This window comes from Hyla sarda, chromosome 1 (genome assembly GCF_029499605.1).
Source record: "Hyla sarda isolate aHylSar1 chromosome 1, aHylSar1.hap1, whole genome shotgun sequence".
NCBI lineage: Eukaryota > Metazoa > Chordata > Amphibia > Anura > Hylidae > Hyla > Hyla sarda.
This window is the reverse complement of record NC_079189.1, coordinates 445382520-445643673: the sequence shown is the minus strand read 5'-3', so window position 1 is coordinate 445643673 and position 261154 is coordinate 445382520. Positions and strand designations below refer to the sequence as shown.

Genomic DNA, 261154 nt, shown 5'->3' with positions numbered 1-261154 from the left:
CCTGATCTCACACTATGCTTGTTAAAACATAGTAATAATTAGACCTCCCCGACGTTTCATCGGATACAACCGGCTTTGTCAAGGGCAAAGATACTAATGTTGTGTCGGATACCTCTCTGAGCTCTGTTTGTGGGTGTGTTATGATGGGATATCATCCATTCACTAATCATCTCTCAGTACCCACATCCCAGGAAATCATAGACCATTCAGCAATCGCCACATCAAAGTAGGGTGTCAGGGTGGGGACAGAATAGCTGTGTAATCCGTAAGGTTTACGTGATCAGGTACCTTCAACATATGATCATTACACAATATACGGAAAGTCAGATTAATCACTCAATCAAGTCAGGTTACATATCATAGATAGGGAACCGATCTCAACAGTCAATAACAAGCTTCACCACCACCCTGTCTCGAGAAGATATCTGCCAACCATAGAATGTGGGAAACCTAGTGTGTTCTCACTGTAGGCAAAAATATTAAAGGAATTATGCAAATGTTTCCCTAATACATTACCCATTGTGGGATGTGGGAAGTAGAGAAAACTGGGGGAGGTGACCTACTAGTGTTCACAGTACCCCCTGTACCTATGTGGAGTGATCACCCTAAAAATTGTGGCCTGCTCTGTGACCACCCATATCCTTTACTACCCTGGTTTAAGGCTTTCTTTCTAGTTAATGTGTACTAATATGTACTACCCCACTATAGGATGTTCCTAATATTGACTAGATCTACAAGGCAATATATATTAACCCCTTAAGGACCAGGCCATTTTTCATTTTTGCACTTTCATTATTTCCTCCTCACCTTCTAAAAGTCACAGCACTTTCAATTTTGCACCTACAGACCCACATGAGGTTTTTTTTTTTTGTTTTTTTGCGGCAAAAATTTCACTTTGCAGTGACATCAATCATTTCACCACAAAATCTACGGCGAAACAAGAAAAAAAATATTTGTGGGGCAAAATTAAAAAAAAAAAATTTTGTAACTTTTTGGGGCTTCCAATTGTACGCAGTGCACTTTTCGGTAAAAATGACAACTTTGCATTGTTCGCATTGTTCAGTTTGCAATCTAAACACTACATGTAATAGTCTCCTATAGGGACTAAAAAATTGTGAGTAAAATCTAAAATAAAAATTTAATAAATGTGAATAAGCCCCTTCCATTATTCCTTAAATTGCCCTCCTTTTTTAAATACAATCATTTTAAACAAAAATAAACATAAAATATGTGATATGACTGCGTGTGTAAATGTCCAAACTATTAAAATATTGAGTACAATAACATAAATCTTATATGAATTGGGTATGGTTCTAATCGTATAAACCTACAGAATAAAGATAATGTCTTTACAAAAAAAGCACTACGTAGAGACAGAAGCCTCCCCGAATGTCATCACATTCTTAGTTGAATAAATGTAAAGTTTTAGTTTGCAATACTGTGAGATATTTGATAGACCGTAGACTAGGATAAAAATTGATTCCATGATTTGTGTATCCTTTCCCTTCAAGCTAATGTTTGGCTTCTTTAGGAAACAGGAGAACATAACTGGGGATTTAACCACTTAAGACCAAAGGGTGTACCTGTACGCCCTTGTCCCGCTCCCTTCTATAACGGTTCCCCAGGAGCTGAGCCCATGTCATAACGGGGTGGTCCCGGTGACCCAGGGCTAATGCTGGACATGAACGATCGCATTGAACAGTGTATGCAATCTGAAGATTGCATATAATAGTCCTCTATGGGGCCTTCGCCCCCTTCCCATAGACTTTTGTTGTGGGGGCAGGCGTGACGTCACGAGGGGCGGCCCTGAACACGGAAGCCCTCGCACACATCGTTCGGAACAATAACTTCCGGACGCTGGGGAGCGGAGCTCCGAAAGCAAGGGAACGGAGTACCCCTTTAAAGGGGTACTCCACTGGAAAACATTTTTTTTTAATTAACTGGTGCCAGAAAGTTAAACAGATTTGTAAATTACTTCTATAAAAAAATCTTAGTCCTTCCAGTACTTATCAGCGGCTGTTATGATCCACAGGAAGTTGTTTTCTTTTTTAATTTCCTTTCTGCCTTACCACAGTGCTCTCTGCTGACACCTCTGTCCATTTTAGGAACTATCCAGAGCAGGATAGGTTTTTATGGGGATTTGCTCCAACTCTGGACAGTTCCTAAAATGGACAGAGGTGTCAGCAGAGACCACTGTGGTCAGGCAGAAAGAAAATTAAGAAACAAAAGAACTTCCTGTGGATCATACAGCAGCTGATAAGTACTGGAAGGATTATGATTTTTTGATTGAAGTAATTTACAAATCTGTTTAACTTTCTGGCACCAGTTGATTTAAAAAAAAATGTTTTCCAGTGGAGTAGCCCTTTAAGACATTTCAGTATGGAATTGCAGAACTAAAATGGCTGAAATCTCATGCCTGCCACATCAACTAAAACAGGTAAGCTCTTTGTCGCCAAGACCACCTCAACCGAATGGTTTGCTGTCTCCCTGGTGCCAGGGTTCGGCATGTGGTGGAAAGGGTGGACAAATTACTAGGGGGGGCTGGGGATGACCCAGCTGTCGTGGTTCATGTGGGAACCAACGACAGAATACATGGTAGGTGGAGGTCCTTGAAGAATAATTACAAGGAACTAGGTGCCAAGCTGAAGGGAAGGACCTCTAAGGTTGTGTTCTCTGGAATACTTCCTGTGCCATGCGCATCGCAGGAAAGACAGCGGGAGCTTAGGGAGTTAAATGCATGGCTTAAGTCGTGGTGTGAGGGGGAAGGGTTTGGGTTTTTAGAGCACTGGGCTGACTTTTCATTGGGGTACAAACTCTATTCTACGGATAATTTGCACCTGAATGGAAGGGGGTCCGCTGTGCTGGGGGAGAGAATCCTGGAAGGGGTGGCTGAGTATTTAAACTAGGTGAGTGGGGGGAGGATAATAAAGCAAAGAAAGCAGACAGTGGGATGGATAGGTTAGAGAGGGGTCAGGACATAATGGTGGGTGGAGAGGAATCCTGTGGGGGAGGTTAAGAGCAGTGGATAAGGAGATCCATGGGTTACAAACCAGCCGTAAAAATAAATGTAGCCCGAAAAATTGTAATCCCAATAATTCAAAAAATTCCATTAGCCCCAATAACTCAATAACTACAATAAGCCCTATTAACTCAAAAAATACTGTTAGCCCCAATAACTTAAATAACAACGTTAGACCCAATAACGCAAAAAATCCCATTAGCCCCAATAACTTAAATAATAACGTTAGACCCAATAACTCAAAAAATCCCAATAGCCCCAATAACTGAAATAGTACAATTAGCCCTTACAACTCAAATAATAACATTAACCCCAATAACTCTGAAAATCCCATTAGTGAGACTATATGTGTAAAACTTAATGGAAATGTAAAGTGTATGTTCACAAATGCCAGAAGCCTAGCAATTAAAATGGGGGAGCTTGAGGCCTTGATACTGGAGGAACATATTGATATAGTTGGGGTCGCTGAGACATGGTTGGACTCCTCGCATGACTGGGCTGTTAATCTTCAGGGGTTTACATTGTTTCGCAAGGATAGAATGAACAGAAAAGGTGGTGGAGTCTGTCTGTATGTAAGAAGTGGTATGAAAGCCAGTGTGAACGATGCCATAGTGTGTGATGATTCTGAGGATGTGGAATCATTGTGGGTAGAATTACAAAAGGAGGGAAATACTGAAAAAATAATATTTGGTGTAATCTACAGACCCCCTAATATCACTGAAGAGATAGAAGGTCGGCTGTATAAACAAATAGAGAGGGCCGCCCGGGCAGGTACAATGGTAATAATGGGAGATTTTAACTATCCAGATATAGATTGGGGTCCGGGGTTGGCTAAAACTACAAAGGGGCGTCAATTCCTAAATTTATTGCAGGATAATTTTATGGGCCAGTTTGTGGAGGACCCAACAAGAAGTGATGCCTTGTTGGATCTGATCATTTCCAACAACGCAGAGCTGGTTGGTAATGTAACTGTGCGGGAAAACCTTGGTAATAGCGACCACAATATAGTTACTTTTGACTTAAAATGGAGAAAACAAAGACAGGCGGGGAAGGCAAAAACATATAACTTTAAAAAGGCAAACTTCCCTGGGCTGAGATCTGCACTACAGGACATAGACTGGGGGGAGGTGTTCTCAAATACTGATACAGAAGGTAAATGGGACATCTTTAAATCAACTCTAAATAACTATACAGCTAAATATATACCAAAGGGGAACAAATATAAACGATTAAAACTAAATCCTACATGGCTGACAAATTATGTTAAAAGAGCAATAAACAACAAAAAAATAACCTTTAAAAAATTAAAATCTGATGGGTCAGCTATAACATTTAAACAGTACAAGGAGCTTAATAAAATCTGTAAAAAAGTAATAAAAACAGCAAAAATTCTAAATGAGAGACAGGTGGCCAAAGAAAGCAAAACTAATCCTAAATATTTTTTTAGATATATAAATACAAAAAAAAAACAAGGACAGAGCATGTAGGACCCCTTAATAATGATAATGGGGAGGTTGGCACGGGCGATCAAGAGAAAGTGGAGCTACTGAATGGGTTCTTTAGTTCTGTATATACTATGGAAGAAGGAGCTGACATTGGCCAGGTCAGTGCTGGTAACACATCATATAATGTATTGAACTGGCTTAATGTAGAGATGGTACAAGGTAAGTTAAGTAAAGTAAATGTAAGCAAATCTCCAGGGCCGGATGGACTACACCCAAGAGTTCTTAGAGAGGTAAGTTCAGTAATATCTGTACCCTTGTTCATGATATTTAGAGATTCTCTGGTGTCTGGTATTGTACCAAGGGACTGGCGCAAGGCTAATGTGGTACCAATCTTCAAGAAGGGCTCTAGGTCTTCGCCAGGCAATTATAGACCGGTAAGTCTAACGTGCATTGTGGGTAAATTGTTTGAAGGACTTATAAGGGATTACATACAGGAATACATAGGGGATAATAGTATTATAAGTGATAGCCAGCATGGGTTTACTAAGGATAGAAGTTGTCAAACCAATCTAATTTGCTTTCATGAAGAGGTGAGTAGAAGCCTTGACAGAGGAATGGCTGTGGATATAGTGTTTCTGGATTTTGCCAAAGCGTTTGATACTGTCCCTCACAGACGTCTGACAGGTAAGTTAAGGTCCTTGGGCTTGGAAACTTTAGTTTGTATCTGGATTGAACACTGGCTCATGGATCGTACCCAGAGAGTGGTGGTAAATGATTCGTACTCTGATTGGTCCACGGTTATTAGTGGTGTACCCCAAGGTTCAGTACTGGGCCCGCTGTTGTTTAATTTATTTATCAATGATATAGAGGATGGTATTAACAGCTCTGTTTCTATCTTTGAAGATGACACCAAGCTTTGTAGCACGGTACAGTCTATAGAGGATGTGCATAAGTTACAAGATGACTTGGATTGACTAAGTGTCTGGGCATTCACTTGGCAAATGAGGTTCAATGTGGATAAATGTAAAGTTATGCATCTGGGTACTAATAACCTGCATGCATCGTATGTCTTAGGGGGGATTAAACTGGCAGAGTCACTGGTAGAGAAGGATCTGGGTGTACTTGTAGATCACAGACTACAGAATAGCATGCAATGTCAGGCTGCTGCTTCCAAAGCCGGCAGGATATTGTCATGTATAAAAAGAGGCATGGACTCGAGGGACAGGGACATAATACTCCCCCTTTATAAAGCATTGGTACGGCCTCACCTGGAATATGCTGTTCAGTTTTGGTCGCCTGTTCTTAAAAGGGACACTGCGGAGTTGGAAATGGTGCAGAGACGCGCGATTAAACTAATATGGGGCATGAACATCTTAGCTATGAGGAGCGATTAAAGGAGTTACAATTGTTTAGTCTTGAGAAGAGACGTTTAAGGGGGGATATGATAAACGTATATAAGTATATAAATGGCCCATACAAAAAATATGGAGAAAAACTGTTCCAGGTTAAACCCCCCCAAAGGACGAGGGGGCACTCCCACCGTCTGGAGAAGAAAAGGTTTAGTCTAAAGGGGCGACACGCCTTCTTTACCGTGAGGACTGTGAATTTATGGAACAGTCTACCTCAGGAACTGGTAACAGCAGGAACAATTAACAGCTTTAAAACAGGGTTAGATACATTCCTGGAACAAAATAACATTAATGCTTATGCAGAATTATAAAACTACATCCCTTTCCCTTATCCCCTTACACCCTTCCCTTCAATTCCCTGGTTGGACTTGATGGACGTATGTCTTTTTTCAACCATACTAACTATGTAAGGTATATAGATCCTCTATTTTATTCTCTAATACTAGCCTGCGCTGCCCTACATAAGCAAAAAAAAATAGGGAGCTGTATGAATTTCACTGCAGTGATCTCCCTCTACTGGTAGATGAAGAAAGGATTTTAATAAACCATGAAGCTTTTATTATTTCTGATGATAGCAGAAAATCAAAGAGCAAGTCAAACCGTGCACTTTCAGGCCATGATAAAACATTAAAGGGGTATTCCAGGCCAAAACTTTTTTTTATATAGCAACTGGCTCCGGAAAGTTAAACACATTTGTAAATTACTTCAATTAAAAAATCTTAATCCTTCTAATAGTTATTAGCTTCTGAAGTTGAGTTGTTGTTTTCTGTCTAACTGCTCTCTGATGACTCACGTCCCGGGAGCTGTGCAGTTCCTATGGGGATATTCTCCCATCATGCACAGCTCCCGGGACGTGACATCATCATTGAGCAGTTAGACAGAAAACTTCAGAAGCTAATAACTATTGTAAGGATTAAGATTTTTTAATAGAAGTAATTTACAAATCTGTTTAACTTTCCGGAGCCAGTTGATATATATATAAAAAAAGGTTTTGCCTGGAATACCCCTTTAAACAGAAGAGGACACAGAACTGTAAAAAAGCCCACCAAGTGGGCAAGTACATACAGGCATTAGTCTAAGTTTCTACTTGTTTTTTTGTACTGTGTTTTTTGTTTTGAAAAAAGAAAAAAACGCCTGAAGAAACGCCAGTGCAATTTCCTGCATCTGGTGTTTTTTCATTTGTGTGGAAATTGCATTTTTGGCCCCTTTGGTGTTTTTTTTTTTTTTTTGTACCAGGATGCAGTAGTGATGGAAAAAAATGTATTTAATGAAATTTATATATTTTTATAACAAAATTTTGTGTTTCACTTTTTTCCCCCCTCTTTTTTGAAATTTTTTAGGTAGTACTACTAGTCCCAACATGGAACACACTGTTCCATGATGGTAATAGTAGTACCTGTACTAATAGACATATCGCCCGATGCGATCGTCCATAATATAGCAGAGATGCAGAGCGGCTTTATACAGCGCTCGCATCTCTGCAATATACTCCGGCCGGCCAGTGATGTGAATAGAACATCACTCATTCATATTTTCCGCCCAAAGTGGGGATTGGCCGGATGGTGGCAGCAAATCACAGCTCTCAGAGGGAAATACGAATGAGTGATGTTCTATTCACATCACTGGCCGGAGTATAGAGCAGAGATGTGAAAGAGCGCTGTATAGAGCCACTCCACATCTCTGCAATAGATAGGACGATCACAACGGGTGTCAGGAGTGACACCCGCTGTGATCTTTCCTTAACTGTAGGTACTACTACTCCCATCATGGAGAACATTCTGTTCCATGTTGGAAGCTGTAGTACTTGCAGTTACGGAAAGATCACAGTGAATGTCACTTTTGACACCCGATGCGATCGTCCTGTATAATGTATAGATGCGGTGGCCACTCTTCTATGGTCCCCTGCACTGACATGTATATAGACACAGAGAGTTGTGATTGGCTGGAACCATCTGGCCAATCACAGCTCTCTGTGGGAAATATGAATAGGTGTATATATACGGCAGTGCAAGGGACCATAGAAGAGCGGACGCCGGCCTCTGTACATTATACAGGAGGATAGCAACGGAACCCAGTGCGATCTGTCAATTAGTACAGGTACTACTACTCCCATCATACAACAGTGTGTGTTCCATGCTGGGAGTAGTAGTACCACCTAAAAAATAAAGAATAAAAAGTGAAAAACACACACTACATTTTTATTATTGTCGGCTATATTTTTAGTGCCCTGCCCACTCACATAAATTTATCCCTGTTTAAAAATTAATAAAAAATTTGTTATAAAAAAGATAAATTTCGTTAAATACAATTTTGTCCATCACTACTGTATCTTTTTTATTATAAGGACTCTGCAGTAACTGCAAGTGTAATGAGGGAAAGGGGTATGCGGGGCGGGGCGGGGGGGGAGAGGAGGGAACGGGCTAGTGCCGTAGCGGGGGGGGGGGGACGGGCTAGCAAAAAAAAAAAAAAATAGGATGGTGGGAGCTACCCTTTAAACAGATTTGTAAATGACCCTTTCAGTACTTTTTAGCAGCTGTATTCTACGGAAGAAGTTCTATACTTTTTACATTTCTTTTTTGTCTTGTCCACAGTGCTCTCTGCTGACACCTGCTGCCCGTGACAGGAACTGTCCAGAGCAGCATAGGTTTGCAATGGGGATTTTCTCCTGCTCTGGACAGTTCCTGATATGGGCAGCAGGTGTCAGCAGAGAGCACTGTAGACAAGACAAAAAAGAAATTAAAAAATAATTAATTTAAAAAAAAAAAAGTTTTCCACCGGAGTACCCCTTTAACCTCTTAAAGGTACCTGTACGCCCTGCGCCCGGTCCCAGTATATAACGCAGGGTCCTGCCATGACCCCGCGTCATACCGGGTCGGTCCCGGTGGCTAACGGTAGCCGGGACCCTGGGCTAATAGTGCGGCACCGATCGTTGGGCTACGCACTATTAACCCTTTAGATGCGGTGATCAAAGTTGATCGCCGCGTCTAAAATGAAAGTAAAAGCTTCCCAGCAGCTCAGTCGGGCTGATCAGGACCATCGCTATAAAATCGCAATGTCCCAATCAGCTAGCACGCGAGCGGAAGTCCCCTCACCTGTCTCCGTCACGTCCAATCGGCGATTCATTGCACTAAGCCTGAGTTTCAGGCTTGAGCAAATGACCGCCTATAACACTGATCAATGCAAAGCTATGACTTTGCAGTGATCAGTGTAAAAGATCAGTATGTGCAGTGTTATAGCCCCCTATGGGAGCTATAACACAGCAAAAATAAAGTGGAAAAAAAAGTTAATAAAGGTAATTTAACCCCTTCCCTAATAAAAGTTTTAATCACCCCCTTTTCCCATAAAAAAATTTTTTTAAAAAACAGTGTAAATTTAAATAAACATATGGGGTATTACCGCATGCAGAAATTTCAGAATTATAAAAATATATCATTAATAAAACCGCACGGTCAATGGCGTACGCGCAAAAAAATTCCAAAGTCCAAAATAGCGTATTTTTGGTCACTTTTTATATCATGAAAAAATGAATAAAAAGCTATGAAAAACTCCGATCAATACAAAAATGGTACCACTAAAAACTTCAGATCACGGCGCAAAAAAAAGTTATAGGGGTCAGAAGATGAGAATTTTTTACGTATAAATTTTCCTGCATGTATTTATGATTTTTTTCAGAAGTACAACAAAATCAAACCTATATAAGTAGGGTATCATTTTAACCGTATGGACCTACAGAATAAAGATAATGTGTCATTTTTACTGGAAAATGCACTGCGTAGAAACGGAAGCCCCCAAAATTTACAAAATGGCATTTTTTCTTAAATTTTGTCACACAATTAATTTTTTTTCCGTTTTGCCGTGGATTTTTTGGTAAAATGACCGATGTCACTGCCAAGTAGAATTGGTAGCGCAAAAAATAAGCCATCATATGGAATTTTATGTGCAAAATTGAAAGCGTTATGATTTTTAGAAGGTGATGAGGAAAAAATGAAAATGCAAAAACAGAAAAACGCTGAGTCCTTAAGGGGTTAAGTAGCACTAAAAATGAAACAGTATAGTGACACGGCAATACAAAGTAAAATAAAGAAGACGACGGCTACCCCTAACTACAAAATCACCATCAGTAGAGAGACATACAATGTCTGTAGAGGATGACAATGGGAGGATGACATCCAAGGGCCCCACAAAATATTAAAGGGGTCCACAAAATCATCCCATATTGCAGTTGCAGAAATAATTTTAACATTTAAAGGGATAATTCCATTGATAACATTTCCATTATAAAAAAATGTAAGTATGTACATAGGATATCCCATACATGCATATCAGGTTTAAGCCTTTAGAAGCCAATGGGGAGGAAGCTGTGGTTGTTGAGTCTCCCTTATAATAGCCCTAACATTAAACAGATCCGTTAATATATTCTCTTGACAATGGGGAGGTAGCTGTGCTTGTCTGAGCCTCCCTTATAATAGCCCAAATATCAAACAGATCCGTTAATATATTCTCCTGACAATGGGGAGGTAGCTGTGCTTGTCTGAGCCTTCCTCATAACAGCCCAAATATCAAACAGATCCGTTAATATATTCTCCTGACAATGGGGAGGTAGCTGTGGTTGGCTGAAACACCCTTATAATAGCCCAAATATCAAACAGATCCCTTAATATATTCTCCTGACAATGGGGAGGTAGCTGTGCTTGTCTGAGCCTCCCTTATAATAGCCCAAATATCAAACAGAACCCTTAATATATTCTCCTGACAATGGGGAGGTAGCTGTACTTGTCTGAGCCTCCCTTATAATAGCCCAAATATCAAACAGATCCCTTAATATATTCTCCTGACAATGGGGAGGTAGCTGTGCTTGTCTGAGCCTCCCTTATCATGGGGGGGGGGGATCCTTTCTCATCTGGTCAGCAGTCCTGTATCCTTCCTCCCTCCACATGATGGCGTAAGGTACTTAGTTCAATGACTTGTCCCTTCTGAATTCAGGTTTTTGACATTCCGGCATTATCATGTCAGTAACTCCAGGCAGACCAATGGCTTCAGGTTTCACAGTCATCCTATAGTGGACCCAAATGTATGGATCTCACAATCCACCAGCTCCAAGTTGGCTTTTGGTGTCAGTTTTTCATACATTTCCAAAGCCAAAAATGGATCAAGAAGAAATAGTATAAATTCTTCCTGAAGAAGAACCTGTTCTCATTTTAATGGTGCCCAAACCCCAAGCCTGAGATGATCCCCTGTGGCTTCTTCCCACCCTGCTAACCTTCATAGGTAAAATGTCTTCCTATACCCAAACAAGGTGGGGCTGTATACAAAAATACAAAAACAGAGCTTCCTATTGGGCAGTATGTTTGTACTAGGTGGAAGAAATAGGTGGATATGAATGATGATCTCACCTTGCAAGGTTGTGTTGGCACACAACAACCTTGTGGACGTCTGGTAGATATGATCCCTTTTGATGTTGTTTGCGGTGCAGCAGTCCGGGTTGCTCGAGATGTGTGGCAGCACACTCGATAAGCTGGTTTGAGGGGTCTGGAAAAAAGGTTCTCGGGATGTTCGGCGCCAACCGTAGATGGAATAAAGATGTGGTGAGTCTCAGTTATTTAAAAGTGTTCTTTATTGCCGTATCAGACGCGTTTCGAGGTCTTGCACCTCTTTATCAATGATTAATGTATGCCATAATCATTAATAAAGAGGTGCAAAAAAAAAAAATTTTTTTTTTATAGAGACAAATCAAAAGTTATCGGTCAGGGTCTGAATTCTTAGACCCCAACCGATCACTAGTATGAGTATGGAGATAGTGTGTTTCCCTTCCCGCTCTATGTTTACACCCTGTTCCAAATTATTATGCAAATTATATTTTTCTCATTTACCTAAACAATTGATGTAAATAACAGTCAGCATTATTCTCATGTTATCAACTATTAAAATACAATTCAAATTTTATTGAACAAACCTCCTAATGATAACGGTATTTTTTTTAAAACATAAAAAACTTACAATGCACTGTTCTAAATTGTTACGCACAGTGGGGGAGATTTATCAAAACCTGTCCAGAGGAAAAGTTTCTCAGTTGCCCATAGCAACCAATCAGCTTTCTTAGTTCATTTTTAACAAGGCCTCTGCAAAATGAAAGAAACGATCCAATTGGTTGCTATGGGCAACTGGGCAACTTTTTCTTTGCACAGGTTTTGATAAATCTCCCCCAGTAAGTTTCAAAACACTTTATAGGTTGTAAAGAACTGAAATTTTTAATTTGTTGTGTTTGCAGCATATTTACTGAAATCAAAAGCTATTTCAATCAAACTTTTAACAACATTTTAACTTTTCAAACATTTTGACAGGTCACGTTACATTTTAACATTGGACCCCTTATTTGATAGCAGCTCCACAAGTCTTGCATTCAATGAACTTGGACAGTTTTTGGACAGTTTCTGCTTGAATTTGTTTGCAAGATGTCAGAATAGCCTCCCAGAGCTGCTGTTTGGAGGTAAACTACCTCCCACCTTCATAGATCTTTTGCTTGGGGATGCTCCAAAGGTTCTCAATAGGACTGAGGTCAGGGGAGGATGGAGGCCCCACCATGACTTTCTCTCCTTTTTACCGCATAGCGGCCTTTAATGCAGAGGTATTGTTTGCAGCATGAGTGTTATGAGTAGCGCTGCGGCCAGACGCGCTGGCCACAAGCGCACTCCTGCCCTGTCCTCCCGTGCTGGTTCTGCTGCGATTCGCATCGCGGACCGCGGTTCGCATCGCAGGCCACGGTTCGCATCGCAGGCCGCGGCCGCATGCGCACACCAGGCCGTTACTCACCTTCCCGCATCTCTGTCCCCTCCATTGTCCCTGGCCACCGGCGTGTGCGTCCCCGCCTCCTAGGGCGCGTGCACACCGGCCTCCTGTGATTTAAAGGGCCAGTGCACCATTGATTGGTGCTTGTCTGGTCCTGATCTTATTTAACCACGCACTTCCTCTTGACCCCAGCCGGATCTTTGTGCCATTACTGCCTAAGAGAAAGCGTACCATTTGTGTCTTGCCTTGCCGTGTATCTGACCTCTTGCTACGTGACTTGACCTTGCTACAGTGCTGCCAGTCCTGACCTCCTTCCTGTCCCTCACTACGACTCAGTCTCTTTCCTTCTGTACCACGTATCTCCTCAGCTAGGGGTAGCGACCTAGGAGCCGCCTGCCGCAGCAAGTCCATCCCGCTTTGGGCGGGCTCTGGTGAAAACCAGGGGCTCCTTAGACTCCGCTCCCTGGTGCAGCTCACGCCATCGTCTACAACAGGTATAGTGGATCCACGCCACCTGCTGTTACAGTAAGATCCGGCCATGGATCCCGCTGAGGTGCATTTGCCTAATGTTGCTGATCTCACCACCATCGTGGCTCAACAGTTGCAGCAGCTAGCTCATCAAGCACTAGTGGATCCACACCACCTGCTGTTACAATGAGATGGTGCATTGTCAGATGAAGATGATTTTATTACAGAAAGCATAGTTCTTCCTTATGTACCAGGGAAGAAAGTGGTCAGTCAAAAACTCCACATACTTTGCAGAGGTCATCTTTACACCTTCGGGGACCCTATAAGGGCCGACCAGCTCTCTTCCCATGATTCTGGCCCAAAACATGACTCCACCACCACCTCGCTGACGTTGCAGCCTTGTTGGAACAGGGTAGCCATCCACCAACCATCCACTACTCCATCCATAAGGACCATCAGGGTTGCACGGCACTCATCAGTGAACGGGACTGTTTGAAAATTAGTCTTCATGTATTTTTCTGCCAAATGCAGCCATTTCTGCTTGTGAGTATTGGTTAGTTGCAAGACTCTGGAGGACTCTACACCTTGATGTCTGTGGGACTCCAGAGGCACCAGCAGCTTCAAATATCTGTTTGCTGCTATGTAATGGTATTTTTGCAGCTTCTCTCTTGATCCGATGCATGGATCTGGCAGAAATCTTCCTCAATGTGCCTTTATCTGCACAAACCCATCTGTGCTCTGAATCAGCCACAAATCTCTTAATAGATCGATGATCACACTTAAGTTTTCGTGAAATATCTAATGTTTTCATACCTCGTCCAAGGCATTGAACTATTTCACTATTTTCGGCAGCAGAGAGATCCTTTTTCTTCCCATATTGTTTAAAAATGGTGCACTGCTTAATAATGTGGAACACCCACCTTAAGTAGTTTTTCCTTAACCCCTTAAGAACATTCACTGTAAATGTAGGGAGCTGCATAGCATCACTTAGCGCAAAGCGCCGTACATTTACGGTGCAGCTGTGACACAAACGCAGGAGCCGTGCTCGCTTCATTCCCGGCTGGTCCCGGCGACTCTCAGCAGCCTCGGACCCGCCGGTAATGCCGGACATTAGCGATCACGCTGCTGCGGGGATCAGATCAGCCAAGATGGCGGACTGAGGTCCCCTCCCTTGCCTCCATCAATCTTCCGGGGTCTTCTGCACTGATCTACCTTCCAGCAGACCAGAGCAGAAGATTTCCGATAATACTGATCAGTGCTATGCCCTATGCATAGTACTGAACAGTATTAGCAATCTAATGATTTCTATAAATAGTCCCCTATGGGGACTAAAAAAGTGTAAAATAAATGTAAAAAAAAGTTTTAAAAAAAAGTGAAAAAATAATTGAAAAAGCCCTTTCTCCATATTAATACAAAAAAGCGTAAAAAAAGATAAATAATAAACATATTTGGTATTTTTGCGTGCGTAAATGTCCAAACTATAAAAATATAATGTTAATGATCCCCTACTGCGAACAACGTAAACGTTAAACACACATCAAACTGCAAATTTTTTTTTATAAAAAGCAATCAAAAAGTCACATATATGCAAACATGATACCAAAACAAACTACAGATCATGGCACAAATAATGAGCACAAAAATAAGAAAGTTACAGGTTGTCAAAATAGGGCAATTTTAAACATACTGATTTTGGAAAAAAAAGTTTGAGATTTTTTAAAAGCAGTACAATAATAGAAATGTATGTAACCATGGGTATCATTTTAATCGTATTGACTCAGAGAATAAAGAAAACATGTAATTTGTACAGTAAAGTGTACAGTGTGAAAACAAAAGGCCCCAAATTTGAAAAATTATGATTTTATATCAAGACAGGAGGCCTCGCATTATATGCAATTTCTTTCTTTACTGAAATCAATAGCAGTAATATTAAAAGCTCTTTTTAACAGATACAAGAAAAAACTTTAAAGCACACAGGTGCAGCATTACAGGTAATACAACCTAACCTGCTGAATAGTAGTGACCAATGAGCATACAGCCCAGGTGATATAAGGTCCTGTCTCACCACAATAGTCCTCTTTCTTTACTGCTCTGCAGATAAGTATCATATATACTGTGTACTGTCTAATTCATATCATTTCTACATATTTAATTTTCTTTTCCCATATCCAGTAGAACCTGTACTATTCTATTTCTAATTTATGTTACATACTCCATGCTTTTCCTTCTCTAAGTTTTCTGCACACATATTTCCCCACTATATTCAGTGTTATAGCTTATATACTCTTGTTATATATGGTTCCTACTCATATTAGATATATATATCCCTCTTCATTATTCCTACCGCCCTTTCGGTGGCTTTTCGCTCCCTCCGGGCGCCGCGCATATTCTTCCGGGGCTGCGCGCGCAGTAACTCCATCTTCCTTCACTACAGGCGAAATCCCGTTCTCGCGAGACTGGCCAGTTGGTGATCATCTGGCTGTTCCCGCCTCCCGCCCTGACAGACGCGACATTCAGCCTGTAAGAGCGGACCTCCCGTCTCCTCAGCTCCTGTCACGTATCTCCCATTACTACTTCTGACTAAATTCACCCATTGTCCTTTTCAGGACATTGCAGGCATTGATATACCTTACGTTATCGTACACACAGATATTATTATAATTATTTGTGGGACATAAAAAATTATATATATATATACTACAATTATTCTATTTACAGCTATTTAATAATATGTCTTCTGAACAGAGTAATACTATGTCTGACAGTCAAATACAAGCACTTGTGGACCAGTCTGTATCCAGGTCCGTGCAAAAAGCCTTAGATAGTGCTATGACAACTATGCACGAATCCATGACCAAATCTGTTGCTATGACAATTACGCAAATGATGTCCCATAAAGTTCACCAGTCTCAAACGATAACAAAAAAGAGTTACTCTAAAAAGAGGCATATTGAAAATAACGACCTTCCAGTTAGCAAACATAGTAGACCCAATGTTGGGTTTGAAGGTCAGTACCATATTGATGGTCCATCTCACTGTAGCGGCCAAAATACTGATGACATCATGTCTCATCCAGGACCCTCTTCCCGAGAGGAGCAAAAATGTATTCGGGATAAGAAAGCCTCTAAATATCCGGCCCGCCTTACATTTAATGAGGACTCTAATGATAATAATAATAATAATAATAGTGAGACTGAAGAGGACTCTGATTGTTCAGAGTCCAATGACCCCTCTTTCCTCCCTGAGGACTCGGAGGAGGATAACACAAATTTGGGCGACTCCTCTACTGAGGTGGCAGGCATTTTGGACACTCAAGGTGTGCCATTTTTTGACCCCGCCTTCATAACACACCCCAGGTCAGGGGAGTGGACACTTAACCCTGCAGTGGAGAAATTTGTAAGCCACTGGGCAAAAAAGGGTCTTGATAATAAAACTCGCAATAAGTTACGGGCCGAATGTCCTAGGCCCACTATACATTTAAGTGCTGCATTTAACCCCCGAGTTAGACCCGATCTTAATTAAATATCTCCAAAAATCGGGCAAGAACCCAAAGAAAGGAGTTGATCGTAGCTTCAAACTATGTCAGGATAAATTCCTAGACCTCCTGGGCCCCATTTCCAAAATCTTAGATTTATCCGAGGAAGCGATTAATTCTGATACTCCTAATATTCATGCTATAAGGGGCTGGGCCCAACGGGCCATGTGCATGTTTGGAAATATCAATCAATCTTTTTGTACTGAAAGAAAAAGAGTGGTGCTGATGAAGCTAGATCCTCAACTAGCACATTTAGCTTCTTCAAAACCCCCATCTCCTACTGAAGGTCTCTTATTCGGAGATCAATTCATAAAAGAAATTTCAAAATACGTAGGGTTATTCTCCTCTTTAGATAAAGCCCAATCTTCCCTTAAAAAGGTCTTCCCCAATAAGGTTTTTACCAGGGCCGGAAAAAGTAGAGGCCGTTTTTCCGGCCGCAGTTCCCAATACAGACCTCATCAACGAGGATCCTACCACCAAGACAGACCTTTATACCACGTCCCAACCTACCAAACCCCTGCTTTCTTCCCCTATCATGGACGCCCTTGGAGGGCTAGAGGACAGAGAGGAGTCACTCGTTCTAGGCCAACAGGTAAGTGCACCTCCTGTACTTTCTTCCCTCCTTCCAGTAGGCGGACGTCTACTACATTTTTCCCTAAATTGGGAACTAATATCCTCCGACCTTTGGATTCTGAACACTGGATTCTGTACCTTATCAGGAACATCTGCCTCATCCCATACAATTTTCCAAGGAAGATCAAATGCTGGTGGATTTAAAAATAGAGGATCTTTGCTCAAAAAATGCAATATCCCAGGTTCCCTTGCATTCAATAGGCTTCATCAGCAACTTATTCCTGGTAAAAAAGAAGGACGGAGGATTCCGTCCTGTGATAAATCTAAAAATCCTAAACAATTTTGTGCGCTACCAACATTTCAAGATGGAAGGCATCCATCTGTTAAGAGATCTCTTATTGCCAGACGACTGGCTTGTAAAAATAGACTTAAAAGATGCCTATTTAACAGTCCCTATCCATCCTTCTTCCCAACCTTTTCTCCAATTTATTTGGAAGAACAAGAAATGGCAATTCAATTGCCTTCCTTTCGGTCTCTCATCAGCCCCTTGGTGCTTCACCAAACTGATGAAACCGGTCGTTGCCATTCTCCGTTCCAGAGGTGTTCGGCTAATAATTTATCTAGACGATATCCTCATCATGGCCAAATCTCAACATTTGGCTTATCTTCACATGCATTGGACCCTCTCTCTTCTGGTCCATTTAGGCTTTCTTATCTACTACGAGAAATCCGTTCTTACTCCTTCCAAAGAGCTGGAATTCTTGGGATTTCTCATCAACACCCACACTACTCTACTGAGTCTTCCCTCCAAAAAATTGAAGACTATTCGGAAGGAAATTCGATCTATCCTCAACAAGGAACTAATTTCCTTACGATCCATAGCTCGTATAGTCGGCCTCCTTTCGGCTTCTATTCAAGCAATATTTCCAGCCCCATTACACTACAGAGCCCTCCAAAGTTTAAAAATCAGACATTTGAGGGAGGGTCTTCGTTACTCAGACGAGGTTCATTTATCCCTAGAAGCCAAAGAAGAACTTCTTTGGTGGCTTCATCATGTGCAAGAATGGAATGGCAGAACAATTTTCCATTCCTTTCCGCATCTGATTATGGAATCAGATGCAAGCCTCATCGGATGGGGAGCTCGATGCGGATCCCTCTCCACAGGAGGCAAATGGTCCCCATCAGAAACTCATTTACATATAAATTGTCTGGAACTCCTAGCGGGCTTCTTTGCTCTTCGGACTTTTGCGAAAGATTTTTCGGATTGTTGCGTTCTTCTTCGATTGGACAATATTTCGGCTGTCCAATACATAAATCGCTTAGGAGCAATGAGATCAGAATCTTTTGCCAATATTGCCAAAGATCTTTGGCACTTCTGTTTGGACAGAAATATTATTTTAAGGGCAGAATATCTGCCAGGTCTCTCCAATACTGTAGCGGATTGGAATTCCAGATACCTCACGGACTCCAGCGATTGGAAATTGGACCCCTTGATGTTTCAGGAGATCAATCTCCTGTGGGGACCCCTCCAATTGGACCTTTTCGCCTCACGTCTCAACCACCAACTACCCCAATTCTTCAGTTGGCGCCCAGACCCAGAAGCTCTGGGATTGGATGCTTTCCTTCAAATTTGGCCAAAAGAGAGACTGTATGCTTTTCCCCCGTTTTCTCTAATTTCCAGAGTCCTCCTTCAAGTGTCAACTCAGAAGGCGACCATAGTATTGATCACTCCTTGGTGGACATCCCAATTGTGGTTCCCACACATCCTCAGAATGTTGATAGATTACCCCAGAATTCTTCCTCACCATCCAGATCTTTTGTTAGACCCATCAGGGAACCCACATCCTTTGATCCTCTCATCTCAACTTCTTCTGGTTGCTTGGTTGATATCAGGCCAGACCACTCTCTCGCAGGAATTTCTCAATCAACTAGAGATATCCTCGCGGACGCCTGGGCTCCGGGTACCAGAACTGATTGGTGCAGTAGACGGAATTTGGATCCCATTCATGCACCTATTACCTACATTTTATATTTTCTTTCCGCTTCTTTTGACTCTGGGAAAGCTTACCGCACTCTAAATCTTTACCGTTCGGCCATTTCTTTTTACCATTCTTATATAGATTCCGTCCCAATAGGTAGACACCCGGTCATATGCAAGCTTCTGAAAGGTATTCGCTTTCGTCGTCCTCCACTTCCTAAATATACATCCACATGGGATGTTAATCTACTTCTTAATCTTTTTACTTCATGGGAAGATAACAATTCTTTATCTTTAAAATTGTTGTCTTTCAAACTAACATCTCTTCTCTGCCTAATCTCCATTAAAAGGGTATCGGACGTGAGAGCTTTAGATATATCTTGTAGACATTTTTCTCCTCAAGGAGTATTATTTTCTATACATAGACGCACCAAAACCAATTTACACCAAATCTTCTATCCTTTTTTCCCACATAACGATAAACTTTGTGTGGTTCGCTGCCTACAATCTTACGAATCCAGAACAGCATCACTACGTCATCCTTCCTGTTCTCAACTCCTCATTTCTTATTGCAAACCTCATCGTCCTGTGTCATCTGCTACCTTAGCCAGATGGATTAGACAATCCATGTCTCTGGCCGGTATAGACATATCTCAATTTGGTGCCCACTCAACCAAAGGAGCGGTTGCCACCAAACTTATTCAATCAGGAGGTTCATTATCAGATCTATTGAAGGCCGCTAACTGGTCGTCAGAATCCACTTTTAAATCTTTCTATTTCAGACCCGATTCTCATGTGTCTATGTGTCTATTATAACTTATTTATCATGACTTATTGTTTTGTTTAGAGCTTTAAACTTGCATATAATGCGAGGCCTCCTGTCTTGATATAAAATTGGAGATTTTCCTATCCTAGGTGACGGAAAATATAGATTTTATGAAAGACAGGAGGCGAGCATTATCCCCCCCTGTACCCAACCCTCTAATATTTATTATTCTATTTCAGCTTATTAACCATCCTGACGTGGGGACTTACTTGTTCTACATATCTGCGCTTTGGATTATGACCACCTTCCTCTGCAAAGTGTTTCTTCAGTTCCATCGTTGAGCTAATCCTCTCCTCTTCCAGATGTTTTCCTGATGAAGAATTCATCCTTCAAGATGTTTCCAAATTTTCTTGGTTTTATTGACTTCCATTCTCTATAATTTTATGTTACTTTTAAAGAAAGAGGACTATTGTGGTGAGACAGGACCTTATATCACCTGGGCTGTATGCTCATTGGTCACTACTATTCAGCAGGTTAAGTTGTATTACCTGTAATGCTGCACCTGTGTGCTTTAAAGTTTTTTCTTGTATCTGTTAAAAAGAGCTTTTACTATTACTGCTATTGATTTCAGTAAAGAAAGAAATTGCATATAATGCTCACCTCCTGTCTTTCATAAAATCTATATTTTCCGTCACCTAGGATAGGAAAATCTCCAATTTTCATTTAAATTATAAATTTTTTTGTGTTTACCATACGTTTTAGGGTAAAATGAGTGATGTCATTACAAAGTACAATTGGTCATGCATAAAAAAACGAGCCCTCATATGGGTCTGTGAATGGAAATATAAAAGAGTTATGAATTTTAGAAGGCAAGGAGGAAAAAACAAAAACACTAAAATAAAATTGGATGCATCCTTAAGGTGAAATTGGGTCCAAGGTGTCCGATATTGTTTTCAGTGATCAAAAGAGCCCTGAGACAAAAAATATTTAATCTTTGTGACACTTAAATAGAATTTGCATAATAATTTGGAACAGGGTGTATGTGGCCAAGACAGTCCAGTAGACTTACATTATGTGACTGTCTCGGTCATGTGACACAGCTGTGAGGGAGTGCACTTTTCTCAGCTCGAGATGGGCCAGAATCTGAACACCCAGATCTCATGACTGATCATATATCTATGACATATCAAAAGTTTTTTGGGTAACAAAAGCGCCACAAAAAAAACTACAGCAATTAGCATTTTATTTTGTTCTTTTTGTTTTGTTATGCAGTTTTTGTGGTGGTTTTGCATAACTGTGTGTTTTAATGCATGCTTTTTGGGTTGCATTTTTGCCTGCTACAAGACATAGGATTATTTAACCATGAGATTTAATGAATCAATGGAAAATTAAAAAAAAAAAAAAAAAAAAAGCTGCTACAAAAAGTATGACAAACACCACTAAATATTTTGGAAAAATGTCAAAAAGAAACAAGCAAAGAAAATGCCACAAAGTCAGGCTATGTTCACATCAGTGTTGTGGAGCTCTGTCTCAATTGCTGATAATGAGGCTGGGACGGAGGTTGGGTCAGGGAACCAGACATCAATTGAATCCGATAGGTCCCGATTTCATTGAATGGGGTCCGTCAGGGTTTCCATTAGATGCCCGTTATTTTTCATGAATTTATAATATGAAAAACTGAAATTTTTTCTCCACTTAAGTCCCGTCATTTTAACAGAATCAGCAAATGGAGCTCCATAACACTGATGTAAACGTAGCCTTATAGGGTACTCCGCTGTGCTCTGCGTTTGGAACAAACTGAGCCAGCGAGTCGGGAGCTTGTGATGTCATAGCCCCACCCCCTCATGACATCACTCCCCGCCCCCTCAATGCAAGTCTATGGGAGGGAGAGTGACATGGGATTTTTACATTATCCTTTTTAACCGGTTATAGCCCGTTATTAATAACGGCCGTTATTATGTGACGGAAGATAGTAACGGGAGAAATAGTGCATGCAGTAGTGTGAAAGAAGCCTAAGAGTGGAGTTTTCTTTGAGGGTTTTTGTTTCCGACAGGTATTTTTCCATGGTATTTACTATTGTATCTTGTATTTGGCGATTTTCTCTAGGTTTTGCTCTTTTTACTCTGAGCTGTTGGGTTTTCCAGAGCTTACATTCACCACATTTTATGTGGAAACCTTAGTAAATTTGTAGGTTTATTTAGAAAATGAGAATTATTAGCATTTTATTGGAGACACTTGCGACACAAAAAACCCCTACAAAATCTACTCATAAAATCCTTAGTAAATGAGGCCCACTGTGTGTGAACTCTCCATAAGGGTAGGGTACATGCCGTATTTAGAAGCATATTAAACTGCCGTATATTTCCTACCTATTGGAGTCAATGGGTAGCAAAATCAGCTGCAAAAAATATGCTGCAAAATACGGCAGATATGATCCTACCCTTAGGCTAAGTTTCCTGTTAGTTTTTTCTCTGCCACAGCAGTTTTTGAGTCAAAGTCAGAAGTGTATTGAAAAGGAATAGGACATATAAAGGAAGGACTTACACTTCTCCTCCCTTATGGATCCAATTCTGACTTTGGCTCAAAAACTGCAGTGGCAGATTTCCAAAAACTACCAGAAAAAAAAAAAAAAAAAAACAAGTAGAAACTTAGCTTTAGGGTAGGGTCACAAGTAGCGTTTACGTTAAGTATTATACGCTACACAAAATCCAGTGTGCAGCGGGAAATACGCTGCATGTTATCCTATGACCAAATATACAGGGCTTACCGGCATCCCTGTGTGCGCAGTAAGGTTTGCACGTCACAGTCATGTCGGCACGCTGACCCCACCACCAAACCTCCCCAAGAAAGTTTCTCCAGGTCCTGACAGCCGCTAAGCTGTCACCCAAGGTGATTACATGAGGAGGTGGTTTGTTACAGTGTGTCACCCCAGTAGTAAGGAGACTACACGAGGAGGAGGTTTGTTACAGTGTGTCACCCCAGTAGTAAGGAGATAACATGAGGAGGAGGTTTGTTACAGTGTGTCACCCCAGTAGTAAGGAGATTACATGAGGGGGAGGTTTGTTACAGTGTGTCACCCCAGTAGTAAGGAGATAACATGAGGAGAAGGTTTGTTACAGTGTGTCACCCCTGTAGTAAGGAGATAACATGAGGAGGTGGTATGTTACAGTGTGTCACCCCAGTAGTAAGGAGATAACATGAGGAGGTGGTTTGTTACAGTGTGTCACCCCAGTAGTAAGGCGATAACATGAGGAGGGGGTTTGTTACAGTGTGTCACCCCAGTAGTAAGGAGATAACAGGAGGAGGGGGTTTGTTACAGTGTGTCACCCCTGTAGTAAGGAGATAACATGAGGAGGTGGTATGTTACAGTGTGTCACCCAAGTAGTAAGGGGATTATATGAGGAGGAGGTTTGTTACAGTGTGTCACCCCAGTAGTAAGGAGATAACATTAGGAGGTGGTTTGTTACAGTGTGTCACCCCAGTAGTAAGGCGATAACATGAGGAGGGGGTTTGTTACAGTGTGTCACCCCAGTAGTAAGGAGATAACATGAGGAGGGGGTTTGTTACAGTGTGTCACCCCTATAGTAAGGTGATTACATGAGGAGGGGGTTTGTTACAGTGTGTCACCCCTATAGTAAGGTGGGGCGTGTCAATTGGAGGAGTCAAGGGGCAGCAAAATTAGCTTTTGCCTAGGGTGGCAAGAATCCTTGCACCAGCCCTGTGCACCCCATAGACAGCTACATGTATGTGCAAATGTGCATTTCAATACCTTTTTTAAAATTGTAAACAAATAGGCTGTCATGTCTGACATACACATTTCTAATTGTGTATCTCTGACGCAGAGGCTAATAGTGTGAACATAACCTCACATGACCTTGTGATGAAGCGTTTTAGCATTTAGAACCATTTCTTAAGCCAAAATCACTATTTCAAGAGAACTTTTTTTTACAGTACAGCAGTTGTGCCAGCAGGGGGAGCCCTTAGCTTATGATAAGCAGTTCCTGGACGCCGTAAATGAAATCTCACACAGGTCACATCGCGTTGCCGTTAATGCAGCAGGGTTTTGTCCCTCACCGGCTGCTGTAGTTCTCCAGGCTGAAGATCAGCAGTTTTCCCCACGTGTTGAAGCCGGATACAGAGCACAAGCTGGACGGGTCGGTGTGTGTACCCTGTGCAGGTCAGAGCCCCATATCATGCCAGGTGTATATAGGCAGTATGCCCTGTGTGGTGCCCACTGCTTGCCCTGTATGGCATTTCTCCCAGTATAACTACTGGAGCCTTATTTCTGGTTACCAATCATAGCCATGCTTAATGTAGGCGATATGTATGAATCAGCCAGCATAAGGCATTGTCATAGGGTGAAGTGAAGGCTCCTTCCTGCACTGCACAATCCTAGGACCAGGACAGCAGCATCTATAAAGATGGGCAACCAACCTATGCCATAGAGCAGTGGTCTCCAACCAGCAGACCTCCAGATGTTGCAAAACTACAATTCCCAGCATGCCCGGACAGCCAACGGCTGTCCGGGCATGCTGGGAGTTGTAGTTTTGCAACATCTGGAGGTCCGCAGGTTGAAGACCACTGCCATAGGGCATTGATTCCTAACATTTTGCTCCCAGGCTTTGGCAGAACAACAATTTCTATTGTACAGGGCATGCTGGGAGTTGTAGTTTTGCAACAGCTGGAGAACCACAGCTTGGGAAACAAAGACCGCTGCCGCCTGCTTCTCTCCACCTGCTGGTCTTTAGTCCAACCACCGCCGCTGCCCCATTGCCTCCCCTATCCCCGGTTTTATAATTACCTGTTCCCGGGGTCCACACTACTTCTGGCTCCGGCGGCGTCCTGAGCTGTCACTGCGCACTGACGGTGGTGTCACTCATCATTGTGCAGCGCGCAGGACGTCGCAGGAGCCAGAAGTAGCACGGACCTGGGAACAGGTAGTTATAAAACCGGGGATGGGGGAGGCAATGGGGCAGTGGCGGTCTCTGGCCGGTGCGGTGGGGGAGGGGGCGGAGCATTATCGGATTATCGGCAAGGTAATTGCCGATACCGATAACGTCCAAAATCGTGAATATAGACCGATAATATCGGTCAAACCGATAATCGGTTGATCCCTACTGTATACTACAGAGGAAGTTCTTTTTGTTTTGAATTTCTTTTCTGTCTGACCACAGAGTTCTTTGTTGTCACCTCTGTCCATTTTAGGAACTGTCTCGAGTAGGAACAAATCCCCATAGCAAACATCTACTACTCTGGATAGTTCCTGAAATGGACAGAGGTGTCAGCAGAGAGCACTCTGGTAAGACAGAAAATAAATTCAAAAAGAAAAGAACTTCCTGTGGAATATACAGCAGCTGATAAGTACAGGAAGGATTAACATTTTTTAAATTTAAGGAATTTATAAATCTTTTTAACTTTCTGGCACCAGTTGATTTAAAAACAAAAAAGTTTTCCACTGCAGTACCACTTTAAGCCCACTTGTACACGTAAGCATTAAAGGGAACCTGCCACCTGCATATTGCCCCATAAACTGACCCCAGCACCCTATACATCTGACTAACTTCATTCTAAGCAGGTCTTCATAGGCTGCATACAGTGTCACTATCTGCAGAAAAACAAGTGATCGGCGCTCTTGCTGATACAGATTGCTCATACAGGTCACATTTATCCAGTCGTGGAAAAGGAGAAGCATGCAGTCTTGATGGCCATGCCTGCGATGGTGGTTGCTGCCCTGAGTCCATCAAGGTCAGTTTTCCTGCAAATAGTGGCATTGCATGCAGCATATAAAGACATGGGCAGAACGCCGGTGACAGGTTGTAAAAATCGTGTTTCTGATCGTATATTTAAAGGGGTACTCCGGTGGAAAACTTTTTTTTTTTAAATCAACTGGTGGCAGAAAGTTAAACAGATATGTAAATTACTTCTTTTAAAAAATCCTAATCCTTCCATTACTTATTAGCTGCTGAATATTACAGAGGAAATTCTTTTCTTTTTGCAACTCGGTGCTCTCTGCTGAATCACAAGCGCAGCGCTCTCTCTGCTGACATCTCTGTCCATTTTAGGAACTGTCCAGAGCAGCATATGTTTGCTAAAGGGATTTTCTCCTACTCGGGACAGTTCATAAAATGGACAGAGATGTCAGCAGAGAGCACTGTGCTCGTGAAGTCAGCAGAGAGCTCTGTGTACCAAAAAGAAAATAATTTCCTCTGTAGTATTCAGCAGCTAATAAGTACTGGAAGGATTAAAAAATTTTAATAGAAGTAATTTACAAATCTGTTTAACTTTCTGGCACCAGTTGATTTAAAAAAACAAAAGAAGAAGAGAGAAGAAAAAAAAACAAAAAACAGTTTTCCACCGGAGTACCCCTTTAATGCTTATCTTTACACCTCACGATTGTCACAAGTAAAGCATCTGTATACTATCATTTGGACTTAAATGACCTACATTTATCAAGGCTTGTACACAGCTTTTCTGTGTACATTTGTCTCACTCACTACAATTGTCTCAATCACTGTGCGACCTCTTTGCTCAAGGGATTTTGCCTAAACTGACTTAGGTACACACTTTTCTTAAAGGGTACCTTTCATCAAAAAAACTTTTGATATATTATAGATTAATGTATGCAGAATATCTTTCCAATTGCATGTTATTAAAAAATATGCTTCTTTCTATTTAATTTTCCACATTGAAAAAAATGACCACTAGGGGTCTCCCTACCAGTCCTTTTTTTCATAGATTTCAGACTCTTGCTGGAGTCCTAAATCTCAGACTGAAGCTGGGACACAGACAAACTCCCTGGCAGGGAGCAGTGCTGAGTTTGTCTGTGTTCCGGCTGCAGTCTTAGATTTAGGACTCCAGCATGAGTCTGAAATCTATAAAAAAGGACTGGTAGGGAGACCCCTAGTGGTCATTTTTTCAAAGTGGAAAATTAAATAGAAAGAAGCATATTTTTTAATAACATGCAATTGGAAAGTTATTCTGCGTACATTAATCTATAATATATCAAAAGTTTTTTTGATGAAATGTACCCTTTAATTAAAAAAAAAAAAAAAAGGTTCAGATTTGTCGCACAGCCCACAATTACACCACAAACATACACCAGTCCAGATCTGGCTTACAAAAAGTCACAAAAAGTTGCCCCATATTTATCCCAGGCCCTGCACCATTTAATAAAAGTGGTGCTTATACACCATCAAAACCCGTGTATAACATCAGTGTACCTACAATGACTTTCATAAATGTCCCCCATAGTGTTTTAGTCAGTAATTTTAGGCAAAACCAGGAGTGAGTCCAAAAACCCGAAAAATTGCGCAAATCTATTCTATTATAGTTTCTTTTTAGTGTTTGCTTAACTTCTGGTTTTGGCTGAACATACTGACCAAACTGCTACATGTCAATCCAGCCATAGGCTTATCAGCAGATCATGGTATGATAAAAACTTTAAGGTGGCTTCAAAAGGCATCCTTACTGTTTATTATACAGTGGTCCCTCAACATACGATGATAATCCGTTCCAAATGGACCATCGTTTGTTGAAACCATCGTATGTTTAGGGATCCGTGCAATGTAAAGTATAGGACAGTGGTCTTCAACCTGCGGACCTCCAGATGTTGCAAAACTACAACACCCAGCATGCTCGGACAGCCGTTGGCTGTCCGGGCATGCTGGGAGTTGTAGTTTTGCAACATCTGGAGGTCCGCAGGTTGAAGACCACTGGTATAGGAAGTTGTACTCACCTGTCCCCGCCGCTCCGGACCATCACCGCTGCCCTGGATGTCGCCTTCCATCGCTATCGCCGCGTCCCCAACGCTCCGGCAAGGCCTCTGCTTCCCCGGCATCCTCACTCTTAGTCGCCGCCATCACGTCGCTACGCACACCGCTCCTATTGGATGATGGGACGGCGTGCGCAGCGACATGATGACGATGATGGAGAGCGCCGACGATGCAGGGGATGCTGAAGAGGACGCGCCGGAGCCCCGAGGACAGGTAAGTGATCGTCATCGGACCTCACGGGGCACCGTAAACTGCTATCCGGTGGCAGCTGAAGCAGTCTGCGCTGCCGGATAGCCGTTTATGCGATGGCCCCAACATACAAAACCATTGTATGTTGATGCTGCCTTCAACATGCGATGGCCTCTGAAATTATCGTAGGTCGGGGGGGGTCACTGTATATATTGATTTTGTACAGGGGTCGCTATATATGTTACCTCTATGTGACCGCAGTAAGAATTGCGCATATATTTAGGATTATTTTGTTACAGCATTACTGTATGGGTTTGTCTTACAGGAAGGACTCCTAACATAGCTATTATATATTCTGCCTGTTCCAAGAGCCCATCTCTATTCTGCTCATGGCTGACGTGTTAACTGAGGAACCAAAACAACAAGTAAGTGGTGGGGGAGAGACAAGGAAATCATCCTGTCTGCAAGAGGAATCTGAGGTTTTGGAGGAAAATGGACATGATGCCAAGAGGTTTAAAGTGGATCCTGAAGAGCAGAACAAAAAGTATCCAAAGAGGAAAGTAGTGCTGCTTATGGCATATTCCGGAAAAGGCTACCATGGAATGCAGGTAAATAATCTCATATGTTATGGGAACTTAGAAGTGAATAGTAAAAGTGAACAAGAAATATAGTACAGAACGCAAGGAAGTAGCCAGTGGTAACGATGAAATTCTGTTTATTCGGATCCCATAAAACCGCATGCAAGCGGGATTCAGCCAGCAAACAACAACCATAAATCAGCATGGACAAGTTTTGGGTATGCACCCTTTGTCTTAGCACAAGTGTGCGAAGACAAAGGGTGCATACCCGAAACGCGTCCACGCTGATTTATGGTTGTTGTTTGCTGTCTGAATCCCGCTTGCATATGCGGTTTTATGGGATCCGAATAAACAGAATTTCATCGTTACCACTGGCTACTTCCTTTCGTTCTTTGCTCATACTGGAGTAATATAGCCGTGCTGGGAATCCTGAGAGCTGACCTTTCCTGCTTCAAGAAATATAGTACCCTTAAAGGAGTACCCTAGTGTTTGACTGAAAACATACCCGATTCCACAGGATAGGGGATAAGTGTCTGATCATGAGAAGGTCCAACTGCTGGGACCCCAGGCAATCTCAAGAATGGTGCACAAGTCTCCTGTCCATAGAGCAGGGTCAACACCCCCAGCCATTAGCCCCCACCCCCCACCCCCCCGGCATTCTCTATGGGAGTGTCAGAGACAGCAGAGTATTGTTGTTTTTGTCGCATACTTAGAGAAACATGGAGAGATTCGGGCACTATCTGAAGATCACAGGGGGGTCCAAGCAGTTGGACCCCCTCGATCAGACACTTGGTGATAAGTTGTCAAACACTGGAAAACCCCTTTATTTATCAATTTGCAATATTCTCTGTGATTCTGAAGTAGATGCATTTGATTGGGTAGGCAACTATAGGAATGTACACAGCCATTCACCATTGGTGCTCTTCTACTAATGTTTTCTAGTCTAGCCAGTCCTGATCACCTGAAAACGTTATTTTCTTAAAAGCAGGAGAAATGGGCTTTTAGATGCTATATTGGATTTAACTTTAAACGTTTTTTAATGTGCCCATTTAACAGTACATTACATTTATTGATTTACCAGGGTAATAATGAGATTTTTCTTGTACCGTAAAATCACCGTAAAATCTCTTTCTCATAGCCTTCACTGGGGGACACCTTACTGATGGGGTATATGCTTTTGCCACTAGGAGGCGCTGACACTAGGAAAATGTCGGCTCCTCCCTGGCAGGATATACTTGCCCACTGGAAATGAGGTAATCAGTTTTGTAGCAAAGCAGTAGGAGAATCCAACAAAGGCATAAGTCCGAAGGACCCTGGAAAAGAATCACGGAAAAAGAACCAGAAAAGACGATGCGGAAAAAAAAGGAACATATGAGAGATTTTTCGGTGAATACAAAAAAAATCTCCTTTTCACGGTCCCTCTTCATTGGGGAACACCTTACTGATGGGACATACCAAAGCAGTCACCTAGGGTGGGAACAACAACCACTAGAGAAGTGGGGAACAGTAAGAGACCAATTTCACTCGTCCGTAAGGGGTGCGGACGAGACCCTAAGCCAGAGACAACTGAGGCCCAGAAACTGAGCTCCCGGAAGATCCCCCATCCATGGAGATGGACGCCAAGGGAAGGGACCGTCATTTGCAGAGACTAAACAGACGGTCCATACAGAGAGACAAGAGAGAGGTCGACTAGGAAGCCAGCCAGGCCAGAACCATCCCTGGAGGAGGTAGGAAATCAACCCCATGGAACACAGAACCAGACAGAGGGCTAGCATGGCTGGGAAACAAAAATGGAAAAAGGGAACAACAAGAGAACCCCATCCAGAGTTGACCGATTCAAGAGAACATGACGGAAAGATGTCAGGGAGAGCAGCGTACGCCTGAGCAGAAGGCAAGCACAGGAGGTGGAGACCAGAAACCCATTGGAAAAAAGAAAGCCAGAAACCGGCTCTAGAGAGGTCTGCAGCATAAGAGCGATGACCCAAACATCTGGAGACCCAAAACCCCTGTCCCAGGGGCCCGCTGTGAGCACCCAGAAGGCGAAATTAGCTTGACTGGTGTAATCCTGATGACCTGAACACCCCCCCATCTCGGGAGTACATGGACCCTGAAGGAGGAGACAGAAAGAAATAACAGCCAAAAAAAAGAACGGAACGCCCTGAAATGGGGGCATCCTGGAGCGACAGACATGGGAACTGGAGGTTCCTGAGTCACCTGGAAGACGTACACCTGAAGGGGAAGGAAACCCAACGGCCGCCAAATGCTCTGGGAGACAAACTTCCATGTGGAGACAAGAAGTGTGGTACAGAAAGACTGCCCCATAAATGGAATCACGAAGAAGTCTGGGCAGGATGGCTACCCATGCCTGAGACCTCAACCATCACTAAGGCCCAAAGAACCAGGAGGTCCCCCCCCCCCCCCCAAAAAAAAAGGCACACCACAGCATCTAGGATAGGGTCCAATCCAAGGAGACTAACCAGAGTTGGATTCCAGTGGTCCGAGAAGACCAGAGCACTCCGAAGCAACATCCTGTCAGGGTGGGAATGGAAGGGAAAAAGCAGAGGCTCCCAGGTACGGGGCACAGGAAGGTCACTCTAAAAGACTGGTGTCAGTGTCTCACAACCAACACGGTCAAGGAATGTCTAAACACACCCTTCCAGGGAGATTGCGCCAAGGGAGGAGGAGAGCAAATTGCAGGACCCAAACAGACGGTGGCTGGACTGGCTGTGGCTGTGCCATAAATGAGTGCGTAAACTCCTCCAACAGAGGAGAGTGCCAAGGTTGCTTGAGTAGCAGTATTTAACCCCCCCAAAAAAACAGGAGAGAGATGGCTCCATCTTGACACAAGATAGCGCTCAGCAAAATAGTCCCCCTAGTGGAGGGGAAAAACAAGGGGTGGTCGAGAGAAAACCCAGGCACCGACCATGTACTGTCGAAGCAGGGAAATGCTGCCCTATGGCAATGGAACAAAGTACTGGGTGGACGTAGCCCCCCAGGAACGCTATGACTATATATAGAGATATGGAAGGATCGGAATCCTGGACACAGGTGCTGGGCAAAGAAACAGACATGGCTAGAAATACGAGTAAGAAGCACACTCACACAGCAACCAACAGCGTTGAGAGGAACACCCCATCTGGGTGAAACCCTGGACCAGATGGGTGGCAAAAGAGCCATCTTAGACATGTCTAAGGCAACAGAGCAGATGCCTGAGCCACCCGGCACAGGAAACCAGGAAAATACCTGGTGGCAGAGGGGGGGGGGGGGGGGGGGGCAGGGGGAGGCTGAACAGACTGTCACCCCAACAGGCCCCATGCCAGAACAGAGGTGCTCAACCATCGCAGATCTTTAGAACAAGATCCACAGGAAGGCCCGAGGCACACCACACCGAACAGAAGGGAGGGTGGGCTCTACACGTGCAGAGGACCTTAGCATATGTAGGGACACAGACATGGTTACCTCATGATAGTAGTGGGGTACCAAACTGCAGACACGAAGGAAACTGCAGACATCCAAAAGTCCAGCAGAATGGAAGACAGACTCGGCACCCAATGGTGTGTCACAACCATGCCCCTATCAGACCAACGTGTCACTCTTAGAAAAGGGGAACAGAGAGGGCAACTGTAGCCATGAAAAGCCATGGAACCTGCAGGAGATGCCCACACCCCATCTCCTAATGGTGCTACACACCAGGACTGCTGTCGCAGATGCAAGAGATGAGGGATGCATGTGGGGCAGGAAACATGCAGACGAGAAGCGATAGTACAGGCTAAGGCTGTAATTGTTTGTCCCCCGTGGTCACAAGGGTGCATGGAAAATAAGGCACAATTTAATCATAGGCCACAAGAGGGCGCCAAACACCAATAAATGGTCTTAGAGAATTATATATAGCAACAGAAGAATGCAGCAGCACACTGCCAGCACAAAGATCTAGATGAAACATGAATATGCAGTTAAAACATGGAGAGCTATACAGCTATTGGTGTAGTAGATGCAAATGTGAAACTATGAAATAGTGAGGCACTTAGCTCGCAAATTTGTCTCCGCCGGCGGTCAAATAGCTTGGACCGTCCCACCGCGATAAGGTGACCGCCGGCGGAGACAAATTTGCGAGCTAAGTGCCTCACTATTTCATAGTTTCACATTTGCATCTATTACACCATAGCTGTATAGCTCTCCATGTTTTAACTGCATATTCATGTTTCATCTAGATCTTTGTGCTGGCAGTGTGCTGCTGCATTCTTCCGTTGCTGTATATCTAGCCTAGTAGCGTGCACCTGTAGGCCAGGTCCATATAATAGTTTGCTATCAACTAAAGTGCTGGCTGACTTATTCTTTGTCTATATATATATATATATATACCAGAGACAGGCACAGCACTCCAAAAAACAGTGTGATTTAATATCTCATGTCAGCATTACAACGTTTCAACTCCTCCTGGAGCCATTTTCAAGGGCTTGAAAATGGCTCCAGGAGGAGTTGAAACGTTGTAATGCTGACATGAGATATTAAATCACACTGTTTTTTTGGAGAGCTGCGCCTGTCTCTGGTTTCTATCTATGGATGGACTTTGATCAAGTCTTTTTTGGACGCTGGCACCATCATTGTTTCTGGACTAGATAAGTAGTGCTGCATTGTTTTGGGACTATTAATATTATACACACACACACACTAAGTTGGGAAGTGTGGGGAACAAGGCGCCTTGTGCTGAATCTGTCATGATCCCGAAGGTAGAACGGGCCAGGAAGCCCCCACTATGTCCCTCATGCAGGAAAACTAGGAATACTCATGCTGCAGCCTCGGGGCGACGAAGGTACGGAGCAACGCGCTTGGAAGCGCCTGCCAATGTGTCGCTCAGCTCCGAGGCCAGGGGACAAGAGCGTGCCGGACTCAGACAAACGTAGCCGCTCAGAGAATGGAGCGCCACCGACCCCTGCAATGAAGGAGGGGCGGAGAAAGATGCCGTTGGAGGCGCCCATCATAAGATCTGTGGGTAAGCACCCGCCGGCTACAGGAATGATCCGTGGTGTGCGCGAACCTGGAGAGGAGACGCTTCCGTGCCTCCTGGTCCACGCGCTCTCAGGGGAAGAAGGGCGGAGCCACGTGCCGCCATAGCCCCCTGAAAAATGGAGAGTAGGCGCAGACTGGTCGCCTGTGGTGCGCTGGCTCAGGGGAAGAAGGGCGGCCATGTGCCGGCCCCCCGCAGTGGGGGTTAACCTAGCTGGCGGAAAGGAGGAACAGCAAGGAGGGAGCCGCTGCAAAAGCCTGGCGGTTGTCCTCCACAGGACATAGTATGCAGACACACAGCCCGTCCCTGAAACTCTGAGCGAGCCTGCAATGGGGGGATACATACTCACCTGCAGATGCCATCTTCTATACTTGCCTCAGTTGTCTTCAACCAGCTTATGTCCACGCTGCATCATGCCAGGCTAAGATAGCGGGGTGAGCAGGGGCAGTGGAACACCCAGGGTACAACCTCCAGGCGCTGGCCGTTGGCGAGAAGGGGTTAACAGTACTTACTCTGTCTGTGCCCTTTCATTGCATATGGGGGAACAGGTAGCGTCTTGCTCCTGAACTCTCACCTGAAAAAGGGAAACAAAAAGGAGAAAAAAATTAACTAAACAATCCTTACTAGAAAATAATAAAAAAGACCAAGTCTGGGGAGCTCCCAGACATTTGTCTTGCCTCCTACTGACACTAGCTAAAACTTATTACCTCACTTCCATTGGGCGGGTATATCCTGCCAGGAAGGAGCAGACTTCTTTTCCTAGTGGCAAGAGCATATACCCCATCAGTAAGGTGTCCCCCCAATGAAGCGCAACCGAGAAATTACCATTCCTAGCTGACCATTGTTTCTCTTGTTCTGTAGAGAAATGTCGGCTCGTCGCAGTATAAAACAATAGAAGATGAACTTGTGCAGGCCCTTGTCCTGTCAGGCTGTATTCCTGAGAATCATGCCGATGAAATGAAAAAGATGTCCTTTCAACGTTGTGCGCGCACAGATAAGGTGGGTCTTATACCTGGAAAGTTATTGTATGTTCATTTTACAAATACTGTAATCTAACATCAGTAAAAATTTACCAAAAAATAACCATTGCGAGCTATGTAGGTGGCTTATATTTCACTAGAGAAACATTGCTTTTTACTTTGGTCTTCTAACTGTTCAGGAATTATCTTGATCTGTTTATCCAATGTGTATATAAGAATATGTGAGTAACAGAGAATACACCTAAGCAGCTTCTCTGGCTGGATGAGCAGTGTCAATTTGGTTGCACATAAACCCAGCCAGGAAGGACTCTTAAACTACTGCGGTCTTAGACACTTATCCCCTTCTGCAGGACAGAATGTGACAGAAAACCGTGTGACAGAAAAAAGTGACAGAATCACTCTGTAAAAAAAAAAGCTACAAAATGGGCGTGGTTTTCGGGAAAAGAGGCTTCCCTACGTTTCGTCCAAAATCACTAATCTTTTCTGAAAATCGTGAATTTTCAGGGAGGAAAACCCTACACTTTAAAGCATGTATAAAGTTTCAAAAAGTGGAGTAAATTAGTACATACCATGGGGGGAAAAAAAAAGGTCGGAACAGCCAAAAACACAACAAAACCTACACTCCACTCTTAGTAAATCCGGGCCACAGTATGCATTATCTTTGCTCGGCTAGTTAGGTTAAAATGTCTTTAAAACCCATTGAGCTGCCATTTGCCATGCTGAATGTTAAGGGGAAAAAAACTTTGGGGGAATTAAAAGGATATTCCACTGTTTAAAAAAGTATCCCCTGTCCCAGGATAGTGGATAAGTGTGTGATCACTGGGAGTCTGACCAGGAAACCCCTGAGATCTCCAGACCTGGGCTACAGTCTGCACTGTGGTGTCTATGGTAGTGCCGGAGATAACTGAATGATGTACTCGGGTATGTCCGGCAATCTCATAGACAAGGCAAATTGTTCTGTAAAAAGTATGCCCTCATACGGCTCTGTCAGTGGGGAAAAAATCCTGGCTACTAGAAAGCGAGGAGGCAAACATGGTCTGTGGTGTTAATGGTGTTAACTGCCTTAGTGTGACCTCCCTACCTTACCTTCTTATCCTGCATGACTGTCTCAAAAATAACCTCTACCACCACAATTACCACCATCACTAATGCCACTACACCTGAATGTTTTTTTTTTGTATTTTTTTTCTAACTTTTCCTAAAATAAAATAAAAACAGGGTAACATAAATACAAGCACCATTGTATTCATCTGTTCAGAGAATAAAAGATCCCTTCCCAATCTTGTTTAACTACAAAATAACCACTAAGGCCCACTGCTAGCACATAAAGTACTAAGTGATACCTTGGTGCATTGCGGGTGGTTTCCTGGACCACTCCTGTCTCCTCCTGTAGCCTTGCCGAACCACCGAGCCTGCCGCCTCTCAGCAGTAAAACCAAGTGACAGTCTCATCAAGACACGTCGCATGTGGGAGATCTCACATTGGCCTTTGCTCCATGCCACTGCTAAGAGGTTGCTCGGGCTTGGCGGTCCAGTTGGCTGCAGTGGGTCCAGGTGGGTCTTTTATGTTCTTAGCCACGGTAAAAATGGTCTTTAGGATGTAGCTTTTAGGATTTAATTTTAAGATATGTATATCATTGACTTTTTAACTTCAGGGAGTTTCTGCTGCTGGGCAAGTTGTGTCTTTGAAGGTATGGTTGATCGACAACATAATGGAAAAAATAAACAGTCGCCTGCCCTCCCACATCAGAATAATAGGTAATGTCTCATTTTATTCTGTAGTATGGAAGTCTCTTATGATTGTTTGTTTACTTTTGTAAATTTGCTGAGTTAAAGTTTTTAGTGCAATCTGTGTAGGGCAGGGGCTGAGAGGGGATTCACTTTTTTTATTTTTTTTATTTTTATTTTTTTTCTTTGAAACCCTGTGTCATGCAACACACTCTCAGTCCCTGCACTATTCAGAACACATATATATGTATGTAATTTTACTGTTTTCCTTGTTTGAGCAGCATTCATATCTGCATAAAGTGGACATGCTTGTCACTTTTGCCTAATACCTTTTAGTCTTTTATATAATACCTAATAGTCTTTACCTAATAGTCTTTTATATATTCTATATTTTGAAGTGTATATGTAATATTGATCGACTAATAATGTTTTGAGATATGGATGTTTTGCCTTACTTTGAATTCCGATGCACAGATTAAAAGAGATTTGTAGTGCAAAATAACTTATCCTCCCCCGCGATCTACTGTACGGGGCAACGGCAGTCTGCAGATAGCGCCGTGTCGTCCCCAGCAGGAAGCCGTAGCAGATACGCCCCCCTATGTGTCTCTATGGGATACTCTGGGGGTTGTGTGTTGGACGCCGCGTCATGCGGGGACCGAATGGCCCCTTCCAGCATACTGCCGCGGACCTGTACAGGAGATTGTGGGGGCGGGGTCCCAGCGGTTGGGCCCCCCGCGATCTATAATTTATCCCCTAAGTTATATTTCTTGTTCGGTTACATTGGGGGACACCGAGACTGAGGGTATATGCTGCTTCCACTAGGAGGCTGACAATAGGCAACAAAAGAAAGTTGGCCCCTCCCAGTAGGATATACCCTCCTACAGATTCTGAGCCTAATTGCGGCACTTAGCTCCGCCCACTTCCGGACGGCGGTGTGCACACTGCAGGGGTCAATTCTGGCCAATGAGGGCCAGGCTGATGCTGGCTCTGCCACCTTGCTCTTTAGGATTAGCCCTCTCTCTTTCTCTGTCTGCCTCTCTGTCTGCCTCTCTCCTGTATTGGAGAGGTCTCTTACCTTCCCCTGATCTTTATTTTGGGCAGTCTTACAAGTGCCCTAGGGTGTTCTCCTACGGATCCTCTCCGGAATGCGGAGCTCGGGACAGGTGCTCTCTTCAGAAGTCTCACTCCTCCTCCCTTGCCCCTGGAAAGCACCCCTGCTTTAAGGTCGCCGTCCTAGGTCTCCAGGTCTTCGTGCCAAGTCCGCTTTGCCTTCATGTCAGGTCCTGCCTCTGATCCAGAGGACCGATCCAGCGTGTCCAACATGGTAGACAACTTGGTTTCAGCCATCAGGGATACCTTTCACCTAGAGGACACCGGAACTTCGGACCCAGCTCCAGAAGTTTCCTTTCACCACTCCCATTGCTCTCCGAAGTTATTCAGCTCTCATGCTGAATTTTACTGGAAACAGCATGGAAGCATCCAGACAAATGCTTTCAAGGGACTAAGAAGGTTTGGGCGCAGTTTCCCTTTGCCTAGGACCTTATTGTGAAATGGACTTCTCCGCTGGCTGTGGATCCTCCGGTTTCCCGTTTGTGGAAATTGACTACTCTACCTTTGGTGGATGCAGCATCATTTAAATGGGCACTGTCAGATATAAAAACTTTTGATATGTTGTAAAACATGCAAAACCAATAGGTTTTGCAATTGCTTTCATTAAAAAAAAAAAATCGGTATTTCATAAGATCTGCCTCCTGGGACACATACCAGCCTGGCTGTGTCCACTCGTCATCACCTATATCATGGACCCACTTCATGATTGACAGGTCTGCGGATCTAAAGCTGCTGTGATCGGCTCCCTCACTGTCTGTGTTTATTTCAGTCTCGCTATTGGGGGGAGGGGCCAAATGCCAAATGATGTGTGGGCATGTTGGGACTTGTAGTTTGGCAACTGTAGGAGGAACACAGCTTGCAGCTACACTGCTGTAAATCTGAGTTTTACCAATTGTATACCTCCAGCTGTTGCAAAACTACAACTCAAAGAATGTGTGGGCATGCTGGGAGCTGTAGTTTAGCAAAAGCTGTAAGCACACAGTGTGTGTATAGCATAAAACCAGAAAGAAAAGGCTTACAGATGCTCAATCTCCAGACCAGTGACTGAGGAGAGTGAGGGAGGAGGGGGAGTGACTATCACCTGAGGAGAAGAAAGGGACCCGCCCCCCTGCTTCTGGTCGGCAACATTAAGGTAATTCAGAAATAAAGCTAATTCTGAGAGAAATATAGGTCATAGACACATAAAAACTGAGCAACATATAACAGTTTTTTTTTTTTGATGATCTGACACTTTAAGGACCCGGCGGAGAACAGGATAAAAAATCTGGCCAAATTTGCCTTCCAAGCGGATGGTTCATCTTTGCTTCCTGCCTTCGCTTCTGCTTGGGTGTCCAAAGCCAGCTCCTGAGCATTTTGTCCGGGGTGCCTTCGAAAGGTTTGGCGGATCTTGCACTTCAATTCTCCAATGTTGGAGACTATCTGTGCTCTGCCTCTCTGCAGTCTGCCCATTGTACAGCGTTTGACACAGGTAACCTGGTGGTGATTCGTCTCTCCATGTGGCTCAAGGCCTGGGACGCCAATGCTGCTTCATAGAAATCTCTCACTGAGCTTCCTTTCTCTGAGACCTGAATCTTCGGGAAACGCCTGGATGAGATTATCTCCGAGGCTACTGGAGTTAAGAGCTCCTTATTGCCGCAGAACAAGTCTCGCCATACCTATTCCCGCAGGAAGTCTACCTCCTTTCAGCCTTTTCTGTCTTTTGGCTCGGGTCGGGCAACCAGAAGGCTCCTTCCTTCAAAGCCCGTCCCTCCTGGAAGTCTGATAACCATTCTGGCCAAGTCGGGCACCTGTAAGTCTCCCTTCACCTAAAGGGACTCCCCCACCTGAATATTATTTTAGTGTGGGAGGTCGTTTCTCCCTGTTCCGGGACATTTGGTCTGCCCATGTGCAGGACTCTTGGGCCCGAGATGTCATTTCTGACGGCTATCAGATAGTTTGCTTCCCTCCCAAGGGATCGCTTTTTACAATCCCACCCTCCTTCCTTGGCGGTAGCTTTTCGGGTCGCGCTTCGGACCCTTCCCTGTCCCAGTTCCTCCCAAGGAGCATTTTTCGGGGTTCTATTCCAACCGATTCGTAGTCCCCAAGAAAGGGGGTTCCGTCCACCCATACCTGGATCTGAAGCTCCTCAATCGTCACCTACTCCTGCGTCATTTTCATATGGAATCTCCGTTCTGTGGTGGCATCCATGGATCAAGGGGATTTTCTTTCCTCTGTGGATATTAGAGACGCTTACCTTCACATCCTTATTTTTCCGGCACATCAGTGCTATTGCTGCTTCGCAGTTCCGGAGGGCCATTTTCAGTTCGTGGCCCTTCCTTTTGGCCTGGCCATGGCCCCAAGGTTCTTTACCAAGGTCCTGGCGGCAGTGATCACCATCCTGTGAGCCCTGAGTTTGTCCGTGATCCCGTACATGGATGACCTCCTCCTGGTCAAGGCTCTAACCACTCTTCACTCTCCACTCTTCAGACCTTTTTCAATCTGATTCCCACCCAGTCTCTGATCTTATTGGGACTCCAGTTCAACACTGCGATCGCCGGGATTCGGCTTCCCCAGTTTTATTGTTGACCTCAGTGGGACAAGACTCCGCTATCTCTCGATTGCAGGATTATTCTCCCCCCCCCCCCCAAAGTACTTGCCAGTCCCCTCCTGTGGTGGCTTTGGTCTAATCTTCTTCGACAGGGTCGATCTTTTCTCCCCCTCCACTGGCATGTCATCACGACGGATGCCAGTCTCAGCGGTTGGGGGGTTTGAGTCTGAAGGCACACTGGTTGCAAAACACTGAGTTTGTTACCAAACTCGGTGTTTCACAACCAGTGTGCCTCCAGCTGTTGCAATACTACAACTCCCAGCATCCACTGATAGACCGTACATGCTGGGAGTTGTAGTTTTGCAACAGCTGGATGTTTCTCCACCCCCCCCCCCCCCCCCAATGTGAACGTACAGGGTACACTCATATGGGCGGAGGATTACAGTAAGTATCCGGCTGCAAGTTTGAGCTGCGGAAAATTTTCTGCCGCAGCTCAAACTGCCAGCGAGAAACTACTGTGAACCCCCCGCCCGTGTGACTGTACCCTAAAAACACTACACTACCAAAAAATAAAATAAAAAGTAAAAAACACTACATATACACATACCCCTACACAGCCCCCCTCCCCAATAAAAATGAAAAATGTCTGGTACGCCACTGTTTCCAAAACGGAGCCTCCAGCTGTTGCAAAACAACAACTCCCAGTATTGCCAGATAGCCGTTGACTGTCCAGGCATGCTGGGAGTTTTACAACAGCTGGAGGCACCCTGTTTGGGAATCACTGGCGTAGAATACCCCTATGCAAGTCCCTAATTTAGGCCTCAAATGCGCATGGCGCTCTCACTTTGGAGCCCTGTCGTCTTTCAAGGCAACAGTTTAGGGTCACATATGGGGTATCGCCGTACTCGGGAGAAATTGTGTTACAAATTCTGAGGGGTATTTTCTGCTATTACCCTTTTTAAAAATGTAAAATTTTTGGGAAAACAAGCATTTTAGGTAAAAAAAAAAATATATATATATTTTTTTTACATATGCAAAAGTCGTGAATCACCTGTGGGATATTAAGGTTCACCTTACCCCTTGTTACATTCCCCGAGGGGTCTAGTTTCCAAAATGGTATGCCATGTGTTTTTTTTTTTTTTTTTTGCTGTTCTGGAACCATAGGGGCTTCCTAAATGCGGCATGCCCCCTGAGCAAAATTTGCTTTCAAAAAGCCAAATGTGACTCCTTCTCTTCTGAGACCTGTAGTGCACCAGCAGAGCACTTTTCACCCCCATATGGGGGGTGTTCTGAATCGGGAGAAATTGGGCTTCAAATTTTGGGGGGTATTATCTGCTATTACCCTTTTTAAAAATGTAAAATTTTTGGGAAACCAAGCATTTTAGGTAAAAAGTGGGGTATTACATATGCATAAGCACCTGTGGGGTATTAAGGTTCACTTTACCCCTTGTTACGTTCCCCAAGGGGTCTAGTTTCCAAAATGGTATGCCATGTGTTTTTTTGTTTTTTTTGCTGTCCTGGCACCATAGGGGCTTCCTAAAGGTGACATGCCCCCCAAAAACCATTTGTCGCTCCTTCCCTTCTGAGCCCTCTACTGCGCCCGCCGAACAATTAACATAGACATATGAGGTATGTGCTTACTCGAGAGAAATTGGGTTTCAAATACAAGTAAACATTTTCTCCTTTTTACCCCTTGCAAAAATTAAAAAATTCGGTCTACAAGAACATGCGAGTGTAAAAAATGAAGATTGTGAATTTTCTCCTTCACTTTGCTGCTATTCCTGTGAAACACCTAAAGGGTTAATACACTTATTGAATGTCATTTTGAATACTTTGGGGGGTGTAGCTTTTATAATGGGGTCTTTTATGGGGTATTTCTAATATGAAGACCCTTCAAATCCACTTCAAACCTGAACTGGTCCATGAAAAATAGCGAGTTTGAAAATTTTGTGAAAAATTTCAAAATTGCTGCTGAACTTTGAAGCCCTCTGGTGTCTTTCAAAAGTAAAAACTCATAAATTTTATGATGCAAACATAAAGTAGACATATTGTATATATGAACCAAAACATTTTTTATTTTGAATATCCATTTTCCTTACAAGCTTCAAAGTTAGAAAAATGCAAAATGTTCATTTTTTTCCATCAAATTTTGGGATTTTTCACCAAGAAAGGATGCAAGTTACCATAAAATTTTACCACTAGGTTAAAGTAGAATATGTCACGAAAAAACAATCTCGGAATCAGAATGATAACTAAAAGCATTCCAGAGTTATTAATGTTTAAAGTGACAGTGGTCAGAATTGCAAAAAACGCTCTGGTCCTTAAGGTGTAAAATGGCCTGGTCCTTAAGGGGTTAAAGGGGTTTTTAAATCAACTGGTGCCAGAAAGTTAAACAGATTGACTTCTATTAAAAAATCTTAATCCTTCCAGTACTTATTAGCTACTGAATACTACAGAGGAAATTTATTTTATTTTATGAACACAGAGCTCTCTATCAGCAGAGAGCACTGTGCTTGATTCAGCAGAGAGCTCTGTGTTCCAAAAAGAAACATATCCTCTGTAGTGTTCAGCAGCTAATAAGTACTGGAAGGATTTAAGATTTTTTTAATAGAAGTAATTTACAAATCTGTTTAACTTTCTGGACCCAGTTGATTTGAAGAAGAAAAAAAACGTTTTCCACCAGAGTACCCCTTTTAACCTGTTGGGGACGAATGACGTATGCATACGCCCTTGCGTCCTGGTACTTAAGGACTAAGGGGATATCCATATATCAATCAGCAGGCACCCCGTGCAAATGCCCAGGGGGTCATCAGACCCGCCCATGTCGGCGATCGGCGCAAATTGCAAGTGAATTCACACTTGCGATTTGCGCAGATTCCGGGTCATTATGGGTCTATGGTGACCCGGAATATAAGGGGGATCACGGTTGTCTAAGACACCCACGATCCCCCTGAATGGATAGGAGTGAGGTGGCAGGGGTGCCACCCCTCCTATCCCTGCTATTGGTGGTCTAGATGCGACCACCAATAGCAGATCGGGGGCGAAGGGGTTTACTTTCGTTTTCCCCGTCCTGCCCACCCACAATAGGCGGTGCAGAACGGCGAAAACGAAGAGGACCGGGCGCAGATGTCCACTTACCCGTCCGGAGGAAGCGGAGTGACGGTGATCGGCGGGCGGCGTGCAGCAGAAGAGGACGGCTCCCTGGATCCGACGGTAAGTTGCCTAGCAACATCTGGGGGGCTACAGTCTGAGACCATTATACAGTGGTCTCTAACCTGTAGCCCTCCAGATGTTGCAAAACTACAACTCCCAGCATGCCCAGACAGCTGTTTGCTGTTTGGGCATGCTGGAATATGTAGTTTTGCCACAGCTGGAGGACTGCAGTTTGAGACCACTATACAGTGGTCTCTAAACTGTATCCCTCCAGATCTTTCAAAACTACAACTCCTAGCATGCCCAAACAGCTCTTTGCTGTCTGGGCATGCTGGGATTTGTAGCTTTGCAACATCTGGAGGGTCAAAGTTTGGAGATCACTGGGCAGTGGTCTATAAACTGTAGCCCTCAAGATGTTGCAAAACTGCAAATTCCAGCATGCCCAAACAGCAAACAGCTGTCTCGGCATGCTGGGAGTTATAGTTGCGTACCTCCAGCTATTGCATAACTACATCTCCCAGCATTCCCTTCAGCGATCAGTACATGCTGGGAGTTGTAGTTTTGCAACAGCTGGAGGCACACTGGTTGGAAAATACTGAGTTAGGTAACAGAACCTAACTGAAGGTTTTCCAACCAGTGTGCCTCCAGCTGTTGCAAAAGTACAACTCCCAGCATGCACGGTCTGTCAGTACATGCTGGGAGTTGTCGTTTTGAAACAGCTGGAGGTTTGCCCCCCCCATGTGAATGTACAGGGTACATTCACACGGTTAGGTTTACAGTAAGTTTCCTGCTTCAAGTTTGGGCTGCGGTAAATTTTTTGCCGCACCGCAAACTCCTAGCGGGAAACTCACCGTAACCCACCAGTGCGAATGTACCCTAAAAACACAACACAACACTAACACATAATAAAGGGTAAAACACTACATATACACCCCCTTACACTGTCCCTGGAATCACTTGCGTAGAATACCCCTATGTCCACCCCTATGCAATCCCTAATTTAGTCCTCAAATGCGCATGGCGCTCTCTCACGTCAGAGCCCTGTCGTATTTCAAGGAAACAGTTTAGGGCCACATATGGGGTATTTCCGTACTCGGGAGAAATTGCACTACAAATTTTGGGGGGCTTTTTCTCCTTTTACCCCTTATGAAAAGGAAAAGTTGGGGGCTACACCAGCCTGTTAGTGTAAAAAAAATAAATAAAAATAAATAAAAAATTTATTTTTTACACTAACATGCTGGTAGTGCCCCATACTTTTTATTTTCACAAGGAGTAAAAGGAAAAAAAGACCCCCAAAATTTGTAACACAATTTCTCCTGAGTACGGAAATACCCCATATGTGGGCGTAAAATGCTCTGTGGGCGCACAACAAGGCTCGGGAGTGAGAGCGCACCATGTACATTTGAGGCCTAAATTGGTGATTTGCACAGGGCTGGCTGATTTTACAGCGGTTCCGACGTAAACGCAAAAACATAAATACCCACATGTGACCCCATTTTGGAAACTACACCCCTCATGGAACGTGACAAGGGGTATAGTGAGCCTTAACACCCCACAGGTGTTTGACGAATTTTCATTAAATTTGGATGGGAAATTGAAAAAAAAAAAAGTTTTCACTAAAATGCTGGTGTTACCCTAAATTTTTCATTTTCACAAGGGAAAATAGAAGAAATGGGGTTACAAATTTTGGGGGGCTTTTTTTCCTAAGTAAGAAAATGCCCCATATGTGGATGTAAAGTCCTCTGCTGGCGCACTACAATGCTCAGAAGAAAAGGAGCGCCATTGGGATTTTGAAGAGAAAATTTGTCCGGAATTAAAGGCCACGTGTGTTTACAAAGCCCCCATAGTGCCAGAGCAATGGACCCCCCCACATGTGACCCCATTTTGGAAACTACACCTCTCACGTAATTTAATAAGGGGTGCAGTGAGCATTTACGCCCCACAGGTGTCTGACAGATTTTTGGAACAGTGGTCTGTGAAAATGAAAAATTTTATTTGCACAGCCCACTGTTCCAAAGATCTGTCAAACGCCAGTGGGGTGTAAATACTCACTGCACCCCTTATTAAATTCTGTTAGGGGTGTAGTTTCCAAAATGGGGTCACATGTCCACTGTTCTGGCACCACGGGGGGCTTTGTAAATGCACATGGCCCCTGACTACCTTTCCAAACGAATTCGCTTTCCAAAAGCCCAATGGCGCTCCTTTTCTGAGCATTGTAGTTCGCCCGCAGAGCATTTTACGTCCTAACATGGGGTATTTACATACTCAGAAGAGATGGGGTTACAAATTTTGGGGGGCATTTTCTCTCATTACCTTTTGTAAAAATTGTAAATTTGGGGAAAAAACTGCACTTTAGTGAAAGATTTTTTTTTCATTTACACATCCGATTTTAACAAAAAGTCGTCAAACACCTGTGAGGTGTTAAGGCTCACTGGACCCATTGTTACGTGCCTTGAGGGGTGTGGTTTCCAAAATGGTATGCCATGTGGGGTTTTTTCTGCTGTTCTGGCTCCATAGGGGCTTCCTAAAGGTGACATGCCCCCCAAAAACCATTTCTGCAAAATTCACTCTCCAAAATCCCATTGTCGCTCCTTCCCTTCTGAGCCCACTACTGCGCCCGCCGAACACTTGACATACACATATGAGGTATTACCTTAATCGAGAGAAATTGGGTTACAAATTTTGGGGGGCTTTTTCTCCTATTACCACTTGTAAAAATAAAAAAACTGGGCCTACAAGAACATGCGAGTGTAAAAAAATGACGATTTTGAATTTTCTCCTTCACTTTGCTGCTATTCCTGTGAAACACCTAAAGGGTTAACAAACTTACTGAATGTCATTTTGGACGCTTTGAGGGGTGCAGTTTTTGAAGCCCTCTGATGTCTTCCAAAAGTAAAAAACATGTCAACTTTATGATGCAAACATAAAGTAGACATATTGTATTTGTGAATCAATATATAATTTATTTGGAATGTCTATTTTCCTTACAAGCAGAGAGCTTCAAAGTTAGAAAAATGCAACATTTTCACATTTTTCATCAAATTTTTGAATTTTTCACCAAGAAATGATGCAAGTATCAACGAAAATTTTCCACTACCATAAAGTAGAATATGTCACAAAAAAACTATCTCGGAATCAAATTTATAAGTAAAAGCATCCCAGAGTTATTAATGCTTAAAGTGACAGTGGTCAGATTTGCAAAAAATGCTCCCGTCCTTATGGTCATAATGGGCTCCGTCCCCAAGGGGTTAAGGGTCAGGTGTCTGCTCTCCCCATTCTCTTTCAGCGTCCCCTGGCGTCCGACCCTCACATCCATGCTTTTCTGCAGGGTGTTGCTCATGCGGCTCTGCCATACAGTTCCCCTACTCCCCCCCCCCCCCCCCCCGTGGGATCTTAACCCCTTAAGGACCGGGGGTTTTTCCGTTTTTGCATTTTCGTTTTTTGTTCCTTGCCTTTAAAAAATCGTAACTCTTTAAATTTTGCACCTAAAAATCCATATTATGGCTTATTTTTTGCGCCACCAATTCTACTTTGTAATGACGTCAGTCATTTTGCCCAAAAATCTACGGTGAAACGGAAAAAAAAATCATTGTGCGACAAAATTGAAAAAAAAACGCTGTTTTGTAACTTTTGGGAGCTTCCATTTCTACATAGTACATTTTTCGGTAAAAATGACACCTTATCTTTATTCTGTAGGTCCATACGATTAAAATGATACCCTACTTATATAGGTTTGATTTTGTCGGACTTCTGGAAAAAATCATAACTACATGCAGGAAAATGTATACGTTTAAAATTGTCATCTTCTGACCCCTATAACTCTTTTATTTTTCCGTGTATGGGGCAGTATGAGGGCTCATTTTTTGCGCCGTGATCTGAAGTTTTTAACGGTACCATTTTTGCATTGATAGGACTTATTGATCATTTTTAAATGATATAAAAAGTGACCAAAAATGCACTATTTTGGAGTTTGGAATTTTTTTGCGCGCACACCATTGACCGAGCGGTTTAATTAATGATATATTTTTATAATTCGGACATTTCCGCACGCGGTGATACCATATATGTTTGTTTTTATTTTTATTTACACTGTGTTTTTTTTTTTTTATTGGAAAAGGGGGGTGATTCAAACTTTTAATAGGGGAGGAGTTAAATGATATTCATTCACTTTTTTTTTTGCAGTGTTATAGGTCCCATAGGGACCTATAACACTGCACACACTGATCTTCATCATTGATCACTGGTTTCTCATAAGAAAACAGTAATCAACGATTCTGCCGAATGACTGCTCAGGCCTGGATCTCAGGCACTGAGCAGTCATTCCGCGATCGGACAGCGAGGAGGCAGGTAGGGGCCCTCCCGCTGTCCTGTCAGCTGTTCGGGATGCCGCGATTAGCCGCGGCTATCCCGAACAGCCCAACTGAGCTAGCCGGCAACTTTCACTTTTAGCTGCGCGGCTCAGCTCTGAGCGCGCGGCTAAAGGGTTAATAGCGCTCTATTTCAGGCGGGTCCCGGCTTCACTATGACGCCGGGCCCGCCGTGATATGACGCGGGGTTACAGTGTAACCCCGCGTTATATCAGAAGAGCAGGACTAAGGACGTACCGGTACGTCCTTGGTCCTTAAGGGGTTAATCTGGTTTTCAGTGCCTTGCAGGGTATTCCCTTCGAACCTCTCCGGGACGTTTCTATTCGTATCCTTTCCTGGAAGGTGGCCTTCCTTATTGCGGTCATTTCCATTAGGAGAGTTTCGGAGCTGGCGGCTCTCTTCTGCTGTTCCCCCTACCTGGTCTTACACCAGGACAAAGTTTGTTTTCTGTCCGCTCCCATCCTTTTTGCCTAAGGTGGTCTCCGCCTTTCACCTACATAAGGATATCGTCCTTCCATCCTTTTGTCCAGCTCCGTCCCATCCCAGGTAACGTTTGCTTCATGGTCTTGAAGTGGTACGGGCCGTTCAAATTTATGTTTCGGTAACTTCATCCTTTCGCCAGTGTTCTTACGGAGGGTCTTCGTAAGGGATTTCCTGCTTCGAAGGCGACCATTTTGCGGTGGATCCGTTCCGCCATCTCGGAAGCTTACTGCTGCAAAGGGAAAACTCCTTTCCGGATCTCAGCTTATTCCACTCGTTCAGTCAGGGCCTCCTGGGCTCTCCGCAACATGGCTTCGGCCTTGCAAATCTGTATGGCGGCCACCTGGTCGTCCTTGTACACGTTTGCAAAATTTTACCAGGTGCATACCTTTGCATCTGCTGATGCTGGTTTTGGTCGCAAGGTGTTGCAGTTGGCTGTGGCCCAGCCTTCCACCTGAGTTGCTTGAGTTTTCTCCCACCCCGGGGACTGCTTTAGTACGTCCCACGGTCTCTGTGTCCCCCAATGGAGCCGAACAAGAAAAGTAGATTTTTGTGCTTACCGTAAAAAACTCTTTCTTGGAGGATCCATTGGGGTGGACACAGCACTCGCCCATTTGTTCTGGTGTCCTTGGTTCAGTTGCCTGTCCGAGGTTTGGTTTAGTTAATTTTTGTCTGTGGTTTCTTCGGACAGTTGCTTTTTTTTTTCTTTTCCCTGTCGATCCTCTCCTACTGCTTTGGGACTAAACTGATAACTTAGAGCCTGTAGGCGGGGTATATCTTACTCGGAGGGGCCAACTTTCTTTTGTTGCCTATTGTCAGCCTTCTAGTGGCAGCAGCATATACCCATGGTCTCTGTACCCCAATGGATCCTTCGAGAAAGAGATTTTACGGTAAACACAAAAATCGACTTATTGCACTACAGTTCTCTTTTAAGTACAATTGTCCTGTTCTTTGTTATGGGGCAGTGTTTTCATTCCAACTGTGTTCTTGCATTTAATGAAATGTTATTTTATCAAAGGACTGAAACGCGTTACAGGAAGGTTTAACTCCAAGAACTCATGTGACGCACGTACCTATTCCTACACCCTACCTACTTTTGCTTTTGCTCATAAAGACAGTGATCTGCAGGATGACCGCTTCAGGCTTGGCCAAGAAACATTAGATAAAGTGAATGAACTGTTGGCTCTTTACAAAGGAACACATAATTTCCATAATTTCACATCACAGAAGGGACCCTGGGACCCCAGTGCTAAGCGTTACATTATGGAGATGCATTGCGAGACGCCTTTCATGCAGGGAGGCCTAGAGTTGGCTGTGATTAAAGTGAAAGGTCAGAGTTTCATGATGCACCAGATACGTAAAATGATCGGACTGGTTATTGCAGTGGTAAAAGGCTATGCTCCACCATCTATAATGCAGCGGAGCTGGAGAGAGGAAAAAGTCGACATACCCAAAGCCCCAGGGCTGGGGCTGGTATTGGAGAGGGTCCACTTTGAGAAGTACAATAGGCGTTTTGGGAACGATGGCCTTCATGAGTCTTTGGACTGGGCAGATGAGGAGGATAAAATTGAGACATTTAAGAAAGAACACATCTATCCCACAATTATTCAGACTGAAATTGAAGAAAAGTCCATGGAGAGCTGGCTTGCCACTTTATCCATTCATGACTACGACGCAACTTCTCAAGAGAAGACTGAGGTTAATCATGAGGTAAATTTATTTCCGTGTAACAAATTAAAATGTATTTAAATGGCAGGAACGCCTTTAATGCTGTGTACTGGCTGTTCCAGAAGATATGTTTTATATTCGCTTTGAATTGAATACTGGTCTAGTATTAAAATGTTTTTGTGAGAAGAATGTAGAAAATTCTGTGCAAAATTCAAGAAAATTAACACAGGGTCAGCTCACCGCCTAGTCCCTTACAATTCTTATATCGTAGGGAAGGGTGTTGTCATGGAGGCACAGAGAAGAACACCTGAGCGAAGTATTAGTGTGAATAATGTGTAGAAGAGAAAACAAAGGTTTTCCAGATCCCAGATAAAAACTTCTAAATATTAATGTAGACATATTAAGATAGAAAAAAGTTAAGCATATGAAAGAAACACAAAACCGCAAATAAAATACATCAATTTGATCTGTTAACAGATCTTAAAGGGATACTGTAGTGGAATGTAACTTATTTCCTATCCATAGGATAGGGGATAAGTTATAGATTGCGGGGGGCTCCGATCGCTGGGATCCTCTGCGATCTCCTGTACGGGGCCGCGGCAGTCCGCAAGAATGGGGAGCTCTGTCCCCGCATGACATTGCGGCCGACACGCCCCCTCCATGTTTCCCATAGAGATACATGGAGGGGTTGTGTCTACTGCGGCTTCAGCTAGGTACAGCACTTCGCTTCCTGTGGACTGCCGCGGCCCATACGGGAGATCGCTGGGGGGTCCCTGCAGTCGGACCCCCAACAATCTATAACTTATCCCCTATCCTACAGAAAGGGAATAAGTTATATTCCACTACAGTATTCCTTTAAAGAGAATCTGACAGCTAGTTCACCCGTATTAAACCCAGTATATTGTGCAGGTGAAGAGCTGCAAAATGAAGGGTCACTTACTTAAATCCATTGTTTATTCACAAAGTTAGGCTTGTAAACAGCTTCCTTATGCACCCCAGAGCTCCCCTATCTGCTCCATATTCCCCGTCAGACCCACACAATTATTATGCTAATGAAGACTGCGGGTGAGCTCTCTGCTCTGTTAACAAACACTAGGAGCGGTCAGCAGGGGGAGCAAGCAGCCGTGGTGACTGGGAGCGGTCAGCAGGGGAGCAAGGCAGCCATGGTGACTGGGATCAGTCGGCGGGGCTGTGCCAGTGAGCCAGTGGGGGAGAACGAGGCAGCCGTGGTGACTGGGAGCGGTCAGCGGGGGTGAGAGCGAGGCTTCACCTCTTCAGGCTGTAAAATACTGAGTCTGCCTAAACAATTGAGCTGCAGCACACCCTCCCCCACAACCAATAGCAGGGAGAGGGTCTGCGTGGCTTAGCCAATCATGCCGGTTGTGCTGACTCTTTTTTTATTTTTCCATTTGTTCGATATCTTTAATATGCCTACGTAAAAATTTTCTAGTTTTTATCTGTGAGCTGGAGAACCATAATTTTGTTCTTCTTTATATAAAATTCACACTTTTGTTTAGGAGCGTGTCCGCTTGCAATCAGTTTCTGTTGGCAAGGCCCTGTTGTCAATTTATTCATACATTTTTTTAGGATGAATAACAGAAAAGGAATAATGCATCTTTTAGTGAATGAAACCTTTACAAATATGTAACTTTTATCGATAGGTGGCAATGGTGCATAGCGATGATGGCGGAGACTCTGACTGAATGGTGGTTCGTCTAAACTGCAGTTACAGAATTCTGGTCTGAAGACATCTTGCAGTGCAAATACGGTGCATATTAATAACTAGCTATGTCATTGGGGACCTCAGTGTATAAGCTATGCATTTTTCAGGATGATGCTGCTGTTATTATGTTTCCCCCTTTGTGCCTGTGAAGAAGCAGGAAAAGTCAGTATAATCAATGACAAAAAACATCAGTTTGGTAAGTTGGACAAGATCTGACCTTAAAAAAATACCAGAAAATAAAACCACTAAGGCTTTAAAGGGGTACTATGGATCAGTAGTTACAGCCAAATTACCTTCCAGAGGTAAAAATATTTTTTGTTTCCTTTGAATTTGTGGTCTGCTAATAAAATATATCCAATTAATATTTCCAACCAAGGTTCCTCCAGCTGTTGCAAAATTACAACTCCCTGTATGCCCGGACCAGCGGAATGCACCCTGATTGGGAAACACTGGAGTAGACTATGACAGAAAATATTAATATTAATAGCCTTCACCAATCTGTATCTAGGCCTGAAAAATCCACCATTAAGAGCCTGTCTGACTGTAAGTCCATGTGCCTCGGCTGAAATAATACACACAGGACTGTAAACTCTTTCTGGAGTCAAAACTGTAATAAATTAAATACATCCTTTTAATTTTTTTTTTTTTTTTTTTTTTTTTTTTTTTTTAATAAACTATTCATTTTACCATTTGTGCCTTAGTCTCTGTTCTGTGCCTCCTTTTCTCAGAAATATGACTACATTTTAAACCAGTTTTTTCCAGGTTCCTTAGATTGTTTATTATTGCATAAGAAACTACCTTAACGACATAGGACATAAATGTATATCCTGGTGCCCTGGTACTTAACACACCAGGACATACATTTACGTCCTGTACATGACTCAAGCACTGGACCTATGCTTGCATCATGCACAGCAGGTCCTGGCTGCTATCAGCAGCCATAGACCCGTCGGTAACGGTGCACATCAGCGATCGAGGTCCGATCATCCAACATGGTGGCCGGAGATCTCGCATAAACTGCTCCAGCCGTCATCCCGGGCTCTTCTCCTCCAGTCTGACATCGAGCAGACCAGAGTAGAATATCGATTTTAATTCTGATCAGTGCTATGCCTATGCATAGCACTGAACAGTACTAGCAATCTAATAATTGCAGTACAGTAAATAGTCTCCTATGGGGACATAAAAAGTATAACAAAAAAAAAGCCCCTTTTTCCCATTTTATTCCAAAAAGCGTAACGAAAAATAAATATTTGGTATTGCGGCGTGTGTAAATGTCCCGTAAGGTGAAAGGCGTAAACAAAAAAAGGCCAAAATTGCTGCTTTTTTGTCACATCACATTCCAAAGAAAAATTTATAAAGAGCGATTAAAATGTTACATACCGTATTTTTCGCCCTATAGGACGCACCGGTGTATAAGACGCACCCAATTTTTAGGGGCAAAATCTAAAAAAATAAAGATTTTGAACCCAATAGTGGTCTTCAATCTGCGGACCTCCAGATGTTGCAAAACTACAACTCCCAGCATGCCCAGACAGCCGTTGGCTGTCCGGACATGCTGGGAGTTGTAGTTTTGCAACATCTGGAGGTCCGCAGATTGAAGACCACGGCAGGAGATGGTAATACTCACGTGTCCCCGCCGCTCCGGACCCGTCACCGCTGCCCTGGATGTCTCTCCATCGCTGTCGCCGTGTCCCAGTCGCTCCGGAACGTCTCTGCTGCCGGCCGGGTATCCGCGCTCTCCGTCGCCGCCATCACGTCGTTACGCACGCCGACGCACGTACGCGACGACGTGATGACGAGGAAGGAGAGCGCCGGCCATATAGCGGATCCCTGAACGGAGAAGACACCGAGGAGGCAGGTAAGGTCCCCCCCGGTGTCCTGTAAGCACTAACCCGGCTATTCAGTCAGGCTGTTCGGGACCGCCGCGGTGAAATCGTGGCGGTCCCGAACAGCCTGACTGAACAGCCGGGTTAGTGTTACTTTCCCTTCAGACGCGGCGGTCAGCTTTGATCGCCGCGTCTGAAGGGTTAATACAGGGCATCACCGCGATCGGTGATGTCCTGTATTAGCCGCGGGTCCCGGCCATTGATGGCCGCAGGGACCGCCGCGATAGGGGTGTATTCGCCGTATAAGACGCACCGACTTCCCCCCCAGTTTTGGGGAAGAAAAAGTGCGTCTTATACGGCGAAAAATACGGTATATGCAAAACTGGTACTGATAAAAAGTACACACAAATTGAGCCCTCAAACAGCTCAATATAGGAAAAAATGAGAAAGTTATAGGTTGTCAAAATAGTGATTTTAAACATACTAATTTTTTTTTTTTAAGTTTGAGATTTTTTTTAAGCAGTACAATAATAGACAAGTAGGTAATTGTGTATCATTTTAATCCTATTGACCCACAGAATAAAGAAAACATGTCATTTAACCGTAAAGTGTACACCTTGAAAATAAAACCTTTCAAAATTAGCAAAATTGCAGTTTTCTTAAATTTTGCCACACTTTTTTTTTTTTTGTGCCGTACATTTTATGGTAAAATGAATGATGTGAGTACAAAGCACAATTGGTTGTGCAAAAAACACAAATAAGTCTGTGGATGAAAATAGAAGAGAGTTATGATTTTTAGAAGGCAAGGATGAACAAACGAAAATGCAAAAATAAAATTGTGTCCTTAAGGCCAAAATGGGCCTCGTCCTTAAGGGGTTATCCAACATAAGGTGACTTACCTGCCAGCTGGTAATGGACATGCTTACCACGGATCCGGTAGTAAATGGGCCTGTCCCCCATAACACTGCAGGCTTTATTGTGTGAACAGGCTATTTCCTGTTTCTGTGCCCTCCCTCCAACTACAATTCCTAGGATCCCTTGTTTCAAGCACCCCACCCATTGCAGCACGGGTAGGCTCCCTATGCGTGCTGTTCTTAACCCCTTAACGAACAAAGACGTATATTTTCCAAGGATGGTAACCGCTTCAGATACATGCCGGGGCTAAATAGCGCGCTGCAGCGATCGCAGTGCCGCGCACTATTAACCCTTTAGACGCAGCGTTCAAAGTTGAACGCCTCGTCTTAAACTAAAGTAAAAGCTTCCCGGCTGCTCAGTGGGGCTGATCGGGACCACCGCAGTGAAAATGAGGTGTCCCGATCAGGTGGGACGCGAGCGGAGGTCCTCTTACCTTCCTCCGGTTCGTCCCTTTGGCGATTGATTGTTCAAGCCTGCATCTCAGGCTTGGAGCAATCGACCGCCGATAACACTGATCAATGCAAAGCTATGGCTTTGCAGTGAACAGTGTAAAAGATCAGTGTGTGCAGTGTTATAGCCCCCTATGGGAGCTATAATGCTGCAAAAAAAAAAAAGTTAACCTGTTAGGGACGAAAAGCGTATCCATGTGCCTGTGGCACGCGGCGGGGACCGGACCGGAGTGACTGCTGATATCGATCAGCAGGACCCCGCGCAAATGCCCAGGGGTGTCACACTTGTGGATTCACACTTGCGATTTGTGCCGATTCCGGGTCATACGGGTCTATGGTGACCCGGAATATAAGGGGGATCGCGGTTGTCTAAGACACCTACGATCCCCCTGAAGGGGTGCCACCCCTCCTCTCTCTGCTATTGGTCATCACGACCAATAGCAGATAGGGGGCGAGGGGTGGGGGGTTAACTTTCGCTTTCGCTGACAGATTTTTGGAACAGTGGTCCGTGAAAATGAAAAATGTAATTTTTCATTTGCACAGCCCACTGTTCCAAAGATCTGTCAAACACCAGTGGGGTGCACCCCTTATTAAATTCTGTGAGGGGTGTAGTTTCCAAAATGGGGTCACGTGGGGGGGGTTTTGTAAATGCACTTGGCCCCTGACTACCATTCCAAACGAATTATCTTTCCAAAAGCTCAATGGCGCTCCTTCTCTTCTGTGCATTGTAGTTCGCCCCCACAGCATTTTATGTCCTAACATGGGGTATTTCCATACTCAGAAGAGATGGGGTTACAAATTTTGGGGGGCATTTTCTCCCATTACCCTTTGTAAAAATGGTAAATTTGGGGAAAAAACTGCACTTTAGTGAATTTTTTTTTTCATTTACACATCTGATTTTAACGAAAAGTCGTCAAACACCTGTGGGGTGTTAAGGCTCACTGGACCCCTTGTTACGTGCCTTGAGGGGTGTAGTTTCCAAAATGGTATGCCATGTGGGGTTTTCTGCTGTTCTGGCACCATGGGGGCTTTCTAAATGTGACATGCCCCCCAAAAAACATTTCATCAAAATTCACTCTCCAAAATCCCATTGTTGCTCCTTCTGTTCTGAGCCCTCTACTGCGCCCCCCGAACACTTGATATACACATATGAGGTATTTCCTTACTCGAGAGAAATTGGGTTACAAATTTTTGGAGGCTTTTTCCCCTGTTACCACTTGTAAAAATTCAAAAACTGGGTCTACAAGAACATCTTCACCCCCCTGAAGATTTAGAATTTTCTCCTTCACTTTGCTGCTATTGCTGTGAAACACCTAAAGGGTTAACACACTTACTGAATGTCATTTTGGATACTTTGAGGGGTGCAGTTTTTATAATTGGGTCATTTGTGGAGTATTTCTAATTTGAAGGCTCTTCAAATCCGCTTCAAACCTGAACTGGTCCCTGAAAAATTCTGATTTTGAAAATGTTATGAAAAATTGCTCTGATATCTTCCAAAAGTAAAAACATGTCAACTTTATGATGCAAACATAAAGTAGACATATTTTATATGTGAATCAATATATAATTTTGGAATGTCTATTTTCCTTACAAGCAGAGAGCTTCAATGTTAGAAAAATGCAAAATTTTCAAATTTTTCATCAAATTTTTGAATTTTTCACCAAGAAATGATGCAAGTATAGACAAAAATTTACCACTACCATAAAGTAGAATATGTCACGAAAAAACAGTCTCCGAATCAAATTTATAAGTAAAAACATCCCAGAGTTATTAATGCATAAAGTGACAGTGGTCAGATTTGCAAAAAAATGCTCCCGTCCTAAGGGTCATAATGTGCTCCGTCCCCAAGGGGTTAATGAATGTGATTTAACCCTTTCCCTAATAAAAGTCCAAATCACCCCCCTTTTCCCATAAAAAAAAAAAGTAAATAAAAATAAATATAAACCTATGTGATATCGCCACGTGCGTAATTGTCCAAACTATAAAAATATATCCTTAATTAAACCGCACGGACAATGGCGTACACGCAAAAAAACTCCAAAGTCCAAAATAGCGTATTTTTGGGCACTTTTTATATCATGAAAAAATGGATAAAAAGCAATCAAAAAGTCAAATCAATACAAAAATGGTACCGCTAAAAATGAGCCCTCATACCGCCCCATACGCAGTAAAATAAAAAAGTTATATGGGTCAGAAGATGACAATTTTAAATGTATACATTTTTCTGCATGTAGTTAGGATTTTATTCAGTACGACAAAATCAAACCTATATAACTAGGGTATCATTTTAACCGTATGGACCTACAAAATAAATATAAGGTGTCATTTTTACTGAAAAATGTACTGCGTAGAAACGGAAGCCCCAAAAATTTACAAAATGGTGTTTTTTCTTCAATTTCGTCGCACAATAATTTTTTTTCCGTTTCGCCATAGATTTTTGGGTAAAATTACTGATGTCACTGCAAAGTAGAATTGGTGGCGCAAAAAAATAAGCCATCATATGGATTTATAGGTGCAAAATTGAAAGGGTTATAATTTTTAAAAGGTGAGGAGGAAAAAATGAAAGTGCAAAAACGGAAAACCCCGTGGTCCCTTAGGGGTGTTCGAGGATTTTTTCTTCTTTGACTAAACTATACTACAGGGGCTGTAAAGTTAGTGTAGGTCATAATCTAGTGTCTGTACCTGTGTGTGACGTGATCTCACAATTCTTCTATGATTTTCGCCCCAATATTTATTTTTAACAGCTTACAAAATTTCTCAGGTCTCAGGTTTTCCCAGGTTGCAGTGTGGCCGAGACATGACATCACTAGTCAGATGTGCAAAGGGAGCCTGTCCTGCTTCGATGGGTGGATCAACCGCTGGGTGGGTGAGAGATCATTATGCAACTAATTGTATTTTTGCAACAGCTGGAGGCTTCCTGATTAAAAAATACTGTTTTTTGAATGGAATGCAGCTCATTTGTGTTTCAATTGGTGAGGTGGTGGTGGGAGGGAGGAAAGTGACCTCACACAAACAAGGAACTATGGGATTTGTAGTTTGAAAGAACGAACTCCATCAGGAAATACCTAGTTCACAAAAACATAGCCACGGCATTATGGTAATTTCACAACATAGCCATTTAGCCCCAAGAATGTTCTTTACTGTCTGGCAGGTACATACTAACCATTTAAAACTACAGTTCCCTGCTGCAATGTGATGAATGATCTACTTAGTACCCAGCAGCTGCGTCACCCATTGAAAGGAAGACACGCTCCCTCTCAACACCTTACTAGTAATGTCTCTGGCTGCACTGCAACTTAGGAAAGGCCTGAGACATTTTTTGTATTATTTTTTTAATGCTGCCAAAATTAACGTCTGGGGCAAAGATCACATACGCCTTTCCTGGTTCCTAGCAATGGTGCCCAGTACTCAAATGCCCACACCCCTCCCAGGACTTACAGTTGGGCCCAAACCACACAGTCACATGAAAACACAAATAAGAAACATTCCAATAGGTATCGATAACCAGACGTTCATAGAATAGATGATGACTCAAACGAGTGAAGACTGCAACGGGGGTTGAAGCAGACTGTTGATAAACAGGTATAAACTACAGAAATCGTCTTACATCCTAAGGGTGGGACCTTCACTCAAAGGCAGAATTTAGAATAGTTTGCAATGTACTCCAAAGCCCAAGCAACAAGTCTATAGTGACTGATGAACATGGATGGAAAGCTCCACGAAACAGATACCACATATTTTTATTTACAGTTTTTGTTTTTTTTTTTTTATGGGAAAAGGGGGGGGGGGGGGTGATTCAAACTTTTATTAGGGAAGGGTTTAAATTACCTTTTTGTTAACTTTTTTTTTCGCCTTTTTTTTTTTGCAGTGTTATAGCTCCCATAGGGATCTATAACACTGCACACACTGATCTTTTACCCTGATCCCTGCAAAGCCATAGCTTTGCATGGATTAGCGAGATAGGGGCTCGATTGCTCAAGCCTGTAGCGCAGGCTTGGAGCAATCAAAAGCCGATCGGATGCGACGGAGCAAGGTAAGGGGGTCTCCGCTCACGTCCTAGCTGATCGGGACATCGCGATTTTATCCACTGCTGAAGTAGCCTGAGGGCTTACCTCTCCTTCCATGCCGACTCCTGCACTGAGAATGATAAAGCCTGGCAGGACCAGGCTTTATCAATCGTGCGCAGAGCACACAGATCAATGAAGTTTTATGGAACCACATTGATCTGTATGAGGCATCAAATAATTCCTCCTTTTGTCGTACAATGTTTTTTTCCCCTGTTTCGCTGTAGATTTATGGGTAAAATGACTGATGTCATTACAAAGTAGAATTTGTGGCGCAAAAAATTGCCTTCATATGTTTTTTTAGGTACAAAATTGAAAGGGTTATGATTTTTGAAAGTTAAGGAGGAAAAAACGAAAGTGCAAAAACAGAAAAAACGCTTGGTCCTTAAGGGGCTAAGGTAAGAAATTTGATAGTGATGGCATTTGCTCAAAGGGAGGTTCAGTAAGGGCAACAAGAACTACATTTAGGTTCCAAGGAGGGCAAAGGTTAGTAACCCTAGGCCGAAATTTTTCAGTAGCTTTAATAAATCTAGAAACCCAACAGTCATCCCCTAGTTTAACTCCTTAAGGATGTAGGGTATACCTGTACGCCCTACGGCCGCTCCCGGTGTTTAAATCACACCGGGTCGGTCCTGGCTGCTAATCATAGCCGGGACCCTGGGCTAACAGCGCACGGCTTTGATTGTTGTGCCGCGCGCTGTTTTTTTTTCTCTGTTCCACCTCTAGGGGGAGGAGGAGTAGATTGGGCACAGGTGTATAAATCTTAGCTTGGGACTCTTATTGAGAGCTTGCTCTTTCTGAGTGTTGCTGTGTAAGAGGGGGCGTGAAAGAGGAGTTTCAAAAACTGTGATTATCTGTTGTGCGGAGTGAATCTGTGGAGTGGGTGCGACTGCCTATAGCCCACATTCATATTTTGGGTAAGTTTTTCTCTTTTGCACATAGTGGGATAACTGTTAGAGTTTAAACACCCTTTTTTTTTTTTTTTGTTCCACCTCTAGGGGGAGGAGGAGTAGATTGGGCACAGGTGTATAAATCTTAGCTTGGGACTCTTATTGAGAGCTTGCTCTTTCTGAGTGTTGCTGTGTAAGAGGGGGCGTGAAAGAGGAGTTTCAAAAACTGGAGTTTGAAAGCAGGAGGTTGAGATCGCTGTGAGTGTTAATTTCTGAACGCACAAGGTCTACAAAAAAATTTTTAAGTGTCATTTTGACTGTCTGTTTTTTGCTATACATTTGTGAAATCCCCATTACTAGATGGCCTCCATGTTGGAAAATGCAGTCCAATGTACATCCTGTTCAATGTATGCAATCCTTGAACAACAGTTTGAGGGTGCATATTGTTGTGCGAGATGTGTGCTAGTTGTCCGTTTGGAAGCCCAGATCCTGCATCTAGAGGGGCGACTGGCAACAATGAGAAGCATTAACAACATGGAGAGGAGTCTCGTGCTCACTGAGCAGGCACTCTCGGGAATAGAGGTGGGGGAGGACAGTGGGACGGAGTTGCAGGACAGTCAGGCAGTTAGCTGGGTTACAGTTAGAAAGAGGGGTAGGGGAAAAAGTGTCAGGGAGGCTAGTCCTGAACTGGCACACCCCAACAAGTTTGCCCGCTTGGCAGATGAGGGGGGTGCCATTACAGAGCTAGGAGAACTGCAGCAGGATACCACCTCTGACCGCCAGGGGGGTGTCTGCTCCAGTAAGGAGGGAGGGAGGAGGACAGGGCAGGCCAGACAGGTACTAGTGGTGGGGGACTCAATTATTAGGGTGACAGACAGGGCAATCTGTCACAAAGACCGGGATCGCCGAACAGTGTGTTGTCTGCCTGGCGCACGAGTTCGGCACATCGCGGATCGGGTTGACAGGTTGTTGGGCGGGGCTGGAGAGGACCCAGCAGTCATGGTACATATTGGCACCAATGACAAAGTAAGAGGTAGGTGGAGTGTCCTTAAAAATGATTTCAGGGACTTAGGCCGCAAGCTTAAGGCAAGGACCTCCAAGGTAGTCTTTTCTGAAATACTACCAGTACCACGAGCCGCACCAGAGAGGCAGCGGGAGATCAGGGAGGTAAACAAGTGGCTCAGAAGCTGGTGTAGGAAGGAAGGGTTTGGGTTCATGGAGAACTGGGCTGACTTCGCTGTCGGTTACCGGCTCTACCGTAGGGACGGGCTGCACCTCAATGGGGAGGGTGCAGCTTTGCTTGGGGAGAAGATGGCTAGAAGGGTGGAGGAGTGTTTAAACTAGGGACTTGGGGGGAGGGAACCTACAGCAAAGAGGGGGAAGATAGTGTAGATAGAGAGGTGGGAATTATAAATGTACCTGGGGGTGGAGCGGAGGGAGGGGTTAGAATAGTTAATAGGAATAAGCTTCATAGGAAAATAAAACTTACACCCTTGAATCCCATTAACCCCAATAACATAAAGGATGGAAATGTAAAGTGTATGTTCACAAATGCCAGAAGCCTAGCAAATAAAATGGGGGAGCTTGAGGCCTTGATACTGGAGGAACATATTGATATAGTTGGGGTCACTGAGACATGGCTGGACTCCTCGCATGACTGGGCTGTCAATCTGCAGGGGTTTACATTGTTTCGCAAGGATAGAATGAACAGAAAAGGTGGTGGAGTCTGTCTGTATGTAAGAAGTGGTATGAAAGTCAGTGTGAATGATGCCATAGTGTGTGATGATTCTGAGGATGTGGAATCACTGTGGGTAGAATTACAAAAGGAGGGAAATACTGAAAAAATAATATTTGGGGTAATCTACAGACCCCCTAATATCACTGAAGAGATAGAAGTTCAGCTTCATAAACAAATAGAGAGGGCCGCCCGGGCAGGTACAGTGGTAATAATGGGAGATTTTAACTATCCAGATATAGATTGGGGTCCGGGGTTGGCTAAAACTACAAAGGGGCGACAATTCCTAAATTTATTGCAGGATAATTTTATAGGCCTGTTTGTGGAGGACCCAACAAGAAGTGATGCCTTGTTGGATCTGATCATTTCCAACAACGCAGAGCTGGTTGGTAATGTAACTGTGCGGGAAAACCTTGGGAATAGCGACCACAATATAGTTACTTTTGACTTAAAATGTAGAAAACAAAGACAGGCGGGGAAGGCAAAAACATATAACTTTAAAAAGGCAAATTTCCCTGGGCTGAGATCTGCACTACAGGACATAGACTGGGGGGAGGTGTTCTCAAATACTGATACAGAAGGTAAATGGGACATCTTTAAATCAACTCTAAATAACTATACAGCTAAATATATACCAAAGGGGAACAAATATAAACGATTAAAACTAAATCCTACATGGCTGACACATGATGTTAAAAGAGCAATAAACAACAAAAAAATAGCCTTCAAAAAATACAAATCTGATGGGTCAGCTATAACATTTAAACAGTACAAGGAGCTTAATAGAATCTGTAAAAATGTAATTAAAACAGCAAAAATTCAAAATGAGAGACAGGTGGCCAAAGAAAGCAAAACTAATCCTAAATATTTTTTTAGACATATAAATGCAAAAAAACCAAGGACAGAGCATGTAGGACCCCTTAATAATGATAATGGGGAGGTTGTCACAGGCAATCAAGAGAAGGCGGAGCTACTGAATGGGTTCTTTAGTTCTGTATACACTATGGAAGAAGGAGCTGACATTGGCCAGGTCAGTGCTGGTAACACATCATGTAATGTACTGAACTGGCTTAATGTAGAGATGGTACAAGGTAAGTTAAGTGATATAAATGTAAGCAAATCCCCAGGACCGGATGGACTACACCCAAGAGTTATTAGAGAGGTAAGTTCAGTAATATCTGTACCCCTGTTCATGATATTTAGAGATTCTCTGGTGTCTGGTATTGTGCCAAGGGACTGGCGCAAGGCGAATGTGGTGCCAATCTTCAAAAAGGGCTCTAGGTCTTCCCCAGGAAACTATAGACCGGTAAGTTTAACGTGCATTGTGGGTAAATTGTTTGAAGGACTTATAAGGGATTACATACAGGAATACATAGGGGATAATTGTATTATAAGTGATAGCCAGCATGGGTTTACTAAGGATAGAAGTTGTCAAACCAATCTAATTTGCTTTTATGAAGAGGTGAGTAGAAGCCTTGACAGAGGAATGGCTGTGGATATAGTGTTTCTGGATTTTGCTAAAGCATTTGATACTGTCCCTCATAGACGTCTGACAGGTAAGTTAAGGTCTTTGGGTTTGGAAATTTTAGTTTGTAACTGGATTGAACACTGGCTCATGGATCGTACCCAGAGAGTGGTGGTCAATGATTCGTACTCTGATTGGTCCCCGGTTATTAGTGGTCTACCCCAAGGTTCTGTACTGGGCCCGCTGTTGTTTAATTTATTTATTAATGATATAGAGGATGGTATTAACAGCTCTGTTTCTATCTTTGCAGATGACACCAAGCTTTGTAGCACAGTACAGTCTATAGAGGATGTGCATAAGTTACAAGATGACTTGGATAGACTAAGTGTCTGGGCATCCACTTGGCAAATGAGGTTCAATGTGGATAAATGTAAAGTTATGCATCTGGGTACTAATAACCTGCATGCATCGTATGTCTTAGGGGGGATTAAACTGGCAGAGTCACTGGTAGAGAAGGATCTGGGTGTACTTGTAGATCACAGACTACAGAATAGCATGCAATGTCAGGCTGCTGCTTCCAAGGCCGGCAGGATATTGTCATGTATCAAAAGAGGCATGGACTCAAGGGACAGGGACATAATACTCCCCCTTTATAAATCATTGGTACGGCCTTACCTGGAATATGCTGTTCAGTTTTGGGCACCTGTCCATAAAAGGGACACTGCGGAGTTGGAAAGGGTGCAGAGACGCGCGACTAAACTAATATGGGGAATGGAACATCTTAGCTATGAGGAGCGATTAAAGGAGTTACAATTGTTTAGTCTTGAGAAGAGACGTTTAAGGGGGGATATGATAAACGTATATAAGTATATTAATGGCCCATACAAAAAATATGGAGAAAAACTGTTCCAGGTTAAACCCCCCCAAAGGACGAGGGGGCACTCCCTCCGTCTGGAGAAGAAAAAGTTTAGTCTCAAGGGGCGACACGCCTTCTTTACCATGAGAACTGTGAACTTATGGAACAGTCTACCTCAGGAACTGGTCACAGCAGGAACAATTAACAGCTTTAAAACAGGATTAGATACATTCCTGGAACAAAATAAGATTAATGCTTATGAAGAAATATAAAATCTCATCCCTTCCCCAATATCGCGCCACACCCCTACCCCTTAATTCCCTGGTTGAACTTGATGGACATATGTCTTTTTTCGACCGTACTAACTATGTAACTATGTAACCCTTCAGACGCGACGATCAAAGTTGACCGCCGCATCTGAAAGCGAAAGTAAATGCTTCCGGCAGCTCAGACGGGCTGATCGGGACATCGCGATAAAATCGCGATGTTCCGATCAGCTGGAATGCAGGTGGAGGTCTCCTTACCTGTCTTCGCGGCGTCCGATCGTCGATTGATTGCTCCAAGCCTGAACTACAGGCTTGAGCAATCAAGCCCCTATCTCACTTATCCGTGCAAAGCTATGGCTTTGCAGGGCACAGCATAGATCAGTGTGTGCAGTGTTATAGGTCCCTATGGGAGCTATAACACTGCAAAAAAAATTTGAAAAAAAAGTTAACAAAGGTCATTTAACCCCTTCCCTAATAAAAGTTTGAATCACCCCCCTTTTCCCATAAAAAAAGAACAGTGTAAATAAAAATAAACATATGTGGTATCGCCACGTGCAGAAATGTCTGAACTATAAAAATATATCGTTATTTAAATCTCACGGTCAATGGCGTGCGCGCAAAAAAATTCCAAAGTCCAAAATAGTGTATTTTTGGTCCCTTTTTATATAATGAAAAAATGAATAAAAAGTGATCAAAAAGTCCAATCAATACAAAAATGGTACCGATAAAAACTTCAGAACACGGCGCAAAAAATTAGCCCTCATGCCAGCCCGTACGTGGAAAAATAAAAAAAGTTATAGGGGTTAGAAGATGAGAATTTTTTACATATAAATTTTCCTGCATGTAGTTATAATTTTTTTCCGAAGTATGACAATATCCAACCTATATAAGTAGGGTATCATTTTAACCGTATGGACCTACAGCATAAAGATAAGGTTTTATTTTTACCGAAAAATGAACTGCGTAGAAACGGAAGCCCCCAAAAGTTACAAAATGACATTTTTTCTTCAATTTTGTCACACAATGAATTTTTTTCCTGTTTCGCTGTGGATTTTTGGGTGAAATGACTGTCACGATTCGGCTGGCTGGAGGTGGATCCTCTGTGCCAGAGAGGGATTGGCGTGGACCGTGCTGGTGGACCGGTTCTAAGTTGCTACTGGTATTCACCAGAGCCCGCCGCAAAGCGGGATGGTCTTGCAGCGGCGGTAGCAACCAGGTCGTATCCACCAGCAACGGCTCAACCTCTCTGACTGCTGAAGATAGGCGCGGTACAAGGGAGTAGACAAGAGCAAGGTCGGACGTAGCAGAAGGTCAGGGCAGGCAGCAAGGATCGTAGTCAGGGGCAACGGCAGGAGGTCTGGAACACAGGCTAGGAACACACAAGGAAACGCTTTCACTGGAACAATGGCAACAAGATCCGGCGAGGGAGTGCAGGGGAAGTGAGGTATAAATAGGGAGTGCACAGGTGAACACACTAATTAAGCCAGCTGCGCCAATCAGTGGCGCAGTGGCCCTTTAAATTGCAGAGACCCGGCGCGCATGCGCCCTAAGGAGCGGGGCCGCGCGCGCCGGGACAAGACCGACGGAGAGCGAGTCAGGTACGGGAGCCGGGAAGCGCATCGCGAGCGGGCGCCTCCCGCATCGCGAAACGCATCCCGGCTGAGAGAGGTATTGCAGCGCACCCGGTCAGCAGGTCTGACCGGGGCTCTGCAAATGCGAGGATGTTGCGAGCGCTCCGGGGAGGAGCGGGGACCCGGAGCGCTCGGCGTAACAGTACCCCCCCCCTTGGGTCTCCCCCTCTTCTTGGAGCCTGAGAACCTGAGGATAAGACTTTTGTCTAGGATGTTGTCCTCAGGTTCCCAGGATCTCTCTTCTGGACCACAGCCTTCCCAATCCACCAAGAAATTTTTTTTCCCTCTGACCGTCTTGGAGGCCAGAATCTCCTTTACGGAGAAGACGTCAGAAGAACCGGAAACAGGAGTGGGAGAAACAAGTTTGGGAGAGAAGCGGTTAATGATGAGTGGTTTAAGGAGAGAGACATGGAAGGCATTGGGTATACGAAGAGAAGGAGGAAGAAGGAGTTTGTAAGAGACAGGGTTAATCTGGCACAAGACTTTGAAAGGACCAAGATAGCGTGGTCCCAGTTTGTAACTGGGGACACGAAAGCGTACATATTTAGCGGAGAGCCATACCTTGTCTCCGGGAGCAAAAATGGGGGGAGTTCTTCTTTTCTTATCGGCAAACCTTTTCATGCGGGATGAAGCCTGTAAAAGAGAATTTTGGGTCTCTTTCCATATGGTGGAAAGATCACGAGTCACTTCATCCACAGCGGGCAAACCAGAGGGCAAGGGAGTAGGGAGGATGGGGAAGAGGGTGACGGCCGTACACCACGAAAAATGGGGACTTAGCAGAAGATTCGGAGACTCTGAAGTTGTATGAGAATTCGGCCCATGGTAGAAGATCTGCCCAGTCATCCTGGCGGGAGGAAACAAAATGCCGTAAATAGTCACCCAGGACCTGGTTAATTCTTTCTACTTGCCCATTGGATTGGGGATGATAAGAAGAAGAGAAGTTTAATTTAATCTTGAGCTGTTTACAGAGGGCCCTCCAGAATTTAGACACGAATTGGACGCCTCTATCCGAGACGATCTGCGTGGGCATACCGTGAAGACGAAAAATGTGTACAAAAAATTGTTTTGCCAACTGAGGCGCTGAAGGATGACCAGGAAGAGGAATAAAATGTGCCATCTTGGAAAATCGATCAACGACCACCCAAACAACTCTGTTGCCACGGGATGAGGGCAAGTCTGTAATAAAGTCCATACCAATCTGTGACCAAGGCTGTTCGGGAACGGGCAGAGGATGAAGGAGACCAGCAGGCTTCTGGCGAGGAGTCTTATCCCGGGCACAGACAGTACAGGCCCGCACAAAATCAACAACATCCGTCTCCAGAGTCGGCCACCAATAGAAACGAGAGATGAGTTGCAAGGATTTTTTGATGCCCGCATGGCCTGCGAGGTGGGAGGAGTGTCCCCATTTGAGAATCCCGAGACGCTGGCGTGGAGAAACGAAGGTCTTCCCTGGAGGAGTTTGCCTGATGGAGGCTGGAGAAGTGGAGATCAGACAGTCAGGAGGAATGATGTGTTGCGGAGAGAGCTCTACTTCCGAGGCATCCGAGGAACGAGAGAGGGCATCAGCCCTAATGTTCTTGTCGGCAGGGCGAAAATGAATTTCAAAGTTAAAACGGGCAAAGAACAACGACCACCTGGCCTGGCGAGGGTTCAGCCGTTGGGCAGACTGGAGATAGGAGAGATTCTTGTGATCAGTGTATATGATAACTGGAAATTTTGATCCCTCCAGCAGATGCCTCCATTCCTCAAGCGCCAATTTAATTGCCAGTAGTTCTCGATCCCCGATGGAGTAGTTTCTCTCCGCCGGAGAGAAGGTCCTAGAAAAAAACCCACAAGTAACAGCATGCCCGGAAGAATTTATTTGTAGAAGGACAGCTCCAGCTCCCACTGAGGAGGCATCTACCTCCAATAGGAAGGGTTTAGATGGGTCAGGTCTGGAGAGCACGGGAGCAGAAGAAAAGGCAGACTTGAGATGTTTAAATGCGTCTTCCGCTTGGGGAGACCAGGACTTGGGATTGGCATTTTTCTTGGTTAAAGCCACGATAGGAGCCACAATAGTGGAAAAGTGTGGAATAAATTGTCTGTAATAATTGGCGAACCCCAAAAAACGTTGGATAGCACGGAGTCCGGAGGGGCGTGGCCAATCTAAGACGGCAGAGAGTTTATCTGGGTCCATTTGTAGTCCCTGGCCAGAGACCAAGTATCCTAGGAAAGGAAGAGATTGACATTCAAACAGACATTTCTCCATTTTGGCATAAAGTTGATTGTCTCGAAGTCTCTGAAGAACCATGCGGACATGCTGGCGGTGTTCTTCTAAGTTGGCAGAAAAAATCAGAATATCGTCCAGATAAACCACAACACAGGAATATAAGAGATCACGAAAAATGTCATTAACAAAGTCTTGGAAGACAGCAGGGGCGTTGCACAGGCCAAAGGGCATGACCAGATACTCAAAGTGTCCATCTCTGGTGTTAAATGCAGTCTTCCATTCGTCCCCCTCCCTGATGCGGATGAGATTATAAGCACCTCTTAAGTCCAGTTTGGTAAAGATGTGGGCACCTTGTAGGCGATCAAAGAGTTCCGAGATAAGAGGTAGGGGGTAGCGGTTCTTTACCGTGATTTTATTAAGTCCGTGGTAATCAATGCAAGGACGTAGGGAGCCATCTTTTTTGGACACAAAAAAAAAATCCAGCTCCGACAGGAGAGGAGGATTTGCGGATAAACCCCTTTTTTAAATTTTCCTGGATGTACTCTGACATGGCAAGAGTCTCTGGAGCAGACAGAGGATACATTCTGCCCCGGGGTGGAGTAGTACCCGGGAGGAGGTCAATAGGACAGTCATAAGGCCTGTGAGGAGGTAAAGTCTCAGCTTGCTTTTTGCAAAACACGTCAGCATAGTCCATATAAGCCTTAGGAAGACCGGTTACAGGGGGAACCACAGGGTCACGGCAGGGAGTACTGGGAACCGGTTTAAGACAGTCCTTGAAACAAGAAGTACCCCAGTTCTTGATTTCTCCTGTGGACCAATCAAGGGTTGGGAAATGGCGTTGAAGCCACGGTAATTAAAGAAGAATTTCGGAAGTGCAGTTGGAGAGGACCAAAAATTCAATTTTTTCGTGATGAGGTCCGATGCACATTAGGAGAGGTTCCGTGCGGTAATGCACGGTACAGTCCAATCTTTCATTGTTAACAGAATTGATGTAGAGGGGTCTGGCGAGACTGGTCACCGGGATGTTGAACCTGTTGATGAGAGAGGCCAAGATAAAATTTCCTGCAGATCCGGAATCCAAGAAGGCCATAGTAGAGAAGGAGAAGGTAGAGGAAGATATCCGCACAGGCACAGTAAGGCGTGGAGAAGCAGAGTTGACATCAAGAACTGTCTCACCTTTGTGCGGAGTCAGCGTACGTCTTTCCAGGCAGGGAGGACGGATAGGACAATCCTTCAAGAAGTGTTCGGTACCGGCACAGTACAGGCACAGATTCTCCATGCGGCGTCGTGTCCTCTCTTGAGGTGTCAAGCGAGACCGGTCAACTTGCATAGCCTCCACGGTGGGAGGCACAGGAACGGATTGCAGAGGACCAGAGGAGAGAGGAGCCGGGGAGAAAAAACGCCTCGTGCGAACAAAGTCCATATCCTGGCGGAGCTCCTGACGCCTTTCGGAAAAACGCATGTCAATGCGGGTGGCCAGATGAATAAGTTCATGCAGGTTAGCAGGAATTTCTCGTGCGGCCAGCACATCTTTAATGTTGCTGGATAGGCCTTTTTTAAAGGTCGCGCAGAGGGCCTCATTATTCCAGGATAATTCGGAGGCAAGAGTACGGAATTGGATGGCGTACTCGCCAACAGAAGAATTACCCTGGACCAGGTTCAGCAGGGCAGTCTCAGCAGAAGAGGCTCGGGCAGGTTCCTCAAAGACACTTCGAATCTCCGTGAAGAAGGAGTGTACAGAGGCAGTGATGGGGTCATTGCGGTCCCAGAGCGGTGTGGCCCATGACAGAGCTTTCCCAGACAGAAGGCTGACTACGAAAGCCACCTTAGACCTTTCAGTAGGAAACTGGTCTGACATCATCTCCAAGTGCAGGGAACATTGCGAAAGAAAGCCACGGCAAAACTTAGAGTCCCCATCAAATTTATCCGGCAAGGATAATCGTAGGCCGGAAGCGGCCACTCGCTGCGGAGGAGGTGCAGGAGCTGGCGGAGGAGATGATTGCTGAAGCTGTGGTAGTAGCTGCTGTAGCATCACGGTCAGTTGAGACAGCTGGTGGCCTTGTTGCGCTATCTGTTGCGACTGCTGGGCGACCACCGTGGTGAGGTTGGCGACAACTGGCAGTGGGACTTCAGCGGGATCCATGGCCGGATCTACTGTCACGATTCGGCTGGCTGGAGGTGGATCCTCTGTGCCAGAGAGGGATTGGCGTGGACCATGCTGGTGGACCGGTTCTAAGTTGCTACTGGTATTCACCAGAGCCCGCCGCAAAGCGGGATGGTCTTGCAGCGGCGGTAGCAACCAGGTCGTATCCACCAGCAACGGCTCAACCTCTCTGACTGCTGAAGATAGGCGCGGTACAAGGGAGTAGACAAGAGCAAGGTCGGACGTAGCAGAAGGTCAAGGCAGGCAGCAAGGATCGTAGTCAGGGGCAACGGCAGGAGGTCTGGAACACAGGCTAGGAACACACAAGGAAACGCTTTCACTGGCACAATGGCAACAAGATCCGGCAAGGGAGTGCAGGGGAAGTGAGGTATAAATAGGGAGTGCACAGGTGAACACACTAATTAAGCCAGCTGCGCCAATCAGTGGCGCAGTGGCCCTTTAAATTGCAGAGACCCGGCGCGCGTGCGCCCTAATGAGCGGGGCCGCGCGCGCCGGGACAAGACCGACGGAGAGCGAGTCAGGTACGGGAGCCGGGATGCGCATCGCGAGCGGGCGCCTCCCGCATCGCGAATCGCATCCCGGCTGAGAGAGGTATTGCAGCGCACCCGGTCAGCAGGTCTGACCGGGGCGCTGCAAATGCGAGGATGTTGCGAGCGCTCCGGGGAGGAGCGGGGACCCGGAGCGCTCGGCGTAACAATGACTAATGTCACTGCAAAGTAGAATTGGTGGTGCAAGAAATAAGCAATAATATGGAATTTTATGTGCAAAATTGAAAGCGTTATGATTTTTAGAAGGTGATGAGGAAAAAATGAAAATGCAAAAACGGAAAAACCCTGCGTCCTTAAGGGGTTAACCTGAAATAGAGCACTGAGGGCTGAAACCTGTACTTTCAGAGTACTAGTAGAAAGACCCATATCAAAACTAGCCTGAAGAAAATTAAGTATATCAGGAATGTTAGGAAAATAAAGGGAAAAAGTAGACCCACACCAAGAAATATATTTTTTACAAACGTTGTAATATATCTTACAGGTAGAAGGCTTGCGACTAGCAAGCAGGGTGTTAATTACTTTTTCTGAGAAACCCTTAGGCTAGGTTCTGACTGTGGAATCTCCGGGCAGAAAATTTCTGCCCGGAGATTCCGAGTGCAACCAGCACTGACTGAATCAGTGGGTGCTAGGAGCATGCAGACACTGCAGTCTCCAATAGACTGCAATGTGTTCCGCGAGTATTTCCGCCTGAAGAATGAGCAACGCCATTCTTCAGGTGGAAATTTTAAAGAGGATTTTCTGTTCACAAATTCTGAAGTGTGAACCCATTCACTATACTATACCTTTTAGTAAGCGGAATTTCTGCCTGCAATTTCAAAGTGGAATTGCAGTCGGAAATTAGATAGTGTGAACCTAGCCTTACTCTCGAACAGGAGCTTCTCAGTTTCCAGGCCACTAAGCAGAGAGTATGAACTTGACTGTGCTGTATCGGACCCTAATAAAGCAGATCGTGACGAGGAGGGAACAGTATAGGATCTTCCATACTCATTAATTTTAGTAGAGGAAACCAACTCATTTTTGGCCAAAAGGGGCGATCAATATTGGGGTGCAAGAGTGGATCATCGGCTTCCGTAGAACTCTGGGGATTTGAGGTATTGGGGGAAAAGCATATACCAGGCTCCTTGACCAATCTTGGGTTAAAGCGTTCACTGCCATCGGAGAATCTCTGGGGTTCAGAGAGAAGAATTTTTTAATTTGTGATTATTTTTGGAAGGGAATAAGTCTATTTAGGGAAGACCCCAAGAGTAGACTATTTTTGAGAAGGCCCAGTCTGCCAGAGCACATTCCCCCAGATCTATGAGAAGTTCCTGCTCAGAAAATCGGCTCTGATATTCCATATCCCTCTGAGATGTACAGCGAAGATGGATAAAACGTTCTGTTATGCCCAACAAAATATTTGATTTAAAACTGACTGAAGTGCTGTGTGACGAGGACTCCACTGATGCCGAATTAATGCTACTGCAGTCTTGTTGTCTGAGTAGATGAGAACATGTTTGTTTTTGCTAAATTTTCATCTCCTGAAGTGCCATCCAGATTGCCAACAATTCCTTCAGATTTCCTGACCTTGTTTCTAAGGAAGGACTCCATCTCCCCTGAATGGAGAGATCTGCCCCCAACCCAGGGCACTGGTATCTGTGATAATAATCCTGGGGTCTGTCTGGTACACCGTTTGCCAAATTATGAGGGGAAAGCCACCATGTTAGCTGGACCTTTAACTGAGAGGGGACAAGAAATTTGTTGTCTAGGGAGCTCTGTTTTTTTGTCCCATACAGATGGAATACATTTCTGGAGAGGCCTGGAGTGAAATTGTGCCCATGCCACCGCGGGGATAGAAAATGTAAAAAGATCTAGGACCGATATGGCAAGCCTTAGAGAGAAAGTTTTGAGAGAAAGAAGCTTAGGAACTTGATCCTGTAGTTTCTGGACCTTGCCACTGAATCCAGAAGGATTCTTAGAAAAGTCTTCCTGCAACTTGGCATTAAATTTGATTTATCTAGGTTTAGGATCCAACCAAGACCTGAGCTGTCCTTTTTATGTGTTCCTTTAGAAAAGGAACAGAGTCTGCCACTATCAATATGTCATCCAAATAAGGAATTACAAGAATTTTCTCCTTCCTTGTAACAGCCTCCACCTCCGAGGAGAGCCCAAAGGGCAAACAGACCATTTGAAAATGGCAGACTCTGCCATCCCACTGAACGGCGAATCTTAGAAAGGATTGGGAGTCCCTGTGAATTGGAAGATCATAGTAATGTGGCCATAATTGCATTGCTTTTTATTAAATGAATGGCTGACCTCACAAAACAAATTGTCCATGAAACTGAATGGCTGACCTCACAAAACAAATTGTCCATGAAACTGAAGGACTGAACTATTTTGAACTTTCTGTATGTTACTAGTTTGTTCAAGGGTTTTAAATTGATGATCATCCTGAATTTCCCCATTTGTTTTTTTTGACTAAAAATAGACGGGAATAATGACCTAAGCCCCACAGTTTTTTTGGAACTTCTAAAACTACCCCTAACTTTAAAAGATCCCGGACTCCCTGGCCTTAGCCAGAATGCTATCTAAATCAGGTCCAAAAACAAATTGTCCATGAAACTGAAGGGAGCACAATTTGTTTTTGGAGGTAACATCACATGTCCAAGATATCGGCCATAGTAACCGTCTAGAAATCTTCTGAACCTCAGAGGTCTTGATCGATGTAGACACAGGAAAACAGAAACTGTAATAGCAGCAAGGATGTCAGGCTGTGACAGTTGGCACCTTGGAAAAAACAGTCATAGAAGCTTGAGACCCACCATGGTAAACAGCAGTAGCAGAGGTGAAAAACAGCGGAGAAGTACTCACAGTAGTAATGGTGGTGGATGAGGTATCTGCAGCAATAGCGGCAGCAGTCCAAATACAGAGCTTACTTCACCAGACTAAGCACCCGCTGGCAACCTCAGGTCTCTATTATACTGGATATTTGAAATCCCCGCCTCTACTCCAGCCGGGTGTGACGTCAGACGCCATTCACGCGGCCGGAAGTGACCCCTGGAGGACTCCTGCGTCACCAGAAGTGACGTTGTACCATAGAGTCCTCCGGACTAACGATGTCGCAACCCGAAGACCAGCGTGCACGGGACCGGAAGGCAGGATCTGGAGATCTGCGATCCGGCCCCTGTCACATCTTGCCGGCATAAACCCACCTAGGCGCCGCGAGGGGGAAAAAAGAACTGGAACGCTCTGGTCAGATGTAAACCCAGTTATTAACCTAGTAAGTTCAAGAACAAATCATTATAGGGGAATAGGTAAAAAAAAATATACCCCCATGCAGGAAAAAGGATAGAAACATAGAATGTGTCGGCAGATAAGAACCATTTGGCCCATCTAGTCTGCCCAATAATCTGAATCCTAATCTGAATAATCTCCTGCGCTCTCAGAGTTCCTTCCCGAATTGGGACAGGAAAAGCACTGGGATGGGAGAGGAAGGGGGTGGGGTTTTAAACACACTGTTTTTCCTGTCTCAATCAGGTGGAGGAAATCTCAGGGTGCTGTCATGGAGACAACATGGGAAGCAATGATAAGTGCCCCCCCCCCCCCCCTTCCATTTCCCTCAGGATAATCCATGACTCAGGCAATCTGCAATGATGGATGTTCCCTGAATGTGGACAGCAGACAGGTGGGTTAGGTTTGACCAATGAAAGATGAATCCCACTTCCCTGATTTAGACATTGTGCCTCCCTGTTTGCTGATAAAGAGAACAGTTGTCATAATGTGTATTTGTGGATAAAGAAGTGGTGCAGCTCACTAAAGCATAAGAACGTTCTCAAGGTTAACTTCTGTAATCTAAACCCTAAATAGACCTAAAATTGAATAAAAAATATAGTAGACAAGTCCTCAAAGGATCGTGAAGAGTGAAATATGGATAGATAAATAGAGAGAAAAGGATGATATCCAGTATGAATGTTTCAGTAAAAAGTTGTAAATCAGTATTCTGGACCTGAGATATAGCTACGGTAATTAAGTGTACAATATTTATTATACATAAAATAAAATGGTGATCTGCTACTATCCAAGCAGGGCCCTTGCTATGGAAGTAGTAAGATGATAAAAATTACAAATAAATATGATCACAAGGGTTAAATGGAATAAAACAGAAATGTAATATAATAAAACCACCTATAAGGAATCAAATGTCCATAATCAAAAGCCTCAGTCTCTTTATGAAATTCATTTAAGGTAAGTGTGGAACGGGCCACTTAAAAGCAATTAGAAGGTTGATGCACGTCACCACTCACCACCTTGTAGATTGTCAGGCTCGTTAGTCTCTGCGCTCGCTGTGCATAGATGGACGGGCTGGCTGCTGTTGCACTGAGCGATGTCCGACCTGGATGTATGCAGTTGCAGCAGGTGTAGCAGGTAAAACTCAAGCTAGCAGATGGTATGAGCTGGCAGATGGTGTACAGGCTGGCATGGACCTGCGTCCGGCCTTTGGGAAACAGGATGATGGTAGTAGATAACAGAACGATAGTCTTTAGTAGTGTCCTCGTGTCAGCACAAAGGTGCGTGGTTGAGTGGTACCAAATTATGGCTGAAGCAACCTATCAGATCCTGGAGGTTGGATTACCTAATCACTGAATGTAATGTACATATTTTTTGACCAATTGTAATGCACCTTGATGTATTTAAGCTTCATTGTACTACTTGTTATGTAGACAAAGGCACTTAGCCAAAACGTTGCACATGTATACATTTTGGTGTGGAATAAACTTGAAGCCTTCCTTTGATTTCCGGATCTCTGGCGTTTATTTTGCTGTGACCATTCGCTTCTTTGGATTAGTACTACATATTAAACACCAAGTGAGAACAGCCCGAAATGAGCTCCTCATAATGATAATTGGTCAGCACCTTTACTGGGGGTGTTCTCAGTCTTAGTACATAGAGCAGCAAATAGAGAAGCATTCTGATTGGATGCAATGGGCAACGACACCACTTTTCTTCTGCACAGGCTTTGCTGAATCTCCACAATAGTACTTGTCCCAGCACCACATCACATACACAGAACTTAATGTACTTCCACCTATAGTTAATGGCAGAGAGTGGGCATTTTAAACCTGGTGCCAGGATTTATCACGTACAACTTTTGAAAATATGTTCAAAAGTCGCACAGATTTTCACACAGCCAAGACCTGATATATAAAAGCCAGCGTTGTTATGGCATGGGCTGTGCACATACAGTCATGGCCGTAAATATTGGCACCCCTGATGTTTTTTAAGAAAATGAAGTATTTTTCACAGAAATGGATTGCAGTAACACATGTTTTGCTATACTCATGTTTATTCCCTTTGTGTGTATTGGAACTAAACCAAAAAAGGGAGGAAAAAAAGCAAATTGGACATAATGTCACACCAAACTCCAAAAATGGGCTGGACAAAATTATTGACACCCCTAACTTAACCCCTTAAGGACCGGGGTTTTTTCCGTTTTTGCATTTTCGTTTTTTGCTCCTTGCCTTTAAAAAATCATAACTCTTTCAATTTTGCACCTAATTTTGCACCTATTTTTTGCGCCACCAATCCTACTTTGTAATTACGTCACTCATTTTGGCCAAAAATCTACTGTGAAACGGAAAAAAAAATCATTGTGAGACAAAATTATAAAAAAGAAAAAGCTGTTTTGTAACTTTTGGGGGCTTCCGTTTCTACGTAGTACATTTTTCGGTAAAAATGACACCTAATATTTATTCTGTAGGTCCATACAGTTAAAATGATATCCTACTTATATAGGTTTGATTTTGTCGTACTTCTGGAAAAAATCATAACTTCATGCAGGAAAATGAATACGTTTAAAATTGTCATTTCTGACCCCTATAACTTTTTTATTTTTCCGCGTATGGGGTGGTATGAGCGCCGTGATCTGAAGTTTTTAACGGTACCATTTTTGCATTGATAGGACTTATTGATCGCTTTTTATTCATTTTTTCATGATATAAAAAGTGACCAAAAATGCACTATTTTGGACTTTGGAATTTTTTTGTGCACACGCCATTGACCGTGCGGTTTAATTAACGATATATTTTTATAATTCGGACATTTCTGCACGCGGTGATACCATATATGTTTATTTTTATTTACACCATGTTTTTTTTTTTATGGGAAAAGGGGGGTGATTCAAACTTTTAGTAGGGAAGGGGTTAAATGATCTTTATTCACTTTTTTTTTTTTCACTTTTTTTTTGCATGTTATAGGTCCCATAGGGAGCTACAACACTGCACACACTGATCTTTCACATTGATCACTTGTTTCTCATAGGAAACCAGTGATCGATGATTCTGCCGCTTGACTGGTCATGCCTGGATCTCAGGCACTGAGCAGTCATTCGGCGATTGGACAGCGAGGAGGCAGGTAGGGACCCTCCTGCTGTCCTGTAAGCTGTCCGGGATGCAGCGATTTCACCGCAGCTATCCCGAACAGCCCACTGAGCTAACCGGCACACTTTCACTTTAGACGCGGCGTACAACTTTGAACGCCGCGTCTAAAGGATTAATAGCGCGCGGCACTGCGATCAATGCCGCGCACTATTAGCCACGGTTCCTGGCCGTTGTTAGAGGCCGGGCCTGACCCGCGTTATAGATTGGGAGCGTACACATGACGTTCCAGTACGTCATGTGTCCTTAAGGGGTTAATATTTGGTTGCACACCCTTTGGAAAAAATAACTGAAATCAGTTGCTTCCTATAACCATCAATAAGCTTCTTACACCTCTCAGCCGCAATGTTGGACCACTCTTCCTTTGCAAACTGCTCCAGGTCTCTCTTTTTTGGAAGGGTGCCTTTTCCCAACAGCAATTTTAAGATCTCTCCACAGGTGTTCAATGGGATTTAGATCTGGACTCATTGCTGGCCACTTTAGAACTCTCCAGTAGTGATGTCGCGAACATAAAATTGACTTCAATAGTCAGGTGAATTTTAAAACCCACAGGGACTCTTTCTGGCCACAATGGTGATTTAAAAGTTGTTTCAAGGGGACCAACACCTGGACTGTGGCGTGCCGGAGTGGGATCCATGGCAAAACTGGAAGATTACATAGTTGATGCAGAGTCTGGTTTTAATCCATAAAGGGCATAAATCACCTATTATTCCTAAATGGTTTGGTATAACGTGCTTTAGCCCCCCTTTGGGCAGCACATAGAGCCCCCCTTTAGGCATCACATAGTTAGATTCCCCCTTTTAAACAGCACACAGATTCCCCCATATTAGGTAGCACATAGTTAGATCCCCCCTTTGGGCATCACATAGTTAGATTCCCCCTTTTAAACAGCACACAGATTCCCCCATATTAGGTAGCACATAGTTAGATCCCCCCTTTGGGCATCACATAGATTCCCCCATGTTGGGCAGCACATAAGATTCCCCCATATTAGGCAGCACATAGTTAGAGCCCCCCTTGAGGCAGCACATAGTGGGATTTGAACACAAGGCCCCAGCGCTGCAAGGCAGCAGTGCTAACCTCTGAGCCACCATGCTGCCCTTACCATACATCTAATATCCACGGTTGAAAAAATGGACAGAGATGTCAGCAGAGAGTACCAGAAAAATTAGGCATGTACACATGCCTGAAAAATTTGGTATTGTTGCAGCCGCTTCTGTAGCAGCAGCCATAAAAATTGCAGCACCATAACAATTGCAGCAGCAGAGGCCAGAAAAATTAGGCATGTACACATGGATGAAAAATTGGGTATTGTCGCAGCCTCAGCTGTAGCAGCAGCCATAAAAATTGCAGCACCATAACAAGTGCAACAGCCGAGGCCAGAAAAATTCGGCATGTACACCTGGCCGGAAAATTTAGTATTGTCTCAGCTGTAGCAGCGGCCATAAAAATTGCAGCACCCCTAGCAACGGACTACAAGGGCAGGATCTGCTCCCCCAGTATAAATGTACAACCGCATTTGGGGTTGAGCACCTCCAGCCTTTTGAGACCACGTTTTTTGTTGTTGTTTGAAAATGTATACGTGGAGGTGTGTAAACTCCATATGTTAATGCGCCTTGAACATTTTCCAGGCAGCATTAGGGTTGCACCTGTGAGGCCATGCACCTATATCAGCCAACTTGGGTGGAACTTGTAGCCTCTCTCCCTCCTCCCATTGTATGTGTGTTCAGTCACGCTGGAGGGAACTGGGAGCAGGCTGCATGTCGGCCTAGTGCTGCTGTAATTGCCCACTGGCCCCTGGTTTTTGCTTTTCACGCACAGGTAGGTTAGCGTTAGGTCCCGTGCCATCTGAGAAACCTTGGCATTGGTGTGCGGGCTCTGGTGTGTCCTTAATATAAGGATACACTGGCGAATGTCTCAATTTTAACATCAGTGTTGAGGGATTAGCCAATGTCATTGTATACATCTACCACAGTAGTGCACCTAAATTTCTGTATTGTTTTATTCTAATTGTTACACATCCACACCGTTTATCTGGTGTAGGATTCTATTGTGGCACTTGTAGTCCACTGCAGGCATCCTCCATTGTATGCATTTTTATGCTGGGGATCATCCCTAGCAACGGACTACAAGGGCAGGATCTGCTCCCCCAGTATAAATGTACAACCGCATTTGGGGTTGAGCACCTCCAGCCTTTTAAGACCACGTTTTTTGTTGTAGCACCATAACAAGGGCAGCAGCAGAGGCCAGAAAAATTAGGCATGTACACCTGGCTGAAAAATTTGGTATTGTCGCAGCCGCTGCTGTAGCAGCGGCCTGAAAAATTTCTGTTTGTTTTGCCAGGCAGAAAGTGCCCTAAAACATTGCGGCTTGAACCCTAGTTGGTGGTGGATAAGTCATGCAAGTCATCAGAGTTCAGATACAGCAGCGTGTGGACCATTTTTAGGCCAAGGCAGCTCATCTGATCAGGCCTTGTTCAGTCAAATGTATCGCCCAGTGTCAGTCCCTTCGAGATCCATCCCTCATTCATCTTAAGAAAGGTGAGGTAATCCAGACTTTTTTTACCAAGGCGACTCCTCTTCTCAGTGACAATACCTCCTGCTGCACTGAAGGTCCTTTCTGACAGGACACTTGAAGCGGGACAGGCCAGAAGTTCGAGCGCAAATTGGGATAGCTCAGGCCACAGGTCAAGCCGGCACACCCAGTAGTCAAGGGGTTCATCGCTCCTCAGCGTGTCGATATCTGCGGTTAAGGCCAGGTAGTCTGCTACCTGTCAATCAAGTCGTTCTCTGATGGTGGACCCCGAAGGGCTGTGGCGATGCGTAGGACTTTAAAAGCTCCGCATGTCCTCCATCAACAGCATGTCTGTACAGCTTCCTGTCCTTGCCGGCGTGTTCGTGGGAGGAGGAGGATTACTTTCACCTCTTCCCCTGTTAGATCCCTGTTGTGCTGTGACATGACCCTTATACGCTGTGTACAGCATACTTCTTAATTTATTTTGGACCTGCTGAATCCTTTCCGCCTTGCTGTAATGCGGTAACATGTCAGGCACTTTATGTTTATACCGGGGGTCTAGTAGCGTGGACACCCAGTACAGGTCGTTCTCCTTCATCCTTGTTGTACAATCAGATTACACACGTGCCATGCACGGCACATGTGTCAACTTGCCCAACCTCAATGCCACCAACAAATTTGTTCCGTTGTCACAAACCACCTTGCCGATCTCCAGTTGGTGCGGAGTCAGCCACTGGTCCACCTGTGCGTTCAGGGCCGACAAATTGGCGTGACACTGCCGTATCCGGGATTTGGAATAGCACCTGGGGAGCTGGGGGGGGGTGCCGGTGATGTGGAGCAAGACGCAGCAGTGGAAGAGGACTCGGCCGAGGATGTTATGGAAGAGGATGGAGTAGGAGGAGTAGAGGAGGTGGCAGCAGGCCTGCCTGCAAGTCGTGGCAGTGTCACCAACTCCTCTGCAGAGCCACGCATTCCATGCTTGGCAGCCGTCACCAGGTTTACCCAATGCGAAGTGTAGGTGATATACCTGCCCTGACCAAGCTTTGCAGACCAGGTATCAGTGGTCAGATGGACCCTTGCCCCTACTTTGTGTGCCAGACATGCCATCATTTCCTTTTGCACAATGGAGTAAAGGTTGGGGATTGCCTTCTGTGCAAAAAATTTTTGTCCGGGTACCTTCCACTGCGGTGTCCCAAAGGCTACAAATTTTTTAAAGGCCTCAGACTCCACCAGCTTGTATGGTAAAAGCTGGCAGGCTAGCAGTTCCGACAAGCCAGCTGGCAGACGCCGGGCTAGGGGGTGACTTTAAGACATTGTCTTCTTGCGCTCAAACATCTCCTTGACAGACACCTGACTGTGGGCAGATGAGCAGGAACTGCTCAAGGCGAGAGACGGAGAGGCGGATGCTTGAGAGGGGGTAAGGAGGGCAGCAGTGGTTGACCTGGCTGAAGATGCTGGACCAGGAGGAGGATGGCGGCTTTGACTTTGTGTGCTGCTTGCACTGACGTGTTGATCCCATAGGCGTTTGTGATGTGACATCATGTGCCTTCGCAAAGCAGTTGTGCCTAGGTGGGTGTTGGACTTCCCACGACTCAGTTTCTTCTGGCACAGGTTGCAAATGGCCTCGCTGTTGTCAGAGGCAGACACACAAAAAATGCCACACTGCTGAGCTCTGCTATGACGGCATTCTGGTTGTGGCAACAGCATGCATTGATTGGCGTCCCGTCTGGCTGACCCCGGGTGCCGTTGCATGCTGTCTGACTGTGCCACTAGCTCCTTGCAACGACCTCCCCCTGCTTCCAACTCGTCTCCTCCTCCTCTCTGTCTCCCCATCTGAACTTTCCCCCTCTTCTTCTCTTCTAGCGGGCACCCACATGGCATCCACGGACACATCGTCATCATCAACACCTTCACCGCTATCTGACACCTCAAGAAAGGAAGCAGCAGCGAGTACAACATCATCATCACACCGTACGTCCATGTGTGTAATGCTGCCTGACTGAGACATATCCCTGTTAACTACATCCTCTGGCAATAATGGTTGTGCATCACTCATGTCTTCAAACTGATGTGTAAATAACTCCTCTGACGGATCAAGTAAAGCTGCTGTGGTGCTAGTGTTGGTGGTGGTGGCAGGCGGGCAAGTGGTAGCATGAGAGGTGCCCGAAGCTTAGCTAGAGGAGGAGAAGGACGGTGCGTCAAGTTCCGAGCGGAAGCTTTAGTAGTAGATTGGGTGTCTTGTGATAGCCAGTCAACTAAGTCCTCAGAACTTTGGGGGTTCAGGGTACGTGGCCTCTGAACACTGGCCATTCTAGGGCCAAAGGGAATCCCAGCACCACGACGGCCCCTGCGGGGTGGCCTTCCTCTGCCTGTCATTTTTTTGGTTAAATTTGCACAAGTGTCACACCTAATGTGATTTGCACTAGGGTGACACAATTTGCAAATGGCAACTGTGACGTGAACTAACAGTGACGACTGATTTTATTTAACAGCCAAAAAAGGTATTTTTTTTAATTTGCACAACTGTCACACCTAATGTGATTTGCACTAGGGCGACACAATTTACCCTGCAGGCAAGAAAAGTGGCAACTGTGACGTGAACTAACAGTGACGGCTGATTTTATTTAACAGCCAAAAAAGGTATTTTTTTTAATTTGCACAACTGTCACACCTAATGTGATTTGCACTAGGGTGACACAATTTGCCCTGCAGGCAAGAAAAATGGCAACTGTGACGTGAACTAACAGTGACGACTGATTTTATTTAACAGCCAAAAAAGGTATTTTTTTTTTAATTTGCACAACTGTCACACCTAATGTGATTTGCACTAGTGTGACAATGAGCAAAAAAACTTGCCAGCGGAGTTCCCCTTTTATGCAGTGGTCCCCAACCAGGGTGCCTCCAGCTGTTGCAAAACACACGGACTGATATATTTCAGCCCTTTGAATACTGTAGTAGTTAGTTGCTTTAAAGAAAAAAATCTTGCCAGCGGAGTTCCCCTTTTATGCAGTGGTCCCCAACCAGGGTGCCTCCAGCTGTTGCAAAACACACGGACTGATATATTTCAGCCCTTTGAATACTGTAGTAGTTAGTTGCTTTAAAGAAAAAAGCTTGCCAGCTGAGTTCCCCTTTTAAGCAGTGGTCCCCAACCAGGGTGCCTACAGCTGTTGCAAAACACATGGACTGATATCTTTCAGCCCTTTGAATACTGTAGTAGTTAGTTGCTTGAAGGAACTTAACTTTGATTCTGGAGTACCCCTTTTAACCAGCGGTTCCCTCCCAACCAGGGTGCCTCCAGCTGTTGCAAGACTCACGGACTGATATCTTTCAGCCCTTTGAATACTGTAGTAGACAGTTGCTTGAAGGAACTTAAGTTTGATTCTGAAGTACCCCTTTTAACCAGCGGTTCCCTCGCAACCAGGACTGATATCTTTCAGCCCTAAAAAGGGCTTTTTTGGGTGCTGTCCTTAAAGCAGATGTTACACTAGTGCTTTAGGAGTAAACTGGACCCTGAATACACCACCTAGCAGCAACCTAGCTATCGCTTTCCCTATACAGCAGGAGCAGCTTCTCTAACCCTCCACTTCCTAAGCCTGCAGCATGCTGAATGAGGCTAAAATGGTGTCTGTGCAAGAGGTAGGAGGGTCTGGAAGGGAGGGACTGCTGCTGATTGGCTGTAATGTGTCTGCTGACTCTGACTCACAGGGTCAAAGTTTACTGCAATGTTAAAGTATAGGGGGCGGATCGAACTTCACATATGTTCGCCCGGCGATGCGAACATGCCAAATTTGCTGGGAGCTTTTCGCCGGCAAACAATTCGGGACATCTCTACTCTCCAGCGCTTTGTTACCATCCATTTCTAGGTGCTTTTTGACATATGTTTGGGGTCATTGTCCTGCTGGAAGACCCAAGATGTAGGATGCACACCCAGCTTCCTGACACTGGGCTGGACAGTGCAACCCAAAATCCGTTGGTAATCCTTAGATTTCATGATGTCTTGCACACATTCAAGGCACCCAGTACCAGAGGCAGCTAAACAACTCCAAAACATCATTGAACCTCCACCATATTTCACTGTAGGTACTGTGTTCATTTCTTTGTAGGCCTCATTCTGTTTTCGGTAAACAGTAGAATGATGTGCTTTACCAAAAAGCTCTATCTTGGTCTCATCTGTCCACAAGACGTTTTCCCAGAAGGATTTTTGGCTTACTCAAGTTCATTTTGGCAAAATGTAGTCTTGCTTTTTTATGTCTCTGTGTCAGCAGTGTGGTCCTCCTGGGTCTCCTACCATAACGTTTCATTTCATTTAAATGTCGACGGATAGTTTGTGCTTACACTGATGCTCCCTGAGCCTGCAGGACAGCTTGAATATCTTTGGAACTTGTTTGGGGCTGCTTATCCACCATCAAAACTATCCTGCGTTGACACCTTTCATCAATTTTTCTCTTCTGTTTATGACCAGGGAGATTAGCTACAGAGCCATGGGTTGCAAACTTCTTGATAATGCTGCGCACTGTGGACAAAGGCAAATGTAGATCTCTGGAGATGGACTTGTAACCTTGAGATTGTTGATATTTTTCCACAATTTTGGTTCTCAAGTCCTCAGACAGTTCTCTTCTCCTCTTTCTGTTGTCCATGCTTAGTGTGGCACACACAGATACACAATGCAAAGACTAGGTGAACTTCTCCTCTCCTTTTTATCTTCTTTCAAGTGTGATTTTTATATTGCCCACACCTATTACTTGCCCCAGGTGAGTTTAACCCCTTAAGGACGCAGGACGTAAATGTACGTCCTGGTGAGGTGGTACTTAACGCACCAGGACGTACATTTACGTCCTAAGCATAACCGCGGGCATCGGAGCGATGCCCGTGTCATGCGCGGCTGATCCCGGCTGCTGATCGCAGCCAGGGACCCGCCGGCAATGGCCGACGCCCGCGATCTCGCGGGCGTCCGCCATTAACCCCTCAGGTGCCGGGATCAATACAGATCCCGGCATCTGCGGCAGTTCGCGATTAAAATGAACGATCGGATCGCCCGCAGCGCTGCTGCGGGGATCCGATCATTCATAACGCCGCACGGAGGTCCCCTCACCTTCCTCCGTGCGGCTCCCGGCGTCTCCTGCTCTGGTCTGTGATCGAGCAGACCAGAGCAGGAGATGACCGATAATACTGATCTGTTCTATGTCCTATACATAGAACAGATCAGTATTAGCAATCATGGTATTGCTATGAATAGTCCCCTATGGGGACTATTCAAGTGTAAAAAAAAATGTAAAAAAATGTAAAAGTAAAAGTAAAAAAAAAGTGAAAAATCCCCTCCCCCAATAAAAAAGTAAAACGTCCGTTTTTTCCTATTTTACCCCCAAAAAGCGTAAAAAACATTTTTTATAGACATATTTGGTATCGCCGCGTGCGTAAATGTCCGAACTATTAAAATAAAATGTTAATGATCCCGTACGGTGAACGGCGTGAACGAAAAAAAAATTTAAAAGTCCAAAATTCCTACTTTTTTAATACATTTTATTAAAAAAAAAATTATAAAAAATGTATTAAAAGTTTTTTATATGCAAATGTGGTATAAAAAAAAAGTACAGATCATGGCGCAAAAAATGAGCCCCCATACCGCCGCTTATACGGAAAAATAAAAAAGTTATAAGTCATCAAAATAAAGGGATTATAAACATACTAATTTGGTTAAAAAGTTTGTGATTTTTTTTAAGCGCAACAATAATATAAAAGTATATAATAATGGGTATCATTTTAATCGTATTGACCCTCAGAATAAAGAACACACATCATTTTTACCATAAATTGTACGGCGTGAAAACGAAACCTTCCAAAATTAGCAAAATTGCGTTTTTCGTTTTAATTTCCCCACAAAAATAGTGTTTTTTGGTTGCGCCATACATTTTATGATATAATGAGTGATGTCATTACAAAGGAAAACTGGTTGCGCAAAAAACAAGCCCTCATACTAGTCTGTGGATGAAAATATAAAAGAGTTATGATTTTTAGAAGGCGAGGAGGAAAAAATGAAAACGTAAAAATTAAATTGTCTGAGTCCTTAAGGCCAAAATGGGCTGAGTCCTTAAGGGGTTAAAGGAGCATCACATGCTTGAAACAATCTTATTTTTCCTCAATTTTGAAAGGGTGCCAATAATTTTGTCTAGCCCATTTTTGGAGTTTGGTGTGACATTGAGTCCAATTTGCTTTTTTTCCTCCCTTTTTTGGTTTAGTTCAAATACACACAAAGGGAATAAACATGTGTATAACAAAACATGTGTTACTGCAATCCTTTTCTGTAAGAAATACTTAATTTTCTAGAAAAATGTTAGTGGTGCCAACATTTATGGCCATGACTGTATTTATCATTCTATCAGTGGCACATGGAATGAGAAATGTAGCCCTATGTGCTGTATACAGCCTTGCATAGCACACGGCTATGTTTGGGACGTTGTATACCTTGTACCCAGCCAGAAAAGTATTTAAGTTGACATGACATATCACTGAAAAAATAATGCTTCTATATGTTACATACTGGGTCATGCAGATTCTTTTCAAATCACCAGTTACTAAAATACTGAAAAAATATATAGATGGCAAGGTTGGCACCTGTTTTAATGCCAATCCACTGTTTGGGCCAGGTTGGATACAGTTGCATATTATGGAGGGGCCTTTACTCTTTATTTTTTATACCTTAAGTCAGTGGCCCAACAGCTTTTAACCCCTTGAAATCACCAGTTACGTATTCAAAATGCCACCTGTTTTCTTGCCAATCCACAGTTTGGGCCAGGATGGAAACAACCAGAAACCAATATAAATGACACTTGACACTTGAAATATTCGTATTGCTTTTTCTTTAGTGTTCAATTTTCATAGTACAAAAGTCGATCAATAGACCATTAACTTCATATAATTAAATAGATACAAAAGTTTTTCACCCAAAAGTGCTCACTGAGTACGTCCGACAGTCGTGGTTCAGCTGACTGAATGAATTTTCACCCTTCCACGGGCATAACGGAGCTGACCTTCCTTCCTCTCACGAAGGGGTAGACAAGTGTGAGGTTGCCGGACACTTGCGATGTTTCGGAGAACACGCCCCCTTTCTCAAGTGACCCTATCGTGCACCCATCACCATTTACATAGTAATTCACATCTCGCGTGAACTCAATTCTGCAATGAGAGATTTCAAGTTAAAAAGGAAGCAAAAGGCTTCATAGTAAAATCAAACATTTTATAGTAATTCTAAGTAGCAATAATAAGATGTTATAACGCCAGAATACCGACAAAAGTCGAAGCAACTGATGTTATAGGAATACCGAGAAGTTACACATTTCATTGCACCAATCCGGGTTCAATTAATTAAATTTTTCAATCCAGAACACTTCTCTCTGTAGTAACTTTCTTTTTAGGATCTCTTCTGTATTTCCTTCAATTTCTTCTATTACCATCCAGCGCAATTCGCTGCCTTGGTGACTATACTCCAAAAAATGTTTAGCTACTCCTGTCTCACCGAACTTGTTTGTTATCTCAGTTTGACTCTGGGTAATAGAAGTTTTCATATTCCGGATTGCGCACCGATGTTCGCTTATCCGGCATTTCAGATTTCTCATTGTTTGGCCTACATATACTCGGTCACATGGGCATATGAGCATGTAGACTACATGTTTGGAATTGCAATTATACATACCCCTGAGAGGATGATAAATGCAATCTGTTTTGATGATACTATTGCAATTCTGACAACCCAAACATGGGAAGGTCCCTTTCTTTGCAGTATTTAGAAACAACTGTTTATATTTTTTCTTTTTATTCTTCAAATCTGCCTGAACCACAAAATTGGCTAATGACTTTCCTTTTTTATAAATAAATCTAGGTAATCTCCATATTTGGGGTCAGCTCGCAATATTCCCCAATATTTGTTCACAGTTCTCTTAATCAATTGAGCAGTCATACGTAGAGATAAAAGAAAAAAATGTCCTCTTTTTTTTTTAAATCCTTTCTATCCTTCTTTTGTCTCAATTTTTCTCTTGGAATTTTTTGTACCTCCTCTCCTACTTTCCTTACAGACTTTTCTTCATAACCTCGTGCCACAAATTTTTGAACTAACATTTCTTTATTTTTAATGTAATCCTCTTCTTTACTGCAGATTCTCCTAGCTCTTATAAACTGTCCTCTAGGTATTCCCATTGAGGGGCATGTTGGCTCTGTCTCAATAGTATGTTATTCCTATCCGATTCCTTTTTTATAATGTAGACTCAAGTTTTGTTCCATTTTTATAGACCTCCACATCTAAATAATGGATATGCTGGGAGTGTGCTTCCATGGTAAACTCAATGAGTGGATGACATTTATTAAGTGATGTAACATATTCTTTCAACTGTTCCAATGAACCTGACCATAACAAGAAAATGTCATCAATGTAACATCCATTTTTTTAACATGTATACTAATTGGAAATGAATTAACAAATAAATCTTCAAATTTAGACATGAACATATTTGTGAAACTAGGTGCGACAGGGGACCCCATCGAAGTCCTCTGTACCTGTAAATAAAAACCTAAAATAATTCTTAAGAAGCACCATCTCCAGCAGATCCATTATAAACCCTATTTTAGAGTAACACAATGTGGGGTCTTTAATCAACTCTTCTCTTACTGCAATTAAACCTTCATGTGTGGGAATGTTTGTATAATGGCTTTTAATGTCTAACGTCCATAGTAATGTTTTATCTGTAACCTCTATATTTTTGATATGGTTTAAAAACTCATTAGTTTCACTTACAGTTCTTTAATTTTCTCAAAATCTTTTGTAGGAAACCATCTACATACACTTCCAAAGGATAAAGGATGGAGTCGACCCCCCGAGACAATCGGACATCCCGGGGGTCTCTCCATATCCTTATGCACCTTCGGGAGCAAATATAGAATGGGCGTCCTTGGGAGGTTATTGATTAAAACTCTTTGGGTAACAGTATTTATTATTCCATTATTCACTGCAAATATATTTATGGGATCTCTCTTTAATTTTTTATACACATTTTCATCTCCAAGCAGTTTTTCGGCTTCTTGGGAATATAACTCCTTATCCCATATAACTGTGCCCCCCCCCCCACCTTATTTGCCTTTTTTTACTATCACTCTATCATCTTTCACTTGTTTGATTAATGCACACCTTTCTTGAAATGTAAGATTTTTCAAAGTTTTTTTTATTACACTTTTCCCATTGTTCACACACGTTGTTCACAACCGCCTTCTGAAAACTCTCAATAAGAGGGTTGTGAACAACGGGGTCAAACAAACTCGTTTTTTTATTTATTTATCTGGTATCTCACTCACGATACATTCTTCGACATTAGGTTAAGATCAATTCACATCATAGAAAAACATTTTTGACCGCAGTGATCTGCAAAATTAGAAAAAGTCAACATTAAATTCAAATTTGTCCATTTCAAAGGTTGGGATGAAACCTAAAACTTAATAACTTCTTTTTGTTTGTCAGTTAATTCCACAGGTGATATATTTATTAAGAGCTCACCTCCTTGGTTTCCTGTAGTTTCTTTGCACTTCTCGTCTTTATTTCTCCTTTGTTTCCCCCTTGATCTTTCTTTCTTGTAAGGTTCCTTTCTTTCGGTCTTGCTCCTAAAAAATCTTTGTGGCTTTTTAGACTTTTTTGACGCCTTTCTGTTAGGCTTTGTTCACTCCCTGAGGAGATACTTTCACCTGAGGACAATCTATTAATATTCCACTCTTTTTGACGAAAACTTTGTCTCTCCTCTGCCCAGGTGTAGACTCGATCCAGCTGGTAATCCTGGGTGTTTCTTTCAAATTAAATCAGCTTTGTTTGCAAAATCGATGTTTTTAATTTAGCTATATTCTCTTCTCGATTTTTTGGGGTTTCTTCCACCAATTCAATTGCCGAGTTCTTTTTAAAGTCGTCTTCAGTTATGTTCTCTATACCAGTTTGAAGATGTTGTACTGTGAGGAGCATAAAAATATAAAAATGGAACAAAACTTGAGTCTACATTATACAAAAAGGAATCGGACAGGAATAATGTACTATTGAGACAGAGCCAACATGCCCCTCAATGGGAATACCTAGAGGACAGTTTATAAGAGCTAGGAGAATCTGCAGTAAAGAAGAGGATTACATTAAAAATAAAAAAAATGTTAGTTCAAAAATTTGTGGCACGAGGTTATGAAGAGAAGTCTGTAAGGAAAGTAGGAGAGGAGGTAAAAAAAATTGAAAGAGAAAAATAAGGACAAAAGAAGGATAGAAAGGATTTTAAAAAAGAGGAATTTTTTTTTCTTGTATCTCTACGTATGACTGTCATGCTCAATTGATTAAGAGAACTGTGAACAAATATTGGGGAATATTGCGAGCTGACCCCAAATATGGAGATTACCTAGATTTATTTATAAAAAAGGAAAGTCATTAGCCAATTTTGTGGTTTAGGCTGATTTGAAGAATAAAAAGAAAAATGTAAACAGTTGTTTCTAAATACTGCAAAGAAAGGGACCTTCCCATGTTTGGGTTGTCAGAATTGCAATAGTATCATCAAAACAGATTGCATTTATCATCCTCTCAGGGGTATGTATAATTGCAATTCCAAACATGTAGTCTACATGCTCATATGCCCATGTGACCGAGTATATGTAGGCCAAACAATGAGAAATCTGAAATGCCGGATAAGCGAACATCGGTGCGCAATCCGGAATATGAAAACTTCTATTACCCAGAGTCAAACTGAGATAACAAACAAGTTCGGTGAGACAGGAGTAGCTAAACATTTTTTTGAGTATAGTCACCAAGGCAGCGAATTGCGCTGGATGGTAATAGAAGAAATTGAAGGAAATACAGAAGAGATCCTAAAAAGAAAGTTACTACAGAGAGAAGTGTTCTGGATTGAAAAATTGAATTAATTGAACCCGGATGGGTGCAGTGAAATGTGTAACTTCTCGGTATTCCTATAACATCAGTTGCTTCGACTTTTGTCGGTATTCTGGCGTTATAACATCTTATTATTGCTACTTACAATTACTATAACGTTTGATTTTACTATGAAGCGTCTTTTGCTTCCTTTATAACTTGAAATCTCTCGTTGCAGAATTGAGTTCACGCGAGATGTGAATTACTATGTAAATGGTGATGGGTGCACGATAGGGTCACTTGAGAAAGGGGGCGTGTCCTCCGAAACATCGGAAGTGTCCGGCAACCTCACACTTGTCTACCCCTTCGTGAGAGGAAGGAAGATCAGCTCCGTTATGCCCGCGGAAGGGTGAAAATTCATTCGGTCAGCTGAACAAGGACTGTCGGACGTACTCAGTGAGCACTTTTGGGTGAAAAACTTTTGTATCTATTTAATTATATGAAATTAATGGTCTATTGATCGACTTTTTTACTATGAAAATTGAACACTAAAGAAAAAGCATCACGAATATTTCAAGTGTCAAGTGTAATTTATATTGATTTCTGGTTGCTATTGGAAACGAAGTAGAGCCTCCGTATTTGAACATACTTACACCCTGGTGCACTCTAAGGTTAACCCACTGTTTGCCACATAGACCAGGGTGGATACAGTTGGGTATTATGGAGTGGCCCTTACTCTTCTTATTTCCACCCTTAGGCCAGTGGCCCAATGGCGTTTAACTCCTTGAAATCACCAGTTACTTATTCAAAATGCAGAAAATGTATATAGTAGGCAAGGTTGGCACCTGTTTTCTTGCCAATCCACAGTTTGGGCCAGGATGGATACAGTTGGGTATTATGGAGGGACCCTTTCTCTTTTTATTTCCACTCTTAAGTCAGTGGCCCAACGGCATTTAAATTCAGCAGTTACTTATTGAAAACGCATATGTTTTCATCCATTTTTTACTGTTGTTTCTTTCAGCAAAAACACAATCTAGATTTTTTTTTTCTGAATTCGATTGTTCCCAAATAATATTCAACATTTTTGTATATTAAAAAAAAAACAACAAGTTTACTTCAGAGAAATAAGAGGAGAAAAGGTTTATTTTTCTTAGTCATCTATAAGAAAATGCTCGAATAAGAAACCAACTTCAGTGAATAAGAAGCTGGCTGAATAAGAAACCAACTTATACGGGGAAGGCATATTGAGACCCTTAGGGTGCATGCACACCACATTTTTGCTATCCATTTCCCGTATACGGTTTCAAGTTAAAAAACGTACAGAACCGTTTGCCCCTCCCCCAGCCGGATCCGGCACCCCTTGGTGTAAAACCGAGATGTGAACGCAGCCTCATACAGTTTTGTCCGTTTTTTTTTTAACCTGTACCTAAACCGTAGTCTACCACGTTTTTTGGTCCAGGCAAAAAACCGTATTAAACCGTATACGTTTTTTGTTTTTTACATGGGAGTCAATGGGAATCATATGTTTTTTGACTTTGCACAGTTTTTTTTCTTGGAATTTCAATCAAACAAGTGAAACTTTAATCAGAATGGAGTGAAAAATTAAAAACGTATACAGTTTTTTCTTAAAAAACATGCAACCAGAAATCATTTTTCAAATCGTATACGGTTTTTAACTGTATACGGGTTGAAGTTTGTACACATGTTTTGATACAGTTCAGTCAGGTTTTGAAGAATCCGTTTTTCATCAAAAACCTGATAGGGGAACTGTAATGCAAAAACGGGGTGTGCATGCCCCCTCAGAAAGCCTGGAGGTGCGGGCCGCACGGCTATTCACTAGTAGATTTCTATCGGGAGCTATAGGCATTTTTAATCACCAAGACAACGGGAAGAATCCCCGCTACAGCGGCCTCTAGCGGCAGAGCGGAGAACTCGTTGTGTTGAATTGTCCTCTCTCGGCCACCATGAGCGGGGGATTTTCCTCAGCCGCTGACTGCCTTTTGTGAGTATTCCGGGTGGGGGGGATCACCGTCTGAGCGCACTGAGGGGTGAGTGTGGTCTCGTGGACCGAGATTGTGCGGTGTTATGTGGGCTGCGGAGGCTGGGCGGTGTCGGGGAGCCATGAGGCCCTGGTTATGGGGTGGGGAGGAACTTCCAAGAGAAACTAACAACGTGTGCGCCGCGCTTCCTCAATGTGTCCGCTCACACCCAGAGTGCGGCCTGGGCCTGCTGGAGCACACAGCTCGGTGAGCACTGAGGCCCTGGGGGGAGCCATTCCTGAGCCCCCGGCCTGCACTGTCTCCCCTCACAGGACAGGCCTGGGCAGCGCGGGGTTAATGGGTGCGGTGGGGTGTCCGCAGTGTGTACGGCGCCAGGACTCGCTGCGTTTCCTAGTGAGTTGTCTGGCGTTCTCGGGAAGTTTACTTCACTGTAGCTTCCCCTGTAGGAATACATACTGGAGCTGTATAATATGGATCCACGCTGTATAATATGGATCCACGCTGTAGAGCAGGGTCAGGACATGATGGGAGTTGTAGTTCTATACTATATATGTTTCCTCATCATTGTTTCCCAACCAGTGTGCATCCGGCTGTTGCAAATGCTGGGAGTTGTAGTTTTTAAACAGCTGGAGGCACACTAGTTAGAAAACACTGTTCTATATATTGGAATATAATGTGTTACATAAGGCAGAATGGTGTTATGCAGTGATGATCCACCACATGCTGCAGGACTGCTTAGATACAGATACCGCTGGGTATCGCTCACTGTCATCTACCAACACTTGGAGTAGATCCCCCTATAACTGTCTTTATTCCTCATTAGTCAGTGTTACACAATATAACAATATAACCTGACTGAATATACAAAGAGCCGGAATTGTTATTATCATTTATAGCACAGGCCACAGTCACAGGACTCTTACATTGCCATAGAGTTCTGCTATACAGAACAGCCAGTCTGGCAAAATGATGCATGCGCTATTATGTTCTCCGGTAAACTACTGGATCTCTCATTTAAGTCAATGGGATCTGTCAGGATCCGGTGGTGTCAGTTGTGCTCCGACCTGTTTTGGAACCCAAAAGGGGTGTGAACCTAGCCTAAGCCAGTATTTCCCAACTGAGGTGTCTTAAAGGGGTACTCCGGTGATAAACAATTTTTCTTAAATCAACTAGTGCCAGAAAGTTAAACAGATTTGTAAATTACTTCTATTTAAAAATCTTAAGCACTAGAAGGCTGCTGTATGCTCCACAGGAAGTTCTTTTCTTTTTGGATTTCTTTTCTGTTTGACCACAGTGCTCTCTGCTGACACCTCTGTATGTGTACCTCCCCCAGTATGCCCATTGTACTGTTATTTTAAGGGAGTTGAGTAGAGAAAGATATTGGATATACAGTGTTTCTTTTTCTCCACACAACTCCCATCCATTCAATGGGACCCCCCATGATCTCCTGCCCAGCTCCTGGCTTCTCCTTAGGCTCAGAGTGGTGGTCGGCATGTGCCCTCCATTCATTTCTATGGAAGAGTCAAAGCACTGTACTTGCTTTACTCGAGGCTTCGTGTGGTGGTTGACTGCCCCAGGCAGGTTATCCCAGGGGATCCTAGCGGCTCCTAGGAAGAAGCAGGACCCTATACAGGAGATCGCAGGTGGTCCTAGCGGTTGGACCCAACGCAATCTTAAACTTATCTCCTATATTTTGGATAGAGGGATACGTTTTTTTTGTTTTCCCCCCATTATATATCTCCTTTAACATTGGTCCTGGGTCCCCAAAAGCTAGGAAAGATGCCACCTAACCACAACGAAACAATATAGGAATCCAGCCTTAGGCCTCTAATAGACAGCAGTGTTGTGTATCAGTATTTGTAAGGCAGTGTTTCCCAACCAAGGTACCGCCAGCTGTTGCAAAACTACATCTTTTAGCTTGTCATGCTGGGAGATGTAGTTTTGCAACAGCTGCAGGCACCTTGGTTGGTAAACACAGCTAAACTGTCCAGAATAGTAGCAAATCCCCATAGCATCATGCTGCTCTGAACAGTTCCTGGGACAGACAGACAGGTGTCAGCAGAGAGCACTGTGGTCAGACAGAGAGAAATTCACAACTTTCTCTGTAGTAGTAATAATTCTTTGCTTACATAGCGTTGCACACTCAAATCAATCCCTTTAGTATATATCAGCTGATAAGTACTGGAAGGATTAAGATTTTTTAAATAGAAGTAATTTACAAATACATTTAACCTCTTGGGGGGATGCAGGGCATATGCGTACGCCCTGCATCCCGATCCTTAAGGAATCAGGGCATACCTGTACGCCCTGGTTCAGTTTAACGGGTTTAAACCATTGTCACCGGTGCAGAATAGGTTAAACCCAGTGGGTCCTGGTTGCTACAGGCAGCCAAGACCCACGGCTAATGCCGGGCACGGCCGATCGTGCCGATACGCGGCATTAACCCTTTAGATGCCGCGATCAAAGTTGATAGCGACGTCTAAAGCGAAAGTAAAAGACTTCCGACAGCTCAGTGGAGCTGATCGGGACTATCGCGACAAAATCGCGATGTCCCGATCAGCTTACCAGACAACGGAAGGGTCCTCACCTGCCTCTCCGTTGTCCGATCAGCGATCTACTGATCCATGCATGTTCATTAACCCCTTCCCTATTAAAAGTTTAAATCACCCCCATTTTCCAATTTTTTAAATAAAATAATGTAATAAATAATTATATGTGGTACCGCTGTTTGCGTAAATGTCCGAACTATTAAAATATAAGGTTACCTAAACCTCACGGTCGATGGTGTACACGTAAAAAAAATACCAAAGTCAAAAATTGTGCTTTTTTTGGTCACTTCATATACCATAAAAATATAAATAAAAAGCGATCAAAAAGTCCCATCAAAACTAAAATGGTACAGGTAAAAACTACAGAAAAATGAGCTCTCATACTCTGAAAAATAAAAAAGTTATAGGGGTCAGAAGATGCCAATTTGAAACATACTAATTTTGGTGCATGTAGTTTATAATTTTTTAAAGTAGTGAAATAAAATAAAACCTACATAAATTGGGTATGCTGGTAACTGTATGGAGCTACAGAATAAAGGTGTCATTTTTACCGAAAAGTGCACTGCGTAGAAACGGGAGTCCCGAAAAGTTACAAAATGGTGTTTCTTTTTTTATTTCACCCCGCAAATATTTTTCTCTTGGTTTTGCCGCAGGTTATATTATAAAGTAAGTGATGTCATTACAAAGTACAACTGGTGATGCAAAATTGAAAGCGTTATGATTTTTAGAATGGAAGGGTGAAAAAAAGAAAATGGAAATTTGCTGAGTCCTTAACCCCTTAAGGACTCAGCCCATTTTGGCCTTAAGGACTCAGACAATTTAATTTTTATGTTTTCATTTTTTCCTCCTCGCCTTCTAAAAATCATAACTCTTTTATATTTTCATCCACAGACTAGTATGAGGGCTTGTTTTTTGCGCGACCAGTTGTCCTTTGTAATGACATCACTCATTATATCATAAAATGTATGGCGCAACCAAAAAACACTATTTTTGTGGGGAAATTAAAACGAAAAACGCAATTTTGCTAATTTTGGAAGGTTTCGTTTTCACGCCGTACAATTTATGGTAAAAATGACGTGTGTTCTTTATTCTTAGGGTCAATACGATTAAAATGATACCCATTATTATATACTTTTATATTATTGTTGTGCTTAAAAAAAAATCACAAACTTTTTAACCAAATTAGTACGTTTATAATCCCTTTATTTTGATGACCTCTAACTTTTTTATTTTTCCGTATAAGCGGCGGTATGAGGGCTCATTTTTTGCGCCATGATCTGTACTTTTTTTTGATACCACATTTGCATATAAAAACCTTTTAATTAATTTTTTATAATTTTTTTTTAATAAAATGTATTAAAAAAGTAGGAATTTTGGACTTTTTTATTTTTTTTCCGTTCACCGTACGGGATCATTAACATTTTATTTTAATAGTTTGGACATTTACGCATGCGGCGATACCAAATATGTCTCTAAAAATTTTTTTTTACGCTTTTTGGGGGTAAAATAGGAAAAAACTGACGTTTTACTTTTTTATTGGGGGAGGGGATTTTTTTACTTTTACATTTTTTTACACTTGAATAGTCTCCATAGGGGACTATTCATAGCAATACCATGATTGCTAATACTGATCTGTTCTATGTATAGGACATAGAACAGATCAGTGTTTTCGGCTATCTTCTGCTCTGGTCTGCTCGATCACAGACCAGAGCAGGAGACGCCGGGAGCCGGACGGAGGAAGGAGAGGGGACCTCCGTGCGGCGTTCTGAATGATCGGATCCCCGCAGCAGCGCTGCGGGCGATCCGATCATTCATTCAAATCGCGCACTGCCGCAGATGCCGGGATCTGTATTGATCCCGGCACCTGAGGGGTTAATGGCGGACGCCCGCGAGATCAGCAGCCGGGATCAGCCGCGCATGACACGGGCATCGCTCCGATGCCCGCGGTTATGCACAGGACGTAAATGTACGTCCTGGTGCGTTAAGTACCACCTCACCAGGACGTACATTTACGTCCTGCGTCCTTAAGGGGTTAAAGGGGTACTCCGGTGAAAACCTTTTTTCTTTTAAATCAACTGGTGGCAGAAAGTTAAACATATTTTTAAATGACTTCTATTAAAAAATCTTAATCCTTCCAGTACTTATTAGCTGCTGAATGCTACAGAGGAAATTCCTTTCTTTTTGGAACACTGATGACATCACGAGCACAGTGCTCTCTGCTGACATCTCTGTCCATTTTAGCAACCATGCATAGCAGATGTATGCTAAGGGCAGCATGGTGGCTCAGTGGTTAGCACTGCTGCCTTGCAGTGCTGGGGCCTTGGGTTCAAATCCCACTAAGGACAACAATAAATAAAGAGTTATTATAATAACGTCAGCAGAGAGAACTGTGCTCATGATGTCATCAGAGAGCATTCCAAAAAGAAAAGAATTTCCTCTGTAGTATTCAGCAGCTAATAAGTACAGGAAGGATTAAGATTTTTCAATAGAAGTAATTTACAAATATGTTTAACTTTCTGCCACCAGTTGATTTAAAAGGAAAAAGTTTTTCACTGGAGTACCCCTTTAAGGTGAAAATAGGCTGAGTCCCTAAGGGGTTGACTTTCTGCAACCAGTTGATTTGAAAACATAATTTTTTTTCCCATGAGTACCCCTTTAAAAAGCATTCTTTATGTATTTTTTCTTCCTCTCCTGAAGGCTTTCCTGTTTTAAAACACATGTAATGAAATAAAAAATTTACCAAGAATACAAGTAGAAACGTAATGAAAATGTTTGTAAATTTATTTTTTTTATTTTTTATTTACACAAGGGTTAAAACGTGTAGGTATGATTACAACTTTAGGCCAATTTCACACTGTTAAATTAGTGTCAGTATTTGTAATCTTACACCACTCTATAATGGAAAGAGTTTTACTTGTATCTTTTGGCTTACAAATAAAGATGCAAAGTACTTCCCAAAATAGTACTGTGTGAAAGTGACCATAGGGTTGTGGCTGCTTTGCTCTATATTGGGTTAAAGGAGATATTCAGTGGTGAAAAACTTATTCCCTATCCTGAGGATAGGGGATAAGTTTCAGTGCGCAGGGGGTCCAACCGCTGGGGGCCTCCGCAATCTCCTGTACGGGGCCCCGACAGCCCGCGGGAAGGGGCGTGTTGATCATCGCACGAAGCGGCGGCTGACACACCCCCTCAATTCAATTCTATGGCAGAGCTGGAGCGCTGCCTTCGGCAATCTCCGGCTCTGCCATAGAGTTGTATTGAGGGCCGTGTCAGCTGCTGCTATCTGGCCAGCGAGCAGGGGCCCCGTACAGAGAGATCTCGGGGGCCCCAGCTGTCGGGGGCCCCCCGTGATCTGAAACTTATCCCCTATCCTTTTTCTCAAGTAAAAAACAATAGTCATAAGTATAAATTAAGAATTAAACAAAACATCTTGTTCATAGGCTATTAATGGGTTATCTAGTGTTCTGTAAAAACGATATGCTGCTGGGTGAAGGGAGAAATTAGAAAATAAGAAAACCCTGTCTCCTTCCTGCTTCTGAGACAAGTGCTGAGTGCAGGATCAGCCAATCACTGTCAGACTATTCTCACATCTAATGTGTCCAATATCTTTCATATTATTATGATTATTTAGGTATCCTACCTTTCTGTGCCACTTTTGCACCACTGGTCTGTTCAGCCTTGCAGCTATTACCTTATTTAAAGGAGTACTCTGGTGCAGAGTATTCCTGCCCGGGCTGCAATCGGTTCTCCGGTCCATCCTCTTCATACTTCCGTGTGTAACGAAGCGTCACATGGCGCTCAGCCAATCGCCGACCGCCGCGATGTTCAGCCTCGGCTGGTGATAGGCTGAGCACCCTGTGACGCTTCGTTACACACAGAAGTATGAAGAGGATGGACCGGAGAACCGCTCAGCGGGAACCCAGGAATGTGAGAGATGGTTCATTTTCATTTTTTTTTTTGCAGCCCGGGCAGGACGGAGCAGGAGTACTCCTTTAAGGACACTGGGGGAGATTTATCAAAACTTGTGCAGAGGAAAAGTTGACCAGTTGCCCATAGCAACCAATCAGATCAATTCTTTGACCATATTGTCTGCTTTGATTGCTTCCTTATTTATTAGCATTATTGTAATTTGTGTCCTTGTTTTTTTTTTTCAGGATTATATTGTGAGATCCTGGATTGGGGGGTGGGGTTATAATGCCCCATGGTAACAGTCCCCAAGATACTCAGAATCAGTCTCAGCCACAGAAGAGCAGCTCAGGGAACGATGGCGACCAACAGAGGACTCAGAAAGCTACACCACAGTCTCCTGTTCCATCATTTGCACAGGCAATCAGCTCTCCTGGACCTCAGTCACCCGGTTACCAAATACAGCAACTCATAATGAGCCGGAATCCAGTGGCTGGTCAGAATGTGAACATTACCCTACAGAATGTGGGGCAAGTGGTAGCGGGAAACCAACAGATAACACTCACATCACTGCCAATAACAAATCCTTCCTCTCCTGGGTTCCAGTTTACTTCCCAGACACGCCGGTTTGAGCATGGGTCTCCATCCTACATTCAGGTTTCATCCCCAATATCTCAGCAGGTTCAGACTTCAAGTCCTACACAACCCAATGCTGTGCCAATCCAAGCATTACAAGGTGTCAGAGCCACCACTGCTGGGGCAAGCTTGGGAATGTGTAACCAGGCTACCACACCCGGTTTTGTAGATGCAGGCTTGTTGGTGAGACAACTGAGTCTTGGTCCATCTAGTACCGGACACTTTGTATTTCAAGAGGGATCTGGAATCACACAGATAGCACCTGGCACGCAAGTGCATCTTCCATCAGGAACTTCCACACCAGTCCAGACACATACTCTGTTGCACTCCAATTCGCAGACTGTTGGTCCTGTGCATCAGTTTGGGTCACAGAACTCTGTAGCCACTGGTGCTGGTATGCAGACTTTGGCTACTGCAGGCCATATAACTACGACTAATATACCAACACAGATAAGCAGTATTATTCAAGGACAGTTCATTCAGCATCAGCAGGTTCTTCATGGCCAGCAACTGGGCAAGACTCTCAGCTTTGACCGAACATCTGGAGGAATGATAGCTGGTGTTGCTGGTGCCTCTGCTTTTGGGATAACACAACAAACGCCAACAAGTCCATCCCGAACTGCTGCTTCTCAGGGATTTTCTAATCTTCCTCTTACTCCAACAATGAGCAGTACTGTAAAAAAACAGGCTAAGAAGCTTGAAGAGATCCCACCATCAACTGCTGAGGATGCCCGCCTAAGGAAACAGTGCTTGGAGCATCATTACAAAGCCATTAAAATGCTGAAGGAAAACTACAAAGATTATCTGACAGAGTTGTTCTTTTTACAACATTGTCAAGGGAACATGATGGATTTTTTGGCTTTCAGAAAGAAACCTACACTTTTGCTACACAGTTTTCTAAGACAGAGTGATCTTGATCTAGAAGTGGAGGAGGAGGAAGTGGAAAAGAGTCCCGTAGTCATCACTATGCAGGTATGATCAAATATTGGTACTCCCATTGTTCGTGGTGGGGAGAAAGCGTAATATTATGATATTAAAGTTAATAAATATAGAGCGGATACACTTTATGTACAGTGAAACCTTTTCAAAGGACCACCTCTTTGAGCAGAGCATACATTTATCTAGACCAGATTACCTGTGAGTTTCAGTTCACGTGTGTGTGTGTATATGTATGTGTATATATATATATTATAAATTATATACACACACACACACACATACATACAGTGCTGTAAAAAATTGGGAGCACTGCAAAGTGATCAGTTTCTCTGGTTTTACTATTAATAGGTGTGAATAAAAAGAACAGTTGTGTTTTATTCTAAACTACTGACAACTTTACTACCAAATTTGAAAATACAAATGTTTTATCATTTAGATTTATTTGTAGAAAATGTCAACTGGTCAAAAAATGCATTGTTTTCAGACCTCAACAATCAAATACTAATGCTTTAATGCGGTACTCAGCCTCCAGACATCTTATCCCCTATCCAATGGGACCACCCCACGATCTCTGGGCCAGCACCGCAGCGTTCTAAACTCGGAAGCCTGTAGCGCCACGCCCCCTCCATTCATGTTTATGGGAGAGCCGTCACACCCCCTCCCATAGACATGAATAGGTGGGCATGACGGCTGTTGACGTCCACCATACAGCACAGATCAGAATTTACTCCGTGCACTGGATGACTGGGGGGTCACGAGGTGTCCCAGGGGTTAAGATGTTTAGGGGCGGAGTACCCCTTTAATTTAGGAACAGTTCAGAAATCAGTATTTGTTTGGTAGAATATCCCTGATTTATAGACACAGTTTTCACTTCTGATACAATTCAAGTAGATTGGCTTTGTTTGACGACTTGTAACCATCCATCTTCCTCTTGATCAAATTCCATAGGTTTTCAATTTGGTTGAGGTCTGGAGGTTGGGCTGGCCATGACAGGGTCTTGATTGATTTTAACTGGTTGTATGGCATGGCGCTATCTCCTGCTTTAAAAAGAAAAAAAAGTGTTCTTTTAGAATAGCCTTGTACTTTGCTTGTTTCATGCTTCATTCACAAAGGCAAGTCAGCCTTATTGAAGGAGCCCAAGACCATTACTGATTCTTCACCATTCAGCTTTCCCTCAACGTTAACCAGTTTCCCGTCCCAGCTGCTGAAAAACACCACCACAACCTGATGCTGCCACCACCATGCTCCACTGTAGTGATGGTCTTAGGAAGGTGATGAGCAGTACCTGGTTTTCTCCAGACATGTCACTTAGAGCCTGTTCACACTTCTTTATATTTTTTTTTTAGAAGAATTACACTGGGGAAAATACAGTGCTTTAGCCTCCCATTGTTTTCAATAGGATACTGCTGCACTATTCATACTAAAATATTCCAGACTCCGCTGAAAGATTGAGCATGTTCATTCTTTTGAATGAAAGTTCATTGTGCCTGGAAATGCATTGCGTCTATGCAGACGTCTTATTTCCAAGCAGTCCTAGCACCGGCTTGTTCTACTGGTGCCTGCCACAAATGGAATCTCTGCCCAGCAGAACAAGCCAGGGGGAAATTTCTTAGCGTGAATGAGCCCTTTAGAATTTAGGCTACAACCATCATAATAGATATTCTTGTTACTCATATTTCACCCGCGGCTTTTTTGCATACACCATGTTTGCCTTTCTTACCAAGTTCCTTGTGCTTATATTAATTTGGTGCAGTGTCCAGGTTGTTCCAAAATTCACCCATTTAAGAATTATGACGGCCACTGTGCTCTTGAAAACGTTCAGTGCAGCAGAATTCTTTTGTACCTTTCTCCAGATCTGTACCTCCACACAATCCTGTCTGAGTTCTACAGGCAGTTCTTTCGCCTCATGGCTTGGTTTTTGCTTGATATGCCTTGTCAGCTGTAAGAACTCCTCATATAGACAGGGCTTTGTCTTTCCAAATCATTTCCAGTCAACAGAATTTGCCACTGATGACTGTAATCATGGTGTAGAAACATCTCAGAGATGATCAGGATAAATGGGAGACCCCCCCCCCATAGCTAAATTTCAAGCGTCATAGAAAAGGGTCTGAATATTTATGTCCATGCTAAATCTTAAACAAAATCTATTCTTGTTATTAAGTGCAGAATAATGGGGAAAATTATTTTATTTTAGCACAATGCTGCAAAAAAGTGAAATGTTCTGAAAACTTTCTGAATGAATTGTATATTTAGAGACATGAGGTAGACTTACTGACATAAATGTACGTCCTGTTGCCCTGGTACTTAAAGCACCAGGACATCCATTTACGCCCTGTACATGAAGTTGACCGCAGGAGCTGCAATCACTTCATGCACAATGAGCCCCCTCTGCTATCAGCCGGAAATGGAGGACACCAGTGATCATGCTGATGTCCTCAATTAAGCCTTCAGATGCCATTATCAACATTGATCATAGCATGTTAAGTATTATTGGGGCCTCGTAATTGTGGGTGTCCAATGAGCCAAGAATGGTGGCCGGCAGTTTCCTTAATTGCCTCCTGCCTCTCTTGTGCAGTCTTTTTAAGAGAAATACAGGGTGGGCCATTTATATGGATACACCTTAATAAAATGGGAATGGTTGGTGATATTAACTCCCTGTTTGTGGCATATTAGTATATGTGAGGGGGGAAACTTTTCAAGATGGGTGGTGACCATGGCGGCCATTTTGAAGTCGGCCATTTTGAATCCAGCTTTTGTTTTTTCAATAGGAAGAGGGTCATGTGACACATCAAACTTATTGGGAATTTCACAAGAAAAACAATGATGTGCTTGGTTTTAATGTAACTTTATTCTTTCATGAGTTATTTACACATTTCTGACCACTTATAAAATGTGTTCAATGTGCTGCCCATTGTGTTGGATTGTCAATGCAACCCTCTTCTCCCACTCTTCACACACTGATAGCAACACCGCAGAAGAAATGCTAGCACAGGCTTCCAGTATCCGTAGTTTCAGGTGCTGCAGAATGGGCAAAACAAAAATTGGAACAGGACCCTCAGTTTACGCAGAAGATTTTGTTCAGTGATGAGGCAAACTTTTATGTGAATGGTGAAGTTAACAAATAAAAACCCCGCTATTGGTCTGACACTAACCCACATTGGATAGATCCCTCCAAGACTGTTGGAACACAAAAATTGATGGTATGGTGTGGTATATGGGGTACAAAGATAGTGGGGCCATTGTTCATTAATGGAAACCTCAAGGCCACTGGATATGCGAAATTGCTACATGATGATGTTTCCCTCTTTATGCACTGAAGCTGGCACGTTCCCTGAGTTTTTCCAGCAAGATGGTGCACCACACATTATGGGTGTCAGGTCCGAGCATTCCTAGATGAACAGTTTCCTGGAAAGTGGATTGGTCGTCGTGGGCCAGTTTAATGGCCCCCAAGGTCTCCCGATCTGACCCCCTGAGACTTTTATCTTTGGGGGTCATCTGAAGGCAATTGTCTATGTTGTGAAAATACGAGATGTGCAGCACCTGAAACTACGGATACTGGAAGCCTGTGCTAGCATTTCTCCTGCGGTGTTGCTATCAGTGTGTGAAGAGTGGGAGAAGAGGGTTGCATTGACAATCCAACACAATGGGCAGCACATTGAACACATTTTATAAGTGGTCAGAAACTTGAAAATAACTCATGAAAGAATAAAGTTACGTTAAAACCAAGCACATCATTGTTTTTCTTGTGAAATTTCCAATAAGTTTGATGTGTCACATGACCCTCTTCCTATTGAAAAAACAAAAGTTGACTTCAAAATGGCCGCCATGGTCACCAACCATCTTGAAAAGTTTCCCCCCTCACATATACTAATGTGCCACAAACAGGAAGTTAATATCACCAACCATTCCCATTTTATTAAGGTGTATCCATATAAATGGCCCACTCTGTAGATCGCAGAAAGAACTGATCAGTGCTATGCCTATGTATAAAAAAAATAATAATAATAATGTTTGTTGCCCGATCCTGTACAGGGAACAGCATAAACATTAAAAGAAAACAAAAAACATAGTCCAAAATTGCTGCTTTTTGGTCACATCACATCACAGAAAAATTATCTAAAAAGTGATCAGTCTTATATGCACAAATACAAAGTGGAACCAATAAAACTACAGATCACAGTGCACAAAATGAGTCGTCATTCTGCCCCATATGCAGAAAACATGGGTATTATTTTAATCATATTGACCCATAAAAAATGAGAACATGCCAGTTTTACCGTAAAATGTTCTGCATGAAAACTAAATTCATTTTTTCTTTTCAATGTCTTGCAATAAAAATCAAGCCCCCATATGGGTCTTCAGATGGAAAAATGGCTAGGAGGAAAAAACGAAAATGCAAAAATGAAACTGGCTGTGTCCTTAAAGCGTACCTATCATAGTGCAAAAAAAAAGTTACTCGGTACCTAATCCTGATCATGGACATATAATTTTTGTGTCTAGAACCTTTATATCCCTAAGAAATAGCATTTATATGTTGCTCACTTGCTTTGTGTTCTTCCCCTCTGGAGAGGGCAGATCCAGCTCTCTCCCTCCCTGTGATGACTCATCTGCTCGCAGTCTGGAAGCAGCCTGGCAGTCTGCAAATCAATAGTAATTTCTATGCATATATTTTGTATCTGTTCCTAAAGCTGGATGCTAATTAACAAAGCTGTCACTGTGTGTCATTCATTTTTCACAGACTCCTAAATAAATGTCTAATCACCTTTTTTGTCATTTAGGAGTCAGAGAAAGCTTTGGCTGTTCAAGCATGCTGGGAGTTGTAGTTTTGCATTGCAACAGCTGAAACTCCAGTGTTTGGAAAGCACTGTGTTAGAGCAGTATTGCCTTTAGCTGTTGCAAAACTACAACTCCCAGCATGCCCACAGATCATTTGTCTGTAGTTTTTCTGGAGGCACACAGCTGGAGAGTACACAGCTCTAACTTACTGCAGTTTTTGAGCCAAAGTCAGAAGTGGATCCATAAGGGAGGAGAAGAGTAAGTCCTTCCTTTGTGTCCTATTCCTTTTGAATCCACTTCTGACTTTGGCTCAATAACTGCAGTGGCAGAGAAAAAAACAATAGGAAACTTAGGCTAAAGATAGATGACCCCTAGTAGTGGCTATTTACATTCATCAGTAGTACTATAAGATATAAAAAGTTTATCATAATGATGGTGCCTCTTTAAGGGGTGAAGTATCTGATCTTTAATTTATTTTTTATTTTTTTCATTTCTTAACTTTAGTCTTTAGATGATCCTTCAAGTCCTGCATCTGAAATTTTAAGTGCTATGGAGATCCAGGCTTCCTATGTACAAAAAGAGACGTCGGCAGGTACTATCCTTATTAACGGAGTGTAATGTTTAGCTACTGTTGTAAACCTCTTGTTTCTCTGTGGGCGGCATCCTGGGCTGCATATTTAACAAAAAGTAAAAACTTTGGCTGTTAATGGGGTTATCCTGAAATATAAAAGTTAATTTCTTCTGAAAACAGCACATTTGTTTTTAAGTTATGTTTGGGATGGCGCTCTTTTAACTTGAAGTTTTTTTTTTTTTGTTTTTTTCCATTCCTTTCTGCCTGACCACAGTGCTCTCTGCTAACACCTCTGTCCATTTTAGGAACTTTCCAGAGCAGGATAGGTTTTCTATGGGGATTTGCTCCTACTCTGGACAGTTCCTAAAATGGACAGAGGTGTCAGCAGAGAGCACTGTGGTCAGGCAGAAAGGAGATTCAAAAAGAAAAGAACTTCCTTTGGACCATAACAGAAGCTGATAAGTACTGGAAGGATTAAGATTTTTTAATAGAAGTAATTTACAAATTTGTTTAACATTCTGGCACCAGTTGATAAAAAAATAAAAGTTTTCCAGTGAAGTACCCCTTTAATTGAACAGCTGCAATACCACATACAACCTGAAGAAACCAGCTCTATTTCTCTATGCTTTTTTAATAATGCAAAATTTTGTACATTTTATTCAAGATCTCTGTTTGTGCAAGACAACATTGACCTCCCTTTTTTATTGCAATTTGTGCTAACATTTCATTTTATTAACCATTTCCACCAGACCCTGATGCCATTTTCATGTCCGTTTGTAAAAGTGTAGTATAAAATCGGGCTTGATGTACAGCTTGGCCAGGATTTTGACACTATTTTGGGCTTGAACTACATATGCAGCTTTGTACACAAAAGAGAGGTCTTTTCCTTCTCCAGTGTTTGACTTATGAAAACTGCCACAAAAATTATATGTTTGATTCCAGCTTTGCATACGACCATGACATATAAAAAAAAGTCATTTTAGCTATTATAAGAGCTAGTGTCCTGTTGTGACCAACTTACCAGAGAAAGCAGTTAATGCTGTTAATAAACGTGAGCCATCACATTTGTACATTCAGGTACTACACATCCTTCATTTCTTGTCATGTGTAATCCCACAAAGAGTATTATGTAAGTCAGTGCTTCCCAAACAGTGTGCCTCCAGCTGTTGCAAAACTACAACTCCCAGCATGCCCGGACAGCCATCGGCTGTCCGGGCATGCTGGGAGTTGTAGTTTTGCAATTGATGGTGGCACCCTGGTTGGGAAGCACTGATACATGTGATACAAATATGTCATTCAGTTTGATCAGTTAAACCTAAACAGAGCAGGTATTGAGCTAGTAAAGTAGAGCATTTACTTTCTTACAGCTTTCAGCATCTCTTATTTGTGTACTGATCCTTGTATTCATGATGTATAATTTCAGATCCCTCACAGCTATTTGATCCCATCCCATCTGAACCTGGATCCCAATCACCAAATGTGACACGTGTTGTAGCACAGCAGCAGCCAACTCCTGGTAAAATAGGTAATTTATCTGAATTATTATGTCAGAGTATCGTAAATGTGGCTTTTTGGTTTAGGCCCCCTTTCACACGATAAATTAATTCGTTTTTAAGACCCATTATAATGTTCCATTATGAAAACTCTTAAAATCGTCCGTTACAAAATCCCATTATAGTCTATGGAATTTTTACATTATCCGTTTTAACCCTTTCATAGCCTGTTATTAATAATGGACGTTATTTTGTGACGGGAGAAAGAAGGGAAGAAATAGTGCATGCACTATTTATCCCGTTACAAAATAACTTCCGTTATTAATGACGGGTAAGAACGGATAATGTAAAAATCCCATAGACTATAATGGGATTTTGTAACTGCTTTTTTTTTTATTTATTTTTATTTTTTTATAGTTTTATTAACGGGTCATTATAACAGATCTTTAAAATGGACATTTCTATAGTGGGAAAGCAGCCTTAGTTCAGTTTTAATTTTCCAAACGCTCTGAAAATAAAAATGTTCTCTATGGGTGTCACATTTCTTTTTCTCTAGTACCGATTTGATACTTGTTATTCTAGGTAGAACAGTACTACAGTACAGATACAGTATGATTATTTTGAGAATTATTATATAGCAATTGCTGTGAATGTTATTGATCTTTTATAAACTAATGACCCCAACTGCAGTGACGTGCAGTAGATACAGTCCCAAGTGGGCGGTTTCTTCGCATAACTACAATACAAATCTGCAAGGGTTACATGCTGATGGGACATATATGCCATCAATAAAGCATGCTGCAGATTTAAACTGGATCTGAGCTCTATAATCTGCACAAAACTATATCCTACTGTAGAAACCAGCCTTAGACTAGTGGTAAAGGGGGCTTAAAGGGGTACTCCGGCGCTTAGACATCTGATGCCTGATTGTGGGGGTCCCGCCGCTGGGCACCCCCGTGATCTTGCACGCCGCACCCCGTTAAAATCAGTCCCCGGAGCGTGTTCACTCCGGGTCTGATTACTGTCGATCACGGGGCCGGAGCATTGTGACGCCACGGCTCCGCCCCCGTGTGACGTCACGCCCTGCCCCCTCAATGCAAGCCTATGGGAGGGGGTGTGACAGCTGTCACGCCCCCTCCCATAGACTTTCATTGAGGGGGCGGGGCGTCACACGGGGGTGGAGTCGTGATGTCACAATCTTCCGTTCCCGTGGTCGGGAGCCAGAACCTCCAGCGCTGCCCACTATTATATAATAATTATCAAAATAATCCTACTATATCTGTACTGTAGTACTGTTGTACCTAGTATAACAAGTATCAAATCAGTACTAGAGAAAAAGAAATGTGACACCCATAGAGAACATTTTTAATTTCAGAGCGTTTGGAAAATTAAAACTGAACTAAGGCCGCATACATGGGGTGCTGCATGCTATATTGCGGGGGACCCCAGCAGCGGGACCCCGGCGATCAGACATCTTATCCCCTATCCTTTGGATAGGGGTTAAGATGTCTAGGGGTGGAGTACCCCTTTAAAGTTTAAAGTGCATAGATTAGTTCATTTAGTCTATACAGCCTTTGCTCCTTCCTCACCTTTAGTCCATGTTTGACCTACAAATGCCGTGTGTGTGTGTGTGTTAATGTCGACACGGTTTTACTTAAGTAAGGACATTGGTATGATGTCCTAAAAGCATTGAACTAGTTAGTACAGTTGTGCCTACAACTCAGCCTCCAAACTGGTAACTTTAGAAACAGTAATGCCAGTCCAGCAAGTCATACAGCAAGTCATTTATAAGAAAGCTTGACATTTTGATGCTCGGTTTGCTTGTAACTAAAAGCTTATTGGTTATCCAGCACATGGTTATCCAGCTTCATATTTATGGTTGTGGTCTCCCATGCATAGGTTCCTTCTCTGCCACACTTGGGATGCCACCCTCGCACCAGACTGTTTCACTAGGTAACAGACAGAATCAACCAACAAAGCTTTCTGTGGTGCCAAACTCTGCCAGCTTGCAAACAGTGAGCAGAACTGCAGCTCCTAGAACACCTGTGACTACTGTTCCAAACACAGCTCATCTAACACAGCAGCCACACTCGGAGTCTGTGAAAGCAAAGCCTCAGGCCTTTGGCACTCTCATTCTGCAATCTTCTCCAAACCAAAATTCACAGCAACCCCAAGAAAAGCTGCTGGGTCAGTCATCTTCCCTGAAAACTCCCTCTCAGTTGGTATGTACAAATCTAGTATTTTGAATGCTTTGGTGAACTTGTTTTTGTGATGTAGATAGGTAGATAGAGGGGTAATGTCTGCGTGTAACACTGCTTCTTAAGTGGAAGAACACTTGTTTGTGATTTTCTATTATTGCCTGACAAAATAATACCCCTCCCCCAACAGAGGAATTATTTTATTATTTATGATTTAGTTTTAATTATTTACTTAATTTTACTTTATCTTCTTGCCACAGGTTTCTTCATCAAAACTAGGCTCTGAAGAATTAAAGTCTATAGTTCCCACTCCCTCATCACCTACTACGCCGACCTGCATTCCAGACTCTATTCTTCCCCCTGTACATGGCTCACCCAAGATGATGTTGTCTCCTGGGGCCAGCAAAGTACTCTCCCCTTCCTCATCAAAGTCACCTTTACATTCCGGAGTTCAGGACTCTTCAGCAATAGCTATAGAAGACGTTCAGCAAGAAGTGTCCAAACCCCTAGAACAGGTAACGGCAGGGGCTTCTGCACCAGCATTTATTTTTAATATTTAAAATATCACTTAATTACTGAATTGTGAGAAAATTGCAATTCTTGTGTAAGTGGTGTGTTTCAGCTTGTATTGTGTGGGGCGACATAGATGGGCAGATGAACTCATAAGTTTGCATACTTTGTTATCATGAGAACTTGGGCCCTAAGTATTCTAATCCTCCTACCTGTGAGAATGTATAACAGTTTTTTTTATCAACCTCAAACATGTCTAACAGGCTCCTTATGTCTGTATACCCCCGATGCCCCCCGTGTCATTATATTTCAGCCCAACCCCCCTCTCCTCTCCTGTACCACATTATTTACCAAACCTCCCCTCCTCTCTGATCCCCTGCTACCTGTCCTCCGCCCCCATGTGTGCTCCGGCAGAAGTAAAACATAGGTTACATTGCTCTAAAAAGGGGCCTAAGGCATCGCAACATGCTGCCATAAGATGTCATGGGATACAATAGCAGGTATCCATAAAAGGTAATACACAACCATAAACTGGAACCATAATGGACAGTTGTATATCATAGTTTAGTCATCAGAACGGACCGACAGGAGCGGCCCATTTGAAGGTCTCCAATCGCATGAGACGAGCTAGAAGAGCATGTGAAAACTCTACAAGAAAAATAATGGAAAACTACAGCATGCAAAAAATGGAAGCCTAAATGAGGGTGAACTGACATTCAAGACGGACAAGAGGAATAGGAACTTGGTGACAATTGAAAGACAAACAAAATTACTCAAATGTCCTGGACCAGCATTGCCACCGTTTGGCAAATATTCTTCTGATTCTTAGGCATTGGAAAACCCTGTTAATTTTAGAAATGCCTTTTTATGTATGAATTGTTTATCTGAATAGTTACTTGCCTGCAGCATTTCAGTGGTCCCTTACTATAAAGAGCAGGAGATATAAGAATTGAGATTAGGAGATTATAAATGTGATATTTTTATTACAGGAAAACTGTATCCACCAGCGAATAACAGAGCTACGAAAAGAAGGCCTGTGGTCCTTGAGAAGACTACCAAAACTAATGGAGCCTTCAAGACCTAAATCCCAGTGGGATTATTTGTTGGAGGAGATGCAGTGGATGGCTGCAGACTTTGCTCAAGAAAGAATGTGGAAAATTGCCAGTGCTAAGAAGGTACATTTGCATTACTGTAAATGATAATGCCTGTATATTCTCAGTTGGTGATCTAAGCTTTTTGTTATTTTAGAACTAGTCATTTAATGTTGCAAGAGTTTTCTTAAACAGAAATGTCATTTTTATGATTGTTTTTTGGTGACTATTTATAGATGGCAAGGACAGCAGCAAGACATATACTTGAGAAAGAACAGATTGATGCCAGGGTCAAGAAAGAAGCTGAAGACAGACTGAGACGCATAGCATGGCTTGCTGCACAAGAGATTCAGTATTTCTGGTCCAATATTCAGCAGGTAAGTGTGTTGGTTGCTACATACATTAGTTTATCTATTATGTCAAATGTTAATATATACCGAGATCCATGCCTTCTCCTGGGCACATATTAACAATATTGGAATAGTGTTGTGTGAACTTATTGCATTGCTGCGAATGGGGTTTGTCATTAAATGACTAAAAAGTTTTTGTGGGTATAAGGCTAGGTTTCCACTTGTTTTTGTTCTTTTTTTTTCTTTACACTTAAACGCCAGAAAAACTGCCACAGGTCTTACCTACGTTTTGGCAGTTTTTATGGAGTTTTTTTGGGGGGGGCGTTTTTGCCTTTGAGTGGAAATTGCATTTTTGGCCCTTTTGGCGTTTTTTTTCCCTACATTTGTTGGGTACCAAAAAAAAATAAAAAATAATAGTAAAATAAAATAAAAAGATTTGAAAAAATTTTTTTAACAAAATTTTTATTTTTTTTATAGCAAAAAGGAGATTTTTTAGACTTAACCGTAAAATCTCTATCTCGAAGGATCCATTGGGGGACATAGACTCTGGGTATATGCTGCTGTCTCTAGGAGGCTTGACACTATGGTAATCAAAAAGACGGCTCCTCCCAGCAGGATATACCCGCCTCCAGGCCACTGAGCAATTCAGTTTAGTCTCAGAGCAATAGGAGGAGACCGACGGGTCAAGGAAAAAAACCATGAACTGTCCGAGAACCAGAAGAAAAAATAACTGAACACTCCCTCGGACAGATAACCGAAAAGGAACCCCAGAAAGGGGCGGGAGCTGTGTCCCCCAATGGATCCTTCGAGAGAGAGATTTTACGGTAAGTCTTAAAAATCTGGGCTCCATTAGGGGACACAGACTCTGGGACGTACTAAAGCCGTCCCTTAGGTGGGCAGAGAAAAACAGGTCAGGCAGTCGGCTGTACCACCGCCGCCTGCAACACTTTACGGCCCAGACTAGCATCAGCCGATGCAAAAGTATGAACCTGGTAGAATCTCGAAAAAGTGTGCAAAGATGACCAGGTGGCCGCTTTACAGATCTGCAAGGACGAGGCCTTGTTTTGGAGAGCCCAGGCTGCACCCACAGAGCGGGTGGAATGAGCCAAAACCCTGAAGGGTGGGATCAAGCTTCCAAAATAGCACATTGGATCCACCTAGAAATGGTGGCCTTGGAAGCAGGCTGTCCCTTCCGATGACCTCCCGTAAGGACGAAAAAAGAATCGCACTGACGAAAGGAAGAGGTGACAGAAAGATAAGTCCGAACAGCCCGTACCACATCCAATTTGTGGAGAAGGCGCTCCCTGGGATGAGAAGGAGCGGGACAAAAGGACGATGTCCTCGTTGAGATGAAAGGCCGAAACGACCTTAGGTAAGAAGGACGGATCTGGCCTGAAAAAAACCTTGTCCTGATTATCAGGAAAGGAGGACAGCAGGAAAGAGCTGCCAGTTCAGATACTCTCCTAATGGAAGTAATAGCTATAAGAAAAGCCACTTTCCAGGATAGTAGGCAAAGGGAAACCTCCCTAAGAGGCTCAAAGGGTGCGTCCTGAAGAGCGCCTAGAACGAAGTTGAAGTCCCAAGGGGGAGAAGAGGACCGGTAAGTGGGGACAGCGTGTGCCACGCCTTGAAGGAAGGTCCGGACATGCGATTGGAAGCCAGAGGACGCTGACAGAGAATGGAAAGGGCCGAAACCTGACCCTTAATGGAGCTGAGAACCAGCCCTTGTTCCAACCCCGACTGCAAAAAGGAGAGGAGACGGGGAACAGAAATGGCAACTGGAGAAAAGGTCTGAGCTTCGCACCAACGAAAGTAAGCCGGCCAGGTACAGTGATAAATTTTTGCAGAGGAGGGCTTGCGAGCCCTGAGCATGGTGCGGATCACCTGGGATGAGAAGCCGCGGGCCCTTAGAACCGCGGTCTCAACCGTCACGCCGTCAAATGTCGGCAGACAAAGATAAATCGCCCTCAGTTCTAGGATGTTTATGGAAGGGCCTCTTGGGGAGGCCAGAGGCCTTGAACTGTGATATCTGAAAACACCCCCCCAGCCCGACAGGCTGGCATCCGTCGTGACCACCTGCCAGTGGAGGGGGAGGAACGAACGCCCCTGAAGAAGAAGGGGGGGAAGCGGAGCCACCAGCGCAGAGACCGACTGGTCCGGAGAGGGAGAGCAATCTTGCGATCGAGAGAGAGAGTGGACCTGTCCCATCGTGCAAGAATCGCCAGCTGAAGAGGACGGTAATGAAACTGGGCAAAGGGTACGGCCTCCATGGTTGCCACCATCTGACCCAGGACTTCCATGCAAGTACGCAAGCGAGAGAGATCGGGGAGCACGGGACTGGAAATTCTATCCGGTATCCGTTGGACACCACGTCCCTGACCCAGGAGTCCTGAATGTGTGTGGTCCAAACGTCTCGAAAGAGCAAGAAAGCAGAACACAGGAAATATCCAGCTTTGGAACATTGGAGGGCCAGAGCAGACAGTTCTTCCGGGGGAGAACCTGAAAGAATGCCCTGACGGAGTTGGAAATGCCAAACCGAAAGGGCCTTAGACACCCAGGTGGAGGCGAAGGCAGGAAGCAGAGAAGAACCCGCTGCTTCAAAGGCATACTTCGCTAAGGATTCAACCTTTTTGTCTGCAGGATCCTTGAAGGCAGCTGCATCCGCCAGCGGCAAAGTAGTAGCCTTAGAGAGGCGGAAAAACGGAGGATCCACCGACGGAGAGGAAGTCACCTTGGAGACAAGGTCCTTGGTGAAAGGATATCGCGCTTGGACTTTCTTCAGTCCCTGAAACTTCTCTTCTTCTCAGGGTGCTTCCAGGCAGATTCTAGAATGGCCTCAAATTCAGCGTGAGAGCTGAACACTTTGGGTGCCGGTCGGGCACGATGAAAGGATACTTCTGGAGCAGCGTCCGAAGTTCCTGGGTCCTCCAGGTTAAAGGTCTCTTATGGCCATAACCAATTAGTTCACCGTGTCCACTGAGTCCGAACTGTCCTCCGAAACGGATGCCGAATCGGAACCCTCGACCGTTAGCTCTCCAGGAGAGTTCGAACGAGTGGAGGCGGCCCTGGAAGAGGGAGACTCCGACCTGGTACGTGGCTCAGGAGAGCCAGAGTGGTGACCACGGGAACGTCCTCTGGAAGAGTGACTCGTGTGGCCTGAAGAAGTGGTCGGGCGAGACCTGCGAGAGGAAACGCCCGTGTCTACCAGAAGACTCCTGGGAAGAGTCAGAGGAGACACCCCTATTACGCTTATACGAAGCGTAGGGAGAAGGGGAACGGGACCTTCTAGAGGGCCGGTGAAGGGTAGACCTCTCCAAGGCAGTCACCACAGAATGGTAGACCTGTGCCAAGTCGGATATAGACTAGGAGAGGGAGGAAACCTGGAACTTCAGTGACTTCTTTTGTCTGTAAGCACTGTAATACCAAGATGTCTGGCTCTGCTGAGCCCACTTGCCCTGCCTGCTCCACTGCTCCCCCAGACCCTCTGGTACCCCCTGATGCCCCTTCGGTCCCGGTGGGTTCAGCCGCTCCACCAGCCTGGGTTTCTTCCCTGACCCGGTATATGGCTGACTTGACCCAAGTCTCCCGTTCGGTGGCTGAGGCCTCCCGGGAAGTGGTGTCCGCCTTGAAGGGGTCTTCCCTGCGCAGGGCCTCTGAGAGGGCCCGCTCCTAGTCTCCACATACTTCACGCTCTCACAAGCGTACTAGGGGTGCCTCGTCTGACTCTTCCATTGAGTCTTCAGATAGACGTGAGTGTTCCCCTCGTGGGTCCCCCCCCCCCCCCCTGTCATCTGGGCACAAACGTCGCTCCTCCAGAGGACGTTCTCGGAGTCGCCGCTCTGCCACGCCAGAGCCGCGTACCCGGTCAGGGTCGCCCCCCTCCAGGACTGCCTCTACTCATTCACATTCTCCTGGTGAACTGGCGGACAATGCTTTCGAGCCAGCATCTGACTCAGAGGACCGCTCGGACTCAATTGCAACGGTGAACTCATTAGTGACAGCCATAAGAGACACCTTTCACTTGGAGGACCCAGGATCTTCGGATGTCAATCCAGGAGTATCCTTTCATCGTGCTAAGCCAGCACCTCAAAGGTTCAGCTCTCACACTGACTTTGACGACATTCTGGAATCTGCATGGAAACCTCCGGACAAAAGGTTCCCGGGAATCAAGACAATTCAAGAACGTTATCCATTTGACAAGGACTTTGTCGCTAAGGTGATTTCCCCTCCCTCAGTGGATCCACCAATCTCCCGGATCTCTAAGGCGACTACACTGGCTCTGGCAGATGCCGCTGCCTTCAAGGATCCCACGGACAAGAAGGTAGAATCCTTAGCGAAGTTTGCTTCTGAAGCAGCTGGCTCTTCTCTTCTTCTCATCTTCGCCTCGACATGGGTGTCCAAGGCCCTGTCGGAGTGCTGCCAAAAGCTCCATCAGGATATCTTAGCGGGATCTCCCCCAGAGGATCTATCTGCTCTGGATCTCCAATGCTTTAAAGCTGGGGACTTCCTGTGCGCAGCTTCCATGCAGTCAGCCCGTTGTTCTGCCTTTGCTGTGGGTCACCTAGCGGCTCTCCGCCGCTCTATGTGGCTTAAAGCTTGGAATGAGGATGGCGCTTCCAAAAGGTCTCTCACTGAGCTTCCTTTTACAGGTGGCCGTCTTTTTGGCAAACACCTTGATGAGATTTTCTCTTAAAATAAGGCTCGCCCTACTTCCCTAAGGAAGTCCTTTTCCTTTCGGACCTCTGGCTCCAGCAAAGGGTCCGGGCAGGCGCCCTCGCGGGACAAGAAGGCTCCCTCGTTCCGGGCACGCCTGTCTTGGAAGTCGGACTCCAACCGTTCCGGCCGTTTTGCGCCCAAATCAGGCAACCGCAAACCCACTTCTGCATGAAGTGAGGCCCCCACCCGCGGTTTCTTCTCGGGTGGGAGGTCGTCTCTTGCTTTTTCGATACATCTGGACCTCACACATTCAGGACTCTTGGGTCAGGGACGTGGTGTCCAACGGTTACCGAATCAAATTCGCCTCCCTTCCGAGGGATCGCTTTTTTTCGATCCTGGGCCCCCCGGTCTCCTCCTCTGGCCAAGCAATTTCGAGCGTCTCTCCAGTCTCTGCTTCTCCAGGGGGTTATTGTTCCCATTCCTCCAGGGGAACGTGTTCAGGGTTTCTATTCAAATCTTTTTGTGGTCCCCAAGAAGGACTGTTCTGTGCGACCAATCCTAGACCTCAAGCGTCTCAACCGTCACCTTCTCTTCCTCCACTTCCGAATGGAATCTCTCCGTTCGATGGTGGCGTCCCTGGGACAAGGGGAGTTCCTTTCATCGGTGGACATCAAGGATGCCTACCTCCATGTGCCAATATTTCCAGGCCATCATCGGTACCTCCGCTTTGCAGTTCCGGGGGGGCACTTTCAATTCGTAGCCCTCCCCTTTGGTCTAGCCACGGCTCCTCTGGTCTTTACAAAGATCCTTGCGCCAGTGATGGGCATGTTACGGTCGAGTGGAATCTCGGTGATACCCTATCTGGACGAGCTTCTCATCAAGGCTCCAACCAGAGCCCAGACTCTGGATGTCACTCTCCACACTCTGACTCACTTCGGGTGGATGGTCAATCGGGACAAGTCAGTCCTCTGTCCTACCCAGTCTCTAACCGTCCTGGGACTTCGATTCGACACTGCCTCTGCCCGAATTTGTCTTCCGCCGGACAAACGTCTGGCGCTCCGGTCGGGGGTCCGCTCCCTTCGGACCCAGGTATCAGTCTCCATCCGCACTTGTATGGAAGTCCTAGGTCGGATGGTGGCAACTATGGAGGCCATACCCTTTGCCCAGTTTCATTACCGCCCCCTTGAACTGGCGATTCTCTCTCGATGGAACAGGTCTCCCCTGTCCCTCGATCGTCAGATTGTTCTCCCTCGCAGGGTCTGTCAGTCTCTGCTCTGGTGGCTCTGCTCCCCCCTTCTCCAAGGACGGTCGTTTCTTCCCCTTCACTGGCAGGTTGTTACAACGGATGCCAGCCTGTCGGGCTGGGGCGGCGTGTTCAGGGATTGGACGGTTCAAGGACTCTGGTCTCCGATAAACATATTGGAATTATGGGCAATTTTTCTTTGTCTTCATTGGGAGTCCTGTCTTCAGTCCCGTCCTGTCCGCGTCCAGTTGGACAACGCCACGGCCGTTGCGTACATAAATCGACAGGGCGGCACTCGCAGCTCGGCAGCCATGGCCGAGGTGACCAAGATTCTCACCTGGGCGGAGAGCAAGGTTCCGGCCATTTCGGTGATTCACATTACGGGAGTGCTCAAATGGGAAACGGACTTCCTCAGTCGGTCCTCACCCGACCCCGGCGAGTGGTCTCTACATCCGGAGGTATTCTCGCAGCTCTGCGACCTCTGGGGCATTCCGGACGTGGACCTCTTCACGTCCCGGCACAATCGGAAGATCCTTCCTTTTGTGTCAAAGTCCCGGGGCCCTCAGGCTCTGGCTGTGGACGCCCTAGTTATTCCCTGTGCGGGGTTTGCCCTACCTGATCTGTTCCCTCCTCTTCCGCTCCTTCCCAGGGTGCTGAGGAAGCTCAAGGCAGAGGATGTCCCCGCCATTCTGGTAGCTCCAGATTGGCCCCGAAGGTCGTGGTACGACGACGTAGTCAGGCTCCTGGATGACGCTCCACTGTGCCTTCTGCTCCGCCCGGATCTGCTCTCTCAGGGTCCTTTTTGCCACCCCAATTTACAGTTGCTGCATTTAACGGCGTGGCAGTTGAGACCGCGGTTTTGAGGGCCCGGGGGTTCTCTTCCCATGTCATTCACACCATGCTCAAGGCTCATAAGCCCTCCTCCGCAAGAATTTACCACCGTACTTGGCGGTCTTATTTTCGTTGGTGTGAAGCTCAGGACTTCTCCCCGGTAACCTTCTTGGTTCCCCGTCTTCTCTCCTTTTTGCAGTCGAGGTTGGAACTGGGGTTGTCTCTCAGTTCACTTAAAGGTCAGGTTTCGGCCCTTGCTGTTCTTTTCCAGCGGCCCCTGGCTTCTAATTCTCATGTCCGGACCTTCCTTCAAGGAGTGGAGCACGCTGTTCCTCCTTATCGGTCACCATCTCCCCCTTGGGACTTGAATTTGGTTCTGAGTGCCCTCCAGGGTGCACCCTTTGAGCCCCTTAGAGAGGTGTCTCTTCACCTCCTTTCTTGGAAAGTGGTGTTTCCTGTTGCTATCACCTCTTTCGGAGGGTGTCTGAATTGGCAGCTCTTTCCTGCCGTTCTCCGTTCCTGGTGATCCACCAGGACAAGGTTGTTTTCCGGCCATATCCTTCCTTTTTACCTAAGGTGGTCTCGGCCTTTCATCTCAATGAGGACATTGTCCTCCCGTCCTTTTGTCCTGCTCCTTCTCATCCTAAGGAGCGCTTACTACACAAGCTGGATGTAGTTCGGGCTGTTCGGTCTTATCTCTCCATCACTTCTTCGTTTCGTCAGTGTGATTCCTTTTTTGTCCTTACGGAAGATCATCGCAAGGGACAACCTGCTTCCAAGGCCACTATTTCTCGGTGGATTCGGTCCGCCATTTCGGAAGCCTATCGCTGTAAGGGGAAGATTCCTCCTTTCAGGGTTGTGGCTCATTCTACCCGTTCTGTTGGGGCATCCTGGGCTCTCCAGAATAGAGCTTCGGCCTCGCAGATTTGCAAGGTGGCTACCTGGTCGTCTTTGCACACTTTCTCGAGGTTTTACCAAGTTCATACTTACGCATCGGCTGATGCTAGTCTGGGTCGTAAAGTGTTGCAGGCGGCAGTGGATTGGCTGACTGCTTATCTGCCCACCCAAGGCACTGCTTTGGTACGTCCCATGGTCTGTGTCCCCCAATGGAGCCGATAGAGAAAAGGACATTTTTGTTTACTTGCCGTAAAAAATCCCTTTCTCGAAGAATCCATTGGGGGACACAGCTCCCGCCCTTTTTGGGATTTTCCTTTGGTTCTCTGTCCGAGGGTGTGTTCAGTTATGTTTTTTCTTCTGGTTCTCGGACAGTTTTGGCTTTTTCTTTGACCTGTTGGTCTCCTCCTATTGCTCTGGAACTTAAACTGATTAGCTCAGAGCCTGAAGGCGGGTATATCCTGCTTGGAGGAGCCGACTTTTTTTATTACCATTGTGTCACACCTCCTAGAGACAGCAGCATACACCCACGGTCTGTGTCCCCCAATGGATCCTTCGAGAAAGAGATTTTACGGTAAGTAAACAAAAATCTCCTTTTTATCCATCACTGCTGTGTCTTTTTTATTTTCTTTAATGGTACCCTACGAAATTCTCCATCACTTTTTTGGATCGCCAAAAAATTATAAAAAATTCTGGCAAAAACGCCAAAGTTAAAACCCCATGGCATTTTTTCAATCCCACAGTCTTCTATGGGAGGAAAATGCCAAGATTTTCCTTAAATGGGCACTGTCGGATACAAAAATGTTTGATATGTTGTAAAGCATGCAAAACCAATAGGTTTTGCAATTGCTTTCATTAGAAAATTTTCAGTATTTCATACTGAAAAAGCCAGTCAAACAACTCTTTTCTGTGCGGATTTCTGCATGTGTTTACAGCCTTATGAACTTTAATGGGATTCTGCAGTCCCGTTCATACTGCAGAATTTCCACATCAGTCTTTCTGCCGCGGAAATTCTGCATTCCGCATAAAGAAAGTTCCTTTACTAAATTAATGCGGAATTCAGATGTGGAAGCCCGTTGATGTGAATGAGGCTTTTTTTTTTTTTTTTTCTCCGCAAAATGTGTAATTTGTGCAGATTCCACAGTTATTCCTGTGAAATTTTCGCATTAATTCTGCATGCGTAAATCAACGTCTGCATCTTTTGGCTGGAAATTTTGCATCTTTATGCAGAAATTTTGACGTGTGAACATAGCCTAAGAGTGTCTTGTATTTCCATATTTTTTAGGTAGTGGAGATAAAACTTCAGGTGCAGTTGCAGCAGAAGAGGAAGAAAGTCTTCCATATAGCACATCAAACACAAAAAGGTAAAATGATTACAATTTTTAACTATTAAAATTCCCTCGTGTTAATATATCTTAAAGGGGTAATTTGGTGTAGACAAAATATTATTTAACAGTGAACCCTATAAAAATTTACTAATTTGCATAGAATCCTGGACATAATCAGCTGGACATTCACTTTACAGCCATTATTAGAAATGTCTTTCAGTATACAAAGCTTACCTGTTTTATATACAAATATATTATATTATGTTTAAAATACCTCCAATTTTCTTTCTTTGTGAGCGTTACTTAGAACATTTAAGGAAGGAAATTGTTCTTTCCCATCCTTATTTTTAGACCAGGAAGTCAAAAAGACAGAGTTACCAGTCAAAATGAACACGCATTTGGTAAGTGACATAACAGGTAAAAACAGGTTGCATTTTTAAGATGTTTTTGTTGTATAAAAACCCTGGCCCTCTATATCCATGAGTGTGAGTGGATGTTTGGTTTTGCTTTCTGTCCTGTAAAGATAGTGTCATATATTGGATGCATATTAGCTCTGTACAGGCAGAACTAGGGCTTACAGAGTAGCTATTTCAACTAGAGAGCCAACTTGCATACAAACATATATTTTCACTATTGCACACATGCAAGTAAGGTTGATATAGCAGTATTTGATCAATGTTCTATAGCAGAGTCACACTAAAGCAGCACTCTCTTATTACCAGTCACAACAGTGTTTATCTGAATAAAATATAGATGTGATGTGACCACTACACCTCATTAAAGAGTTCAAAGAAACATACTTTAAGTTACAGAGGTCAGTTTCTGACATTCTATTATCAGTCCAGACATCTTAAGTAGACAAATAAACCTGTATAGCATGTATAAAGTCTGGTCCACATGATATCTGTATCAATGAGAATGTGTTGCTTTACCCATCTTTTGCATTTGAATTGGTAAGAGTTGACTTTGTTAAAAGGAGATTTTTTGTACTCGCCGTAAAATCTTTCTCGTAGCCTTCATTGGGGGACACAGAGACCATGGGTATTGTGCTGCTGACACTAGGCAAAAAAAGAAGTCTGCTCCTCCCAGCAGGATATACCCGCCCACCAGCACTGAGCTAATTAGTTGTGTCACAAAGCAGTAGCATAAGCCAAACCACAAAAAGAGAAAATGTCCGAAGGACACCAGAAAACAATAACAGGCAACAAACAACTCAACCAGGAACCGTAAATGGATGGGTGCTGTGTCCCCCAATGAAGGCTATGAGAAAGAGATTTTACGGTGAGTACAAAAAAAAAATCTCCTTTTCTCTGTCGCCTCATTGGGGGACACAGAAACCATGGGACGTCACAAAGCAGTCCCTGGGGTGGGAAAAACAACCGCCAAATAAGGGAAGTTCAGGCCAGAGTCCAGTCACCCAAGAAAGTGGTCGAGGCTCAGAGGAAACTGAAAACCGCCTACCAACCACCTGGCAGCCCCCGCAAAACATGAGAGGGGCAAGACAGGACCCACAAGGAAGCAACTGAGCAGAGAACTGTGGTCCGACAGCCGACCAGAGGAACAACAAATGGCCGCCTCGGAGGCCTGCTGGGCCAAACCTGGCCTGCCAGGAGAGCAGAAAACACCCGAGATGAAAAGAACAACAGAGGCCTGGCCTAACACAGAAGAGAGATAAGAGAAGCTCTAATGCAGAGATTCAGCGAAGCAAGACAAACATGGCGAGGAAACGCCACTTCCAGAAGAGAAACATGCTGGGGAGGCATGAAGGAGAGCAATGACAGAAGGCAAACTCAACTGTAGGACAGAGGCTGAAAGGAGAGAACAATAGAAAAACAGCTAAGCACGCTCAGCAAGAAGGAAAGACTCAGAAGGCGGATACAAGAGCCGCTAGAATGGGACGAAAAAGAAACAAAACTCATGAACAGTCCCGAGCGCCTGAAGAAAACGGCCAGAAGGAAGGCTAGAGCAAGATGCACCCGCCGAACACCCGAACCGAGGGTTTTAAATCAAATCCTCAATCCTAGGCCACTCCGCTCAAAGCCTGGTGGAGGAAAACTCGAGTACTCCGAATAGCCACGAAAGTGGAAAATAACATGCGACAAAGGGGACCCTGCACATGGAGATGCACGAAACAGCCAGACTGGGCAACCAAGCCCCCTTACCTCGTGACCCTACGATCCGGGCCCTTCCCACTCCAGAGGGAGAAGGAGGAACGCAAATATAACGGAGGAAAGGAGTGGAGCCATCCAAAACACTGGAGTCGCTGCCCAGAGAAACGGAGGAACCCAAGTCCAGGCAGAAAAGGAGGGACCCTGGAGTCTAGCCAGAGCGAACACTCCAGCTGTGCACCCAGACTGGGGCAGGACATGGAGCGGAGAGCAAAGATCGCTGCTGCGGAGAAGAGTAGGACCGGAACCTTGCCAAGGCCGGAAACAAACTCCCAGGATGGTGGAAGCTCCAGGAACAACCACTCCGGAGCCCAAGGCAAGGAAAGCCTGAAAAGGCAAAAGACCAAGGGAGAGGGACCAGAACGACTCCGGGGCCGCCAGAGAAGAGTGACCCAACCTAGGGGAGAATTGCGGCCAGGAAAATAAGGCTAGGACGGCGACAGCCACAACTAAGCCTTATCTAGCAGAACCCTGTCAAAAGACGGGGGAAATCGAGGGCATGAGTGAAATAAAGGGACCCTCTGACACAGGGAGGTTGGAGGGCAACAGCTGCAAAGGCAAGTGCAGGAGCCGTACAACCCCCTCAGAAGAAGGGGGAGCGCAAAGGATGAATCTTGATAAGATACCCACTACGCTACACCCAAACTGGAAGCGGAAGGGTTAAACGAGATGGCTGAGCCAGTCACAGGAGGAAGTAGAGAAGACTGACAGCACTCCACTTATAAAAGGAGGAGAAATACCACCCCATGAAATAGTGGAACCCTAAGAAACGCCACCCCAACATCATGGGGGTGTCAAGATGGTCTGAGCATCCCATAGGAGGTAACAGCAGTGCGTAGCTGGACCACTAATACCACCATAGAAGGAAAGATGAGACGAATAGAGTAGTCGGAGCTGAAGTCCTACTTAGCCCACTAAAGCACTTCCCTTGTTTCAGAATGTTTGATATTCAATTCAGCCACAGTGAGGATTGACCTCACAACCCCTGGTTTACAAGACCAGTGCTCTCTCCAATGAACCATTTCTCCCTGTGGGTGGGGAATGTAAACACCGGACGGGCCAGAGTTGAAACTCTGGACATGACCGTACCCCAGCAATGGCAGAGACACAGCAAACAACTCCACCCAAATGGAGGGAGAAGAAACGGCTGTATTGGCCAGAGCAGGATCCCCACCAGCGACCCTGTACTGAGAAAACTACAGCAGGAAATGGGGGGGGGGAGGTGGGTGCCAAATCAGAGAGCGCCCTGAGAATACGCAAGGTCACCACCAGATCCCTTGAACTAAAAACCGGTCCGACCGCAAACCATGTGACATCACACGCTGCTGCTATAGAAGGTGCATTGCACTCGCAGCGACACAGTGTTTGGTTGTCTCCCATGAGAAGCAGGGTCCTGAATTCAGTCACAACTGTGGTGGAAAGCACACTCCCATGGATGTTGGGGAAACCTGGGTGCCTGGAAGGGCACCCTCCTGACAGCGCCTGCATGCCGTGGTGCACCAGGACTGTCGCCGTGTATGTGGCAGATATCAAGTCCTCTAAGGGCATGGTAGAGGGCAGAAGAACAACTGTCAACTCTGACAGATAGGAGGGTACAGAAACTGCAACCATGGACTCGGCCAACGTCGTAACCTCTAAGGTTGGTGTAGAGGGCCCTTGTACATCGGTCAACTCTCACTCACAGGGAGTCTCGAATTAGCACCTGCAAAGCAAAGCAACCTCTATGGATGGTGGGTCCATTGTACAACGGTCAGCTCTCACTCATAGTGGAGTAATGAAATAGTAGCTGCGACAGAGGACCCAACTGCTATGGAAGGTGTAGAAGGTCCATGGTACATCGGTCATCTCACACTCACAGTGGGAGTACCAGAACAGCAGTTGCGACAGATGACTCCGACATGTATGGATGGTGTAGAGGGTCTATGGTAAATCGGGCAACTCGCACTCACAGTGGGAGTACTGGGACAGCAGCTGCGGCAGAAGACTCAACCGCCATGGATGGTGTGGAGGGTCCATGGGACATTGGTCAACTCACAGTGGGAGTACCGGGACAGCAACTGCGGCAGACTACCTAACTACCATGGATGGTTTAGAGGGTCCAATGTACAACGGTTAACACGCACACGCAGTGCAGACAGCATATCCACTTGTAGAGAAGGGAACAGGCTTAATGTCACTACCCGTGCAAACATGCAGAGAACATCTATGCATAAGTCATCCTTGGTGGGATCTAAACCCCAGACCCCCCCAGCATTGCATACTCCCCTACGAAGTCTTCGACCAGCTAGGGCTACCTGCCTTAAGCCAGCTCAGCTGGCAAACTGGCAGAAGGGGGAACCGGACCCAGGGTACACCGCCAGGCGCTGGTTGTTGGCGGGGAATGGTTAACTGCACCTCCATCCAGCGGCACCATGCTCCAGTCACCCCACACTAGAGAAAACAACAAAGGAAAGAAAAACTAAACTTTAGACAGAAATAAGACCAGGTCTGGAGAGCTCCAGACCTGTGTTGGCCTCCTACTGACACTAAGCTAAAACTCATTAGCTCAGTGCTAGTGGGCAGGTATATCCTGCTGGGAGGAGCCGACTTCTTTTTTTGCCTAGTGTCAGCCTCCTAATAGCAGCAGCATAATACCCATGGTTTCTGTGTCCCCCAATGAGGCGACTGAGAAATTAAGTATAGTGTACGTAAACCACTTTTAGTAGCCGGTGATAAATAAGTTTCCAGAATTTTACTTGATCGACAGGGGTGCTGGCAGTTGGACCTCTACCGATCGAATATTGATGGCCTTTCCTTAGGACAGGCCATCAATTTTAAAAGCCTGGGTAAATTGATGAACCATAAACTAAACCACAATGTGTAAACCCAAGTCGTGACAGTCACTTGTTTGTTTGTCTTTAGGATCCAGCAACCATGGGGACTATTTTAAAGCCTAAAGGTAGGATTTCTTCTATGTTTTGCACATACATTATGTTAATGTAACTTAAATTACAAAAGACATTTGTTTTTTAGAAGAAAATGAAATAGATTTGTCAGTCAATATTTAAATGGGCACTGTCACTTTTAGAGAAAAACTTTTTACATGTTGTAGGAATGTTTTAAAAGTCCTGATCTGTCGGGTTAGAGTGTACAGACCATGACTGATAGTTAGAACTAGCTGGGACAAGAGCACTCAGTGATACAATACATGTCTATGGAATTGTCTCTGTCAGCCATGCTATTTCCACACTAGTTTCAACAATGAATTGGGATCTGAACACTCAGACCCCAACAGTTAAAAATCTGTTGACTTGTGAAATGTTTTTTAAAGTGACAGGTGCATTTTAATTCAAGCTCAAAGGGCTATTTCATTATCCCCCAAAAATTAATATAATGCTGGGGCTGTAGGAAATAAATACTTGCCTTCCCAAGGTCCCCTGCAGGTCCTGCTGCAGTTCTTGTTTAGATTCTTTCAGCCCCCCAATGCTGCCCCCAATGCTGCCAATCTTCTGCCTGATTCTGAGACCATTCTGCCTCCCCGCCTCTCCCATAGAGATACATGAAGGCGTGTCGGCCGCAACGTCATGCTGAGGCCGACATGCCTCCTGACCGGGAGAGCCGCGGCAAGTTGTGCTTATGATTCTGATGCAAAAGAAAAAAAATTTGCCTGAAAAGCCAAAATATTTTAAACATCTAAAAATGTAATTTCTGTTCAGACTATGACACACAAAAGCTGGTAGTTCTTATCGACTCTCTGCTGACTGTGGATGGAGGCAATGCTGCCCATATGGGTGCAAGGAAACCGAATCGTGACATTGCAGAGGTGGCTGCTGCAGCAGAACTGTTACTTCCTCGCGGCAGCTCACGCATCTCTGGAACTGTAAGTACTTAGTTTTGTTCTTGTTTTGTTTTTCAGGTCAATCTTTAAAGGGGTATTCCAGGCCAAAACTTTTTTTTTATATATCAACTTGCTCCGGAAAGTTAAACAGATTTGTAAATTATTTCTATTAAAAATAGAGTTGTTGTTTTCTGTCTAACTGCTTCCTGATGACTCACGTCCCAGGACGTGACATCATCATTGAGCAGTTAGACAGAAAACTTCAGAAGCTAAAAACTATTGGAAGGATTAAGATTTTTTAATAGAAGTAATTTACAAATCTGTTTAACTTTCTGGAGCCAGTTGATATATATAAAAAAGGGTTTTGCCTGGAATACCCCTTTAAAGTAGTACAGTACAATAATTCCTTTTTGTTTCCAATGCATTTTTCTAAAAACTAAAATGTGTGCATTGCATAGGTAAAAACCTCTCCACCACCATTACTTCATGGGAAACTTCGGGATTATCAGATGATCGGATTGGACTGGTTGGCACGACAATACAAGAAGAATCTCAATGGAATTCTAGCAGATGAAGCAGGACTTGGAAAAAATGTCCAGGTTATTGCATTGTTGGCACATCTGGCTAGTAGTGAAGGTGAGAACTGAATCTTGTTTAGTTTTATTGGTAGATGTCTGACATTTCCTTTTATCCCTTTAAAAATCCCTGTTTTCTTATTTAGGACTGTGGGGTCCTCACCTGATTGTTGTACGAAGTTGCAATGTTTTAAAATGGGAGTTGGAACTCAAACGCTGGTGTCCATCGCTTAAACTTCTTCTGTATTTTGGGAGCCAAAGAGAGCTCAGGAGAAAGCGACAGGTAAAATATGTTGTATGTAGAGATGAGCGAACTTACAGTAAACTCGATTCGTCACGAACTTCTCGGCTCGGCAGTTGATGACTTTTCCTGCGTAAATTAGTTCAGCCTTCAGGTGCTCCAGTGGGCTGGAAAAGGTGGATACATTCCTAGGAAAGAGTCTCCTAGGACTGTATCCACCTTTTCCAGACCACGGAGCACCTGAAAGCTGAACTAATTTATGCAGGAAAAGTCATCAACTGCCGAGCCGAGAAGTTTGTGACGAATAGAATTTACTGTAAGTTCGCTCATCTCTAGTTGTATGTAATGGTGATGAAAAATGTTTGTTTTTTTGCATTGGATGGGGTTTAGAGTGGCAAAACTCTCCCTTTTAACTAGGATTTCAATTGTAAAAAGCATTTTGGTGTACACTAAGCTATTTCATGAACAATAAGGTAATTTGCCATGTTAGTGTTTTGTCATCTGTAACTGCTGTCCGTCATTTCTTCCCTTTTTTTAGCGATGGGATGAGCCCAACAACTTTCATGTCTGCATCACATCCTATAAGCAGCTGTTCAAGGGACTTCAGGCATTCATGAAGATGAGATGGAAATATTTGGTCTTGGATGAAGTTCATCAACTTCGCAATGTGACCGAGAAGCATTGGGAAGCCATCTTCAATCTACCAAGGTTTGTCCTGATGGAAATCGAATCGCGCATCTGTTAGAGAGTTGTTAATGCTTTGAAATCTTCTGCCCAGTCTCAGGTTTATTTGAGTTTGCTTTTATTTGCAGCCAACGAAGGTTACTTCTAAGGGACACTCCGTTACCACACACATGGAAGGACCTGTGGACCATGGTGCACTTTCTCATTCCAGGCTTGTCAAGGCAATACTTAGATTTTCCAGTTAAAGAGGGTAGTGATCAAGACCAGGAATACAGACACACTATATCAATAAGATTACATCGAGTAAGCAAAACTTTGTTACTTTTTTATTTAGCCTTTACATTTCAAATAATTTTGAATGTAAATGTTTAGTGGGATTGAATACAATTATGTTATTAAATAAAATACTCCCTTCATATATGGTTGTTTGTAACTTTCCTCCTGAGATCAGTTCTGAGACATACAGGTTTGGTGGGGGTGTATATGTAGGCACCTGTGTTCTCAGAGCCAGTGAGAAGGAGGCATTAGTAGATACATGCAAAATTTTACCAAAGTTAGGCAACACAAGCGTCCAGCCACATGCATTTACACAGATTGTTAATGGCCTAGGGTTTTGGGGTTAAAACTGCAATTTTTGATGCTGCTGTACCATCATGTACCATTTTTATGTCCCCAGTTCCAGCTGTCTCACCAATAACCTTACCAGGAAAACAGGAACTGTTCATTCCTGATTAAAAGGGTTTTCCGGACACAAGGGCACAGATTTATCAAAACCTGGGTAGAGGAAGAGTGGTGCAGTTGCCTATAGCAACCAATAAGATTTCTTCTTTCATTCTTCACAGGCCTATTTAAAAATGAAGGAAGCAATCTGCACCACTTTCTCTATCGGCTCCATTGGGGGGACAAAGACCGTGGGTGTATGCTGCTGTCTCTAGGAGGTGTGACACTATGGTAATTAAAAAAAAGTCGTCTCCTCCCAGCAGGATATACCCGCCTTCAGGCCCTGAGGTAATCAATTTAAGCTTAGTGTCTAAGGAGGTGGACATGGTCTGGAATTCTCCAGACCAGGTCTTCTGATTTTTTGTTTTCCTAGTATAGGGACGTGTTAGATTTTTTAAATTACTTTTTCTTTTCTGTTTTCAGGTGGGGACTCAGGGACTCCGGTTCCCTGTTTCCCCATTGCGAGTGAGGGGGCACAGACATTGCGTATATGAGCTGTTCACCCCCCCCTCGCCAACGGTAAGCGCCTGGGTTGGTACCTCACGGGTCCGGGTCCCCCTATTTCCTCGCTCGCGCATAGCAGCCAGGCGTGATGCAGGTAACTAAAGCTGACTCAAGACTTCACTGAAGACTCCATTAGGTACGTTCTTCTGACTGAGGTAAGTACTTTCCCCCCCTTTTCTCCTTAGGTACGGACTTGCAACCTCTGGAGACCCTCTGTTTTTGGCCCACCTTTCAGGTTATGGGGCTGGCTTATACAGGGGCTGGATTTTTATTCTGGGGAGCAGTGGCATTTCAGGGGGCATGTGGAGCAGTGGCATTTCAGGGGGCATGTAATTTTATGGGGCACTTCACTGTATGTGTGTCTGTGTGCTTTTCACTGTATGTGTGTGTGTGCTGTGCCTTATATGCGGCTGTTAGCCTCGGCACTGGTACAGACCGGGCTCTCTAAGCGCCGGCTTACTCTCTCTTCTCCGCCGGCGCCTTATATGCGGCTGACAGCCGCGGCACTGGTTCGGGCTGGAGGCTCTCAGCGCCGGCTCATTTTCACTTCTCATGCAGCGCCTTATATGCGGCTGACAGCCGCGGCGCTGGTACGGGCCGGGCGCTCTCAGCGCCAGCTTACTTTCATTTTCTCCGGCAGTCTCTGCCGGCGTACAGGCCGCCCTCTCTGTTCCCCCGAGCGCATATGCGGCTGACATGTGCGCTCGGGACAAGGAGGGGGCGCCATTACTGCTTCTTCTCTGCAGTTCATAGCTCCGCTCACAGCGCGTTCGGAGCTCTTCAGAGGCGCGAAGTAGCCTCCAATCAGTGCCGTGGGCGTGAATTTCAGTTAGGAGGGGCCTATTAGTTAGTGCCTCTGCTTCGGGCACGCCCCTCTCTCCCTATTGGCTGACACTCTAGCTGCATGGAGCCGAGTTCTCCTCTCTGCAGCTGCCTAGGGTCACAGACTAGGGTGAGAAAGTCCCTGTCTTTTTTTCTCATTATGTCAGTACCCAGAGCTGTTCCTCCCTTTTAAACAGTATCCTGGAACGTCAGTGATTTATTTTGCCTGTAGGCACTGTAATACCAAGATGCCTGGCTCTGCTGAGCCCACTTGCCCTGCCTGCTCCACTGCTCTCCCAGACCCCCTAGTACCCCTGGTGCCATTTCGGTTCCGGTGGATTCAGCCGCTCCACCAGCCTTGGTTTCTTCCCTGACCCGGTATATGGCTGACTTGACCCAAGTCTCCCGTTCGGTGGCTGAGGCCTCCCTTGAAGTGGTGTCCGCCTTGAAGGGGTCTTCCCTGCGCAGGGCCTCTGAGAGGGCCCGCTCCTAGTCTCCACATACTTCACACTCTCACAAGCGTACTAGGGGTGCCTTGTCTGACTCTTCCATTGAGTCTTCAGATAGAAGTGGGCGTTCCCCTTGTGGGTCCCGTTCCCCCCCATCATCTAGGCACAAACGTCGCTCCTCAAGAGGACGTTCTAGGAGTCACCGCTCTGCCACGCTAGAGCCGCTTACCCGGTCAGGGTCGCCCCCCCTCCAGGACTGCCTCTACTCGTTTACATTCTCCTGGTGAACTGGCGGACGAGGCTTCCAAGCCGGCATCTGACTCAGAGGACCGCTCGGATTCAGTTGAAACGGTGTACTCATTGGTGACAGCCATAAGAGACACCTTTCACTTGGAGGACCCAGGATCTTCGGATGTCAATCCAGGAGTATCCTTTCATCGTGCGAAGCCAGCACCTCAAAGGTTCAGCTCTCAGGCTGACTTTGACGACATTCTGGAATCTGCATGGAAACATCCAGACAAGAGGTTCCCGGGAATCAAGACGATTCAAGAACGTTATCCATTTGACAAGGCCTTTTTCACCTAGGTGGTTTTCCCTCCCTCTGTGGATCCACCAATCTCCTGGATCTCTAAGGCGACTACACTGCCTCTGGCAGATGCCGCTGCCTTCAAGGATTCCACGGACAAGAAGGTAGAATCCTTAGCGAAGTTTGCCTCTGAAGCAGCTGGCTCGTCTCTTCTTCCCATCTTCGCCTCGACATGGGCATGGCCCTGTCGGAGTGCTGCAAAGAGCTCCATCAGGATATCTTAGCGGGATCCCCCCCAGAGGATCTATCTGTCCTGGCTCTCCAATGCTCTAAATCTGGGGACTTCCTCTGCGCAGCTTCCAGGCTGTCAGCCGTTGTCCTGCCTTTGCTGTGGGTCACCTAGTGGCTCTTCGCCGCTCTATGTGGCTTAAAGCTTGGAATGCGGATGCCGCTTCCAAAAGGTCTCTCACTGTGCTTCCTTTTACGGGTGGCCGTCCTTTCGGCAAGCGCCTTGATGAGATTATCTCTGAGGCGACGGGTGGTAAGAGTTCCTTGTTGCCTCAAAATAAGGCTCACCCTACTTCCCAAAGGAAGTCCTCTTCCTTTCGGTCCTTTTGGACCTTTGGCTCCAGCAAAGGGTCCGGGCAGGCGCCTTCGCGGGAGAGGAAGGCTCCCTTGTTCCGGGCGCGCCAGTCTTGGAAGTCGGACCCCAACCGGTACGACCGTTTTGCGCCCAAATCAGGCAACCGCAAACCCACTTCGGCATGAAGTGGGCCCCCACCCGCGGCTTTTTTCTCAGGTGGGAGGTCGTCTCTTACTTTTTCGAGACATCTGGACCTTGGGTCAGGGACGTGGTGTCCAACGGTTACCGAATAGAATTCGCCTCCCTTCCGGGGGATCACTTTTTTCAATCCCGGGGCCCTCGGTCGCCTTCTCTAGCGAAGCAATTTCGAGAGGCGCTCTAGTCTCTGCTTCTCCAGAGGGTTATCGTTCTCGTTCCACCAGGTTCCGAGGTTGCTATTCTAATCTTTTTGTGGTTCCCAAGAAGGACTGTTCTGTGCGACCAATCCTAGACCTCAAGCGTCTCAACCGTCATCTTCTCTTCCGTCACTTCCGAATGGAATCTCTCCGTTCGGTGGTGGCGTCCATGAAACAAGGGGAGTTTCTTTCATCGGTGGACATCAAGGATACCTACCTCCATGTACCAATATTTCCAGGCCATTATCGGTACCTCCGCTTTGCGGTTCCGGAGGGGCATCTTCATTTCGTAGCCCTCCCCTTCAGTCTGGCCTCTGCTCCTCGGGTATTTACCAAGATCCTTGCGCCAGTGATGGGCCTGTTACGGTCGAGGGGATGCTCGGTGATACCCTACCTGGACGACCTTCTCATCAAGGCTCCAACCAGAGCCCAGACTCTGGAGAATGTGGACGTCACTCTCCACACTCTGGATCGCTTCGGGTGGATGGTCAATTGGGACAAGTCAGTCCTCCGTCCTACCCAGTCTATAACCTTCTTGGGACTTCGCCTCGACAGGGCCTCTGCCGAATTTACCTCCCGCCGTACAAACGTCTGGCACTTCTGTCGGGGTCCGCTCCTTTGGGACCCATGTCAGTCCCCATCCGCACTTGGGTCAGATGGTGGCAACTATGGAGGCCGTACCCCTTGCCCAGTTTCTCTACCGCCCCCTTCAACTGGCGATTTTATCTCGATGGGACAGGTCTCCTCTGTCCCTCGATCGTCAGATTGTTCTCCCTCGCTGGGTCCGTCAGTCTCTGCTCTGGTGGCTCTGCCCCCTTCTTCTCCAAGGGCGGTGATTTCTTTCCCTTCACAAGCAGGGCGGTCATTTCTTCCCCTTCACTGGCAGGTAGTTACAACGGATGCCATCCTGTCGGGCTGGGGCGGCGTGTCAGGGATTGGACGATTTAGGGACTCTGGTCTCCCCGAGGGACCCTTCTTCCGATGAACGTATTGGAATTACGGACGATTCTTCTTTGTCTTCTTCATTGGGAGTCCTGGCTTCAGTCCTGTCCGCGTCCAGTCGGACAACGCCACGGCCGTGGCATACATAAATCGACAAGGCGGCACTCGCTGCTCGGCAGCCACTGCCGAGGTGACCAGGATTCTCTTCTGGGCGGAAAGCAAGTCCAGGGACCCTCAGGCTCTGCCGTGGCGCCCTAGTGTTTCCTTGGGCGGGGTTGCCCCACCTCTGTCTGTTCCCTCCCCTTCCACTCCTTCCCAGGGCTCTGAGGAAGCTCAAAACAGAGGGCGTCCCCGCCATTCTGGTAGCTCCAGATTGGCCCCGAAGGTCGTGGTACGCCAACGTAGTCAGGCTCCTGGACGACGCTCCACTGAGCCTTCCGCTCCGTCCGGACCTGCTCTCTCAGGGTCTTCCTTGCCACCCCAATTTACAGTCGCTGCATTTGACAGCGTGGCGGTTGAGACCGCGGTTTTGAGGGCCCGCGGGTTCTCTTCCCAAGTCATTCACACAATGCTCAGGGCTCGTAAGCCCTCCTTCGCAAAAATTTACCACCGTACTTGGCGGTCTTATTTTCATTGGTGTGAAGCTCAGGACTTATCCCCTGTAACCTTCTCGGTTCCCCGTCTTCTCTCCTTTTTGCAGTCTGGTTTGGAACTGGGGTTGTCTCCCAGTTCCCTTAAAGGTCAGGTTTCGGCCCTTGCTATTCTTTTCCAGCGGCCTCTGGCTTCTAATTCTCATGTCCGGACCTTCCTTCATGGAGTGGCGCATGCTGTTCCTCCTTATCGGTCACCCTCTTCCCCCTTGGGACTTGAATCTGGTTCTGAGTGCCCTCCAGGGTGAAACCTTTGAGCTCCTCTTCACCTCCTTTCTTGGAAAGGGGAGTTTCTTGTTGCTTTCGCCTCCATCCTGAGGGTGTCTGAATTGGCAGCTCTCTCCTGCCATTCTCCGTTTCTGGTGATCCACCAGGACAAGGTTGTTTTCCGGCCAGATCCTTCCTTTTTGCCTAAGGTGGTTTCGGCCTTTCATCTCAATGAGGACATTGTCCTCCCGTCTTTTTGTCCTGCTCCTTCTCATCCTTTGGAGCTCTTACTACACAAGCTGGATGTAGTTCGGGCTGTTCGGTCTTATCTCTCAATCACTTCTTCGTTTAGTCAGTGTGATTCCTTTTTCGTCCTTACAGAAGCTCGTCGTAGGGGACAGTCTGCTTCCAAGGCCACCATTTCTCGGTGGATCCGGTCCGCAATTTCGGAAGCCTATCGCTGTAAGGGGAAGATTCCTCCTCTCAGGGTTGTGGCTCATTCTACCCGTTCTGTTGGGGCATCCTGGGCTCTCCAGAATAGAGCCTCGGCCTCGCAGATTTGCAAGGCGGCTACCTGGTCGTCTTTGCACACTTTCTCGAGTTCATACCTTCGCATCGGCTGATGCTAGTCTGGGCCGTAAACTGTTGCAGGCGGCAGTGAAACGGCCGTCTGCCTGACTGCTTATCTGCCCACCCAAGGGACGGCTTTGGTACGTCCCACGGTCTGTGTCCCCCAATGGAGCCGATAGAGAAAAGGAGATTTTTGTTTACTTACCGTAAAATCTCTTTCTCGAAGAATCCATTGGGGGACACAGCTCCCGCCCTTTTTTTGGGGGTTTCCTTTGGTTCTCTGTCCGAGGGGGTGTTCAGTTATGTTTTTCTCTTCTGGTCCTCGGACAGTTTGGGTTTTCTTTGACCTGTTGGTCCTCTCCTATTGCTCTGGAACTTAAACTGATTACCTCAGGGCCTGAAGCCGGGTATATCCTGCTGGGAGGAGCCGAATTTTTTTTATTACCATAGTGTCACACCTCCTAGAGACAGCAGCATACACCCACGGTCTATGTCCCCCAATGGATCCTTCGAGAAAGAGAGATTTTACGGTAGGTAAACAAAAATCTCCTTTTTCTTCTGCACAGGTTTTGATAAATCTCAAAGTTTTTTCTTTAACACGTTAACGACCATGGACGTGTATACAAGTCCAGGCAGGATGCAAGTTCCCGCACCAGGACGGGACCATGTCGCACTGCCAGGACCGAAGTAAACTTTGGTCCCGGCAGTTTAACCCTTACAGCCGCGTTCTGAAGCTGTAAGGAGTTTTGACATAGGGAGAGGGGCTCCCTTTGTCTCTCTACTGTAGCAGCCCGCAACTATTGCAGGGTGCTGCTAGTTACCAGGACAGACGGGGCACGCAGCATATAACTGCAATGCTTTGGAATACGAAGTATTCCAAAGCATTAAAAAAAAGTATAAAAAATATTAAATAAATATAAAAAGGTAAGAACAAGAAGTGTGAAAAAAAACCCATTTATTAAATAGATATTAAGAATGAAAAATAAAAATGCATAATGTGTAGAATTGCACGGCGCCTATCCGCAGCATATTACATGCTGCAGATGCCCGCCATCTGTCACAATAATGAGCTCCCTGCTGCGGCTGGGTAGCTTTGTGTGTCCACTTATAGCGGTGGATTTCCCGCCGTCAGTCATGGCGGACACACTCAGCTACCCAGCCACAGCAGTGATCTCGCCCTTGTGACTGCCGGGGGCATCCACGGTATAAAAATTTGCTGCAGATGCGCTCTATCTGACCCTACACTGCATCCCTTTCATGCTGCATTTCAACGGTATGTTAGAGGTATCCATCAGCATCATGTCAATAAAAGTGATGCTGACCTATACTTTAGCAGCTCCATTCGTTTCTGAATGAAACTGCTACAGTATACATTGGCATCCCCTTTTTGACATGACAACGGACACCTATACTGAAACAAAATAAACCAGTTTTTTAAAGATTTTTTAAAATATTTTTTTTTAACCCAGTGATGATTATATTCGCCATGAGTGTGTGCTTATTCCCACAACATGATGGATATATCCATCAGGAACTTCAACTATGACAGACAGCCGCACATCACTGTTAGTTGACCAAGGACAGATCAGAACGGTCCCTGGTCCAGCCAATACACTTGAAGGGGTATGGTGTTGTTCTGACAGCTCTAATCCTTTGCAGGTATGGGGTGGGGTCTATAATGATGCCCTGAAAGCCAAAGGGGGCTCCTCTCCTTCTTGGTCCTACCAGGCGGTCAGGCAAACAGATATCGCCTAAGTAGGGGTACTACCCTGCCCGGGACGAGCAGGGTGATAATATGGGGGCATTTCCTTTCCTCCATTTCAAAAGTGACTTACCAAAATGATGTCCCATAAAGATTTTGTGGGAAAAAAAAAAAAGCCAATTGCTATTTTTTTCCACTGACTGAAATGATTCTAGCCACACAATAAGGGCTCAACATACTCACTTTTGCCCTAGGTGAATACTTTAGGGGTGTAAATTCGAAAACGGGGGCATTTCTGGCTGTGCAGTATTGTTCTGACAGCTACAATGCTTTGCAAGATGAAGTGCAGCCTATAATTTGTATAATGATATCCTGAAAGCCAAATGGTGCTCCTCTTCTTTTTGGGTCTCACCATTTCTTTCAATATCAGAAGTGATGTACAAAAAATTTCTCAAAAATGCCAATGCATTTGTGAAAAAAAGGAAATGTAAAATTTTTTAACACTGACTTTGTAATAATTGCTGCCAAAAAACTATTTTGTTAATATACTCACTGTACCCCCTAGCAAATACCTTGAGGGGTCTAGTTTTTAAAAGGGGGTAATTTTGGGTGGGTGGTATGTTCTACCACCTTCAAATTTCTGCAAACCTTGCATAGCATATAAAAAAAAATGTACTTTTCAAAATTTCAAGTTAAATTGTTAGGCTTCTAATTAATTTAAAATGTTAATTAAAAACAAAAGAAATAGTATAAGTTTCATAAACTATTTGGTCAAAGTATAAATATATGCAACCTATTAGTGTTAAAATAGCAAAAAAAATTTTTTTTTTTATGCCATGATTTTTTGCATTGTAAATGATATCGGCTTTCTTTTACTATGTACATGAAGGACAACTTATGACAAATAAAATGTCATAATTATCGTGATTGGAAAAACGTTACCAGAGTTATTCTCTAAGGCTAGGTTCAGACTACGGAATTTCCGTCTGCAATTCTGCTTTGAAATTGCAGGCGGAAATTCTGCTTGTTAAAAAATGCATAGTGTAGTGAATGGGCTTCCGTTCACTAATTCACAGTTCGGAATTTGTGAATGGAAAATCCGCTTGCCGCACTCAGAATCTCCGGGCGGAAATTTTCTGCCCAGAGATTCCGTAGTCTGAACCTAGCCTAATAATGTCAGGCATCCCCGATTTGAAAAAACAGGCCTGGTCTTTAAGGGGCGTTCAGACCTAATTGTCTTGGTCCTTAAGGGGTTAAAAAATAAACAAAGTAACCCACATTTGCCTGACCTAAACCACACTTTATTTTAGATTTTTTGCTGAACTTGTTTGTCTGGAAACCACTTATAAATTTACAGCTCTTCCTGGAAGGCATGAGGCATATATGGCCACTGTTCTGAAGCTTGCTTGAATTCTGACATGTTTGCTTTGTGCTTGAACATTGGTATGATTTTTACAGTCTGCGCAGCCATTTATTTTGCGTCGGACCAAGAGAGATGTGGAGAGGCAGCTGAAGAAAAAGTCTGAACATGTTTTGAAGTGTCAACTCTCAAATCGGCAAAAGACAATGTATGAGGATGTAATGATGCAACCAGGGTAAGAACATTTCTGTAGGATTGCAGTTACATTCAGTAATGTTTGTGTATTGCAGTATTTTGTGTGTGTTTATTTTCACTTCAGATTTAAAGTGGTTACATTTGTCCTGTTGGTGGAACTGTTATGTTTTTTTTTTTCTTTTATATAAACTTGTCATAAGGAACCTTATTATTTCCGGGGGCTAAAAAAAACTAATTGGTGGTGCTCAGACTCTTGGGACCCTGTAAAATACAGACACTGAATGTCAGGCAGTTTATAGCGAAAGGCCTTCAAAAAAAACAACCTGCTCAGTTTGGTGGTATCACTTTAAAGGGGTGTTCCACCAGACTCTCCTGTCCGATTTGACATGGAGTGTGGAGAGACACAATTGTGCATTGGAAGTCACACCTCCTGTCACCATTGGATGGCCAGCAGATTGTCCCAATTATAATTAATGGGATCTGCGCATAATACTCGACGGACATTGGACCGCTGGCTTCAGTAACTGTGATATCTAGCATGCAGATGTCTTAATCTGTTCAAGATAATACCTTTTTAATTTAAATTTGTCACCAGAAAGCGCAGTATAAACCTGCTGAGATCATGATTTAGGTGCAGTCTTCCTTTTTTAATCTTTTTGTTGCATAGTTTTTTTGAAAAAGTATTTGCTGGGACTGCAGAACGACTAATTCCTGGACTGCCCACCCACCACTGATTGATTGACTACTTTCTGTCTATATTGTGCACTCAAGCTATGGTTTATATTTTGCAGAACACAGGATTCCCTGAAGGGGGGACATTTTGTAAGTGTTCTTCACGTCCTAACACAACTTCAGAGAATCTGTAATCATCCAGATCTGGTGGATCCCCGTTCTGGACATTCTTCTTATGCATGTGAAGCATTGCAGTATCAGACTGCATCACTTGTACTGCGTGCATTAGAATATGATCCATGGAAGGTAAGTGATTTGTACTTTTCTAGATGTTAGTAAACATTTCAACTGCTATGACTATTTCCACACTTTTGACAAACACAAATAAAACCTGAAATAAAATACTGAACTTTATATTAGATCCCCTCCCATGCTTACATATTTTGGCAAAGTACAGGGTGGGCCATTTATATGGATACACCTTAATAAAATGGGAATGGTTGGTGATATTAACTTCCTGTTTGTGGCACATTAGTATATGTGAGGGGGGAAACTTTTCAAGATGGGTGGTGATGATGGCGGCCATTTTGAATCCAACTTTTGTTTTCTTGTTCGCTCTTCATTGGGGGACACCTAACTGATGGGTATATGCTTTTGCCACTAGAGGGTCATGTGACACATCAAACTTATTGGGAATTTCACAAGACATAGACAATTGCCTTCAGATGACCCCAAAGATAAAAGTCTAAGGGAGTCAGATCGGGAGACCTTGGGGGCCATTCAACTGGCCCACAATGACCAATCCACTTTCCAAGAAACTGTTCATTTAGGAATGCTCGGGCCTGACACCCATAATGTAAACAAGATGGTGCACCACCACATTATGGGCCACAAACAGGAAGTTAATATCATCAACCATTCCCATTTTATTAAGGTGTAGCCATAGAAATGTAGCTAATATAAATGTATATTAGGAAAATGCTTAGTTTTTAAGGAAGTATTAAAAGAAAAAAAGTTGTTTCTAACTACAGTAACGCTTTTAGCCTATGTTCACACGTCGGCATTTCCGTGTGGAATTCCACTTGGGATTCTGCACGGAGATTCCGCTGTAGCAGAGTCCCGTTGAATTCAGTGGGATTTTGCTGCGCTGTGCACATGCTGGAATTACCGCACCAGATGTTTCTGGCACAGAAATTCTGATTTCCGTGTCCGCAGAAAGAATTAACCTGTCCATTCTTTCTGCGGATTCAGCATGGAATGCATTGCCGTCTATAAGACAGCACATTGTTTCCAGAATGTTTGCACAGAGATTTTCTGTGGGGACATTGCAACGTGTAAACATTGCCTAAGGGGCTAGTGGGGGTTATGAGAAAATTTTTTATTTTAGCATGATTGATGTTGAGTTATCGTGACAGCTCTTTCTCGGTTGCTATTCATTGGGGGACACCTTACTGATGGGTATATGCTCTTGTTACTAGGAGGCGCAGACACTAGGACAAAAGTCGGCTCCTCCCTGGCAGGATATACCTGCCCACCTGCAGTGAAGTAATCAGTTTTAGCTAGTGTCAGCTGGCACACTTATTTTATTAATTTCTAGAAAGGGCTGTTTAGTTAGATTCTTTACTCCCTTTTGTTTCCTTTTTCAGGTGGGGGTTCAGGAGCATGGCGCTACCTGTTCCCCCTTATGCGGCTTAGGGGCACAGGTCATAAAACTATGCACCTTTAACCCCTTCCCGCCAACGGCCAGCCGCCTGGGGTTGTAACTAGGGTCCCCCTATTTCCCTGCTCGTCCTTCTGTTGCAGCATGACGTGATGCAGGTGACTAAAAAGCTGCCTGAAGATTTCCCTAGGTGAGTATATGAAGGCAGGTCAATATATATATATATATATATATATATATATATATATATATATATATATATATATATATAAATATATATATATATATATATATATATATATATATATATATATATATATATATATATATATATAATATATATATATATGATTCACGGTCCCTTGGAAACTAACAGGGATATATTCAGGCAATCTGTTCTCCGCTACCACTGAGGGCCATACCATGTGCAAGCTCTTTGCATTCCTGGCAGACACTCAGGTCTCTTTTGAGGTTCCTCTTCTGTCATGTCTGCCGGCCACCCATTATGGGGTGTTCTTGATATGTCATACTCTGATTCCCTTTCTTTTCCACAGGCTACCGCATCTAGTGGACCTGATGTCACTATGCCAAACAGTGGTTTCGCCTGTCTCTCATCTCACGGCTGCCGCGTCCGCGGCGGGCACTCCGGTACCTCACTACTGTGTGAGGGGTCCGATGGAGTATCCTGTTGTCTGCTATAGACCCATACCAGTAAGCCAGACAGTGGTCTGCATGGTCTCCTCTGCCATCTGTCATGCGGCTGATGTGTCTGTGGCTGGAGTTCCGGTACCTCACTATTGTGTGAGGTGTCCGACGGAGTGTCCCGTTGTCTACTGTGGGACCCATACCAGTAAGCCAGACAGTGGTCTGCATGGTCTCCTACACTGTCGGTCATACCTCAAACGACTGATGTATCTTTGGCTGGAGTTCCGATACCCCACTGCTGGGTGCGGTATACGTTGAACTGACCCAGTGTGTCCTACGGACCCTAGGCCTCTGTCTACTACGGACCCATACCGGTAAGTCAGACAGTGGTCTGCATGGTTTTCTTCTGCCGCTTGTCACGGGGCTGATGTATCTGTGGCTTGAGTTCCGATACCCCACTGCTGGGTGCGATATATGAAGAACTGACCCAATATGTCCTTCTGACCCTATATCTCGTTGTCCACTACGGGCCCATACCAGTAAGCCAGACAGGGGTCTGCATGGTTTCCTACGCCGCCTGTCATACATCAAGCGGCTGATCTGCGGCTGGAGCTCCGGTACCTTACTACTGGGAGGGGTGCCGACGAAATGGCTAATGGTCTTCTCTGGACTCATACCAGTAAGCCAGAAAGTGGCCTGCATGGTTTTCTATTCCACCTGTCACACATCACTGGCTGGTGTATCTGTGACTGGACTTACGGTACCTCACTGCTGTGCGAGGTTTCCGACGGAATGACTCACTGTCCATTATGGCTCCATCCCATTAAGCCAAACTGCGGTCTGTGTGGTTTACTACACTGCCTGTCACACATCTCACGGCTGTTGTATCGGTGGCTGGAGTTCCGGTACCCCACTGTTGTGCGCGGTATACGTAGAACTGACCCAGGGTGTCCCATGGACACTATGCGGGATGTCGGGGATGCATTCCACGGCTCCTCTGCCTCCCTCTATCTCCCAGGGGGCGGGGTTTCTCAGCCTCCGCGCCCTCCCACCTATGCCGAAGGGGCACAGTTATCACTTGTCTGACTGTTCCCTTTTCACCAAACCCCTGGGGGTGTTCTTGTTCATCCAGATTGTTGTCTACCGCAGACATAGCCAGGTTTCCCGTACTCCACGGCTGGTTGAGGGACCTGCAGTATGGTCCCTACAGGTATAAGGGATTGCTACCAGTCGGATAATCCTTTGTCTGTTGGGTTTTCTACACCACCAGGTTGCCCGTTGGATGGGACGCACTCTAGTACCCCGCTTTCTGTGGGAGTTTGAATGGAGTGCCCCTGGTTGCTCAGGAATCCTTTACCTGCCGGCCAGATGGTTTTCCACAGGGCTTACTACTACTTCGGGTCACCTACCATAAACTTTCACCCCGTGGGTGGTAGTTCAGGTTACCCACTGCCATGATGTAGTTTTCGAGTGAGTCACCTCATGTTGCCCCATGGGCCTTATACAATGCACCACATACTGCTTTAAAAGGGTTACCTATTTGGCCAGTTCCCTCTCTGCATGCCTGCTTCTCTGTTTGCAGGCTGGTATCTCATTCCACTATGTGTTTCCGTATGTGGGACCCGGTGTGGCCTTGGTCCCTTTGCCACATAGCCAGACTGTGTCTGCATGGTGTTCTAATCCACCTAGTTACCTCTCCCATTTCTGCCACAGCTGCAGTCCGGTTTCTCTCTTCCAGGTGTTGTTCCGCAGAGTGTGTACCTGTGGGTTCTTGGGACCTTTTCTTCCTTTCAGTCACAGTGTGTCTGCATTTTCCAGCTCCACATTCATTCTTCATCTCCTGAGTCTGCGTCTGCGGCCTTGGTGTCTGACACCATAGGAGATGGGGTGTGGGCTTTTTTCTGCAGGTCACAGGGTCTCTCTCAGCAACAGCAGCATCACTCTGTTCTTCTTTCTTAGGTTGCACTGTTGGTCTGCTAGAGGCATACCTCCCTTTCTGCTGGTCCCTTGGATGTCTGGTTTCTTTTTGTGTCTGCAGTCTTAGTACCCCACTGCTATTGCAGGGTGCCCATCTCTGAGTTCCTATATATGCTAGGACCCCCCTGTAGGTGTGGAGCCCCCCACTTTCCTTTTTGTTCGGTGGGGTGTGCCTCTGGTCTCCCGGTGATTTTGTTTCCGTAGTTCTGCAGCGGTTGAGCACTTCTGTTCTAACATGTGGCCTGCTGGGGCGACAGTCAGTTCAGCTCCTCCCAATGCCTCCAGGGGTGTTTCCCCGGGTTTCGATCTGAGGTGGCTCAGGCACCTACTCGTCACTGTCTGGAATGGCTCTCAACACGTCTGGTAGTTTTTTCCAGCTCCAGTGTACAGGATTCCGATCCCTCTTGGAACACAAGGTGGCTCCTCCACCTGAGTTGGGTTGCCATTAGGGCCTGGGGGCTCCGTCCTCTCATTACTTGTTCCGTGGCTGTCCGGCAGCATTTCCCTGCTCCTCCTGTGCCTGGTGCGCTTTGCCATTCCCCTTCCACAGGGGGTATGGGGATCTGGGTGCTTGGCATGGGTCTGTACTTGAGTTTTCCCCTCAGCCACTCTTGTTTTCCCTCCTCTGGAGGGACTATTTTGTTGATTTTTTTTTTTTCTGCCGCCAAGATGTTGTTGTGTCGCTGTTCCCACTGTATAGGTCAGGGATGTGGAATTCCTATCGCCCGACGGCAGGGACAAGCAGTTCCGGATGCCGGGCAGGTGATTTCTTCAGGCATTTAGCCCTGCTTCGGGCAAGCAGCGTTAAATGCCGGAAGAATTCACACAGGTCCGCTCACACTGTTACTGTAGTTACATCTCCCTGCAGCAGTCTATAACGAGACTTCCTTGCGGTGATGCGCGCGATTGGAGAAGTCATCACGTACGCAGCTCAGGACTGTGATGACGTCACCTATCGCGCGCATCCCCGTTTATAGACTGCTGCAGGGAGATGCAAGTACAGTAACAGTGTGAACAGACCTGTGTGAATTCAGAGTGAGTGAGTGAGTGAGTGAGATAAACTGGGTCACCGGGTCTTCTATTCACGTCATTCTAGCAGAAACAAAAGCAGTAAATGGAGGGTTCCTCTCGCCTACCGGAGGTTCCTTGCGCCGCACCATCTGGTGTGGTCTCCTGCAGTGGACATCAGTTGTCCTGTAACGTGGTAGAGCAACATCTGGAGCAGTGGTCTCAAGCTGTGGCCAACGGCTGTCCGGGCATGCTGGGAGTTGAAGTTTTGGCAACATCTAGAGGGCCACCGTTTGAGACCACTGCTCTAGAGTAACGTATAGCACTTAGTGTCTCCATTTTGGTGATTGTCCAGCTTTCCTGTCTATCAGTAACCAGAACCCCTCACTGCTGTCCTTTGCCCCCCCCATCCCCATTGTGTTTCTTAGGGGAGAAGATCGAAAAGTCTATTTAGTGATACAAAGTTATTTTTTTTTTTTGTTACCATTTTTTTTTAAACAAAGTCCTTGTTGACACTTGTGTCCGCGTCTGTTGTCCATTGTTAAGTCTCGTTTCCTTATTGTTCAGGGGCAAACCATGAATACGAGGCAATTCTGTATGTAGGGGTCAGGTATATGACTGCTTGTGCAATAGCCTCACTCAAAAATCGCACCACTGGCCCCTACCCTTAAAGGGGTACTCCGCCCCTAGACATCTTATCCCCTATCCAAAGGATAGGGGATAAGATGTCAGATCGCTGGGGTCCCGCTGCTGGGGACCCCGGGATCTCCACTGCGGGCACCCTGCTATCATTACTGCACAAAGCTCGCTCTGTGCGTAATGACCCTTGATACAGGGGTCGGAGCATCGTGACGTCACGGCTCCACCCCCTCATGACGTCACGGCCCGCCCACTTAATGCAAGTCTATGGGCGGGGGCATGATGGTGGCCATGCCCCCTCCCATAGACTTGTATTGAGGGGGTGGGCCGTGATGTCACGAGGGGGCGGAGCTGTGACGTAACTATGCTCTGGCCCCTGTATCGCTGGACATTACGATCAGAGCGAGCGTGCTCTGTGCAGTAATGATAGCGGGGTGCCCACAGCGGACATCCCCTACTTAAAGGAATACTGTAATGCAAAATAACTTATCCCCATAAGTGATAGATCGCGGGGGTCTGACCTCTGGCACAACCCCCCCCCCCCGCCGCCCCCCCCCCCCCCCCCCATCTCTTGTATGAGGCCCCAGCAGACGGCATGAAGGGAATGTTCCATCCCTGCATGACACGGCTGCTGAAATGCCCCCTCCATGTATCTATGGGATACATGGGGGGGGGGGGGCCTGTCGTCCGCTGCGTCATGCGGACAAGCCCCCATTCCTGCCAGGGCCCCTTACAAGAGATCGGGGGGAGGGGTTTCCCAGCGGTCAGGATCAGTTATTTTGCACTGCAGTATTCCATTAATGGGGCGGACTTACCCTATTAGATGGATAGGGTCCCTGATAAGTGACATACTGGTCTGCCTATCAAGTTTTTATTAAGAAAAGACCTTATTTACATACTATCTGGGTTACAATTATTTTGTATCAGGACAAGTGGATTGTTTTGAGGGACAAGTAGATTCTGCTCCGTTGTAGTCCGTTGTAGTCCGTTGTAGTTTTTAAAAAAAATAATTCCACACCCCTGATAGGTGGATGGTCTGGTGGGGCCCTTGTTTTTTACTGCAAGCATTCAACAGAGCTTTTTTCCTGTCTTGGCTTGTGGGCTTACTGTCCACTATCACAGCCTGGCTCTCTCTCTCTGATTTTTGGTTATCTGCTGCTCACGGAGCCTTGGCTCTCTCCTCTGTTCAAGAAGTTTGTACAATCTCCCTGGAAGGGGTGTGTTCTTCCTTCCCTTTGTCTGTGTCAGTTGTACTGCACTGGCACCAAAGTCTTCTGGAGACATCCTTCCTGGGCCCAGACCCTGAGAATTCCAGCTGGTTTCTCATTTGTTTCTCCCTCCATTCCCATTCTGGCAGGAGGTTTCTTTTAGTGTGCTCTGGTCTGCTTGGTCCACCGGGGTCTAGGACTGGTTGGTCTCCTTGGTTTGGACTCTGTCCTAAGAGGCTGTGGCGTGCCTTCTTTTTAGTCGGCTCTTCCGGTTCCTTGGGGTTGGGTGATGGTTCAGGTTTTGGTGTGTGTAGTGATCTGGCCAAGACTCCTCCGCGATCCCTTTAGTTGCGGCCGTCTTTCTGCTCTGCACTTCTTCTTGGAAGTTTGTCGCCCGGAGAGTTTGTGCAGACGTCTGTTTTCCTTACTCTTCGGGGGTTCATCTTCCGGGTGACTCTGTCTCCAGTTTACTTGTCGCTCTCTTCGGTATCCGAGAGGCCCTGCTTTTCAGGGTGTTTGTTTGCTCCTTCTTCTTCGGGGTCCATGTCCTCCCGAGTTGGAGGTCGTTCAGGTTATCTGCATTGCACCAGTACGGCTCTCTTGCCTTCTGGGTGATCATGGCGGGCCCCTGGGACAGCGGTTTTTGGGTCTGCACCTGTTCAGGTCTTTGCGCTCATGCACCGGACCTCTCCAGAGCAGAGTTCCATCTTTCCTTTTTTTCCTGTGGTTTCTTGTTTCTCTATGTGACCCGGGTGCCTTGGGTCTCTATAGAGGACGGCCCTTTCCTTGGCGTCCTAGTCAATCTCCTTGGACGGGAGATCTGCCGGGAGTTCAATTTCTGGGCCTAGTGTGTCTCGCCTGGGGGGGCTCGTGGACGCCGCAGGCCTTGTGGACACGTGAGTTAAGTCTCGGGACTGATTTCTTTTCTCTCATGGTTGTTTTTCCCATCCTAGGGGACTGCCTTGGTACGTCCCATCAGTAAGGTGTCACCCAATGAAGAGCGACCGAGAAAAGGAGATTTTTTTTTTTGTACTCACCGTAAAATCTTTCTCGTAGCTTTCATTGGGGGACACGGCACCCACCCATTTCTTCAGCTTTTTTCCGGACTATTCTTTCCGGTTCTTGGGTTGTGTATCTGGGACTCCTTTCTAGGGTCCTTCGGACGTATGTCTTTGTTGGCTTCTCCTAATGCTTTGTGACAAAACTGATTACTTCACTGCAGGTGGGCGGGTATATCCTGACAGGGAGGAGCCGCCTTTTTTCCTAGTGTCAGCGCCTCCTAGTCTCAAGACCATATACCCATCAGTAAGGTGTCCCCCAATAAAATCTATGAGAAAGAGATTTTACGGTGAGTACAAAAAAATCTTTTTTTTACGCCCCAACTAATAGACAGCCCCTTTAATTTCTTCCGCACTTTAATAAGGGGGCAAATTAATTGATCATAAACACATGCAGCATACATGTATTGTTTTATATAGATATGTTATATGAGTATATTAGGCTACACTTTAATACTATTCTACTATACTCCAGTGTATAATGAACAGCTGGTATCTTACATCTTGTGACCAATAATGCAATACCTTGTGGTTTTTACGTCATACTCTGCTCTCAAATAATGTGAGATCTCTCCAGCATATGACAACAGTTTCCAGTCATTAGTGAATTTTTTTTTTTTACCTTCACAGAACACAGACTTATCCCTGTTTTCTTTAATTGGACTTGAGAATAAAATGACCCGTTATGAAGCGGAGCTGCTTTCTAAACAAAAAGTTACAAGGAAACTGCTTCAGGAAATATACAGTCACCCTGATCCTGCTCCCCGACCAAAACGGAATAAAATTAAACCCAGCAGGTATATTTTTTAATGCTCTATACTAATGGCTGTTTTTATTTTTTAACCCTTGCTCCAGTTCATTTCTATATTTCATTTTTCTCTTGTTGTGTTGTAGTTTATTTGAGCCAGTACTTTATGGTCAAAAACCTGAGGGGCGCATTGTTCCTTTTCCAAGTGCACCAACAACACGTTTAGTGACTTCAGCTACAACCAGTGTCACCCAGCAGGGCCAGGTCAAAAGGTCCACGCCAGTTACCACACCTGTCACATCTCAGGGAACCAAAGGTAATCTTTCATTAATACCAGTGCACAAAAAAGGAAATGCAAGCCCTGAAAGAAAACATAGATGTAAACAATTTAGGCTTGAATTGATTCAAAAGTTTGATAAGACAATTCTTCAATTTAAAGAATAGTGGGGGCTGTTTTAGGTTGATCTACTGAAGCAAAGATCTCACATTAAAACCCACCGATCATCTTAGGGGACAGTTTCTCTATGCATTTTGCAAAGTCCTCTTAGCTTTTCCCCTAGCCAAAGGGGCTCCCTCATTTGTGAGTCTCTAAAAGAGCCTGTGCAGGCTTAAAGTCGTACTCTGGTGAAAAACTATTTTTTCTTGGTCGCTCTTCATTGGGGGACACTGATACTTATGGGTATGTGCTCTTGCCACTAGGAGGCACTGACACTAGGAAAAAAGTCGCCTTCTCCCTGGTAGGATATACCCGCCCAGTGGAAGTGAGGTAATCAGTTTTAGCTAGTGTTAGTAGAAGGCAAGACACAGGTTTAATGCTCTCCAGACCTAGTAAGGGCTGCTTAGTTAGGTTTTTTCCTCCCTATTTTAAGGTGGGGGTTCAAGAGCATGGCGCTACCTGTTCACCCATATGCGACAAAGGGGCACGGAACATAACAGTATGGGCAGTCAACCCCTTCTCGCCAACGGCCAGCACCTGGAGGTTGTACCCTGGGTCCGGGTCCCCCACTGCCCTGCTCATCCCGCTATCTTAGCCTAGTATGATGCAGCGTGGCCATATGCTGGTTGAAGAAGTCTGTGTGAGTATAAGAAGATGTCGTCCGCAGTTGAGTATGTTTCTTCTCCCACTGAGCCAGTGCGCTTAATGGAGGCCAGACAGTGCCTCCTCTTAAGGTTCAGGGGGTTATTGCGGCAAGTAGCTCTGCCTTTCTTCTACCCTTGAGCAGCCCATGAACCGGGAGGTCAGGCAGCTCCTCTTCTCTAGGTTTGCACGCCCCACGGATCTTTACTGCGACCAGTGGGTGCTTACCCGTGGCCGTTATAACACGCACCTTCAGTGGCGTTGGCTCCACCCCTCCACCATTGTGAGGGTCGGTGGTGCTTTGTAGCCTGAGCGGCTCCGTTGGCCTTCCTGGCTTCAAGCCGGTGGGAGCTCGCCTGGCCTGGCCCGCTCTTGTTCCCTGGTCGCAGAGCTGTGCAACGGCTTTGCAGGCGCGGTAGAGCGCGCTTCTCTGTGCCGTCACCGCTTTTAGGGTTGCTGGTGTGCATTTCCTTAGTGTCCCTGCATGAGGGACATGGTGCGGGGTCCTTACCCGTCTAACTTAGCAGATCAGCAGACAGCATCAGCGCAGGGCACCTAGCTCCCCATGCTTCCCTCCTGCCATGTGTTAAAAAAATTTAAATAATTATCTGCTGCTGGTCACTCATTTACTGGCATTTGGCGCCCTCTTGTGGCCTGTCATTAACATTGTCCTTTCCCATTTTTACTTGTGAGCTCACATTTGTGTCATTAACGCCTTAAGGACACAGCCCATTTTCACCTTAAAGACACAGCCAATTTTATTTTTGCATTTTTGTTTTTTTCCTCCTCGCCTTCTAAAATTCATAACTTTTATATTTCCATTCCCAGACCCATTGTTTTTTGCGTAACCAGTTGTACTTTGTAATGACATCACTCATTTTATCCTAAAATGTATGGTAAACCCCTCCAAAACATTTTTGTGTAAGGAAATGTAAACAACAATCATAATTTAGCAAATTTGGTGTGTTTTGTTTTTACGCTGTTCACTTTACGGTAAAAATGACATGTTTTCTTTATTCTCTGGGTCAATACAATTAAAATGATACCCATGGTTACATACATTTCTATTATTGTACTGCTTTTAAAAAATCTGAAACTTTTTTTTTTTTTTTTTTTTTACAAAATCAGTATATTTAAAATTGCCCTATTTTGACCACCTGTAACTTTATTGTTCCGTATTCACGTATCTGTAGTTTGTTTTGGTACCATGTTAGCATATATGTGTCTTTTTGATTGTTTTTTCTAAAAAAAACTTTTGAAGTTTGATGTGACAAAAAAGCAGAATTAGTTTTTTTTACGTTTACGCCTTTCGCCGTAGGGGGATCATTAACGTTATACTTTTATAGTTCGGACATTTATGCACACAACAATACCAAATATGTTTATTTTTTTTTAATGCTTTTTTGTTATTAATATGGGGAAAATGGGTGATTTAAAACTTTATTCGGGGAGGGGCTTTTACACTTTTTTTTAGTCCCCACAGGGGACTATTTATAGCAATCATTAGATTGCTAATACTGTTCAGTGCTATGCATAGGGCATATCACTGATCAGTATTATCAGCGATCTTACGTTCTGGTCTGCTGGAAGGCCCCGGGAGACTGACTGAGGCAGATGAGGGGATTTCTGTCTGCCATCTTGGCTGATGTGATCCCCGCGGCAGTGCCGCGGGCGATGAGATCAGCCATTATAAGTGCCGCAGATCCCATGATCTGTATTGGTCACGGCACCTGAGGGGTTAATAGCAGACATCAGTGCGATTGCTGATGTCCGCCATTAACGGCGGGTCTGCGGCGGCTGACAGCTGCCGGAACCCACCGGGAATGAAGCAAGCACAGCTCCTGCGCTTGTGTCACAGCCGCGCCATAAATGTACGGCACTGTGCGCTAAGTGATGCTATGCAGCGCCGTACATTTACGGTGCATTCCTTAAGGGGTTAACTATTACAGCCTAGGCTTGTAATATCTGTTTTTTGCAGCTTAATATCTGCCGGGGGCTGTTTAATTGTTTCTGTCACCCTGTATGGGATCTGAGTCGGTTGAGGTATGCCTCTGGCATACCTAATTTTGGCAGGGTTCTCACTCTGTCAGGGGGCGTGTATGACTCGCCGTGGTGGATCATTGCCAGGGATTTCATGAACCCTTGGATACTACCGGGGTTACAGTCAGTGACTGTCCTATACGCTGAGCGCCATGATCTGTCCATTATGTCTGCCAGTAACCAATGGGGGTTTCTTAGCATGTGCATAAAATTTTCCCTCCTCCACAGGCTGCCGCATATGCAGCTAGTGCCTAGGATACGTACTGTGCGTGGTCTCCCTGGAAGTGTCCCTGCGTGGGCATGGATTGGACTTGATATCATTATGCCAGACAGTAGTCTCCTCTGTCTCTCATTTCACAGCTGTCGCATCCGCAGCTCGTTTGCGGTACTTCTCTACTAGGGATCGACCGATATCGTTTTTTTTTAGGGCCGATACCGATAATCTGTCACCTTTCGGGCCGATAGCCGATAATTTATACCGGAATATTTTACGGTGAGTAAAATAGTGGCAAGGTAATTGCCGATACCGATAATGTCCAAAATCGCGATTATTGGCCGATAATATGGGCCAAACCGATAGTTGGTCGATCCCTACTCTCTACTAGTGCAAGGTGTCTGCCGGAGTGACCTGTTGTCTACTATAGGACCCATTCCAGTAAGCCAGACAGTGGTCTGCATCGTTTTCTCCGCTTCCTGTCACTTATCCAAGGAGCTGCAGCCAGTATCTGCAGCCAGTTCTAGTATCTCACTGCTACTACGCTGTGTCCGGAGGGGTAATCTGGCATGTTATCATGGACCCTATACAGGGCGAAGGGGATACAATCCACGGCTCTTCAGCCTCCCCCTGATCTCCCAGGGTGACAGGGTTTCTATCCATGGCATCTAGACCTCCCCACCCTTCCACATGGGTCAATGGGGCACAGTTAGGGGCCCCAGTTAGATAGGCAATATCAACAGCGCCTGGAGGGGCACTCATTCCATCAGACCGTTGTCTGTATGGTCTCCGCCGCCATCGGTTTCCCTTCTCAGGGCTGCCGCGTGCTTGGCTGGGGTCTTTTCCCGTACCTCACCGTAGGGCTGGGCGGTATGACCAAATATGTGTATCACAGTATTTTTGTTACTTATGGCGGTTCCACAATATATAACGGTATTCCCCCCCTTAAATCGTGTGACCCGCGAGCGCTGTTCTGCTCCCCCCCCCCCCCCAAATTAATCCTGGGCTCAGCGCTGCGCTGTCCCTATCGGGGTCACCCTCAAACGCTGCCCTCCTCTCCATGTGCAGGGGTTCTTCCGGGATCTCAGTTTGTGGGCCTCGGCTGTTTCTTCCCAGGATCTCTGCCACAGGTCTTATGGTCGAGTGGATTCAGTCTCTGGACTGATTCCCTTTCTCTGGTGGTTGTTTTTTCCCACCTTAGGGAACTGCTTTGCTACATCCCATCAGTATCGTGTCCCCCCAATGAAGAGCGACCAAAAAAGGTGTTTTTTTTTTTTTTGGTACTCTCCGTAAAATCTCTTTCTGGCAGCTTCCATTGGGGTACACCGCACTTACCCATTTCTTCTTTTTTTTTTGTCCGGATAATCTTTTCCGGTTATTGGGTTTTTATCGGGATTCCTTTCTAGAGTCCTTCGGACACATTTCTTTGTTGGCTTTTCCTACTGCTTTGTGACTAAACGAATTACCTCGCTTCCATTGGGCAGGTATATCCTACCAGGGAGGAGCCAACTTTTTTTTCCTAGTGTCAGCGCTCTCTAGTGGCAAGAGCACATACCCACCACCAATGAAGGCTACAAAAAAGAGATTTTACTGGGAGTAAGTAAAAAAAATTGTAAATTACTTCTATTTAAAAATGTTAACCCTTCCAGTACTTACCAGCTGCTGTATGCTCCTTAGGAAGTTCTTTTCTTTTTATATTTTCTGTCTGACCACAGTACTCTCTGCTGACACCTCTGTCTGTCTCAGGAACTGTCAAGAGCAGGAGGAATTCCCCATAGCAAACCTCTCCTGCTCTTGACAGTTCCTGAGACAGACAGATGTGTCCACAGAGAGCACTGTGGTCAGGCAGAAAAGAATTTCAAAAAGATAAGAACTTCCTATGGAGCATACAGCTGCTAAGTACTAAAAGGGTTAAGATTTTAAATAGAGGTAATTTACAAATCTGTTTAACTTTTTCCACAGTGGATTTTAAAAAATGTTTTTCACCGGAGTACCCCTTTAATGATCCATTATGTGAAGCCCCCTTTACTCACAACAACCAAAAAGCTTTCCGAGCCCTTTTTATTATTATTATTATTATTATTTTTTTTTTTTTTTTTAAATATAAAACTGATTGATTGTGGGTCCACATACTTCCTATTTGAGGAAATTTTTTAAGCTGTTCTGCTATATATTTCTAAAGTGCATTTGCTACTTTTTTTTACATTTTTTTTTTTAAGGTCTTTGGATCAGGTTATGATTCTAATTTATGATTGCAATAAAATTGTTGCCTGCCCCTATTCTCTATCCTGCCTAAAATGCAGTATCAATATGCATTTACAGATCATGTAGGCGGTTTTGTGCAGTATATAGGGGGAGATTTATCAAAACCTGTCCAGAGAAAAAGTTGCGGAGTTGCCCATAGCAACCAATCAGATCGCTTCTTTAATTTTTAACAAGGCCTCTGCAAAATGAAAGAAGTGATCTGATTGGTTGCTATGGGCAACTGGGCAGATTTTCCTCTGGACAGGTTTTGATAAATCTCCCCCATAGTGTTTTGAGTAGGACTCATACTTTGAGCATAACAAGTATTGTGACCCTTTCCTCTTGTTGTAACTTTATAATGTTTTTGGGATCTTTTGCGTGTGCAGCCTCATTTATATGATTCTAGTAATATTGAAGTCGAGCCAGTTAAGTTTATCTTATTTTAACCATATTATTGTCAATTCACATATGTTTTGGTGGCTTGTTAGTTTGCATTGCCCAACCAGGGATATGCAAGTAGTGTGAATTTCTTAAATCTATAATTTAATAATTACCCTCTTGGGGACGCAGGGCGTATGCATCCGCCCTGCATCTACGATACTTAAATGGTCACTCTCATTAAAACTAATTTTTGCTATTGCACTCCTTATGGTAAATAAAAAATATTTATAATATTCTTTGTTTAAAAAAAAAAAAAGTTTTCTTTGTTTTATTTGTGCTTAAAAAAAGCTCAAGAGCACTCCAGGCTGCACTTTCTGTGTTTGGGCTTCGGTCCAAAGTCTGTGTATAGATGGGGGAAAATGTGCTCTTGAGCCTTTTTAAGCACAAATAAAACATAGAAAACTTATTTTTTTTTAAACAAAGTATATTAAAAATATTTTTTATTTACCATAAGGAGTGCAATAGCAGAAATTTGTTTTAATGAGAGTTACCATTTAAGGACTCGGGGCGTACCTGTACGCCTGGTCCAGTTTAAGGGGTTTAATCCCTTCTCACCGGCTGAGAACTGGTTAAATCGGTGGGTCCAGATTGCCACGGGCAGCCAGGACCCACGGCTAATGCCGGGCACGGACGATCGGGCTGTTGCCCGGCATTAACCCTTTAGACGCTGCGATCAAAGTTGATTGTGGCGTTTTAAGCAAAAGTAAAAGAATCCCGGCAGAGCAGCGTAGCTGTTTGGGACTGTCGCGACAAAATCACGATGTCCCGATCAGCTTACCGGACGACGGGAGGGTCCTCGCCCACCTCTCCGTTGTCCGATCGGCGATCTACTGCTCCATGCCTGCATAGCAAGTTGCACTGATCAGTGCTTTGCAATGGCATAACACTGATCAGTGTATGCAATCAGAAGATTGCATGTTTAAGCCCCCTAAATAAAATAATGTAATAAGGAATAAATATAATCATGTGGTACCGCCGCGTGCATAAATGTCCGAACTTTTAAAATATAAAGGTTAGTAAACCACACGGTCGATGGTGTACAAAAAAATACCAAAAGTTCTAAATTGTGCATTTTTGGTCACTTCATATACTATAAAAATATTAATAAAAAGCAATCAAAAAGTATGGACCTACAGAATAAAGATAAGGTGTCATTTTTACGCAAAAGTTACAAAATGGCGTTTCTTTTTTTATTTCACCTCACAAATATATTTTTTTTTTGGTTTCGCCGCAGGTTATATTATAAAATAAGTGATGTCATTACAAAGTACAATTGGTGATGCAAAAAACAAATCCTTATATGGGTTTTGTAGGTGCAAAATTTAAAGCGTTATGATTTTTAGAAGGGAAGGCGGAAGAAACGAAAATTATGATAATCCAGTAACGATTAGGAAATTCCTGTGTTTAAAAGCTATTATTGAGCATTCTGTACTCCTCTAAAATATACATTTTTATATGCGTAGTGTAACTGTCAAATTATACAGGATATCTGATACAGGTTTCAGACTATCTGATCCCATTTCTGCAGGATCAGAGATTTTCTGTATTCTACTTCTCTCTAGAAATGTTATCTTTTACCAAGGCTGTCAAGTAAATTTATCTTTGTATCATTTAGTGTTATGCAGCAAATATAAAGTCAATTACTAGCTATATAGATGGCACAATTGCTTGACTTTAAAATGAGATCACACTGGCTGGATAGATTCAGGAAATAGGTAGAATCTTTACAAATTTTTTTTTTTTTTTTTTTGCAGCGCATCATGTGGTCTGGGTGAGAAGGGGGGTTAAAAATACTTTAAAAAATTGTTAAAACAAGTTAGAGATCCTATTAGTGTACTTTAAGGACTCCTGTTTGTTTGTTTTTTGTAATTTTTTGCTGTAAAGCATATTGTCCTGTAAATGTGCAAGATTTCACAAGCCAGAGGTGGCTTTAGGGATAGGGCTGGGGATTCTTGAATAATGCTTTATACAAACAAATGCTAAGACAAGTAAGAAAATGTGTTTTCTTATGCTTAATGGGAATGTGTCATCAGAACCTATTCATCAGACCTATTGCCGGCTTTTGGTGTTTTTTCACCCCTAATATTTTGTCCTAATTTCATATCTTTTTAAACTTTGATATTACAGCATTGGAGGGGTCAATAAACTGAGAGGTATGCCTGGAGCAGAATCAAAATATACAGCCATGCCCTTATTTTAAATGATAAACACTTTAAAGGGGTACTCAGGTGGAAAACATTTATTTATTTAATTTTTTTCAAATCAACTGTGCCAGAAAGTTTTATACAGATATTTGTAATTTTTTTCCATTTTAAAATCTTTGTCTTCTAGTATGTATTAGCTCCTTCATGCCTTTGATAAAGTTGTGTAGTTCTTTCCAGTCTGACCACAGTGCTCTCTGCTGACACCTCTGTCCATGTCAGGAACTGTTCAGAGCTGGAGAGGTTTGCTATGGGGATTTGTTCCTGCTCTGGACAGTTCCTGACATGGACAGAGGTGCAGAGAGCAATTTGGTCAGTCAGAAAAGAAATTCAAAATGAAAAGAACTTCATCCAATTGGTATAGGTCACAGCAAAAAGTATGCAGACTCCCAGTTTCAAAAAGGCTGTGGTCTTTATTTAGGTCATCAGCAATGCAACGTTTCGGCTATAGTGTAGCCTTTGTCAAGCATAAATACAAAGTGAATAAAGTGCATATATATAGATCTCAAAAACAATCTGATTGGTACAACGTCAGGTGCAAAAGTTCACAATTAAACATAGTTACCACCCATAAAGTTTTTCATTGGTTAATAAAAGCATGTGACCATGTTGTCATGGTAATCAACAAGTAAACAAATGTGTAAAGTGTTATAAGCATATATAAAGTGCATATTCTCATATTCCCTTAAAAGTGTTAGATTAGTTTCATCTGAGCCTAAGTACGGATGCTGACCTGTATCCCCGATCCTGCCAAACAGCGCCTTATTATATACCAGCCTCTCGAGCATGTAAACTCCGTTTGTACACAGACCTATTGCGCCTGCGTGTATCCCTGTACACCACTCCTCCTTTGTGTAGTTGGCTACATGCTGCCCTTACCCTTTTCGATCAAGTTATCACTATTGCGCATGCGCCGAATCGCCGCGCAAGCGCATCACTATCTAGTTCTCCGTCCGTGCGTGTCAATTATAGACCTCCGCTACAGACAACGGAGAGGTTGTGCGCAGGCGTGGGAGCCAACAGACGAGGGCTGGAAAAACCATCACCCGTCCGCGATCCCCACGACCGCGCATCAACTCTAGGGTATGAATATCAATGAAAAATGGGAGAGGTGCCTGTGCATAAAATAAAATATAGTGTCATGGCTGTGCTTGCATGAGGCTGGTGGACCAATAAGGCACTGTTTGTATACAAATATTTACTACAAGTATAATTTATTAACATAGGAGTTTATTAATATTAATTCATATGTAAAGCAGTAATTTAACATAGGGGTTAGGTCAATGCATCCAGGAATCCATCATCTGAGCCATAAAGTGAAATAGTGACGAGTATCTAAAAACAAATAGAAAAACAGAGTACCATTATAAAATTGTAAGAACTTCATGTGGAGTATTCAACAGCTGGTTATGAAAGGATTAAGATTTTTTTAACCCCTTAAGGACACAGCCCATTTTCACCTCTAGGACGCAGCCCTTTTTTGCACATCTGACCACTGTCACTTTAAACATTAATAACTCTGGAATGCTTTTACTTATCAATCTGATTCTGAGATTGTTTTTTCGTGACATATTCTACTTTAACATAGTGGTAAATTTTTGTGGTAACTTGCATCCTTTCTTGGTGAAAAATCCGTAAATTTGATGAAAAAATTGAAAATTTTGCATTTTTCTAACTTTGAAGCTCTCTGCTTGTAAGGAAAATGGATATTCCAAATATTTTTTTTTTGATTCACATATACAATATGTCTACTTTGTTTGCATCATAAAATTTACGTGTTTTTACTTTTGGAAGACACCAGAGGGCTTCAAAGTTCAGAAATTTTCAGCAATTTTACAATTTTTCACAAAATTTTCAAACTCTCTATTTTTCATGGACCAGTTCAGGTTTGAAGTGGATTTGAAGGGTCTTCATATTAGAAATACCCCATAAATGACCCCATTACAAAAACTGCACCCCCCAAAGTATTCAAAATGACATTCAGTAAGTGTTTTAACCCTTTAAGTGTTTCACAGGAAAAGCAGCAAAGTGAAGGAGAAAATTCAAAATCTTAATTTTTTACACTTGCATGTTCTTGTAGACCCAATTTTTGAATTTTTACAAGGGGTAAAAGGATAAAATTTATACTTGAATTTGTAGCCCAATTTCTCTCGAGTAAGCACATACCTCATATGTCTATGTAAATTGTTCGGTGGGCGCAGTAGAGGGCTCAGAAGCGAAGGAGCGACAAGGGGATTTTTGGAGAGAACGTTTTTCTGAAATGGTTTTTGGGGGGCATGTTGCATTTAGGAAGCCCCTATGGTGCCAAAACAGCAAAAAAAAAAAACACATGGCATACCATTTTGGAAACTAGACCCCTTGGGGAACGTAACAAGGAATTAAGTGAGCCTTAATACCCCACAGGTGTTTTTTATGACTTTTGCATATGTAAAAAAATATATATATTTCACTAAAATGTGTGTTTCCCCCCAAATTTCACATTTTTGCAAGGGTTAATAGCAGAAAATCCCCCCCCAAAATTTGTAACCCCATCTCTTCTGAGTATGGAGGTACCCCATAAGTTGACCTTTAGTGCACTACGAGCGAACTACAATGCTCAGAAGAGAAGGAGTCATATTTGGCTTTTTGAGAGCAAATTTTGCTCGGGGGGCATGTCGCATTTAGGAAGCCCCTATGGTGCCAGGACAGCAAAAAAAAACCCACATGGCATACCATTTTGGAAACTAGACCCCTTGAGGAACGTAACAAGGGATAAAGTGAACCTTAATACCCCACAGGTGTTTCACGACTTTTGCATATGTAAAAAAAAATGTTTTTTTTTTACCAAAAATGCTTGGTTTAGCAAAAATTTTACATTTGTAAAAAAGATAATAGCAGAAAATACCCCCCAAAATTTGAAGCCCAATTTCTCCCAATTCAGAAAACACCCAATATGGGGAGGAAAAGTGCTCTGCTGGCGCACTACAGGTCTCAGAAGAGGAGGAGTCACATTTGGCTTTTTGGAAGCAAATTTTGCTCTGGGGGCATGCCGCATTTAGGAAGCCCCTATGGTGCCAAGACAGAAAAAAAAACCGCATGGCATACCATTTTGGAAACTAGACCCCTTGGGGAACGTAACAAGGGGTAAAGTGAACCTTAATACCCCACAGGTGTTTCACGACTTTTGCATATGTAAAAAAAATTATTTTTTTTACACTAAAATGCTTGTTTTCCCCCAAATTTTACATTTTTACAAGGGATAATAGCAGAAAATACCCCCCAAAATTTGTAACCCCATCTCTTCTGAGTATGGAAATACCCCATAAGTGGACGTGAAGTGCACTGGGGACGAACTACAATGCTCAGAAGAGAAGGAGCATCATTGAGCTTTTGGAGAGAGAATTTGGCCATGTGCATTTCCAAAGCCCCCCCGTGGTGCCAGAACAGTGGACCTCCCCACATGTGACCCCATTTTTAATACTACACCCCTCACGGAAGGTAATAATGGGTGCAGGGAGAATTTACACCCCACTGGCATTTGACGGATCTTTGGAACAGTGGGCTGTGCAAATTAAAAATTTTATTTTTCATTTTCACAGACCCCTGTTTCAAAGATCTGTCAGACACCTGTGGGGTGTAAATGCTCACTGTACCCCTTGTTACATTCCGTGAGGGGTGTAGTTTCCAAAATGTCAGAACCGCTGTAAAATCAGCCACCCCTGTGCAAATCACCAATTTAGACCTCAAATTTACATGGTGTACTCTCCCTTCTGAGCCTTGTTGTGCGTCCCCAGAACACTTTGCGCCCACATATGGGGTATCTCCGTACTCAGGAGAAATTGCGTTACAAATTTTGGAGGCTTTTTTTCTTTTACCGCTTGTGAAATTTTAAAGTATGGGGCAACACCAGTATGTTAGTGTAAAAAAAAAACATTTTTGTACACTAACATGCTGGTGTAGACCCCAACTTTACCTTTTCATAAGGGGTAAAAGGAGAAAAAGCCCCCCAAAATTTGTTAGGCAATTTCTCCCGAGTACGGCGATACCCCATATGTGACCCTATTCTGCTGCCTTGAAGTACGACAGGGCTCCAAAGTGAGAGCGCCATGCGCATTTGAGGCCTAAATTAGGGATTTGCACATGGGTGGACATAGGGGTATTCTACACCAGTGATTCCCAAACAGGGTGCCTCCAGCTGTTGCTAAACTCCCAGCATGCTTGGACAGTCAATGGCTGTCCGGAAATGCTGGGAGTTTTTGTTTTGCAACAGCTGGAGGCTCCGTTTTGGAAACACTGCTGTAGGATACGTTTTTCATTTTTATTGGGGGGAAGGGGGGTGGTGGTGGGGGGGGGGCAGTGTACGTGTGTATATGTAGATTTTTACTCTTTATTTTATGTTAGTGTAGTGTTTTTAGGTTACATTCACACTGACGGCGGATTACACTGAGTCTCCCGCTAGGAGTTTGAGCTGCGGCTGCAGCTCAAACTTGAAGCGGGGAACTCACTGTAATCCGCCGCCAGTGTGAATGTAACCTGTACATTCACATGGGAGGGGAGGGGGGGGGGGGGGGGTCAAAATTACAACTCCCAGCTTGCACTGACAGAACGTGCATGCTGGGAGTTGTAGTTTTGCAACAGCTGGAGGCACACTGGTTGGAAAATACTGAGTTAGGTAATAGAACCTATTACCTAACTCGGTATTTCCCAACCAGTGTGCCTCCAGCTGTTGCAGAACTACAACTCTCAGCATGTACTGATTGCCAAAGGGAATGCTGGGAGATGTAGTTATGCAACAGCTGGAGGCACGCAAGTACAACTCCCAGCATGCCGAGACAGCCATTTGCTGTTGCTGAATGCTGGGAGTTGTAGTTTTGCAAAATTTAGAGGGGTTCAGGCTAGAGATCACTGACAGTGGTCTCTAAACTGTGGCCCTCCAGATGTTGCAAAGCTACAAATCTCAGCATGCTAAGACAGCAAACTGCTGTCTGGGCATGCTGGGAGTTGTAGTTTTGCAACATCTGGAGGGCTACAGTTTAGAGACCACTGTCAGTGATCTCTAGCCTGAACCCCTCTAAATCTTGCAAAACTACAACTCCCAGCATGCCAACACAGCAAACAGCTGTCAAGGCATGGTGGGAGTTGTAGTTTTGCAACATCTGGAGGGCCACAGTTTAGAGACCACTCTCTAAACTGTCGCCCTGCAGATGTTGCTAGGCAACAGACTCCCGGACACGCGGCGCCATACTCTCCTCCACCGCCGCCATGATCATAGCCGCCGCCGGGTAAGTGACCGCTGCCGCCGCCGCTATTACACGGTTCCCCCCGCTGTGCCCGGACACCGATGGGTGGGCATAGCGGGGGGGGGGGGGGAACCGAACTTTAACCCCCCCGCCCCCAGTCTGCTATTGGTCGGCCACTCCGCCGATCAATAGCAGGGATAGGAGGGGTGGCAACCCTGCCACCTCACTCCTATCTCTTCAAGGGGGATCGAGGGTGTCTTGGACACCCCCGATCCCCCTTATTTTATCGTGGCGCCGCCGTTGATGGGCAGTGGGAGAGCGCTCCCCCTGCAAACACCGTAGATGCCGTGATCAGAACTGATCACGGCATCTATGGGGTTAATGCTGCCGGGACCGGCGCGATCGCGGCCCCGGCAGCTGCGGTGGGACTCCGGCTGTGATTGACAGCTGAGTCCCACCCGCGATCTCCTGCGCTGCCCGCGGCAGAGCAGGAGATCGCTTGGACGTATGCATACGTCCATTTGCGCGAACGTGTAGTTCGCCTGGACGTATGCATACGTCCAATAGCGGGAAGGGGTTAAATAGAAGTCATTTACAAATCTGTTTAACTTTCTGTTGATTTAAAAAAAGAAAAAAAAATCCACTGGAGTATCTTTTTAAGGGGAGTGTATGGACCAGAGCCATCTTAAATCAGTATGGGTGCAGCCATCTTACCTGAGCTTTCTGCACAGAATAAATAATTAGAAGTTATAGCAAATGCCATGGACAATAGATTGTAGGGGAACCTGTTTACTTCTTTGGGAGAGTTTTCCAGACATGCTCTCTGACCTGTGCAGGGAGGAGAATGATGGCCCTGGGAGGGGTCAATTAACTCATGAGATGAATGCACAGATTCAGGGTCCAAGGCCTTAAACAGCCATGGCCTTACTTTATACCCTAAAAACATGCTGACAGGTTCGCTTTAATATTTAAGATATATTGTTGTTCTACATGGTTTTATTTCTAGCCCTCTTAAGGCTAATTATCCTGGATGGCTTGTTTATTTATATTCCAAATACACATGACTGCATTGTACATTGGCTCTGATGCTGTATGTGTTATTTATGAAGCATGATGTCATTGAGGTAGAGAGGATTGATATAGCAGGAAAACTGTTGACATGTTTTAAAGAATTGTGTTTACTCTTTGGACTGTAGGACATTGTAAAGACACAAATAGATGCTTCATTTATTACTGCACATCCCTATTTAAACTGTATTGAGGTTGCCTTTCACACCCTCAGTTTCATTGTTTAAGTGTTATTTATGCGGGATGCTCTTCTTCGTTTAACTAGTAATGTCATTCTCAGCAACTACCACTCAGGATCAGACTACTCATGTCACATTGGGGGCTCCTAGGCCACAAGCACCAGCAAGCTTTGCAGCAGCCACTGCAGTAAGGCAACTGACCCATTCTCAGACTTCTCAACATACAGTTCAGCAGAGTGTTCTATCTCCAAGGCTGGTGCTCAGTTCTCAGGCCAGGCTTCCAAGTAAGTTATTCAGAAAGCCTTCCTCTTGTAAAAGTCATGTCCTCTTATAGGGACCTGATAAAAGTTTTATTTTTTCCAACTACAATTTCCAAGCCAACTAAAATGGTATAAACCAAATGCACACTACACCCTGTTTATTTAAAGGCTATATACACCTTTGGTATGATCTGTTTTTGTTATTGTTGTTGTTAATCTGCTTCCTAAATATATGTATACTAAATTACTCAGATATTTGTGGTTAATGCAAGTATGTAACTAATCTCCTTTATTATTGTATTTTCCTTCCCACTTCCTCACTTTGTTTTATTTGTTTCATTTTTCCCTTTCCGTTTTGTCGTTGAAACAAACCATTGCTTTTTACTGTTTGTTACAACTTAAATTCAAGAATATACAAAAAAAAAAAGTCCCACTGCATAATATTGAGCCTTACATAGATGCTGTAGTTTACTTACTACGTGCTCAGGGCTCACATTCTCAGCATAATTTACTGGAAGGACCTGCCCATGTAACAAAAGCCTGAAACTAGGAGCAGGTTGCAAACTGAATTTCGGCAGTCTACAAATGAATGACAATTTACAGTCTGAGTGCAGCTTTATTGTGCTTCAAATGAACCACATACTTATCATAAATAATTTTTACACGTGTCAAAAGTGTCCATAGCCTTTAATAAATAATTTTTTTAGTTGAAATATCTAACAATGGATTCTCTTTTACAATGGATTCTGTTTCACAAACTATTGTTTGTTTGTTAGTTATGCTTTATTTTTTTGCTATTGTAATGCGATTCACATAAATTATCGTGTATTTGAATTGTTTGAATGTTGAAGGGACCAATGTACAACAGGTTACATTCTTTTGTCTACCTTATGATGTCAGAAACGATCACATACTAGTCTTTCAAGCTTCTCCCTGTGGATAAAGGTGGCCACTCTAGATTAAATCTAAAATTACCTTGAAGCCATACAATACTTAAAGGGGTACTCCGGTGAAATACTTTTTTCTTTTATATCAACTGGTGGCAGTTAAACAAGTTAAACATGTTTGTAAATTTCAAATATAGAATAGAGTTAGTGCAGCTCAATCAATATTCTAACCCGAGGTTAACTGGTATGGTCTTAGAACCCCAAAAGACCAAATAGTAGGCAGAGAAAAATTATATAATAATAAAATATTATGTAACCAGTCCTCAAGGGGTAGTGGAAAAAAGGGGAAAAGGAATAGGAGAAAAGGGGGTGACAATAAACAATATACAGTGATAGTGATAATAAAAATGGTAATAAAAAGCCTGAAAGGGTACAATGAATTAAATAATCTTAAACATTTATTACATTTTAATAATACAATCAATACCCGAGCAGGGCCCTTGCTCAGATATTAAAAATATAGAATGAAGTGTCCTAAAATATGATGCTAAAAATTGCCAGCCATCTCAGAAAAGAAGAAAAAATAGTCTATAGTAGCAAAAAATTTACAGTAAAAACTTGACAGATTCCACAAGTTGACATGTGCGAATTGAGGTAGACTTAAATGTCATTCATCAAAGTGTTGAGAGGAGACGTTAGTAAGATGCTGGTAATTGTATCCAAAAGGTAACAAAATTGTAATAGAATGTTGATACAGTTAATGATAGGATTAAAGCGATACTTTACCGCTGAGTAGACAGAGCTTGTAGGCAGCCGAGTGTCCCTGAAAACGGCAGATTCCAGAGAACAATAGCAGTAAGTGTCCGCATGGACGATGTCCGGTGCTCAGATCGTCACTGCCCTGGCATGGATGCCTTGATGTGGCAATGTATGAGTGCGCTTCTCCTGTGGCAAGCACTCGCTTTTGGTACAGCAGTAACCGGCTTTGGATATTTGTGCGTTGAGAAAATCACTCTGCTTGGCACTGATCAGCAGCCGGCCTATAGGGTAGTTTCAGCAGAGGTGAGTCGGCGTCCGCGTGCAGTGTGAATTGTGCACGATTTGCAGTGGTCCTCAAACCGGGGTACTGCAGCGCTGTCAAGACTGGATCGGCTGGTATAGCGGCTATTAGCCGGTGAGATGGATATGGCAGTAGTAAAATACCAAGGGCTATACGCGTTTCACGACTAGTGTCGCATTCTTCAGTATCCAAAATATATTAAGGGTCTAGTACATACAGAGCAGGCTTAAATAAGGCAAAATCAGGTGATGTCACTACAAGGTGAGTGGGAGAAAAGGAAAACCCGGAATAGACAGGTGAAAATAAAAATGTAGGTAGAGGTGATGTGAATATGTGTGGAATAAAATTGTAAAGATGGAAAGAAATGTAAGGATAAAGGATATATTAAATAGAATATGATCGCATATCTGTAAATGAATGAATGTAATTAGATGAAAGTAATAAGAAGGGTATATATAAATGAATGAAAAAAGGAATATAGATGTCAAGAATTAGATCACAGTGATATGAATGAATGAAGGGGAAAATACTACATTTGTGTGTAGATATAGATATAGCTGAATATGAAAAAATAATGTGAAATATTAAATGAAAGGAAAAAAGTGTTTGAATGATAAATAAATGAATATATGTAAATAAAAATATGTTGGGATTATATGATGCAGAGAGAGTTGAATTGAACATGAAAAATTCTTAGATATAAAAAACATATGATGTGTGGAATGGCTCATATATATCAGGAAAATAAAGAGGAAAATTGGAGAGATAGAAAAGATAGAAAAAGGGGGGAGAGAGAGAAGGGGGAATAAAAGGCAAAATGGACACAAATAATATACAATATATAATACAGCATAAAAATAGCATAAAAAAATAGTAAAATCTAGGAAGAGACAGAATAAATAATAGGTACCAATATTGTATATAATATAACAATCATAAAAGACATAAACAGAGGAATCCTAAACAGAGATAATGGACGTGGTGTCCACACGCGGGTTTGCCCCCAGGGTGCATCATCGTGTCAATAAACGACCAGACTGTTATGGACCATGGGGTGAAACCCCGTCAGTGGGAATCTCAAAGAAATCCGAAAAGTTCCATCTCGGCATTGAGACCCTTAGGGACCAAAGTGTCAAATCCGAAGATCTTCCTCGCTTCTGCCCGGGACATACGTGGGATGGGATCACTCCCTCTCCAACATTTCTTAACTGAATGTAATGCAAAAAATGACAATTCAGAAGGATTATTATTATGGGACTCATGAAAATGAAGGGATAATGGATGGGATTTCTTGCCTTTTTTTAATGTTATAGATATGTTCTGATATTCAGATTTTTAGCTGGCGTTTAGTGCGTCCTATATATTGTTTACCACACTTACACTGGATGAGGTATACGACACCCTTGCTGTTACAAGTTGACACTCTTTGATTTTATGAATGTATGCATTGGATGTAGAGACGACTTCTAAAGTTTTTCTAGTGAATTTAGTGGTTCTGCAACCTAGGCATGTGCCACATCTATGAAAACCAATTGATTGAAACTAGTTTGATGTTACTTGTTTTGAAGGGGGTTTAATTGTGGGGGCTATTTGGATCCCTAGATTGTCCGCTTTTGTGTATACAATAGGGGGGTTCAACGGTAAATGTTGGCCAATAATTTTATCATTTTTTAGAAGGTGCCAATGCTTTTTTTTTTTAATTTTTACAATCTGTTTATAATCTTTGTTGAATGGTATAATGATTTTGGCTTCAGGTTCTGATATCACTGGATCTCTGGTTTGTGTAAAAAAAAAAAGTAGTTCTATCAAGGTTTTTTGTTTTTAAAAAGGATTTATCTAAAATTTGTTGTGGGTATCCTTTTTCCAAGAATTGGTCTGTGAGTGAGTTTTAAGAGCCTCATCTTCAAATTGGGTTTCTAAAGTGCAATTGCGCTTTAGTCTTCTATATTGGCTAAATGGAACATTTAAAAGCCACCTTGGAAGATGGCAGCTGTTTAAAACGGATAAAACTATTCTTGGATACAGGTTTGTGATACGTACTACATATTAGTTTCGGAGAATTTACTGTGATTAAAAGATCTAAAAATTCCAGAGATTCAGTGCTAATATGGGGATTAAAATTTAAATTTCGCGCCTAGTTATGCCAACCTATTCATGGCAGCCTGGGAGGATACCACTATCTATCTCTCCCAGGATAGGCGCGGATCTCGTGCTCTGGCGCCGGTATATTGATGATATTTTATTCATATGGAAGGGACCTAGAGACTCTTTAGAGATTTTTATCCAGGAACTCAACACTAATTTGCTCAATCTAAATTTTAATCCCCATATTAGCACTGAATCTCTGGAATTTTTAGATCTTTTAATCACAGTAAATTCTCCGAAACTAATATGTAGTACGTATCACAAACCTGTATCCAAGAATAGTTTAATCCGTTTTAACAGCTGCCATCCTCCAAGGTGGCTTTTAAATGTTCCATTTAGCCAATATAGAAGACTAAAGCGCAATTGCACTTTAGAAACCCAATTTGGAGATGAGGCTCTTAAACTCACAGACCAATTCTTGGAAAAGGATACCCACAACAAATTTTAGATAAATCCTTTTTAAAAACAAAAAACCTTGATAGAACTACTTTTTTTTACACAAACCAGAGATCCAGTGATATCAGAACCTGAAGCCAAAATCATTATACCATTCAACAAAGATTATAAACAGATTGAAAAAAATCTAAAAAAAAAGCATTTGCACCTTCTAAAAAATGATAAAATTATTGGCCAACATTTACCGTTGAACCCCCCTATTGTATATACAAAAGCGGCCAATCTAGGGATCCAAATAGCCCCCACAATTAAACCCCCTTCCAAACAAGTGACATCAAACTGGTTTCAATCAATTGGTTTTCATAGATGTGGCACATGCCTAGGTTGTAGAACCACTAAATTTGCTAGAAAAACATTAGAAGTCATCTCTACATTCAATGCATACATTCATAAAATCAAAGAGTGTCTAACTTGTAACAGCAAGGGTGTCGTATACCTCATCCAGTGTAAGTGTGGTAAACAATATATAGGACGCACTAAACGCCAGCTAAAAATCTGAATATCAGAACATATCTATAACATTAAAAAAAGGCATGAAATCCCATCCATTATCCCTTCATTTTCATGAGTCCCATAATAATAATCCTTCTGAATTGTCATTTTTTGCATTACATTCAGTTAAGAAATGTTGGAGAGGGAGTGATCCCATCCCACGTATGTCCCGGGCAGAAGCGAGGAAGATCTTCGAATTTGACACATTGGTCCCTAAGGGCCTAAATGCCGAGATGGAGCTTTTCGGATTTCTTTGAGATTCCCACCCGCGGGGTTTCACTCCATGGTCCATAACCGTCTGGTCGTTTATCGACATGATGATGCACCCTGGGGGCAAACCCGCGTGTGGACACCACGTCCATTATCTCTGTTTAGGATTCCTCTGTTTATGTCTTTTATGATTGTTATATTATATACAATATTGGTACCTATTATTTATTCTGTCTCTTCCTAGATTTTACTATTTTTTTATGCTATTTTTATGCTGTATTTTATATTGTATATTATTTGTGTCCATTTTGCCTTTTATTCCCCCTTCTCTCTCTCCCCCCTTTTTCTATCTCTCCAATTTTCCTCTTTATTTTCCTGATATATATGAGCCATTCCACACATCTAATGTTTTTTATATCTAAGAATTTTTCATGTTCAATACAACTCTCTCTGCATCATATAATCCCAACATATTTTTATTTATATATATTCATTTATTTATCATTCAAACACTTTTTTCCTTTCATTTAATATTTCACATTATTTTTTCATATTCAGCTATATCTATATCTACACACCAATGTAGTATTTTCCCCTTCATTCATTCATATCACTGTGATCTAATTCTTGACATCTATATTCCTTTTTTCATTCATTTATATATACCCTTCTTATTACTTTCATCTAATTACATTCATTCATTTACAGATATGCGATCATATTCTATTTAATATATCCTTTATCCTTACATTTCTTTCCATCTTTACAATTTTATTCCACACATATTCACTTCACCTCTACCTACATTTTTATTTTCACCTGTCTATTCCGGGTTTTCCTTTTCTCCCACTCACCTTGTAGTGACATCACCTGATTTTGCCTTATTTAAGCCTGCTCTGTATGTACTAGACCCTTAATATATTTTGGATACTGAAGAATGCGACACTAGTCGTGAAACGCGTATAAGCCTTTTATTTTACTACTGCCATATCCATCTCACCGGCTAATAGCCGCTATACCAGCCGATCCAGTCTTGACAGCGCTGCAGTACCCCGGTTTGAGGACCACTGCAAATCGTGCACAATTCACACTGCACGCGGACGCCGACTCACCTCTGCTGAAACTCCCCTATAGGCCGGCTGCTGATCAGTGCCAAGCAGAGTGATTTTCTCAACGCACAAATATCCAAAGCCGGTTACTGCTGTACCGAAAGCGAGTGCTTGCCACAGGAGAAGCGCACTCATACATTGCCACATCAAGGCATCCATGCCAGGGCAGTGACGATCTGAGCACCGGACATCGTCCATGCGGACACTTACTGCTATTGTTCTCTGGAATCTGCCGTTTTCAGGGACACTCGGCTGCCTACAAGCTCTGTCTACTCAGCGGTAAAGTATCGCTTTAATCCTATCATTAACTGTATCAACATTCTATTACAATTTTGTTACCTTTTGGATACAATTACCAGCATCTTACTAACGTCTCCTCTCAACACTTTGATGAATGACATTTAAGTCTACCTCAATTCGCACATAACTACACCAAAAGAAGAAGATACCAGTAAACTTATTTGAATACAAAAAATAGTGGGTAAGCTTTATTGAAGTGCATTATAAAATCATACATAAAATACAAGGTACTATACAGATGAAGGCTACAGAAAAAAGGTAGTGATACTAAATCCACAATGGTAGACAATACAGACGGCAGGGATACAGTCCACAGATGTCAAATTGCAACATGCCCATAAGTAATAAAAAATAAATAGTATAACATACATATAATGGATGTATAAAGCTGATATATGTCCTCAAAGTGGCTATGGGTAAAGTGCAAATAACAAATAGTAAGGCACCTAGCCCTATTCAGAGGTTAGTCAGCAGCAATAGATAAGAGCATGAAAGACAGCATAAAATAGCAAATACCTGCCATACACCAAAAGGGGAGATCACTACCTGTACCCCAACGCGCGATTCGCGTATGGGCTTCGTCAGGGGGCGTGTCTAGTGTTAAAGAGCGTCCCTATTTATAGTGGTCCTCTGAACGTAATTGGTTAGGGTAAGGTTGAGGGGCGGCTATTACAGCCAATGGTGGTGGGTGTATTATAAGATAACCTACTTGTAGATGCGCATCAGTTCCGACAGCCTAAGTGATAGGACAGGTACCGCATGTGGCGCTGGTGCCCGCTGACTCGGCGGGTGACGTCACTTCCTCCAGCGCCACATCCGGTCCGGCTCCCGATCACCTGACCCACACGTCATCGAGCCGAGATCACATGACCGATGCACCACAGCGTCCCATGGCGCACCAAACCCATGAGATCCCGCTACTGCCCGACGATGGATGAGTCAGTCGATCACGTGATGTGCACAACTCACGCGATCGTTGTCGGCGCCAGCCATGCTACCAAGGAAGAGATAGCTAATGCGGTCACATGATAGTAGTCACATGACTGATATCGCAAAGCGATATAAATAAAATTAGTAATAATAAGTAAATAGAAAGTAAATAGATAGTAAAGAGAGAAGAAAGAGAACATCACCAATAAGTGAAAAAAATCAGTGGAAGGTGTTCAAGGTGCAAAAAAAGCAAACGTGATAGTGGTGCAAAATCAATGAAAGTATATACTTACCAAATAGGATAATAGTAGTAAATATGAATTTAGTCACATGAAATATAAATAAAATAAAAAAAACAACTCATAGAAACATATATAAACCCACAAATAAAAGCCACAAAGTGATTAGAAAAAAATCAAGATATAACATTACAGTGGAGGGATTATATATAAATAATAAATAGACACAAATAAAAACCACAGAGTGATTAGAGTAAAAATCAAAATGCATAATTACAGTGGAGAGATTATATATAAATAAATAAATAGTATGTGAAAAATATATATGTAAAAAAATATATCAATGCGTATAGGCACACATACATATATGTATACCCATACACATACATATATGTATGTATAGCCCCTGTGAGGGTGTATATAAAACAGGAGATGAAGTGCAGTGGTGAACTTATACTAAAATTCATGTTATAGTGCGTCAGGAGAAAGATCATATATTAAAAATTAAGTTAAGACCCAAGATATAAGTACATCAGAGTCGATAAAGTGAAACAGCTACTAAATCAGAATAGAAATTCAATAATTCTATCAGTGTGTACAATCATGTGATAATAAGCTCAATATATAATTAATATGAATAAATAGAATAACCAAGTAAAATAACCAATATTAAGTTAGTGATAATCATGATTTATTAATACATTATAAAACTCCCCGGTTATTTTACTTGGTTATTCTATTTATTCATATTAATTATATATTGAGCTTATTATCACATGATTGTACACACTGATAGAATTATTGAATTTCTATTCTGATTTAGTAGCTGTTTCACTTTATCGACTCTGATGTACTTATATCTTGGGTCTTAACTTAATTTTTAATATATGATCTTTCTCCTGACGCACTATAACATGAATTTTAGTATAAGTTCACCACTGCACTTCATCTCCTGTTTTATATACACCCTCACAGGGGCTATACATACATATATGTATGTGTATGGGTATACATATATGTATGTGTGCCTATACGCATTGATATATTTTTTTACATATATATTTTTCACATACTATTTATTTATTTATATATAATCTCTCCACTGTAATTAGGCATTTTGATTTTTACTCTAATCACTCTGTGGTTTTTATTTGTGTCTATTTATTATTTATATATAATCCCTCCACTGTAATGTTATATCTTGATTTTTTTCTAATCACTTTGTGGCTTTTATTTGTGGGTTTATATATGTTTCTATGAGTTGTTTTTTTTATTTTATTTATATTTCATGTGACTAAATTCATATTTACTACTATTATCCTATTTGGTAAGTATATACTTTCATTGATTTTGCACCACTATCACGTTTGCTTTTTTTGCACCTTGAACACCTTCCACTGATTTTTTTCACTTATTGGTGATGTTCTCTTTCTTCTCTCTTTACTATCTATTTACTTTCTATTTACTTATTATTACTAATTTTATTTATATCGCTTTGCGATATCAGTCATGTGACTACTATCATGTGACCGCATTAGCTATCTCTTCCTTGGTAGCATGGCTGGCGCCGACAACGATCGCGTGAGTTGTGCACATCACGTGATCGACTGACTCATCCATCGTCGGGCAGTAGCGGGATCTCATGGGTTTGGTGCGCCATGGGACGCTGTGGTGCATCGGTCATGTGATCTCGGCTCGATGACGTGTGGGTCAGGTGATCGGGAGCCGGACCGGATGTGGCGCTGGAGGAAGTGACGTCACCCGCCGAGTCAGCGGGCACCAGCGCCACATGCGGTACCTGTCCTATCACTTAGGCTGTCGGAACTGATGCGCATCTACAAGTAGGTTATCTTATAATACACCCACCACCATTGGCTGTAATAGCCGCCCCTCAACCTTACCCTAACCAATTACGTTCAGAGGACCACTATAAATAGGGACGCTCTTTAACACTAGACACGCCCCCTGACGAAGCCCATACGCGAAACGCGCGTTGGGGTACAGGTAGTGATCTCCCCTTTTGGTGTATGGCAGGTATTTGCTATTTTATGCTGTCTTTCATGCTCTTATCTATTGCTGCTGACTAACCTCTGAATAGGGCTAGGTGCCTTACTATTTGTTATTTGCACTTTACCCAAAGCCCCTTTGAGGACATATATCAGCTTTATACATCCATTATATGTATGTTATACTATTTATTTTTTATTACTTATGGGCATGTTGCAATTTGACATCTGTGGACTGTATCCCTGCCGTCTGTATTGTCTACCATTGTGGATTTAGTATCACTACCTTTTTTCTGTAGCCTTCATCTGTATAGTACCTTGTATTTTATGTATGATTTTATAATGCACTTCAATAAAGCTTACCCACTATTTTTTGTATTCAAATAAGTTTACTGGTATCTTCTTCTTTTGGTGTAGTTAGGTTATGATAGGATCCAGTTTACGCAATTGCCTGTTAGCCAATTGTGTTTGTTCAGTGACAGTCAATTCGCACATGTCAACTTGTGGAATCTGTCAAGTTTTTGCTGTAAATTTTTTGCTACTATAGTCTAATTTTTTCTTCTTTTCTGAGATGGCTGGCAATTTTTAGCATCATATTTTAGGACACTTCATTCTATATTTTTTAATATCTGAGCAAGGGCCCTGCTCTGGTATTGATTGTATTATTAAAATTTAATAAATGTTTAAGATTATTTAATTCATTGTACCCTTTCAGGCTTTTTATTACCATTTTTATTATCACTATCACTGTATATTGTTTATTGTCACCCCCTTTTCTCCTATTCCTTTTCCCCTTTTTTCTTTTTTCCACTACCCCTTGAGGACTGGTTATATAATATTTTATGGTATATCATATTTGTAAATTACTTCTATTAAAAAAAATCTTAGTCCTTCCTGTACTTATTAGCTGCTGAATACTACAGAGGAAATTCTTTTCTGTTTGGAATGCTCTCTGATGACATCACGAGCACAGTTCTCTCTGCTGACGTTATTATAATAACGCTTTATTTATTGTTGTGCTTAGTGGGATTTGAACCTAAGTCCCCAGCACTGCAAGGCAGCAGTGCTAACCACTGAGCCACCATGCTGCCCTCAGCATATATCTGCTATGCGTGGTTGCTAAAATGGACAAAGATGTCAGCAGAGAGCACTGTGCTCATGATGTCATCAGTGTTCCAAAAAGAAAGGAATTTCCCCTGTAGCATTCAGCAGATAAGTACCGGAAGGATTAAGATTTTTTAATAGAAGTAATTTACAAATATGTTTAACTTTCTGCCACCAGTTGATTTAAAAGAAAAAAGGTTTTCACCGGAGTACCCCTTTAAGTTTATTAAAAAAAAAAGTAAGTACACTGTGCGTAGTGCCCTCCATAATTTTTTTTCTGATTCCTCCTTCTCTGCCTCTTACAGTTAAGTTTAAAGGAAAAACATGCAGCCTGTTAACCCACACTAAACCCAATACACTGGGTTATAGTGTGGGTAAGCAGAATTCAGGAGGACGAGGAGGGCAGCGCTTGCGGGTGACGTGAGTAGTATCCCGATGGGGACAGTGCAGCGCTGTGCTAATAATTTGTGGGGGGGAATACCGTTACATATCGTGGAACCGCCTTAAGTTACAAAAAAACCGCGATACACATATTTGGCCATACCACCCAGCCCTACCTCATGGCCTCCGGACTCTCCCTCCCTGCCACGAGCCTAGTTACCTGTGTGGTTGCCGGGAGTCAGTATCTCTTTCCCCCCTCTTTTGGATGCAGTACGGCCAGCTTTTCTAGCTGAACCTGCCCACTACAGACTCTGCGCGCTTCTTCTCGTGCCATCCACAGCTTAATCAGCTGGTAGCGGGGGAGTCTTTCGTGCTGCACTTTTACTTTCATTTTCGGACGCCTGTATGATTGCGGCCGGCTGCCATTGGGCTTTTGAGCTTTTAATATCTGGCCGCGGCGCCGTTACTGTCTTCTCCCCCCCCCCCCCCCCCCCCAAAGGTGCGCCAGGGGTTAACAGGTGCGCCAGGGGTTAACATACCCCTTCTTCCTTGATGGGGACGTGGACAGCGCACACTTTTCTCCCGCGCTGATCGAGCGGTGCTGCTTTTCCCTGCCCCTCCTGCGGGTTGATGGGGTTTCTGTTTCACATAGGCCGCTCTGCACCCTTCAGTGGCTGACTGGCTAATTGTTCAGCACTGTTCTCTCTCCTGTGTTAGGCTCCCCTCTGGTGGCCAAAAGTGGTCATTGCACCTGCATAGCTTTTCTATGGCCATTTCTCATGCCCTTGTCAGTCTGGAGTATTTCCCTCAGATCTCCTGCTTCCTAGTATGCTCCCCCATGCCTTGAGAGCATTCATATTGCTTCTTGGCATTTTGGCTACAATCTAGTGTAGTATTTGTTCTTATCAGTTTAATTTCTGATATGCCCCATATCTGGGGACCATATATTAAATGGATTTTTGAGAACTGGGGCCGCTTTGGAAGCTTATTTCTGGTGCCTTAGGCTTTACTCTGTGATGGCAATATCTTCGGGTACAGTGCGCCACTTATCTGATATGTCCCCTATCTGGGGACCTTGTATTTTTTGAGACTGGGGCTGCTTGTGGAACTTTTCTTCAGTCACCCTGATATAGCAGTGTCTTCAGGTAGAGTCCAGCAATTCAGACTCTCTGCTTTGCACATGAGTGACCTGCAGCAGTGGGTTGTCTGTCAGCAGAGGTATAACTCCTGACTGTCCCGTTAAAAACATTGCAGTGCTTTACCCTTGGTCCGCTTGTTTGCGGCACATAACATTTTGCTTTGTACCATTTTGCATACATGAGCTGCGGACCCAGAATCAGCACTATGTGCTTCTTAGCCTCTATTTTCTGAGTGATTGTTTCGGGCCTTGGCCCGTTTTCTGTGGCGACCTGTTGGTCATTTACTGGGGTATGGAGTTTTGACAGAGGTCCAGACTTAGCGATACTAATCAGCGTGGCTCACCTCCCTACCCCTACTGTCCCTTGGGGCATACCAGGAAACCTGGCAGCACCCTGCCTGTTTTAACTGCCGGTCACCCATACTAAGTCTGCTGCGGCTGAAGTTCTGTTACCTCACCACCTGTGCCAGGTGGCCGAAATGGGTGCCCCAGCATGTGCAGCGGACTCGCTGCAGCTTCCATGGGGCTAGTCCGGCGTCAAAATGGACTCTCTACGGCGGCCGTGGTTAGCAGCTGCAGTTCCGGTACTCCATTGTGAGTGAAAGTTGGCCGATGTACATTGGAACCTCTATGCCTCCCATGGAGTGCGTGAAGTTTGCCGCATCCGCGGCTGCAGTTTCGGTTCCCCACTATAAGGTGAGTGGACCGATGTACTATAGCACCTCTACAATGCCCATGGAAAGGGCAATGCCTACCACATCCGCAGTTGCAGTTCCGGTACTCCATTGTGTGAGTGGGAGTTAGCCGATGTACAACGGACCCTCTACGACTCCCATGGAGTGCATGGCGTTTGCAGTTTCCGTGGCTGCAGTTCCGCTACCCCACTGTAAGTGTGAGTGGACCGATGTAATATGGACCCTCTATGACGCTCATGGAGAGAGCGATGTCTACCACATCTGCGGCTGCAGTTCCGGTACTCCACTGCAAATGGGAGTTGCTGAAGGGGTCACCCTGCGAGTACAAAGGGCTCTCTGCTACGTCTGGGGGAGCGCACGGTCTGCCGCACTTGCGGCTGAGCTTCCAGTCCTCCCCCTTCCTGTTGGAGGTGTCCAATGGCTGTGTTCCTGCAGGTGCATGGTACATTCTACAGCAGCAGCGCCCACTTTACCACTGCCATGGGTGGTATAACATTGCTTTTCAGTGGTATCTGCTATATTTCTGACCGGAAGCCCATGCTATGACTGTTCCTTTCACGACGGCGGTTCTGGTACCCTACTAATAGTATAATGTGCCCTGTGGAGTGACACTGCGTATTCACCGGCCACTTAAACAGTCATGGCATCCATTTTCCCCCCTTCCTTATGGAGCATTTCAGTGGTTTTCAAGGGGTTAATTTGCAGGCTACCTGCTATAGCTCTCGCAGCCAGCGCATTCCCCACTTATTTAGAAGAGGCAGGTTTGCGGAGTGTCTGCTCTGACCACTACAGCCTTTTCACTCCTCCTCCCCCCCCCCCCTTTCTGGGGGGGAGTTTGCATGGTCTCGGGGTTACCCTGACTTCTTGTTAGGGTTTTGTGGATTCTGGCTCTGGCAAGGCCAAGGTTTACACTCCACTTCCCACGGGGACGTAATGGTGGGCTTGCGAGCCTTTTGCTCTGGTTGATTCTTCCCTTACATTCTCCCTTTCTTATTAGGGGTATTAGGGGTCTTGCTACCTACTACCGTTGCCGGCATTGGCTAATGTGGTCATTGCATTTCTCCTCTTCTAGCCAAAGTATTGACTGTCTTAAGCGATCCCTCCTATGGTGAGTTTAGCCAATGCCATTAACCCCTTCAGTTGCCATCCTCTGGGTAGCTTTGGGTGCTGCATGGTTTCAACTTGCCTTTCCTAGAGGGAAGTCTGCTGTACGGTTCCTGTTTGTGTTCTTGCAGCCTTCGGCCTTCTAGTCGGATGGCTTATTTCTTGGTTCCCATTCTTCCTGTCCCATCCATCCAACTCCCCGTCGGCAGAGTGCTACTTGATTTGGCATAGTTACAACTGTTGCTGTGCTGGGTTTCACCTTACCACCTGCCCCCCTCTTTTTTCTGGGTGGGGTGCTGGCGCCTACTCTGGTTGCCCCAACCCTCAGGTGGCGCTCTCTTTCGGGGTAGAATTTGCTTAGGAGATGCCCTGGTGGTTCTTGTGCACTTTTTGTTTTCTTCTGACCCATTTTCCCTTTTGTGGTGAGGGTGCTCTCGGTTTACTCTCTGCTCTTGCTCTCTAGCAGTCTCTTGCTTGGAGTGTCTCAGGAACTTCCCCCTCGTGGCTCTTCTGTGCGGGTTGCCAATGGCCCCTGGGGTTCCGCGGCTGTCTCTATGGCGGCATGTCATTCCTCCTTCTAGGTGTGTGCCTGTTGTTCCGTGCTTGGATAACAGTCTTGGTGGACGACCTCATGTCCAGAACAAAACATCTTATTGCTTCGACTATACTGACACCGTGGCTGGGTACCCTCTGTCTTTTTCTGGTCTGTTTCGTTCCAGAGTCATACAGTCTATTCTGAGCGTTTAGATTCGGTGCTTGTTCTGCCATTTCTATCCTCTCGTCCCTTTTGTCGACAGGGGCTGGGCAGCATGGTCCGCTCAGTGGCGGTGCCTTTTCCTCCACCTGACATTCCCCCTGTGGGGTATATCACTCCTTCCTTGGAGGTCCCAGACTCGTTCAGGACCCTCTTCCGCAATATTCTGCCTTTCAGCACCTTCTTGCATTGTGCTGTCTTCCAGGTGGCTGTTACAGTTGCTGTCTCCGGAGTGGTTTCCCTGTGTTGTCTCTAGCCTTAGTGGGTTTCCTATCCTGACCCCCTCCACTGTTCCCTGGTGAAGACTGGCCCTTTCGTTCGGGCCTGGATGTGGATCTTGCTCTGTATTTGCTCAGGACGTGAGAGCTGTGACTCCATGTCACTAGGATGGGGAGTTGAAGCTAATGAATATGCAAAGCAGAGGGGCGGGCTTAGGAGCTTCACTCCAGGAGGGAGGGGCGGCCAGCCAATTTTAGAAGCATATATCTTGGCAGCCAGTTGACGAAAATAAGTGACCGACCCCTCGGTTGAATCCTGTTTACCCACACTATAACCCAGTGTATTGGGTTTAGTGTGGGTGAACAGGCTGACAGTTTTCCTTTAAACTTGACTATGTACAACTAGTACTATATTACTAGTTTTATATCCTGTTTACTACTGCACCAAGAATACCCAAATATACTATACCTTACTATCTAATGTGTGTGGGGCCTCCTGACTCTCCTCAGATGAAGGGAGAGAAAGTGACTGCATGTTGGTTTTCAACTGCCCGATCCTTTTTTTTTTTTTTTTTTTTTTTTTTTTTTTTTTTTTGTGCTGGACAATGAAGAAACGGCTTTCTACCCTCTCCCATTTTAGAGCACATGCATGTGTATAGGGGGGTCAACAGATATATTTTGTCTATGGCCAGCTTGTTGCTCTTTAATGAAAAGAGGGAAGTATGTGTATATCCTGGGAGAACAAAAGATCAGGCATATTGATATCCATTTAGTAGTTGCAGTTAATACAGAAACAATGTAATAACTGAGAGAAATGTATTTCCTGTCACAGAAAGAGTCTGAAGATTTGCTGATTTAACAAAATAATAATAATGAAAAGAAAAAAATCACACATTGACTGACCAGAAAGTATGTAGGAGCACAGACAATGTTAGTTAATCCTTCATAAGATGGCAAGGTGATTTTAGTGCTCTCACTGCTGTTAGGCCTTGTTCACACCAGTGCTGGAGCTGCCATATTAAACCAAGTTGAACTGTCTTCTGCACAATGGACAGCAACAAATGCTATTGACCTTGAATGGGTTCAGTCAGGTTTTCCCTCTGTGTCCATTGTTTTACAGGATTTGAGCTGACAAAAAAAATGATCTGCAGTATTTTTAGTTTTCTGCTCATTTCCCACTATTTTGATGGGCACATTGAATGGAGATACCAAAATGTGCTCCCATCGTTGATTTGAGCGAGGTCTTATTGAGCTACTGACATAGCCCCTCTATAGGCGTAGCTGTTTGTCATTCTCTCCCTTTCTGGATGCTGGAGCTGGGCTTCTTGCCAGTAGTACACGATTACTTCCTCCTTCAGTACTTTGCCACTGGGTCCACTGTTTGTCATGACATAGTATTGGTGAAAATGCACTGAACAGGCTACACTGATTGCAGGTACACAGTCTCTGTCCCCCTCTCCTGCACAGAACAGGACCTAAGTCCCACCCCTCTTTCTGTGTTTTGTCTTGCTGTTACTAAAAACAGATTTCCCCTACCAACAGGCAGTGGACAGCAGTTTGCAGGGAAAGGAGAAACCAGGTGGCCAAGATTTTAGAGCAGATTTTTTAGGGTAGGCGTCATTTTTGGTAAATGAAGTAATTTACAAATATATTACTGATCACATAAGCTATCCCATTGAGGGAATGTCTATGCAAACATTTTGTTTATTTTTGTTACAGAATCATAGCTTTTAGGCTACGTTACCACTTCCATTTTATGCTCCATTCCAATTGCTTTTTGACAGTGAGAGTGCCATTCTGAGAAGAAAAAAAAGTAAAAAAAAAAAAACAGAAGACAATTTTCTATAATATAAGCATGTTGTTTTTTTATTTTAATTTTTTTTATTTACTTATTTCTTTCTTAACAGGTGGGGAAGTTGTAAAAATTGCTCAGCTTGCTGCTGGTGCATCCCAAGGACGAATTGCTCAACCTGAGACACCAGTTACCCTGCAGTTCCAAGGAAATAAATTTACCTTGTCCCAGAGCCAGCTACGCCAGCTTACTGCCGGCCAGCCTTTACAGCTACATGGTAATTCTGAAAACTTCAAATAATTTTATGCAATTTATCTACCGGGATATTCTTGTGGAAGTTTTAGAGTTAATACATTTCTTAAAAGCAAAGCTCCATGTTGTCTAACAAGCCACAGTTTGGTGCGGATCATATTAAGGATGGTTTAAAAGAAAAGACCTATTCCTCGTATTTGTAGTTGTTTGAAAATGCATACAAACTGCATGTGTTGTTCTGTTTGTTTTTCTTTGTGCTTCCCCCACTTACTTGTTTTCTTATATTTACATTTATAGGTAATGTTCTACAGATAGTTTCAGCCCCCGGTCAGTACTTGCGTCCTCAAGGATCTGTTGTCCTTCCAACTATGCCACAAGGTGCAGCTGCAAATGTTATGAGAAATCAGCCCCAAGTGGGAGCTTCACAGCTCAATACGGTATCCTCAGCAAGTGAGTAGGGGAGTTAAATGTTTCACAATAACTACATTTGGTGTCTTTCAAATAAGTTATTTATAGAACTATGCTTTAGTGACCTTGTCATAAAAATAATGAACGTTCCCATTTGTTATATTTATAGGCTTAGGGTACGTTCACATGTTCCTAATTTGCAGTGAATATCGCGCATGAAAATCTGCAGGTAGTCTCACAGCGTGTATTTTCAGTGAGTTTTCATGCGTATAATCTGCACTCATATACTACCTAAAGTGCAGATTTCATGCACAATTATTTGCTTATTACCTGCAGGTCTTTGTGCATGAAATCTGCAGCAAGTGCAGTCATGGCTGTAAATGCCACCCCTGAAATTTTTCAAGAAAATAAAGTATTTCTCACAGAAAAGGATTGCAGTAACACATGTTTTGCTATACACATGTTTTGCTATACGTCATTGACCCCTCCGATGCCGTGATGCATCTGAGTCATTGCGGTACTTTGAACGGATGATCGGATCGCCCGCGAGCAGTGCTGTATCCTATACATAGCACTGCACAGTATTAGAAATCAACTGATTGCAATGTATAGTCCCCTATGGGGACATAAAAAGTGTAAAAAAAAATAATAATAATAATTAAAATAAAAAGTTTACCCCCCAAAAAGCGTAAAAAAAAATGAATACACATATTTGATATCACGGCGTGCGTAAAAGTCTGACCTATTAAAATATATTGTTAATCATCCCGTACGGTGAACGGCGTATACGTAAAAAAAAAATAATAATAATAATAATAAAAAGTCCAAAATTGCCACTTTTTTGTCACATTTTATTCCCAAATTTTTTATAAGAAGTTAAACCTAAGCAAAAGTGATACTGATAAAAACTACAGATCATGGCGCAAAAAATTAGCCCTCATATCGCCCCATATACGGAAAAATGAGAAAGTTAAAGGTGGTCAAAATAGGGCAATTTCAAACATACTAATTTTGTTAAAATGGTTTGAGATTTTTTTTTTAAGTGGTAAAATTATAGAAAAGAATATAATCATGGGTATCATTTTAATCGTATTGACCCACAGAATAAAGAAAACATGTCATTTTTACCGGAAAGTGTACAGCGTGAAAATAAAACCTAACAAAATTTGCTAAATTGCGATTTTCTTCAATTTTCCCACATAAATAGTATTTGTTTGGCTGCGCCGTACATTTTATGGTAAAATAAGTGACGTCATTACAAAGTACAATTGGTGACGCAAAATATAAGAGATATGATTTATAGAAGGCGAGGAGGAAAAACAAAAATGCAAAAATAAAATTGGTCTGGTCCTTTAAGCCAAAATGGGCCTGGTCCTTAAGGGGTTAAAGGAGCATCACATGCTTGAAACAATCTTATTTCTTTCAAAAATTTTGAAAGGGCGTGACATTATGTCCAATTTGTTTTTTTCCTCCCTTTTTTGGTTTAGTTCCAGTACACACAAAGGGATTAAACGTGTATAGCAAAACATGTGTTACTGCAATCTAGGGATGTCCCGATACTAGTATCGGTGCCGATACTAGCCATTAACATGGTATCGGGGACTCGTTTAATGTCCCCCGATACCATGTCCGATACCTGCTGCCACTCTGCTGCCCCACTTTCCGGTCCTCCCGTCCGCTTCATAGTGTTCCATGGAGGAGCATGTGACACACATGTCACTCCGCCTCCTCCCCTGCCCCAACGTAACGCTACGGAGGAAGCGGAGTGACGTATATGTCACATGCTCCTCCATAGGACGCCATGATGCGGACGGGAGAACGGGGCAGTGGAGCGGTAGCACCCGATGGAGGACAGCCGCAGGTGAGCTGTTTGCTGCTGCTAATGTCTACAGCGGAGCTTGCTGTCTAAAGGGGGGGTCCTGCTGCTGCGGTCTAAAGGGGGTCTTGCTGCTGCGGTCTAAAGGGGGTCTTGCTGCTGCTGTCTAAAGGGGGTCTTGCTGCTGCTGTCTAAAGGGGGTCTTGCTGCTGCTGTCTAAGGGGTCTTGCTGCTGCTGTCTAAAGGGGGTCTTGCTGCTGCTGTCTAAAGGGGGTCTTGCTGCTGCTGTCTAAAGGGGGTCTTGCTGCTGCTGTCTAAAGGGGGTCTTGCTGCTGCTGTCTAAAGGGGGTCTTGCTGCTGCTGTCTAAAGGGGGTCTTGCTGCTGCTGTCTAATGGGGGGGGGGTCCTGCTGCTGCTGTCTAAAGGGGGGGGGTCCTGCTGCTGCTGTCTAAAGGGGGGGGGGGTCCTGCTGCTGCTGTCTAAAGGGGGGGTCCTGCTGCTGCTGTCTAAAGGGGGTCCCTGCTGCTGTCTAAAGGGGGTCCCTGCTGCTGTCTAAAGGGGGTCCCTGCTGCTGTCTAAAGGGGGTCCCTGCTGCTGTCTAAAGGGGGTCCCTGCTGCTGCTGTCTAAAGGGGGTCCCTGCTGCTGCTGTCTAAAGGGGGTCCCTGCTGCTGTCTAAACGGGGCCCACTTTTTAAAGGGGGGGGGCTTCTGTCTACAGGGGGGCTTCTGTCTACAAGGGGGGGGGGCTTCTGTCTACAAGGGGGGAGCTGCTGTCTACAAGGGGGAGGGAGCTGCTGTCTACAAGGGGGGGGGAGCTGCTGTCTACAAGGGGGGGGGAGCTGCTGTCTACAAGGGGGGGGGGAGCTGCTGTCTACAAGGGGGGGGGAGCTGCTGTCTACAAGGGGGGCCTGCAGTCTATAGGGGGAGGGCTGCTGTCTACAAGGGGCTGCTGCTAATGTCTGCAAGGGGATATTACCTACTATTAAAGGCAATCTTACAGAAGAGTCACCTGCGCTAACTTGAATTTATGGGTAGATAGTGCAGGTGACCCGGTTTCTACCGCTGCTCACCATGTGAACATCGGTCTCACAGACAATGCAAATTCCCTGTTCTGTCCGCCTCCATTGTACACAACAAGGAACCCACATATCAGCACGGTAAACATCGCCAGAAACCGCGTCACCCTGCTGGCAGATTCCCTTTGAAATAAAAGAACCCATACTTGGTATCGGCGAGTACTAGAATTAAAGTATCGGTACTCGTACTCAGTCTTAAAAAAATGGTATCGGGACATCCCTAATGCAATCCTTTTCTGTTCGAAATATTTCATTTTCTAGAAAAATTTCAGGGGTGCCAACATATACGGCCATGACTGTATTTACCCTTGATCTAACTACCTGTAGTTATTTATATGCTTGAGAAACATTGCATATGTTCACTTTATGATACAAATAAGAGTTGAAGCCTGCTTTTGAATACCAGACCTCTTTTGTTCTTTGCTGTGACCACACACCTGTTTGGATCCTCTTTCGGCAGTGACATGCTGACAGGTCACCTGGATGACTTTTCTCTTGGATTGTAGTCATTTATACTCATATTACTTTTTTTCATAGCTCAAGTAACTGCCAAAACCGCACAAACTGCAGCAGAGGCAGTAAACAAGTTAGCTCCTGTTGTGCATCCTAATGCTCAGGTACGTATGTTACCAAGATAATTGTTAAACAGATGAAAAAAACTTCACCCTACATCAAACTGATCTTTTGAATGGTGCTTGGGCTTGTATTTCCTTCAAATCATGTTTTCCATCCCTGGATTAATGATATAGCCTGCATCCTTCCTTAGGGCTGTAAAAGATGGTCCGATCCGCCCTGTAAGCAAACGTGAGCCTCTTTGCTCCCCCTCCCATCCCTGTCACGCTTTTGCCTCCAGTATACCAATCAAAAGTAATCATAAACTAATAGTGCTAATTATATTCATCATTAACATACATATATATATATACATAGAAAAAAAAACAACGGTGTGGGATGTACTCAATCTGGTAAACGACCGAGAACTCCAATGTCTGGGTATAATCTCCTTATTATCCCAATGAGACAAAAATGCTAAAGAGTTAGTAGAGGTGACTGGTTCTCAGGTCTTCAGTAGTGAAATGGTATGTCTTGTAATTATGAATATATTAAATAAATGGTTAATGGGAGAGTATTGTTAATATAGTGTGGATGTGTTTTAGCAATTTGAGAGGTAGTGAGTGCAGTACAGGTGTGTGTGAGTGTAATTGTAACTGTTATGACAGAGAGAAGGAAAAAAGAAAGAAAAGAAAAACAGTTATAGTAGAAAGGAGAAAAAAGAGAGGGATACTTGGATAATGATAAAATATACAATTTATTAGAATTAAATAAGGGGAAAAGTGCTGGGCCCTAGCACTTATACTTTCCCATAATAACAATAAAATATTCAACAGATGCTAAACAAATGGTAAGCAGAGATTATATATATAATAGTGGGTAGATAGTCAGCAGAGTCAAGTAGACTAAAAAGCACTAGTCCAAATTGTTGGCTCGCAGCTCGGAAAAATAATTTATATTCCGTGGTTGTTATCAGTACTGCGACCGTAGTATAGTTATACACAATTCAAACGACGATGTCACAAATGTTCACTATATGGAACTAGCGGTGCTGCGACCGCAGAATCAAGGTACCAATTTAACAGTGTTGCAGCCGTAGCAACATGAAATGACAACGTATCCACAATGTAGCAGGGGATATGATCGCGGTGCTGCGACTGCACTGACGTTGCAAAAGGCAGGCGAGAGCAGAGGACCGTGTTAGAATCACAGAGAGCGAGGAGGCCGTAATGTAACAGTCCCGCAGTGGGCCACAGATTGGGAGGCTCCAGCGGTTGCAAGGCTGGATTTTTCAGGTAAGGGGGGGAGCAGTTTGGTACAATGTACCTCTTACCCTATACCTCCGGTGCTTCGGCCTCGTATTTGCTTGCGTCTGTATTGCAGCGGTACCCGCGGTGGCTGTCCTCGCTCTTGGCTTGCTGTGGCAGTCAGCTGTAGCAGTGATAAAGTGTCTCCTCGTGGCTTTGAGCGCGTGTGAGATCACAGATGCGCTTTGATGATCCTCTGTAGCTGTCTTTGCCTCAAGGTTAGGCTGGTTGATGTAGTGCTTGTAATAGCGTCTTCTTGCTTATTTGTATACATATATGTGCATAACGCACATCCAAAAGCCTTAACACAGTAAACTTGTGGCATGCTGTTACGGATGTCTTCCAAAGCTCAAAGTGACACACAATGAGTGGAAAAGCTTTCTGATTGTTTAGCTACAGATAGCAGTCACATAACCATTTCCCGTGAATAAAATGATTCAGAGATCGGCGATCACACACAGTAGGAATTTGTGTGCCAGTAACTGCCATCTTGATCACTATTCCTCAATCGTTTGTATATTGCAACTGTTATCCGATCTTTCTTTTCAATTAACAATTTTAGATAAAACAAAACAGAAATGTATCCTATACTCAAACAAATATGAAAACTGTTATACCAGAAGGAATCTAATAAATGTGATTTCTTTCTAACTAAGGACTCCTCTGAAGACAAGCATCATTTGTTAAAAGAGCGCCTGGACCGCATTTTCATCTGCAATGAGCGCCGTTGTGGCAGAGCTCCTGTCTATGGGTCAGATTTTCTGTCACTTTTCACTTTGAGGTCTGCTGACATGTACCCTTCCAATCTGGATACACAGTGGAGCTGGACTGGCGCTGTGAACTGTTCAATATCCTCTCAGTCCAGTGAGAGTTCTATTGATCCACTGAGACACTTGATTTTGAGTCCAGAACAAAAGAAAATAGCCCTAGAACCTTTAGTTAAAAGGTAAGCAATGTCTATGTTTTTATACTGTGCTAGGTGTGCTGTGTATTGCTTCATTAATTGGTATTAGGAAGCTTTTTGTTACTTATGCAAAATGTTTAAATAAAACAAACATAAGACCTGAATGGTGTGTCGGAGATCTTCAATTACCAAGCCAGGTAAAAAGGTGCATTATGTATCTGATGGTGTCCTATAAAATGTCTGCTTTATAAGTTTTGTGGGTCTAGGGGTAGCGTAAGCATGGTTAAAATATAGATTGTTGCTGTCTTCTCATTTTGTATTGTTAAATTTAGTGTTACTATTTAGGGTTTCTTCTATGTGCCCAAAAATGTCTGTTTTCAACTTCAATGGATGATCAGTTGTGTTTTGTTTCTTCTTTCAGAACACTGTGTGTGGTTCCCCCTGTTATTGTTCCTCCACCTTTTCTTACGGTTCCGCATCCACCTCCTTTGTATACACACGACATGAAGATACTTAGTCTTAGACTAAGGCAATATGCAGCTCCATACATGCAGGAATTGAGGGAGCAAACAGCACCTCAGTATGTGCAAAATCCTGACTTGCGGCTAATTCAATGCGATTCAGGTAAATTAAATTAGAATGTTTATTCTTTGTGCACCTCTGTTATGTTTTTCGTTTTGCAAATTCTATTGCTCTATGGCAGTATTAAATAAAACAGACTTTCCAATGGATTGCATTGGATGACACAGCACCATGGGTATAGGCTCTAGCCACTAGGAGTTGACACAGCATAAAAAAACCTGGAGTACAGGTACCCCACCATAACCCCCAGGGTGATCCTTGCAGTTCCCCTCTCTTCTTTTGGCCATAAAGTCCTGTACTTCTCGCCATGTGTCAGTCCCGGTGGTCTTGAGGCCAGCAGCAGATTAACAACAATCAGTTTTCTCAACCAGCCAGTTTTCAGCTTTCCTAAAGGTTATAGTAGATGATTGGCACTCTCCAGTCTCAGCAGGTTAAACGAAGAGCTTTATTCAACAAAAGTGCATGTGTGCATACAAATCACAGGGAGAGCATGGGCTCCGTCTACAGTAACAGTGATAGCTATTTTGTGTGCTCACGTGCTTTTGTTGAATAAAGCTCTTTGAGTTCCATTCATCTACTGTTGCACACATGTTTGGACTGTTTCCTGAATTGAGCACCTTTGTAACCAGGGGGGATTTAGCTGTTGTAAGAGTGGATTATAAAGTACAGGGAAGTTACCTACCAGTCATGCAGTGCCGAGCACTGTTCCTTGTATAGAGATTGTGATTTCCTATAGGTTACCTCTAGCATACACAGTATCAAAAGAATACATCGAGAGAGACCCACATAGAATGCCATTTCGATAGCGAGCCTGTTATTCAAAAAATGATTATTAGATGTGTATGCATGATCTGAAACAGCTCTTGTAAGAGATGAAGACTTCAACCTCTTTGCTCCTTTAGGATGTATTCACACGTAGAGTATTCTGTGCAGATTTTATGCGCAGGATTTCAAGCTGTGTTCAGTTATTCAGTTTACATTGAAATCTGCAGCAGAAAATCCTGCGCATCAAATCTGTGCAGGATACTGTACGTGTGAATAGACCATTAAGGAGGATTTCTATCTTTTATTTTTTATGCTCTTGTCAATCCTCATCCTTACTCCAGGGTTATTGTTGTCCATACTTTCCCTGGCATTAATTGAGGATACAACAACTGCTTTGTTTAGTAGCTGGAAAGTTGTTTTCCAAGCGACTGAATGTAAGCATACATAATTTAGACTTGTGAAATACATAGCATAGCATTTGTAAGTAGTTTCACTTGAAGACTTATACAGTATACTGCTGGTGTTTCCTGGTTTCTGTGTAGCACTGCTATATTCTGTATTCAAGATTTTTTATGTCTGTAATGTATTCTTATTTAATGAAAGGTTACACAATTTTCAAGATCTCTGCTTACTGTTTGTGTAGGGAAGATTTCAGGGAAACCTATACAAACTGTTAGGCTGGGTTCACACTACAGAATTTCAGAGCAGGCAGCAGAATCTGCCCAGAAAATCCCCTCGAAAAATTCCACCAGAACTTTTAAAGTGGTACTCCCGTGAAAACCTTTTTTCTTTTAAATCAACTGGTGGCAGAAAGTTAAACATATTTGTAAATTACTTCTATTAAAAAATCTTAATCCTTCCTGTACTTATTAGCTGCTGAATACTACAGGAGGAAATTCTTTTCTTTTTGGAATGCTCGCTGATGACATCACGAGCACAGTTCTCTCTGCTGACGTTATTATAATAATAATAACACTTTATTTATTGTTGTCCTTAGTGGGATTTGAACCCAAGTCCCCAGCACTGCAAGGCAGCAGTGCTAACCACTGAGCCACCATGCTGCCCTTAGTATACATCTGCTATGCATGGTTGCTAAACTGGACAGAGATGTCAGCAGAGAGCACTTTGCTCGTGATGTCATCAGTGTTCCAAAAAGAAAGGAATTTCCTCTATAGCATTCAGCAGCTAATAAGTACTGGAAGGATTAAGATTTTTTAATAGAAGTAATTTACAAATATGTTTAACTTTCTGCCACCAGTTGATTTAAAAGAAAAAAGGTTTTCACCGGAGTACACCTTTAAATCAACTGGTGCCGGAAAGTTAAACAGATTTGTAAATTACTTCAATTAAAAAAATCTTAATCCTTCCAGTACTTATTAGCTGCTGAATACTACAGAGGAAATGTTTTTTTTTTTTTTTTTAACACAGAGCTCTCTGCTGACATCTCTGTCCAGAGTAGGAGAAAATTCCCATAGAAAGCATATGCTGCTGTGGACAGTTCCTAAAATGGACAAAGATGTCAGCAGAGAGCACTGTGCTCATGATGTCAGCAGACAGCTCTGTGTATCAAAAAGAAAAGAATTTCCGCTGTAGTATTCAGCAGCTAATAAGTACTGGAAGGATTAAGATTTTTTAATAGAAGTAATTTACAAATCTGTTTTAACTTTCTGGCACCAGCTGATATAAAAAAAAAGTACCCCTTTAACTTAGCTCCGCAGACATTGCTATCTATGGGGACGGCAGTGTCTACGTGGTCCTAGCACCGACTGATTAAGTCGGTACTGCCCGCACTCAGAATCTCTGTTTAGAATTCTCTCTCCAGTCAAGGCGGCTCTCTGTGAGCCAATCACATCTAGCACTGATCTCTCTTTGTTCCTGAAAGTTGTAGATTGGTGAAGGTCAGCTTGGAAGGTCACCTGGATCTCCTAGGCTGGATGCAATTGTGTGTTCCTGCATTTGCAGTTTTGTCAGGAAATGGAATTCTCTAAATCATTATATTATTAATGTTCTGTGTTCATATATAGGAAAGCTAGAGGCTTTATCCATCCTTCTTCGTAAACTAAAGTCTGAGGGACGACGCGTTCTGATTTTCTCCCAAATGTTACTCATGCTTGACATACTTGAAACATTCTTGGACTTTAATTCTTTCACCTTCTTGAGGATTGATGAAAATGCCAATTATGAACAATGCCAGGTTTGTGTCTGTATTCTCTACTTAATGCTCCTGCTTCATCATATTGTAAGATGCTGTGTTTTTCCTCATCCTTACTCCAGGGTTATTGTTCTCCACACATTCCCTGGCATTAATTGAGGATAAATAAATTGTTCTGACCGTGCCTCTGGATACTGTTTCCACAGGCTTTGTGTTTACTGAACATACATAACATCACTGTCAAAATGCATTCTACAGCTCTCAGTAGTAGTGTCTTTATTATCTGTTATTCTCTGGTAGGATTTAATGAAAAGTTTCAATAGAGACCCTCGGATTTTTTGCATGGTCTTATCCACCCACATCCACTCTTTGGGAGTATACCATGTAGAAGCGGACACAGTGATATTTTATGACAGTGATCTAAATCCTGTTATGGATGGGAAAACGCAGTCATGGTGTGATCTCATTGGCAGAGCAAAGGACATCCACGTTTATAGGTACAGTGTGTGCTTTAAAAAATGTTTATTGGCTTGTTCCTAAAATCTCCATTTATCTCAAGCTACCATCTTTTTCTTGGTGGGAATTGTCAGCCATCTATTCACAGGGTTTTGTGTGAATTGAATAGTAAATATTTTGGGTTGTGAGAACATGACGCTTTTCTCCTGACAGTCAGGGTCTTGACAAAAGGAGGCTATGGATATGTTTGTATGTACAAGATATATCTTTTAGCTTACCAAATTCTTTTAAGACTTATGTGTTATGTGCTCTCCCCAGGCTGGTCAGTGCCAATTCTATAGAGGAGAAGTTGTTGAGGAATGGCACAAAAGATCTTATTAGAGAAGTGGCAGCTCAGGGTAGTGACTATTCTTTGGCATTCTTAACTCAGGTACAGTACATATTGCCTTTTTTGTCTTCCTCTTCTATGTTTTTCTTATTCCACAATGTAAATTAATTAAGCTTTTGTTTCCTTAGCAAACAATCCAGGAACTTTTTGAAGTGTGCTCTCCACTGGATGACACTGGGTTTAGAGTGAAAGCTGAAGAGTTTGTGTTGTTATCCCAGGAGCCATCTCCTTCTGACATAATCACCCCAAAGGTGGCAAAGCCATTTGTAGAGGTAAGAACATCCTTATACAGTATAGAGAAAGTTTGTATTCTTGTACAGCAACAAATCTATCAATGCATAAAGTACATTATTCTTACAACTTCTATTCTCTTGTTCCTGGTTTTCAGTTTGTCTGTATATGACAACAAAGTGCAAGTAAGCATTTTAGTTGTCGTAACAATTTCTCTTTGATATCCTTTATCAAAATAATTATAATAAAGTCTTCTAGAGGGGTGAATCCATCAACAAAAGGGACCAGCATTTAATACTGTGTTCAGAAAATTGAAGATCTGACTCTGGAATATTTGGTCTAAACCAGGGGTGGTTACATGGGGCTTTTCTGCTTTATCATGCACTTTCTTTTATCAATGTATATGTTTTAATAGGCACTGGGAAAGATTGAGTTTGGACAGGAAGAAGAGGTAACAGAGTGTACTGAGCAAGAAGGTCCAAAGCCAAATGCTGGGGTCTTCCCTACTATTGATTCTGAATGTATTGAGTATCATGAACCTTCCCAGCTGAAAGAGTTATCTGACCTTATGCAGCAAGTAAGTGTAACTTTGCTTGTGATCAGATTAAAGGGGTACTCCGGTGAAAACCTTTTTTCCTTTAAATCAACTGGTGCCAGAAAGTTAAACATATTTGTAAATTACTTCTATTAAAAAATCTTAATCCTTCCAGTACTTATTAGCTGCTGAATGCTACAGAGGAAATTCCTTTCTTTTTGGAACACTGATGACATCACGAGCACAGTGCTCTCTGCTGACATCTCTGTCCATTTTAGCAACCGTGCATAGCAGATGTATGCTAAGGGCAGCATGGTGGCTCAGTGGTTAGCACTGCTGCCTTGCAGTGCTGGGGCCTTGGGTTCAAATCCCACTAAGGACAACAATAAATAAAGAGTTATTATAATGATGTCAGCAAAGAGCACTGTGCTCGTGATGTCATCAGAGAGAATTCCAAAAAGAAAAGAATTTCCTCTGTAGTATTCAGCAGCTAATAAGTACAGGAAGGATTAAGATTTTTTTTAATAGAAGTAATTTACAAATCTGTTTAACTTTTTGGCACCAGTTGATTTAAAAGAAAAAAGGTTTTCACCGGAGTACCCCTTTAAGCGGTAAAGCTTGTCATGTAGGCAATGTTTATTGTTAATTACATGTATGAAACTTTTATAATTGTTACATTTGGGATGTGGCCATTTACATATTACTTCTGTACTAAATGTTGGGGATGTTTTAATTAAAATATTTTTTTCTTTTATAATTTGGTTCGTAAACAAAGAAACCTGTAAAAACTCAAAAAATATTAGTTAATTCACAAGTGTATCTTTCCAAGTTTTCCATTTTTTTCCCTAAAGGCAGTGGAATTACTCAGGTTCTTTAGAATCATAGCAACATTATTAAAGGAAAACTGTCGGCTTCCTCCCCTCCTCACTAACCAGCGGTACTGGCTGGTAGTGTGGGGGAGGCTGATCAGTTTGACGCTTACTGTGCCCACATCCGCCGCGCCGTTTGGCCGTAATCTTCTATTTTCCGGATATGCTAATGAGGTGGTAACTGGCACCGGCCGGTGGCACTGACGTCAGAGTGCCAGTTAGCACCTCATTAGCATATCTGGAAAATAGAAGATTATGGCTGAACTGCACGGCGGATCTGGGCACGTTAAGCATCAAAATGATCAGCGTCCCCCGCACTACCAGCCAGTACTGCTGGTTAGTGCGGGGGGAGAAAGCTGACAGTTTTCCTTTAAAATGTCTATTCGTATTCCTATCTGTTGAAAGTTTGGTTTAACATACACAATGGTTTTATACTGTAAACAATTTCATAACCTTTATTTATGAAAGTCTCTGTTTTTTTCTAGCTGACTCCCATAGAGAAGTATGCTCTGCACTACTTAGAACTATACCATGCTCACAGTGTAGGAGATGAACCTCAAGTCCTTGAGGTAAATGTATTGAGTTTGTTAATTTTTGGTTGGATAAGTCAAATTATGGTTTCATATACTGTGTATGTGCCCATATATATATATACCATGTCACATAAGTGAATACAATCCTAACATTTTTGTAAATATTTTTATTTGATGACACTCAAATTTACAATGTAAAGTATTGATTGTCAAAATAATTCAACACACAGCCATTAATGTCTTATCCTTGGCAGCAAAAGTGAGCACACTTCTAAGTGGAAATGTCTAAATTCGGCCTAATTGGCCATTTTCCATCCACAGTGTCATGTGGATGTTACATTCAAAGTACAAAACTCTAGTACAAAGAGATACCAAAAATATATATATATAACAATATAAAATAGCAACAATCTCACTCATCCCCCACACAGAGAGAAATACTTACAATAAAGTCCTGCTGCGGTCAGGACGACGTTCCGAGGAGTGCAACAGGACTCCAGGTTGTCTAACACAAACTGGCAAAGCTTGCATCTTTGCGGATAGTCCACTCAGGGATGAGCACGCCTCAGTTGTGTCTCATTGGCGTTTTACCAAGCCGCAGTAGAGTTATTGAACTTATGAGTAGTCCCCAACGCGACTAAGTGCAGTTTGGCAGACTAAAGCATAGAATATATCTCATCAGAGCACATAAACAGCATTTGCCATCCATATAGTTTGCTCTTTTCTTCTGGACCACTCCAGAAAAGTCCAGAAAGACTTTGATGCGGCTGCCATTGATTTTGAGCTGATCTATATGTCTGGCCTTGCGGAGAATAATATCTGTATCTTTAAAATGCAGACTACGAATAAGAACAGCCCTGGGAGGAGCTCCAGGAGGTGCAGGGCGAGTCGGCACTCTGTGCGCCCGCTCAACAGCAAAGAAAGGTGTCAAAGTTTATTTTCCAAATGTAGTAAGAGCCAATTTTCTAAATACTCCCCAGGGTTGCGACCCTCCATTTTCTCAGGGACACCCACTAGGCGCACATTGTTTTGCATCAGGCGATTCTCAATATCATTAGATTTAGCAAATAGCGCAGTCAGATTGGTAATCACTTGGTACATATCTCTTGAGAGGCGCATTTTGGTCCTCCAGATCTCCCACTCTCTCCTCCACTTCCCAATTCTCTCAGAAACATTCTGCATATCATGATGGTTAAGGTTAATGCCCTCACGGTTCCCGCTCAGCAGCAATTTAATATCAGCGTTGCCCTTGGAGACAACTAAGAGCACATCTTTCAAAGGGGGCTCAGTATCTGTGGACGGAGTCCCCCGGTATAGCAGACACCACACTGGCACATGGAGGGTTAACTGCAACTGTCAGCTTATCAGCTCAAGCACACACTACCCCAGCATAGGAGAGAGCAATGGTGGGCACTTTAGGGTCAGCAGGCTGGACTGAAGTAGAGGTGGAGGGGCCCTCAGAACTGGCAAGTTGTAGCCCTTTGCTTAAGGGGTTAACCTCATATTGACCTGTGGAGACATCTTGTACTGGCCGGTATACTGCTCCAGAGTACCCCCAGGCCGCAGAGGAGGGCGGGTCCCCGTCCGCCAGTCAGTCCTGGCATCATCCCCCACACTCCAGTCTTCCACAGGAGCCTGCGCCGGCATGTCATTGACACGCGCAAAGAGCTGCAGCCTCTCCGCTACTCCCCATGCGGCCCAGCCGCGCTTTTTCCCAGCGCCTTCTGCGCCTTAGAATTACGTGTCCCACCAATGAGGCGGGAGACATAAGGGAGGAAAATATGGCCAAATGCCAAGGATTAATGAAAGATGCCCAGCAGAGCTCCGAACCGTGCGTCTGCTCACATGCCACTCTAAGCCACGCCCCCCATCATGAGACTGCTTAGTGTTAGTCACAACCTGTGAAACTCTAGTGAACTACGTGCCTAAGAGGCTTAAGGCAGTGCTTTAAAATATTGATGTAGAAAAGAAATCCAGGCACTCACTATGTCTTCTGCCAAGTGTTATATGTTTATTGAAACACAGTGCAAGTACAAGTTGACGCGTTTAATACATGTCAGGCTGGGTTCACACTATGTTTTCTCCCATACGGGAGCGCATACGGCAGGGGGGAGCTAAAAGCTCGCGCTCCCGTATGTCACCGTATGCACTCCCGTATGTCATTCATTTCAATGAGCCGACCGGAGTGAAACGTTCGGTCCGGTCGGCTCATTTTTGCGCCGTATGCGCTTTTACAACCGGACCTCAAACCGGTCGGCTCATTGAAATGAATGACATACGGGAGCGCATACGGTGACATACGGGAGCGCGAGCTTTTAGCTCCCCCCTGCCGTATGCGCTCCCGTATGGGAGAAAACGTAGTGTGAACCCACCCTCAGTCTGATAAAGGCTTTGGCCGAAACACGTCAACTTGTACTTGCACTGTGTTTCAATAAACATATAACACTTGGCAGAAGACATAGTGAGTGCCGGGATTTCTTTTCTACATTGCTATTCAATTCCACGTGCACCACCAAGGGACTCGAGTGCCGCCCTTTTTGTTTGCTCTGGAAAATATTGACACTTTGGGCCCAATTTGTAAATTTTCACTTAGGAGAGTACTATCTTTTGTTGCCAAGGCTTTTAAACATTAATATCTGTGTTTTGGGTTATTTTGAGGGGACACAACATTAAACATTGTTGTATAGTCTGCGCACTCACTACTTTATGTTGTGGCATTTCTTCAGTGTTGTCACATAAAAAGATATAAAATAAAATATTTACAAAAATATAAAATACTGTATAAAATATATTCCTAACTCCTGTCATAGCCTTTAAAGCCCTACATGTGTTAATATTCAGCAATATTCTTCCGGTTTCAGGAGAAATTAAGTGTTGTTAGAAAAGAATGGGACTTTAACCACTTGAAGGAGCTAAAGGAGAGAATGCAATGGGAAGCTGATGAAAATGAGGAGCTGATCACCTACACACGGGAGGATGCATATAATATGGTAAAATGTAGCAAGTATATGTAATATGTAAATACATTATACATCAAAGATGCATATGCTTGCTCAGTGTAGAGAAATGCAATGGTGTACCACTTAAAAAAAAGTGTAAACTTGTTCTTAACATTTACAACTTACAACACTTGTTGGGGAGAAATACTGCCATGTAACATTGCTGTGAATAAGTAGTACATAATAAGTGTGACTTATTGGTTGTATAACTGAAAGCAGCATAGAAATTGCTGACTTTTTTTTATCTAAGTTAAAATCTCTATTGCTGCAATTGTTTTTCTCAAAATATTTATTTATTTTCATTAGGACTTCATTTATGATGGACCAGATGGAGAGACGGAGATAATGCCGGTGAGATTATTAATTTCGCACAGCTCTGTACAGTACATTTGGAAAGTTGTCAGACCCTTTTACTTTTTTCACATTGTTTTGTTGCAGCCTTGTGATAAAATTAAATTATATAACAAGTTTTCTCCCACCATTCTCTCTATGCAGTCTCTGCAGAGAAATGTACAGATCTCTCAGCCAGCTGGGGACCTGGTGGGATCAACCACTTTTGACATCTCTGATGGACATGTCAAAGTTGTTTTTAATGACCGTAACGCTTTATCCCCTTAAGGACCAGGGTTTTTTCCGTTTTTGCACTTTCATTTTTTCCTCCTTACCTTTAACCCCTTAAGGACCAGGCCATTTTACACCTTAAGGACCAGAGCGTTTTTTGTAATTCTGACCACTGTCACTTTAAACATTAATAACTCTGGAATGCTTTTAGTTATCATTCTGATTCTGAGACTGTTTTTTCGTGACATATTCTACTTTAACTTAGTGGTAAAATTTTATGGTAACTTGCATCCTTTCTTGGTGAAAAAATCCCAAAATTTGATGAAAAAAATGAAAATTTAGCATTTTTCTAACTTTGAAGCTCTCTGCTTGTAAGGAAAATGGATATTCCCCAAAATTTTTTTTTTATTCACATATACAATATGTCTACTTTATGTTTGCATCATAATATTTATGAGTTTTTACTTTTGGAAGACACCAGAGGGCTTCAAAGTTCAGCAGCAATTTGGAAATTTTTCACAAAATTTTCAAACTCTCTATTTTTCAGGGACCAGTTCAGGTTTGAAGTGGATTTGAAGGGTCTTCATATTAGAAATACCCCATAAATGACCCCATTTTAAAAACTACACCCCCAAAGTATTCAAAATGACATTCAATAAGTGTATTAACCCTTTAGGTGTTTCACAGGAATAGCAGCAAAGTGAAGGAGAAAATTCACAATCTTCATTTTTTTACACTCACATGTTCTTGTAGACCCAATTTTTGTATTTTTGCAATTGGTAGAAAGGAGAAAATGTTTACTTGTATTTGAAACCCAATTTCTCTCGAGTAAGAACATACCTCATATGTCTATGTTAATTGTTCGGCGAGCGCAGTAGAGGGCTCAGAAGAGAAGGAGCGACAAATGGTTTTTGGGGGGCATGTCACCTTTAGGAAGCCCCTATGGTGCCAGGACAGCATAAAAACCCCACATGGCATACCATTTTGGAAACTAGACCCCTCGGGGAATGTAACAAGGGGTAAAGTGAACCTTAATACCCTACAGGTGTTTCACGACTTTTGCATATGTAAAAGAAAAAAAAAATGTTTGACCTAAAATGCTTGGTTTCCCAAAAATTTTACATTTTTAAAAAGGATAATAGCAGAAAATACCCCCCAAAATTTGAAGCCCAATTTCTCCCGATTCAGAAAACACCCCATATGGGGGTGAGAAGTGCTCTGCTGGCGCACTACAGGTCTCAGAAGAGGAGGAGTCACATTTGGCTTTTTGAAAGCAAATTTTGCTCTGGGGGCATGCCGCATTTAGGAAGCCCCTATGGTGCCAGGACAGCAAAAAAAAAAAAAAAAACACATGGCATTCCATTTTGGAAACTAGACCCCTCGGGGAACGTAACAAGGGGTAATGTGAACCTTAATACCCCACAGGTGATTCACAACTTTTGCATATGTAAAAAAAAAAAATAATAATTTTTACCTAAAATGCTTGGTTTCCCAAAAATTTTACATTTTTAAAAAGGGTAATAGCAGAAAATACCCCCCATAATTTGTAACACAATTTCTCCCGAGTACGGCGATACCCCATATGTGACCCTAAATTGTTGCCTTGAAATACGACAGGGCTCCAAAGTGAGAGCGCCATGCGCACTTGAGGCCTAAGTTAGGGACTTGCATAGGGGTGGACATAGGGGTATTCTACGCCAGTGATTCCCAAACAGGGTGCCTCCAGCTGTTGTAAAACTCCCAGCATGCCTGGACAGTCAGTGGCTATCTGGTAATACTGGGAGTAGTTGTTTTGCAACAGCTGGAGGCTCCGTTTTGGAAACAGTGGCGTACCAGACGTTTTTAATTTTTATTGGGGAGGGGGCCTGTGTAGGGGAATGTGTATATGTAGTGTTTTTTACTTTTTATTTTATTTTGTGTTAGTGTAGTGTTTTTAGCGTACAGTCGCTCGGGCGGGGGGTTCACAGTAGTTTCTCGCTGGCAGTTTGAGCTGCGGCAGAAAATTTGCCGCAGCTCAAACTTGCAGCCGGATACTTACTGTAATACTCCGCCCATGTGAGTGTACCCTGTACGTTCTCATTGGGGGGGGGGGGACATCCAGCTGTTGCAAAACTACAACTCCCAGCATGTAGGGTCTATAAGTGCATGCTGGGAGTTGTAGTTTTGCAACAGCTGGAGGCTCCGTTTTGGAAACAGTGGCGTACCAGAGGTTTTTCATTTTTATTGGGGAGGGGGGCTGTGTAGGGGTATGTGTGTATATATAGTGTTTTTTACTTTTTATTTTATTGTTTGTTAGTGTAGTGTAGTGTTTTTAGGGTACAGTCGCACGGGCGGGGGGTTCACAGTAGTTTCTCGCTGGCAGTTTGAGCTGCGGCAGAAAATCTGCCGCAGCTCAAACTTGCAGCCGGATACTTACTGTAATCCTCCGCCCATGTGAGTGCACCCTGTACATTCACATTGGGGGGGGGGGGAGGGGGGCATCCAGCTGTTGCAAAACTACAACTCCCAGCATGTACGGTCTCAGTGCATGCTGGGAGTTGTAGTTTTGCAACAGCTGGAGGCACACTGGTTTTGAAACACCGAGTTTGGCAACAAACTCAGTGTTTTGCAACCAGTGTGCCTTCAGCTGTTGCAAAAGCTACAATCCCCATCATGTACGGACAGCGGAAGGGCATGCTGGGTGTAGTAGTTATGCAACAGCGGGAGGCATACTACTTTGGCTGGGGATGCTGGGGATTGTAGTTATGCCACAGCTGGAGACACACTGGTTTGCTACTTAACTCAGTGTGCCTTCAGCTGTTGCAAAACTACAACTCTCAGCAGTCACCGACAGCCAACAGGCATGCTGGGAGTTGTAGTTATGCAACCAGCAGATGCACCACTACAACTCCCAGCATGCACTTTAGCTGTTTGTGCAAGCTGGGAGTTGTAGTTACACAACAGCTGAAGGTACACTTTTCCATAGAAAGAATGTGCCTCCAGCTGTTGCAAAACCATAAGTCCCAGCATGCCCATAAGGGAATGCTGGGAGTTGTGGTGGTCTGCCTCCTCCTTTTGCATAACTACAGCTCCCAGCATGCCCTTTTTGCATGCTGGGAGCTGTTGCTAAGCAACAGCAGGAGGCTGTCACTCACCTCCTGCTGCTGCTGATCGACGCTGCAGGTCAGTCCCGCCGCCGTCGCTCCTGGGGCCCTGATCCCAACATTAACGCCGGGTATCGGGGTCCCCAGCACCCGGCGTCGTCTTCCCGCACCCGCTCACGTCCTCCGGAAGAGGGGCGGAGCGGGTGCGGGAGTGACACCCGCAGCAGGCGCCCTGATTGGTCGGCCGGGAATCCGGCCAACGAATCAGGGCGATCGTGAGGTGGCACCAGTGCCACCTCAACCCTGCAGGCTCTGGCTGTTTGGGGGCCGTCTCTGCCAGTAATTCCGGGTCACCGGGTCACTGGAGACCCTATTGACCCGGAATCGCCGTAGATCGCTGGACTGAATTGTCCAGCGATTTGCGGCCATCGCCGACATGGGAGGGCATAATGACCCCCCCCTGGGCGATATGCCGCGATGCCTGTTGAACGATTTCAGCAGGCATCGGGCACCGGCTCCCCTCCGGCTAGCGGCGGGGGGCCGGGAATGGACTGGACGTACTCCTACGTCCTTGGTCCTTAAGGACTCGGAAACGGGGGCGTAGGAGTACATCCATTGTCCTTAAGGGGTTAAAAAAATCATAATTCTTTAAATTTTGCACCTAAAAATCCATATGATGACGTATTTCTTGCGCTACCAATTCTACTTTGTAATCACATCAGTCATTTTTACCCAAAAATCTACGGCGAAAAAAAAACAAAACGGAAAAAAAGCCATTTTGTAATTTTGGGGGCTTCTGTTTCTACACAGTGCATTTTTTGGTAAAAATTACACATTCTCTTTTTTTCTGTAGGGCCATACGATTAAAATGATACCCTACTTTTATAGGTTTGATTTTGTCTTACTTCTAAAAAAAAATCATAACTACATGCAGGAAAATGTATACGTTTAAAATTGTCATCTTCTGACCCCTGTAACTTTTTTATTTTTTCGCATATGGGGCGGTATGAGGGCTCATTTTTTTGTATTGATCAGACTTGTTGATAGAGGGCTATAACACTGCACACACTGATCTTTCACATTGATCACTGGTTTCTCATAGGAAACCAGCGATCAATGATTCTGCAGCTTGACTGCTCATGCCTGGATCTCAGGCACTGAGCAGGCATTCGGCGATCGGACACAAGGAGGCAAGGTAGGAGGCCCTCCTCGTGTCCCAGAGCTGTTCAGGATGCCCCGATTTCGCCACGGACATCCCGAACAGCCCCCTGAGCTAACTGGCAGTGATTTACTTTCACTTTATACACGGTGTTTAACTTTGAACGCTGCGTCAAAAGGGTTAATAGCGCGCGGCACCGCAATCATTGCCGCGCGCTATTAGCCATGGTTCCCGCCTGTTGTTAGAGGCCGGGCCCGACCCGCTTATAGAAAGGGAAAGGACTCAGGACGTACCGGTACGTCCTTGGTCCTTAAGAGGTTAAAGGCTTTTTTTTTTAAAGGTTTTAATTAGGGATCGACCGATATCGTTTTTTTAGGGCCGATACCGATACCAATAATCGGTGCAGGTTAGGGCCGATAGCCGATAACTTATACCGATATTTCGGTATAAGTTATCGGCTATTTAACCCCCTGCGACACCGCTGCAGATCATTGATTTAAAGCGGGCGCTTTAAATCAATGATCTGCAGTGGCTTTTGCGGGGCCATAGGCCGCCGCCGCCACCACCCGCTTCTCTCCCCTACCTGCCAAGGTGCTCCGGCCCATCCATCGTTCCTGTAGTGTCCGGGGGCGTTGCGGGTGGAGGGTGGTCCGGTCCGGGCTGTCCTTCTTCTCCGGCGGGCCACTTCTCCACTCCGGGCAGGCTCCGGCCTAGTACGCTGCATAGACGTCGCTGCGCAGTGACGCCCGTGCACAGCGACGCACCTGACGTCACGGCGTAGCGGCGTCTATGCAGCATACTAGGCCGGAGCCTGCCCGGAGTGGAGAAGAGGCCCGCCGGAGAAGGACAGCCCGGACCGGACCACCCTCCCGGAACGCCCCCGGACACTACATGAAGGAAAGATGGCCTGGACCACCCCCATTACGGGTAAGTTTAATTTTTTTATTCACTCGGAGGGTGGGGGAGGGGCCCGACCGGTATAGCGGTATGGGAAAAAATCCATACCGGTATACCGCCTAGCATCACGGTGGGGGGTGCGACGCGGTGCGGTGGGTCGGAGGTGCGGTGCGGCGGGTCGAGGGGGTGGCGGTCGCGGTGCGGGGGGCGGGGCATTATCGGCTTATCGGCAAGATAATTGCCGATACCGATAATGCCCAAAATCGTGATTATCGGCCGATAATATCGGCCATACCGATAATCGGTCGATCCCTAGTTTTAATTAGGGATCGACCTTCGCATTACACATCAGCTCTGAGATCGCGGCCGCTGTCAGAGTTACTCTGGCTCACATCTGGACCCCGGATGTGCGGCCTGACACTGCCAAACATCGGCAGTCTTATTTTCAAGTTACACACTGAATTCCCTGTCTAATAACACATGGTTCCTACTGTTACCACGTATGATGGACATATTGTGATTACGTTCTGTTTCTTTGTTTTTTCCTACTGTTTTACATGAATGTCATTTGCTTGACTCCTCCCACTAATGTACTTGGCGCCCTTTTTTCCACTATTTATAGAATCTCTGTTTGTATAGTCTGCATACTGATCTGAAGAAGGGGGTGGCTCCCCCGAAACGCGTAATCTCAACTTGTATCGCTTTTTATTGCTTTTATTGATTTTATTCATTTGCAATAAAATCCACAAGCTTTTACAATATTCTACTCTGGATTTGGTTTATTCCCACGGAACCAGCAGCGCCATCTGCGAGGTCATTTTGCTCTTTTATGATCACCTGCTCTTCATTGGGGGACGCCTATACTGATGGGTATATGCTCTTGCCACTAGGAGGCACTGACGCTAGGAAAAGAAGTCTGCTCCTCCTTGGGAGGATATACCCGCCCACTGGAAGTGAGGTAATCAGTTTCAGCTAGTGTCAATAGGAAGCAAGACACAGATCTGGGAGCTCCCCAGACCTGGTATTTTTTATTATTTTCTAGTAAGGACTGTTTAGTTAGTTGTGTTTTTTTCTCCTTTTTGTTTCCCTTTTTCAGGTGGGGGTTCAGGAGCATGGTCAATATATATGACAAAGGGGCACTGACATAGAGTATATACTGTCAACCCCTTCTCGCCAGCGCCTGGAGGTTGTACCCTGGGTTCGGGTCCCCCACTGCCCCTGCTCACCCCTCTATCTTAGCCTGGTATGATGCAGCGTGGCCATAAGCTGGTTGAAAAAGCTTGGGTGAGTATGAGAAGATGAAGTCAGTTGGTAAGTATGTCCAACATCCCCCCCCTTCTCCCCCTTCCCTTCGGTACTCCTCCAGGGTTTCTCCATCCAGAGGTCCCTTTTCCCCAGCGCCAGCTCCTCAGTTGCAATTACACGTGGCTGTGCTGGGCTTACCTTGTGGCCTCCTGGTCACGCTACCGGCAGCCCCATCTGCAGCAATCCTCAACACCAGCCCACCCCCCGCTTTTACCCTGACATGGGGTTAATCCTAAGGATTATTGGGGGTTGTCGTTGGAGGATATCCCTGACATTTGTTATTGGAGCTGTCGGGTTTTGGGGGCTCGGTGGGCTGTGCGGCAGCTCATTCACTCGCCGCACAGCGGGACTGTACATATATAGACAGCCGGTTCTGCTCCTCTGATGGCTGCCTTTTTTGCTCCCTGCACTTTCACTTTCCTTTCATCGGTGCCATTATGCACCTCTCATGCTCTGCCCCTCTCCCTCACCTTGTTCCCGGAGCGACTGGAGGCTGAGCGCTTGGACGATGGGGGCCCGCCATTCGGCTTCGGCATCTCCCCACTGCTCCCTGCTCAGCAGTGACTGGGCATGCTGCAGGGGTCGGGGGCGCTCCGTCGGCAGTTCTCTGCCTTTCTCTCCCGGGGGTGTTTAGTTTCTCAGTCCGTGTTCTTACCCCCCTCTTGTGGTCATTTAGTTGATTGCAGCCCCTACTTTCTGGTCCCTTTTTTGGCTTTCCCTTGTGGCAGCAGACAGCTATTGTAGTCTTTTGATGTCTGCTTTTTACCGGTTTAATCTTGCTGGGTTTCCGGTCTGGGGATCATATATTAAATGTTATTTTTGGGAGCCGCTTTAATATTTGCTTCCACCACCCTGTTTTATAACATGAAGGCCTCTTCGCCAGCTCAGGGATATTGTGCATGGCATTTCTGCCATGAAATATGTGCCTCAATCACAGCCACATTCCAGCCCCTTCCCCAGGGTGAGACACCGGTGGGATGCCCCTGCAGATGCATCCGCATCCTTGACCTTAGCTGAGGGCCTTTCCCAGGTGTTTCAATCTCTTGTGTCTTTAGACATCAAGTGTCCGCTTTGTGGTCTTTATTCCCAGGAGGGTGCTGGGAAACCACAGTGGTATCAATTTTCACCCACAAGTCCTTATAGATCTTCGGAATATGTGGCTAGTGTGCTGGACTCCCCACTTCTAGTGCAAGGTTTTCAAGCACGTGGACATGGACTCGACCCAATACCACAGACAGTTGTCTGCGTGGTTTCCTCTGCCGCCAGTCACTCATTACATGGCTGCTGCATCCACGGCTGGAATTAAGGCTCCCCACTGCTAACAAGTGGTGTCTGAAGGAGTGACCCGGCGTGATTTTGTGCAGGGCAAGGGGGATACAATCCATGGCTCCTTAGCCTCCTCTGATCTCCCATAATGGCGGTGATACTATCCATGGCCCCAGGCCTCCTTCCCCACCAGTGCCTGGAGTGTTCTCTATTAATAAGCCAGACTGTTGTCTGCTCGGTTTCTGCCGCCCCGGTCTCCAATCATGTCCAGAGGAGTCCAGAAGGGTGTCCTTATAGGTACAAGGGGACCCTGTGCCAGTAGCTGGACAGTGGTCTTCATGGTCTCCTACACCTCTAGGTCGCCCTTCAGGAGTTACGGTCCCACTGCTATGGCGCGGTGTACGAAGAAGTGACCCTACGTGTCCTATCGACCCTCTTCAGGGCGACAGGGATGCAATCCAGGGCTCCTCAACCTCCCCTGATCTTCCAGGGTGACGGGGATTCTGTCCACTGGGCTGCCACAAGCTTGGGGGTGTTTTCCCTTACCTTTCTGTGTGGGATGACTCTGGATGGGGGTTCTTGCAAATGCACAGGGATGATGCCAGTCAGCCAGACTTCTTCTGCATGGTCTCCAGCACCACCAGGTCGCCTGATCGGCCGCTCTCCAGTACCCCACTTCCTGTGGGAGGGTTCTAAGGAGTGATCCTGTGCGTTCAGGAATCCGATCAGCCATGATTTACTGCTACGTCGGGTCAACTACCATACACTTCACACTCAGGTATTCCACTGCCGAGGTGTAGTTAGGAGTGAGTCAACCCATGTTGCTCCATGTGCCCTATGCAGTGCATCACATACTGGTTTGCAGGTCCCTCTCTGCATGTCTGACGTTCTCACGGCTGAAGGCTGGTAACCAACTTTCAATGTGTGGTTCTGACTGCGGGACCAGGTATGGCCATGGTCCCTATGCCATATAGCCAGACTGTGTCTGCAGGGTTTCTAATCCACCAGGTCACCTCCTCCTTTCCTGCTGCTCCCATCACTGCATCCCGGTGACTCACTTTCCATGTGAAGTTCCACGAAGTGTGTGTCTGTGGGTTCATTGAACCTGTTATGCCATTCAGATGGTCTCTGCAGGTTTCCTGCCCCACAAATCTCCTTTATCTCTTGCATCTGTGACAGCAGTCCTGGTGTGGGGCACCATTAGGAAATGGGGTGTGGGCATTTCCTACAGGTTCCATTGCTCTCTATAAGTTACTCAGGAACCTCCATTTCCCATGTCTACCGCTCTGGTGTTCCAGGATGCCCCTTTTCTGGACATTCCGCTTCTTATTGGCCACTATTCCATTCGATCTTCTCCTACAGGGTCCATGATCTCTCGAAATGAAGGGTGTTCTGGTCATCTGGATTACACCTGTTGAGCTATGTCAGCTCCCAGGTGCTCATGGAGGGCTCCAGGATAGGAATTTTGGGTCTGCAGATGTTCAGATCTTTGATTTTCTGCACCAGGCCTCTCTAGAGCCGGTTTCCATCTCATAGTCCTCTGTCTGGTTCTGTGTTCCTTAGAGTCTATTTCCTACCTCCTTCCGAGATGGTTTCGTCCCCTCTGGCTCCTTAGTTGACTTTTTCTGGTCTCTATGAGGACCGTAGGTGTAGAGTCCCTGCGAAGGACGGTCCCTTTGGCGGCCGAGTCCATCTCCATGGCTGGGGGATCTTCCGGGAGCTCTATTTCTAGGCCTCTGATTTCTCTGGCCTGGGGTCTCGTCCGCAGGCCGTACAGACAAGTGAGTTCGGTCTCGGGACTGATTCCCTTTTGCTAGTGGTTGTTATTCCCACCCTAGGGGACTGTTTTGGTACTTCCCATCAGTATAGCTGGCCCCCCCAATGAAGAGCGACCAAGAAAAGGAGATTTTTTGTACTCTCCGTAAAATCTCTTTCTCGTAGCCTTCATTGAGGGACACCGCACCCACCCGTTTGTAAATTTTTTGTCCGGTTATTGTTTTTCTTTTTTTTTTTAATCCGGGATTCTTTTCTAGGGTCTTTTGGACATATTTCTTTGTTGGTTTCTCCTACTGCTTTGTGACAAAACTGATTAACCTCACTTCCAGTGGGCGAGTATATCCTGCCAGGGAGGAGCCAACTGCTTTTCTTAGTGTCAGCGCCTCCTAGTGGCAAGAGCATATACCCATCAGTATAGGTGTCCCCCAATGAAAGCTACGAGAAATCGATTTTACGTTGAGTAAAAAAATATTTTCCTTTTAATGAAAATTCCTGCTGGTTTGTAATTTTACATAGATTTCCTACAAGTTCTACAAGGTCTACTAACAGCTATTTAAAGGTTTTATTTTTCTTTAAAAAATTACTCTGTCCTGATCTTGTGATGATTACACAGGGCCATGGCTACTGTACAAGTCTGAGAGCTGTACACCTCACATGAATCAGCAATATATGCAGTGAAGGACAGTCAGTAGCTGCGAGCAGAGATCTAAAAACTTGTAGGAAGTGATAAAGGAGCTATAATAAAAGTAACCTTATTATACAGTGGATACTCTATTTACATAAATTGGGGGGAAAAGTCAATGGATTTAGCTCTATTGTATGTAAACTAAATGAGGGGAGTTTATCATTGTAGGTGTATTGTGGACTGTTGTAGACTGTGTTTTATGCAAAAAAAGTGCTGACCTGTGCCAAATTTATCAAAATGGCGCACAATGTTGATGAGTTTGGCACAGCAAGAAACTGACTGTGAAATTTAACTCACCACACGGAATAGAAGTTCACTTTGATTCATTTATTTTGTTTGTGTCACCCTGTAGGACTCATTTTGATCAAAAGGAATTGCTATGGCATAGACGTTTCACAGGGCAGGGGATAGTAGAATAAATGATGACAGAGGAAAAATACATCACTGTAGGGCATGGAGAAGTGCAGTGGGGCAAAGCAGCCTATCAGTGGCGGTGGTAGTGGTGGTGGTGGGGGGGGGGGGTGGGTTCATTAGACTGTGATAGCTGGGTGCCTGATATTCCTCTCCCTTGAAAAGAAACTCGCAGGCATTCACATTAACCCAATGTACTGGCTTATAGTGCGGGCGAACAGCATTAAAAAGAGTGTTTACTGACTTAAATGGAGAAGTCCCATGCAGACATTTTTTGTAGCCTTATGCCTGGGCTGCCAGCATCTAAAACAATAAACTGGACTCATCCACCGCCGCTCCCTTGGTGCCTTGGTATCCCTACTCCTGTCCTCCGCCAGAGTTATGTAGGTTTGACATCCTATCGCGCTGCTGTGTGCAATGGAGGTGGGTAGCTGGCTTGCCGTACTCCCCTTCCTCAACATTCCTCACTCTGCCCGCCTTGTCATGAATATGTTAATGTCTTCACCTTCACATTATTAGGACATGAGAGCTTGCTGGCGAGTGAGTGCTGCTGCCTCAGGTAAAACAAGGCAACGGTACCTTAGCTATGCTAGAGAGCAGATCACTCACTCGTCGGCAGTGACATTAGCATACCCAGCTGGCAGCGGCCACAAGCATCCCAGTGTATCAGCTTATCACACCATGTGCAAATGTATTTCATAGTAGAAAATTGTTGGGTGTTAGCATGTTTCCATTAATTTATCAATTTGAGCGCAACATCTTTTTCTCTGGTCGACTATTTATTAACTGATTATATGATCATTGCATCAAAACAACGCTATTATAGTCAGTTTATTTAAATGTACCAAAGTAAAGAAATCAATAAATACTCAGTTTAAACATTACTTTGTTTGGATGGTTAGGGTCAATTAACTAACATGAAACAGTGTGATATGACACTGTTCCATACCTCTGGGTTTAATAAACTTTCTTAAGGACAAGGAAAACCAAATTCGTGCCACATAGACTTGTAAGCATTGTGCTTACAGGAGTGCGATTTTTACAAATGTCGCTAATGATAAGGGCATGTTTTAGAAAGTTGCAGACCACTAAAAGGTGCAGCAAAAGACACAAAACAAAGACCAGACGCACCAAAGCACAACCAATAAACCAAAAATAGTCTACGAACAATGATAAATTCCTACTAAATGTCTTTAGTTTAGTCATTGGTTTCACTGCCTATTCATTTTGCACAGATCTGGACGCCCCCCACTCCCCCTCAAGATGAGAATGACATTTATATTGATTCAGTTATGTGTCTGACGTATGATGCCAACCCTATCCTGGAATCTAAGCTGCCCCCTGTTTATGTGAGGAAGGAACGCAAAAGACATAAAACAGATCCAGCTGGTGAGTTTTAGTGCATTTTTGTTAATTTCCAGTTATTGTCCTGTTTTGGTTAGACACTTGCATTGTATATATATATATATATTTTTTTTGCATGCTATTATCACAATTTATATTATGATTTTGTTTTACTTAACCCATCAAAGGTCACACCTTTTTTTTTAATTATTATTTTTTTTTTATATCATAACTAAAAAAAAGCTGCTGGTAGGAAGAAGAAAATGCGACATGGCGAAGCAGTTGTTCCCCCACGTTCTTTGTTTGATAGAGCTGCTCCAAACCCGCTTAAAGTACGCAAAGAAGGCAAAGAGCAGAAGAAGAATATTCTCCTAAAACAACAAACACAGTTTGCCAAACCTTTGCCAACTCTGATAAAACCAGTCATGGAGACGGGGCCTGACAATCCAGAATGGCTGATTAGCGAGGACTGGGCTTTACTGCAGGTAGGTTTGTGTTTGTCACAGTATTATCCAAGGCCTCTAATGGCAGGTTCTGCCATGTCTACAAGTGGGAAAGAGACGTTCATAATCACAAATACCATATTGTCTTTCTCATACTTGAGGTACCATTGAAAAGAGGCAAAACACCTTTCACATTTAACATAGGTGTACATTGTTTTTGGTGTGTTTATATTTGTAGTGAAGTGGTAACCCTTCAGTCTAATAAAAATGCTATATATATTGCTTATTATAGAAAATTTCATATAGACCAGTTAAATGTTATCTTAAACCAAATCAATTGGTATATCCCATCAGTATTCGACATTTATTTGTGCATCTATTTGTACATTCTTTGCAGGCAGTAAAACAACTTTTGGAGCTCCCTTTGAATCTCTCAGTTGTGTCACCAGCACATACACCCAACTGGGATTTAGTGAGTGATGTAGTAAACTCTTGCAGTCGTATTTACCGCTCATCCAAGCAGTGTCGCACCCGTTATGAGAATGTTATAATTCCACGAGAGGAAGGCAAAGTAAGTACATTATAGATTTCAACATAACCGAAGAGTCCTTCAACGTATGTAGACCACTTGTGACACTATGGCTACTACTAGTTAAACTACTGGTTTTGAATAAAAAAATATTGACTAAAATACTCTGTACGAACCTACCCTTACCTTGTATGGCTTGCTCTCTGTACAGGTGTATGGCAAATTGTTGCTTTAATTGTGTTTTTGTGTATATGTATGTGTGTGTGTGTGTGTGTGTGTGTGTGTATATATATATATATATATATATATATATATATATATATATATATATATATATATATATATATATATATATAAAATTAACCCCTTAAGGACTCAGTGTTTCACTTTTTGCATTATCGTTTTTTCCTCCTTACCTTTTAAAAGTCATAACCTTTAAATTTTCCACGTAAAAATCAATGTGATGGCTTATTTTTTCCCCACCAATTCTACTTTGTAATGACATCAGTCATTTCTTGGTCGCTCTTCATTGGGGGACACCTTACTGATGGGTATGTGCTCTTGCCACTAGGAGGCCCTGACACTAGGAAAAAAAAGTTGGCTCCTCCCTGGCAGGATATATCCGCCCACTGGAAGTGAGGTAATCAGTTTTAGCTAGTGCCAGTAGGAGGCAAGACTCAGGTCTTTTATTATTTTCTAGTAAGGGATGTTTAGGTTTTTTTTTAATCTCCCTTTTATTTCCCTTTTTCAGGTGTGGGTTCAGGAGCATGGCGCTACCTGTTCCCCCATATGCGACAAAGGGGCACAGACATAGAGTATGTACTGTTAACCCCTTCTCGCCAACAGCCAGTGCCTGGAGGTTGTACCCTGGGTCCGGGTCCCCCACTGCCCCTGCTCTCCCCGCTATCTTAGCCTGGTATGATGCAGCACGGCCATAAGCTGGTTGAAGCCGTCTATGTGAGTATATGAAGATGGAGTCCGCGGGTGAGTATGTTTCTCCCTCCTCCCTTCCGGCACAGCACTTAAGGGGATAATATTAGCTCAGAAACTTGTGGACTGGCTCTTGTGGTTTGAGGATATGCCGTTCCTCTACGGGGAAAATTAAGGCGTCATTGGCCCGATCTTTAATGGGGTCTGGACTCCAACTGGTAATCTCACCTGTCCGTTCTGTCTCAGGGCAGCCGCCGCCTTTGCGGCAGCTCCCTGTACTTATTGTGCCACAGATCCCCAGACACCCCAGCTCTGCCATCCTTCCCCTCACCGGTGCTGGTGGCCGTGTTGCCGGCCGCGCCCTTATCATGGTGGCTGGGGGCGGAGCTTCTCGCCGCGTGTGGCGGAGCTCCGCTGACTTCTGCAATCAGCCTATAGTCCGGCGCTTGGGGGGTCATTCTCATCCAATAAGGGCTGTTCTGGGAGGAGGCCAGCTATGGGGCTGCTAGCTCCTCCCCTCTTCTACCTGCTCTGTGCACACAAAGCTGCTCCTGGTTTCCTCAGCCGCCTTCTTCCATCCCGGCAGCGGGACACAGACCCGGTGAGATTGCTCCATGTTTTTTTTCCTTTTTTCTGACTCTCTGGCTACTAGCTATGTCCGACCCCAGGCCCAGGCGACGGCCCTGGTCACCTACTATGCCTGTGTGGGCTTGAAGTCCAAAATACCTGGTGTTTCTACTGAGTCCACCTGCTCTGCCTGCTCCTCCAAGCTAGCCATGCCATCTGTTTCTGTATCCCCCGATGTTCCCTCGGAATGCGTGGGGCCCGTCCTTCTGCCAAAATGGGTATCTTCCCTTACCCAGTCGATTTCCGAATTGGCTAGGGTCTCCAAATCTGTGGCCTCTGCCTTGGAGCGGTCTTCTCTGCGGGATTCACCCAGGGAATCTCTCTCTGTATCCCTTGACTCTCTTTTCCTCCGTGCTCACATCGCTCTAAAGTCATTACTTCAGGCTCCTCTCCGGAGCACACCCGGGGTAGTCACTTTTCCTGCTGGTCTCTCTCCTCTTCCCCGACTCACTGGCAGTGCCCCCTATCCACGGGCCGTTCTCTGGGTCATCGCTCTATGTCCCTGTCCCCTTGTGCTGGGTCTCTCTCACCTCAGTCCAAAGCTGCCTCTGCAGGTTCCCATTCCCCAAGGGAAGTAGCGGATGACGGGTCTGATTCCGCCTCTGATCATGAGGACTACCCTTCAAGATCCGAAATGGTGGACTGATTAGTATCAGCCACCAGGGACACTTTACAGCTGGAGGACCCCAGAACTTCGGATCCTGATCCGGAAGTCTCTTTTCGCTGCTCTCGGCTAACTCCCAAGGCTTTCAGTTCTCATGCAGAATTTGACACCTTGTTGCACTTGGCTTGAAAACACCCGGAAGGAGATTTCAGGGAACCAAGAAGGTTCAAGCTCTGTTTCCCTTTCCTCAGGACCTAGTCTCCAAGTGGTCAGCACCCCCTACGGTTGATCCTCCGGTCTCCTGTCTGTCCAAGTCCACTACTCTGTCTCTTGCGGATGCAGCATCCCTTGAGGATCCGGCAGACAAGAAAATTGAAAACTTGGCGAAGTCCACGGCAGAGTCCTCCTTACTTCCCACCTTTGCTTCTGCCTGGGTAGCCAAGGCGGTTTCGGTTTGGGCTTTCCAAATTCGCCAGGGTATCCTTTCGGGTGCTTCTAGGGAGGAATTGGCGGATGTGGCCCACCAGCTCTCTCAGATCGGTGACTTTCTCTGTTCAGCGGCCTTAGAGTCCACTCGCTGCCCAGCCTTTGCTTTGGGTAACTTGGTCGCCATTCGCCGCTCCATGTGGCTGAAGCTGATGCTGCTTCACAGAGATCACTAACAGAGTTACCCTTCTCTGGTTCCCGGCTCTTTGGGAAACGGCTGCAGGAAATTATCTCCGAAGCTATGGGAGGTAAGAGTTCTCTGCTGCCACAGAACAAGCCCCGTCGCTCCGACCCCCATCGGAAAACTGCTTCCTTTCGACCATTTGCATCGGGTCGCCCTCCCAAACAGGCCCCCCAGGCTAGGAAAGCCCCCTCTTTCAAGGCGCGTCCTTCCTGGAAGTTGGACAATGATTCCGGCAGTTTTTTGGCGAGGCCTGGTACCCGTAAGCCGCCTTCTTCCTGAAGGGGTGCCCCCCACCCGTGTCGTCTTCTCGGGTGGGAGGTTGCCTGTCTCTTTTCTAGGACATTTGGCTAGCTCAGGTCCAGGACTCTTGGGTGCGGGACATCATTTCCGAGGGTTATCGGATAGAATTCACTTCCATCCCCAAGTACCGTTTCTTCCGATCCCGCCCTCCGCGTTCCCCTTCTTTGGCAGCGGCTTTTCAGGTCGCTTTGCATACACTCCTCTCTCAGGGAGTGATAGTGCCAGTTCCACCAGGGGAGTGTTTTTCCGGGTTCTACTCGAACCTCTTTGCTGTTCCCAAGAAGGAGCACTCGGTTAGCCAGTGTTCGCCTTCCTTTAGACAAACGGCACTCGCTGCAGCTGAGTGTCCGTCGTCTCCACCGCCCCTCCCTGATTCCAATTCGTTTCTGCATGGAGGGCCTGGGCCAGATGGTGGCTGCCATGGAAGCAGTCCCCTTTGCCCAGTTTCATTGTTGCTCCCTCCAACTGGCCAGGTGGGATAAGTCTCCTCTTTCACTGGATCGACCGATCCTTCTGCCCCCGTCCTTTCGGCGGTCCCTTCTTTGGTGGCTCCATTCTCCCCTTCTTCTAGGTAGGTCCTTCCTCCCCCTCCATTGGCAGGTCGTCACGACTGATGCGAGTCTCCAGGGCTAGGGAGGTGTGTTTTGACGGCGTGGCGGTTGAAGTATTAAGGGCACGGGGGTTTTCCTCCGGTGGATTCGTACCATGCTTCGAGCACGGAAACCCTCATCCGCCAGGATTTATCACCGCACCTGGAAAGCTTATTTCCGGTGGTGCGAGGCGCAGTCCTTTTCCCCGATTGTGTTTTCCTTTCCGCGCCTTCTGGCTTTTCTCCAATCAAGGTTGGATCAGCATTTGACCCTCAGCTATCTTAAGGGTCAAGTGTTGGCCCTTACTATTCTGTTCCAGCAGCAGTTTGCTTCTGATTCTTATGTCCGCACCTTTCTGCAGGGTGTTGCCCATAAGGCGCCACTTTTCAGATACCCCCCCCCCCCCCTCCCTCTGTTTGACCTCAACCTGGTACTCGGGGCTTTGAGGGAGGCTCCGTTCGAACCCCTTCGGGATGCCTCCCTTTGCATCTTTTCGCATTTCTCATTGTAATCACTTCCATTCAGAGGGTCTCTGAGTCGCCATCTCTTTCCTGTCGTTCCCCTCTTTTGGTCCTTCATCAGGACAAGGTGGTTTTTCGCCCACCTCCCTCTTTGTTGCCAAAAGTAGTTTCCTCTTTTCTTGTGAATAAGGAGGTTGTTCTCCCTTCCTTTTGTCCGTCCCCTTCCAATGCTTCACAGTTCACTTCCCTTCACGGTCACCTCCTCTTTTAGTCAAGGTGACTCCTTCTTTGTGATTCATAAGGGTAGTCGCAAGGGGCTTTCACTGCGACCATTTCACGGTGGATCTGTTCGGCCATTTCGGAGTCGTATCACTGCAAAGGGAAGGTCCCTCCTTTTCAAGTGACTGCGTATTCCACGCGTTCTGTTAGAGCTCCTCGGGCTCTCCGCAATAGAGCTTTGGCCCTGTAAGTCTGTAAGGCGGCCACATGGTCGCCCTTGCACACTTTCACCAAATTCTATCAAGTGCAGACTTTCGCGTTTTCTGACGCCAATTTGGTCCGTAAGGTGTTGCAGGTGGCAGTGGTTCAGTCCTCTGCCTGATTCTGTGTTGGATACTTTTTTTTTCCCACCCCGGGGACTGCTGCTGGTTTCTTTTCTGTCGGTTGCCTCCTACTGCTTCGGGACTGAATTGATTAGCTCAGGGTCAGTAGGCGGGGTATATCCTGCCAGGAGGGGCCGACCTTTTTTTGTATGCCTTGTGTCAGCGCCTCTTAGTGGCAAGAGCATATACCCACGGTTCTGTGTCCTCTAATGGATCCTCCGAGAAAGAGATTTTATGGTAAGCATAAAAAATCTACTTTTCTTGTCTCTCTATATGGACCGTAGGTTTAGTCTGCATAAGATGGTCCCTTGGCATCCTAGCCCATCTCCATGGACGTGGGATCTTCCGGGAGCTCAGTTTTTGGGCCTGGTTATCTCTGGCCTGGAGTCTCATCCGCAGGCCTAACGGTCGAGTGGGTTCGGTCTCTGACTGGTTCCCTTTCTCTAGTGGTTGTTATTCTCACCCTAGGGGACTGCTTTGGTAAGTCCTATCGGTAAGGTGTCCCGCAATGAAGAGCTGAGAAAAGTAGATTTTTTTTTTTTTTTTTTGTACTCACCGTAAAATCTTTCTCTTAGCCTTCATTGGGGACACCGCACCCACCCATATCTTCCTTTTTTGTCCGGATGATCTTTTTTGGGTCTTTTTCTGTGATTCTTTTACGGGGTCCTTCGGACTTATGTCTTTGTTGGCTTCTCCTATTGCTTTGTGACAAAACTGATTACCTCACTTCCAGTGGGCGGGTATATCCTGCCAGGGAGGAGCCAACTTTTTTTCCTAGTGTCAGCGCCTCCTAGTGGCAAGAACATATACCCATCAGTAAGGTGTCCCCCAATGAAGGCTACGAGAGAGAGATTTTACGGTGAGTACAAAAAAAAAATCTCCTTTTTACGTCGAAACAAAAAAAAAATCATTGCGACGTTTCTACGCAGTAAATTTTTTGGTAAGAATTACATCTTCTCTTTATTCTGTAGCTTGATATGATTAAAATGATACCCTATTTATATAGGTTTGATTTTGTCTTCTGGAAAAAAATCATAATTACATGCGCGAAAATATGTTTAAAAATGTCCTCTTCTGACCTTTTATAACTTTTTTATTTTTCTATATAAGGGGCAGTATTAGGATTAATTTTTTGCGCCATGATCTGAAGTTTTTATCATTACCATTTTTGTTTTGATCTGACTTTTTTCATTGCTTTTTATTCATTTTTTTTATGGTATAAAAAGTGACCAAAAATACGCTTTTTTGGACTTTGGAATTTTTTTTTTTACGTGTACGCCATTAACCGTGCGGTTTAACTAATGATATATTTTTTTAGTTTGGACACTTGTGCACGCAACGATACCACATATGTTTTTATATTTATTTTTATTTACATATTTATTTATTTATTTTTATGGGAAAAGGGGGGTGAATCAGACTTTTATTAGGGAAGGGGTTAAATCACATTTATTAACACTTTATTTTCACAGATTTCCTACACTGATCACTGCCATGCAATATCATAGCATTGATCAGTGCTCTGCTGCTCCTGCCTGGATCTCAGGCACGGAGCAGTCATTTGGCGATCAGACAGTGAGGAGGCAGGGTAGGGATCCTCCTCGCGTCCTGCAAGCTTTTTGGGACACTGCGATTTCATTGGGTGGTCCCGAACAGCACCACTGAGCTGCCGGGAAAGTTTCACTTTCACTTCAAAAGTGGCGATCAACTTTGATCACCGTGTCTGAAGGGTTATTACCGGGCATCACCGCGATCGTTGATGTGTTTGGTATTAGCCGCGGGTCCTGGATGTTAAATATACGTCCTGCGTCATTAAGGAGTTAAGGACACAGCTCATTTTGGCCTTGAGGACACAACCAATTTTCTCTTTTGCATTTTAGTTTTTTTCTCTTCGCCTTTTAAAGGAGTACTATGGTGTTTTTTTTTTGTTTTTTTTATTTTTTATTATCCCCTGTGCTGGGGTGGCAAAGCTATAAAAATAAAACTTTAACTCACCTGCCTATGTTCCCCCGTTGCTCCGATATCGGTGTCCTGTTCTCTGATCCCTGTCGTCTTCTGCTTCCTGTGGGTCGGTGAGTCACGCTGGGCTCAGCTTATCACCGTATCACCGTCTGCAGCGGGACATTGCTGCGGCTGGTGATATGCTGAGAGTGACGTGACTCCCCGACCCGCAGGAAGCGGAAGAAAATTGGGACCGGAGAACGGGACAGATATCGGAGTAACGGGGGAACATAGGCAGGTGAGTTAAAGTTTGTTTTGTATAGTTTTGCAGCTCGAGCACAGGGGATGATAATAAAAAAAAAAAACACCATAGTACTCTTTTAAGAGACATAACTGTTGTATTTTTCCACCTACAGAGCCATGTGAGGAATTTTTTTTTTTTGTGTAACCAATTTTACTTTGTAATGATACCTTTCGTTTTACCATAAAATGTACGACAAAACAAAAAAAAACTTGGGCATACATTTACATTTAGTCCCAGATGGTAAGGGTGTACATGTACACCCGATGAAATCTATGGGATAAAGGGTTTTTGTTTTTACTGATGATCTGTCCCCAGAATAGCTCAATATCAGATTGATGGGGTGAAAACGCCTAGTTGAAGTGATTGAGAGCTGAATTGCAGTAACCTAGCATGTCTACTATACAATGTCTGGAGCTACCTGCTGGGCTCTGTATATGTTAGTGTTTCTGCTCTGACGAGCAGATCAAATGCTGATCAAAGGCCTGATTTTGGAACCCTACCGATCAGATATCCTAAGGAAAGGCCAACAAAAAAAAGGTCCAGAAAGCCCCTTTAAGCATAAGCTTTCAGTTGTACCATGACATCTTGTAGTATAAATTGCAATCATATTCTTTCTTATCTATGTTGCAGCTACTGTATGAAGCTAGTCCAAAGAAGAAGTCAGAAAACATATTCAAGGTATGTTTGAGTAAAGGTTTTAATCTGAAGGATAATACTTCAACCATTTATCATGGGAGACCATTCTCCCATCATGATGTGCACTTTTGGAACTGGTTTGTGGGCTTAAAGATTTTTTATTTTTATTTTAAAAAAAGAATAAACCTTTAAGGACCAACCAGATTTATGCACAAGATGAGGGATTATCCCACAGCCAGTTATACACAACACGTTTTGAGATGATGAAGATGACTGCTGGAAAGAGAAGTCCACCTAGCAAACCTCTGTGAGTATTGCAGCATAAAACTACACTAGACAAGATCTAATGATTTTTACAGTGTATGTGTGTGTTGTCTCTTGAGCACAGCTGTGTGCATACTTTGTGCCATTTTTGTCTTCTGCTTATGTACTTTGTTTCCCACTATATAACATTTTTGCTAAATGATTTATTGTCTTAAGTTACGGTTGTCTGTTTTAGGCTGGGAATGAATCCATTCCAGAAAAATCCCAAGCATGCATCTGTCCTTGCAGAGAGGTAAATTGATCAGCCATTTATTAGTCTTGTCATGAATTCACTTATAATTGGTAATTGGTGGTTATATTGAGATACTTTGTTTTTTTTGTTTGTTTTTTTTTACAGTAAACATGCAGCTCAGTTTTACCAGCATTCTCTTTTGTTTCATTTGGGGCATAGGACACCATGGGTATAGGCTGCTGCCACTAGGAGATATACCCATCCACTGGCTCTGAGCTATTTTAGCTTTGTGTCTGTAGGCGGCAGACATAGGTCTGCATTCTGCAGACCAGTTTCTTCCTTCACATTAACCCCTTAAGGACCCCTTCTGTCCCCGCTGCGCAGTGGGCGTAGACCGAAAATCATTCAGCAGGGACCCCGTGCAAACCCCTGGGGGGGGCACTGTCGGAGATCGACGCAAATCGCTGGTCAATTCAGACCGGCGATATCGGGTCTCTGGTGACCCAGAAAAAAGGAGTAGGGGGTGCCACCTCACGATCACGTGATTGATCGGTCAGAATGACCGACCAATCACTGCCCTGCTGGGCGGCAATCGGGGCTGGCAGAGGTCTCCTACCTCTCCCTGGCCCGGCGGGGGCCCCCTCGGGAGCGGCAGTGGCAGGTGCGGTGGCGGCCCCGGCGGCAGGATACAGCAGGAGGTGAGGCCTGTTCACAGCCAAAGGGCATGCTGGGAGTTGTAGTTTTGCAACAACTGGAGTGCCAACTACCACTCCCAGCATGCCCTTTGGTAGTCTGTGCATGCTGGGGGTTGTAGTTATGCAACAGCTGGAGGCTCATTTTTTCTATGAAAAGGTGTGCATCCAGCTGTTGCATGACTACAACTCCCAGCATGCACAGACTACCAAAGGGCATGCTGGAAGTCGTAGCAATGTGCCCCCAGCTGTTGCAAAACTACAACTTTTCGACTGTCAATGCATGCTGTGAGTGTTGCAGTTTTGAAACAGCTGGAGACACATTGGTTGTGAAACAGAGTTTGTGTCCTAACTCACTGTTTCGCATCCAGTGTGCCTCCAGCTGTTGCAAAAATACAACTCCCAGCATGCACCGAGAGACTTTACATGCTGGGAGTTCTAGTTACAAACTCTGTGTTGTGCAACCAATGTGCCTCCAACTGTTGCAGAACTTCAACTTCCAGCATGTATGGTCTGTCAGAGCATGCTGGGAGTTGTAGTTTTGCAACAGCTGGAGGTTTGATCCCCCCCCCCCCCCCCTTTCTCTTAGCGGAAATTTGTCAAACACCTGTGGGTTGTTAAGGCTCACTGTACCCCTTCGAACGTTCCTTGAGGGGTATAGTTTCCAAAATAGGATGCCATGTTCTGGCACCATAGGGGCTTACTAAATGTGACATGCCCCCCCAAACCCATTTAAGCAAAATTTGCTTTCCAAAAGTCAAATGGGTCTTCTTCTGAGAATTGAAGTGCACCCACAGTGCACTTGACGTCCACACATGGGGTATTTCCATACTCAGAAGAGATGGGGTAATACATTTTGGGCGGCATTTTCTCCTATTACCCTTGTAAAAGTTTTAAATTTGGGGGAAAAACTAGCATTTTAGTGGAAAAAAAAATTAATTTACACATCCGACTTTAATGAAAAGTCGTCAAACACCTTTGGGGTGTTAAGGCTCACTGTACCCCTTGTTACATTCCTTGAGGGGTGTAGTTTCCAAAATAGTATGCCATGTTGTGTTTTTTTTTTTTTTTTTTTAAATAACTGTTCTGGCACTATTGGGGCTTCCTAAATGTGACATGCCCCCCAAAACCCATTTCAGAGAAACCGAACACTTTACACACATATGAGGTATTTCCTTACTCAAGAGAAATTGGGTTACAAATTTTGGAGGGATTTTTCTCCTTTTTCCACTTGTAAAATTAAAAAAACTGGGTCTACAAGAACATGTCGGTGTAAAAAATGAAGATTTTGAATTTTCTCCTTCACTTTGCTGCTATTCCTGTGAATATCATTTTGAATACTTTGAGGGGTGCAGTTTTTATAATGGTTCATTTATGGTGTATTTCTAATATGAAGGCCCTTCAAATCCACTTCAAACTGAACTGGTCCCTGAAAAATTCAGATTTTGAAAAAAAATTTGAGAAAAATTGGAAAATTGCTGCTGGACTTTGAAAGCCCTCTGATGTCTTCCAAAAGAAAAACATATCAACTTTATGATGCCAACATAAAGTAGATATACTGTATATGTGAATCTATATATAATTTATTTGTTATGTCTATTTTCCTTATAAGCAGAGTTTCAAAGTAAAAAAAATGCAACATCTTCAAAGTTTTCATCAAATTTTGGAATTTTTCACCTAGAAATGATACAAGTATCGACAAAAAATTTACCATTAACATAAAGTAGAATATGTCACGAAAATACAATCTCAGAATCAGAATGAAAAGTAAAAGCATCCCAGAGTTATTAATGCTTAAAGTGACAGTGGTCAGATGTGCAAAAAATGCTCCCGTCCTTAAGGTGAAAATGGGCTGGGTCCTTAAGGGGTTAAAGGGGTACTCCGGTGGAAAACAAGTGGGAAACAAATGTTTTCAAATCAACTAGTGCCAGAAAGTTAAACATATTTGTAAATTCCTTCTCTTTAAAAATCTGAAGCCTTCCAATACTTATCCGCTGCTGTATACTACAGAGAACATTGTGTTGTTCTTTTCAGTCTGACTACAGAGGAAGTTGAATAGTTCATTTCTATCTGACCACAATGCTCTCTGCTCTCTGTCCATGTCAGCTACTGTCCAGATTAGAAGCATATCCCCATAGAAAACCTCTCCTGCTCTGGACAGTTCCTGACACAAACCGAGGTGTCAGCAGAGAGCTCAATTGTCAGACTGGAAAGAACTTCACAAGTTTTTCTGTACTTTATCTGTAGTATACAGCAGCTAAGTACTGGAAGGGATAAGATTTTTAAATAGAAGTGTATTCTGCTCTGGAGAAGTCACTTACCTGTGGAGAAGTCAGTACCTGCTAGTGACAGCAGCCTGTACACATGGTCTCCTGTGGCCCCCAATAAATACTAAGGAAATAAAAATCCTCTCTTCATTATGTCTTGTTTGATTTTTATTTAAACATTTTTTTGTGGTTATGCTATTGTAAAATGTTATTGTAAAATTGTCCTTTTTACTTATCCTTTGATTTTTTTTACACTGTGTTACGTCATAATTTTTTCCAAGTGGTTTAAAAATAAAGCACATTTTATTTCTGCTTTGCAGATTGACATAAAGCAGTAAATATTAATAGGTTCATGTGAAAGTGTCAATGCGACCACAGCACCCGGAATGGAAACCTGGATATGTTCCCAATAAACTACAGCTCTTTTGCACATTTCCATAGTTTTTCATTCCTAGTGCTGTGGTCTTGGACTTTGTCGCATGTGTAGTATGCGGATTGGCTATCTGGATGGATACTGGCACAATGGATTAATCCCGTGCGGTCTTTTACTGTCTTCTTATTAATGGGTTCAGTCATATCAGTTTAGCTCTTCATTCTCACGAACACTTAATAAATATATACTTTTCCTTTACCAGTGGCATCAACTATGACAAGCCTTTGCAACCAATTCAAGTGGCATCACAGCGTGCAGATCGTATAGCCAAAGAAAAGAAGGTGCATTTTTGTATTCTGCAAACTTTCCTAACTTTTTGTAGTTACTTCTGTGGATCTATTTAAATAACTGAAACACATTACATGTCTTCTAGGCTTTGGAACAGGTTCGTGCACAGCAACAGTCTGGCCCATTACAGCAGCAGCCACAACAAAATGGACAACAAGTAGCTCAGCCAGCAGCAGCACAACCAGTCCAGGCACCAGTCCAGGCACCAGCTCCTGCAGTGACTCAGGCACAAGTTGTCGTTCAGCAGCAACCTGCAACCAAGGGTCCTAACACAGCCACGGCTTCCATAACAACTCCAGCACTTCTTGTAAGTGTTTATTAACTGTATAACAAGATTTATGGCCTATGGTGCTGAGTTATAAAACGTTTAGGCTTTGTCACATTGATGTTCAGAGCTCTGTTATGGAGCTCCTTTCGCTGATTCTTCTAAAATGACAGAACATTGGAGGAGAAAAAAAATCCTGCATGTCAGGTTGTTGTTTTTTTTTTCTCTGCCAAAGTCTTGCAAAATAACACATCTAATGGAGACCATGACAGACCCCTTTTAAAGTAAGTGGGACCTGTTCAGATCTGTTGATGTCAGTTGTGACACTCTCTATCCCAGCCCCATTATCAGCAGCTCTAACAGAACTCCTGAACAGAGCTCTGTGATGCTAATGTGAACAAGGACTTTCTTTTAAAATAAGGCATTTTATGTAGTATTTGATGGTGGTTTTTATGCAGTGTAATAGTCCACATCCAACATTATAACAGTACTACTCCAGCAAGTTGCTTTTGCTTTTTATATCCTGTTATCTTTTGCAAGATTCAGTGCTCACCACTTTACATTTTATTTTTGGGTTTGTTTTTTTGCTGAAATTTCAGGTAGAGAAGCAGTACTTATTGAGGTTTCTCAGTCGCTCTTCATTGGGGGGACACCTTACTGATGGGTATATGCTCTTGCCACTAGGAGGCGCTGACACTAGGAAAAAAAGGTTTCCTCCCTGCCAGGATATACCCACCCACTGGGAGTAAGGTAATCTGTTTTAGTGAGTGTCAGCAGGAGGCAATTTATTATTTTCTAGGAAGGGCTGTTTAGTTTTTTCCCTCCCTTTTGTTTCCCATTTTCAGGTGGGGGTTCAGGAGCATGGCACTACCTGTTCCCCCTTATGCGATGAAGGGACACAGTACATAGAGTATGTGCTGTTAACCCCTTCTCGCCAACAGCCAGGGGTAGTACCTTGGGTCCGGGTCCCCCTATGGTCCCTGCTTGTGTTGCTGATGCAACCTGGCATGATGCAGGTAACACCTACCTGGTTGAAGTCATCGGTAGGTGATTATTGGTGGGTTAGGTAAGTATCCCCCCCCCCCCCCCCCCCTTCCTTCTACATTTCTACTTGGGTGCTGATCTTTATTCTTTCTAGGGGGCTATGCTTTACCCTCCTGGGATCCCATACAGGGTTAATATGTTTCACTGGGGCCGGGGAGCCAGGAGTCCTCAGTTTGCGCTTAAGCTGCTGCCTTTTCAACGCTTACCGTGGCTTAGTCACTAGTCTTTCCCCTCCTCACGCAGCCGCACAAGTCCCCATCAAGCAGGGCACCTGCACGGCGTTTTGGGCGTAGCTCAGCCCACTTCCTCCGGCCGTGCGCTGCTCTGACATCTCTCTCTCTCCCTCCCTGTCGGGAGATGTAGCACGCCGAGGGCCGGCATTATAGTTTCGTTTAGAAAGAGAGAGATCTCTTTCAGCTCCTGACTTTCAGTTCCTTCTAGTGTGTTCCCTCTAGTGGCGACCAAACTCTATTGCAACCTTTGATATGTTTTTTTCTGCTTTAGATCTGCTGGGTTTCCTGTCTGGGGTCCATATATTAAATGTATTTTTGTTCTGGGGGCCGCTTTGGTTTGTGTCCCCTAAATGGTGCCTAGTATGACAAACACAGTTGCCTCTTGAGGCATGCCTACATGGTTCTTACTCGGTGAGGGAGCATATGTAAACCGCTGTGGCAGGTCGTTGACAATGCTTTCTAGATCTTTTGGGAAATCCTGGGGATACATTCTGTGACAGTTTTTTCCCTACCGCTGGATGCCATGCCATGTCTGCCGCAGCCAAATTCCGGTCCCTCCCTCCGGTTCATGATGCCATTGTGGTATGCCTGCTGGTGCATATGCATTCCTAGCGGAAGCTGGGGGGCCCTTCCGTGGGGGGGGGGGGGGGGGCTGAGCTTTCTTCCGCTACCCTGTGCCTGAAGAGTCCACCATACGGCCCCTTATTCCCGGGAGGGTACTAGAAAACCAGTAGTGGTCGCCGCCGCCAGTCCCCTGTCAAGGAGTGATCTTGAAGTGTGTTGGCAATCAGCCTGACTAGTGACTGTATTGTTTCCTCCGGCACTGGGCACCAACCACATGCCGGCCGCATCCCTGGCTTGAGTTCCGGATCCCCACTTTTAGTGAGAGGTTTCCAAGGGAGTGACCCTGAGTGGACACAGAATGGACCCGATATCAGTAAGCCAGACAGTTGTCTGCGTGGTTTCCTCCGCCGCCTGTCACCCATCACATGGCTGCCACATCCGCGGCTGGAGTTGTGGTACACCACTGTTAATGCAAGGTGTCATGGTTATGGCACACCGTAGGTGCTACGCCTGTTTTCCATACCGTCGGACTTTTGCGCTGTCTGTTTTTTCGTGGCCTTGGTACCTCGCTACTTTCGTGAGGTAGCCATCTTGTGTCCCTATATATGATACAGACACTCTGCAGGTATAGAGCCCACCTCCCCTATTTTTCAGTGGGGTGTACCTCAGGCCTTCCTGTGGTCTTGTTTCCACAGTACTCCTGCGGTCGAGCACCTCTGTTCCACCATGGGGCCTAATGGGACAGCTCAGTATGTTCTGCGGCCCCCCCTATGCCTCCAGGTCTCTTACCTGTTTTTCTTATGCTGAGTTCCTCAGTTGTTTGCTCTACTGCATATTCGACTTTGACCAAGATGACTCAGTTCCCACAGGCATAGGCCTACCCCCAAGGTCATATGTTGATATGAATGCTCCTTACTTGCATTCATGCTCACGCTTTTGTTTATTTACCCAACACCAGTGTCCAGGGATCAGATCCCTCTGGGGATACAGATAGCTCCTCCATGCCTCGGAAGTTGTCGCAGGGTTCCTACGGTTGCTATGTTCTCCCAGTTCTTTACCAATTGCCGCAGGGCTGTGTTTGCATCACCACAGGCGGTGTTTGCCTGCTCCTACAGTACCTGAATCACTTGGCAATCCCTCTTCCACAGGTGTACAGCGATCAGGGGGCTTGGCACGGTCTGTGTCTGTGTTTTCCATCTCGACTGCCCCTGATCTTTTTCCCCCGTCCAGTAGGGGGTCTATTGCACGGATCATTTTTTACTAGCAAGATGCAGCCATCTGTCTTCCCTCCTACATTGGTGGGGTGCCTGGCTGGGTCCTTGGTTTGCTGAATGGAATCAGAAGAGCGTTCGCCGGCTTTGTCTGTGTGCTCAACCCACTTTTGCTGCTTGGCACTCCCCCATTTCTTGGTTATCTTCTGCTGCTCATGCAGCCTTTGCACTCTCCTCCATTCATGTATGGTTCAGCGACAGCTGGTTGTCTTGGTCCTGCCATTTCTCTCCTCTTCCCTTGGCGCAGGAGCAATTTTGACCTTTTTTACATTTTTTAATTACGTTTATGCCGTTCACCATAAGGGAGCCTTTACACACGCAGCGATACCAAATATGTTTCTTCATTTTTTTTTTCTTCACTTTTTGGGGGTAAAATGACAAAACCGAACAATTAACATTTTTATTGGGGAGGGGATTTTTCCCTTTTTTTTTCTTAAACTTTTTATTTTTTATTTTTACACTTTTTATGTCTCCATATTTATAGCAATCATTTGATTTCTAATACTGTTCAGTGCTATGCATAGGGCATAGCACTGATCAGTATTATCGGCACTCTTCTGCTCTGATCTGCTCGATCTCAGACCAGAGCAGAAGACCCCTGGAGACGGACGACCGCACTGCCGCAGATGCTGTGATCTGTATTGATCAAGGCATCTGAGGGGTTAATGGCGGACATCATTGTGATCGCTCATGTCCGCCATTACCGGCAGGTCGCTGGCTGCTGATAGCAGCCGGGACCTGCCGTGCATGACGCGAGCACCACTCTGTACGTCCTGGTGCCTTAATTAGTTAGTAGAGTGATGTCAGCACAAGAATGGACCACAAGGAGTTATTATATTAGAATGGGTGGGCCCATTGAAAAATCCTCTAATTCCTCTAAGTCTAATCTGGTGCTTTAAGTGTATGCAATCATCTGTAGGATAAGAAACCATTAAAAGTAACTCCAACTTTCAAGCATTATTCCATTTTAAGTGCAAAATTCTGTTCAACATTTTTTCATGAGACAATTTTTTAAAGGTTGTGCATCTGTTTTCATTGTAACAGATTAAAGGAGAAATCCAGTGCTGAAAAACTTATCCCCTGTCCTAAGGATAGGGGATAAGTTTCAGATCGCGGTGGGTTCAACCGCTGCCCCCCCCCGTGATCTCCTGTACGGGGCCCTGGCAGCCCGCGGGAAGGGGGCAAGTTGACCACCGCACGAAGCACCCCTCAATACAGCTCTATTGCCGAGCCAGAGCGCTGCTTCAGCAATCTCCGGCTCTGCCATAGCGCTGAATTGAGGGGGCTTTTCCGCCGCCGCTTCGTGCAGTGGTCGACACCCGCTATCTGGCCAGCGAGCTGGGGCCCCGTACAGGAGATTGCAGGGGGCCCCAGCGGTTGGACCCCCCCCCCCACGATCCAAAACTTATCCCCTATCCTTTAGGATAGCGAATATGTTTTTCAGCACTGGACTACCCCTTTAAATCTTTGAAGTATTATAATTATATTGTCTTCTTTTTGACAGACTGGAACTATAAAGGCTGCTGTATCTGGAACCTCCATTGCTACTGGTGAGAGTAAACTCTACTTTTAATTTATTTTTCTACATAAAAACACAAACACTTGGGATACCAAATCCCAGTTGCAGAATTGCATTAGTACGTGTAAATTTGTTATGTTATTGCTATGAACTGGGTTGACACCCAGAACAGAGTGTTAGCAAAATGGCAGTTGTTTGTGCTTTTACAACTATCCTTCACATTTCACTAACCTGTGGCGTCTGCATTTCTTGAGCTGCAATAAAAAAAAAAATAAAAAAAATCTCGGGTGTTCGGGGAAGCAATTGAACTGCAATATCAGACACAAACTAAAGACAAGAGTGGTGCAGTTTTTGATGAGATAATCCCTTTAAACAACTTTTGCTAAGCACTAGAGATGAGCGAAGTTACAGTGATTCGATTTGTCATGAACCTCGCAGCTCGGCAGTTGATGACTTTTCCTGCGTAAATTAGATCAGCTTTCAGGTGCTCCGGTGGGCTGGAAAAGGTGGATACAGTCTTAGGAGACTATTTCCTAGGACTGTATCCCCCTTTTATAGCCCACCGGAGCCCCTAAAAGCTGAACTAATTTATGCAGGATAAGTCCTCAACTGCCGAGCCTAGAAGTTTGTGACGAATTGAATCACTGTAACTTCACTCATCTCTACTCCATTATACTATGTAGTGATAAGCTAGAAACAGAATTTATTCCTAAACATCAAAGTGGTACAATTTTTTTTCCTCCCTTTAAGTTCCCCTTCTGGTTATCAAACACTGAAGCAAAACACAAAATAAAGCAGATGGAGACTTTTCATAGAAAGATATACATTTTTTCAAATCTATTCTTTGTAGCAAAGCAGAAATTTATGAAATATATACAGTTTAGTATGCTATATAATGACTAATACTAATATTTTATTATTTTCTGTTTTTTCCAGGAACTGTTACAGCAAATGTGCTTGTAAACACAGTGTCAGGAGTTGCAGGGGTCTCTCCTGCTACATTTCAACCCATTCACAAGCGATTGGTAACTCCAGTGGTGACTGGTACAGTTTCGGTAAGTACTGTTTTCTAGTTATTTGGTCATTAAAGATGATTTTATTGCTCATAAATTTTTTTGCAATCAAGTTCCTGATTATTCATAGTCTTTTAGCAGCAGTTACCTTAAAATGCAAGAATGGGAGTGGAGATGCCATTCTGAGACTATTCATGTGCTATATTATGTACAGATATTGTAAACAAGCTTTATTCATGCAGGGTTTTATGAATATGTAATGTTGATGGCACCTTTCTAGGGTAAGTCATTAATGTGTGATCAGTGGGGGCCAACCATGGATCAAGAAAATTATAGGGCCAAGGTGCTCTGTTTAGTGCCATGGTTCCTTTGTAGTTTTACAAGACACAACACTACTTTTCTCCATGGCTATGTCTGGTGTTAAAGCTCAAGTGAATAAAGGCAACCAAAATTTTAAAAACAAGAGAGACTCTATAAAAAAAATAAAAAATGAAGACCTTCAGCACTCCACCCTTTTCTTTCTTGTGATTGGTGGTGTCCCCGCCGATTACATGTAGAAGTTCACAGATCTATTTTATATTTAGTTTCACGCACAGCGTTGTTTTTTCTCCAGACAACAGTTCAGCAAAGAGCAGCAACAACTCCAACAGCTCCCACAGAGATGGTGACAATAGCAACCAGCCCAGGTGTGCGAGCTGTGACTGCAGGGACAGTTGTCTCCTCCAATCTTACCCCAGTTCAGTCACAGGCCAGAGCCATTGTCACCCAAGTGACAACAGGTAACTCTTACTTATCATATTGATCATACTTTGCTCTGGTTGCAATAGAATAGTATTTCAGAAAATTGTGAAATACAGGATGCTTATTTTCTTATAATATTGTTATATATTTTACATAATAGTGATATTTTTTCACAGTCCACATTATTTAGCTGTTTTCTTCATTTTACTTATCAGCCTCTACTACTGGGGTTTCACTGGCAGGCAAAACAATCACCCCTGCACAATTCCAGCTTCTTCGCCAGCAACACTCGGCACAACAAGTCCAAGTGTCTCAGATACAGGCCCAGGCATCTCCAGGACAAATTAAGGCTGTTACGAAGATCTCTCAGGTGAGCTGCTCTTTGTGCTTGGTGCCCGATACTGAATCATGTTCTTTTTTTTTCTAATCTGTTTCTATTATGTGATTTGTAATTTCGTATTTTTTATTATGGGGCAGCCATCTTACCTGTTTTTAAAAGCATTGAGAGAGATTCTTTACAGCAGGGGTCCTCAAACTTTTTAAACAGGGGGCCAGTTCACTGTTCCTCAGACTGTTGGAGGGCCTGACTATAGTTAAAAAAAAAAAAAAAAAAAAAAAAAAAAAAAAAAACTATGATCAAATTCCTATGCACACTTATATATATTATTAGTGGACTACCCCTTTAAGTACGCAGCACACTTCCTCCCCACATTAAGTAGGCAGCATAGTTCCCCCCCCACATTAGGAAGGCAGCATAGTTCCCCCCCACATTAGGTTGGCAGTATAGTTCCCCCACATTAGGTTGGCAGTATAGTTCCTCACATTAGGTTGGCAGTATAGTTCCCCCCACATTAGGTTGTAGTTCCCCCACATTAGGGTTGGCAGTATAGTTCCCCCACATTAGGTTGGCAGTATAGTTCCCCCACATTAGGTTGTAGTTCCCCCACATTAGGTTGTAGTTTCCCCACATTAGGTTGGCAGTATAGATCCCCCACATTAGGTTGTAGTTCCCCCACATTAGGTTGGCAGTATAGTTCCTACCCACATTAGGCTGGCAGTATGTTCCCCCACATTAGGTTGTAGTTCCCCCCCAATTAGGTAGGCAGTATAGTTCCCCCACATTAGGTTGTAGTTCCCCCACATTTACTTGGCAGTATAGTTCCCCCCCCCCCACATTAGGTTGGCAGTATAGTTCCCCCACATTAGGTTGGCAGTATAGATCCCCCACATTAGGTTGTAGTTCCCCCACATTAGGCTGGCAGTATAGTTACCCCACATTTAGTTGGCAGTATAGTTACCCCACATTTAGTTGGCAGTATAATTCCCCCCCACATTAGGCTAGCAGTATGTTCCCCCCACATTAGGCTGGCAGTATGTTCCCCCCACATTAGGCTGGCAGTATGTTCCGTGACACAGACATACAGCATCCAGCAATACAGTGTATGGCTGGAGGCTGTATGCCTGTGTACTGCCCCACTTAAGTGCTCTGGTCAGAGCACCAAAGCTGACATGCCGCTGGTAACACTTACCAAGCTGGTCAGCGCACGTCCTGCTCGCTGCTCCGCTCCTCCGCGCTCTGTTGCTATGGGCTCATGCACGGGGCGTGAGTGATGTCCCTGCGTGCGTAACCTCCCGGCGGTCCTTGCGTTTTTAAAGTAAACGCGGGGCTGCAGATTGTTAACAGGGGCATCCCTGTGTCCTGAAAACATTTTTCGGGACACAGGGATGTCCTTAGACAGCGGCAGCAAAATCAACCACCAGGCCGGATAAATGTCCTCGGCGGGCCGTAGTTTTAGGACACCTGCTTTACAGCATGGACATAGGCAACAATAGACAGGGCCTGTTATATATATATATATATATATATATATATATATATATATATATATATATATATATATATATCATAGAAATTCTGGGGTATTCTCTGTGACCATCATTCTACAGGGAGGGGGAGGCTATTTTTTGTACCTCAGTTACCTATACATTAATGTCACCTTTAACTATTATCCTGTCTATGGTGATAAGGCAACTTCTGTACAGAACAGGAAGTTACAGCTTGGTTTTAAGCCTAGTGGTCAGAATAGAGACACCTTTTAAGGAAATGGAGGTTCCATGACCTTTGTTGGTAAAGGGAGGTCTCTGTGTTGTGTTAGACACTTATAAGTTTGTAAATGTAGGGGGGGGGGGGGTCTGACCGCTGGCCCCCTCCCGTACAGGGACCCAGCATTGCCGTGGCCCTCCGCGGCTAATCTGCATGTTGTCGACCTCACTGAGGTCGACTGCATGCCACCTCCATACAACTGTATGGGAGAGGCGGGGGGGCACGAAGGCTGCATCTCTGCCTCTCCCATAGAGATTCATGGAGGGGGCGTGTCAGCTGTGGCGGACGCGCCTCCTGCACAGGAGGGACACGGCAGAGCCGGGGCCCCATGCAGGAGATTGCGGAGGTTCCCAGCGTTCGGACCCCCTGCAATCAGGCACTTATGCCCTATCGTGTGGATATGGGATGTGTCTAATGCTGCAGATCAACTATAACATCTGTGAGTAATTCTGATATGTTTGATCACTGTGGAGTTTTATGTTAGTGATGCTAAAACTAGAATCTGTTCTGCTTTAATCTGCTACGCAAGCGAATACCAGGCTGGAAACATGCTGGATTGTCTTTTAATGAGATTACTAAAATGAATGTCTACTTTTATGAGCATTACCTTTATCCATAGGAACATTTATTTACGTGTTTATCTGTTACTTTGTATGTTTTACCTTTTTATCTTTGAAGCAGTGCATACAGCCTAAAATTATTAACTAATGGCATTCTGTGCCCAGTTATTGGCCTCACACCTACACCATTAGCTAGATGGTAGAGCCATATCTCTGATCTGGGCATTGAACTCTTATCTGAAATCAATAGATGCCATTGAGTGCAGGAAAAATGCTATTGTTATCCCAATGAATATACTAGCTTGCATTTTTTTGATTTAGGAGCAGCTTCTGAAGCTTCAGAAACAAAAGCTTCAGCTTCCACAACAGGTCTCCCAGACAGGAACGCTGGCTGGCACTACAGCACAAGTACAGGTCCAACCTGTAACTGCGTCACGTGCTGGAGCTGTTCTTACTGGAGCTACTGTGACAAACCTTCGCCTGGTAAATAGAATATACATGATATAGCATTAATTACTAAACTAGTTGTAGTAAAATTGTCACATTAACTTCACGCCATTTTTAATCCTAAGCTGCAGGCTCAAGGTCAGATCCAAGCTCAACCTGGGCAAACAGCTCAAGTTGCTTTGGCAAAGCCACCGGTGGTATCTGCCGTTGTCTCTGGAGGTGTCACTACCCTTCCGGTTACAGTAGCAGGGATCAGTGTGTCTATCAATCAGCCCCAAAAAGCAGCAGGTAAATTAAATGAGATGAGTAAATGGTTAAACACATTTTATCATTTTCTTCGAATGCATTTTTATTAATTTGTTGATGCTTATTTTAACATTGCGGGGGTAGAAGACTTGTATCGTTTAACTCGTTGAGGGCCATTTTTTATTTTTGCATTTCACCAATTTTACTATGTAATGACTTCAATCATTTCACCACAAAATCTATGGCGTAACAAAAAAAAATATTTGTGGGGCAAAAAAAATTAATAAATAAATAAACATTTCTCGGTCGCTCTTCATTGGGAGACACAGACACTGATGGGTATATGCTCTTGCCACTAGGAGGTGATGACACTGGGGGAAAAAAAAAGTAGTCTCCTCCCTGGCAGGATATACCCGCCCACTGAAAGTGAGGTAATCAGTTTTAGCTAGTGTCAGTAGGAGGCAACACACAGCTCTGGAAGCTCCCCAAACCTGGTCTTTTTTTAAAATTATTTTCTAGTAAGGGCTGTTTAGTTAGCTTTTTTTCCCGTCCTTTTGTTTCTCATTTTCAGGTGGGGGTTCAGGAGCATGGAGCTACCTGTTCTCCCATATGCAACAAAGGGGCACAGACATAGAGTATGTACTGTTAACCCCTTCTTGCCAACGGCCAGCGCCTGGAAGTTGTACTCTAGGTCAGGGTTCCCCACTAGCCCTGCTCGCCCCGCTATCTTAGTCTGGTATGATGCAGCGTGGCCATAAGCTGGTTGAAGACTTCAGGGTGAGTATCTGGAGTCTTCGGGTAAGTATGACACCCCCCTCCTTCTTCCCAGAAAGCCCAAACCAGAATGGTGGTGGTCCAGGTCTCAAGGGGTTGAGGAACTCAGCCCTTTATTGGGGCGCTCAGGTCTCAAGGGGTTGAGGGACTCAGTCCTTTATTGGGGCTCCTCGGTTCCCGGCGGTATGTAAGGGGTCACCTTTGCAGCTCCTCTTCTCCGGCAACCATCCCTGCTGGAGGGACTGCAGTGCTTCTCTGCCCCTACAGCTATAGTGCCAAACAGTGCGGATGGCCACAGTCTTATTCCCCTGCTTTTCATTCATCAGCATACCGTGTCTGCTCACTGTGCAGCCGCCGGCCCTTTACAGTGTCCCCACTGCGCGCTCTCCCCCTCTCTCTCTCGCCGGCCACCTGCGCTTCTCTGGATCGCTTTTGCTAGCTGGGGTAATTCATTCCCTCTCCAGCCCCCCTTCCCCCCTCTGCTCAACCATCGGGCTTAAACTGTAAGCCGGCGGTGATTATTGTGTTCATGGCCCTGCCCTCCTTCCCCTCTAAGCAGCACGGGAACTAAGGGGTGATATTCCTCTCCCAGCCGGCTGCCATTTTGGCTGAGGAGGAGTAGACACATTGCTCCGCCCCCTCCCCTCTCCACAGTGCAGGAACGGAGGTCTCAATTCTTCTTCTCCCTCCCTTCCTCTGCAGCTCGGGAACGGGGGTCTCATTCTTTTCCCTCCCTCCTGCTGGTCCACTTGTGTGTCTCAGCCCCGACATACACCTTCCGGCAGCAGGGCAAGTGGGAGTGTATAGGGGCGAAGCAGACTTGCTGACGCTGTCGTCAGCACGGATCTTCTCCTTGGCCTTGTAGCCATGGAAATAAAATGTATAGTTTAAATGTAATAATATATATAGTCCAACAAGTAATAGCGCAGCACTCCATGGTAGCTCAAGCAAAAAAGTGAGTTTATTCACCACATGTTACCAATAGCTATTGGTAACGTGGTGAATAAACTCCCTTTTTTGCTTGAGCTTCCATGGAGTGTTGCGCTATTACTTGTTGGACTGTCAGAACTGCCCGTGATCTGACCTAAAGTGCCTGGCACCCACAAATTTTTTTTAGGAGTGCTGCAACTACTCTGGTATTTAGATATATATATATATATATATATATATATAATTTTCGCCCCCTTTTGGTTGTTACATGTATTGCAGCTCCTGATTTTATTCCTACCAAAGAGCTCCCTCTGGTGTCACTTTTATGAATTGTATCCCTGCAGTCTCTTCTCCCTATATCTAGGAGGGGACCTTTCCAACTGAAGTTAGGGGGTCGATTTAATCTTGGCACAGTTTTGGTAGTACTTTTGTACTCACTGGGTTACGCCCTTAAGGACGGAGTCATGGTCCTTCTTTCTGTTTCTGAGCATTGGGACTTATTTTGCCCCTATCCCTCCATTTTCCCTCTGTGGGGGACCTTATGCGACTCCCAATCACATTCACATGTCTCATCAGCAGCTGGATGCGTGTGCATGGCCTCTATTCCAATTGGCCAACCAGTGTGTCGTGCTAATTGAGCCCCAAAAATGAATCACTATATTTAATATGTTTCATAGCATAAGAGCATGATGTCGGCCATTTTGTGTATTAACCTAAGTAGGCCAATTCTGAAGTTTCATCTCTACAGCATCTCTAATGCCAGTCTTGGAGTACAATGCTTCTTGTATCTTAAGCTTATTTATGGTGTTTAGACAAGAGACTGATAAGGGATCTGGTTACACTCTCTAGACGACACTACTAAAATTCATCCAAGGAAATGGGTGGTGAATGGAGAGAAAAGGGGTGAGATAAAAATAACTATGTCTCACCCGAATGAACATTAGCGCTCTCTCTCTCGATATGTATATAGTAATCAGTAGGACATATGATATTGTCATGTACTGTTAGTATTGTAAAGGATATCAGTATATATCTATTATCTATATGATTCTCATAGGAGCATTGCTCAATGTTTAGATAAGACCTAGTGGAATATTCCTAAGACTTTGTGAATGTTATTCTGTTTAACAGTTAATTACCCATTTGACTGGACATAAACATCCACACATCTGTGTTGGAGACCTCCATGACTCTTATCTTTCCCATAAATTAGGATGATAGTTGGAGACTCTGTCTATGAGAATCCAGTTTTTGATTACTTATAGATGTCCAAAGTAATCCCTGTTTGTTAATTATTGTTCCATATGTCAAGTGTGGAATGTTGGTTTAAGACCAATTATTGACAGTTAACCCTTAATGGTAATGATGCTAATTGCTTATGCAATAGCACCCCCTAGTGGATGGGGAGTTGACATTAGACTGACAGGAAAGGCATTCTGGGTATTATAGGGATGTCATAGTTATTACCATATGTACACGCCCAACCTACATTCATTGGGGAATTCCAATTTAGGAGGGTGTGTCTAACTAATTAAAAAGTCCGGTAAACCAGATGTTGGGGGTCTGAACTGAAGACTCTCTGAAATGTAGGCTGGAGAGAACACACAAAGACAAAGGAAAGAGGTCCACAAGATGGAAGCCATGAAAGCCATGTAGATCCCTGCAAGCTGGACTGATTACACGGTACCGACCCAATGGCTGTCCCTGACGATGAGATGGACCGTTCAGTGTTCCACAGAGCAGAAGTGAGGTTCTTACAAAGTTTTGGTAAGAGACACAAAAATGGTATTCCATTTAATTAAGACTAATTGGGATAATGTGGATGGGATTATACCATTTAGATTGGCGAATAAATTAATTAAATATAATAATTATCTCAATATAGTTTAAGGATATTGTAAGACTTCATTTTACCTGCAGAAGAATCAAGACTCATAATCTATCAAAGCATGAAATAACTGCTTAGATATTGATAGAATTCCTACTCGCCAAGCTAAGTGTTATAAATATATTTCCCACACAGGAAACTTGTTTCAAGTTCTTCCTCCTAAAATATAGTGCAAGATCATATATCTCTAATTGTCTTAATGTCTTACCAAGATCATGTATAGAAAATAGTCCAGAATGGGGCAGAAGTATATCATAGTTCTTCCATATTTTATATCTTATATGGATTTCCCCATTCATGGAGTCATGTGATTTGGTTAGAAGAGGGCAGAGTGTATTTAGCATTCCATATTGATATGTCTATACCGTATATACTCGAGTATAAGCCGAGTTTTTCAGCATGATTTTTCGTGCTGAAAACACCCCCCTCGGCTTATACTCGAGTGAACTCTCCACCCGCAGTGGTCTTCAGCCTGCGGACCTCCAGAGGTTTCAAAACTACAACTCCCAGCAAGCCCAGGCAGCCATCGGCTGTCCAGGCTTGCTGGGAGTTGTAGTTTTGAAACCTCCGGAGGTCCGCAGGTTGAAGACCACTGCGGCCTTCGACATCATCCAGCCCCCTCTCACCCCCCTTTAGTTCTGTACAGTACTCACCTCCGCTCGGCGCTGGTCCGGTGCTGCAGGGCTGTCCGGAGAGGAGGTGGTCCGGTGGGATAGTGGTTCCGGGCTGCTATCTTCACCGGGGAGGCCTCTTCTAAGCGCTTCGGGCCCGGCCCCAGAATAGTCACGTTGCCTTGACAACGACGCAGAGGTACGTTCATTGCCAACGTACTCCTGCGTCATTGTCAAGGCAACGCCTCTATTCCGGGCCGGAAGCGCGGAGAAGAGGCGCCCCCGGTGAAGATAGCAGCCCGGAACCACTATCCCACCGGACCACCTCCTCTCCGGACAGCCCTGCAGGACCGGACCAGCGCCGAGCGGAGGTGAGTACTGTACAGAACTAAAGGGGGGTGAGAGGGGGCTGGATGATGTCGAAGGCCGCAGTGGTCTTCAACCTGCGGACCTCCGGAGGTTTCAAAACTACAACTCCCAGCAAGCCCGGACAGCCGATGGCTGCCCGGGCTTGCTGGGAGTTGTAGTTTTGAAACCTCTGGAGGTCCGCAGGTTGAAGACCACTGAGGGCGGATGATGAGAAGAGGATGATGAAGGGGGGGTGTGGGATGATGACAAGAGGATGATGAAGGGGGGGTGGGTGGGATGATGAAGGGGGGTGGGGATGATGAAGGGGGGTGTGTGGGATGATTACAAGGGGATGATGAAGGGGGGTGGGGATGATGACAAGGGGATGATGAAGGGGGGATGTGTGGGATGATGACAAGGGGATGATGAAGGGGGGATGTGTGGGATGATGACAAGGGGATGATGAAGGGGGGATGTGTGGGATGATGAAGGGGGGATGTGTGGGATGATGACAGGTGATGATGATAAGGGTCTGGATGATGACAGGCGGTGATGATGATGAGGATGTTAATGACGGGTCTGGATGATGACAGGGGGGGAATGATGTATTTCCCACCCTAGGCTTATACTCGAGTCAATAACTTTTCCTGGGATTTTGGGTTGAAATTAGGGGTCTCGGCTTATACTCGAGTATATACGGTAATTAGATATTGGCCATCTTAATATCATGAGGTTCCTCTGAATAGAGTGATATGTAACCTTTTTCTCATATGATATTCTAACCTAGTAGTTTTTGTTTTATTTTAATAAGTTACATACTACTCATGTATTGTTCTACTAAATGTAGTCAATTAACAATCTTGTACTGTTTACTAATATCTAATTGATATTCATTTGCATATATCATTGTGTTTATTACTCATTTATGTTTATAATCATAAAACCAATAAATCTGCATACTTTTATAATACCTGTGTATTATTTGTATATTGCAAAACTACATCCTTAAGCGTTAATGTCATCCCGTCATAAAAATAACTTGTTGATATCTGAGGAAATAGTCGGACTCAGATGTGAATGGTATTTGCTTTGATTAGCTTTGTCTACAATTCACCAGGTCATAATTTTGATATTTTTGATAATTTTTAATTTTTCATAATTAATATTTTTTTTGCCATAATTCATAATGGAGTTATTACCGCGCGACAAGTGGGCTGTGTGGCCCTATACCAGTAAGCCAGACGGTGGTCTGTGTGGTCTCCAGCATATCCAATGGACCCCATACCAGTTAACCAGACAGTGTTCTGCATGGTTCTCCAGCTGCTGTTCTCCCATCACGAGGTTGCTGCATACAGGGCCGGAGTTCCCGTACCTCAATTATCATGTGAGGTGTCTAGATGGGTGTCCATGCATGCACTAGACCCTACACCAGTTAGCTAACCATTGGTCTCCCTGGTTTCCTAAACCGATACGCCATCAATCGTATATCTGCCGTTCTCACGGCCACAGTCCAGTGCCCCACCTTCAGTGTGAGGTACCCGTAATTGTGGACTTGTTGGTTTTATGGGACCCTATACCAGTCAGCCAGACCGTGGTCTGCATGATTTCTCACTCCACCGGGTCTCCTACTACATTCAGTTCACCCACCTGCCATACCACAGCTGAGGTTCTGGTATTCCTCGGTTGGTGTGAGGTGTCTGGATGAGTCACCTTATGTATTCCAGGAGTTCCTATACCAGTAAGCCAGACTGTCATCTGCACGGGTTCCTAATCTACCAGGTCACCTGCCCCATACCTGCCGTTTCAGTGTGCAGTTCTGAAAGGGGGACTCTGTATTTTCATTGTCCTTTTCCAAGTAAGTCAGACTGCGTCTGAATGTTTTCCTGCACCACGTGCATCCTACATCAATCATCTGTGTCTGCAGCTCTGGTGCCTTCTACGGCGTGGCGTCTAGCGCTGTTACGGGGTAGGATGTAGGCGTTTTCTGCAGGTTTGTTGGGCCTTCGCAGAAATAGCAGCTATCACTGTTTCCCTTTCACAGAGGGTACGCCGTTGGTCTGCTACCAGCATCGTTCTGGCACACCGGTAGGTGCTCTGTCTGTTTCACTACCTCCGGCCAACTGTTCTACGTCTGTTGTTTTGCGTAGCTGCTTCCTGGTTCCCCACTGCCATTGTGAGTTTACCATTCTCCGGGTCCCTACATATGCTGTGTGGACACTCTGCTCGTGTGGCACCCACCTTCCCCCTCTTCAGGGGGTGTACATGGGGCCTTCATGGCGTCGCATTTCCACACTTCTGTTGAGGCTGCTTGCCTTTATTTTAGAATGGGGCATGATAACACCGTGTGTTCAACAGCTCCCTAATGCCTTCAGTCAGGATTGCTCAGGGGATTCGTCATCTGGCTTCTGTTCTAAGGTTTCATCCCATTGGGGACGTACCTCTTGCAGCTTTATGCTGATACATATGCACCTTACTTGCATTCGTAGTAACAGTTTTGCACGTCATGTGTCCCGGGTTCAGATCCCTCCAGGACACAGATGACTTCTCCATTCCTCTGTATGTTTTCACAGAGTTCTTGGGTTTTATGTTGTCACCCAGTATGTTCTCCCATTACCGTGGGGAGGTGTTTAGCATGCTCATATGGTACCTGGCGTACCGTTGCTAATCCCCCTTACAAGTCTTGTGTGATTTGGCCATAGCCGGTCTGGCCACCATCTGTTGTATGGTTCCTGCCTTTGCTCTCCTCTTTCCTGTTGGGGACTCCATGGATGGGTTTGTCCATCCTTCCATTTAACTATGTCAGTTGCGTGGCACTGATGCACCAGTCTTCTGGGGTGACCTTCATGTGCCCTGACCCTGGGAGTCTCAGCTGGACTCCCTCTGTCTCACTCTCTATTCCTGCCTTGACGGGCTGTTGTTTTGGAGTCTTCTGATCTGTTTGGTCTGCTGGGTCCAAGGTTTGTTCTCCTTGTCCATCCCCTCTTAGCTCGTGCAGGAACTCCTCCTAGGCAGCAGTGGCATGCCTTGATCTCTGGGACGGTTTTCCCTTTTCTTGGGGCCTTAATAATGTGGTGGTCTCGGGCATGCATGACACTCCTGTCCAGTTCTTCTCCGCGATCCCCTTTGTGGGGCGGTCTCTCTCAGCCACATTACGTGTTATCCCGACATAGCAGTACTTCTTCGGGAGCTTTCAGTGAAGATCGGAATGCTCACACTTTACCCATGTCCAGTTGCTCCGGTATTCCGGGATGCTCTTCTCAGGAAGTTCAGGTCCTTATCTGGCCGGTATACTTCCTTCTCCTTTGGAATCCATGTACTCCCGTCATGGAGGGCGTTCAGGTCAGCCGGGTTTCACCAGTTGGGCCAACTTGACCCTATGCGTGGATGTCGTTCCCTCGTTATGCTTTTTACCGCTGTTCCAGCTCTCTGTCATACTCTGGGTCCGCTGTTCCTCCCCGGTTCTCGCGGTAACCTTGAGACGGTGATCTGGAACCTGAAGCTTGTCAGTTCGGGTCATCAGTTAGATGCATCATGTCTTTCGAGACTGTTTCGTCTCTCTTCCTTTTTCTTTTCCAGAGGTTTCTAGCCTCAATTTTCCGCGCTCGCCTTCTTCCTGGTGTATGTTGATCTCCCTGGCGTTTTCTCGCCATATTCTTTTCAATCAGCTGGATGGGTTTCTCTTGTTGCCCCCTTTTTCTCTGTGTTTACCAGTCGGGCTAATCCTCTGTCTGGTTCCGTAGTTTCCTTGGAATTGGTTTTCTCTATCCTTCCTGGATGGTTATGGCCCATCGTCTCGCCAGAAAGCCTTGCAGTGGATGGGTTTCAGTCTCTGGACTATGTCCCCTTCTCTGCGGTTATTTCCCACCCTAGGGGACTGCGTTGGTACGTCCCATCAGTGTCTGTGTCCCCCAATGAAGAGCGACTGAGAAAAGGAGTTTTTTTTTGTACTCTCCATAAAATCTTTCTCGTAGCTTTCATTGGGGGACACAGCGCCCACCCATTTCTTCATTTCTGGTCCGGATAATCTTTTCCAGTTCTTGGGTTTTTATCCGGGATTCCTTTCTTGGATACTTCAGGCATATCTCTTGTTGGCTTCTCCTACTGGTTTGTGACAAAACTGATTACCTCACTTCCAGTGGGTGGGTAATTCAATGAAGGGAGGAGACAATTTTTTTTTTTTCCCTAGTGCAGAGGTGTGGAAATTTTATTTAAAAAAACTACTTGTCCACGGGACTAAAATGGAGCAAAATCTACTTTTCCCTCATGACGATCCACTTGTCTGGGCCAATTTTCGCTTTTACGCTCAAATTTTTTCCTCCTTGCCCTATAATAACCATAACTACCTACTATAATGATACCTTTTTAATTTTTCAATAACATTCTCTGGAACAAAAAATATATATTTGGTGAAGTGAAATTGAAATGGTAAAAGATAATTTTGCAGATTTGGTGGTTTTTCTTTTCTACACCATTTACCTTGTGGTTGAGCTAACATGTTAGTTTGATAATTTAGGCCGGCCTGATTACAGTAATACCAGATTTCTATAGTTTAATTAAAAAAAAAATCTGAACTTTTTCACATTTTTTTTTTTAATTGCCATTCTTTGACCCCCTGTAGTTTTTAGTTTTTTTTCCGCATACCAGGCTTTATGAGGGCTAATTTTTTGCGCCATAATGTGTTTTTAGTATCGGTACCATTTTGGTATTGATCTGACTTTTTAATCGCTTTTGAACTTTTTTTTCTGGGGATGTTATGAAAATTGCAATTCTGTGGTTTGGTATTTATTTATTTATTTTTTTACATTTACCGTACAGGATACATAATGTTATATTTTAATAGGTCGTACATTTACGCCTGAAGAGATACCAAATATGTTTTTATTATGTTTGCATGTTTTTATATATGAAAAGAGGGTGATTTGAACTTTTAACATAAAGGGTTAACGTGCGTCTTTTAAACTTTTATTAAAGCTTTTTTTTTTTTTTTTTGCACTTTATTAGACTTTTAGGAGGAATCATTAGATTCCTCATACAGATGAATAGAGTCCTATTGAACTCAATTCATCTGTGTGCTCTGCGCTCCATTGATAGAGCCTTGCGTCCGCTCCTCCCCTCAGCTCTCCAAAGCTAGAGATGTGTGGAGCGAAGGCAGAGGATGCAAGTCTGCAAGGCAGAGCAGGGGAGATAGGACGTACACAGCTTCTCATCTCCCCTCCCCCTGCTCTGCATTTGGAGGACGAGAATTTCCACAGCCGGGGGCTGCAGAGTACGGAGCGGGCACGAGTCGGGAGCCCGCTCCATACAGACTGCAGAGCGCTGCAGCGCTTGTCAGGTCCGGCCCTGCTTGCCCGAAGCTGGGCTGGGCATGTCCCGGGCATCGGGGGGGATAGGAATTCCACATCCCTGTAGTGTCAGCACCTCCTAGTGGCAAAAGCATATACCCATCAGTATCTGTCCCCCAATGAAAGCTACATGAGAGATTTTACGGAGAATGCCAAAAAAATCTCCTTTTGGTTAATTTTGGGGGCTTTCAATTCCACGCAGTACACGTTTTGGTAAAAATGACACTTTATATTTATTCTGTACTTCCAATACGATTAAATTGATACCTATCTGATATATAGGTTTGATTTGATTTTATAAATTATAACTTTTTGTACGGAAATTAGCATGTTTAAAAATATCCTCTTCTGACCACAATGGGGATGTTTGAGAGCTAATTTTTTGCGCCGAGCTCTGTAGTTTTTATAGGTAGCATTTTTTGTTTTGATGGGACTTTTTCGATCACTTTTTACGTATACACGTATACGTGTAAAATAGTTTTTGTTGTTTAACACCGTTTGCAAAAAGTCAGATAAACCGTTCTTTTAAAACTTAACAATAATAATACTACAATTCATATCACACAAGTAATGTGGTAGATCGCTTGTCAAGGCTGCCTTTTTCATTTCGATGCCTTTTTTTTTATTCAGGGGGGCAGACGGTCATGGCCCAGCCATTGCATATGCAGCCATTGTTGAAATTAAAACAACACCATACAACACAGTCCCAGCAACAGCAGAAGGCTTTACAGACACAGACCACATTGAGTCAACAGAAGGTAAGCTTCTTATTCATTATCCTTGGCTGCATTCGTACATTCAGTCTTTGGTGCAGCTTTTTGAGCCAAACATAGACGTGGATACAAAAGAATGAAGTTATAGATGATAGAAAGCATTGCACACACAGTAGCAGCCAGCCTCACTTGCACATAAAAATAAATTACCATGTAAGCAACAGGATGAATATATCCTAAATGACTGCACCATTTTTTGTTTTGTTTTTTAAATACTCTCTAGGAAGCGTTAGAGTCAGGGTCACCTGCACTCCCTACCTGTAGATTTAGGCTAATGGAGGTGACCCTTCTGTCAGTTTTCCTTGAAGTTACTTCAATTAGTCAAGTGCCATAATTTTGTTTAAATAGGTTACCGAGCTTCTTTTTTGTATGTATTGCCCACAAAAACTAATAAGCAGGATGGTATGCTTATCCACTAATATATACTGATGTATTTTTTCTGCTTTGAAAGACCATTGTGTTGATCTCTTCCTGTCTGCTTTTTCCCTGGGCTTTTAATGCTCAGCCTTACCTTTCCCTTCAGATTACAACACCTCAAGTGTCCACTGCATCACAGCAGCAAAAAGTCACATATACCAACCAGCAAGCTATTAAAACTCAGTTCCTGACAACGTCTTTAACTCAGGCACAGAAGGCACCTGGGACCCAGCAGGTTCAAGCTCAAATACAGGTAAAAAACCATGCAGATGTGAGAATCACAGGATCACTATGTGGGTGAAGAAGCCAGGTAGCCATTACTTATTGGAAAACTTAAAGCCCTGTTTGCTTATATGTTTTGTCTTTGCACATCTTGCCCTAGAGCTGCTTGATACAAATGACTACATTCAGGTCATCCTGCTATTTGCTGGCATCAATAATTACAAACTATAATTCTGTTGTTTAGCATCTCTACATAGGAAGTTTACACTAGTAAAACTATTGAAAATTAGATTACGGCTGGTTATAATACACTGGGGGGAATCAATAGTTTGACTAGGTCAACAAAACATGATCTCCACTAAATATATGCATGGTTTTGTTAATGGACATGCAGTGAAAACAACTTATCCTCGGCTAATGTGCGTAGGTCAACAGTACGCCACCTCCCCATACAGCTCTATGGGAGAGGCGGGGAGGCACAAACGCTGCATCCCCGTCTCTCCAATAGAAATGCATGGAGGGGGGCGTGCCGGCCGCAACGTCATGTTGCGGCCAACAGGCCTCCTGCACGGGAGAGCCGTGGCCCAGTGCAGGAGATCGCGAGGGGTCCCAGCGTTTGGACCCCCCGTGATCAGACACTTATTTCTCTCCCCCCCCCCCCCCCTCCGCGTGCATAGGGGATAAGTTGTTTTTGCTGCATATTTCCTTTAAAAGCTTTAAAAAAAAGCTTTAACCCCTTAACGACGCAGGACGTATATTTACGTCCTGCGCCGGCTCCCGCGATATGAAGCGGGATCGCGCCGCGATCCTGCATCATATCACTTCGGTCCCGGCGCTCATCAACGGCCAGGACCCGCGGCTAATACCACACATCGCCACACATTGTGAGACCAAAGAAACATTGTCCATTTTTTTAGCTGGATTAAACTACTTCACTTTTTGCTACTTTTGGTGTGATGCAGTCGTTCCTTTTTCTCCTGCATCATTGGACCCAGGACCGGAGTCCCAGAGACTGCTTGCACCCACATACAGAGACTTTTCTCATTGAGTGCTGCTTTGGCTTTATGCTTTTATATATATATATATATATATATATATATATATATATATATATATATATATATATATATGCAGAAGGAGAGCAGCACATCCCCAGTATAAAGTGCACGGGTGCCATCAGCGTAGGGCACAGGTTCAGGGATCCATAGAATAATAGCAAATAGGCAGCAGCAACTCCATAAGGTGCAAAAAAGTGGATTTTATTCACACAACGTGAGGCGACGTTTCGGTTTGCTCACCAAACCATTTTCGCTTGAAAATGGTTTGGTGAGCAAACCGAAACGTCGCCTCACATTGTGTGAATAAAATCCACTTTTTTGCACCTTATGGAGTTGCTGCTGCCTATTTGCTATTTTATATATATATATATATATATATATATATATATATATATGTGTGTATAGTAAATTTGAGTAGCCGTATTAGTCCAGTGATGCAGATGCAAAAAATGTTGCAGTATCTTGTAATACCTTTTTTATTGGACAGAACAGAATTTTGTAGAGACAAGCTTTCGGATTACTCCCTTTATCTAGTCTTGATAAAGGGAGGAATCTCGAAAGCTTGTCTCTACAAGATTATGTTAGTCCAATAAAAAAGGTATTACAAGATACTGCAACATTTTTTGATTTTTATCTATATATATATAATATGATGTTCTTGATGCTGCACGGTAAAAGACTTAAACGCAAAAAAAAAAAAAAATCCAAATGCCAAAATAACGTTCCAGAAATTCGCAAGTGTAAGCAAGGTCAGACCTGGCTTACAAACTTGCCTATGACAGCATTTTCAAAAAGTAGCATGTGAGACTTTTTGTGCGACTTTTTTTTAACTTTCATTTTCACAGGCACGGTGGGACGAGTGGGTAGGAGATTTACAGGATGGTGACAAGCTTGTCACCCGCTCCCGCACATCTCCCGCCCACGCAACACTACTACAACTCCCAGCATGTACTTACTGTAAGGACATGCTGGGAACTGTAATTGTGCAACACGGGAGGAGTGTGTTAAATGGGCGGGCGGATGACAAGCTTGTCACCTGCCCGCGCCACGTAACTGCAACTCCCAGCATGTCCTTACTGTAACGGCATGCTAAGAGTTGTAGTCCTGCAGCAGGGGCAGGTGTCAAGCTTGTCACCCACTTGGCACATGGCTGCATGACTAAAACTCCCATTATGTCCTTACTGTAAAGGCATGAAGGGAGTTGTAGTCATGCAGTGCGGGTGGGTTACAATAAATGTACTAACCTATTTTCCTTGTTTTTTTTTCCCTTCTCATTTCAGATCCATGTATCCTGTGAACTACGACGATAACCAGTTTTTTTTTTGTTTAATGTTAACAAAATGGTTAACGAGGGCTTGTGGGGGAGTGTTTTTTGGAATATAAGTTTTTTAAACATGTTTCTTATTTTATTTATTTTTTATTTACTTTACAGGCTTAGTAGTGGAAGCTGTCTAGTAGACTGAATCCATTACTAAGCCAGGGCTTTGCGATAACCCCCAATTATTACTCCAATACCCACCGCCACAGGGGTGCCGGGAAGAGCCGGTACCAACAGGCCCTGAGCCTCAAATATGGTGCTCCTGGGCCTAGGTGGTAACAGACTGGCGTTATTTAGGCTGGGGAGGGCCAGTAACAATGGTTCTCGCCCATCCTGGTAACGTCAGGCTGTTGCTGCTTGGTTGGTATTTGTCTGAGAATGAAAATATGGGGAACCCTATGCATTTTTTCCCCCCATAAATAATTTAATAATAAAAGAAAAATGCATAGGGTTACCTGTATTTTTATTCTCAGCCAGATACTAAGCAAACAGCCTGACGTTACCAGGGTGGACAAGGGCCATTGTTACTGGCCCTCCCCAGCCTAAATAACGCCAGCCTGTTACCGCCTAGGCCCTGGAGCACCATTTTTGACACTCCGGGCCTGTTGGTACCGGATCTTCCCGACACCCCTGTGTCGGTGGGTACCAGGGTAATAATCGGGGGTTAGCACTAGCTGATTTTGGGGCTAACGCTAAGCCCCGGCTTAGTAATGGATTCCGTCTATAAGACGGCTTCCACTACTAAGTCTGTAAAGTAAACAAAATAAAAAAACACATTTAAAAAACTTTTATTCCAAAAAACACTCCCCCACAAGCCCTCGTTACAAAATGTTGTTAATATTAAACAAAAAAAATGCTGGTCATCCATAGTCCACCAAATCTGAAGTAGCCCACAGGATAAACGGATCTGAAATGAACAGAAAAAAAAAAAAAGGGTTAGTGGGGGGTAAAAAAGTGGTAACAATTTTTTATAAACACATATCATTTCTTTTGCTTATGTGTGCTAAGAAAGTGGTATTCCAAAGTGATTTATTGGTTTTTGCTTATGTGAGCCAAATTTATCAACCCCCTGTGATAATATGATAAATATGTCACACATAAGCAAAACCAAAGCAAAAAAAAAATGCCTACAGAACTTGGTTACCAAAGCAACAATGATAAATTTCCCCCATAGTCTTTTGCAATTGCGCTATAGATAATCTTGGTCTACTGTGACTTAGTCTTTTTCAGTACCAATTTAAATACCCCTTCTGTCGCTCGTTGTGGTGTCGGGCTGATAGATTTCCCGTTCGCTGGTCGGAGTGGTGACAAGTTGGTAGAGATGCGTCATAAGTACTTAGATGTCAGGGCGCAGAGCCGGGATATTTGCTTCAGATCTTAGCAGGATGGTAACGTCTTTCAGGCTGGGTTCTCTGCTTATGTTGTGGGACATCTATCGCTCCAGATTAAATAGATATTTCTGTGAGTAGCTATAGAAATCTCTTCTGTTGCTAGTGGTATGGCAATCATCGCCTTGTTGTTTCCTGTCAATCACTGGCTGTGATGATGCTGTATTATAAATGCAGGATTGTGTATTATATTAACTATTAGCTGGACGTGTTTCAGGATAGTAATCCTTTCCTCAGCAGCTTATAATAGATAGTAACAATGGTACTTCGGTCAACATTTATTTATGCTTCCAGAATGGATTTGATAGTTTAATTCATTTTGGTACCAGTAGTCGGTAAACATACTGGATTTTGATATAAACTGGAATTGTATACTAGATAAACAGAAGAATGTGTAATATATATATGTATATATATATATATATATAATGTGTGTGTGTGTGTGTATAATATATATACATAAACAGTCATGGCCGTAAATGTTGGCACCCCTGAAATTTTTCAAGAAAATTAAGCATTTTCTAACAGAAAAGGATTGCAGTAACACATGTTTTTCTATACACATGTTTATTCCCTTTGTGAGTATTTGAACTAAACCAAACAAGGGAGGAAAAATAGCAAATTGGACATAATGTCACACCAAACTCCAAAAATGGGCTGGACAAAATTATTGGCACCCTTAACTTAATATTTAGTTGCACACCCGTTGGAAAAAATTACTGAAATCAGTAGCTTCCTATGACCATCAATAAGCTTCTTACACCTCTCAGCCGGAATGTTGGACCACTCTTCCTTTGCAAACTGTTCCAGGTCTCTCTTTTCCCAACAGCAATTTTAAGATCTCTCCACAGGTGTTCAATGGGATTTAGATTTGGACTCATTGCTGGCCACTTCAGAACTCTCCAGCGCTTTGTTGCTATCCATTTCTGGGTGCTTTTTGACCTATGTTTGGGGTCATTGTCCCGCTGGAAGACCCAAGATCTCGGATGCAAACCCAGCTTTCTGACACTGGGTTGTACAGTGCGACCCAAAAACCGCTGGTAATCCTCAGATTTCATGATGCCTTGCACACATTCAAGGCACCCAGTTCCAGAGGCAGCAAAACAACCCCAAAGCATCATTGAACCTCCACCATATTTCACTATAGGTACTGTGTTCTTTTCTGTGTAGGCCTCATTCCCTTTTTCAACAGTAGAATGAAGTGCTTTACCAAAAAGCTCTATCTTGGTCTCATCTGTCCACAAGACGTTTTCCTAGAAGGATTTTTGGCTTACTCAAGTTCATTTTGGCAAAATGTAGTCTTGCTTTTTTATGTCTGTGTCAGCAGTGGGGTTCTCCTGGGTCTCCTGCCATAGCGTTTCGTTTCATTTAAATGTTGATTGATAGTTCGTGTTTACACTGATGCTCCCTGAGCCTGCAGGACAGCTTGAATATGTTTGGAACTTGTTTGGGGCTGCTTATCCACCATCCGGACTATCCTGCATTGAAACCTTTGATCAATTTTTCTCTTCCGTCCACGCCCAAGGAAATTAGCTACGGTGCCATGGGTTGCAAACTTCTTGATAATGTTGCGCACTGTGGACAAAGGCAAATCTAGATCTCTGGAGATGGACTTGTAACCTTGAGATTGTTGATATTTTTCCACGATTATGGTTCTCAAGTCCTCAGACAGTTCTCTTCTCCTCTTTCTGTTGTCCATGCTTAGTGTGGCACACACAGACACACAGGAAGGACAGTGTGATAGTATTTTAAATATCAGCATAGCACCCCTAATCAGCGCATTCTGCAGATGCGCTGAGAAGATCTCTAAATCCAGTTGGTCCCTAGGGACAACAAGTACAATAATATATGTGGTGTTAAAATGCTGGGTTTTTAAAATCACCTATAGCTCTGATTATTCACTTTATTGTTAAATTAAAAATTAAAAGTTTATTTTTTATTTAAGTGAGGGATAAAAAGTGGACTTTTTGCTCAGTCCTTTGGGCTGAGTTGAGGTAATTCTTTTGGATGGCACGCTTTATACAGTCTGCCACTGGGGAATACTCAAATGAAAAAACTGCTCGTTTGTTCCTCCTTTCTTTCTTTTTACGTCCCTGAATCAGGTCCCTCCTGTCTAGTTTATTTGCTCTCTCAAATGCCTGATAAATAATAGTCTCATTGTATCCTCTGTCCCTTTATTTCTGAATGAACAAAAAAGCCTGCTGAAGAAAAACCTGCATAATCTGAATTATTTTAAGTCTTAAAAACTGTCCATATAGGAGGGATCGGATAACATGTGCAGGATGGAAACTATTAAAGTGCAAAAGTGCATTTGTAGCTGTCGGTTTTTCATAACCTCGGACCTCCATACCCTCTTCAGTCATACTCAGCTCCAAATCCAGAAATTGCACCTTATTGTTCCCAAAGCTCAATGTAAATTGCATTTTAAACTCATTTGTGTTAAGGTACTGAGTGAATTTTTCAAATTCATCCTCGGTCCCCGTCCATGAGAGGAGCACGTCGTCTATATATCGGGTCCAATGCCCTATACACTGGGAGAATGGGTTCCTTGCCCCATAGACAACGTGCTCCTCCCACAATGCCAGGAAGATAATCGAATAGTTTGGTGCCACCGTTGTGCCCATCGCCATCCCCGTCCTTTGGGCATACCAGGTGGCACCAAACCTAAACGCATTATGTTCTAGCACGAATGCCAATGCTTCACATATGAATGTTATACATTTTTCATCCTTCCCTGCTTGTTGCAGGAACAGGCGCACTGCATTAATGCCATCTTTGTGGCGTATCCAGGTGTACATCCCTACCACATCGATGGGGGCAAGGGCAAATTTGCCCTGCCACATCCCATCCTCAATAGTCTGCAGTAATTCCTTAGTGTCAGCTAAGTACGAGGGAACAGATTTCAACAAGGGTCTCAGGAACCAATCCAGGTATTGCGAAAGGGGCTCAGTTACTGAACCCCTCCCGGACACAATTGGCCGGCCTGGAGGGTTCCTGAGACCCTTGTGAATTTTCGGTAAATAATACCAATTTGGTTTGGATAGATTCTGGGGAACAGTTTTTCTGCCAGGGCTTTAGTCAATACTCCCATATCTACCCCTCTTCTAAGGAGGGATTGCAATTTGCATACTTGAAAAAGGAGGAGGAGCCTCCGAAACATCGTCAAGTGTCGGCGCAAGCTTCACCTGTTCCCCTTCGTGAGAGGAAGGCGGAAAAGCTGAGAGAAACCCGCAAAGGGATGAAAGAATCTTGAAGCTGTCCTTGTGTCTAGCGCGTCCGATAGTGTGGTTCACCTGGGTGAATATTTTGTATTTTTTCTACAGTCTATTTTGTTGATTATATGAAACTACTAAAAGAAGCATTTGGTCTGATACTCAAGTGTGGGGTCTTTGTTAGGGATGTCCCGATACCATTATTTTAAGACAGAGTACGAGTACCGATACTTTAATTCTAGTACTCGCCGATACCAAGTAAGAGTACTTATATTTTAAAGGGAATCTGACAGCAGGGTGACCCGGTTTCTGGCGCTGTTTACCGTATATGTGGGTCCTTGTTGTGTACAATGGAGGCGGCTACTGTAGTATGAGCCAAGATTTCTCTCTTCTCCGTTGGGCACAACAGGGAATTTGCATTGGCGACGAGACATATGACCACATGATGAGCAGCGGTAGAAACCGGGTCACCTGCATCTACATATAAATTCAAGTTAGTGCAGGTGACTCTTCTGTAAGATTGTCTTTAATAGTAGGTAGTATCCCCTTACAGACATTAGCAGCAGCAGGGCCCCCCTTTAGACATTAGCAGCAGCAGGGCCCCCTTTAGACATTAGGAGCGGAGCAAAGTTCACCTGCGGCTGTCCTCCGTCGGGTGCTGCCACTCCACTGCCCCGCTCTCCCGTCCTCTGGTCCGCATCATGGCGTCCTATGCAGGAACATGTGACATACACGTCGCTCCGCTTCCTCCGTAGCGTTACGCTGGGAGGAGGCGGAGTGACGTTGTGTCACATGCTCCTCCATGGAAGACCATGAAGCGGACGGGAGGACCGGAGCAGAGCGGCAGCAGGTATTGGACATGGTATCGGGGACATTAAAAGAGTCCCCGATACCATGTAAATGGCTAGTATCGGCTCCGCCGGTAAATTCACACCGGTCTATGGTGACCAGGAAAATAAGGGGGATCGGGGTTGTCCAAGACACCAACGATCCCCCTGAAGGGATAGGAGTGAGGTGACAGGGGTGCCACCCCTCCTATCCCTGCTATTGGTCGTCTAGAAGCGACGACCAATAGCAGATCGGGGGGGGGCGGGTTGTTAACTTTTGGTTTCCCCATTCTGCCCGCCTACAATAGGCGGGGCAGAACGGGGAAACCGACGGGGACCGGCGCCGAAGTCCACTTACCCATCGGCCGCGGCGGAGGAGACAATCTACGGTGGAGATCGGCGGGTGGCGAAGACGTGCGGCTGGCTCCCTGGATCCTACGGAAGTCGGTGAGTTGCATAGCAACATCGGGAGGGTTACAGTTTGAGACCACTATACAGTGGTCTCTAAACTGTAGCCCTCCAGATGTTGCAAAACTACAACTCCCAGCATGCCCAGACAGCGGTTTGGGCATGCTGGGAGTTGTAGTTTTGCAACAGCTGGAGGGCTACAGTTTGAGACCACTATACAATGGTCTCTAAACTGTAGCCCTCCAGATCTTGCAAAACTACAACTCCTAGCATGCCCACACAGCTGTTTGCTGTCTGGGCATGCTGGGATTTGTAGTTTTGCAACATCTGGAGGGCCACAGTATGGAGATCACTGTGCAGTGGTCTCTAAACTGTAGCTCTCCAGATGTTGCAAAACTGCAAATCCCAGCATTTTCAAACAGCTGTCTCTGCATGCTGGGAGTTGTAGTTGCGTACCTCCAGCTGTTGCATAACTACATCTCACAGAATGCCCTCCGGCGATCAATACATGCTGGGAGTTGTAGTTTTGCAACAGCTGGAGGCACACTGGTTGGAAAATAGTGAGTTAGGTAACAGAACCTTACTCAGTATTTTCCAACCAGTGTACCTCCAGCTGTTGCAAACGTACAACTCCCAGCATGCACAGTCTATCAGTACATGCTGGGTGGTATAGTTTTGAAACAGCTGGATGTTTGCCCCCCATGTGAATGTACAGAGTACATTCACACGGGCGAGTTTACCGTAAGCTTCCTGCTTGAAGTTTGAGCTGCGGCAAATTTTTCGCCACAGCGCAAACTCACTGTAAACCTGCACCAGTGCGAATGTACCCTAAAAACACTACACTACACGAACACAAAATAAAAGGTAAAACACTACATATACACCCCTTACACTGTCCGTCCGTCCACCCCCCAATAAAAATGTAAAACGTATTGTACGGCAGTGTTTCCAAAATGGAGCTTCCAGCTGCAAAACAACAACTCCCAGCATTTCCGGACAGCCACTGATTGTCCAGGCATGCTTGGAGTTTAGCAACAGCTGGAGTCACCCTGTTTGGGAATCACTGGCGTAGAATACCCCTATGTCCACCCCTATGCAATCCCTAATTTAGTCCTCAAATGCGCATGGCGCTCTCTCACTTCGGAGCCCTGTCGTATTTCAAGGAAACCGTTCAGGGCCACATAGGGGGTATTTCCGTACTACAAATTTTGGGGGGCTTTTTCTCCTTTTACCCATTTTGTAAAGGAAAAGTTGGGGGCTACACCAGCCTGTTAGTGCAATTTTTTATTTTTTTTTACACTAACATGCTGGTGTTGCCCCATACCTTTTATTTTCACAAGCGGTAATAGGCCCCCAAAATTTTTAATGCAAATTCACCTGAGTACGGAAATACCGCATATGTGGGCTTAAAATGCTCTGCGGGCGCACAACAAGGCTCAGGAGTGAGAGCGCACTATGTACACTTGAGGCCTAAATTGTGGATTTGCACAGGTGTGGCTGGTTTTACAGTGGTTCTGACATCAACGCAAAAAAATAAATACCCACATGTGACCCCATTTTGGAAACTACACCCCTCACGAAATGTAACAAGGGGTATAGTGAGCCTTAACACCCCACAGGTGTTTGACGAATTTTCGTTAAAGTTGGATGGGAAAATGAAGATAAAAAGTTCACTAAAATGCTGGTGTTATCCTACATTTTTCATTTTCACAAGGGAAAATAGGAAAAAAAGCCCCCCAAAATTTGTAACCCCATTACTTCTAAGTAAGAACATACCCCATATGTGGATGTAAAGTGCTCTGCGGGTGCACTACAATGCTCAGAGGAGAAGGAGCGCCATTGGGATTTTGGAGAGAAAATTTGTCCGGAATTGAAGGCCACGTGTGTTTACAAAACCCCCATAGTACCAGAACAATGGACCCCCCCCCCCCCACGTGACCCCATTTTGGAAACTACACCCCTCACGGAATGTAATAAGGGGTACAGTGAGCATTTATGCCCCACAGGAGTCTGACAGATTTTTGGAACAGTGGTCCGTGAAAACGAAAAATGTTATTATTCATTTGCACAGCCCACTGCTCCAAAGATCTGTGAAACGCCAGTGGGGTGTAAATGTTCACTGCACCCCTTATTAAATTCTGTGAGGGGTGTTGTTTCCAAAATGCGGTCACATGTGGTAATGGTGAGGGTTCGATGTCGCACATCTGAGGGAGCTGCCCCAAACTCCTATCCTTCTGGCAGACGATCTTACAGGTCATCAGTGAGGTGTGTGGGATACATGTCCCTTTTAGCCCAGAAGCCACTCTACTCTACATGTTTCCCATGGCGCAGGCGAAATATAAGAAATCTCTCGCGAAACATCTCCTTCAGGCTGATAAAACTGTAATCCCCAGGCGCTGGAAAGATCCTGCCCCCCCCCCTCTCTAGAGCAATGGTTTGCTGAAGTAGCCCATATTGAACACATGGGGGAGCTTCTGGTGGTCCACCCCGAGGATGCGTCTAGATGGGCCGCAACTTGGCTCCCATGGTCTTCTTTTTGCTCTTCCCCCAGATACCGGCTTCTCAGCTAATCCTTGTATAATCTGTTCCCCTCTGTCTTCCCTGGTGCATATGGGGGTCTTTTGCTGGTCGGTCCCCGCCCTGGCCGGATTCTTTTGTTCTGTGTTTTCTTGTCTACTCTCTCTATTATTTCCCTTTTTTTCTTTCTTGTCTATGTTTTTCCCACCCTCTCAACGTTTTCTCTATATGCCTTTTCATTCGCACTTCTGCGTCTGTTATACCGTCTTGTCTTGTATTATATGGCTCTTTTTTTCTGTCCCTGTCAGCCCACTTGCCCAGGCAGCCCGGCTTTCTACTTGCTTGCCCCCTCATCTCACTGATTCTATACCCCTGCCCTAGTGTTTGGACAGTTATCTCAATTTCTTTTACCAGCAAAGCTGACCGCCGCTTCTAAAGTGAAAGTGAAACTATCCCGGCTAGTCAGTCGGGCTGTTCGGGACCGCCGCGGTGAAATCCCGGAATCCCGATCAGCTTACAGGACACCGGGAGGGCCCTTACCTGCCTCCTTGGTGTCCGATCGACGAATGACTGCTCCGTGCCTGAGATCCAGGCAGGAGCAGTCAATCGCCGATAACACTGATCACAGGCGTGTTAATACACGCCAGTGATCAGCATGAGAGATCAGTGTGCGCAGTGTTATAGGTCCCTATGGGACCTATAACACTGCAAAAAAAAAAGTTACAAAAAAGTGTTAATAAAGGTCATTTAACCCCTTCCCTAATAAAAGTTTGAATCACCCCCCTTTTCCCATGAAAAAAATAAAAGTGTAAATAAAATAAATAAATAAACATATTTTGTATCCCCGCGTGCGTAAATATCCGAACTATAAAAATATATCATTAATTAAACTGCACGGTCAATGGCGTACGTGCAAAAAAATTCGTATTTTTGGTCACTTTTTATACCATTAAAAAGTGATCAAAAAGTCCGATCAAAACAAAAATCATACCGATAAAAACTTCAGATCACGGCGCAAAAAATGAGTCCTCATACCACCCTGTATGTGGAAAAATAAAAAAGTTATAGGGGTCAGAAGATGACATTTTTAAGCGTATACATTTTCCTACATGTAGTTATGATTTTTTCCAGAAGTACGACAAAATCAAACCTATATAAGTAGGATATTCTTTTAACCGTTGGACCTACAGAATAATGATAAGGTGTCATTTTTACCGAAATATGCACTGCGTAGAAACGGAAGCCCCCAAAAGTTATTTTTTCTTCAATTCTGTCGCACAATGATTTTTTTTCCGTTTCGCCGTGCATTTTTGGGTAAAATGACTAATGTCACTGCAAAGTAGAATTGGTGATGCAAAAAATAAGCCATAATATGGATTTTTAGGTGGAAAATTGAAAGGGTTATGATTTTTAAAAGGTAAGGAGGAAAAAACGAAAGTGCAAAAACTGAAAAACCCTGAGTCCTTAAGGGGTTAATGCTTAAAGTGACAGTGGTCAGATGTGAAAATTGTCTGGGTCCTTAAGGGGTTAATGATGGTAAACCCATCAGGGCACAAGTGCAGAGTCCGTCACCTCGCTGGTATGCAGCCTGTAGGTGACGGGCCATGGACGATTGCTTCAGGTCAACCCAAAAACCTCAATTTCTTCATTCAAACCTGTTGGGGCCAAACTTTAAAAGTCAAAAAACTTGACTTTGATTCTGCCCTAGACATCCAATTCTTCTTCACTGATTCAAGTGCAACAAATGTGATCTTTGATGGATTCATATTGTGGTACTTATTAAAATGGACTCATGGTGGGTGCTTATCATTGCCCTTCCTAATATTATAAAAAATGTTCGGCCGTACAAGTTTTGAATTCACGTTTGGTTCCACTGATGTATTGTTTATGACATGGGCACTCTAATAAATGACCCCTAGAGTGACAGTGATAGGAAAACTAAAAAAGTCTTAGGGTTTATATACCTTAAAACGAAACAAAAATTACCCAAGTTTGGAATCTTTGGAATCGTACTGACCAATAGAATAAAGTTAGCGTGTCTGATTTACCTTATTGTGAACCCTGAAAAAATTATTACCCCACAAAATTGCACAATTCCATTTTTTATATATTTTTTTATTTTACTTTATAAATATTTTTCTTTTTCTGGCTCTATAATATGATACAATAAAGTGCACCAATGAAACTCCCACAAAAAAGTAGCCGTAATACAACTTTGTCAGTAGAAAAATAAAAAAATGAATGGGTCTTAGAATGTGAAGAGCAAAAAAATGTTACATTATGAGAAAAAAAGCTGCATGTTACGATATAATCACAACTATCTAGGAGCCAACGGAAAACCACAAGGGGGGAGATTTATCAAAACCTGTGCAGAGGAAGAGTGGTGCAGTTGCCCATAGCAACCAATCAGATTGCTTCTTTCATTTTCCACAGGCCTCTAAAGAGGCCTGTGGAAAATGAAAGAAGCAATCTGATTGGTTGCTATGGGCAACTGCACCACTCTTCCTCTGCACAGGTTTTGATAAATCTCCCCCAAGATGATTGCTGTTGGCTTTTTAAGATTACCGGTATCTGTTTTATAAATTGTGAAAGAGGTTATCCAGTTGTCTGTAGCTGAAATGTTATAAAATCTCCTGCATTTGTGTGGTCCTATCTCTCGACCCCTTAATATTGGAGCATTTACTATCTCTCATGTGTTGCTTATGACGATGAGTAAATACGGCACTACCTTCCGCCTTGTAATAGAGGCAATGCCTGTAAGGAAAAGGAATCATGGAACCTGTAGTAGTTAAGGCTAGGTTCACATATGCTGTCTGTCAGCATTTTGTTTTTGGTGGTATACAGATACTTGTGACACACAGCATATATTGTGGCATACAGCAATGGGAGCCATTCATTTCACTGGCCTGAATGGCCTGAAAGTAACTCCTTTTTGGGCCTATTTCTGCTGGTATACGCTTATTTAACACTCAATACTGCAACAGACAACTATATTTAGTGGTCCTGTTAAATTAGCGTGTACCAGCAGACAGGGTTTTATTGGTAAAGGGGCACTTATTTATTTTTTTACACTTAATTAATAAAAAAAAAAAAACTTTTATATTTATATTTTTCACTTTTTACAGGTTATACTATGCTGCAGTTCATATGTATACACTGACATGCATCCTGTGCGATACAGCCTATGGCTGGCCTCCTGCTGTTATGGCAACCAACGAGACCTCGCGATCGTATCGTGGGATCGGCGTTGGGAAACAGGGAGCCCTCTTCCCCTGCCAATCCCATAGATGCCATAATCAGGACTGATCACGGCTTCTAAATGGTTAATGCTGCCGAGACTGGCGCGATCCCGGTCTTGGCAGCTGTGGCGGGGCCCCTGCTGTCAATCACACGTCCCGCCGGCGATCTGCAGCATTTCACATGGAGCAGGATCTCACCAGGGCGTATGCACATGTCCAGTTGTGTTAACATGTAGGCAACTGGGATGTATGCATACGTCCTGGGCAGGAAGGGGTTAAACTCTTTGACTGTGCTGTTCACAAATTTGTTGACGTCTATTGTTAGAATTTAGAATTTTTTAATCTCATGCTTTTGACGATCATTCACGTAATTCTGACTAGTTATCAAATATTCAACCATTTACTATTATTTAATATGACTGTTTTATCAGAATTGTGATTAAGGGTACGTTCCCACACGGCGTATTTTGATGCGTATTTGCTGCGTATTTGGTGCTGCGTATTTTCATACCCATTGACTTCAACAGAGAAAATAAAATACGCAGCAGCAAATACACAGCAAATACGCCGTGTGGGAATATACCCTTACAGTGTTTATTTTTATTTTTTTCATTGCCGTCTCTTATGATTTCTGGCATCATTCTGCTTTACTATCTCAATAGTATAGCTCAAAATGACGACTCTTTCCTCATAATTATTTTAAAGGTTGCCAAACTCCCTCAGGTGGTCCAGCAGCAAGCGACAATTGCTACACTCCAGCAGGTTGTGTCGGCATCACAGCAGGTAAGAGAAACTATTACGGATTTAATAATCACAATTAGAGATGAGCGAACTTACAGTAAAATTCGATTCGTCACAAACTTCTCGGCTCGGCAGTTGATGACTTTTCCTGCATAAATTAGTTCAGCTTTCAGGTGCTCCCGTGGGCTGGAAAAGGTGGATACAGTCCTAGGAGACTCTTTCCTTGGAATGTATCCACCTTTTCCAGCCCACCGGATCACCGGAAAGCTGAACTCATTTATGCAGGATAAGTCTATAACTGCCGAGCCGAGAAGTTTGTGACGAATCGAATTTACTGTAAGTTCGCTCATCTCTAATCACAATACATCACAATTTACAAGGATTCTATTCAAATTCACCAGTTTGTCTAAATCAGTGTTTCCCAACCAGGGTGCCTCCAGCTGTTGCAAAACTACAACTCCCAGCATGCCCGGACAGCCTTCGGCTGTCCGGGCATGCTGGGAGTTGTAGTTTTGCAACAGCTGGAGGCACCCTGGTTGGGAAACACTGGTCTAAATATTGTGTTTTATCTGGTAGCTCTGACTTTGTGTTGGGATTTATTTTTATGTTGGTTTTGTTCCAGATCCAACCACAGACTGTGACTTTGACCCAGGCAACAGCTGCAGGACCTCAGCAGGTGCAGGTGATACCAGCTGGCTCAGCAGCCGCCCACGTAGTGCAGCAAAAACTCCTACAGCAGCAAGTAATGGCAGCGGCTGCTTCACCACAGCTTCAGGTTTCCACCAGCCAGGGAACAGTTCCTGTATCAATTGCTGCTGATGTCCAGAACCAGCAAGCAAAGTTACAAGTCCGAACCCAGACTGTTAGGATCAAACCCCCAACAAAACCGAGCTGAAAGCCATTGGCTATTAATAGATTGTAGCTCGTGAGCCTTTTCCCTCGGAATGCCTTGCCTTTGGTATAAATCACAGACAAGCCGTCAAACTTCCCATTGCCACGACCAGGAAAATACTCTACTCGGGCGAAAAGGATTTACTTGGAGGCTCCAGATCTAGAAGATCGGCCTGTTGTCTGCTTATTACAAACGTAGAAAGAATCGGATCACGTCAGTCCCTTCTACCTCTTGCTTGGACCTTGTAAACATGTACCGGTTGAAGAGGGGCTGAGACAACAAATTTTAAAGTTTACTCCTATTACTGTATGAACAAAGCTTATTCCGTAACAACAATAGCACAACTTATTGTAACGTGTGTGTAGTCGTAACCTACATCTGCGTATGGAAAGGTCTAGGGAGTTGTGTGCACACGACCATAAAGTCAGATAGGGGAGCACTCCTATCTGCTGGGTTTTATAGAAGGGGGGAAAAAAGCCATAACTGGAATAACAGGTTTCACGTGTGCGGCCTTTGCGGGTGTAAATGCAAAAACATCAAGGAACTAAATCAAACTAACAAAAACAAATTGTGTTTTTGCCAGATTGCACCCAGTAGCCTCATTCCATTGAGGACTAAAAAAAAAATCAGGTTAAAATATAGAGCTTGGGCTTCTTACATATTTTTGTACAAATATTAATGATCTAGGCCTAAAGACATATTCCCAGATGGAGAAGGAAACGACTCCTTGCTAGGGCCACGTTTGACAGACAACATAATCATTTCTTACTAGCAGTTCTGAACCTTTTGCTTTTCAGTGCACAATTCCATGTACGCTAATATGTTTAAATGTAATTTATACCAATATTTTCTTAAATGTGCAACAATCTGCCGCTGTGTATTTTTTTTTCCTGTACAGAGTTAATTCAGTTTTAGTAATAGATATTATAACTCCTGTCATGCAGGTTAATGTCACGAATATAGTTATAGTACAATGTACTTTTCAACTAATTATTCCTTTTTTTTTAGTTTTTTCTTCTCTACTTGTCCAGTTTTATCAGCAGTTCTAGCAGTGCCCAGCTGCAATTTAGGGCTCACTGCTTGCACAGTAACTTCTTTCTGAAGTAGCCATCAGGTATAAGACAGGACATGGGGTCCAAGGATTTGTTAAAGATTTTCACTTGCACCCTTCCAAAGAACCAAGATGAAAACTTCAATGTGAACATTACTGCTTGAAATTGTATACATTTGTCTCTCCCATTATGTTTTTTTTATTTTGTAAGAATTTTTCTTTTCTAAAGAAGTATATTGTGTCTGTGAGTTTGTCTGCTTGTCGTGATAAATCTTATTTGTGCAGTAGAAGAACAATGAATTTAAAAGCCGCCTCTGACCTTGGTTAGCTTTAGGGCAGTTTCACTAGAACGTAATGTGGACTCAAGTCTGAGGCTATGTGCACAGAGTATTTTGGCATTTCCAGACATAAAACATATGTTTGACATCTCAAGAAAATCTCCGCCATTTTTTCTTCTGGTGGAAAACATTTTTATTTTTTTTCAAATCAATTGGTGCCTGATAATTAAACAGATTTGTAAATAACTTCTATATAAAAATCTTAATCCTTTAATCCTTCCAGTACTTATCAACTGCTGTATGCACCAGAGATAGTTGTGTAGTTTTTTCCAGTCTGACCACAGTGCTCTCTGCTGACACCTCTGTCCAAGTCAGGAACTGTCCAGAGCAGGAGAGGTTTGCTATGGGGATTTGCTCCTGCTCTGGACAGTTCCTTACATGGACAGAGGTGTCAGCAGAGAGCACTGTGGCCAGACTGGAAAAAACTAAACAACTTCCACTGGAACATACAGCAGCTGATAAGTACTTGGAAGGATTAAGATTTCTTTAATAGAAGTAACTTACAAATCTGTTTAACTTTCTGCCACCAGTTGATTTGAAAACATTTGTTAAACCCCTGTACCCCTTTAAAGTACATTGAACTCCATGGTAGAACACCTGTCAGTTCAATGTTAGGACTGGTAGTACAGTGGTCCCCCGACAAACGATGGCCCCAACATACGATCATTTCAACATACAAGTAGCCTCTCAGAGGCCATCGTATATTGAAGGCAGCATCAAAATACAATGCTTCTGTGTGTCGGGGCCATCGCAAAAACGGCTATCTGGCAACACTGACTGCTTCTGCTGCCGCCGGATACCGTTTATTGTGCCCCGCTGAATGATACTTACATGTCCCCGCCGCTCCAGCCTATCATTTCACCACGCCTCTGCTGCTGCTCTGTCGCCGTCATCCAATAGAGCCGATGTGATGATGGCACCGCAGGGCGGTGGCGACGTAGTGATATGGCAATAGAGCAGTGTTTCCCAAACAGGGTGCCTCCAGATGTTGCAAAACTACAACTCCCAGAATGCCTGGACAGCCAGAGGCTGTCCAGGCATGCTGGGAGTTGTAGTTTTGCACCATCTGGAGGCACTCTGGTTGGGAAACACTGTAATAGAGGAGCGGCGGGTACATGTGAGTCTGATCTATGGTACGAGTCCCTCAACATACCATTGTTTCAGCAAACAATGATCCGTCTGGAACCAATTACCATCATATGTTGAGGGACCACTGTATTACAGACATAGAATTCAGCACCAGGGACTTCTTTTGGGACATTTTACATCTTGAAAAACAGCTGATTTGCACTTGGTCCTCATTTTTGTAGTTTATTTTGGTAAGTAGTAGAAGTGTGTCCAAAACACAGAAATCGATGCAAATCTCCGAATTTTCGTTTTCCTCTATATAGGTTCCAGTTCTGTGTTCGGCTAAGATGCCAAGCTAAATATTTGTGTAAGAAGCCTGTGAGGGATTCAGTGTGTCAGTATGTATTCTCTGTGTAGTGTGCACCATCCTGTTGATAAATGTGGTATTGGACTGTCTGAGTCTGACCACGTCTTTTTCAATTCTTAGAGGTTACAGACACACAGTGGGGCAGGGGCAGTTTTGCCACAAGTAGAGCCAAAAATCCCCCCAGTGTCAAAACATGCAGAAATACAATAATAAATCTACCACACTGTCTTACTTTATTAATATAGGGCAAACATTTTCCACAGGGGGGAACTTATCAATACCTGTGCAGAAAAAATGTTGCCCATAGCAACCAATCAGATTGCTTCTTTTATTTTAACCCCTTAAGGACAATGGAAGTATATTTACGTCCATTGCCTGTTCCCGTTATATGAAGCGCGCTCAGGAGCGGAGCATGCTTCATTCCAGTTGGGTCCCGGTTGCTATCAGCCGCGGCTTATGCCGGACATTGCCGATTCGGCTGATGTCCGGTATTAACCCTTCAGATATGGCGATCAAAGTTGATTGCGGCATCCAAAACAGAAGAAAAGTCACCCTGGCTAGCTCAGCTGAGAGGATGGCAGGATGGCACTTACCTGCCTCCTTGCTGTCCAGTCTGTGCCTCGATATTCCAGTCAGGCTGGAGCAGTCAGGCACCGATAATACTGATCAATGTTATGCTATGGCATAGCATTGTTCAGTGTATGCAATCTAAGGCTTGTATGTAATAGTCCAGAATTGCGTACCCTAAAAAAAAAAAAAAATGACTAAAAAGTGATCAGAAAGTCCCATCAAAACAAAAATGGTACCATTAGGGTATGTTCACACTGAGGAATTGGAGAGGAATTTCCATGAGTAATCTGCTCGCTTTTTCCTCTCCAAATCATTCAGCAGTGAAAACCCCCATAGAGTTGTGCAGAATTTCTGCCCCTCAGTTCACACTGAGGAATTTCCTCAAGCAGAATTCTGACGAGGAAATCTGTTCCGCTTGAAGAAAGAACATGTTCTTTCAGGCGGAATCAGCGTCGTTCTCCCATAGAGATCAATCAGAAGCATTTTCATGCGGAATTGGCGCATGAAAAAAATAAATGAATAGAAATACTTGATATTACTCCTCTGCATAAAACCTGCATTTCCGCGTTGAATTCCACGCAAAATCTCTGTGAATTCTTGTGGAAAAGTAAAAACGACGTATCATCCCTGTACAGTGGTCCCTCAACATACGATGGTAATTCGTTCCAAACGAGCCATCATTTGTCGAATCCATCGTATGTTGAGGGATCCGTACAATGTAAAGTATAGGAAGCTGTACTCACCTGTCCCCTGCCGCTCCCGATGGTGACCCCAGGCCTCCGCTGGGCTCTCCTGGTCTTCTCCGGTCGTCCGCTGTCTTCCGCAAGGCCTTACTGGGCCTGCGTAGTGACGTCATTACGCCGCTGCATACACCATTCCTATTGGATGACGTGCGCAGCAGCGTATTGATGTCACCGGAGAGGGCCGAGAACGACACCGGAAGACCAGCGCTGGACCCGGAGGGCACCCCGGAGCATCGTGGAGGGGTAA

General features: G+C 44.1%; 2 protein-coding genes, 1 long non-coding RNA gene and 3 other non-coding genes across 14 annotated transcripts; 5 read left to right on the top strand and 1 right to left on the bottom strand.

Moving 5' to 3' along the window:
• The first annotated feature begins 23882 nt into the window (after positions 1-23882).
• Positions 23883-51913, top strand: PUS1 (pseudouridine synthase 1). Of its 3 annotated transcripts, XR_008846783.1 has the most exons (7): positions 23883-24156; positions 28266-28548; positions 34388-34525; positions 36161-36263; positions 48889-49580; positions 51200-51306; positions 51638-51913. XR_008846783.1 is itself a non-coding variant. In XM_056533181.1 (6 exons), exons 2-6 carry the CDS (start codon positions 28330-28332, stop codon positions 51239-51241), a joined length of 1194 nt encoding a protein of 397 aa, XP_056389156.1. In that variant the 5' UTR covers positions 23885-24156; positions 28266-28329; the 3' UTR covers positions 51242-51913. The 3 variants fall into 3 exon arrangements, 2 of the variants coding, with proteins under 2 accessions (XP_056389156.1, XP_056389157.1); XM_056533181.1 differs by having other exon boundaries at positions 23885-24156; positions 51200-51913; XM_056533182.1 differs by lacking the exon at positions 23883-24156 and adding an exon at positions 25648-25724 and having other exon boundaries at positions 51200-51913.
• Positions 51914-73119: 21206 nt separating this feature from the next.
• LOC130283558 (E1A-binding protein p400-like) lies at positions 73120-257760 on the top strand. 7 transcript variants are annotated; one of them, XM_056533174.1, is made up of 52 exons: positions 73120-73535; positions 98777-100136; positions 105384-105471; positions 106874-106975; positions 108843-109165; positions 109402-109656; positions 110641-110826; positions 110979-111119; positions 120002-120080; positions 120396-120445; positions 125114-125150; positions 125908-126071; positions 126488-126665; positions 126751-126887; positions 127384-127553; positions 127658-127832; positions 137058-137194; positions 137946-138132; positions 146652-146818; positions 146916-147085; positions 161555-161737; positions 178849-179010; positions 179283-179435; positions 182823-182902; positions 184801-185090; positions 185470-185672; positions 188420-188589; positions 188848-189044; positions 189322-189433; positions 189520-189663; positions 190038-190199; positions 191512-191595; positions 194415-194549; positions 194865-194909; positions 206937-207090; positions 207289-207530; positions 207886-208059; positions 215677-215724; positions 215862-215989; positions 216182-216238; positions 219773-219851; positions 219944-220165; positions 224740-224785; positions 225691-225809; positions 226381-226546; positions 226724-226878; positions 229494-229655; positions 229745-229907; positions 240389-240516; positions 241037-241201; positions 255843-255920; positions 256501-257760. In XM_056533174.1, the coding sequence occupies exons 2-52, from the start codon at positions 98817-98819 to the stop codon at positions 256771-256773; spliced, it is 8745 nt and encodes a 2914-aa protein (XP_056389149.1). In that variant the 5' UTR covers positions 73120-73535; positions 98777-98816; the 3' UTR covers positions 256774-257760. The 7 variants fall into 7 exon arrangements, with proteins under 7 accessions (XP_056389149.1, XP_056389154.1, XP_056389152.1 ...); XM_056533177.1 differs by lacking the exon at positions 73120-73535 and adding an exon at positions 91979-92075 and having other exon boundaries at positions 194421-194549; XM_056533173.1 differs by lacking the exon at positions 73120-73535 and adding an exon at positions 91979-92075.
• Positions 86061-92088, bottom strand: LOC130283634 (uncharacterized). Its single transcript, XR_008846760.1, has 3 exons — positions 91951-92088; positions 88742-89181; positions 86061-86376 (listed from the first exon to the last, which is right to left on the bottom strand). It is a non-coding gene; the product is annotated as an uncharacterized LOC130283634 (long non-coding RNA).
• LOC130337503 (U2 spliceosomal RNA) lies at positions 173890-174080 on the top strand. Its single transcript, XR_008878379.1, has one exon. It is a non-coding gene; the product is annotated as a U2 spliceosomal RNA (small nuclear RNA).
• Positions 186717-186842, top strand: LOC130345753 (small nucleolar RNA SNORA49). Its single transcript, XR_008884295.1, has one exon. It is a non-coding gene; the product is annotated as a small nucleolar RNA SNORA49 (small nucleolar RNA).
• On the top strand, positions 188650-188778 carry LOC130345742 (small nucleolar RNA SNORA49). The gene has a single exon (XR_008884294.1). It is a non-coding gene; the product is annotated as a small nucleolar RNA SNORA49 (small nucleolar RNA).
• Positions 257761-261154: the final 3394 nt, after the last annotated feature.

What these genes read in the sequence shown, in the direction of transcription:
- PUS1 (XM_056533181.1), top strand. Translation starts at nt 28,330, where the DNA reads ATGGCTGACGTGTTAACTGAGGAACCAAAACAACAAGTAAGTGGTGGG. An exon ending in AAGGCTACCATGGAATGCAG is followed by an intron (nt 28,549 to 34,387) that starts GTAAATAATCTC and finishes CTTGTTCTGTAG; the next exon opens with AGAAATGTCGGCTCGTCGCA. An exon ending in GTTGTGCGCGCACAGATAAG is followed by an intron (nt 34,526 to 36,160) that starts GTGGGTCTTATA and finishes TTTTAACTTCAG; the next exon opens with GGAGTTTCTGCTGCTGGGCA.
- LOC130283558 (XM_056533174.1), top strand. Translation starts at nt 98,817, where the DNA reads ATGCCCCATGGTAACAGTCCCCAAGATACTCAGAATCAGTCTCAGCCA. An exon ending in GCCAACTCCTGGTAAAATAG is followed by an intron (nt 106,976 to 108,842) that starts GTAATTTATCTG and finishes TCCCATGCATAG; the next exon opens with GTTCCTTCTCTGCCACACTT. An exon ending in AAATTGCCAGTGCTAAGAAG is followed by an intron (nt 110,827 to 110,978) that starts GTACATTTGCAT and finishes GACTATTTATAG; the next exon opens with ATGGCAAGGACAGCAGCAAG.